We start from the raw sequence: 284877 nt of genomic DNA, 5'->3' as shown, positions 1-284877 counted from the left end.
GGCTTTTCTTATACACTTAAATTCCCTAATTGTCTAAAATTCCTGACGCCCTCACTCCTTTCCCCAAGTCTCTGTGGATTACTTTGCCCTTTGGTTGAAAATTGTTATGTTGAATCAGAGGTAAATGCAGATTGTTGCCCTCTTTGAGCCTCCTTGCCGACATGCCTTTCTGTTTAAGATAATGTTTTGTCACTTGTCACTAAACGCTTGCTCAAAGTGAATAGTTGGGTGTGTAAATATTTTCATGTTTACAAACAATGATATTTGAAAAAGAATTTTTCCCCTCAAACTTTGTAAATTTGCAGCAATCACAGTCTTAAAGACTGACTGTGACTTTTGAGGTATTCTAGACTTCTTGAAGCACCTCCCACAGCTTTTTTCTGATTAGTTTGATGGGCACTTCCTAGATACCAAATAATCAGAAGCTCAGTTTTGGAGCTGTGATTTGGGTCGTTGTCCTGCTTTAGGAGGAAAGTGGTTTCAACAGCTTCCACAGGGTATGGCTTTGCCTTGCAAAATGCAGCGGAAGCTTTGCTTGTTCAAGATTCCTTTCATCCTGTACAAAAATCACCCTCTTTACCACCATCCTTAAAAGACAGCTTCAGGCACTCATTCAGCATCATTTTCAGCAAGTTTGCCTTTTTGATCCAGAAACCTCAAATTTAAATTTCTCTGCATATATGTATTTTTCAGTCTTACTTTGTCCATTGACTGTATTTTGTTACCAGCCCTAATCTTTTTCTTCCATTGGCCAGTCTCAGATTTGACTTTTTCGTCTCTTCTTAGAAGGCCATTTTCCTTCTGTTGCTTCTTAACTGTTGATATTGAGGCTGCTGTTTTGGCGGGATACCATTCAATGAGGTTTCCAGGTGAGGACCTGTACCGCTTCTGTTTCTCAAACTAGACTATAATGTATTTGGCTCAGTTGTCCACAGACAAGTCACCCCCTTTTTTTACCCGGTTTGACGCTATAAAGGCCGATGCTACACATACTTAGCTGATTTGTTTAGCTTTTTTAATCAGCAAAATCATAACAGGAAATGTGATTAACTTGCATCAGCTAAAGTACTGCACCACTGGATGATACGAAAATTCAAATTAATGATTACAAATGTACTTTTCTTTCAACAACCTGGGAAGTTGACTATAAACTTTTGAACAGTAGTGTATATGTTGTATGTATAAGGGATTAGAGGGGATGAATAGCTCTTTGACATTTGTTATGACTGAGAGATGGCTATGGCTGGAGACGACTCAGTCTCGTTTGGCAAATGACAGTAGGAACGTGCACTGCCAGGCCATGGTGTGTGTCAGCTCTGATATTCTCAATGACTCATTCAGCAAGGACAGAGGAATGAAAGCAAAGAGAAAATATCTGAGCCTGTCACTGCTGACACTGACTTCTACTGAATTCACCCACTGTTTGAACTGCATGATGCGCTGCACATTGATGTCAGTAGTGTGAGTGTTTGCTGGCTGTGAGCACAGGAAATTCTTTTTCTTTTTTTATGTCATACACGTAGCCTTGTAGTTTCAGACTGTCAGTTCTTGAATTGTATTAGAAGAAAAAAACGTCTGTTTAGTCTAGGTAGGAAAAGTGGGCAGAGAGAAAGTATGTGCCTGCCTGTATGTCAGTGTTTGCGAGAGGTCACATGAGAGGAGGAGTGACAGAGAGCGAGAGAGGTCCCCGGGGCTCCGTGCATTGTGCCAGTGTGCGTTTACAATAGGCTCTTTGGAAAGGCTTCACAGCCAGTGAACTGCTCTATTTAGACTTAGCCGACCAGGCTTTGCCTCACTGGAGCTCGACTTTTATCCTCTCTTTTTCTAAAGCTCTTGGTTTAGCCTCACCATCCTGCCCTGCACCTCAGTAAGACACTCAGCTCCTGTCTGTCCAGTGTCTGGTCACAGTCCTCACGGTGGGGGTCGTGTGGTGGTGATGGTGTTGGGGGTCCACTTCACATACTGCTCTAAGAATAGTTCAGTAGCTCTCTGTGAGTGAATTGCAGTGTTGTCTCTCTCCTTCATGTTGCATTCCAGAGTAGGAGGCCTGAATATGCAACGTCTGCTACCCTTCGACTCCCATGTTCTGCTGCCTTCGCCCTCTTGTATCTGCATACTTACTTGCACTCTGAGGCGCTGATATGTGATCTGGACTTTTCCTCGTTAACTCTTTTCAACGATTGGAGGGGGTAAGATGGAGACACCCCAGGAGTGATCTAATTAAGCAACAAATTGGCAGGATGGAATAATATTTTAGCTGCCACCAGCTGGAGAGGACATCCTTAAAATCTGTAAACTAACAAACAAACATGTTTTTGCAAGATGTTTGAATCTTTCAGGTGTTTTTTCTTCCTATTTACTCTGGTTGTGCCCACCTTACTGTTTACACCATTTGACAGCAAAATAGATACCAACATAAATTCACACATACACACAAACTGACTTAAATGGAGTTTTTAATGCCAGTTTATAATGGATTGTAAGCAGCATTAAGCTGTATTCAATCAAATTAGGAATCTGTTATAAAGCTACTTTTTTTTGGTGAATAAATGGACAATCATTTAAAAAAAAGTCCAACAAAGTTTTATCTTTAAAATAAATTGCTTCACACTTTGGAAAGTAGCAGGAATTTTTCACTCCCATGAACCAGTTAAATTAGCACAGAGACTGTAAACAGGGTGGCTTGTAGTTTCCACAGCCGATTAGAGTTTACAGAATACACTATTGAGATATTCATCTACTGGGTTGGATTTTTTTATTTTTTTTTTAATTGTTGGGATTTTTTGTTGGGAGTTTTTAAAAAGGTTGAAAGGGTTTACTGTCTCGTTACCATTGTTATCTTTGTCACTAGATTTTGTTTCTTTTTTTCAAAAATGAACCTTGTTAAGGTTACATTACGTCATGTCGGTATTTCTGCTTCTTAAACTGAACTATATTTGTGAGCTGGCCGTACCGTAATCGAAGTGAAAGAAAAATAATAAATAGCTTGTTATGGTATAGTGTGGTTTGTCAGATGACGTCACATGTTCAAGAGTGTTCCATCGTGATACAGCCACTGGTTGCTAGGGGAAAACCTGACTGGTTGGCAGCGGTTCCTGGAAGTTGCTGACTCTTGCTGAGTGAAATCAGATGCACCAAAAACCTCCCAGGGTTGTAGAATCTGGACTCCTAGGTCTGTGTGTTTTGGACTTCAGCAGTCATTTTCCCAGCAACTGCCATCAACCTGCAGCAGCCACTTGCAACCACTCAGGGACTGGTGGCTATCAGACAACTGCTGGAGACCCTTATTCACTTGATGCTTCATTATTACCATGATTTTCATATGTCCAAAATAACCAACAAGTTAATGTCACGTGGTTAGAGGTAATGTGTCTGCAAAGTCTCAGTAGTCAGTCTTTTGTTTTGTTTTGGGTTTTTTTTTGGTTTTTTGTAATTGCTGATATTAGCTTTTCGTTTTATGTTTTGGATTTACTGGCTTACTGTGCATTTGCACTCCCTAATAGTTTGTGCCTTAACTCTGTATCTTTCTCTGTGCATACAAGACACATCAATTTTATGTGGCTTAAATGTCAGCCAAAGAGGGAATCTGCAAAAGAAATAGGAAAAGAAAAGCTTGGGGCAGAGTGAGAGACAGAAGAGGTATTTTGAGTTTTTAGGCGGTGGGAGAAGAGGGAAAGAGGAAAAGGTAAGGGAGGATAGCACGAGGAAAAGTCTTAAGAACAGCTGCGTCCTTATTCTAAACTGGGACCTCGGGGAAAGGGAGCAGAGCTGAGTGGGCATCTGGTAGACTGTTAGCACTGGTTTAGAGGTTATACAGAGGTTACATGTAGGCTTTGTGTAGGTGTCATATGCAGGCGTTCTTACTGAATGATTTATTGCAATTCAGGCAATCACATGGGCTTTTCTAGAACAGTGAAGATTTAGACTGGGGGTTGATATGAGGTGTTATGATGATTTTTCACTGATTAGCCTAGAATGAAGCTGATATTATTTTTCTGTCTATGTCCCCAGTAGCTTATTATCACACTATCCATTGTGCTGGTATGTGTCTCTGGCATGGCTGCGTAAAAGTAAATATTAGCTTGGGCCTGATTTAGGATGAATATGGCAAGTTCAGAGTAAGGACACATTTTTCAAGCTACCACAGTTACAGGAAACAGAAATCATTAGGGGTAATTGCTCAAGGAATAGTTACGGTTTCCTAGTGTCAGTGGGCCAGGCTGCAATGGGAGTAGAGTTCGGATTTGGGGGTACTTCAGGGTTTGATTTGGCTAGCCTCAAGAAATGATTAAAGTGTCTCGTTGGTTGGAGATTCCCTCACCTGGACAGGAAATAGGAGAGGCCAAACAGCTGTGTAAATGGTCCAGATAGGATCACAGAGGAACAACTATGACTACTGTGGCAGAGTGGAATTCATTATGTTGCTGTAGCACTTTCTCCAGTAATATCAAGTTTTGATGAACAGATTAATATTGGCAAACCCTCCCCTCTCAGCAGCGAAGGCTCGTCTCTGTTCGTGATTAATGTTCTCTCTGTTGGATGGAGAAGCACAATTTAAAGGGGCTGGTCTTTTTTTTTTTTAAGTCACATTACCTTAAGCCTCGCTTGCTGTATGAGCTTCTGCTATCTACATTTATAAACATGAACTAACAAAGCAGAATTGAAACATACTGTAAAGTATAGGGAGTGGGGGGGGCAGAAGAAAGTATAAAAAGCCTTCCTGCTTCATCCAGATCAATGTGCATTATCCCAAATATTTATTGCTGAGCGCATAGGAAGCTGGTGACCTCAGCTGTTCACGCTTGACTGCTGTGGCCAGACAAGACAGGGAAGGGGGGAAGGAGAGAACAGCGGGGAGACGTAGAGAGAGATGCCACGTGGGAGATTGAATTAATGAGACACAAGCTGTGTGACAGTATAGCTGTGTGTCTGTCGGATGCTCTGCCTGCATGACTGCCTAATTATATGTCTCTTATTCGTCTTATGATGCATGTTTCCAAATGTGGGAATGAGCGCATGCATGTGAGCATGAAGCAGGGTGGAGGACAGGTGTATGCTGTTTTGACCTTTTTTAGTTTTATTACCATTAGCTCCAATAAGCGCTAGCTAAAAAAACAGATTTGCAGAGTAGATAAGGAGACAATAAGATGCTACAAGTATCGCAAGTGGAAGCTTTAAGGGAGAATTATTTCGCACAGCTAACACAAGTGTCGATACTAACATGAAGAACTAATTACAAGAAGAGGAATATCAGCATCTGGTGGTTTAATAACTTGATGGTAGTTTTTTTTTGTGAGTGACATCTTGTTATATTTCATATAACTCTATAAACAATGCAATAAACAGAAAGTATATTTTAAAAGTTCAATCTTTGCAGGCAGCTTTAAGCTTTCCCTTTCACTTAATAATGTTATACATAATTACACCCCTGATGAGTTCTTATCTCTAATTTCACACTGTCAGGTTCTATTTCTTTTATTATTCACTGTTGTAAAGGTGATGGTCTGTTCAAATGCCGCACCTATATATGCAGATGTCTACATGTATACTATGCAAAGGGTTGAAGCGTTCTTCCCAGGGTAAGATAATTGGCTACTAAGAAAATAGTTGTCATTTTTAACAATGCAGCTCATTTTCTGGCAGCTGCTCCTCACTAGCCGTCTCTCTTTCATATTCTCCATCTCATCTGCTCTTTTGTCCCCTCCCCCAAACATCCCTCCTGCCTCAGGAGTTTAGTTCTCAGTTTAAGACATTTTAATAGCTTCCTTTTCTAAACAAACCAGCTGCCAGAGGACCAGATAGTTGCTCTGGCACAGAGCGCCTCCTGGAGGTCATTTCTTATAGACTAGGGCAACCAACAGCAGCACGGGGGTGTGGGGACAGGCATTTCCTCGTCAGCCACACAGGCTGCTGTATTGAGTCATCAGCACTAGATGGCATTGGCAGTGTGTTGTAGCTCTGAAGTCAGTGCTTCCTGTAACCTCACCCAGCTCAGTGCAGAGGCAGACAGAATCTGTGAAAGAGTCCGCAGTATCTTCCTCTTTGATCAATAATTCTGCACAGGCACATTCACAAATGAGAGCTGTGATGCAGTTTTGCAGTTTTGCAGTAGGGCACTATGTTCATCACATGAATCACTTTACCCTGTAGATTGCACAGGGCGAGGTGGCGGAAAGGAAATCGACATCATTGAGATGGTCTTACAGCTTTGTTAAGAATGCATTCTTTTCAGGTATTGTTTGGCCACAGCTGCTGCAAACTGGGGATAAACTGTACATTTCTGCAGGCGCCTAAAACACTGTTGAAAAAAGTTGAAAAAAAATGTCTCACTTTAGATCTCGTGTGTCTTCCTGTTTGTGTTGTGATGGTGTGCTGCGGTGACACACTCGAGCTCTGAGGTTTTACTGAGAACAGAACATCAGGATGAAAAAGCACTATCACAAGTGATATCATGTGATTAGCTTAGTAAAAGTACTACACAGCGACACCTGAAACTGCAAACATTTTCTTTGCTTTATCTCCCCTTAGCACCTCTCTGCTGCAAGCTCCTTTTCAAGAACTACCACAACTCACCTGAACAAATGTTGCAGAAACATATGTGTGCAGAAAAAAAAGCTCCTTAAATTATCCCCCTAACAAACTCCTAAGAAAGTGATCCCATCGTATTTATCTGGGGGCTTGGAGCCTTAAGAATTCCTCTCCTGACTCTGTCCTACTTCAGCTACTCACGTCTTTGAATGTCACAAGTGAAACCCTGCACATGTGCTTGCTGTGTGAGACGAGGAGGGTAGTTTAAGCAACAATGAGGTTAACCCTGTGTTGCTCTAGTTGCACTATGAGTGCCAGTGGCAAAGCTATAGTCTGTTGAGAGCCAAGTGCCTTTGATTGACAGCATTCTTCCTGTTGTGGTATCCATGGGAACAGGTTAGTGTTTTCCCAACTAAACTCTTTAGAGTTCTGCACCACATCAAACACGGCTGCTATGAGTCAGCCTCCAGCTCTACAGGGAACCTAACTATAGCAGAGCTAACTGCTTACAAGGCAGTGTGCAGGAGTTTTAATGGACTGTGGTTTCCTACTTGGCCTAGTTGGCTGAGGTATTTGAAGTCTGTAAAATGGCTTATGTTTGTCTTTTGCTAAAATAGTTTACCTCTGTGTGTTTGCAGCATGCACACTGTCATTAAAGCTCCTGCAAAACTGTTGCTTTGTCACTTCTAGTGTTGTTTAGCAGAGTAACAAATCTGCAGAGGGGTTATAGAGACTGAGGCTCTACAGCTGGAAAACATTAACTCCACAGAAAAATGGCAGCACACTGCCCTGCACACCCCAGTGATGTCATCTATTATAAAAGTTCAAACTTGCACAAAACATAACCCCAGTCACAAATAACCCTACAAAAGCATATGTAAGCACACATACAGTCAGACATACTTAAAGACATATCGCAAAGATAAAAATGGACGGGCACCATTTCTGATTGAGCAGGTTAGAAAGCCACAACATTCCAATACCACTTGTTATAAAAGGTTAAAAGTTTTTACCTGGAAATCCCCAAAAATTACTGGCTACTGATTAGCTTATGTGTGCTCCAAATAGTGTCTGTATAACTTCTGTTATTTCTCCTAAAGCCGCCGTCAAAAATAGCATTTAATTTCCAAGTTAAATCATCTCTCCTTCTCCTTTAAGACAGAAAGTGAAGTGAAACACCGATAAAGCATGACTCTGTTCAGATGTGCAAGATTAAATAATAAAAGACATCATAGTCTCAAACCAACACGCTTCTTATAGCATAGGTTTTGTCAAATCGTGGGAAATAAATATTACAAAAAAGTTTTTAAACATTTTGATATTTTTAATCACCTTGTTATCCAAAGAAATTTCAGTAAATATAACATGTCATTATTTAAAAATATCAAAAACATCTACTTAGACTCTTTAGATCAGCGGTCCCCAACCCCCGGGCCTCGGACCGGTACCGGTCCGTGAGTCGTTTGGTACCGGGCCGCAAGAGTTGAGACTCAGGTGTGAAATGTATGGTTTTCAGGGTTTTTATCGGTTTTCAGCGTTATTTTGTTATCGTTTTTATGATTAACTCGGTTTTCCTGGGTCTTTTCACGTGTGTTATGAATAAATCTTATTTTTTCAGTACCGGTACTAGTTTTATTTTGTTGTATTTATCCGCGACACCTTAAAGGCCGGTCCGTGAAAACATTGTCGGGCATAAACCGGTCCGTGGCGCAAAAAAGGTTGGAGACCGCTGCTTTAGAGGATAGTTCTGAAGTACTTGTTAATGTAGGCATGCAATTGCTCCTTTTAGTAGAACTGTACTTACAGAAGCCAGTGTAATATTTGGAAACAGTTTGAAAGTGTGTGGAAGGAGTAAATGAGAGTACAAGATCAAGATAGCTGTGTAACACGGAGACTTTTCTGTCAACTAGAGGGCATGGCTGTGTGGGCATATTTTCATGACAGGACCATTGTGGAGGCCTGGCATACAAACAAAGCTCATCTCTGTGGTTCTGTGTGTAATAGCTGCGCTGCTATAAGGCATGTTCCTCTGAATATCCTTCAGTGAGAGGCAGGGGACTTGGAAGCAGAGAGGCGGCGGTGGTGGGTGCGGTTAATGTTTCTCTCCACATAGTACATTGTACTGGTCATATGCACTGTCATCTCTTACTGAGTGGGGCATGTTAATATTTGTACACTGTGTGGGAGAGGAATTGCAATTCCGTACATGCAAGAATCTATGCGTCTGTTTTTGTGTTTTGTGTTTTGTGGTGTCCGTTGTGTGTTATATTTAGCTATGGTAAAGCATTATAATAATTATCATTTATGTGGGTGGGGGGTGTGATTTTTCTGCCACTCTGACACGGTCATTAATGACCTTAATCATGACTTAACAACATCACCATGGTTACCGCCTACACTCTGCAGGGAACTAGGAGTGTGCAAACGCCTGAACCTGTAGATTATGTGTCTCCTGGTTATAATTCTCCTGATGGGCTTATACATACACACACCCAATTATTATATAGTAAAGATAGAATGTGTAAAATAATGTCCCATGTTGCTATTCTTCCTATTGCAGTGCTTGAAATATGCAGCATTTTGAGCTGATTAGTTATATTGTAGTGGAATATTCTAGCCATCCATCCATTTGTCCAATTCAGGGTCATAGGGAGGGCTAGAACCTGTTCAGAGAGTATACTCTGGTCTCCACTCTGTTGCAGGGCTAATAAAGAAAGACAGGAAATCGAATTAGAATGCCTAATTAATGTACGCAACCCCATACCTGTTTTTGGACTGTGGGAGGAAGCCAAAGCACAGAGAGAAAACCCACGCAGAAAGATGGAGAACATGCAAGGGCCTCAGCAGACCGTGGATTCAAACTCGGCAACTTTCTTGCATTGAGGCAAAATAGCTGTGTAACATGGAGACTTTGCTAACCACTAATCCACTGTGCCGCCCATCATGGAAAATTACTTTTTCAAATCTGCCTTCTCTCCTAATGAGCACTAACTATTTGCTATTATGATTTATTTAGTGCTTTATATTTAGAAGTGAATAGGAGGTGCTTTAGGCGGACTGTATAGTCTAAAAAGTGAATACTGTAGGTGTATTCAAGGGCAACTCTTCTGTCTATAAAAAAAAGTCTGGTTTTATAGAAATCTATGAGAAAACGACCCTGCTGTTCATTTGCTTACTGACCCCTGCAAATACATTCCTAATGAGATAATGGTCTCAAACATTAGTTCAGGGTCTAAGAGAAAATGGATGGTTAATTGTCCATCCATCCATTTTCTCAGCCACTTACCAATTTCTGTTGGCGGAAGGTGACATCCTGGAGACTTTATGCATGATAATTAATTTCACGCATGAATATTAATTGTGTAACTTGTGGTCCCAGTCGCCATAAACTAGACAGTGATGGAGGTCATGCTTTAGGTTGTATTTTTGGTGACTGACATATCACTTTCTTATGAGCATGCAGTTTTCTCAGTTTCTCAGAAAGATCCAGCGAGTCTCATGATGTCGTTCTTCTAAAACTAAATAGGGCAACGATCATAAAGATAAGATTTTGCAAACGATTGGGCGACATCACAGTAGATTTGTTTCTCATCTGCTAAAACAGTGCTGTTCCTTATTTTTTTGTTTTTTGTTTGATTGATTCTTGTCTATCTCAGCCTCTCAGCTAGTGGTACTTTGACCCAGCTCAGCTCCATTTTTCCTTAGTAAAATATGTATGTAACTTTTATAGTGATAATAACTGACAAAAATGGCAGAGTACAGTAAACCAAACACAAAAGCTGCAAAACTCCTCTTCAACAACCTTTGCCTGACAATAGTTACAGGCATAGTTTCCTAAAATCTATATTTTGGTCTGCTTCTGGTTCAGCAAGTTCAACTGGCAAGAAAAACAAAGAAGATTTTATAATAATAAGAATTTCAAATTGCTGTAAAACATATGAAAACCATTTCGTTCTGTGAATACACATTTTTTGTTTCTTTCAGTTAAGCCAAACACTGTGAAAATGGAACATGAACAATAAAGCAAGACCAGATGTTTTGGTGACATGAAAAAAAATGGCAAAAGTGATCGTCACTGGCACTCAGAGACAGCTAAAAGTAATGTAATAGATTTTTTTATGTGGAATACTTCGCTTGGTGTCCCAATACCTACCTATGTGCTAAAGTTACTGGAAGTTCTCATCTGTTCTCTGCAGCCCTCTGCAGACTTTGCCCGTAAAGCCACCCACTTCCCACTTTCCATCCACTTTTCATTCAATAGCCTCTCTCACAACTCCACAACTCTCTCCACTGAGCCTCACTCTCTGCCAGCCTCCAATTTGGAGCATTATGCAGGATGTACTGTAGAAAACCAATGCTTACACATCACAATCATTATGCTCTTTCTTTTAAAAAAAAGCAACAGTTTATTTTACCTAATCAACCAGAATGTAGGATAGCATAACTGTGGCTTAGCTCATAAACCGCAATAACACAAACTGAGCCAGTAGAGCTCTGACTTGAAAAGGACTGGTGTAATTGGGAGACAAATGGGGAAGGACATAGCAGCAGAATGAAAATCAAGAAAAAAAGATGTGTGTGCAGGAGTCTGTGTGTATTGCAGCTGGTTCTGGTCAGCTGACTCCTATTGCTGACTCTGATTTGTTCGATGAGCTCGGCTGGGCTGAACCATGCACAGCTGCAGTCGGTGTGTGTGTGTCTATTAGAAGAGGGAAAGCGAGAGGGAGAGACATGTAAAGCTGCCAGTGTGTTAGCTCAGCAGCATTAGGAGCAGGACACCGGAGCAGAGCAGTTCAGCGAAAACAAAACTGGCAAAGCAGGACTGGGAGAAGTGAAATTGGAGAGGAAAGCTGGGACGGGCACAGGGAGTTTAGGATGGAGCTTTAGTTACTGCATTGGGCTTGAACCACGTACAGCAGCACTGGCTGGACCAGGGGCTGAACTGAGCTGTTCAGGGCAAACTGCTGTGCCTCAGTTCAGGTGACGCTCACACTGCCAGACGGAATCAGGACAGGCTGGACTTGGAGTCTCCAGCTTTGGATTATGGGTTGCTCGGCCAGTGTGGTACTGCTCCTGCGCTCAGTGGGCGGGGCCGACTGCGGTCACATGTGTTCACGACAGGACCAGCTGTCACTGGATGCTGCCACGCCCACCTTAGAAGGTTATACCACTACCACGCCATCTCTGACCATCGTTGTAATGGTAACCAGCACAAGTGCACCTCAAGTTTCCATGCATGCACGTGTGGGCAGTTTGTGGGAACTTCAGCATGTTCCTGTTGTGTAATTGTGTGCTTCATTACAGTAAATCTTTTTTACAGATTTTCATATTTAATGAATACCTTAAGGTAAAATTCCTGTTTGAGTTTCTCTGTTTTGTAATATTACCTTCTGCATACTTTTGGACTTCTCCTGCCAAACTTTCCCTCTTTTTAATTGCCTTGGTTTTTTACACCCTTTGTCTCTCTTGCTGCTTTTGATATATGATCAATGACTGGGGCCTGGCTGTTTCCCCTCACAGCTGAGAGCCTAAAGGACGGAAATGGAAAGAGGAGACTAGAGAGGGGGTTGGTAAGGTCAGACATAAGGAATCTAGTTTCTGTGGGAAAAAATCTGCTTTCTCTGCGTATGGTGTACAGAGGAGATGATAAAAATAGCTATTTAAACAAAACCATTACTGAGATGTTGGGTGGGAGATGTTTGACTGAGTGAATCAATGACTGCATGAAAGAATCCATGACTGGATAAGAGAACTGCCGAATGAATGAAATAAAAAAATAACTTGTTTCTCCTTTCTGACTGTTTTCATTACGTGTCAGCCATCTGTTTGGTCTCTGCACCAGCTTGTCTTGGCCAGATTTTTTTTAATTCCCATTGTGATCCCAGTTTCTGTAAGCCCAGTGGAAAAAATGTTAGACATTTGGCAGAAATGGGATCTTTACAGTCCCCCTTTCTGTTTCTTCGTTTCCCCCGTCTCACTCCACTCCATAAACCCCGTCTCTTTTGGTGCCTGTTTTCTGGGCTCTGTAGTAAACGAGAGTCACAATAGTTTATTTTTCAAAATCATCTTAGTCAGCAGATCCCTGTGAGCAAAGGAGCATCAGCTGATCTATTCAGGCCAGGTTGTGCTTGAAACTAGTGCACTCGCTCTGCATTAACTAGTCTTTTTCACCAGCATGTTGTGTTTCCAGGTCACAGTGAGACATTCATCATTGCCAGCAGCTTTGCCAAAATCTTGCTGTAAAATGTGCAGCTGGAAGCCTAAATAAAAATACAATGCCACTTCCAAAAAAGCTGGGATGCTGTGCTAAATGTAAATAAAAACAGATTGCAGTGGTCTGCAAATCTCATAAACCCATATTGTATTCACAATAGAACATAGAAAACTTATCAAATGTTTAATCTGAGAAAATTTGATGGCAGCAACACATCTCACATCTCAACACAACACATCTCCAAAAAGCTGGGACAGGGCCATGTTTACAATGTTAAAGCATCCCCTCTTCTTTGAACAACAGTCTGTAAACCTGCTGCCGGACATCTGGGAGAGGAATATATTCCTTCTCTCGTCTGGTTTGGCTGCTCACTAGTCCTTAATAATGTGCCAAATGTTTTTAATCAGTGAAAGGTTTGTACTGCGGGCAGAATCGGGACTCTTCTATTAAAAAACCTTGCCTTTCTTACAGTTGACGTGATGCTTTTCTGCATCATGTCTATATATGGCTCCTTTAAAATACATTTGTGGGTGGCATGGTGAACCGTGTATACAGATAGTGATTTCTGGAGGTGTTGCTGAGGCCATGCAGTGATTTTCTTTGCAGGTGGCACTGTTTTTAATGCAGTGCCACCTGGGACCTGAAGATCACGGGGCTCAAATACTGATTTTAATTCTTGTCCCTTGCGCACAGAGATTTCTCCAGATTCTCTGAATCTGTTGATGATACTATGTACTGCAGATGTTAAGATACTTATCATTTATCATTTTGATAAGTTTTAAAATGTCCCTTCCTATTAGTACCACTTACTTTTCCAGCGTTTAGTTGCCACTGAGATTTGTTGCTTCCATCAAATTCAGACCGAGTTGCTGTGAATAAAATATTGGTTTCTGAGATTTACAAATCATGCATTCTGTTTTGATTTACATTTTACATTTACATTTTGTTTTTAAATGTTGTGTGGGGTTGTAAAGCAATTGGCAATAGACACCCATACTTATCAAAAAGAAATAAGTCAACCGACTGTCACTTTTGAGCCCTTTCGGGTCACTGAGGTCTCTGGAAAATGGCCAATGTTTGAAAATGTTTGTTCTGCTTCAGGTTTCTGCCAGTTAGCTTTATTAGTTCATATAATTTTACAAATCTACTTGTTTAAGCATCCATCAATGCACCTAAAAACAATAAAAAATAAAAACAAACAAATTGCTTCAGTCTTCATTCTGTTTTGGTTGTGACAAATGTGAAACTGAGGTTTATAGACCACCGGTGTACACTGTGTAGGGCCATTATTCTGAAGCGATTACATTGCACAATCAGTATTCACATTCACTTATTGTAGAAAATGTGATCTGGACCAATGTAAAACTGACTCTAAGGGTTATGAAAAGTTTGCCATTTTTTAATGCTGTTTCCAGTTTTTGACTGGCTCTTAAGCCATTTCTCAACATTTTTGGAAAAACTCCTTTGTGACCATGAAACCGATGTCATAAATTTGTTATAAATATGTCATAAATATCTAGAAGAACCTCTATCCCTCCACCTCGCCATCAAAGTATGACACGTTGTCTCCTCTGCCACACATGTGGTGGTCAGGCCGGGCTGCAAATTCTGCAGTTTCCCCTTAGCCACTGTCAGTCCTCTTCATACTGAAGTCTCTAGTTTCTTTGAGTGACTTTCAATAATGTGTCAGGGATTAACAAAACAAATTGGAAAATATGTGTCCATTTGCTGTGAAACCAGAGCTGTTTGTGGTTTTCAAAATGGTCCTCACACAGCTGAATGGAGAAGCTAAAAAAAAGATTTTAAAACATTTGATTTGCATTTTGCAGGAGGCGTGAAAGATGCTCATTGAACCACTAACTCCACACGCCAACTTGCCCCAAAAGAAGTAGAAATGTTGTTTTTCGTGAAATGAATGGCTTCTCTTAGAAGTGTCCCCATCAGTTCCACCGTGTCTCTTACCAGACCATGTATTGCTATAATGATGTAAAGCAGATGGCTTATGTCTGGGTTCTGTTCCTCTGTGCTGTCTCAGCAGCTGTCTCTGTCCCCCTCTTTCTCTTAATCCCTATCAGTCTCTCACACTATTTATCTTCTTCTAAACTCCCTCTCCCTCTCTGTTTTTGTCACACTTTCTCACATCTCTCCCTTTACAAGATAACATCCTCTTGAATCTGTCTAGCAATCTACAAATGACACAGACCAGCTTGTGTACATGGTGTGCAAAGTGGGGAAACCTAATTCATCTTCCTTTTTTTTTTTTTTTTTTTTTTTTTTATTTAGCTATCTGGCTTAATAATATGTCATCTTATATTTATTTTCTTCTTTTCTCTTTTAACTAAATTAGACGTCTATGTTCATGGATATGCTTGATGAAAGCAATAGAGTCTAGTGATCTATTTGCATCCTCCATACAGCTGTAGTTTACCAACATCAGCACCCACTCTTCCTCACTCCTGCCAAGAGGAAAAGAAGAAACAGAGGGAGTGTGGGACTTACGGAAAGTTGTTAAAATCTATGTTGAATAGGTTGAGAAAGAAGAAAGAAGCAAGCTGGGGAGAAACAGAGTGTAAAATAAAGTCGTTTTCTGCTATTTGATGAGCTGAGGAAGCTATAGAGGAAGGAAGGGAGCTGGGGTAGAACAAGGGAAAGGAAAAGAGTGAAAGAAGGGGAGGATGCAACTGCTGCTTTTTAGTTGTGTCGGCATTGCCGACTGGAAGGAGTGCAGCACTAAGAGTGTAATCTGTGTTTCAAATACAAAACATCAAAACCATGAAATTAAACATGCAACTGGATAAGTTTTTAAAGACATCTTATAAATTGCATTGAAGACTGCAAAATAAATTACTTGCTCAAAGTAAAATAGAAGTCTTTGCATTTGAGACCTTTGCATTTCATACTTTTGTATGTGACCTGACTGGCATCGAGCTTGATTATGTGGGAAACTGTCTTCACACTTCACCTCAATACGTGCTAATCAAGAAAAATCAGCTACCCACTCCTAGTCACTATCTAGATCTTGTGGCCATAGGTGAGGATAAGAAGGTAGATTTTATGCTTAGCTCTCTCCTTACTACAACAGACCGGTGCAGTGTCCACATCACTGCAGATGCCATGACAATCTCTGCTCTGATTTCCCCTCACTCATGAACAGCGGCCCAAGATACTTAAACTCTTCCACTTGAGGCAACAACTCATCCATGAGATGGGGTGAGCATTCCACCCTCTTCCAGCTGAGGACCATGGTCTCAGACATGGAGGCGCTGACTCTCATCCCAGCTGCTGCAGACTCAGTTGCATACCACCCTGCTGCAAACTGGAGGTCACTGCCTGATGAGGTCAGAAAAAGCACATCAAACAAGATGTGATCCTGAAGCCACCATAGTGTAGACAGTTCACCAATTGGCAACACCCAGATATCTAATTGGCTACCTCCCAACCCCAACTGGTCACGGCAGATGGCTGCCCCTCCCTGAGAGTGATTCTGACAGGGGTTTCTTCCTGTTAAAAGGAAGTTTTGCCTTGTCACAGTTGCCAGGTAGTTGCTTAAATGAGGTCATTTGATTGTTGGGGTTTCTCTCTATTATTTCAAGGTCTTTACCTCACAATATAAATTGCTTTGAGCAACTGTTGTTGTGATTTAGAGCTATATCAATAAAATGGAATTGAATTAGACAATTAATAATGCATACTGTGCAAGAGAAATTGCATTTTATAAGTGAAATGAAAGCTTTCAGGGAAATACAACTTGTGCCCAAGTTTTCAGAGATATCCCTGAGAAAGGACAGTTATGTGCAAAAGTCTTAAGCCCTCATTCAATTACATTCTGCTAGGAAGACAGGAGGCAGGTGCAAACATACCTGGGATGCAGCATATAAGACAACACAGCCTAAACTCTCCTAGGCAAGCTTTTGTGTAGTTTATTAAAATAGTCTTCAGGAATATTTCTTCAGCTTTCTCCAAAGCTTTTCTTTGGATGTTGGCTGATCCTACACTGATTCACACTGCTTGAGGGCTTTAGGGAGGCCAGTCCATGACTTATCGTTTTCCACCATGTGGTTTTCCTTCCAGGGATTTTATTGCATTGGCATTTTTGTTTGGAATCATTGTCATGCTGAAAAGTTAAGGTGTTGCCAGACACTTTCCAGATAGTAATGCATTGTGGATCAAAATCTGATGTTGCTTTTCTGCCTTCATAATTAAACATTTTAACAAGATCCCCAACAGCACTGTCTAAAATGCTGCCCCAAACTATGACATAGACTCAGCTGAGTTGTACAGATGGCTGCAGGCACTCACTGTGCTATACTGATGATGAGTTGAACAAAAAATAAATAAATTTGGATTCAATGTGACTCGCTGAAAATGAATGAAAAAAGCAGACAATGTCCAAAGAAAAAAATGTGAAAATGTGAAAACCTTCAGAAAGCCTGGAGAGTCTTTGCTCAAGACCACTTTAAAAATGACAAGACAAAACAAAGAAATGAGAGTTGGCTCAAGACTGTCGCACAATAGTGTTTAATTTGCAACGCTAATAGCACGTCCAATTTTAATTTACTATATTAAAACATGCAGAATTTGTAACAGTGGTGAATATAGATACTACATCTATATTATTCATGGTCGTCTGCTCTTCGAGGACTTCCCAAATCACCTTCATGCATCCAGTTAAAATCCTGCAAAACCATGACGGTGAGATCCCGTATAACACCTAAGCAGATACATATGTTTATATATATCATCAAAATTGTTTCCTCTTTAAAGATCTCTGTTCTCCTATGAGGTTTGAACTGGGGAAGTCAGTGTGCGTGGGTGTGCACGTTAGCCTGTGTACAAGCAGACGGAGACGAATTGCTTCTGTGCATTCATGTATTAACTGTCATGCATTTCAGTGTGATTTTTTTTTAATGATTACCTCAGTATGTTTCTATATCCTTACATATGTATGTGTGTATTGGTTTGCAGACAGTCTCATGTACGGATCCAGACGAGCTTTAGAACAGGAAGTTAATGGTTTGCATGCTTTTTTCCTATCTGCAAGTTTTTGTGTGAGCAGCTGTTGTATAACTGATAAAACTGGACAGAAGTAGATAAGATGGCGAGAGTTTGACTTTGATTATATGTGAGTGCATTATATTGTTTAATTGTTACAAAAAACAGAAAGAAGTTCCCCAGTTGTGTCTGTTTGTACAGTTACCAGCGTGGAGGTTAACCCAGTGGTTTTCATTGAGCTATTCCTTTACTTTATCTTTGCTGAGGTGTCTTCGACAATATCGAAAGTTTCATTGTGACGTTTAAAAACAGGTCAGCCCGGCTGATGGATATCTTAGTTGCTGGGGATTTTCTGACTCTGTGCATGTGCGTGCATGTGGTTGTGTGTGTGTGTTGGACATCAAACATCTACTTCCTCTACATCCACGTGTGCTGACACAAACTCATAAACCTACTGGGTGATACTTCCACTTCTAAAAGAGCACATGCCCGCAATGTGTGTTTGTACAGTTCACATTTAGTCTAGTTTTTTGGTTTTTTTTGTTCGGTAGCGTAAACTTTGGACGTAATTCTGCTGGCAATGAGCTTCAGGAGCAAAATCACCTTCAGGAAGAAAATAAAGAGTAAAAGAGTGCGATCGGATTTCAACCGGCTGAGCATTGTATGTATTTGTTTCGCTCTGTCTCTGTGTTCTTGCCTTAGTGCCTTAGTGCCTCACATTGTTTATAAGGACTCTTACAAAATGTCAATAATTTCTGTTCAGTAACTTACAGTAGCATCAGTTGTGGTCTTAAGTGCAGTATTTAAATATTTTAATGTTGATTATAGATCACTGTCCTGTGTGTTTTCTTATTAGGTGCCTGTAATTCTGCAATATTTATGGTGTTTTTGATCATTTGTTTGCTTGAGCCAGGCTCTGACAGGAAAAGGCAGTGAGAAGAGAACGTGTCGAATTTAAAGACGCATGAATTAGATGAACTAACGGTACATTACAGTATCTGATAGATGTGATCGGTTATTGGGGGTGGGGTGGGGGGAAAGTCTTTTCCCTGAAACATTAGCTCTGATGTCACATGCGTCAAAATGGAGTAATAGATATGAAAATGTCAAGCTTAATCTACCGCCTACCTGTTGTGTTTCTCTTTCATTTATTTACTTATATTGCATTCTGATTAACTGCTGTTGGGGGATTTTTCTTTAAAAACAGTTATTAAGGTCAGTTTACCGAGTTGTTTTCAGGTATTAGAACTTAAGCTGGTTATTTTTTCCTATTTTTAGTTAGTCTGTTTTATGTTTTTTGAATTTGTTCACCCATAAATGTTACAAAACTTTGAGTTGTTTCCAATGAATTTTTTAATTCAATGACGCAAATGGCTCAAAATTCTTCTTCAACTAACAGTTTCAGTGGCAAACATATTCAGTTTGTGGCTTACCAAGAGCAGGGAAGAAAAGGAAATTCTCATGTTTGAGAAGCTAACAGGTGTACCTTTGCATTTTTGCATTATAATTATTATTAAGAATGTTCTTTGACTATAGAGAAACAAGAAGAAACTGAAACTGAAAATCTAGATAATCAAAAGAACTTTAGTTCAGGAAGGGTACAAAGCAGCGTGATCTTTACTACTCTGCAAGAATGAATATTAAAACTATAAACTGTGGTGTAGTTAAAGGAGTAATAAGATCAATGAATGTCACAAGTCAAGGGATCACCTTTTGTAGAGTTACACTTTTGCCTTCTACATGTGCTCCATGTTGATAGTCTGCCAAGAGGCCTGTTCTAGCTGTGAAGGCGCTGTAACTGTGCTGGTTGAAAGCCTCAGTCTGCATTATGCATGTGAATCAAACCAGAGATCATTACTTCCTCTGACTTTCTGACCACAGCCTCTCCTGCTCTCACTTTGCTGCTGTTGCTGCGCCGTTACTATTCTCTAAATGACAGAAGCGATTTACTCCATCATAAAACATGTGTAAATGTTATTAATGTGACTCACTGACCAGTTACATCATGCTTTAACATAGTTCTAAATATCTTTAAAGAAAGAGAAAGTTAGACAGTGGTCGACTGTTGGGCAGATGGTCTCGTATGGGGCGCTGTGATAATCTGTTAAGTTCTCGTTTACAAAAAAATTCCAGCCGTTTATTTGCTGGCGTAGTTTATCTCTCTGAATAGTCTGGGGTTTTTTTTGTTGTTGTGGTTGGTTTTGCTCTTTTTTTTATCTAAGTGTACTTGAAAATTAGCCTTCACATTTATTATGAATTGTTCTGTGGGGTGTGTCAACGTCTCACTTCACCAACACACTACTTCCTCTAAAACGCTTTTAGATCCTAATGATGTCATGGCACAACGCAGGAAATGTCATGTACATAGCTATTTTTCTCTTTGTAGGCTGCTCTAAGTGTGTGTTTGTTATAACGATTTTACTCTGACTGTTTGCGTCTGTATGTTCTGTATTTTGTAGGTTTCTATGTCTCTGTTGTTGACTCTGGCGATAGTAAAGTTTATACCTTGTAACATGTAGCTCATGAATTACACAACCGTGCTTCATTTTTGCCTCTTGTGACCCCGTCAGCTAAAGTATGAAGTAGAACATTAAAATTATCTTTAATTTACGTTGATTCTTTGGTTCAGAAAAAATATACAGTGCGATGCAGAAGTCTTGAGTCAGCCCTTATTTCTTTCTTGTACTTTTTTAAGGTGGTCTTGAGCAAAACCAGTGTTGCACCTACACATAACAGACAACTTAGCAAATTTTAAATAGTCTTTAGGCACTTTATGACTAGCAGCCTGTCACGAAAACAACTAATTTGTTTTCTTTAGTTGAATCTCTTAAAAATGCCAAAAATGACAGATGTTGACAGGTATAAAATATAATTTTGGGAATCACCTTGTTGATGCAAAAATACTAAGCCAAAGCCCTTACATATCTCGTCATGGTGTGCAGTGTGTCCTTAAAAAAATTAGGGGAAACTGGACAAGTGGAAAACAAAAGAAGTGCAGGCCTAAAAAACTATTTGCACTAGATGAACAGTATCTGAAAGTCACATCCGTTAGATCACAGGTGTCGAACTACAGGCCTTGAGGGCCGGTGTCCTGCAGGTTTTAGATGTGTCCTTGATCCATCACAGCTGATTTAAATGGCTAAATGACCTCCTCAACATGTCTTGAAGTTCTCCAGAGGCCTGGTAATGAACTAATCATTTGATTCAGGTGTGTTGACCCAGGGTGTTATCTGTAACCTGCAGGACACCGACCCTCGAGGCCTGGAGTTCAACACCTCTCTTTAGATAGAGGAAAAAAAATCCAGAAAAGACCTGACAATGGACTTGAGAGATGTAACTGAGCCTTCAGTTGATCTATTTACTGTCACCAAAGCCTCATCAGAAATGGTCTTAGTGGAAGGGTGGCTTTCAAGAAGCTATACTTAAGGAAGGGAAACATGGAGAAAAAGGCTGAGGTATGCCGAATTACACAAGAACTGGGCTCAAAATCAGTGGTAAAAGGTCCGATTGAGTGATGAATCCACCATTGAATTTTTTGGTTCAACTTGTCGGCAGTTTGTAAGGAGGAGGTCAGAGAGGAGAGGTACAACAGTGAGTGTTGTGTCGGTCTTGGTTTGGGATTATGCAGGCAAAAAAGCACCATCAGCTATTGAGCAACCATGCAATACCATCTAGAAAGCATCTGAGTGGTAACACCTTTGTTCGTCAGAGTGACAATAATCTTAAATAGCAAAAGAATAGTATGCACAGTCTGCATGCCAAATATCCTTGGGCAAGATACTAACCCAAAGTTGCTCTCCGATGCATTCATCAGAATGTGAACGTGTATAAAGCTTTAATAGGAAAAAAAGCGCTTGCATGAATAGGTGTGAACGGTTGAATGAGGCATGTTGTCGAAAGTGCTTTGAGTGCTCAGGTAGAGTAGAAAAGTGCTATGTAAGAACCAGTCCATTTACCAGTTATGATTGTGGAGGATGAAAAATTCATGGCCATGAAACCTATTTTAATCTTTTTAACCAAAAGAGCCTAATCTTTGAAAAGAGACAGACCTCCTATTCCTATTGTCTGTAAGTCAAGAGTTCATTAACTCTGAGCTCAGGTTCACGGGCTCAGGCCCTTTCTTGTGTTCTAACTACCTTCTTTGAATCCTTCCTGTCTTCTTTTTCTCGCTTTCTCATTCTTTGTGTTTGGTGTGACTAACACCTTTAAATGTTGAACTAAGTGTGATGCCTGAGTACATAAGACAGGTCTCACAGGTTTGCATTGCATTTTTTTTTCCATTTCTCTTTCTGAAGAGCATGTGGACAATCTGCTGTAGTTACTCCCAGCAAGAGGACAAATTTTGATCCCAGGGTTGAATATCTAGTATATGCAGCTCCTGTATAAATATTAAGGTGACACCAAGCAGTACAAGGCTTCGAATGTACTGTGAAATATTATTTCCATCTGAATCTTTGACTTGATGGTACTGACTGATGAAGTTACTGTTAATTATGACAGATGCAGCTGGAATGCCCTCCTGACAGCCATCTTTTTCCCCAAAGAGAAGAGATTTGGAACATAATATTAAAGATGAAGCCAATATATACAATAACCATGGTTATATTTTTACTTCATATTCAGTTAGAATATATAGAATAACTCTACCAGGTTGCTGTAGTACTTGTGAGTTAAAGTACTAATACAGTTTACTTTGAACCTTTGGTGATAATGTATTTATGGTTATACTTCAGTAGGGTTTTGAATGCCACATTCTTACTTGTAATGGAGTTTTATCTTGGTTTACTATTAATTTGACTTAATTCATCTGCCACTGCTGACAGAGGTAAACGACTGTTTGAGATAGGCTCCCCTCCTTATCTACTTCGCTTTACTTTTGGCATTTACACAGTAATTCTGCATTTCACGTTCTTTTAGCCTTTTATAACAAAACATGTAGTTTGGCCATTCTTACATCAAGTACATCTGAACTTTTCCCAGCCTGTCTCTAGACTCTGAATATGTATAAAAGTCTGGTAACTGTAGTTAGAGGGAATTACTGTAAGCAAATTTCTTGCTGTTGCTCCAAGTAGGTTGCAAATATCATATATTAATAATATTATAATATAGAGAATGTTGTGATGCCTGCACACTGAGTCTTTTAAGCTCGCCCTTTAAGTGAGCTCCTTTCTGCCAATAGATGTCAGAGTTTTCTACCATAAGCGAAAAATGATTGTCGAAAAGCTCGTGACTTGTCTATATTTTCAGTGCATCCAGCAAAACCTTAACATTTTTTTAGCCATTAATATCAATGCACGTTTACACATTTATTTACACTTTCACAAATCTGATTACACACACACCTGAATATGCACACACAGATCTCAGTACACACTCACAGATCAGAATACATACACACATATCTGAACACGTATACATGGATTTCAATATGCACTGCACACACACTGAAATACACACGTGTGAAATAAGATACACACAAATGCTACAATAACACAATAACACCCTCATAGCCACCTTGGTGTGCTCTGTGGTGTTTTATCTAACTGATATCTGACATTTAACCACAAGGAAATATTACTCATTTCTCTTTTTCCATTTGCAGCAGGAGAAGCCTAAAGTAATCGATCCTCTTGACTACGAGACCGTCATCTCTGAACTGGGGGATGAGTGTAAAGAAGACCCTCTCAGAGACCTGCTCCTATTTCCTGACAATGATTTCACAGTAAGTATGATTCACCGTTAAATGTGATTGAAGCAGACATGTCCATGAACCATGGTTTTCTCTGTCTAGTGTCGTGTTTTTGAGGTCAAGAGGCATTTCTACTAAATAACTAACTAAATAATAATAATTCAAGGTTATCAATACTGAGTTACTGGTATGTCCAAAAAAGGAAAAAAAATGACAATGTTACCTCCTTTCTATGTAGTTTCCATGCAGCCTGATTGCATCATAATATGTCATGCATAACTGAAGTTTTGTGGACTTCAGCGAGCTGTTATTGTGATAAAATAAAAATGATGAAGTGGTTTAGATAAATATATATATATAGATAAATTTATCTATCTAACTATCTATCTATCTATCTATTAGTGGTGCAACGATACACAAAATTCATGGTTCGGTTTGGTTCGATACTTTGGTGTCACGGTTCGATATTTTTTTGATACCAAAAAATGTTCATGCCTTTTTAATTTGTCATTTATTAAAATTATAAATATATATTTTAACTCAAAAGTACAGTTTTTAAATTTAATGTTGCTGAAACAAAGTAATAAAAAAAATTAATCTATCTGATGGAGAAATCACTCATCTTTGGAAAAGAGAGTTTATTACAGAGAAATGGCTCTTTCCAAAATAAAAGCTATACTATACGCTTCTTCTGGGCTATATTCTCAGCAGCATATTAAACATATCAGGTCTCCATAAGGAGAATCATGTGCTAACGGCTGTCTAAATGACTCGGGTAAAGTTTGTAGCATGCGTGCTTGTTGTTTTTGTCTGCTTCCACTTGTCTTTGCACTAGGATGATGTCGGCGTAAATGTGCAGTCATATTCATTGTGTTCCCACTAGTGCTGTCAGCGTTAATCTCGTTAAAATGACATTAACGCCACAACACGGCAAATCTCCGTTAACGAGTTACCGCGGATCGCCCCGTGCTTGGGGCTGAATGGTGTCAACACGTTAAGGCACTAGTTCCCACCAATGTAATTGAGCATTGCGTGGCACATCCAACATACTGTTTTACTTTTGTCCATGACGCGCTTACCATCAGGGTCATGCTTCACATGAAAACCAAAATAGTTCCAAACGCCAGATCTGAATGAGGGTGGGGGAGGTTCAATTTGCCATGTTGCAGCGAGCTTAACTTCTGTCTCGCTAGCTTGCGCTGCGCTCAGTGGATCTGCGCTTGACAGTGCAGCCTAGGTGGAGTAGTGGAACGCAGATCCACTGAGCTCTCAACACAGACAGCATCGTCAGAAGGAAAGTTGATAAAATAAATGAAAAATTTTGTATTGTTCGATACATATGCGTACCGAACTGAAAGCACTGTATCGAACGGTTCAATACCAATACACAAGTATTGTTGCACCCCTACTATCTATCTATACATTTATCTACAGCACCTTAGAAAACCACTTTTCATTTTACATATACATATACATATATATATATTCATATATATGTATATATACAGTTACCAACCCCAGAAGCTAGCAGGCATTTGCACCATTTTATATTTGTGCACAGTAACGATACTAAAGTGTCAAAGCTTTTAATTTGATAACAATTTACTGATGTTTAAAATGCAATATGTTCCACTTTCCATCTCAGCACAACACATTTACTCTCACTATTAGGGCATGTAGCTGTCTTTTCATTATAAAAAGTTATTTATTATCTCTGGCTTCCTTTAGCTGTTTGTTCATTAGTACCTTCATTTATGTGCTAATGTGTTGCTTCCGATAGAGCCACTGCACATTAAAATAGTCTAATTAGCCGCTTGTGGTAAAGGGATTCATTTCCTTGTGGACGCTAGAGTTGTAGTTCTTAATGCATGACTAAAATCTTTGTGGCTTAAAGAAAAAAGGAGTCTTCTTCGATTTTCTTTATCTCTACAGCCGATAGTACATTTCGGTACTTGTGAGGGAAACTGGCTGGGTGGACAGTGAGTATTTGTCAGTGTCGAAAAAAAGGCAGTCCACTCAGCATATGGCTAGATGATTGGACAAAGGCAAAGTGCGTCTCCTTTCATGCAAAAACATTCAATGCTGACGTTTTTCATGGATCACAAAATGTACATTTTTATTAATGAAACTGCTTGATTCTCATGTGAGGTTATTAATTGTAAGCCCAAGCAGGGCTGATAAAGGGAATGCATATTAGATGATTTGACTTGAATTATTCATATTCATGGCAATAAAGCTGACCAGAAACAATTTCATTACTACATTAACAGACCAGCTTTTTGCTTAGTCTTATCTAAGCTATAAATTGCTATAAGGAGTCCTGATAGGTCTGAGAGTCTGCCACCATGGGGCTATACTTGTGGTCCACAGTGGTGCTTCAAGCTAAATGGTAGCATCAGCAGGCTAATGTGCTCATAGTGGGAAATGCTTGTGTTGTGTTTACCTACAGCATCGTATATGCTGAATGGCAGCATGTTGGAGGCAAAAAGAGTAAATGTATTGTGACGCTATTGAACCAGCATTAGTGTTTACCCACTACAGGAATACACACCATTCACACCATACAAGTACTTGTGATAGAGTGCTTTCTAACATGGCAGAGCAAATCTGAAAAGTGTTAAATCTGAGAATCGTATGAGATGGATGGTTCTTCTTTTTGCTCTGCCTGAGATGTGTCAACAGTACTTTAAACCCTCGTTGCTGTTTTATTAAACTGTGTTTACCTTACAACAGGAGTCACCTTAAGGTGACAACAGGTCACAACAGGAGTCACCTTAAGGTGACAACAGGTCACCTTAAGGTGGCACTATAAAAATGAAATTGGCTTGATTTGAATTCAATTGAATTCAACATAAGTCTGATTCATTTTAGCAGCAGCATTCCTCTTTTGTCTTGCCTCTCTTCCCTCACCCCGAGCCGGTTGCGGCATATGGCTGCTCTACTCCGAGTCCAGTTCTGCCAGAAGTTTCTTCCTCTTAAAAAAAGAGTTTTTCCTTCCTTCTCTCACTAAGTGCTTGCTCGTTGGTGCCTTTCACTGTATTATTGTAGGGTCTTTAACTTACAATATAAAGCGCCTTGAGATGACTGTTGTCCTGATTTGGCGCTATATGAATAAAATTAAATTAAAGTGATTTTTTTTATCACACACAACCTGAACAGCATAATTGAATAATCAGTGGAAATATGAATGAATAATTTTCTAATATCAGTAACCTCTGTTTACCCATGGAAGTTAGGTTCAGCAGCAGTGATCAGTTAGCCGTCCCATTGCTTACACATTTCTATAGAAGCTGACTGCTTTTATTAGTCATGTTCTCTACATGAGGGATTTACTGCATAGAATAGTTTAAAATCATGCAGTAATTTTAAATACATTTTGAAGTAAGGTATCCCATCCACCACCTGTCATTATCTACCCTTTATTCTTTCAGGTATCCACAGTGCCTCAGGAGAGACGCACTGTCAAATCAACTGTTCCCGAGGGGGCAGAACTCCACGCTGAATGTCTGCTGGTCAGACAGGTAAGTTGTACGTCTAAGTGTACCAGACGCAGTTATAGACCCTGTGGTTTTAAGTGATGTCTTTTAGGTTCATGGTGGTTAGGTCTTTCATTTCAGACTGACCTTAAAGTAGGCCATCCTGATATCAGCAGAGTGGTTTCACCACGACTTTAAAATAAAGCAGATGTGTGTGTAGATATCAGTGCTTGTTTCAGATCCTCTAGCCATGATCTCAAGCGCTCAGTAGAGAAGTAGTGTCTCTGAAGACGGAAACTCCCCAGACAGTACACTTACACCTCACTGAAGACTAGCATGTGCAATTGACTCTTTGTGTGTGTGTGTGTGTGTGTGTGTGTGTGTGTGTGTGTGTGTGTGCGTGTATACAGCTAAAAATTATATCGCTTAAGTTGTCTGTTATATTTATAATTTGTTAATTTGTGACATGTTCAAGGTCTTTTTTAAAAAGGGGATTAAGGAGAAAAGTTACACGGTGTTCGACTTGCAGGCAGGATGTGAAAGTACCTCAGGCTCTGTCTGTGACTTTCACTGCACCGTACACTCCCTGGGAGAGTACCAGTTCAGCCAAACTGATTGAACTTTAGACATGTAAAGATATCTTTATATTCAAGATCCCCGGGGAAAGAGTCTTGATTCAGTTCCATTTATTATTTAAATCTAATGACATGTAGCGCTGTACGGCTTTCTTCATTGTCTGTAAATATTTCAGCTGCTCCAGGTCTGTGTTTCCCTGAAAGGCCATCATTTAGGAAATGTAATATTTAAACCTAATCTTCATCCTTTCCTCTAGGCCTGCAAGTATTACAACTCTGATCTAAATGTGGTCCATTTCAAGTATGACGACTACGCCGGAGACTACCGGCTGCTGCCAAGGTAAAACACTTTGGACAAACTGTGTTTGTGCGTTTTATTCTCATGTTTTAGCTCTGTTCAGAAAATGTTTAACATTTGAAAACCGAACATTTTGTTATATTAAATGGATGTTATTGTAAAACTATTGAAGTGTGAAGGAATCACATTGCCATACTAGTAGCATAAAAAAGTGCTAAATGTCTTTGATGGATGTACGTCTTCTACTTTGTTGTTAAAATTCTCTTATTAAATCTCCATACAGCAAAATTTTACTTTTGAACAGTTAGATTTTTCTGTGCATTGCTTTACAATAATATCAAGTAGAAATGTGTCTTCAGGTTTGCTTGACTTGACTAATGATGTGCTGAGTTTTTTCCTCATGAACACGCAGACCCATAAGTAGCTGCTAACACTGGCGATAACCACAATTTATTACCCGTAGTTGGCCATTAGGTCATTAGGAAGCACAAGAAGGTGGCCAGTGTTAAGTGAAGTGAAAGTTTGTGTTGAAGAGTGAGGGCGTTCAGCTTTAAGAAATACAAACTTTCAGACCTCCCTTTGTCGCTATTTTGAATGTCAATCATCCGGCCACATCCATTCAAGCAGTTAGTAATTTATTTAAATCAGGCTGTCAGTCTGTCAAACTGAGTTTTGTCAGTTCCAGTGAGACTTACCCAGAGCGGCCCTGCTGTTACTGCTCTCAGCCACAGGAATGTCCCTATGCTATCCCATGGGTTGCCACTGTATATTCTTTCACTCAGTTCACATGACCTCTGAACTGACATCCAGGATGAGCTGCAAAACAAGACGTGTCTTAAACACAAGTACAGTGTTGCGAAAAGAACATTCCACGAAGTTCATTCGTCCTGTCATTTTACAAGTGGCAAACATAACTATTATGTTGTTTGTTTACTGAGCGAACAACTTAACCAAACATTAACGGTACACACACAGATTTACAGCACAAGTTGAAGTGAAATACAGGCTGAGAGCCAGAGTACAGTTATACAGCTACTGTATGTGTGCGGTTGTCACCGCTGGACCGATCTTCATTTGTGCTGGCCAGTATTAGCATTCCTGTTCCGGTGGGCAGCCCACAATTACCAGCATTTTTCTAAACATAGTCCATCACGAGAAATTGTCGGACAGCTTTTACGACTCTGTGACTTTTAGTAGAGGGCGGTTCCAAGAGCACGGATTGCAGCCTCGCTGTCCGCAGCTCACGGCGCACGCACAAAGGCATTTCGCCCTGTGGCTCGCACACAAAGATGGGCCATCCTTTAAAATCAGTGGAGCGGGACTGAGTAAGGGGACGGCCCATTGTTACCTCCTGACAGAAAACGATGGAACTGAGTCAGCCACCCACAGTCATTTGCACAACTCAAGTGCAGCGCATTAAATTAATTCCAGAAGTCATTTTCCCTTTTCGTTGGTATATTTCATTGCCAGAGAGCCATATTTTTTGTCCATCTTCCTGACCTTTCCCTGTTTCCTTTTAGGAAACTGTACAAAGCAGAGAAGCTGCCATCCCACTCTTTTGAGATTGACTATGAAGATGTGGACAAGGATGAGGTCAGCAATGATGATCTTCTTCTCTGAAATGCTTTTGAGAGTGAATCCATTACATACTGGTTACATCCCGAGGCTCATGTTTAAATTAGTTTATTGCAGCCTAAAAGCTGTTAAAATGGACTTTGCAAGATTAGTTATATTTACAGGTCAGTGGGAAGCTGTTATGAGCATAACTGGATGGATTCAAGGAGTCTCGAAATTCTCCTTTCCTGTATCGATCATTCTCCATTCTATCAGAGGAATGAATGGACAGTTAATGCATCTTTAACTGATCACAGTCATTGTTGTGTTTTTGCAGGATACCACCTCTTTGTCGTCATCCAAAGGAGGAGGGGGCGGTGGAGGTGGTGGTGGGGGAGGCGGAGGGATTGGTGTGTTTCGTTCGGGCTGGCTGTATAAAGGGAACTTCAACAGCACCGTCAACAATAGCATCACTGTTCGGGTGAGGAAGTGTCTGATGTTATCTATTTTCATGCCCACGTGCATTTTATTTCTGTCTGTCTTTTTTCACTTTTTTTTCCACCCAAAATGGTTTTACTTTATTTTCTGAACTGTTACAGTCTGTTAGAAATTAAACTGGGACTTTAATTGGTGACATACTTTTCAACACGATGAGAAAATATCCACATTATCCCATTGTTAAAGTTCTTATTCATTTACTTCAGCTAAGGAAATGAATTTTAATCATATTTCTGTCTTGACAGTCATTCAAGAGGAGGTATTTCCAGCTCACCCAGTTAACAGATAACTCCTACATCATGAATTTCTACAAAGATGAAAAGATCTCAAAGGAACCAAAAGGGTGCATCTTCCTCGACTCATGCACGGGTGTGGTACAGGTAGGCTTTAGTGCATTCTACATGTACATGCACTCTACCACAAAAGAAAAAAGGCAGCAAGAACATAGATAAAAAGCATCTGCACTCTAAAATGTTCTCTATTAGATTATAGACTGATTTAGGGGTATTTCCAGACATAAAGCTGCACCATGGCACAACCTGCCATGATCACAGGTTGCTCACTATTACTGCCTTTGCTACAACAGTAAAAACAACTGAAACAAATATTGGTGAAGGTATAAATGTAGAGAAATTGTATTAAAATATTTATTGATCGATTGATCTATTTTCTGCTGTGTATCTGCTGTGGTCTGCAGCAGTCCGAGCCCACACCTCTTTCTACTGAGCTTTTCTGGTGGCAATCAGAGGTGTTCCTTTCTAATCTCTCCAGCGTCTCCTAGGTCTGCTCCAGGGTCTCCTCCCATTTAGACATGCCCGAAACACCTCATGTAGGAAGCACCCAGGAGGCAGTCTGGCCATATTCTCAAGCCGCCTCCTTCCACTTGGTGGGAGGAAAAGTAACAGTTTCACTTTGAGCTCCTCCCGAATGAGCACGCTCCTAATGCTGAGCCCAGCCAGCCTTCGAAGGAAGCTTATTCCTGTTGCTTGCCTCCACAGTCTCAGTTTTTTGTCACTACTTGAAGCTTCTGGATATACTTGAGGGTAGGAAAATATGTGGATTGATAAATCGATGGCGTCAGTTTTCGCTCAGCTCCCTCTTCACCATGACAGACCTGTACAACATCCACATTACTACAGATGGTACACTAATCCGTCTGTCAGTCTGCTCCTCTCTCTCATCACTGCTCGTTCAACGAGATCCCGAGATACTTGATCTCCTCCATCGAGGACAGAAGCTTAGAGCCAGACTTCCTCACACTTCAGGAGGTGTTAACTCTAAGGGATGAAACACCTAAATAATCTATTTTAATGATTTCTGTTATGAAAAGAATGTTTTTAGACTTAAAAGTCATAATGTGGACATGCTAGCAAATAATGCTACTACATTTTTTAAGAACTTGTGCATTTCATAATGATGAAATAATTATTTTAATATCTAATTAATTATATATTTCAAACTTGCAGTCAGATTGTGTTGTACATAAATTGCGAGCACCAGAGCAAGGTTACCTGTGCAGACATGCAATAACAAAACGCATGCTGCAGTCCAAAGATGATCTACAGACATGCCCTGCAACGCTTGTATTGTGGGTTAAACTCAGTTTATGATTACAAACTATTTCATATTTTCATGTATGTATCCAGTGGCTGTTAGTGCAGTTGACAAAGCAATCCAGGTAATAATATGTTTAAAAAATGACATGAAATGATGGCGGGCCCTAAGCGATCACGACCTTAGCTTTCACAGCTTCAGGCCTCAAAACAATCGAAAAAGGTGAATTAAAAACAATACAGTTTTTATAGCCTGTAAACATGTTTATAGCTGCTGTAAAACTGGGTATTTTAACATTTTTAACTAATCTCTCTGGGGACTGACTTGCTTTTGGAACCAGCGTCAAGTTAGTCCAAGAAATGGAGTTTTAGGGCTTCTACATTTGACCATCAATTTTCAGTCTGCAGGTTACTGCTTATATTATAGTTGTGTGATCTAAGCTTTAATTTAAAAAGCCCCGTGCTAGAACACCTATTAATAAAAAAAACCCTATTAGGATAAAGCAGAATGAAAAGCCCTACTGACATTACCCTCTGCTCACTACTGAAAAATGTGCCTCTAGGAACGGTCACACACAGCAAAATGGCCTACATTCAAAAACTACATGTGTAGATGCAAAAACGTATAGCATTTTCCGAGAACTAAACCTGACCAGATTTTCCTTGCCTTTCATTCTTTCCCTAAAGAATAACCGCCTAAGGAAACATGCCTTTGAGCTGAAGATGAACGAGGTTACGTACTTTGTGCTGGCCGCAGAGAGCGAGCAGGACATGGAGGAGTGGATTAGCACGTTGACCCGTATCCTACAGATCAGTCCTCCTGAAGCACCAGCTCAAGACCGCAAGAGCTTGGAACTCAACGAACACCGGCAGGGTGAGAAAGAGTTTATGTAAAAGAATTAAGCTTTTTTTTTTTTGCATAATTCCAGCATCTGGATAAATTATGGGCTCAATTTTATAGTCAATGTCAGCAGAAAGTGTAACCTTTTTCTCTCTGTCTGACTAAATAATGTCCGTCATCTTGCCATGACCTTAATGGGGAATTTCTACTGAGTCCATCACTTTCAGGAAATTAATCTGATACCCAAAAGTGACTCCACCTTGGTTCAGTGCATCAGATGTGGTGATTAACAATCCTTGTGTGCCAGTTGTGTGAGAGGCAGAGCATGGATCCACAGCCTGTAACGTAACACAAAACACCGATAGGGTATTAAAAATTGGTCCAGTGAAAAGTGAAGGTATGATGTAATGCCCAGAGCCGTCATGGCTCTGTGGTCTGTTAGCCTGCCTCTAAATCAGGCTGTGGGTGTGTGTTAACCTAACATTAATGAGCCCTTTTGTTCAGCCTGGCTTTTAGGAGAAATTGCTTCAGGCAGCTTGAAGGGTATATTTCTCCAGAAATCTGCCTGCCTTATTATCCATGAATACCACAAATTGAGTCATATTTTATTCTGAGATGTATATGCCTGCTGACGCTGGTTGGTGTGTATTTAGACCAGTGAGTTGCTGAAGCTATTTAAGAAAATGTTATATGATCTGTAACATAAAATTCCCTGCTTAGATAAACTTTCCTAACCACTAAATGATGTCAGCCATCAGTCATAAATAAAAGTCGCTCTCAGGTGTCCTGATTGTGTTTGTTTTCTCTGCAGATGTGTTTGACCTGTCGTTAAGTGACTCCTGTTTGCAGGAAAATGAAGAAACCACAGAGAACGGCATCAATCCAGAGCTTGCAAAGGTTAGCTAAACCAAAGGCTCACATGTTTTAGTCAGTGTTATAACTCAGCTACGACTACCAACACATAGTATTATCATATTTAACAGTACATGCGTGCACAGTATACATCCAAGTGTCTCAGTACTGGTGGTGGCGTGTTTTCATGAACAGGTCCATATTCTATGTGCATGGATCATCACCTGGTGATTATAATACACTGAAAAACATACTGAGACTTTAGGAGAAGAGCAGAAAACAAACTTGTCAGTGCAAGCATGCTGGTTTTATGAGGAAGAAAACTTGTTGTGATTTTTATCAGGCTGAAAAGAAACATTAATGTAATTGTATCTGTTTTCAAGAAAACTCTGCAGTCTATAAATTCAGGCGGCCAGAATATGCTAGAAACACTCAAATCAAAGCAAAAGTGGAAAAAAGCACTCTATTTACAGATATCATAAATTACATTAGGGTAGCTATTATTTGCACTGAACTGCTCTCTGACTGCCTCTTTCTGACTTCCTGCCATCTTTCCTGTCGCAGTATATCTCGGAGACAGATGAAGGAATTCGTTCCGCCAGAAGAGAAGAGAGGTTGAATCTTTTCTCGCTCGATCCAGACACTCCCGTAAGTACAAATGAGTACATTATAACCACTGTAGACTACTTTTTACTTTATGCATTGCTGCACTTTGTAGTTGAATAAAATGAAGCTGGCCTCCGAGTAAATTGTGTTTCACTAACCACAGGCTCTGAGAAGCCCACGAAGTGAACATTCATCCACTGAAAGCACACCAGTGCGTCCTTTTGAGGAGAAGCTTGGCAGGAGATTTATGGCAACTTGCCGATCTTTCAACCTCATGCTACAAGGCTGCGTCAACGAGAGTGAAACGGGACCGGTCACTAATGTGAGCATAAGACACTCATTTTGCTTTATTGTGTAACTGTTTAATAAGCAGTTTTCTTTTAAACAGGATAAAACGTATCGACATACGTTAGTGTTTTTTTCCAAAGGCATTTAAAAGAGATATTATGCTGAGTGAAGCTTTGTCAAATTTGCTTTTTGAATAAATGTGCAGGCAATAACTGTGCTGAATCTGCACCACTAGATTGAACCCTTCTTCGTTTCGCTGGCTCTGCTGGATATACGAGAAGGGAGGAAGGTATCTGCAGACTTCCACGTAGACCTCAACCACGAGGCAGTGCGTCAGATGCTCGGAGGCCTAAGTAATGGGACGGGGGCTCCGGGTACGGAGGTTGGAGGTCAGGAAAATGGCTTGTGTTCTCCTGCTGAGAGGAAGCCTGGTGACTGTTACCTCAGCCTGGACCTGGAGCACTGGCTTTGCTTTCCCAAACAGGTACGAGGACATTACTCCAAGTTAGGTTTTATAGATTTAACACGAAAAGGGGAAAAAAACGCTTTTTTCTCCATTACTTATTCTGCATTTAATATGTACATAGGCTGTAATATGCTTCTTCATCGGTGTCCCTGCAGGCCATTTTCTCAGTGACCAACCCCCACACAGACATAGTGATGGTCGCAAGAGTGGAGAAAGTGCTCATGGGAAATATTGCTTGTGGAACTGAAGCTTATACAAAGAATACAGACTCCAGCAAGGTCAGAAACAAACTTTTGCCTTTCTGTTCATTCTAACTGTTTGAATCAGTATTTATATGACTTCATACCGCATTTATATCAACCTCTGATCAATAACAGAGAGCTAAAGCTTTTATAGTGTCTTATCTCTAAATGCAGACTGGGAAAATGGGCCATGAGACATGCTGTTATTGTAAGAAAAATGCCTTAATCTAGTAAAAGAGTTTAGATTGACATTTGCAAAATTGTTTTTTTTCTGTAAGACAAGAGTTATCTTCATCACTGAATGCCAGTCAAGCTAGATAGTTCAGGAATGATGTTTTTCCATCATTAATCCTAGACATTTCCTGGCTTTCCCCATGGCCAGGGCTCCATGCGATCCTTGTTTAAGTGGCTAAGTGAATCAGCAGACATCCAAGCAGCTGCCAGAGTTACTGTATTAAATAACCTCTGATTTAGTCTGTCACTCTGTTAGGGTCAGCTAGAATTTAGGTGTAGTGTTCAGGAATGTCAGCAGGACCTTGTTAACATTTCCCTCTCTACATGGTTCTGCTTTTGTGTCTTGAACAGACTGTTCAGAAGATTTTGAAGTCCAACAAACAGTTTTGTAGTAAACTGGGAAAGTACAGAATGCCATTTGCCTGGTCTGTCAGGTTAGTGCCGGTATTCATAATATTTTTGAACTTCCCCTAAAATCTTTTCCTCATCCATTGGTAATTTACATCTCTTTCTTCCCATTAAAGGTCAGTGTTTAAGGACAACCACGGAGCATTGGACCGAGAGTCTCGTTTCTCACCTCTTTTCAAACAGGAGAGCAACAAGATTTCCACAGATGACCTGATAAAGCTGGTGTCTGAGTACAAGAGGTAAGATAGCCTGCAGGCTTTAGCAAAGTAGTCTGCAAATAGTTTTCCAAGATTGGATCCACATTTTACCAAAGTTTTATCTTTACAGGGCTGAGAAGACAAGCAAACTACAGACTATTCCTGGGACGCTGGATATCGCGTTAGACTATGTTCCAATGGAGCATCCTAGTACGTCTGCTGTTCATGTTCCCATTCTGCTTTCTTTTCCTCATCCCTTTCTCTTTTCTACGCTTGACATACATCTTTTTCTATCAGACTGTGTGACGTCCTCCTATATACCAGTGAAGCCCTTTGAAGACCTGACTAAACACCAACCCACAGTGGAGGTGGAGGAGTTTGCACAGGACACCACCAAGTTCATTCAGCCACATCGCGTCTACAAAAACCACATCTACGTCTACCCTAAGCATCTCAAGTATGACAGTCAGAAGAGCTTTGCTAAGGTATGCCCCTTAGTATCATTTACCACGACACTGAAATAAAGTTTTTCGTTTTGTTTTTATATGCTTCGTGTTTTGCTACGGTGCAATCCTTTTGAACGTATTTAGTCATTAACATCACAATGGTCCTCTTGTTCAAGGCTCGAAACCTTTCGGTCTACGTGGAGTTCCGCAGCTCAGATGAAGAGGTTGAAAAACCCTTAAAGGTAGAAAGTTACGCCTTCTGACATACTTTACACGACTCGTTCTTTCTCCATTCAAGTCCTTTATATCATGGAAAACTGCTGTTTTTACAGTGCATCTATGGCAAACCAGGAGGACCAGTCTTTACCACAACAGCCTGCTCCACCGTCCTACATCACTCTCAGAGCCCCGACTTCTATGATGAGGTGAGGACCATATTTGTTTCTCCATTCATCACAAGATAATTAGAATCTAGAAGTGGATCAACTTTATCAACCTTTAGAAAGAACGTGTTTAAAGGTCTTTCCTAAAGCACATAAATCATTAAATGCTGTTCTGTCTTCAGGTGAAAATTGAACTTCCTACTCACCTCCATGAAAAGCACCATCTTCTCTTCTCCTTTTACCATGTCACATGTGACATTAATGCTAAGACAAACTCAAAGAGGAAAGAGACTCTGGAGACCCCAGGTGAGATATTGGTAGTTTTCCAGCCTGTAGTAGTTGTAGTTGTTATTTTTTGCCTTTTATTCAGTATTTCTTTTGTTTATTTGGTTTGTTTAGTGGGATATTCTTGGCTGCCTCTGCTCAAAGAAGGCCGCGTGTCATCTCAGGAGTTCAACATCCCCGTCTCCTGCAACCTGCCTCCTGGATATCTGGCCATCAAGGAAGCCAGCAACACCAAGGTGAGACTGAGGGCAAAAATAGGAGGGTAAGAGACAGGCGAAAGGAGTGTGTAAATATTGCAAACCTTGCTGATTAATAGTAGCATTAATTTTTAAGGTGAAGCGTATTAAACATTACACCATGTGATAGATTAGTGTGATATTTTTAGTCCTCACACACAAACTCTTCTCTTCCCTTTTGACAGAATGGAGCAGATATGAAATGGGTTGATGGAGGAAAGCCTATTTTTAAAGTATCCACCAACGTTATCTCCACAGTATACACTCAGGTACGACCATCATTTGGGATTCTGTGGTTTTCCCTCCTGGTGAGAACTTCTGTATGCCCACTCTTTGATCGGCATGTTTTGGGGTGGGTTATAGTCCCACATAACACTGAATATACATGTATTCAGTGTGTATTGTGATTGAAATAAAAAAACAAAACAAAAACAAAATAGATGGTTGGAAGGATTTCTTTCTGTTGTTCCAACCACAGTGCTATTGTGAAATGATTGAAAATGCTAAAGTGACTTGTCAAAGTCAAGCGTCCTCTCTGAGTTATCGCCTTTAAATGGCAATGAACATGAAAATGGCAATTAAATATCCCTAAAACAAATGCAACTTCCAAACTTCTGCAAACACGAGCCCCAAATGCACAATCAGCATCAAAGGGTAATGTGGTAATGTAGCGTGGCACATAAAAAAAGGAAATGAACAGTTTCTGTGCAGTTTGCTATCATGGGATGTTTGAAACCCTGCACAGCAGTTTCTTAATTGACTAAATCTCATCTATGCCTGACTTTTTTCTTACAATACAATAAACTGACTTTAGAGTCATTTATAAGACAAGGTAAATATACAGTCATATATGTAAAAATATGTTTAAAAAAAGAACAATAACAGCCCAAAACCTTTTATCTTTTACGCTTTAACGTTGTAAAATCCATTTCAGGTGTCTAAAATAAAACCAGGGCTGAATCACTCAACAACATAGTTGTGAGGTGCTGAAGTTCATATTTCAGCATTAACTGTCGTTTAAAAAGGAAAGAGTCCACTAAGTAATACCGCAGATGTTAGCTGCTCATTTTTTCATGAATTCCTCTCTCTGTGTCAGGACCCCCACCTGAACCGATTCTTCCAGCAGTGCCAGAAGAGAGAGCTGGACCTCTCTGTACCTCCTACCTCCAACTTCCTCAACTGCCTGAAGGTCAGAGTAAAGCCGCTGTATCTCCTTAAATCTCAGTACTTGCGAATGAGACAAAAGCCAGAGCCTTAACTACCAAACACTGCTACACATCCTAATGAGTTCAACACTGTCAGCACGTCAGACTTTTACCAGCCCCTTCACGGTTTCTTCTTTACCCCTTTTTCACGCTTCAATCTTGTCCACCCACTCCTCCTCGCTCGCTTCTTTCCCATCCTTCTCCAGGGTCTCCTCAGCATGGAGAGAATCCCAGTGATAGTCCGATTTCTGCCAGTCCTCTTCAACCAGCTGTTCAAGGTTCTGACTCAGAATGACAATGATGAGGTCACTACTGCCACCACCAGGTAGGCAGTGGTACTACAGAGGTCCTTAATGCATTGACAATAGAGTCCTGGGTTTATCCAGGTGATGAAAGCAGAGTGAGAAAAAGAGTGTAGTGATTTATATTTCTGTTTGAGTCAGTATCTTCCCTTTTATTGTTGATGTCATTGAATTGCTACTTTGTTCTATAATTAATCCAGACTCACACAATAAGTTCATCCAGTGTTTAAAGTGAAACAAAGAGAGAAATACAGCAACTCTTGATATTATCTAACAATGAAAGCAATTGAATAAAATCATTGTTGTTGGTCTGTGTCTACAGAGTACTGGTCCACATTGTTGCAAAGTGCCATGAAGAAAACCTGGATTCTAGCCTGCACTCCTACATCAAGGTATAAAAGAAGCTGGTGTGTGTGGTGAATACAGTGTGTTTGCATGCACATGCTCAGAAATATCATATAATAATTTAGAAGTCTGATATTTTCCACAAAGGAATGGAAACCCTGCTCTGGCTATTTAATTTGTGAAGAAAAACAAAACAGAAAAGGGAGCTCTGTGTGTGTGTGTGTGTGTGTGTGTGTGTGTATTTGGGTGCATTTGGGCCAGCAACAGTGTGGCTAGGGCCACACGCCCAGAACGCTGTGCAAACATCAACACAGAAAAAAGGGAAAGAAGAAGAAGAGAGAGGGATTGAGCAGGAGGCAAACTAGGACATTCAGCCTGCTCAATCAAAAACACAAGGCATGTTTGTTTAGGGGGGAAAATCAGTGAGAGGATTAGAGAAGAGAGCAGGAGAAAGCACAAGACCTGTTTCATGTTGGCTACAGTGAAGGAAGACTGCAGAGCGTGAAGAGGCAGTGGCAGTGAGAAATGGAGGGAGGCAAAGAGAGAGGACAAGCAGAGTCAGTGGCAACAGGGTTGTTATAGTAACAGATTGGCACGATGTTCGGCAGTACTGGTGCCCAATTTAAAGTGCTGAGTGTTAGCTTGTATTCATTCTTTAACTACTAAGTGTGAATTGCATTGAGATTCAGTAGTGTCATTTGAGCAAATGCAAATTATGTTGTAGTCTTTTTTTTAATTAGGGGATTGAAATATTTTATTTGCCATAATTTAATATATTATTGTATGAAAGTATTTTTTTTTTTACAAATGCTTCTATAGTACTGTTCATATTAGTAAAAATTAATTGATTAGTCCATAAAAAAATAGGAAAAAAATAATGAGAAACATTTCTTTGTTTTTTTGCTGACTTTAGGAAATTGCATAGGGAATCTTTCAGTATTTTTTTTTTAAATAAATCATATATTTTTTTCATACAAAAAACCCCCAAATACATTTTACTAATAACCAAATACCTGAAAATGATCTCAGTTAATCAAAACTTTTTTATATCCAAAACAACAAAACACAGAGAAAGAGCTGTAGCATAGTTATCTACAGCATGCCATTAAACGTTGTTCTGTTCACCAGACTGTTCAAAATAAGAAATTATTTGGTTTGCTGTACTGTATTGTATTTATTCTGAAAAAACAAGAGTTCATAATTAAACAATAATTACAATAAAGTTGTAATTGTTGACACTGTCACATTGAATTTCTTTCTATTTCTCAACTCACTGAATACTTTCGCTTCCCAGTTGGTATCAAAAAATGCCCTCAAATCATCCATCCATCTATCCATCCATCCATCCATCCATCCATCTATCCATCCATCCATCCATCCATCCATCCATCCATCCATTTACCAATTTAAAACAAATAAATTGCTACATGTGCACTTATGACTGATTTCTTCCTACTCTCTCTGTCTCGCTTTCCCTCTCTGTAGTATGTGTTCAAGTCAGAGGACCATGGGTTTAGGACAGTTCATGAAGAGCTGGCTAAGGGAATGACTTTTGATCTGAAGAGCAATGAGCAAGCAGCTGTCAAGAATGTGCTGAAGGTTTGCTTCCATCCTCCTACTCACTCTTAATTACTCACTAAATACCTGAACAGGATTGACCTACTTTAGCCTCTTCTGGTTGCAGTTCTCCTGGTTCTTCTTTGAACTTATCGTCAAGTCAATGGCCCAACATTTGGTTGACTATGACAAGTTAAAGGTAAAGTATTAAAATCCACTTCTACCTCTTCTAATCTCGTCAATTACTGATCACACCTGTAAGTTTTCTTTGCACTTCCCATCTTCCCAGTACATGGTGCATGACCATGTCTTGCATAATCTTTGTTCCTAAAGCTTCCCAGGCCCCAGCGTTTCCCCTCATCTTACCAGAGCCGTGTGGAGAACCTGGTGGAGACAGTGTCTGAACACATTTTCTGGAAGAACAAAGAGATGCCAGAAGAAACACGCAGTGCTAACTTAGCTGTGGCAGCTTTTGTGAAGGTGAGAGAATTTTTAGAAGTTATCTTGTTAATTCAAAGTATAATCTTAAAGGAAACCTTGTCAAAAAAAACCCCCAAAATAACAAACAGGTTGTTGGTGCTTTGGACTCCTTCAAGTTTGAGCCCATGTGAAGAAAACATATACTGTATGACTGCGCTATTAGGCTTACAGCATTGTGCTCTTAGTGGGATCAATACAAACTGTGTAAACAGCCTGCAGATACAATTTGTTATCCATTGATTCCTCCATCTATGCTAAATGATGTGTCTCTTTCTGTTTTATTAAGTGATGTTTAGTCTGATCGCCAGTTTGACTCCAGTCTTTGTGTCTTTGCAGCGCTGCTTTACCCTGATGGACAGAGGCTTTACATTCAAACTAATCAGCAACTACATTAACATGATCACTGCTACCGACAGCAAGGTAACAAAAAAATCTCAATGAAACTGATACCAGGAAAGTAGAAATGAATCATACAGACGTTCCTTCTTTTATGTGTAGCTACATACGTACACAATATGTTAATGTTGTTTTTGTGTGTTTTACAGGTCTTGTGTGAACTCAAATTTGAATTCCTGAGAGAAGTGTGTAACCATGAACACTACATTCCTCTCAGCCTGCCCTTACCTTCCACTCGCATCACAGGTAAGGTCGCACCCCAGGTTATACGCTTGTAGGGCACTGAGTGTCTTTTCAATGTGGTAACGATCACGCATCGAGTAGCTCTCATTTGTTTATTAACACTCAGTCTTTCTCGCTTTCTCTTTCTATCATTTTTTTTTCTCACTTTATGTGTCCATGTCAGACCATGCATTCCCAGAACCACAAAGTACTCATGGTAAATATGTTCACTCATTCCTTTTGTTACATTGTATGTGCTACACTGTGTATCCTGAAGTGGGATGAATATCATGATGAAGATGAAATCCATAAAAAATTCAGCATGTCGCAATATTTGCTGATCAGTGAACTACAGCAAATATGTGTGTAAGCTTTGTTTGAATCCTGTGCAGTTCAGTTAATTTCCATTTAAAATGTGGCTCTCTTTGTGGCGTCTCTCCTCAGCATCAGTGCCTGAGTACAACCTGACTGGAGAGTTCTGCAGGAAACACTTCCTGACTGGCTTGTTGCTGAGGGAACTGGGGCTGGCTCTCCAGGACGAGCAAGACCTGAGACACCTAGCCTTGGCCACCCTGAAAACCCTAATGGCCAAACACTCTCTGGATGCACGCTATGCCACCAAGGTAGACAGAACAGATGTTAACATGGGAAAAGAAACCGAAGCCATGAAAAATGAGTCATGAGCAAACAGTAGAAATTCTTCCACAGTGACTCATGCAAACACATACACACTGACATGTGATTCTTCAAAGCAGCTGCAAGCAGCCATGAAGATGTCTTAATGGATGCTGGGAAGGGTCTAGATCAGATCAAAGTTAGCAATCTGCCCTCAGTTAAACGTTGCCAAATACTGCCAACCACAACACAAGAGCAGTGGGCTGTAGTCAGGCCGAAACCTGAATGAAAACCAAATGTGTGCAATCAAGAAATAAAATGGCTACATTAATAAAAACCACTCATGCAACACAATGCAGGTGAAATTTTATTTAAAATTTTGCTGAGGTCAGTGAATTTCCATGGCTGCTTTATTATAATTCATGAGTGCAGTCTGCAGTGCTTTTATACAGGGATTAGGAAGTGCATTACATTTAAGAAAAACAATGTCGAAATAAAGCAAAGTGTAAATAAAATGAATATAATGATTAGGAAATAATTTCATCTGTAATTTTTAAAGTTTAAAATTGCAATTAACTGTAATTAATCTGATGTCAGCAGCACGTTTCAAAAAAGTCATCACTGTGTTACATCTTTCTTAATTTAACAACACTTTATAATCCTCACATCTAAAAAAAGACTCTGCCTTTCTGGATGCTTCTTTTTATACTGATTATTGGGTATAAAAAAAGAGCTACTCAGTCATGTAATTTGTTATGAAATTTTCCACCTTTTATTTTTCACTCACTCATCCTACTCAGAGCCGGGGTTATACACATAACCTTAAGTTTGAATTGCATGTATTTGGCCTAAAAAAAGCTTAAAAAAAGGTTTCTGAGTCAAATAATGAGATGATTTATGTAAAAAAATGTACTGATTTAATGAGACCAATTCTGACTGATACTTTCTTTTCCAGGAAAAGCAGGCAAGAATAGCATCTCTCTACCTGCCGCTTTATGGCCTCATCCTGGACAACATGCCAAGATTCTTCCTCAGGGACCTTTTCCCCATCTACTTTACTGCTAGTGACCAAGTAAGAGTCAAGACAAATGATGAAATTATTAAAAAACACTGTACTGATTGGCTCCTAAATGTTCAGAATCATGTATATTTGTGTTATGTTTTAAGGTAAATCTGTTTTCTCTTTGTGCTGTCTTTTTTGCACCTGCAACAGGGCTCTCGAGATGACCTCAGTGTGGGAGCAGTGGCGGCTGGAGGGGTTACTCGCCATGCCAACTCTGTAGATGCCTCATTTTCCAAAGAAGTACTCAATTCCATTACAGGTAGCACTGTTATATGTGTGTGTCTATTTCCAGTGAATCTATCTAATATAAAGTTGCAAGTCAGGACATTGATGCCTACACTTGTTCTTCCCGCGCCAGCCTTCTCCTCCTTGGCAGTTGCTACGGGTAACCAGACTGACTCTCGAGGCTCTCTGATCAGCGTGGACTCCAACCCGAGCAACAGTGACAGGAACAGCGAGAAAATGGACGGATGTGAGAAGGTGAGACAGTTCACATGAAAAAGAGCAAACATCTGTATAGAAAATGTAGTCATTTATTTATTATAAGTTTCATTGATAGTCTTCATATGTACATTGTAAGACCCCAGCATTATACTTTGTAAATAATGCGTAAAATATATTTTAGCAATCAGCACCTCCAGCAACCCAAAATCACCCATTTAATATCTTGTTTCTGCATTTTTAAAAGTAGTAAAATTAAATTTAATAATACTGGACCAGCTAATAACACACCCATTATATCCAACTTTAACTCCAGTTCAAGTTAGATGTAATGTTGGCAACAGTTTATCACTGACTCCATTTCTGCCTGGATGTTGGTCCGTAGTTTGCCCGGCCCCAGTCCCTGATAGGCTACGGTTCTCGATGTGACAAGCTGGACCAGGCAGAGACCCGCAGCCTCCTCATGTGCTTTTTGCAGATCATGAAAACCATATCTGAAGGTAAGATCTATCACTTAAAGAATTCATGCAGTCCACAGGAAATTTATTACATTTACTGCTATACTTAGCAGTGAATGTATACAAAAATTGACACAAAAGTTGCTTTTTGTTCTGTTGCTGAGTGATTTTAATACTGTGAGCTTCAGATAGCCATACTTTTTTCAGTCTGTGATAAGATTTTTTATATTATGTCTTTCATTGTCTATTTCCAGATGTGCTGGTGTCCTACTGGCACCGCGCCATTCACCAGGAGATCTCGGACTTCTTCAACATTCTGGAGTAAGAGCTCTTCTTGTTTTTGCTGAAGACTGCAGGCATTGCTACACTGATTAGAGATACTCACTGTTCACAGAGAGAGAGAGAAAAAACTGTAGAGAGACAGACAGGGTTGAGGGCAAGTGAACAAGAAGAGAAGAAAAGGGAACGTGGCCAGTATGAAAATACTGACACTATAAGAGAGAGGTAGAGAGAAGAAAAACAGACTATAATTCCAGTGAGAGCTCCTGTCCACCAACGAGTGCAGTAAATTAACTTTCCGTGTTTCCTGTTTGTCTCAGCATCTAGACTGTTCTGGTTCACCTCAGTGTGATCACATGCACTCCATCTTATCTGTCTTCTTATCTAAGAAAACTTTTGAATTGTGTTTCCTTAGGCTCTGTCTTCAGCATTTTAGATTCCTTGGAAAACGCCACATAGCCAGGTGAGTGCTTTCTCCAGCAAAGAGATGGAGCAGGTGCCATTCAAATGCATTTATTGTAACGCTGCACATATGGAAACTGCTTATTAACTCAGTGTACATGTTGCCACCACACACTGATACATAATTCATGTAATCATTCACACAATCATAAATGCAGCCCCACAGACACATTCGCACACGCACGCACGTGAAATCAGACTAAGTCAGGCAGAAATACTAAAATGTGTTCAGTATGTGTGCACACACTCAGGGATCAGCTTCAAGAGGGGTGGAGGTGAAGGAGGGAAGAAAAGGAAGAAGGGGGGAGGTGAAACTCCTGGATCTCACTGTTCGAAAAGAATCACTGCTGGATATTGTAGTGTAGTGGTTGGCAAACACAGGATGGGGGTTGTTATCGTGTGTGCGTGCTCTTACTGGAGCTGAGCCATTGGCACTGCGAGCCTCTTCCATCTTCTGGATCCTCCCAGCTAATTAAATTAGCCCTCTTTTTTCCTTTCAGCAATAGGATGCTGAGATGTAAGCCAACAAAAGGCTGGGAGAACACACTGCTTTACTGTGTGTGGAGGCATTAACTGAATGAAGATAGCTGGAAGCCTAGCTAGGGCTCTCAGACGTAGTTGAGCCTGTCTGGGGCTGCTAGCTACTTAACATTCATCCATAATACCAGGCCACGGGGGATTCAGAGTGTGTCTGTCTCGGCGTCTTTCTCTGTTGGTTCTTTTGAGTCAGTTTGGGCACCCCACTGAAGTTCAGGAGTGATGAAATACATTACATTAGGTCTTAAAGATTTAATCTTGAATATTTGTGATTAAAACATCAGGAAATGCTTGAATAACAAGCGTAACTGTCAAAAACTACTAATCTGCTTCATCAGGAGTGTGTGACTTTGGTTTAATCCTGTGTTATTGACAGTAGTCTGGCAACATAAGCTGTCATATCATGGCATTGACGTTTACTAGCTGAGCCCCACCCACTTTAGATCAATGAGAAGTTAACAGTTAAAAGCAAAAAACAGAGAAATCTCCTATATAAATTCAACCAAAGATTTCCAAGACATGTTTTAGGGCCACTGGTCATAGTTAGAAGCTGATTGAGGAAATTGTTTCATTTATCCAGCAATGTTGTAGTTTAGTCCCAGACATTATTCTAGCTTATCCCTTACTTCCTTAATGTTCTATGTTCTCAATGCACACGACCAACATAACACAACCAAGTAACATTTGCCTGTTACGTTTTCTCCATGTTCGACCTTGCTGTTGTAGTTTCCATGACAGTGCATGCATTCACCCTCCCGCTCTGTGCATGGTGCCTTTGATAATGGTTTGTCCTTGTGACCGCACATATATCGATGTCCTGTCACATCAAGTAACACTTTCTTTGTTGACACAGATCCATTTTATGTAATGTTCCGTGTGCTGGTTTCGTTTGCTTTTTACATCTTTTCCACATTTTACGACTCAGATGTTGCACGTTGACCTTGTAACCCTCTGCCTCCATGCCTTCAGTCTCAGCACTGGCTCAGCTCCACCATCTGCTTGGCTTCAGTGTTTTTAATAGGCTCTGATGCTTTTGTGTTGATTGGCTTACGCGCTTTCTTTTATCTGGCATAGGAAGCATTTGCTTTACTCAGATTGGCAGCAGTTTCTGATCAAGCTTTAAGGATCACAATAATTTGATAAGTTGAACATCTGTTTTTCTTGAGATACTGTTACGGAGCTCATTTGTGCCGCAGCATAACTGACATTCAGCTTCATCACACCAATATCTTGTCCCTAAGCTGTCTATAGTTGTATGTTACTATCACCCCGAAGCCCCAGCTTCCACTCACATTCTACCAAGAGTTAATGCAACATTTTCACATTACTATACTAGTGGAAAACTAAAAGCATCAGCTCTACTGACTCTAACCTTTCCATCTGGCTGACCTTCCTCTCGAGCTGTTTGATCCTTGTTTTTGGCTCCAGCCGCTTTCATCACACCAAGGTCAAATCGGAGATCTTGTGTGCTTTTTGCATTTCATTTAGCCTTACTAAAATCAAATGTGACCCGGCTTCTATAAATATGTAACAAGGTCACAAAGGTGCAAAAATTGTAGCGCTTTGCAAGCTGCTTCACATTTAGACAGTAAGGTCAGTTTTTTTTATTGATTACAGACATGCTCTAACAGCTATTAGCATGCCACCCACAGTTAGGACATCTAACTAATAACAATTTTAAAATGATGGTCTTAATTAAACTAACTAATGTTAGCTTTGATGTGGTTGGCTTGTGAACAGGAAGCTAGCAGCGGCAGTAAAGCTGGCTCAGTCAACCCACGCCAATGGCACCCTGAAGGGCTCTAACAACCCCTCCCAGTCCTCTCAACCCTCAAGCATCTTCCCACAATGGTAATCACCCTCCACAAGGAAAACAGACAACACCTCAGCCATGATGACAAACTAAGTCTTTGTTTACTGAAAGTGTTCTGAATGCTAATGATGTCTGGTGGCCCAAAAGTGCTTTATGATGTCATAAAACTCCAGACTCTTTAATACACGTTAAACATGCAAGAACAATGTGAATACTTGAAAAAAAAGGATAATGCATTTGTGTCGTGTGTAATTTCATCATTTATGTGACCACCGTGTTTCCACATTACAGACTGTAACTTGTGTTCTCAGCATGCCTCTTCCCATACCTGCAGTGTTCTGTGTGATTTGCCAGTCTTTGTGTCTGTACACTCATGTGTTGATAGCTTCCCGATAGCAGCAAGTCCTTGAGACATGGATGTCATTTATATCTACCCGCCTACTTAAGTGTGCAGAATCTTTAGCGATAGTGTACCTTTGCATTTATCCAAAGGTTTAGTACTACATTTACTGAAGGGCAATTTAAAGAAGTCATGAATAAAACACGCACACGCTGTGATTTATATGAGCTTCTGATTCATGCTGTTGACCCTCCAGGATGGCATCTGGGGGTGATGGCCACCGGCATGCTCGCTCCCAAACCATGCCCATCATCAGGGGCAAGAATGCCCTCACCAACCCCAAGCTGCTGCAGCTGATGGAGCCAGGTAACAAATACTCTGACTGAGGTCACAGTGAGGTTACTTTGATGTATTTGTTATTCATACGTGCTTCTATTTCTAGACGGCATTCAGGATGGGGACACGTTGAGTCCTACAGATATTGAGGCGAACATGTCCACAGAGGTCGCCCTCACTGTGCTGGATGTACTAGAGCTGTTTGTTCAGCATCAGAAGGTCTGTGACCATTTCATATTATACAACCCAAAAGTAAAGTTAATACCACAAAGTATTACATTGTACTTCTTTAGAGAAATTTATTTTTTTAAGCCACTTATGTGGAAATGTGGCTGTCAAGAAGACACTCTAAAGGAAGGAAATGGGGAAAATAACTGAGGTATACCAAATTGCACAAAAACCGTCCTGAAAACCAGTGGCAACAGGTCTTATTGAGTGAAATGTTTGGTTCATCTTCATTGATATGTACAGAGGTAGTCAGGAGGCATGGTAAAGAGGAACAGCCACGTGTAAAAAATAAAAATAAAAATAAAAAATGTTGAGGCTCTGTTGTGGATTAGAACTGCATTTCAGTTAGATATTTTGGATTGGCCTCACCACAACCTGGACCTCAATATTACTGAAGCATTGTGGGATCGTTTTAACAGAAATGGAACAAAAGACAGTCAACATCCAAAGAAAAGCTTTGTAGACACCTGAAGGACTATTACTATTACTACTTTTATAAAAAATTAAACGATAGGCTAGACAGTGAAACTACTTTTGGCTGCTCCCTTTAGCTCTGTATATTTAATTTGGCAGGTTTTTTTTTTGTTTTGTTTTTTACAATAGAAGTCCTTCTTGATGCAAACCTGATGGGGATTTGTCTGCTTCCATCATTAATGTTTCACTCAATAAAAGTGGGCATACCAAATATTGACTTTCAAGCAGAATTTGTATAAATTCCATTGTTGCCTTTTATACTGTACTTACACATGTCTGCAGATCTGTTTAATCTGCACTGGTCACTTCACTTTATTGTTATTGATATTTATATTTAAAAAGTGCAATACTGTAATTTTCTGCTGCTCATTCCTGTGCAATATCCCATCTGCCCTCCCGTCATATTTCTTTTCAAGATTTTCTTATTTAATCACTAGTGTACATATATTTATATTTATAGATACTTATATATTTAGTCATCTTTTCTCTTCTACCATGTCTCTCTAATATTTTGCTCCTTACTATTTTTCTATTTTTTTTTTATTATTTTATTTTTTTTTATTATATTTTATTATATTTTCTTCTACTGTACCATGCTGCTGAGTGACTGCTGCTCGTCAAACACATTTCATTGCAATGTTGACCCTGTGCTAACTTGCATATGACAAATAAAACTGAAAACTGAAAACTGAGATGTTACAGTAAACTGTTACATCCATTTCCCACTTTCCCAGCAAAATATAAATAAATGTGAGGTGGCTCAAGTCTTAACACATTTCATACACATTCATTTCATACACACTGCCACCTAGTGTTTTTTTAAAGACTGCATTGAAGTTAAGTCTGGTGAAACATGTTTTTCTTTCGTTTTCTCACATTCATCCAGAAGCAGCTGTTGCAGGACGATGGACAGAACACATTGATGAAGAAGGTGCTGGACACCTACTTGCTCTTCTTTCAGATCAACCAATCAACTGCTACTCTACGGCATGTCTTTGCTGCACTCAGGCTTTTTGTACAAAAGGTCCGTAAACCTTTCTTTAATCGTTTAACATATCATTGAAGACTCGAGTCATTATCTTAAGGTTAGTTTCGTCTTTCTCTTTTTTCTGTAGTTTCCCAGTGCATTTTTCCAGGGTAAGGCAGACCTGTGTGGCTGTCTTTGCTACGAGATCCTCAAGTGCTGTAACCATCGATCCAGCTCCACCCAGACGGAGGCAGCTGCCCTGCTGTATTTTTTCATGAGAAAAAACTTTGAGTTTACCAAGGGAAAGTCGATCGTTCGCTCACATCTGCAGGTCAGTTAATATAAAGAAGTAAAATGACTTCATTTGAGTTTTGTGTACTTTGCGTATCACCGTTTCATGGCTATACTGGCCTGTCTCCGCTACAGGTTATCAAGGCAGTGAGCCAGCTGATAGCAGATGCTGGAATCGGAGGCTCGAGGTTTCAACAGTCTCTGGCCATCATAAACAACTTTGCTAATGGAGATGCACCACTGAAAGTACAGAATTCCTTAAGCTTTTAAAACACCTTTTCTATCAATAATTATCATCAATCGTGTACTTTATATTTAATTTTACTTTCATTTTCTACAGAACACACCGTTCCCTGCTGAGGTGAAGGACCTGACCAAACGGATCAGGACAGTTCTGATGGCTACAGCACAAATGAAGGAGCATGAGAAGGATCCTGAAATGCTGGTGGATCTGCAGTACAGTCTGGCCAATTCCTACGCGAGCACCCCTGAGCTTCGACGCACTTGGCTCGAGAGCATGGCCAAGATTCACGTCCGCAACGGGGATCTCTCAGAGGTTAGAAATGTTGCATTTTGTCAGGTTCTCAGACTTCAGAAACATCAATAATGTCACATGAAAGTATCAGTTTAAAAAAAAATCAAATTTCTGTCTTTCCCTCAGGCTGCTATGTGCTACATCCACATCTCAGCCCTGATTGCTGAATCGTTGAAGAGGAGAGGTTAGTCCACACTTTGCTGCCACTTTTGCTTTGCGAGCTTTTTGCAGCATGGTTTGTGTGTATCTGCACAAATATCTGTTTGCAGTGCAGTGAGATTTTTGTATATTTGTGCATCTCTGCAGACATGCTAACTTGAGTTCATCCAATCACATACAGCAGCTTCTCACAATGGAATACTTTTTTCTCTTTGCTATCATAGTCATCAAACCTTTGAGGCATCAGTCCTTCATACATTCACTGTTCTTGATGTGTATGCCTGAAAGTGAGGACAGTTTTCATCTGAGTGTGACTGACTGAGAACTCATGGGAAATGATGTTTGATTCCTGTTCCTGTCCTGTAGTAGTATAGACATTTCTTTTCTATTTAAATTCCATCCTGCTCTTAGATTGATGTCCACACATTTTCCTGTGCTTCACGTTTTTCTGTGTGTGCATGCTTCCTCGTGTAAACAGCTTGTATCTGCCACTCGGTGTTTCTGACGTCTTTTGCGCATGGCTTTACTCACTGAGCCTGTGGGCTAGTTCCTAGCATAGAGTGCCAGCAGTTCAGCTGCTTTGTGAGCCTTGTCCTTGAGCATAAAGTGGCAAAAGCAAGTGGACATAAACTTTGTAAACCTGCTCCTCCTCCCCTCCTACCAAACAGGCTACTGGAGCGCTGACAAGGCCAGGATGTCCAGCGTGTCCCCTGAAGAAAGCCCTGTCTATAAATGTAGCTCCTTACTAACTACCTCCCGAGATCCAGACAGTGAGTGTGTGCGCCTGGGGGTCCGCTGGGTGGTGTTGGGGTTGGGTAGAAACATGAATGTAGAAACAGAAAGACCTGAATGTGGTTGGTAGTGAGTGTGCACTTATATTTGTTTGTACCTTTTGAATTTTTTTGCAAGCTCTGGATATTGAGTGGCGGACATGATTTGGATCAAAGGGACATCAGGTTGTCCGGTGGTGGTTTAAATTTGAATCACTTTTCTACACGGTGTATTGCATTTTGCAGTAAATTGTTCTGAGGACCACTGTTCTTGCCTTGCTGGCATGATCTTGCGCCAGGTTACGTTTTACTGTCACTGTGTCTGTTCACACAAGTCTCACAGGATATGATGCTCAGTGTCTCAGGGGTTTGATGTGAAGCACACTCACATTTGCTGTTTTTGCAAAAACTGAATGCTTGACTGTAAGTCTCGTATTTTCTTGCAAGACTGTGATAGCAGATGTATTTTAAGCATCTATACGTGCATTTACATGCCAAACATAGCACCAACGATAACGTGTGATGTCTGTAGGAAGTATGCAAGTGTGTGTCTTTTTAGTAATCGTGCCCTGATATCACTTTCACTTGTTTGACACACCAGCATCCTTCTCCATGGGCTGGGCAGCATTTATGTGCATCAGCCCTAATGTTAAAGAGGAGGGAGCCATGAAGGAAGACACTGGTACACAAGACACGCCATATACTGAGGTCCGTGTTAGCCTTTTTGTCCTGAACAAAACCATTAACTCTGTTGGATTTAATCATCAGAATTACTGTTGCTGGTCAGATTTTTCTCTTATATTCTTTGTGCTCTCATTGCACTGTGTAGGACACCCTGGTGGAGCAGCTGGAGCTGTGTGTGGACTATTTGTGGAAATCGGAGAGATACGAGCTCATTGCTGACATCAACAAACCTGTAATTGCTGTCTTTGAAAAAAGAAGAGATTTCAAGGTAACGGCTTTTATCCTTTCTGTGTAAGCGTGTGAAAAAATGTGCAGTGTGAGCTGCGTATGAAATTATTTGTGTTTTGTTTGTTTGCTTGTGCCTACAGAGGCTATCAGAGCTGTACTATGACATCCATCGCTCCTACCTGAAGGTGACGGAGGTGGTGAACTCAGAAAAGCGTCTCTTTGGGCGCTACTACCGTGTAGCTTTCTACGGACAGGTGAGTGTCTGCTTGAGCTTACCTTCACAGACTTTTAAGATACAAAGGACAACGAACAGTCACTGTAACTACACGTTTAACAAATACATCGGAAACACCACTAGGTGGTGTGTTTTTGCACATAAACTTAACTACGTGTGTAGAACTTGATCAGTTCTACACACATGTTATAATAGAGATATAGATTTCCTTAACTGAAATCTATGGGAAAAAATTCTACAACTGCAAAGACAGTGGTAGAAGCATATATATCCAGCTATCTATATGCAGCTTTTATGTCTTGTTGACTATTGAAATGGAAGTTATTTAGTTAATACTTTAATTTACAATTATTCTAATGATAAATCGCTGTTTAATTGCAAAGCTTCTTCCCATCAGTAAGCTTGTGATCATTTCTTTCTTTGTTCGCATACCACCACGTGTCAGTGCCAGAAATCTCAAAGGTTTGGTAAATAAAAGTGAAACTGTCAGGATAGCTAGTCTTTTTTGTAATTTGGATAACTAAACCTTGTAGAAAGCTTAATATTGAATTCTACTTGGCCCTGGGTTCATCTTTGAAGCACTGGCTTTATCTCCAAAGGTGCATTGTGTGGTTTGGGCTCGGTTTTTACAAACCTGGCTGCTTTACACAGGATAGGTGTAAAATAGTGAGACTTTCAGATAAAGAAGAATGCAGTACCTGGTCAGTGAGGCATGGAAATGGAAAGCAGGACACTAGATTTGTTTTGACTGAATCAGTGTCTTTAATTTCTCTGTCTGCTTTTTTTTCTTCTGTTTTGTTGTATTCTGTATCAAGAATATGGTAAGTTTTGTATGTCCTTGATTTTCCATTTTCCTCAGTGCTAACCACTTTTACCTTTCTTCTCCTTTTACCACTATTAACATCTGCTGCTCTTACCCTTTGAAGGGTTTGTCTAAGGCTTGCTGTGGCCCATTTCACTTCCCATTAAGCCCAACAATGAAACTGTTACCTTCTTAAACATTAAGACGAGCTGATATCACAGAGCAACAGTGAACCGGAAGATAGGATTTACTGAAACTCATTCACCCTTGGCATTTGACTCCAGTGCCGCCTCCGCACTCCCTCATCCAGAACTTAACACTGGTACCCTGTTAGTGTTGAGATGTTCTAACAAAGTGACAAAGTTTTTGTATCTGAAAGCACAAGTGACTCAAGAAACCTCAAGAGAGCAACATCTAATGTGCTGTGAAAGCAAAAGCAACACATCCTATGAATCAAAAATAAAAGACTACATACACACCAAGCCAACCAACATGTAACAAGCTTTGCTGATTAGTGTGTGCATATGTGTGTGTTTGTGTTCTGGTAGGGTTTCTTTGAAGAGGAAGAGAGCAAAGAGTTCATCTACAAAGAGCCAAAGCTGACAGGGCTGTCGGAAATCTCCCAGAGATTACTCAAACTCTACTCAGACAAGTTTGGAGCTGAAAATGTCAAGATGATCCAGGACTCTAATAAGGTATCTTACAGAATTTGACCATTAAAATGAATGAATTAACATCTGTTGGCGCTGCGGCGTGTTGCTTATGTGATAATATTGTAAAATTCTTTGCTAACAGGTAAATCCTAAAGACCTGGACCCCAAGTTTGCTTACATTCAGGTCACATATGTAGTGCCCTACTTTGATGAGAAAGAACAATGTGACAAAAGGACCGACTTTGAGAGGCATCACAACATCAACCGGTTTGTATTTGAGACACCGTTTACGCTGTCAGGAAAGAAACATGGGGATGTGGAGGAGCAGTGCAAACGGCGCACCATACTGACTAGTGAGTATCTCTTCTTTGTTTATATCTCTGATATATACATATTTTTTTGAGTCACCAGAACATACATTTGTCCTCTTTCTGTTACTGTATCTGACAGACTGTGTGTGTTTTTCTGTTCTTTAGCAAGTTCCAGCTTCCCTTACCTTAAAAAGCGCATCCAGGTGGTGGAGCAGCAAAGCACAGAAATGAATCCAATTGAAGTTGCCATTGACGAGATGTCACGTAAAGTCTCTGAGCTCAACCAGCTCTGCAACATGGAGGAGGTGGACATGATCCGGCTGCAGCTAAAACTGCAAGGCAGTGTCAGCGTCAAGGTGGGGATTCTCCCAAACTATAGATACACACATTTTACATATGTTACTCTGGTGTTGTCTCACTTGATCATCTCCATCCAGGTGAACGCAGGGCCCATGGCTTATGCCAGGGCATTTTTGGAGGAGAAGAATGCTAAGAAGTATCCAGACAACCAGGTCAAACTTCTGAAGGAGATTTTCAGGTATGATTTAAAGTGTTGAGCTAGCTAACAATGATTTAGTCTACTGTCAGGAACCGTAAAATGTAATACTATTTAAGTTTCACTCAAAAAAAAAAAGTTAAACACATATCAATGATCAGCACATTAACATAAGTCAAACTTAATCCGCCCCCTGCAGGCGGTTTGCAGAAGCCTGCGGTCAGGCTTTGGATGTAAATGAGCGACTGATCAAGGAGGACCAGCTGGAGTACCAGGAGGAGATGAGAGCTCACTATCGGGACATGCTGACTGAGCTTTCTGGGATCATGAATGAACAGGTCTCACAATGCAAAGACTAATGAGTGTCCAGACTATACTGCCATACATTCTTTAATTTATTTGTTGGCAGTTCAGTTGCATGGCATACTGAGCACCCTCTTTTTTTCTTCATGCATTATTTTAGGAGGCAGTTATTATTTTCGTGGACATCCTCTTCTGTTGCAACCTTTTCTCACACTGCTGCTTTTAAAAGCATCCTTGCCTTCCATTCATCTTCTCTGCCTAACCACTCCCTGTCCACTCTCTGTAAAACTGCTGTCATGTCATCAGATTTCTTTACAGAAAGACATCTTTTTCGCCTTTATACTTGCTTAACCCATTTTATTGTTACCTGAAATCCCAGCGCCCAACTCAGGAACCAAAGTGCCAGACTTGATATTTGCTCGCTTTTGCATTTTTCCTATTCCAATTGAAGATTTTTATTCTTATTCTTGTGCAGATTCCTCACACAAGACAACCAGGAACAGAAAGGCACAGCACCTACTGAACGGCCAGTAGACTCGCCATAAACATTTTGTCCCAGTTTGAGCCTCAGAGTGACTCATTTGATTGTTTCCGACCTTTTTTTCCCCCTGAAGCAGTTGGCTAGTGGAACTGTGACTGATGAAGAGTGTAGAGGACATTAAGGGAAGAAGTGTGTAGACTGTGGTTGTGGTAGTCTGTAGTCCTGTTGTTGAACTTTGTCTACAGTAGAGAGCAGACTGCTGGACTGTTAGCTACTGTACGTTTTGATTTAAAAGACTCGGTTCGTGTGTCGTATAGAATTCCCTGCCCCCTCAAGTGATTACATTTGCTTACATATTGGCAGACAAACCTGCAAACAAATTCAAATGCACACAAACACACAACATGCGCCTTCTCTCCACAACCCTGACCCTTTAGAGAACAGTGACCTTACTGAGCTCGAGGTGCGTTCAGCTGTATGAAATATAAAGCTCTCCGGTGCATTTTGATTACAGTTATTTTTACATTTTTCTGTGGAATATTACTGAATTTCAAACTATTAAAAGAAGTCTCGCAAGACAACTAATGTGAAAATGGCAAATGATTAGATTACAGGTTTTAATTAGCCAAGAATGTGAGGAGTTGAACGCACCTCCAGTTCTTGTTTGAATGTAGAGCAGCTCCACATTGCTACTTTGTATCCTAGCTAACGATCTGGAAATATCTGCTTGCCAATTTTCAAATGGAAACAGACAAAAAAAATATGTTTTGTAACATTTTTATAATTGAAAATTCATTGTTACTGTTATTATTTCCTGTACTGTTTTAAATTGTAAATAAGAAATATTAATATTTAAAAATGTTTGAAATGTTGCTTTTTATAAAATATACAATATATAAATTTGTTTAGCTGAATAAAAACAAACAAACAAACAAACAAACAAAACTAAAGTTTTATGTATAACATTTAAATAAAATTTTGTTAATGTCCAAAGATCATGACTATGTTTAAGTAGCTTAATTTGTTGTTGTGAGTCTTTTGTTGTTTTTTATAATTGCACCTTACATTATGGTTACAGGTCCTCTGCTATGTTGTATCTGTAAGTTTACTCATCCAGTCTGTGTCTTGGCTGTAAATCTGCACAGCAGCCACTCATATTCTGTCTTGCATTGGCCTGAGACCGGCTAATTCATTAATTAGAATTTTTAAATGAGCAAACTCAGGCAAAGACAAAGAAGAAAAAAACATTTTTTTTAACTTTGCTCCCTGGTGTTATAAACAATAGCTCTCTTTATCACTTATGTGTGACTATTGTTTTTTGGGTTTTTTTGTGTTTCCCTACATCTTCAATGTTGACTTCATATATTTCACTATAACCACATCTTTCCCCTAAATCAGAGTATTTTACTAGTTTTACTAACCTGGGAAACACAGCTGGCACTAATCAAACAGACGAGACATTGGAGAAGCAAAACAGAACATGAGTACAGCGACAGAAGACTACCAAAGTAAAACAGAAAATACAGGGAACACACAATGAGACGCAGATGCACACAGAGACATGACTGGGGAAGAAACACAGGGCTAAGACAGACAAACAAGACACAGACGAGACCAAAACATGAACAGGACCAAATACTAACTAAGATCACCAAAACTAGAAATATTGAATAAACTCAATAGAATAAGTAAACAAAACCAGGAAATATAAAATACAACGAGAACATAATGAATCAAAAGACACAAAACACTGGGTTAACGACCCAAGTACCCTAACACTGATGGCTACATTGTGATCATAAAGGCATGGACATGGTACACCACAATACTTCGTAGGTAGGTAGACTGGTCTATAAATAATACTCTTTGGTACAAAAGGTTTTAGTTCCAAAGAGTATTAGTAATTTGCTCTTATTAATCTCTGTCTCTCTTCCACAGTGTGTCTTTGTCCTATTTTCCTCCCCTAACTCTAACCGGTCACGACAGATGGCCTTCCCTCTGCTGAGGGTTTCTTCCTGTTAAAAGGGAGTTTTTACTTCCAACTGTTGCCAAAGCGCTTGCTCATAGGGGCTCATATGATTGTTGGGGTTTTCTCTGTTTTCTTTGTATTATTTTAGGGCCTTTACCTTACAATATAAAGCACCTTGAGGCAACTGGGTTTTTTTTGTGATTTGACACTATGTAAATAAAATTGAACTGAAAGGGCCCAAAGTGTGCAAACAAAATATCCCCACGTCAGTATACCATCAGCAGCAACCTTCTGTTGTCCAATTTTGGTGAGTGAATTGTAGCTTCAGTTTCCTTTTCTTAGCTGACAGGAGCGGCACCCAGTTTCTGCTGTTGTAGCTCATTTCCTTCAAGGTTTGACCTTGCCATGTTTAGAGATGCTCTTTTGCATACCTTGGTTCTAACAAGTGGTTATTTGAGTTACTGTTGCCTTTTTATCAGCTCAAAGCAGTCTGGCCATCAACAAAGCTGCCACTCATAGGATGTTTTGTCTTTTTGAATAATTCTCTGTAAACCGAGATGGTTTTGCAGACCTTTTTAAAAACTATTATTCAGTATATAATACTTCAACACAGCCTGATATCAGACAACTGTCATCAGGTAGAATTCCTTGATTTAATTCATAAGGACACTCAAAAGCTATACCCACATAGGCAGTTGTATATTAAGTAACATAGACACATACTCTCACAAATGCATCTGTCAGTAGAGTGCGTTGCACTGACTTTAGCACAGTGGAGGGTATAAAATTGTGGTTGAGGTTTCATTGAAAGTGACATGGCATTAAAATTTAGTGTGCTCCCACAGTGACCAGTTTTCCAACGGATCTGATGTCAGTTTTTTTCCACTTGTTGGGTATAATTACTGACCATGCAGAGATAAAGCAGCAGAGTGCTTCTTTACTAATTGATGCTAAGCCTGGGGTTTGTACACGGCACATAAAAAGAGGTTAAGTGGCTCTGAAAATGCAGTTGGTGGTAAAAGACAAAATATGGCCTTTATTTCTCTCTTACTCACTCACTCTCCATCTCTTTCTCACACTTGTCTGTTGTTGTTATCGCAGTCTGACAAGACAGCTGACACATTTATGTCTGTCTCTTCACACTCCCTCTGTTCCACACCTGAGGTGCAGCAGATTGAGTTGCACTGACCCTCTACAATAAGTCCTCTACACAAACTGTTTTTCTGCCAGCTAATTGGCAGTACTCCCATCCTCGGTCTCATCTCTCTCACCTCCCGCCTTCTCTGTAGTCTATTTTGTGAACCAGAAAGGGGAGCTTATTGGGTTTCTCTCCTCCACAGACTAGTTTATGTGTGCCTGTCTCCGTCCCAGTGGCCTAGACTCTGGGAGGCTCGGGTTGCCCTGAGCCACCACCATTCAGTCCAAGTCACACATGAGAAAACCAACTGGGGCTCTATTTTAATTTGTTAATTAGCTAAACACCCTTCCTTACATCACTTGTATATTATGGATTATGCCATTTTAAATTATGTGGGTAACCTCGGTTTTTGTTTGAGTCGGGCCAGCTAGGGTACACGTGCACTCGCAGACTTTCTGGTCTATTTATAAGGGGTCACAACCTGTTGCCACATGAGCTCTGCTGGCACACCGGACCATTCATCCTGACTATGGAAGTCCCACTGAGTGTAATTTGCTGAAATTTTCTTTGGAGTGCATCCTGTTGCATTTCATGTTTGTTCCTTCTCTTATTATTATTATCAAACACCTGCTTTTTTTCTACTGTCTTTTTCTTCAAAACTGCCTGCAATTTCTGGTTTAACCCCCCTCCTCCCTTTCATCAAACATGCATATTCATGAGACCGAGGATCATATAGCCTATTAAATAGACTTTAATTAATATCTGTCTTCTGAGTGAAGTTGCTCATATTGAAAAAACACTCACACTGTCATTGTGCAAATAATCAATTACACTTATTTTTTTAAATGCTCTGCTCTAAATGATCTTATGCATCAAAATCAGGGCACACACACGCACACACACGCACACCAAAAAAACAGAACAGGCCCCTATTCAGTCTCACTCCAAGATTTGTCTTGGCTGACAGATTTAATTAATATTTCAGGGGGAGGACATTGTAATCCCAACAGAGAAATGACCCCCACACAGTAAAGCTGGGATGCCAAAATCATTCCTACACCTTAAACATATAGTTGCTACAAATATTATAGGCACAAAAACGATGTCAAAAACTCCTTTTAAGTGCCGCTCTAGCTTTTGTGCAGTGCACAATTCATTTCCGACCCCTGCTTAGTTTTCCTGAAACCGGACGCCGGGTGTGATGAATAAAACATTCTTTGTGTGCTGCTGGATGATCACCGGAGCGCTTTCAGCTGTACAAGTGGTGAAAGGCGATGTAATCTTCCCCATAACAAGATCTGGACCGAGATTGACAGACGCAGAGAACCTGGAAAGCCTCTAAGCAGGAGGACCACAAAAGCTTTGGGGACCGCAATGATAAAGACGCAGGAGCACGGTGAGCTTCTACTGCGCGACTCCCTGCCGGTGTTTGGGAAGCCGTGGTACTGGCACCGCAGCAACAGCACCATGGAGAGCACCCGCAGCCTGGCGCAGGTGATCATGGAGATGCGGGACGAAATCAAGAAGCTGGAAGCGGAGAACCGGGAGCTGCGGGGAGACTTTGGTCAGCGTTCACTTGCGGCCATGCCAGGAGAAGCTAGTCCCGTGTCATCAGCAGTTAAGAAGCAGGCTGACAAGGATGATAACCCTTATGTGAACCTGAGGCGAAATGCGTCTGCGCCGGTCCTGGAGGGACAATACAAGGGTAAGAGGGAAGTCGAGTGGGGCATCAGACTGAGTTTAAACTAATGAAATAGTATGATAGGCTATCTCTTAGGGTTCTTTATTATATAAAAATTTACTTTAAAACTAGAAATAGGGCTCATTATAGGCTCGTTCTGATTCAATGGTCATCCTTTTTTAAGGAGATTTGAGGAGATTCCTTATTCACAATAAATGCCAACAAGGTATCTAAGGAAAAATCTAAATATGTTAATTATAGCCTTTTATAATATTCGTAAATTTTATATAAACTTTAAAACGTAATATTTAGAGACACCTGAGAACATGACATTACTGTTTCCTGTCTATAGGCATCCCTGCCCTGTAAAATAAATAAATAAATAAAAATCTTTCAATCCATCATGTTTGTGCTGTTTCACAGAAAACACTGTGATGACTGTTCGGAGGTACTCTACAAGTTCCAACCTGTCTGGTGTGACTGTACGGGATGGAAGGATTAACAGGGTCCGGCCAAGCAACTCTGGTTGGGAAAGACTGCAAGAAGAAATCCAACATGGGAAAGGTGTCTTTGGTAACTCAACAAAGGAAGATGTGGGAAAAATTACCAACCGGCACTCCCTGCAGGAATATGTTCATAAAAACAGGTAGAGATAAATACTATAAATGCCCCAACTGTAGCCATAAACAAAAATTCATCTTAAACTTGACCTCACAGAGGCTTTAACTGCTGTTTCCATTAATGGCTAAATTCAAAGTACTTTGTTCATTGCTTTGCCTCAAAAGGCTAGTCTTTATACAGAATCTCTGAAACTGCAGCAAAATTATTCTTGTGTTTTCTTTGCACCTTAAGGTCCAAGGTGAAAACTGTCACCTTCCTTCTACCTGTGGATGACATTTACACCAGTCGACCAGCTCTGACCAAACACCAGGAGGATCCTAAACTGTCTGACCTGGATTCCATAACTGAGACGGATTCTTGAGAAAACAACCAGACTTTAAACGAGGCAAAATTCAGACATGAACTGAGCCTCTGTGGCCTGCGACAGGTGACAGGTTGGCCTCTTCATCTAGGCCAACGTAGACTGGGCTCTTAGTGAGTGAGCCAGCAGACCGATTTTTATCACACCTGACCACACAAACAGAAGACTCTGGTTACAGGTGTTGTTTTCATCTGACCATGGTCAACAGTGATGAAGCACAGAGCCCTCCGGAGCGAGGATCAGATATCTGGTCTCTTCACCTGACCCCGGGTGTTGCTTGAGAGTGACACACACACCTGCAGGTGACAACCCTTTTACGGACAGCTGTGGTCGCTGACTCAGACCTCATGAGCGATGTTTTATTCATTATTTATTCATCTTGGTTTCTTTTCACAATGTAAACTGAAGAAGATGGTCAATGGACCTCCTGAAGATGACCTGCTGTTCCTGAGCATGTATTTTGTTTTCTCAAAACCAAATCACAATCTCTGCTTTCATGTATAAAAGTCTTCTTAAAAGAATCCAGTGTTTGGATTATTTATATTAAATATAAATGGTATGAAAGTCATGTTTAAAGGAGACTGTTTTATTATTCCATAGATAGATAGATAATCATTTCTCAATAACATGAAAACATTTTGCTTACTGTGCCACTGTCACTGTGCAGGGCAGACACAATAAAAAAATTCTAATATAAGACGCATGAGCTACAACCAAAGCATATAATCATTACTTGAACTTCACCTGCAACTTCAACATTTGATCTGCAACATCCAATAAATGACACATTAACAGAAAACCTTGTACAGTGCAGCGAATCACTCTAACTGATGAAGTACAGAACATAATCTCTGCAGCAAAGTTGTTTTGTCAGTAGTTGGTGTCAGCTGCAAGGGTTCATGCCCATCATTACACCCACTCTTGCTGATAAACCATTTACAGCCTGTAAACTATTATGCATGGTATTAGCAGCTCAGAGAACTACACAGAACTGGGTTTGGCTATGTTTTCTTTCAATATTAGTTTCCAAAGAATCACTCATCAAGTTTTGCTCCTGCATGTCCACATGGCTATCGCTGTCTAATTCCTCTACGTTTTTCTCTGTGTATTCCGTTTGGCCAAATTTAGCAGTAGCTTGTATCTGGTCAGGAGCTCCATCCTCTGATTGGTTTTCAGTGTCGAGGCTTCCATAGCTTTCTGAGTCGGAGGGCTTGAGAATTGGGCGGATTTGAATCTCAGACATATTTGATGATGGCAGAGATTCACTTGGACTGTCTTTGTAATTCATTGGGATCAAGAAAGGCTCATCTTTGTGCTTTGTTTCAAAACCTGTAAAAGAGAAAAACCCAGTCAGAATTAGAATACTTTATTCAATCTAGAGGAATTTATGTGGTCACATTTGCTCCAAGACTGTTTCTATATACAGTTGAAATTGAGGTGCCCCTCTTATCATATTGATTTTGTTATTTTCTCTGTAGAGGATGTGATACTAAGGCTGTGCATCTATTGCAGTGTGCACTTGTGCTTTAGATGGAGGAATTGTACAGACAGAAATGTCAAACAACCATCAGTTATAATTTCAAAGACACTCAACAAATCACTACATTTGGTCTATACAGACCTGGCTGGTAGCTTCCCTGGCTGCTGTCCTCTCCGTCTGTGGCCTCCAGGTCACAGAGACCCATAATCTGCTGCTCGCTCACTCCGGTGTTCCTTTCAAGAAAGTAAGTGGTCATACTCCCCTTTCCCTTCACCTCTATCTCTCCTCGTTTCTGGATGACAAAGCATTTGTTCTTTAAAGCCCTGAAATATATGAAAGCAAGACTTAGAAATAAAGGCAGTAATCATTCTGATGATAACACAGGTTTCATAGCACATGAAAGTGTGTATGGATGCAGGTTTTCTTGTGCAATATTATGTGTCTCCTCACTGGTATACAGTTGGGCTCAAATGGATCTTGTTGGGGAGGCCGTGACTCTCCATACGAGAGGCAGTGTTGACAGTGTCTCCGAAAAGACAGTAGCGTGGCATCTTTTCCCCAACTACACCTGCCAATACAGGACCACTGTGGAGACCCACACGGATCTACAGAAATACAAAACATCACACAGATGGAGTTACATGTGTATATTTGGATTCAAACTCTGGCACAGGTGCATTTGGGGGAGTGAAAGAAGACTCCTTCCACTCAAAAGTGTGTTTTTGTCACTGCTGCTTACAGCAGAACTACCGTAATGGTGTAGCGCAATAATTGAGTAAAATTACCCCCATTTCAAAACCGTTTACTTAAGAAGTGCTCTAAACTTCCTTGCACCTGAATGGGTCCTCCGGTTATGGGGTTAATAACCTCCTTTGCAGCTATAATCATGCCCAGAGCAAAGTTGGCCACCCTCTCAGCATGGCTGGAGACAGGTATAGGAACCCCACCTACCACCATATAGGCATCCCCTATGGTCTCAACCTGGTAAAAACAGAAAAATACTCTGTCAGGTTCAAACAGATGACATGATGGGGAAAAAAACAACCCGTAACCAAAAGCTTTATGGAAATGCATGAATGTTTCTTTTCTTTTCCAGTGAAATGTACATGGAAAAAAAACAGGTTACACCATTCATATTTACCTTGTAGACATTGTGCACAGTGGTGAGTCGGTCAAATTGCAGGTACATGGAGTTAAGCATATGAACGATTTGAATGGGTTCACACATGGCACAGATATTGGTAAACGTCACTACATCACTGAACAATATGGTGCATTCTTTGAATTCTCCTGTAGGACACATACACACAAATTAAGATGCAAAACAGCCACATCAGATAGGCCCAAACAAATTATCTTTTAACTATCTATTAACCTGCTTCTACTTTTTTGCCCTCTTTCAGCTGGTTGGCTACATGCTTAGGCAGCATGGCATACAGCAAGTTCTCTGTCTTTCTCTTCTCTTCTTCAAGGTGCTGGGACAGGATGCGGAGCTCTTCCTTCTTCCTTTCCAGCTGACTGGATAGCTCCATTTCAGCCAGTCGCTGGTGATTGAGTAGGATAAGGTCCCGGGTGACATCATGGGGTGCAATGTCAGAAATGTGCATGTGCATTTCCTCCAGCTCCTGAAGGCTTCTCAGCAAAGGAGAGGCTTGATATAACATGCAGCGCAGAGAAGGCATCCAGATCATCTGACCTGAAGACAAATAACAGAAGATGGAAAAAAATACACACATAAGAAAAAGAAAATGTTTCTTTCTTTTTACCTCTGAGCTGAAGCATAGGCCGGCCTTTCCATGCCTCAGGCATCATTTCCCTGCGAGTCTGCATGACAAAGTGGCTGTTGATGAACTTCCGGATGCTGGAGATCGTGAAAGTCACCTCAGGATGCACAATGCTGAAGTACTCATCTAAATGGATATTCATAACCTGCAGCCCAGGGACAGTCCTTTGGAGATTCACTCCAGCCTGATGCACCACCAGCTGTACCGCACACCACCACCATTAGGTTTTCACCGTTAATATTATATGACCTAATTATTTATGACTCTTGAGTTATTTTCTGCAGAGACTGTTCATCGCTAATCTAAACCATGTATATATTTCTGTAAATTTTACCTGCTCGTCAAAGACTACATGGAAAGGGAAAGCATGGCAGAAAGTCTGCAGGTCAATTTTGAGCTTCATGGGATACACAGGTTCAAAATTCTTCAATGATTTGCCTGTAAAGCAAAATAAATGTTGTAAATATTTATTTATACATGCAAATGTATAAATGCAAATGTTATCTCCAGTCTGATAGCAGTCGTTGGGCACAGTCCATTGCTTCAAGGCTTTATGTTAACTGTACCTTTTCCAATGTGAACCAACTCCTTTGATGTCTGCCAGTGACTCCTGGGCATGGTGAAACTGATCTTTGTTTTCTTTTCATGATCGGACTGTTTGCATAAACAGAAAGGAGTTAGAATTCCGGTAAAATAAAATTGTTGTTTAATTTACCACTTCTAAAATCTAACCTTTTTGATCCCGACGGTGGCATTAGGTTCATCAGTCAAAGAATGAAGGATCTGGGCCTTTGAGGAAGCGTCAGTTTTACTGCTAACTAGGAAAACCACGTGCTCCTTCTTTCCAGTTCTCTCCAGTTCTTCTAGCTGGTTAACAATCTCCATTGTTATCTCACTGTTGAAAAAATCCTTAGCAACAGCACCAATAATACCTACAAAAGAGAACACTTGGTATTTAGATCCAAATACTCCATATTAAGAATGAGAATAATGTAGCTCAAAATTGTTATTTCTAAAGGAAATGTTTCAAATAAACCAGGAACAATGTGACAAAGTCCTCTGCGGTCAGAATAATAATGGAGAAGCATGGTTCCATCAGGGTTCCTTTCCACTCGAAAAGAAGGTGCATTCATCTCCTGCAAGAATCAAGCAGGGAATAATAAAATATGTCTCCATAAAAAAAAAAAGGGGGGGGCAGACAGATGTGAAAGCAAGTACCTTATAGGAGAGCGACAGGTAGCTGTGAAGTGCATCCAAATTCTCCGTGAATTCAGACAGATTTCCTCCTAAAGTCCGCAGCATGTGATGGTAGCCGGAGCGTTTGCAAAACTCAAAGAAATACTCTCCGAACTGCCTCAAGACTACCTCTGGTTTTACTCCTGAAAGTAAATAAATAAATAAATAAAAACATGTATGACTGGAATTTTCAATTTCACATGTTGAAACAACTCATGAATGGAAAGACACCTAAAAGCTTGCAGGCCTCTGCCACTAAGTGCAAAGTGATTTCATCTTCATAGACTTCATGTGTCAGGAAGGTGTCCTGGACTCCAGCTTCATCCCTGTGTATGATGATGATTTTGGGAAGACAATATGTTTATTTCCTGATATGTTTTAAGAATGTAACGGAAATGTGTTTCTGCTGTAAAAATTCATTAATAAAGCAAACAGATTTTGAAAAATTCAACTCTCTCTCAAAGGGAAATTTTTCTTTTACCTGAGCTTGACCCACGCCTCCTCGCCAAACTTTTCCACTACCAGCGATTTCAAACAGGCATTAATAAATCCATACTGTCAGGAATACAACAAACAAATCAGGCCAGCTGAGAAACTAAGATAATAAAAGATAGCATACCATGAAAAGCAGCATACCATGTCTCTGTGCAGTTTGTCCACCAGCAGCTTTCCCCTTCAGGATTATCGTCACACCGCTCTCTCACTACACCCAGTCTCTTCTCTCATAAAATAACCAACAAGAAAATCCAGCCTGTTTAGAGACTTCCCAGTCTCATCTCCACAAAGGAGCTGTCCAGTCCAGCCTGGTGCTAACAACCCCCCCTGGGGTCTGGGTGACATACAGCCTCTTATAAATAACACTTTGATAACAGGGACTCGAAAATCACTGTAACTCATAACTGAGAATGAGTTACAATTGTAGCAGCCAAATTTCTTTTTTTTAACCCATTTTAGGAGGGTTAAAACATGTATTCTTATTGTCACATCTAAGTAATTTTGATTCATATATATATATATATATATATATATATATATGTGTGCAGATAAACAATTCTTTGTATTTGGACCATTTTAATCAATAACAACTAGAGGGTACTGTTATTTACATCACTGATAATGCAGGAAATTATAACAGAATTTAATTTGGATTAAAAAAAGGGAAACAGAAACAGATATTTAAATGGTCTTTTAATGCAATGGTATAATGATTCACACAATTTTGGGAAAAAGTCATCAGGAATGGAAAATTTATTCGATGGATGTTGTGATTTCACTGAAGTCGGACACCAGCATCAAACGCAGGAAGGACAAGTCTTTGGAAGAGGAGCACCTCAAGCACATGAGGGTTTGAGGAAATTTTCAGTATCCAGGCCCCACCCCCCAAAAAAATCTCAACAACCAAAACCATGTACTGGACCAATACTGCACAAACATAAACGTGTCTTCACTAAGATCCAGTTTACTCCTGATTGTAAAAATAAATCCCCTCACATTTGGGCCATGGACTTTAAAACTGCATAGAAAATATAAAAGTGTAACTTTTACATACACAAATTACAGGATTTAAAACAGATGTAGAGAGACTTCAATGGTCTCTACTTGCATAAAAAACAGATAAGAGGAAAATGTTGGGGGTAAAATGCTCTGTGAACCAAGACACTGTCTCTTTAATAGTACTTGTAAATAATAAATCAAGTACCATTTAAAGCCCAGTTTTCTTTAAAATATTCTCAACATATTGTCAGACAGTAATATGAGAAATTATTAAGAAAAAACAATAAAGCTTTTAAACAAGTCAGTTAGTGTTGATCATCAGTGACATCTAAAATCTGACTCATACCAGTCTTTTCAAATATTCTAGTAAAAACATATTAAAGAATTTCAGGTCATATGCTCTTGAACCTGCTCATCAAACAGACGCTTGGTAAACACAGGCTGGTTCTTCGTGTTCATCTAGTGTTTTTCAGCCAGTGTCTGTTTTGAAGTTGAAGTAATTGCTGAGGGGAGGTAAATAGCACCAACAAGAGTGACCTAAAGTGTGGGCAAGTGTCAGGTCCGTAATGAGGTCTGCAGAGCCTTCATGTCCCTCAGGAGCCTCAGATTCATCTTGCTTCTGTCTCCTGGTCTAGCTTTGACTGCTGCCGCAGAGTGACCTCTGGTGGACACTGTGGTAGACACCCTCAGCTCGTTCCCATTGCTCTGCCTGCAATTGGCTTCTTTTCTTAACTTTTTTATCTGGCAGAGAGACAGGAAAAGATAAGAGACACAAGCTTTAACAAATTATAATAATAATAAAAAATAAATAACAAGAAAGAAAACTAGTGACTGCATATGTGAAAACACACCTGCGACTTGTGCTTGTACAGCTTACTGATCTGCTCTCCTTTCCTCTCCATTTTCAACAACAGCCTCTCCTGCACCCTCCGAAGTTCCTTTCTTTCCTGTTCAAACACACAATCCTCCACCTGCCTCATTAACTCATCATGCTCCCTGCAACACACACGCAGAAACACACTGAAAAAACCCCCCAAAGTACTTTTGATAATCGTCGTCTGTGACTTGCCTTATGTCGAGATCAAATGAAATACTGCTCACAAGCTCATGAGTCGCAGCTCCTCCTGCAGGGCTTGCAGCAGCTCCGATAATTCCTCCCCACTAGCCGAAGAGGAAGAAGAGGAACTGTCTGAATGCCGGTGGCCGTCTGTGCCGGAGCCGTTTGTGTTGCGTGAGAGGACGCGGCTGTTGCAGAGGTGGGGCTGGTGTCGCTTCAGGAGAGACAAAACTGACTGGACGTTGGCTCTGACCGAGTGGCTGCAGCCTACTGACTAAACGTCAGAGAGAAAGAGAGTGAGTCAGCGTAAGGGAAGTGCATGTTAAATATGGCAGACCATTGTATTCCATCACACGGGCATTTCTTTTTATACCGTTCCAGCAACAAAGGGTACATCTCTCAGGCTCAGTCTATAATGTGGCTCTGTGTGGGAATATTGCTGCGATGATTTCTGGAAAGGAAATGGAAATAAAACTAGGGAAGATGGAATTTGGATTGATGTTTTTATCTGGTTTCCCTGATGAACATGTTTAACCTTTTTAATAAAATCTACACTTGTGAGCAAAACTGTCTCTTCTACCATCTACTTATAAAGAAGGAAGACACCTTAGCAGTCTCAAACAGAAGTAAAACCATGAGCTGAGCATGTGAAGGTCTTAACCTTTGTATTGGACTTCTTCTCTTTGGGCTTCTTGGCGGATCGGCACGGTGACACAGACTGCAGCAGGATCCTACTGGCGTCCAACCCCGTCTGTAGCTGAGCATTGGAAAGAAGAAAGTATGTAAAGTGAGTAACAGAGAGAGCAAGGATGAAAATTATATTTCATGTCTCATTACTTGGTTGGCCTTGTCTTGGATGAGCTTTCTTTGGTACTCCTCTTCCTGTAGTTTCATCTCCAACTCAAGGATCTTCATCTGAAGACAAACAAACCCATCATACGATGAATATATCAAAACACTAACTTTTACTTGTTACCACTTCTAAGTAAAAATAGAAAATACTGACAAATAAAGAACAAACCTGAAAATAATTCTTAGCTTCTTAATGTGCAGATTAAGGTTTAACCCAGGTCCATGACAGCATACAGGATTTTAAATTCTGAGCTCCCCTTAAGAACCAGTATTCTTTTTGTCTTGTTCTGGTCTGTTTAAAGACTTCTTGTAAACTCTTGTGAACATTTATCTGTTTTCTTTAATATGAGCTGTGGGAAAACTGTTGTTCAGTAATCTTAGAAAAGACTTCAGAACTGTTCCCTTTTCTTTTAATGTAAACATGTTTATGCAGATTATGAAAACATTCACATTTAATGATGTACTGACTTATAAAGCAGGTGATGAACAGCTTGAGATGCTTTAAAGTCCTATTTCTGACATGAAAAAACAACCTATTTTAGTGATTAAATGTTTTGTGAACCACTTGCTTCATCTATATTTAAGTAAGTAGTACAGTGAAATAGCCAACAAATTATGCACTGCTTCACTGAAATTTTCTCAATTTGCAAAGCTAACTGTGGGCCAAAATCAGACCCTTTAGTGGGACATTTACAGCCCCCAGGACAGCAGTTTGATACTCATACTTTTGATTTATCAAACCATGCTTGAAGAAAAACAAGCTGTGGGTAATATGGGGAAGCCTGATGCCACTGCCATGGATTTTATGATGTTTAATGGCAATATTCTCTTCCTTATGACAGAAGAGCATGGGTTGTTCAGTAGATAATTTCAGTGTACCTGACACTACGTCAGCAAGTCTGTATATTTACCTCGGAAATGTTCTGTGTACGTGTCAGTCTGAGATACTCCTGCTCAAGTCTCTCCAGCTTGTCAAACTGAGCATACTGTGATGCTGTGTCAGACTGCCACTCAGCTGATTTGGCTTTCTGCAGGATGTCCTGAAAGGAAGATAACAATTAATAAGATAAGATAACCTTTATTAGTCCCACATGTGGGAAATTTGTTGGGTTAAGGCTGCCGACCTTCGCCAGCGCCATCTTACCCTTCCGACCATACATACATTACAACATCACATGGGGAAGACAGGTCAGAGAGGTATAACAATGGAAAATGCACAGCATGAGGAAAGACGAGGAGAAAAAACAACTCCCCCCAGACTGAGCTCCAACAGGGAGATCAACAATCTTCGGTCGACGTGGGTGGCCTTGAATGAGGAGGGAGAAAGTCACAACACAGTCTTATTATCTAAAGGAGAATTGTTATTCCCGTCAGCTTTTGCCTTGAGCATCCAGCTGGCGCCAGGGGGCCGCATGAGATGAAGAGGGTAGTTAGTTTGGTTAGTGCGAACAAACTCCATCCAATTTTACAGTTGGTCTAATGTCCGTCACTGATCAACAGGTCTCTCAATTCCATTTGTTCTTCTTCAAGATGTTATCCATATAGCAGAGCCACGAGCTTCTCCAACATCTTATCCATATTGCGTTCAAAAGCAGTCTGAGTACTCACAGCCCTGCCCATCCTCTATCATGTCAGCCAGCCTTGTGGAATTTTGAACAGCTGTAGCCGCTTCTTGTTCTTCGATAAGCCAGGTCCGAGCCAGCTCCAATCAGCCAGAACTCTGTTATCATGGTTCCGAATTGGTAGATGTCGTTCAATGTCCTCCATCGAGAGTGTCGCCAGACACACGACACAGCCGACCATCGAGTATCCAGCAGCAAATGTCTCCGCAGGACAATCAGGCTCTCCCAAGCCCAGGAGTTGTCAGTTTCGTTAAGGGACCAGTTGATCAAATCCATAATTCTTCTTTAGGTTTTTAGAGAACAAGTCTGGGAGACTCTCTTAGGGTTAGAGAATAAGCGAGACTTTACAAAAGACATGAGAAGCCAAGCAGGAAAGATAAGGGAGAGGGGGAGGGAGAAGGAGAAAGTGCGACCGCCTCCGTCAAGAGCCAAGAGAAGAAGAATATGGATCTACTGACTACTGATTTCAAGTTTTTAAATGAATACAGTGGTCCCTCGCTATAACGCGGTTCATCTTTCATCTTTCGCGGCCTCACTGTTTCGATTTTTTTGTACAATTTTGCATGCTTTTTTTTTTTTTACAGTGCACTGTGTTCTGCGTCCTGATTGGCTGTAGACCATTGTCAATCAATCTTGTACTGTGTCTCCTGTACAGTACAGAATGCGTTCAGCTTGTCAAATTTACATTAATTTTCTATCGCTAGCAGTGTGACTCTGAGGTGCTGTACTGTATGTTTTTAAGTTTTCTCCCCAACAAACACAACAATTTCGACGAAACATTTTGCACCGTCAAAGGCAACCGCGGGTGACTTTGGTTTCATTCTATAATACTGGACTTATTTTGCTATGAAGGTTTGAACTTTGAGAGTGTTTAAACAAGAGAGAAAAGTGTGAAAATGTTCATGCCTGTCTGAGAAAAGTGTATAAAGTGTGTAGTGAGGGGTTTTACAGCCTTAAAACATCTATAATAACTGTAAAAAATAACGTTGACTACTTTGTGGATTTCACCTGTTATTTTTAAAACGTAACTACCACGATAGACAAGGGACCACTGTATATTTTAAATGAAAAGCTACAGGCTATGACATTTAACCTGCTGTTTAAGCAGGTTGGTCCTCTCTGTTCTGGCATTGCGCAGCATCCTCCTCATGTGATCCAGCTGTCGCTCCAGCTTCAAACAGCGAGACTCTGCGGCAGCAAGGTGGTTGATCAGCACTAGAAATAGAGAGAAGATACGCAGAAGACATGTAGGTAACAAAAAAAGATTATAGCTTGAAACAAGACAGTAATAAAAGTATATGAAAAGGTAATTAAATTATTATCACCATATATCTATATATATATATCTATATAGATATATATATCTATATCTATATATATATAGATATATAGATATATATATCTATATATATACTCACCTTGGTTGCAGTTGGACAGGGCACTTCTTAGTCTTTCTGGGTCTTTTTGATCATTTAAGAGTCTCGGTGTAATATCTTCATTCTGTAGAAGTGTTTGTGAAGCATCTTTTCCCAGTGCATGCAGACTCCGCTCTGCATGTCCTTTTTCCATCTCCAACCTCCTGATCTTTTCTTGTAGGTTCCTCAAGGCAGATAAGATCACTACAGAGACATAAAAATATAAGTTAGCTACAGGAATGGTCTGCATATGGTGACATATCTGGTGTAACAAGATGTTTTTGGGGTCTAAAAGGAAAAAGAAGATAACATGACAGGAGCTAAGAAAGGATGATTGGACAAATGAATAGATGTTGGTGAAGCTGAGACATTCAAGTAGTGCAGCATCATGTTGCATGTGTAACCATGGAGCTCTGAAACACTACAATGCCTGAATGGAAACTCTACACAGGCAACAAAAGAGATGCACAAGTTAATTGTACCAGTACTGTTGGTCTCAGGGAAGGCTTTGATGGGTGATGATGGAACATATGATTGATGAGTGTGTGTTTGAGGTCTGTGATGCACAAGTGTGTTGATAAAAGGTCGGTGAGCTGGGTAGTCTTTGTAGGATGGCAGAGACAGACTGTCAGGCACCGGTCCACAGGTTGGTGGTGGTGGTGGATAAGATTTCTGCAGGGAAACAGGACTAAATGTTATTTAGTTATCTGCGTTTTCCATATTAGACTTTAGATAACTGCTGGCATCTACATTTTTTACAGTGAGCGAATAGAACAGGGCCAAAAACAACAAATGGAGTACAGAAAGTGAAATGACCGTGAGAAAAAAAAAACTATATTCATTCCGCCCAGTTCACGTCAAACACAGAATAACTTCAGCCCACTATTAGGTTTGCAACATCGTTCAGTTTGAGTTGTAGCAACTGCTGCTAGGCAGCTTCCTGTGCAGTCTAGCTAACTCAAGATAAACGGTGGCAACCTGCTTTTAATTTTTCTTTCAATTGAAATTCACCCAAATCTGGTAATACTACCGTTTCCCGCGTAGCATCAGCTGCGAGTGTTTTTGGCAGCGTCTCCATTGAAATGCAACCATTCCAGCCTGTCTCGCATGTGTTAAAGAAATGCAAATGACGCAATGCTAGCTGAGAGTAGAACTACAGCACATCGCTTTTTAATTACGACTGACAGATTACTAGCTAAGCACAGTTTGTACAGCCGTTTGTGCTAATATGGGCTGTGCATAAGAAAACACCACTTTGGCAAGCAACACAGCCCATGGTTTCTGAAGGGTACGAATGCTTTAAATCACATTATGACTCGTTAGACACTAAGGACATATAAAAGACGTGGACCGGAGTGCCAATATCCATAAAACAAGCGCACACGGTGGGCTTACCGGAAATGTAGTTTCTTCTCAGCGGAGATTCCGCTTTGAAGAATCGAGATGTTTAGGAATGAAACTACAATAACTCTCAGACACCCTTGAAGGGTGGAGCAAGGCTTTGCAAGAGTTGCCGGGAATTTTATGGCAACTTGGGTAGTTTAGAGACTTTAGAGAAGGTAAGTGGGATGGTCGTGTTATTTTTCCAAACTGGGTCGTTACCTAGGCCGTATGGGCATCTAAACTGTAGGCTACATTCAACAAATTTACGAACACATGATAGGTTTGTAGTAGTCATGCTATTAATACATTTCACCCACCGCTTTCCAACACAAGCAAAAGCTAACCTGCTGTCTTTCCAATAACGTGTTAGTGTTAGCTGTAGCTACCGTCTTACTAACATAATAATAAGTTAGGTCGGCGGTTCATCATGTATAGTGTGTCGTTAGCATGTTTTTGGGACATAGGAACTCTTAAAAAAAGTGCTATTTTTGATTCTGAACTTTTTACAAATATCCACTTATTTTCATTGTTATTGTTTGTGATTCATTTTCTTAAGTTTCTTAATATCGTAAGTTTCCTTAAGATATTTTTTAAAATAAATATGAATTGTTTATATTGTTTGTATTTTTTTTGCAGAAAAGCCTTATTGCTGAGCCCCTGCCAGCTGTAAACACATCATCATGTCTTCAGAGAATACCTCGTATGGTCTTTTAAGTCTTTCCTCTTGAACGTGTTCTTGAATGTAATGTTTATATCCATGTAATATGTACACATATGTTTCCATTTTCTAGAGATGATGAGGATACTTTCAAGATCCTGATTGCTACAGATATTCACCTTGGTTACCTTGAGAAGGATGCCATTCGTGGAAATGACACATACAACACACTAGATGAAATCCTGCAATTTGCCAAGCAAAATGAGGTGCGTGCTTGTTGTAAGTGTACCTGAATGGACCATTACCTCCGCATGTCTCAAGTATCCATTTCTTTCCTTTTTGCTTGTTTCTTTGCTAACAGGTAGATTTCATCCTCCTTGGTGGCGATTTATTCCATGACAACAAACCTTCACGCCAGTGCCTTCACAAGTGCCTCACTATGCTGCGAAAATACTGCATGGGAGACTCGCCTGTACGCTTCGAAATCCTCAGTGACCAGAAAGTCAACTTCAACACAACACAGTCAGTTTCACTTGGTGTCATCCTATAGAGGTTTTGCACGTAATGTCATGTGCAGGTCGCTCAAGAACTGTTCGCCATATTGGACATGATAAGTGGTGGCGATCACATCCAATCACTCATATACACTTAACATACAAATTATCACTGACATTAATGAGAAATGAGCTATGCTGACTCATTGACGATGTAAGAGATAATGTACAGAGATGTGTCAGTATCATTATAATATAAATACAATAAAAATCTGAAAAACCTGAGCAATAACTGTGGTCCACTTGATCCAGGGATTACAATTCCAGGCAGAGTCCAGTAACTGGGGTTTGTTTCCCATCTTGACACATAATACTGATAATTATTTAAACTTTTATACACCTTCATATCTTGTCCAATATAATTCGTTTTTAAACAACATAATGATCTGAATCATGTGGTGTGCAGTCAGGGGGAATGCAAGGGTTACACAGCAAGAAGCTTGTTATGAAAGTGTGTTACTTTCTCTGAGAGAGTATATATACTGGTTTCTTTACTCTTTTACTCATCTAAGGAATGTTTAGTAGGTTTGTAACTGCATTTCAGGATTACAAGTCCAAAAAACAAGTTAGTGTCACATGGTAAACGGTCACGTGGATCCGTGGATCTCAAAATGGTGGTGCCCCCAATAGTTTTATTATAGAAGCTCTCTCATTCTAGTCTAAAAAACAGTGTCTCAGTAACTTTCCACTAGAAGATGGTCCCCTGTTATCAACCTTTTCCCCGGCAAGCGTGAGTCTGCAGCATTCAACCCCCCAAAGACACGTAGTCTAATGCCTTTATTTTCAGGGCCGTGTCCACTTAATACTATACTATATAACTTTATAACCCTTATTAATAAAAAAGCATAGCATTGTTGAGGCACTTCAAATTATTTAATCCCAACATGTGCTAAACTTCTATAACACACTGTTTTATTTGTTATGTATAAATGTTATGTGTGTGTTGATATCTTGTAGGTTCCCCTGGGTTAATTATCAGGATGAAAACCTGAACATCTCTATTCCTGTGTTCAGCATTCATGGGAACCATGATGACCCAACTGGAGTGAGTTGCTTTTTGTGACAAAGGAAGTTATGAATTCAGATACAACACCCATTGTCAGGGTTCCTTTGACCCAGTGTTTTCAGTTCTGGACCTTTTGTCATTGTTTGTTTTCACGTGTGTGTTTCCTGTTTTATTGTGTTAGTCTTCTGTCTGTGTGCATTCTGTTAAGTTCTACTTCCTCTTTGTCATTAATCAGATTTAGTTCAGCTGTGTTCTCACCTGTTTCCACTCATCATCGTTATCCAGTGTATTTAAGCCCTCAGTGTCCCTCAGTTCTTTGTCTTGTTGTCGTCAACTCATCGTGTGTGTTTACAGTCTAGTTCAGTAGTTAAGGTCAACCTTTCATGTTCAGTTCATTCTGTTTGTGTAATAAATCTATGAGTCCTGCAGTTGGGTCCTCTCTTTCCATTCTCATACACCTGACCGTGACACCCATGCACTAATATTCAAGTATGTGGATTTCTGTATGTTTTCTCCAAGGCTGAAGGCTTGTGTGCATTGGATCTGCTGAGTGCTTCCGGACTTGTCAATCATTTTGGCCACTCCCACTCCGTGGAGAAGATAGAGATCAGTCCCATTTTAATACAGAAAGGCATCACCAAGCTTGCCTTATATGGTCTTGGTAGGTTCATGTTTCCAGATGGATCAGTAGTGTCCATTCCTAAAATAATCTTGTTGTTTCACTAAGATTTGTCAATCAATCAACGATTGATTTTAATTTTGTATTAATATGTCTCAAGGTTCTATCCCAGATGAGCGCCTGTACAGGATGTTTGTCAACAAACAGGTATCCATGCTTCGCCCGAAAGAAGACCAAGATGGCTGGTTTAACCTCTTCACCATCCATCAGAACAGGTAACTACATCATTTAAAAGCATTTGAGATGCAGCTGTGTCAAACTATGGAGTGCTGAAAGTGTCAAACAGTATTAAATAAATACATAAATAAATACTTCATCATGTAATCAGTTAAACAGGTCATTAATATAATAATTACATTTTGAAATACATAATAAATAATTTACAAAGTACATAATTAAGTAAACAATGCTACTGGCGATTTAATTTGAAATGTATTCTGGGATACCTGGATACTCCAAATCCACATAGCCACCTATTGACATTGACACTGCATCAATCCATAATCTGGGATTGGGCCATCTTGATTTGCTGTGCAGGGTAACCAAGCAGATGTGTGGGTCTGTTGACGAGTTGTTGTGATAGTTTAAATGACTTCATGATCCAGGAACCATGAAATAAAAATAAATAAATAGTGAAATAGTAAAACATGTTTTTATGTTTTTAACTAATTAATGACACATTTAAGTAATTATTTTCTTTTGAATTTATTTATTAATTTGTTGGATTTATTTCCTATCTTAGTTAACTAGTCATACAGTTAAATAATGATGTCTTGTCATGAATTATTAATATGTGTTATAATTAATTAATTCAATAATTAAATAAACACACAATGGTGCATTCATTTATTTCATTTACTAAACAAGTCTTTCTCCAAGTGTTCCTCAGTAAAAATACAGAGTGTTGTGTATGTCAGAGTCTTACCTCTGATACTGCTGGATAAACAGAAACTCACTCAGGAACGAGGTCACACAGAGCTCAAGTTTTCACTCGCAAGAGGGAAGCAGTTGTCTCCAACCCACTTCAACTTGCTTTCCTCCTGCAGGTTGTTTTTATTGGTTACACACATAAATATTCATAAAGCTTGTTGCTGTATTACCTAAGAGAAATTACTATATCTGGTTACAAAGTGTAATTGTGCAAGCATGGTTATACAATGTGTGGTTATATGATGGGAGTGCAGCTCTCCCAGGATGTTGTCGGTATCTCGTCCCAGCCAGGTGGCTTCCTTCATTGAATAGAATCTGTTCTTCTCAAGGCTGCTTGTTCCCGTTATCGAGGTTGTGCACGTACTCATATGCACGGGTTACATAGAGAGCAAATAGAAGCATTCTAGCTTTTTAAATGGCAACCTACAACACATACATTAAACCTAACAGTGTATATGAGAGGGAAGTTGTGACATGAAAAAAATCTTGTATTAGTATAACTTGTTCATAAATATCTTTTTACTGGAGCACCTAATTATGTAAAAATACCAACAACTTTTTCTGTGTTTGTATTTTGTCAAGGAGTAAACATGGTCCCACAAACTACATTCCTGAGCAGTTCCTGGATGATTTCCTTGACCTGGTGGTGTGGGGTCATGAACATGAGTGTTTGATTAAACCCACCCTAAATGAACAGCAGCTCTTCTATGTGTCACAGCCTGGAAGCTCTGTAGCTACATCCCTCTCTCCTGGAGAAGCCACCAAGAAGTATGAATGCACACACATTAAATGAATCACATTCTGAATGTATTTTAATGTCAGTTCTCAAAACACTGTTTGTCTGTTTATTCGTATCTAGGAAAATTGGTCTGTTGAGGGTGAAAGGTCGTAAAATGAAATTGCAAGAGATCCCCCTGAAGACTGTGCGTCAGTTCTTCATTGAGGATGTGGTGCTGGCTGATCATCAGGACTGCTTTACACCAGATACACCTCATGTAACAAAGAAGGTGGAGGACTATTGTTTTGCAAAGGTCACAGAGATGCTGGACGAAGCAGAAAGGGAAAGACTTGGATGTCGGCTTACACCTGAGAAACCTCTTATTCGCCTGAGAGTAAGATGGATACACTGTGTGCATACATCCTAATGTTGCTGCTTAATTTAAATCTAAATATGAAATTCTCTTTGCAGGTGGACTACAGTGGCGGTTTTGAGGCATTCAATACCTCACGGTTCAGCCAGAAGTTTGTGGATTGTGTGGCCAACCCGAAAGACATAATTCACTTTGTCAGACGCCGTGAGCAGAAGGAAATCAAAGGTTTGGCTGCTGTGAATCTCTACACCATTAACTCAGCACTGAATAAATCCCATAATGTGGTGTAACATGCTTTTTTTATGTAGCTCTGCTTCAGAGAGTAAACTGACCATTCAGCCCTCCGATTAAATTCATTTTGCTTTTTAGATGAGAGCAGTATTGACTATGGGAAGCTGTTCAAACCTTCTGCTGTCGAAGGGTTGAGAGTGGAGGACCTTGTCAAGCAGTACTTTGAGGCAGCAGAGCAGGTGTGCTCATCTTAAAACCGCCATGTTTAGTGTATGAAATCTCTTGTTTTCATCTGGCATTTGATCTTTGTATTCTTTCTGTATGTCTAGAAGGTACAGCTGTCCCTGCTAACTGAACAAGGCATGGGTAAGGCCATTCAGGAGTTTGTTGACAAAGATGAGAAGGAAGCCATCGAGGAGCTTATCACTTACCAGTTGCAGAAGACACAGCTCCATCTTCAGTCTAGAGGAGTAACCACAGAACAGGATATAGATGCAGAGGTAATAGAACGTGGCATGTAGTGGAAGTGGAGTAATTATTGTGGTCATATTATATATTTTTCATGTTTTTATATTTTCAGGTTCGGCTATTCAGAGATTCCAAAAAGAACACAGCTGAGGAGGAGAAAGACATCCAAGAAGTAAGTAATGACTTCACTGAAGCCTGAAATTAATTTCTGTGTTTGGTTAATTGTCTCTTTCTTTCTCAGGCTATGAACAGAGCCAAGGCTCACCGGTTGGAGCGTGGTGATGGTGACTTCGCAGATCAGGATGTTTCAGATGTTAATATGGACTCTGACGAAGGCTCAGTTCCAGTTGCTGCACCTACACGAGGCAGAGGGCGAGGAAGCAGAGGCCGTGGTGGCCGAGGGAGGGGCAGAGGTGAGAGCGATAAAGAGAAGCAGTAAAGGTGTATTTAAAAATCTTGATATGCAACAGTGCAGTGACTAAGTACAAGTTCCCATAAATGTGTGGCACTTGTAGGTTGACTTGCTTTCACTCTTATGTCCAGTTCATCCCAAACCAGCTCGATGGGGTTTAAGTCTGGAGGCTGTGTTGGCCACTCCATGTTTTCAAGCTTACCATCTTGTTCATTTTTCGTGACGAGTTCTGGCATAGCTTGGACTTATGTTTTGATGTTGATGCCACACACTGTGGAATCATCCTTTCACCTACTGATGGCGTTCAAAAACCCTGCATGATGAACCGAAGATTTCAAATTTTGATTCATTAGTCCATAATACCTTCTTCCAGTCCTCAGTAGTCCAATGACAGTGTTTCATAGCCCAGGCAAGCCTCTTTGTCTTATTCTGACATCTTAGCAGTGGCTTTCTTGCTGCAACTCGTCCTGTCAAACCTGCAGCTCAAAGTCTTCTCTTCTGAGACTTGTTTACTACAACCACTATTAAGCTGTGCTTGAAGCTTTTGTCCTGTGAGCCGCCTATCACGCAAGCTGTTAACTCTCAGAAATTTGTCCTCTGATTCAGTTGTGGCTTTGGGTCTGCCAGAGCTCTTCCTGTCAGAGTTTGCCCCAATTTCTGAGTAGCTTTTGATGGTGAAAGAAACTATAATGACTCCTTGACTTTCTTTGCAATTTCTTTGTAGGAAGGACCTACATTTTTAAGTGTTATGATGCTCTGTCTCTCTTCCATTGTTAATTGCTTTTTTCTCACCATTTGTGTAGCAACACACTAGTTTCTGCAATACAGTACTGTTCAACTGATGCTCACAAGGGTATGGTACCACAGTGTGTTCCAACACTGCTTTATACAGACAAAGGAGGTTGTAAGTAATCTAGAAAATCTGAAACACCTGTAGGAATTGTAGCACCAGCTTTTGACTTCCATTGCTGCAGAACAATTTTAAATTGTTAACCCATTTTGTGTTGCATGAAAAAGGAGTTTTTTGTATAATTCTGAAATGAACATTGATGATAACATGATGTCATGATGGGATGACAACAAGGCTAATGTGATAGTACAGAAAAAGCAACGTATGTAATATCAATCCATGATTTCAATGACTTGTTCCATTATTTTTCGGGCTGTTCAGGTGCAACTACCTCTGAACCAAAGCCAGCTGGTCGGGGTCGGTCCCAGAAGTCTTCAACAACATCCCAAAGCAGGAACATTTTGCAGGGTAGGGGAATGTAAACTTCTGTTAGTGTGACTGTCTGTACACACATGTTGCACTTGTCTGTCCACAAAAAGAACCACAGAAAATTCACAGAAATCTGTCCCACGTCCACTGTATGTTTCCTCCCTCGCTCTTCAGCATTTCAGGCATCCTCTCAAAAGCCTTCTCGGACTAGAGCCACCAAATCTTACACAGATGAAGTGAGTTAATGATAAACGATAACACTCATAAACTCACACACCTCCATTTTTAAGTGAAGCATACCATCCACTAACATTTAATCTCATATTTATCCATCTTTAGGTGATCATTGATGACTCAGATGAAGATATACCTGTAACAAAAGCTGCCCGGCCGCCTCCAAAGTATGTTTGTTTAAACCTAGACTGTAGAAGTGTTATATAGTGTTGTATTTTAGAGCAATGGCTTTTCTTAAAATCTTTGTTCTTTTCTACACCAGACCGTCGTCCTCATCATCATCGTCCTTCTCTAAATACGGCTCTCAGAGCCAGAGCCAGTCAAGAGGAGTTGCATTTGAGGACAGCGATGATGATGAGGTAAAACAAGAAGGCAAATTCATGTATAGGATGTGTCGTGTAAAGTGGGATTAACATTAAATCATATAATTTTAGGTGCAATAAAAATGCATCTGAATTCATGACATCACACATATATTTATCCAACATTGTTACATCTTTTAGTTTTCTCTGACTCGTGCCTTAATCCTTTTTTCTTCATCTCTCTTTTTTTTTGATACAGGATGATCCATTCAAAGCCCCGACCAGAAGATAACCATAAGTCCATCTTAATTTTTCCAAAGTTGCAAGTTAGCTGCTTTCAAGGTCCATACACATTCAATTTTCTGATCACTCATTCTTAATGTTAACATTTTCATATCAGTCTGTTTTCTGGTGAAAGGTTAGATTGAAGAGTACATATGGGCAAGGTGGAGGTTTTGTCCTGGGTTTGCACAGTAAGACTGTGCCTGTCAGTTGGTGGTGGACTGCATCTGTACATCAACAGTAACCACTAATGGGGTTTATCTCTGGCTTTTGTAGTACTTTTGTAGTTCTTGAAAAATAAATGTTGCTTTTGATATGTAATCAAGTGTTTTATTTTTGCAATATAACTCAAAGTCGCACATACACTTACTGGACCCTTTATTAGGTCCTCCTAACTAGTACAAGGTCGATAATCACTTTTGCCTTACTCCTTCGTGACATAGATTCAAAAAGGATACTGGAAACATTTCTCAGAGACTTTGGTCCATATTGACATGATAGCATCAGACAGTTGCTGCAGATTTATCAGCTAGATATCCATGACGAGTCTCTTAATTCCATTCCAACCCAGAGTTGTTCTATTGTATTGAGATCTGGTCACTGTGGAGGGCGTTTGAGTACAGTGAACACATTTTCATGTTTAAGAAACAGTTTGAGCTTTGGTGCATGGAGTGTTACCTTGTTGGAAACAGCCACCAGAAGATGGGTGTACTGTAATCATTAAGTATAACAAGAAACCATTTTCGACACCTTTACACCAGCAGCAACGGCTCGAACCATTGCTACAAGGCAGGAAGGCTGACCCAACCATCTAAATTCTGCAGGAGACATTGGGCCTCCTTAGACTCTTCTGCAGCTGTAGCTCATTTGCTTCAAGGTTTGAACGTTGTGCATTTAGAGTTGCTCTTCTGCATTTCTTGGTTGTAACAAGTGTTTATATTAAGTTACTGTTGCCTTTCTATCAGCTTGACGCAATCTAGCCATATTCTACGAATTCTGAATAACACCATTTTAGAAGTCAGGTATTTACCCTTTAAACCAGGGGTCCCCAATCGCAGTCCACAAGGGCCGGTGTCCCTGCAGGTTTTAGATGTGTCCTTGATCCAACACAGCTGATTTAAATGGCTAAATTACCTCCTCAACATGTCTTGAAGTTCTCCAGAGGCCTGCTAATGAACTAATCACTTGATTCAGGTGTTTGACATCTAAAACCTGCAGGACACCAGCCCTTGAGGCCTGGAGTTGCGCACCCCTGCTTTAAAGACGGGTTAGGGTTTAAAGGGTTAATGGAGTAAAGTCCCTGTACTTTGTTGACCATAAGGGGGCAGTATTTCTTTAATCTTCAATCATGCTGAACAAATGATTGTTTCTCCTGGCAAGGTGGGCTATCATCTGATTGTGCAAAAAGTTTGATCTAATATTTCATCTTTTGTTCATAATGTAAATAATGATAAAAAAAATTATTTCTTCGTCACTTTAAGGTCTGTGGGTGTTTCTTTGAGGCTGGGATGACACTGAAACATTTAACGACACACAATTAAGAATAGAACAATTGTCCCAGTTACCAAGTTAACATTGTTTTTATTGTCTTTGCAAACGTCTCATATATTAAACAACATCAACAACAAGAACAACAAAATGGAAAATATTCACAAATAATAATCCCCATGGCACTCATACTCATGTCCAACTCTATTTAATATATGATATAATAAAGTACATTTTTTTTTAGTAAAGAAACAGTTTTAAAACAAATTCAGGTTGATTTCCTGTTTGAATGAGTTTTGGTTGAGTGCAAAAATTAACCAACTGCAATAAATTTGACAAAAACAAATTCTGCAGTATTTTTGGGAGAAATTCCCTAGCAGTGAAGGAAATAACTTGGTGAACACTAGTTGGAATATTCTGGCTATAGTGAAAATATGAGTTGCTTACTCATGATGGAGCCAACATGCAGTGTGATCTATGAATGTTTGTATTAAATCTATGTGTAGACTCGTGACCTAAATCCTCTGCGCATAAAGTGAGGTCCTTTAATTCTCACTTTCCACTTAAAGTGCTAAATCATCTTGAGGTCAGAAGTATCACACCTGCAGTCCTGCAAAAAAAAGAAAAAAAAAAGAAAAAGAAAGTGCCATTGCCCTTTAATAGAGTGATCATCTAAAATAGCACAATAAATGCATTAAACTCAGACCTTTTGTCACTTTTAAAATATTACCGATACCTGATAATAAGGTATGTTACCTTTCTCTGTAGCAGTTGGACATATTAACCCTAACCACACATTCCTAACCAAAAGTCAAGGCACACAGTAATCAAGTACATTATATCTGAGGCTTGCAGGACAAATTCCAAAAATAAAAGACACTAAAAAAAACAAACAAAAAAAAAAAAAAACTTAACAGGACAGTGTTTGCAGCAATTAGTGTCAATATAAATAAAATAAACTTTGATGGTTCTTCTCTAAGAAAAACAAAACAACAACACAAGTCAATTACTTGGGTGTGACAAAGACACATACAAACACAAAAAATGCTTTAAAAACAAAAACATGTATGAGACTCTGCTATAAAGATCCCAAACATACTAGTTCACACAGCTACAGGCATAAATACAATTGTCCCCTGAGATAACGAATATGAAATGGCACAAGCAGCACCTGACGTGTGTGCGTGTGCGCACTTTGTTTATGCATATGGCTGTGTTTCTGTTTCCATTTTGCTGTTGAGATCTTCAACTTCCCCTCTCTCTGCAACCTTCTCTCACCTTTTGGCAACCAAAATGGAAAAAACCCTCAAAAAACCAAAACAAAACCAGGTTTGTTTAAGTTTCACAGTCTATCAGAGGTAGACTGCGCTGGATTCTCACGGTGGTTGTTTATCACAGTGGATGACATCATGGGTTTTTCTGTAGAGATGAAATAGAAATCATCTTGAGGATTGTATATATTAAATTACAATATTATGTTTTTAATATTTTTGAGGCAAATTCTTAGCCAGTGAAGTGACAAACATGTTGTGATGTGACTTTGTTTCAACATTCATGGTGCTATTATTAATCCATATGCAGTACCTCAATGACTGTTTGGATCCAGTTGAGCATCACTTCCACGTTGGTGTAAACACCTGGCTTTCCCTTCCGGGCACAGCCAACACCCCAGCTCACCACGCCTACCAGATTCCAGCTGGAGTCACTGATATGCACCAAAGGGCCTCCACTGTCCCCCTGACATTTAAAATACATTTTAAAAATGAAGTTTGTTCACCAAAAATAACTATAATACCCAGAATACAAAATCTAATGTATATTAGAAAATAAATTGGAGGCCTGTTACCTGGCAGGCATCAACCTTCCCTTCTGGGAAGCCAGCACAGAGCATCCTATTTGTTATGATGCTACCATAGACTGTGGGGCTGGAACATACTGACTGAGCTATCAGAGGGATATTGGCCTCCTGCAGTGTGTGAGCAACTGCACCTGAAGGCAGAACACAAGCACACAATGTTTGCAACCTCATAGACAGGCAAAAGTATCTTTTCTGTTTGCATTATTAGGTGATAAAGAATAGGTTACATGTAGGATTTCTCACCATTTTCCCGTTGGTATCCCCACCCTGTCACAGTCATGTAGGTTCCAGCTGTAATGCTATAGTCTTTAGGAGGCAGACAAACTGGTCTTCTGACATCTGGAAGAAAAACATTTAATAAAGTGGAAATTGTTATTTGTTTTATGTAACTTTGAAAGTTTGAAAATACATATAAAGATATAAGCTAATTACACAGACTGAATATAAGTTACTACGTAGTGAGAAGCTTGATATTTGACGCATAGCCACTAGAGGGCAACAGAGAGGTGGTTGAGCCTACTGAATACAAACATACTGAATACAATTTAAACTAACCTGACACTGTGATCGGGCTAGTGAGTCTCATCAGTGCTATGTCATAGTCATTTGTTTCTGCATTGTAGTCTGCATTCACTATAACTCTGTCCACAGAGGAGCCTCCCAGTGTGATTATGCTTGTCTGGCCTGACACCACTGCCCATTGCCTCAACTCCTTATTACTTCTGCAAAAAAAAGAAAAAAGAAAGAAAGAGAGAGAGCAAGAAGGAAGCGGGATCATGAGGCTAATGAATAAGACAAAGCAAATTTAGTGGAAATGATATAGTATGGTAACTATACTGACCCAGTGAAGCAGTGGGCAGCAGTGACTACCCAGCGCGGTGACACCAGTGAGCCTCCACATGTATGTTGGCCAGACCGCCGCAGGCTGACCTGCCATGGCCAGCGGTCAATGGATGTATCAGTGCCCCCAACGATGCGATCATCAGCGCCCACATTTCCACAGTCTGATAAGATATAATATTGTTATTTGCAAGGACCCGTGGTTCATTTCAAACTGCATTTTATATTATGTCTGTTTATTTGCTACTTTGTTATATGTCGCTAGGAAATAGTTCTGCTGTGTCCTGGAGACATGTATGGGCCTGTTAGTGTGAAACTCTCCACACAACAAGTAGTCTTCCACTTACAAAGCTAAGAACTTCACTCTGCCTTGTTAGGTGTTGTAAACAATATTAGTGACAGGTGCTGCCTTTGTAAAAATAAAACTCACCTGAACAGGATAAAGATACCACAGATCCAGACTGGCATACACTACTGTTGAAGAGATGTAAGAGGAGTTGGTCAGATGTCAGACATTATTCAGATGATCACAAAACAGCCTCACAATTAGTCAAATACAGAAAACACACATCCAATTGCTAACTTGTCTTCACCCTCATGCAGAATTTCGTTTGCATTTCTGCTGGGGTTTTATACAAAGTAAAATCTTTGTTTTGTTCACTTTCGTAAAGGATAAGATAGAAGGAACAAAAACTGTGGGACTTTTTGTCTTTCAGGAATAGAAACTAAAGACTCATTTGAAGGGGTTGCATATGAAAAAGGGGGGAAAAAAAAGTGAAATCTAAAAAAAGAAAAAGGAGAGAAAAGTGAAGATTTTCCTAACAAACAGGGATACCAAGCATGGAAAGTGTATATTGACATCCTGTTTTTAGCTAAATGCAGAAGCAACTCACAAGGAGCCGGTGCTTCTTTGTAAGAATACATTTAGCAGAAAGTGACACACAGAAAGTTCCCTTATTAGCATTTCTATTTTGTGTAGTTTATGTTGCAATGGCAAAACATGAAGTCTTGATTTGGCTCCCATATGATGACATCTTCCTTACCGGTCAGCAGTGGCTTGTTGTATAGGTGTGTTTGAGGTCCCTGGCCTGACAGCTGTAAATGGTCCAGTTTTCATCGGTGACGTTAAGGAGCTTACTAAGATGTTTTTGCTAGTAGGCTTCCTGTGGAAGCAGGGGGGGATTTTATGCTTGATTTCAGATCCCATAACACGGATGTTAAATTTGCAAGGTATTCCTCAAATTTCAACACCTTGTGATTGTAAACTCACATTGTGTATCCCAGTTGTGTACATGCCGTCTGTGTGTGCGCTTGGGTCCAGTCGTCAGAACAAACAGTCCGCCAACCTGAGCCTGGACTGTAAACTTGCAAGACCTGATCATTCGACTGGAGTCGCACTGGAGAGAGGAATGAGGAGGAGGCATTTTTCAGTTTTTCGTTTATTTATGATGACAAAGAAAGAGTGGGGAGTGCACTCTACCTGGAAATGTAGTGTTTACTTTAAAGGTCGTCATGCAGGTAATTTCATCTTCTGCTCCTGCACAGTCAATGTGCCCATCGCAGGTTTTGTCTAACGGGATGAATTTCACCGACCGTGTGCAAAAAAAGTATTTGCTTTCAATCAAGTTTTTAACTGAAAAGAAAAGAGAAGGACAGGATCACAAGGGTGTGGCCAGTTTTACATATTGCAGTGTGTAAAGTGTGTTTTGAGGAAGTACATTTTTTAGGAATTGTAACTCACTGAAGTATGCTGCAACGGCCAGTATGCCCAGTATCAACATAACTGTCAGTGTAGTGATCAACACTTTCTTGATCTTCGCTCTCTTCTCTTTCGGGGTTTTTGGAGCCGTCATGGGCCTTCTGTGGCGTCCTGGCTGAGGAACTGCAGAAAGAAGAATAATTAGAAGTGAGATAACAGAATGTAAAAAGAAACGTAAGGACGCAATCAACAGGAAACTGCGATAGCAGAATAGAAACTGCAGAACAGAGACCAAAAAGGGTAGAGAAATTTGTCAAGATGGAAAAAAACAAGTGTGCACATGCAAATTCTAATTACTGCCTGGCCTGGCTGTTTCCAAGTATTTATCATACTATGCATAAAAACATCATTCCAGCGCAGCAAAAATACATATATTGATCCCAAACCAACACAAACTTATAGCTTACCTGGGTTTGTAGGATTTAATGGCCTTGAGGTTTCCTCAGGGAGCTGAGCAGCTGTCTGAGGACAGAAGAGACAAAAGCAAAGGTGAAAACTGGGGTGTAATCACATCAGGTGCCTATGTCTCTAGGTTATACCTCCTTCAACTCCCTGAGCATGGACATGCTTTATTTAAATGTCAGTGTAAGTAGCTGAGCTTGCACAAACTCTTTCAGCAGAGCTTTTTTGTGTTTAGTTCCAGATAAGTGTTTAAATATGTGTAAAAAATAGCTCTCTTAAACTTAAGTTTCCTACAGTGCCTTGCTCTTCTCCATTGTGTCTTGTCTTCGTCTGAGTTGGGATGTTTGTGTGTGAAACACTAGACCCAATTTCCTAGTCTACTTGTGACTGATCACACCTGCCCTTCATCTGCCCATCTAGACAGCTGTGAATAAAAGGTGGGCCTTCATCTCCTCTCTGTTACATTGTTCAGTCTACTAACATGATGGTATCAGTGGTCGTTAGGCCGGACTAATTAGCTTTGATTACCTTTTGTTGCTTTAGCTAGGGTCGTTTTTTTTTTTTTTTGATTAACATCATTCCTGTAATTCAGGACGATCTGCCATGTTGTCAGTATGTTTCAATTAATCAACAGTGCTAAAGCCATTCAACCTCTAACCCATTTCCTCTTTCAGCCCTCACTCAGCCAACCACAGTAGGCCTGCCCCACCTGTTTTCACAGCTTTTTCAAGTGCTGCCATTTCAGCTCGCTTAGCCCTTCTGCCAGTAACCAACATCTCCTCCCTGCATACTCATGGTTTTACCATTTCTTCAATTCTCTAAGTATTAACAGTAAACCGGTGGAGCTGTCTTTTATGGATCTGCATTTGTAGATCAGTGCATAAAATACAATCTATGTCTAGTGGAGGATCACAGAAAAAGACAAGTTATGGAAACATGGCAGAGAATGTGTTGTTCACATTAAAACTGTGTCTTTTTGGAATAATTGCCCAAGCACAAAATACACCAACAGTACAAAGTGTCCTGTGTACTGAGGAGTATTGTGACAGGCTGTACTTGGGCCCAGTGAAATTTCTGTTTAACTGAAGCTGATACTGTGGAAACAGTATAAACTGATAGATCAGGGTGAGTGTCCTTCACATAAAATGAATCAGGTTAAAGGCCCATATTATGCAAGTCAAACAGCTTGTGTAAGTGCATACAGTCCATTTCAGTCACGAAATTTCAGTCACGAGTAATGCCTATATTATTTTTGTTTCATTTTCATACTTTGGCTTTCAGATTAGGAAATGTGTCTAAATGACCTAACTACAGAAGACTTAAGACAGCAGCAGATCCATGATTTCAAATCAGTACACTTACTGATGACTGATGACACCTTGATTTTGTGATTTTTCACAAGGTTGAATTGTGCTTGAAAAAAGCCCTGCAGTGTCTTTTTAAAAATGTTCACCTTACACAGACTTCAGTTAGAAACATGAATGTTTTTTCAGTAAGCTCATTTTACTTTGGTCTCTTTAGTGGAGATCGGTAACACCAAAGGGGTAATAGGAGCAGATGGTCTTTGACTCTGACATAAGTTGTTTGAATAATCCTTTCTTCCTGCTTACCTTTTTGCTTAACAACACACAAAGTGGCTGGCTAGCTTACATTAGCCGCAGCATAGCAAGATGTTACTTTAGCTCATACATAACAGTTGTTCAAAGATGACTTTTGGTAATATTATTGGCATAGTTACTGTATATATAGGAACCGGTTATCGATTCCTTATCCACTCTGCACCATTGCACCATAAATATGCGATACATGTTGTTATGTGTTGTCTATGTCATGTTGATGCCATGTTGTCAGTATTGTCTGTTGTGTACACGGAGAGCAAAGAAATAACCAGAGATCAATTTCTTGTATATGTACACATATTTGCTATATCAAGCTGATTCTGATGGTCAGTAATGATAACTAATGTAACTAATGAGGCTGGTTCCAAATGAGCTCTATGGGGTAGTTAGAAGTTGGCTTCTGATTTTACATCATACAAACAGCAAACAATCAGGCAACACTGACAATCAGTGTACCTCCAAAAGGTAGAGTGAGTGCTACATGTGCTAATTATCAAATGTGTCATGGGAGAGATTTGGGGTTTAGCCAGCGAATGGTTCACATTAAAAAGACATTAAAAAGGTATTTGGTGCTGAGCTTGAAGAGTTTTACAGAGCTTTGTGGTTAAAAATAGATGCTGCAAAGCTATTACTCAACTTGCAGGCGAGTTAATATACACATTTTTCTTCTTTCACTCATTCGTTGCCTGTACTACACCAGAAAGTCAGTCACTACCAAGATACGTGTCTCTTGTTCAATTATAAGCCAGAGTAGCTTATTTTATTCTCTCATTCACTCAGTCATTTCTTCAGCTCTGAGGTGTCTCTCACATTCATACCATTAAGCTATTATGTGCATATTCATTACAACTAACCAGTCCCTTTCCTGCCTCACTGGCCCTCATTAGCTGTTGTAGACAAGACAAGCTACTTTTAGAAAACAACAAGAACAACTAATCTGTGAAGAAACTCAGGTAACAAATTATTTGAAGAATCAGGACCTACAGATTTCAGATTCAAGTAATAATTTACTAACTATTAAATCAACAAGAGGAAAATGAATACCACAGTGGAATAAAGTAGTAAAGAATGATTTGCCAACATTGCAGAGGAGGAGGATTGCATCAGGATGAGATGGAGGTATATGAACAGTCAAAAAAGAAGAAAAAGAGGAGAACTGTGACATGTTGTTTGGCATTTACGGGTTTTATCAGGGCTATAGTTCATAATCTGAGAGTAACAGGGGTGTTTGTCTCTTCCCGTGTTCCTGTTTTTGAAACTTAAATGTTTCAGATCATCAAACAAATTTAAATATTAGGCAAAAATAACACAAGTAAACACACAATGCAGTTTCTAAATGAAAGTGTTTATTACTTAGGGGGAAAAAATTACCTTCATGGTCCTGTGTAAAAAGGTGATTGGACTTAAACCTCAGAACTGGTCAGGCCACCCTTAGCAGAAAAAAACTGCAATCAAGCATTTATGATAGCTGGCAATGAGTGTTTTACAGAGATGTGTAGGAATTTTGGCCCTCTCATCTTTGCAGAATTGTTAGAATTCAGCCACATTGGAGAGTTTTTGAGCATGAACCACCTTTTTAAGGTCACCACAGATCCGCTGCAGTTCGCCTACCGATCCAACAGATCCACAGAGGATGCCATCGCCCACGTCCTGCACACCACCCTCAGCCACGTGGACAAGAAACAGGGTAACTATGTGCGAATGCTGTTTGTTGATTACAGTTCAGCGTTTAACACAATAGTGCCCTGCAGACTGTTCACAAAGCTCAGGGATCTGGGACTTAACAGCCGTCTATGTGCATGGGTGTTGGACTTCCTCACTGGCAGAACTCAGGTGGTGAGGGTGGGTAGATGCGTCTCTAACAGCATCACCATCAACACAGGAGCACCTCAGGGATGTGTCCTCTCGCCACTGCTCTACTCCCTCTACACTTCAGACTGTGTAGCCACCCATGGCTCCAACACCATTGTGAAGTTTGCTGACGACACAGTGGTGTTGGGTGCCATCTCCAGCAACGATGAGGTGGCCTACATGGATGAAGTGAAGAATCTGGCATCATGGTGCCAGGACAACCACCTCCAGCTGAACGTCGGCAAGACCAAGGAGCTGGTGGTGGACTTCAGAAGGGGTCAGCACAGAGACTACAAGCCCATTATCATCAATGGAGCTCCAGTGGAGAGGGTGCAGTCCTTCAAATATCTTGGTGTCCACATCTCCTCAGACCTGACATGGGCTGCCCACATTCAGGTCCAGACCAAAAAGGCTAGGCAGCGCCTGTATCACCTACGACAACTGAAGAAGTTCAGGGTCTCTCCAAAGATCCTCAGGATTTTCTATACAGGCGCTGTGGAGAGCATCCTCACACAGAACATGACATCGTGGTTTGGGAACAGCTGTGTGAAGGACCAAAAAGCTCTCCAGAGAGTGATCCGTACAGCAGAACGCTGCTGCAGGATTGCTCTCCCCCCGCTTCAGGACACCTACACCAGGAGATGCCGGACTAGAGCAGCGCAGATACTGAAGGACCCGTCCCATCCTGGCAACAAACTGTTCCAACTTCTGCAATCTGGTAGAAGGTTCCGCATCATCCGGGCAAGGACAGAGAGACTCAAGAGGAGCTTCTATCCCCAAGCCATCCGGGCCCTAAACACACACACACCCGCCCTCTCACATCATCTATAATTGACTGAGACAGGACTCTCTTCCAGACACTCTAAACCAAGGCACAATGTACATTCCAAATTCCTTTAATTTTAAATATGTTTATATTGTCTATTCTGTTGGATCATTGTCCTGCTGCAGAGCACACTTGGGTTCAACATAAACAAATGGCTGCACATTCTCCTCCATGTCTTGATAGACCAGAAACATTTATGTTCCTGTGGTTCTTAAAGTTGTACTGGTGGTCTTTTGTGACCTCCTGGATGAGTCATATATGCTTTTTTTGCAATTTTGGTCGGCCGTTCACTACTGAGAAGCTTCGCTACTGTTCCAAGTTTTCTCAGTTTGTGTATAATGGCTCACACTGTGGTTCACAGTGACCGTGGCTCAGGGGGTTGGGAAGCGCATCTGTAACCGGAAGGTTGGCGGTTTTATGCCCGGGCTCTCTGTCCTGGTCGTTGTGTCCTTGGGCAAGACACTTTACCCTCCCGCCTACTGGTGTTGGCCAGAGGGGCCGATGGTGCGATATGGCAGCCTCGCTGCTGTCAGTCTGCCCCAGGGCAGCTGTGGCTACAACTGTAGCTTGCCTCCACCAGTGTGTGAGAGTGAATGAATAGTGGCATTGTAAAGCGCTATATAAATCCAATCCATTATTATTATTCACTGGAGTCCCAAAGCCTTAGAAATGGCTTTATAATCCAGACTGATACTGTAGATGACAGTAACTTAGATTGTGGCATGATAGCCTGCTTTACTTTGTTGGAAAGGTTCTTTTTAAGCAAGTTCTTGATTCAACAGGTCTGCCAGTAATCAGGCCTGGCTGTGCTTAATGGAACTGAACTCAGATTTCCATGAAATGTAGTTAATTCATCATTTAAGAAGAGAGAAAATTACTTTTTTCACACAGGACCAGGTAGGTTTTGATAACATTTCTCCCTTAATCAAAGACATCATCATTTAAAACATAAATTTTGTATTTAGTCAGGTTTCCTTTGTCTAATCTTTAAAGTTGTTTGATGATATGAAACATATAAGTGCGACAAATATGCAAAAAAAAAAAGCAAAAAACAAAATTTAACCTAGAAGGGGGCAAACACTTTTTCACACCACTGTATATACTGGTATCTTAGCTTTGTTTAGGTTCAAAAAACACTTGATAAACTTGTTAGCTTCTTTATTTCTTGTGCAATAAAGGGACTGGGGAAAAAAATCTATTTAAAAAGTATGGTGTTTCTGTCATACCGGTGTAAACTGCTCAGTCAAGCATGTAGAGCGTTCATAAATTTCACACAGCAGCGAGCAAAATACCGTGGTGAAAGTGTACAACACAGAAAAATTCCCATGGCTTCGGCTCGGAGTATCTGTTAGAGTGATTGTCATGCTTGACTGCCATTACTGTTCCTCAAGTCCAGTCACCTTTGCAATTAAAATCGCAAGTTGTGTTCTTAATATGAATGTAAAATTCTATAGTCTTTAATAGGAATTAAATAAACATTTTACTGAACAAAACTGGTGAAATCTCTTTCTGTACTGTGCTGTGTGAAATAATAACTACATTTTCAACTTCCCTCTTAAACTTCCTAAAATGCTACTGTAATGTTATTGCTTATCCCCAGCATCTCAACAACATATGTCAACATTTTGAATCTCAACCACTTTTATGCCTTTCACAAACAAAGGTTATCTGTGTTTTGCTATGCTCAATTATGACTGTTAGTCTCACTGCATTTCCAACATTTGGCACACATTATGCTAGTCATGTGGTTTCGCCTGTACCATTTTACTGTAGATCAAGTGTCACATCAATGTGGCTGCTGACTGGCCTATTAGAAGATTTTAGTATACGGTATATTTTGTTACAGAGGGGTAGCTCGAAGAGCACTTTTCATCAGCCTGCTGTTCTACCTTTGTCTTGTCCTCAAAGCTCTTCAACCGCTAGATTACAAATACATTTAGCGTAGCACGTATGCTTCAGATCGGCTGGTACAAAAACACAACATGCAGGTCACTAACCAGTGAGGACTTTCCAGAACCAAAACAAAAAACAAAAGACAAAGATTAAAACTGGGAAGAGTTATTTTCTTTCATTTTCACTACTGCTTATTTTTGATGCAGAAGTATCAGGTAATCCACCCTTCTATTTGCACATTTATGTGTCACTAGTGTCACTTAATTTTGCAGCGCTACAGAGAAGTATGAAGGCTAAATTTTGAAAACAGATCCCATAACTGCCACTGTCTGTCAGTGGAAATATACAAGTTGCGGAGAGAGAGGGACAAAGAATGCTGTTGGGCAGGTTTTTCTTTCTTTCTTTTTTTTCTGAACAGTAGCTCAGTAGCTCTATGCTGGTTTTGCTCATGTGCTCATGTTCAGCATTCAGCTTTCACCTTAAAGTACGAGAGTTGAATACAGTGTATAAAAGAATGTGACACCTTCCTCTTTGTTTCATTTACTGACATTTCAGAAACCAACTGGAAGTAACGTTTATGGGGGGGAAATAAACAGTAGGAGAAAGTAGGTTATCGTCTTGTGGTATAAATTACAGTTATTTCGGGAAGTAATAAAAGCAGGATGAACAAAACAGTGGGCAGGCCATACAACATGGGAAACCAGGAAGCCGGCTAAAGAAATTTGCCTTGAGTGGACCTTCCTGTAAAAATGCATTGTCATGCCATGAGGTATGACGACAGTGTACTTGGAAACTTAGATGTTGTCATTGATACCAAGACAAATATAAACTATTTTATGAGTCAGGGCAGTATTTCAAAACAGCCTGGTAGTACTAGTTAGTCATGTGTTATTCAGAGCAACAACTAACCTGTTTATGAAAAACACTGGGAGTGCTGCACTGGATCAAAAACACTGTTGGTAATGTTTGCTCGTCAAAAGGCCAGTGGTGAAGTACAAGTGGGAAAAAAAATGACAGCCTATAAAACCAAGGCTCTATCAATGACAGCCTATATCAAGTCATTGTTATCAATGACTTGATATGAATAGAAGTCTATGGTTTTATTTGGCTGTTAACCAAAATACTGTATGTAAATATAAATGTCCTTTATACATGAATTTAAAACAAACAAACAAAAAAAAACCCAGAACAAAAACCAACAGCTTTGTGTTTGGAGTTAAGGATACTCCTTCTAAGGGTGTAACTTGCGATCGCAATAAGGTGAGATTCCTTCTGTATTGCCACCTACAGTAAGCTTCCAGTTTTAATAAGCCTAGCTGATTCATACAGTGGACTGCTGCCAAAAAGCCTTCAAGGGAAAAAGTATAATTGGGTCAAGTTTAACAGAAAAAAGCCGTTGATACGGTAAGCTCAAGTATGTTTCCCTTACTGCTTTGTTGTATAACATTCACACACACACACACACACACACACACACACACACACACACACACACACACACACACACACACACACGAGTCATCCTCTGGGAACGTGTGTGATACTTTGTCATTTTTCCTTTTTAACATAAGACCATTAATTGTTTACTGATGTTTTTTAAAATCATAATAAGGCTGATATAATATATAGTTTTCTATGCAATAGCCAATGCATGTTGATCTTTCCTGTAGCGCCATTGTGGAGCATCGCTTGTTGCTTGGGATGAGTGTGAAGCTACTAATTTTAATATAACAAATACCTAGATCTCTCTCTCTATAAAAAAAGACTTGACTGGAATTATTCTTTATGAACCCTGAAATGAGTAAACGTACACACTTCTTGTATACCCATGTTTGCGTTAAGTGTTACTCAGTTTTGTGGGTCCAACATTAGTGGCTGTCTTTTCCGTGCTGTGTTATTATGAAAAGTATTCTTCATACGGCCGCGCCCTACATTCAAATATCAAAAATTCTATTGGCAAAATTATGAATGTGAAATGTTCCTGCGTGTTACTGCTACTTGTCACAGACCGTTGATAAGGTCCTCAAAATATGTCACTACGCAACATCTGTTCTGGTTTTGTATGAGCTATCATTTCAACATAGCTGCTGTTGTAAATAATATCAATGCAAAAGGTCTATCCAGTGTCTTTATATTACGTTAAATATCAAGTTTATTACCACGTAATATCCAGAGGTCATTATTCAAATCACTTCTTAAAGGCAAGCCATTGACTATATACCTACACGATGTAAATAATGTCGATTGTACTTCCAGTTGCACTTACCCACATGGTGAAGGTGTCTCTTTTGGTAAGGCTTGATGTAGCTTGTCACAGAGTACAGAGTAAACACTGCCCTCCCTTTCAGGAGGTGGGATTCCTCAGAAATTTTGCTGTCCCTTGGCTATCTTTGTCCCCTTCCTCTTACCGTCATGCTACAAAACCTGGCTCAGTTGAGTCTCCCACTGTCTTCCTTCTTCCTTCCTGTTTTCTTTCTGTATTACTGTAACTTAATCAGATGCCCCTCTTCAAAACCCCAAGGCCTCAATGAAGCTTGATAATGCGTAGCCTTTCAAATCAACACGGAGAGCTTCTTTTAAACGATCGATTCCCACTGACAAAACAAAACTAAAGTCCAGGTAACCTGACACTTTAACCCTCCTCTTTCCCTTGCTTTCTGTCTCTCTCTCTACCTGTGCGCTTTTCTCATTTCTGTCCCTCCTCCCACACCGTCCTCCATATCTAAACTTCTTTAGCCTCTGCGACACAAAGCATGCTCTCTTTGTATTTTTCTCTTGTCATGTTCTTTACCCCTCCTTTCAGTCATTCTTTGGCTTTCAAATTTTACCCAAACACACATTCATGTGGCAAGCCATCTGCATGTATACAAATGGATGCAAAAACACAAACATAACACACAAACCAGTAAAACTTGAATTTTCCAGTGGCACGGCGTACGCTCGGCGGTTTAGGTGTGTCTCCAATCTGTTTTTTTTTTTTGACAGTCTAATGATTACTTTGATTACTTAGATTACTGTAATACTATATGTACAAGCACACCACAGTTGTAGTGACAACTGTAGTGACTGTTGAGATTGTGACTAAAGGTCCAACATCCCCGTCTGTTTCAGCCATGCCGCAGAATATCTCTTCTTAATATTCTGAAGAGCTAAATTATCTTTTAAAGGTGCATTCAGAGTCAGAGTTTCTAAAAATGAAGCCACTGTGAATGTCATGGGACACTGAGCATAGACAGCAGAGCAAGAAAAAAAGCTTCATTGGGAGTGTGCGAGAGAGAAGACTGATAAGGTCATCTGAAGAGAAAGAACCATTGTAAATAAACAGGAGCTGACTGTGCTGTTTGACCAGGTCTACTAAAAGAAACAACCCTTCATCACTTGGACTCTCATATGGTATCATCAGTTGTCTCACAGCATACACTATATAAGAAAATGGAGGGACTGATAGTACTTCAGGTGTGCTGCTACAGTATACAGGTAGACTTGCCGGAGTGAATCAGTTTGAAGCTAATCATTTTTGCTTAGGTCTCTTTCAGCCAATAACTGCTGTTACTTTGTTGGAATTCAGGCTGGGGTAGAATTAATAAGACATTTAGAGCCTCCACCCTGAATTACATGCATGAATTCTTTATGTGAGTTTACCCATTGAAGCCTGTGGAAAATTGTCATCACAAGCAGCATTACACACTGCCACTTTTACCACAGTTTGTAAAGAAAATCAGGCATCATTTATAGCCCCTTTGCTATATTACATTTCTCACAGGCAAACAATGTAAGTTGCGTGAATGCTGCAGTCGCAATATTTACCCTCTCCAACAGTCTGACATGATTAAACAATAGCTGACAAAATGTTTGCACACACAATAAAAGAGAAGACGAGAGAAAGCCAGGGATCTAATAAAGCTATTGTGCGCCCTTGTTTGATTCCATTAAAAGACTGCTTCTTTTTTTTTTTTTGACAATCCTATCAGTTCTGTGACGTGACATCCAGTCTAATGCAGATAAAATTAATTAACTTCTTTGTGGAAGCCACCTGTTGTTTGTATCTTCTGTTTTCTTTTAAATCTAGTTGTGTGCAAAGCTCAAGGACGGCATGAACATCTTGGTAATAAGTTACATATTAACTTAAATACATGTGTGTTTCTGCTGAGACTCAAAAGTAATGACGATGAACATGAACCAAATAAGAGAACTTCCTATTTTCAAGCGTTTGTATCGCTTATTCTACGAAAGCATTCTTGAGCAACAATTATTTTAGCAGCACATTTGAATTCTGTGCAAACCTCAGAAGAATTTAAACAGAGTGATTTTGTTTCACATATTAGGTCGTTTAAAAACATGTTAATGGCGTTGAGTATTACAATGCCAAATTTGCACAAATTAAAATAAAAATATGCTTGCAGAAACAACTCCAAAAATCTCCTGTTAAAACAGCTGATAATGTTGTATTTGACTATGTCCAACTTTAGCCCATCACGAATGGACGCGACGCATACACGTTAATTCCGCACAGCTTTCCGTTTCTTTTCAATGATGTCAGAGATTGATCTTATCATTTCATGAAATTTCAGTGAAAGAATGTTCATATGAAGAACTTTAAAATGTGTGGGACTACAGAAATTTAAAATCTGGGAATCCCCTTTAAAGCTAAGACATCTTTATCAGGCATGCTCTTATCAGAGTTTAGTAAAGCCGAAACTTGGAAACAGAATTATGAAAGTTTTCTCTGAGCTGGTGAAGTTCCCCATATCTGTAACTCATCTTTCCTCAGTTCTCTCTTTTCTGGATGAATACAATAAAACACGTATAATGACGTAGACATGACCTAGATGCCATCACGATTGCAAAGTTGTAAAAAAGAAAAAAGAAAAAAAGAGAGAATTTATTACATTAACACAGATAAACATATATTGCTTTTCCTTACTTGAGAAATGGTTGTCGCTGTCAGTCTTTCTCAGTGAAGTTCTCAGTAAAGCATCTATAGAACAGGGAGCAGCCTGGTTGGAAGTGACACCTGGTATGCAAACTTCCACTCTGTAGACCGCTTACTTGAATATTCCCTCTCTCTCTCCGTCTCTCACTCTCTCTCGCCCTCACATGCCTGGTCAATGTACCATCAAAGCTATTTCACTACTACCTCCCCACCAGTGGAAACTTAGATGTTGCGCAAGCCCTCCTTTGTCCACACAGGTGTGTATTTTGTGAAACTTGATACGGCCTCAAGAAACCTGCGAGACTCAAAAAAATAAACCGTTAATGATTAACAATCTCACATTTCAAGTTCCCGGGTCTCCCCACTTTCATCTCAAATCAATCCTTTTGTAAAAATAGGATCATTAAATAAGACTGAAATTTGTTTTAGCTCAAGAGAAAATTTACTGAAAAGACACAAACAGATAAATCAGTTTAGATATTTATTATATTTTAAGATAAATAGTGCTATTTTGGAACATGAGTGGACTGGATAAAGCAAATAGACAAATCATTTTCTTATTGGAATATGAATGTCTATCTCAACAAAACTCTAAATATGTGAGCCGTGGAAAGTAAAATATGCTGTGTGGTTTAATTGTGGAGATTTTCCAGAAACTATGATCATAACTCTGGTATCTATTTCTACCGGGAACACATTCAATTGTGTTATTGTGTCACCTGCCACCCACCTGCAGTATAAGGACTACTGCCTTATGCCCAGAAGTGTACTCTTTTACGGTACTTATGTGTGCCGCAAGCAGGTAGTCTTGATTGTGAAAGACGATATCTTTATAGACGCAGGGCGGCGCAGCCTGGTTTCCTATGATTACTGTCATTGCAGAGGATCAGTGACACTTCTCAGTGTGATGTAATAGTAAAGGAAAATAGTTTACTGTAAATTTGCTAACTTATTTCCAAGAATTTTTTTTTAAAAGATTCTTTTCAAGAAATGAATGGATTCCTGCTCTTATCAACTATTTCCTGCAGTACAGAAACAAGGGTTACATTTGAAGATTTGGATTGCTGATGCCTGTGGAATTTTTCTGAAATTTATGAAAAAGTATTCCCTGGTCTGATGACCGTCAATTCTGCTGCAGCATTCAGATGTCAGAATTAAGAATAAACAACATGAACTCATGAATCGGACTGGTAAATGGCCTGTATTTGTGTAGAGTTTTACTTGGTCCCTATGGACCCCAAAGCACTTTACATTACATTCAGTCATCGACACATTCACACACTGGTGGTGGCAAGCTACATTGTAGCCACAACTGCCCTGGGGCGCACTGACAGAGGCGAGGCTGCCGGACACTGGCGCCACCGGGCCCTCTGACCACCACCAGTAGGCAACGGGTGAAGTGTCTTGCCCAAGGACACAATGACCTAGACTGTCAGAGCCGGGGCTCGAACCGGCAACCTTCTGATTACAACTCTTGAGCCACGATCGTGGTAGTATAATACTATGAAGGATATTTTCTTTGTATATTTTGGTCACCTTAGCATCAACTGAGTGTTATTTAAATGCCACAGCCTATGTGATCATTACTGCTGATCATACCCTTCCCTTTATGACTACAGTGTACCCATTTTCTGATGGCTGTATCAAACTTGTTTCTTGAACTTGATAATGGGTTCACTGTACTCAAATGGCCTCCACGGTCTCTGTAACTTCTGAAACTTACTGATGGCCATTGTATCATTTGTCAACATCATGTTTATATATATAGATATTAAAATACAGGGTGGGGCATTTATATGGATACACCGTAATAAAATGGGAATGGTCGGTGGTATTAAAGTCCTGTTTGTGGCACATTAGTATATGTGAGGGGGCAAACTCCTCAAGATGTGTTTCCCTCTTTATGCACTGAAGCTGGCACGTTCCCTGAGTTTTTCCAGTAAGATGGTGCACCACCACATTATGGGTGCCAGGTCCGAGCATTCCTAGATGAACAGTTTCCTGGAAAGTGGATTGGTCATCGTGGGCCAGTTGAATGGTCCCCAAGGTCTCCCGATCCGACCCCCTTAGACTTTTATCTTTGAGGTCATCTGAAGGCAATTGTCTATGGTGTGAAGATACGAGATGTGCAGCACCTGAAACTACGGATACTGGATGCCTGTGCTGGCATTTCTCCTGCGGTGTTGCTATCGGTGTGTGAAGAGTGGGAGAAGAGGGTTGCATTGACAGTCCAACACAATGGGCAGCACATTGAACACATTTTATAAGTGGTTAGAAACTTGTAAATAACTCATGAAAGAATAAAGTTACATTGAAACCAAGCACACCATTGTTTTTCTTGTGACATTACCAATAAGTTTGATGTGTCATATGGCCCTCTTCCTATTGGAAAAACAAAAGTTGTATCCAAGATGGCCGACTTCTAAATGGCCACCATGGTCACCACCCATCTTGAGGAGTTTGCCCCCTCACATATACTAATGTGACACAAACAGGACTTTAATATCACCAACCATCCCCATTTTATTACGGTGTATCCATATAAATGGCCCATCCTGTAGATGCAAAACTTAAGAAAGGCCTCAACAGTCACCATATTGTTGTTATTAGGAAAACCAATATATGCACTACAGTTTTGCAAAAAAGATTACTGAAAGAAAAAAAAAAGAAAGATAAAAAATAAGGCTCAAAATAAAAAATACTGTTAATCATGTTACTACAAATAACAATAGACATCAAACTAACATTTTCTGTTTGATAGAAATTGCAAAGCAAAGTGCTCAAATATCAGGTTTAGTTTTGCCTGCATATTTCAGTCAGACATCTGGCTTTGGGTGTAGGTACTGCACCCGGCAGCGTTGCTCTGTGAGCCAAGCTTCTAATAAGCAAGCAGCAGCACATCAGCAACGTGCAGCCACAGGAATGCAGTGACTGGGCATACATTGCCAGAGGTCAAAATAGATAAAACTGCAGTCAGTCAGGATCACTGTGCACATATAGATGGTTTGGGACTACAGGTTACACTGTTAGTCTCGATACATGTGATACAAACTTTCTTGTTTACTGTTCACATGCAAAGTGCCACAAATACATTTGTGCAACAAATATAAGCAACAAGCCAGTAGAGCAAGATATTTTGTCACCCCTCCACAGCAGATCAATGATGGTAAGAAGTGCGGGTGAATGTCTTATAGTTTCAATACTTATTTAACTGTTAAAAGCTAACGCTTACTGTGATGATTATCTTATTTTAAGAACAACAGGAAGTAAATGTCATTATGGTTAAAATTTTGGATGATTTAAAATTGTGACCTTATGATGCTGCGCAAGTAAAGTCAGTGAACTACAAAAACCCTCAGGAGCCAGAACTGAGGGCAAATACTGTTAATGTGGCTGGTCGAGTGAAACTAGACTGGCTAAGCGAGATAAATAATACGCAAACTAATAATTCAAAAGTGGAGCACAACTGCAACACCAATTTCTTTGCTCTCTTTTGGTTCCTTTCGATAAGCAGGAATTTTCCCACAAGTAAATGCTACAATTCCACATCATAAATACCTGGAGATGAAACAGCATTAAGGGTAGAAAAGTTGAATAACGGAAGGAAAAATAAAAGGGCTAAATGTGTTACTGAGGTAACACATTTAGCTCAAATTCCAGATAAATGTGGAGGTGTTAAAGACATTTTGATCTGGGTTTGTCAGCAGCAAGAGAATGTGTCACATTTATCAGTTTAAGATATGCAGTTAGGGAAGGCATTTAACTTGCTGTGCAGCGTTGTGGTTTGCATTTTGTGATTAGGCTCGTGATGTCAGAATATGATTCACTCAGACAGTTTTAATAACAGGAAACATTTAACCACTGGTAATGGCTCGTGCATAAGTGTCAGCACGTCTTTTAGACTTGTTTTGCACAGTACTTGTTAAATTGTGGTGAGTTTATAGCAACCATTTTCTATTCTCATGTACAACAACACACAGATAGACAAAATATGCACAATATAATATAACAACATACAATATACATAGGCTCACTATCAAGAAAACCTGTGAAGGACAAAAAATATAAAAATGAATCCCAAAAGGTTCACTTTAAGGTCCTGGAGCTGGTGGGTCACTGCACTGGATTCTCCTTGTATATTCTACAGAAGCCCACCTATTATGTGACACTTTCACAGGGAAAAAACTGAAAATAAAAAAACAACTAGCCAATAACAAAAAATTATCTTCTGGCTGGAAACTTTTATTTTAAACTTGTGACTTTTTACACTTATACAAAACCTTTGCAGCATGTTGTATTTTCAGACTTCTTTGTATGCAACTTGTGACTCAATACCAATACTGCTTTTTGACTCAGATCTATTCATATGCTGTTTCACCCAGGTAAAATTTGGTTTCACTTACTGTTTGCTGTCACAAAGATGTGTGATAACTCAGCCATCCAGCAGGAGTCCCAATGCACCACCTAATTCAGGTGTCAAATAGATGGATAGTAAATGAACAGGATTTTATGTAGAAGACTTTTCTACTCAACTTGAGAACTTAAAGCAGTTTGTATAACATGCCTCATTCACCCATTCATACAATCACTTTTTCCTACATTTAAGTACTTTATATCAGGAGCATCCTGGGGTTCAGTCTCATGCCTAAGATACTGATACAGGGGCAAATACAGGGACTGCAGTCTTTATCTTAATGGCAAAGAGAGCCAGAGATTTAACTACCAATCTTACAGTTAGTAGATTGCTCTATGTCCTGATTTAAAGTCACAAAATAGTCTCATCACAAATGTAAGGCTCTATGTTCAACATAGTATTCTTAAAGCTTAACTTTCTATTTTTGAGTTTGCGTGCCCGGTTATTTAATCATCAAACTGGTGACTGATTTGTTAAAAGGTTTTCCACTGCTCGCAGAGTGACAATGCAAAAGGAATGACAGGCCAGTAGAACCACTTCTATTGTTCTAGCAATTGTTAATGAAGGTAGGGTAGAGGAGGTGGAGAATATAGAAAGAAGATGAACCGGTTTTAAAGCATGACTGGTATGGGGACATGGAAAAGCAGATGCAGGAAAAGAGAGCAGACGACAGAGAACCTTTGGTCTAGTTCACAGTTGAGGCAAATAACTTAAAAAAGGCTGATGTAAAGTCGAGAAAGTGAGTGACACAGATCAACTCCAAACAGACGGGGGAGACTCAAAGAAAGAAAACTGATAACAACAGTCATCCTGAGAAATCAACTATGGGGAATGGTGGTAAGAGTCTTTAAGCTGAGATACCTTTTTTTAGTTTTGTTTACAGTAAATGTGACACACGCGAGAAAGTATCAAAAACTGTTCTGTGTAATGACTCAGATTTATCTTTCTTGTCACATACTGGACTTTCGCAGAAAGTTTTCTTCAAACTTCATTTCTTTCTTGTTTTTTCTATAGATACACTGCCTTTAAATGTGTTGCTGGTTTTGCTTTTCTGTTTCATACAGTGACTAGGCGTTTTACATGCATTATGTATTACAAGCTGTCACCTTTTAACTTACAGAGATCTTTCTTGAAAGCTGTTAACGGTTCTGGAAGTTTATAAAGAGTTTATGGTGTGATACTTGTTTTTATTGAAAGCAATACTCTTAACTGTCTGTACACTTGGTCTCTCAGTTTTGCATCAAAGAGAACCACAATGGCAATGGCCAGTTTTATTTTTTGCTACAGATTGATTTTCCAATTAGAATCAGGGACAATATTCATTCAAAACAAACACACACACACACACACACACACACACACACACACACACACACACACACACACACACATATATATATATGTATATATATATATATATATATATATATATATATATATATATATATATATATATATTGATCTAATTAGGCCCAAGAAACTAGACAGACTGTTTGGTAATTAATTTTTGTTAGAAATACCCCATGAAATTCAATTTCCGTGTCATTTAAAACCTTGTTTATTATTATTTACATGCCTGTAAGGCTATTGGAAAATGTATTAGTCTGTAGTATTGATCTAATTAACTAATTTTCTATTTGCAGAAAGCAGAGTAAACTCAACGGCCGTTGGGATTCTTGTTGGCTTTGGAATCCTGTTCATTCTATTCACCATAGGCATTGTACAATTCTGCTGCAAGTACAAATGTAAAAAGTGTAAAAAATGCTGCAAGAAAAAAGGTGAGATAACAAAAGCATACTTCTTCTTGTCTCCTTTTGGTCACGAAGAATATAGCTTGTGTCTACAGCATCTCTGCTGCTTCCCCAATTAAAAAACGTACACTTAATCAAGTCTAACAGTCATTATAAGTCATTATACTAACCACTGACTGTGAGTAACAAGGGTATTGAATTCATAAAACAAATCAACTTTTTTTGCATCACAAATTTGCATCACAAATTGTGAAATTCTCATTTCTTTATATTTTGCTTCCAAAGAGCCAAAGTTTTTCTTTGGACAATGTCCGCTTTTTAGCTCCAGTCCTTGTACCTTCCCATTTTCAGATTTTTTTGTTTGCTCGTTTTGTTTGTTAAGCCACTTCAAACTGAAGTAAATTACATTGAGTAATTCAAGCATAAAAAAAGCAACTAACTCAAGGGATGAGCCAGTGTTGTATGGAGACATAGCATAAATTTAGAATCTGAAAGTCACGTTCTTAAGAAAGAGGAAACAATCCAGCAAAGGATTGTTTCCTGACAGATGCATCTGGCTCTTCAGCTGATCGATCTACTGTGCACTAAGGCTTAATCAGAAATGGTGTCAGTGGAAAGGTGGCTTTCAAGTAGCCATGCTTAAGAAAGGGAAAAAGGGAGAAAAGGTTGAGGTATGTGAGACTGAAGATCAGTGGCAACAAAAAAGTTGAACTTTCCAAATATGAAATTTTTGGTTCTATTCAAAGTCAGTATGTACAGGAGGTCAAGAGAGAGTCAGTTCCACAGAAGTGGAATGAACCCGCTTATTTTTCAGAAACATCGATTTCAACATGCACAAAAAAGGAAAATAAAAGAAACTATCCACATGGTGTAATAATTTGACTGAAACAACTCTCTAAATATCCTTCTGAAACTGTCATATGTGTGGTTAAATGCTTGACTGCATCACTGCCCAGCAGTAATGCTATAGCATGATAAAGCCACCACACTATTGTGCTTTAGAAACCTTACTTATTATGTCTCCTTTTATTCTGTAGCTCCATCGGTGAAAGACAAAGTGCTCACGTAAGTAGATTTTTTCAACAATGACCTTTGAGTGTAGACCTTTCACATCATTTTAAAAGTTTTATTTCCTCCTTTGCTTCATGATCACATGGGTACTTTTGATTTTATGCTTCACAGCAAAGTCGGCCTGAAGAAGGCTCCCCCTCCCTTCTCCATTAGCAGAAGCATGAAATAACATCTTGTCTGTGTTTCGATCATCACCTTGATGGAAGGCATTCAGTCGTTTGTCACTTTCCTACACACCACCTACCTTTTTTCAACATGTATGGCTCTGTTCCTGCTTGTTATTTGCTGCTTTATGTTGGTGTAAAAGCCTGAGGAAAACCCAGACTGAGGGGTTTGTTTACCATGTTACTTTTTGATTCCTTTTGATTATATTTGTATCATGCAACAACTTTATTCTATAGTTATGTTTAAGAAAATGCAAACTTTTTCTTAAAACAAGGAGAGGTGTTGCATTTTTTTCTGTATATGCAGAACTATGTTGCTGTTAATATCATGTGATTTTAAGAATATAAAATACATGTAAATAAATATTTGCGTCCAATTTCGCACTGGCAGTTTTGTTGTGTGTCATGAGAAACTGACAAGATGTTGTGGTGTCCCGTGATACAGATTTGAGTATGCACACACATATGCACACACACCAATGGGAGGAAGCATATATACACTTGTATTGCAGAAGAGATTTTTTTTTTTGCATTGAAGGCAGAATATCAACAACTCAACCACAGCAACACGGCAGTTTTCTGGTAAGCTGCAGGTGACTTCCCTCCTAATGCACATGCACATAATGGTTCCTTTCTGATACTTGTGATAGTTGGTAGAGTCCTTATAGTCTCATTATTTTATTTCCCATAATGAAACTGAACCTTGTCTAACTCATGTATTGAAAAAACAATGACCTCTCTGAGGTGGGGGTGAATAAATGTCATCTTTTGAATTCAGTGAAAATGAGTCATATCTCACAAAAGACAAAAGTTTTTCCACAACCGAAATAGTTTTAGATGGTTTTTAACTCAAACTGTAAAAACAAACCTTCATATCTGTACAACAATACACTTACATTCTCTACTAAAGCTCTAAAATAGAAAATATAATGTATTAACTTTTCAGTGCCCAAAATATTTCACTGACTGCACATAAATTTGCATGTGAAGATATTTGCAGTCACTGATCATTGGATATGCATGGATTAGTGAACTGACAAAAATCAGCTATGAAACCACGGGGAAATGCATAAACCTTTTGGTTTTAGACATTGAGGTCTTATATCTTCACAACATCACTCAGATATATTTTTTTTAAGACAAAGATATTTCACGTAGTTTAACAAGTCTCAAAATATGAGTCAGCAAAGAGTAAATATAAGATTACATGCAAAACTGTCTTTTCTAATAGTAATTCTGAAACAGTTCCAATACTCTGGTTAACATTTAACATTTAATATTTATTGTTTTTATTGGTAAACACCACCAAAAATAGGTAAATAAAAGTTGTTCTTTTTTTTACTTGGGTTCAGATTTAGATTTGCCGTTGTTTTATTGCAGGAATATTAGATTCTCAGCACTGAACAGTTGTATTGTTAAGGATTTTCTATAGTAGGATAGCAGTTTATTGACTCAGTGATTAAATGGAGAACAGTTCCATATTTTCGTTATTTCATTGGGAATTAAGCTGGCGATCATGTGAGGAAGGCTTTTCATTTTTTTGATGAAAAGATGAAAACTGAGACTCTTCTTTTAATGTGTTTTATTTCTGTGATGTTAGTCTTTGCTGGCAACATAAGATAAAGCATAAGCTGCACTATAGTTCTTGTGATACCTGCCATAACTTGTCTATGCATTTGCTCTAGTACTGTAAGTACAGTAACTTCTCAACAGAGAAGGATTTAATCTAGCAATAATGGGAAAAACAAAGTGACATGTTTCTCCTTGTTAACTAATGTGGGTGTAGGCATATTTTGAAATCATACAGAGAACAAAACCCAGTTTTGGAAGTTTTGTGTTGCATTTTAATTGTCTTAAAATTAGCCAAATATTTTTCCAGTTTTGGTAATTGAACCGGGAGTTCCCCTCAAGTTCAATTACCAACCTGGAGAATGCACAGACATTCAAAAAAGTAGGGGAACAGTAGGAGCGCAAAAAGAAAGTTTTACCACAGGAATTCCCAACATGTTAACGTTCTACAATAATCATCAGTGTATATGTAAAAATATTATGATAAGTTGCATGAAACTGTCTTACTTCCCTGTATGCAGTTTATGCATAGAATACTTGTCACAGGATTCCCCTAATGCTGTGTTTCGTGTATGGAAATCAACCCATATTGACAATATTCATTCTCTTCTCGGGACTTTTTAGAAATGGGGTAAGGCCTGACAGAGGAAGTGTTTGTTTCTCAGTTTAGAAGCTTCAAAACCACTGACCTGGTTCCTGTACATAATTTGCATATGGAGATCCCTAGTAGCCTACAGATTGTCTTGTGTAATGGTTCTTTAAAGAAGGTATCATTTTGTTGTCTCAGGGTTTTCCTTGGGTTTTCTTTAGTCATGGTTTCTGAAAACAACATGTCGTCTGTCAACTGGTTTCACTGATTTGTGAGTGTCTAAAAATAATCTTCGCTTAAATCTAAATTGGATAAAACGTTTGCTGTTCAACAAAATACTTTGCAATGCTACATAAAGTTGCAGGTGACTGGATAAGACTTAAATTCAAATGAAAAGAGTTTGACTTTTTAACTTAATTTAATAATTCTTTTCAAAAAATATTTTCACGTTCCACTTTCACTTTTTCCACTTTTCACTCACTGTTTAGCTAGGTTTAGGCATTGTTTTTAGGAATCTTGGCAACATATGAATTTTACAGACTAGTCCAAGTTTTAATCATGAGTAGCACATGTATCAACAAAGACATTAAATAAATAGACCAATAAATAGATTGAACAAAGAAGTAGCTGGTCTTATAAGCACAAACATGAAAATATTTTGCCATGTAAGAAAACATGAAAGAGAATCAGACACAAAATGCTCTTTATATCAAAGTTTGCTTGTTAAGTAACGTGAAACCACTTGTTATTGTAAAAAGTTTGTGGATTGATTAAGTATCACGAAACTGTGTGAATTAAACACACTGCTGAGAAATAAGAACATTCTCATGTGGGCAACTGCAATAAAGTTCATTGTTGGCGGCGATGAAATCACAAAATGTCCAAGAGCACATAACTATCAAGCCGTTTCTCTTCAGTGCTCCCCACACAGTTTCACTTCCGGCAGACAACACATTAGTCAGTTGTAAATAGACTCAGTGAAACAGGGTTAAAAAGGGCGTTTCTTAGAATCTTCTCAGTCTTCATAATCTCCCAAGACTCCTTCCAACAGTTACCAGTCAGTAGCTCTGTAATCTAACCTCTGTTTCCTTCCTACAGTATGTTCAGTAACTGCCTGTTAACCACTCGGTTTTATCCCCAAGATTTCCGCATGTTTTTTCACTTTCTGGCACTGGAACATTTTACCTCACTCTAGTGCTTCTGTTTCATTAAGTGTAGAAAATGTGAGTTTATTGCTCCAGTATTGCACTGTAACATGCGGTGGCAGGATTTTTTTCTTTTTAAATAAAGTGTTTTGTCACATCTCACAGTTTATCAGTCAATTTTCAGCTGTACATCGCAGAGAGAAAGGGACACATTGTTCATATTGAAGTCCTGCCCACACTTCACTAAGGGCAGTGGGGACAGAGAGGTCAGCAGAGGAAAATCCCTCAGTGGAAAGATTGATTCTAAGTCATCCATCATGTGTGTGTCAGTTTGTTTCTCTCTAGAGTAACCTGGATGTGTAACATCTCCTTTGTAAGAGTCTATTAAATCAGATTGGCTTACAAGTAGTCCATTTTCAATAGACACTTTTCTATATTGTTTGATGACTTTGGTTTCATCGTGGCCTTGCTGATGACACCAAATGCACTGACCAGCTCCTGAACAGATACACGACTGAGGCCCAGCTCTGTAGCCCGTGACCACCTCGGCCAAAACCAAGTCTGGAAGTATCTGTTTAAATGTTTCCTCGTTATCAGAAGCTTGCATCTGCACATCTGAAGGACTCTGGCTGCGATAGTTGCCTCCAGCAGCAGACTCTTTTAGAGGCCCACTGTCCTGCCCATCCAGGTTAATGCAAGAAATCATCTGGCAGCCCAGACCCACCCCACTGTCCTCTCTTTTCCGAATGGAATCAGCCCGCTCATTCTCAAGTGGGTAATCTGTTTGGCTGCTAGTTGTGCTTTCAGGTCCTCCCATGCTTCCACAGCCACTGTCATCTTGTCTTGTTGGCGGATTCTCTTCAATGTTTGAGTTAGACTCCAAACTGAGCCCACTATCCATGCTGGTCCTCCTCTCCTCTTCTTCATTGTCCTCTGTTACTGTAAGATGACTGATTGGGTCTTTCACACCATCTTTCATGTCTTTTCTGTATGGTGACAGAAACCATCCTTTGTCTGTAACCACCTCCACAGTCCCATCTTCAACAGCTAGTGGAAGCCAGCCACTAGCAGGGGATTTCTAAGGTGAGTCAAAGAAAAAAGAAAATTAGGTTTGATTTATGAACCATTGGATTAGTGTACATTGTAAGATCTCTTTTCAAAATACTGTTTTTCTGTTTTCCAAATAGTTGACACTACAAGTGTGCACAGTTGTCTATAGTTTACTGTACTTACCAGTGCAGCAGGTGTTTTCTCTGGACGTTTCAGGTAACACAGCAGGAAGACTGCTATGACTGCAATTAATGCCAGCCCAACCACAAATGATAGGGATGATACGGCAATAATGTAATATTCTGAAAAGAGCAAAAGCACCAAAGAATTTACCAAATGTGAGTGTCTTGCTGAAAAAAAGCAAGGCTATAGCTGAGCTTATATCATACTAACAATGATACTTCATAAAGGTGTAATCTAAATCTAATCAAATCTACCACACGCAGTGGACGATAGATGCTTTATTAAGATTTGTTTTAATGCTGAAAATTTTTCAAATGTTTGGCATTTAGCTGCCATCCCTGTTTTCAGGCCCTGTGTAAATGTGATTTATAGGTGACGTATTTAATAATCTTCTTAAATAATCTACCATTTTTTTCTTTACCTTGCTCTGGCAACAGCAGACACTGTTTTTTGGAAACACTGCTGGTGGGGAGATTTCCACTGCCCTCTAACTTGATGCTGACACAGTACTCTTTACCCCAATGGAGAGAAGTGAAAGTAGTCTTCTGATCCTCTTCCGTGTCATCCTTCAAGTATGCCGTGGTATTCTGTAGGGCAAGAACATAATCAGCTGTTTTTTTCTTTAAATAAGCTTTAAATAATGAAAATAAGGGCAATTCATTATATTTTCCAGGCTTAAATTGTGAAGTTGTTGGAAAAGGTATAAAAACCTTATTGCTTTAACCTAATCCTAACCTACCTTATTATCTTGTCCTTTCTCCTCTAGGTAGATGGTGTACTTTAAACCAAAAGGAAAAATCTTCTTCAAAATGGGTTTTGGGTGAACAGAGACGGTTATAGTGCTGGATGTAGCCCACAATGTGAAGGAGGGAGGTTGCAGTTTGCCTATGATCAGAGAAAGGAAAGAAAATAATCTTATTATGTGTCTGAATTATTAATTAGGGCATTTTAATCTAAAAATAACACAACAAATTGTGCTTACTTTCATTCAGGAGAAATTTCTTACGAACCCAAATAGACTCATCACCCCCTGCTACCAGCTGAACTCTGACCTTGTAGCCAGATTCAAAATCAGTTATAAAACTGTTAAGGCTGCAGTAGGTATCATTAATCAGTGTGCAACTTGCCAACATGGCCCAGTCATCTTGGTACCTAAGGACAGAAAACAGTCACCAAAATAAAAATATGAACTTAAAAAAAGGTTTAGTAACTCTTAGTTGAAAAATGTAATTAATGTAATTAAAAAGAAATAAGGATAAGGAAGTTCAGAGATTGGCATATTGTAAGTCTGTAATAGGATTCTTACTGATATGTAAGTTAAACTTACTTTGCCATTTCCACATTGTAGTAATAGTTTGAAGGTGCATCTTCAGGTGTGTCCCAATGTAGTATTACATCGCCATCCAAAATTTTCACCATCACTTTGGCAGGACCAGGAATGCCCTCTGCTCCTGATATTGAAAAAAAGAGGTTAAGACGTACATTAATTGTTACAATAATGGAAGTTTAAAAAAAAAAATATATATATATATATATATATATATATACACATATCTTTTTCAAACACGAAGCTTCGAATTCCTGTATATAGGGAATGAGCTATAAAGTCAATGGTAATGTAAAACCCTCTGAACATATTCCGAAAGTGTTACTGCCAGACGTTTTTGTGTGAAACTTGTGGTCAAAAGCTGACAAGCTTTGATTTATGGGATCTCCAACTAAGTGACTCTGGGTTTTTTGGAAAGGGAACAGAATTTCCACTCTTGCCGTTCAGCTCATTTACTGGTATGATTGTATGAGGCTTCATCTGATCATAGAAATAATAAAAATATTATAAATGATCATGAAGGAAAAATATAGTACCTTCTAAATACTTTTTAAATCGTTATTTAAGTAAATGATCAACTGTGACTTTTTTCCGTAACTGGACATACTAAGTAAGATTACAAATAGAGCATAAGAAAAGCTTTTAATTACCTGACACAAGGCTCATGTAGATCATTAAGAAGACAAAACCCAGCAATTTGGCTTTGATATCCATTTCAAGTATCTGGAAATACACCATTTAGTTAGAATCCGGTTAGTAGTCGCCAATAGAGTCCCTTATTCCAATCATCACCGACAGAAACATCCAGCCTCCACAGTGGCTCTGTGTAACTGTACAGAAGAGCTAAACTAAACTGTTGATTAATATTAACAAGGAGGAAGCAGCTGTTTTCTGCTGATACTGTGCTGCCTACACATCTGCGGTACGAAGAAGAAGAGGCCCCTTGTTTTTCGAAAATGACTTTATTTACATAGTTCTCACCAAGTATCTTTGTCGCTCGCCTAACTCCCCTCCCTCTCAGATGATGAGTTTCCTGTTGTGACTATATCCATGACGTTGCTGCTAGTTTCATCTCCCGCTTGCTCTTGCCTTTCTCAACAAGAGAGCCTTTTTCTTCCTCTTTTGTTTTTTCTTTTCCCCTTTCCATGCTCTCACTGGGCTCATAATGTAATTAGTGTTGAGCACTATCAGAAAAAAAAACACAGTTGGAGTGTGTCTACACCAGATATGAGAAGAGGAAGTTTTCAGGAATTCCCCTTTCACTTTCCCCCCCCCCTAAAATGTAGGCAGTAGTTACTATCAAAGACTCATTCTGGTGTTTATCAGTTCACTTTGTATACTCTTTTGTTTATGTAATTTCTGTTTTTTCACTGACAAATATAAAATTTAAACTCAGGAAACTCGTCTTATCACTGGTTTCCTCTTTTAGGTTTTGTCTACCTTTTCCTGTGACACTTTGTTCAGCACGACCTCCTTTGTGGTTTGATGCATTGCATATGTTGTTTCTTTTTTTTCTTTTGCACTTAACCATGGCTGAAGATAGAAGAACAGAGACAACTAAAGATCTATGTTAATTATAGCCCCAGTTTGGGTGAATGTGCTTACTTTTCTGTACTAACACTTAAATAAATCAAAAATAAAGGTCTTGAAAGTCAGACTTCACTTGATGATAAGAATAAATCATTAGCTTGTGTGGATAACAGGCATATAGCTTCATCATGCATTAAGCCATATTAATATGTCGCCAGCATGCGAGTTATTATGTGTGATTAGGCAGCAATATTTTTCCATGTTCTTTAGAAACTTACATTATCTAACATGAGGGATGCAAGGCAACCTATATCTTTAAATATCACATGAATAAAGTATATACTTTTATCTACAGTATGTGTGCAAGAAACCACAGTGACTATCAGGCCTTATCTCTACACCTCATCCTACCCAAAATTTCAGTAGTTCAGTTCATTACTCCTGTTTTGCAGATTAACAAAGAAAGCTGACGGCGTAATGTGTGTTATGGGTAGATATATATCGATTTCTGGTTAAGAAATGACTCATAAAAATACCCCTTGTTAAACCGTTAACAATCACTTATTCCTGCACAATTCTCCGATTTTTCACTGTGTCCATCATTGTCTCTGCTGCATATCAAGGCTTAAAAGCGTCACATACAAATTACTTTTCTTCCTCTGTCTGCTGGATTCTGCTCATTCGTTACTGTAAATGTGTAAAGGGTATTGATTTACTGCTTAACATAAGTTCCCTAAAACAAATAGGACATAGACTGCTGAACCTGCAATGTCATCTAGCCTTCCTCATCTTTTTAAACTGTTTCAGGCTTTACCCAGTTTTTCCAACAAGAGAACGAGTCTGGTGCCCATGGGAGTACCACACTATTTCTTTTATTGTGATTGCATGTGACTTATGCTTAGTCCACTGAAACTGTATGAGAAAGAGGATTGGTTGGATCTAGCACAAACCTCAATATCTAAATTATACCAAAGAGAAATACATTGGGATGTTGATTTATTCAAGGAGCTTTTATCTAGATATACTTTAGTAAAGAGTGCCTTCCATTTCTGAGAAGTAGCTTTCTCTTAAAGTTAGCCATATATACCCCCATGTTTTCTCACCTCCTCCTCTCATGTGATTTCTTTTTAGTTTTACTTCCCAGTAAATGCAAACAGGGTCTCTGCAAAGCACACCACATCTCTATTTGATAATGTCAGGTGGACAGAGCCGCTGACTAAATGTGAGCTTTGGGGGAGGGAGTCTTTTTTAAAAGGTCACAAGATCAACTGCTGTTGTTCAGAACAGGGACTTTCTTGCAAGTCACTTTTTAAGTTATAAGTGCCCTTTGGCTTCATGCACAATAAGATCACCCTCTAGTGGTGTGAAAAGGTGCATCATAACAGTGAATACAGGGAGTGCAGAATTATTAGGCAAGTTGTATTTTTGAGGAATAATTTTATTATTGAACAACAACCATGTTCTCAATGAACCCAAAAAACCCATTAATATCAAAGCTGAATGTTTTTGGAAGTAGTTTTTAGTTTGTTTTTAGTTTTAGCTATTTTAGGGGGATATCTGTGTGTGCAGGTGACTATTACTGTGCACAATTATTAGGCAACTTAACAAAAAACAAATATATACCCATTTCAATTATTTATTTTTACCAGTGAAACCAATATAACATCTCCACATTCACAAATATACATTTCTGACATTCAAAAACAAAACAAAAACAAATCAGCAACCAATATAGCCACCTTTCTTTGCAAGGACACTCAAAAGCCTGCCATCCATGGATTCTGTCAGTGTTTTGATCTGTTCACCATCAACATTGCGTGCAGCAGCAACCACAGCCTGCCAGACACTGTTCAGAGAGGTGTACTGTTTTCCCTCCTTGTAAATCTCACATTTGATGATGGACCACAGGTTCTCAATGAGGTTCAGATCAGGTGAACAAGGAGGCCATGTCATTAGTTTTTCTTCTTTTATACCCTTTCTTGCCAGCCACGCTGTGGAGTACTTGGACGCGTGTGATGGAGCATTGTCCTGCATGAAAATCATGTTTTTCTTGAAGGATGCAGACTTCTTCCTGTACCACTGCTTGAAGAAGGTGTCTTCCAGAAACTGGCAGTAGGACTGGGAGTTGAGCTTGACTCCATCCTCAACCCGAAAAGGCCCCACAAGCTCATCTTTGATGATACCAGCCCAAACCAGTACTCCACCTCCACCTTGCTGGCGTCTGAGTCGGACTGGAGCTCTCTGCCCTTTACCAATCCAGCCACGGGCCCATCCATCTGGCCCATCAAGACTCACTCTCATTTCATCAGTCCATAAAACCTTAGAAAAATCAGTCTTGAGATATTTCTTGGCCCAGTCTTGACATTTCAGCTTGTGTGTCTTGTTCAGTGGTGGTCGTCTTTCAGCCTTTCTTACCTTGGCCATGTCTCTGAGTATTGCACACCTTGTGCTTTTGGGCACTCCAGTGATGTTGCATCTCTGAAATATGGCCAAACTGGTGGCAAGTGGCATCTTGGCAACTGCACGCTTGACTTTTCTCAGTTCATGGGCAGTTATTTTGCGCCTTGGTTTTTCCACACGCTTCTTGCGACCCTGTTGACTATTTTGAATGAAACGCTTGATTGTTCGATGATCACGCTTCAGAAGCTTTGCAATTTTGAGACTGCTGCATCCCTCTGCAAGATATCTCACTATTTTTGACTTTTCTGAGCCTGTCAAGTCCTTCTTTTGACCCATTTTACCAAAGGAAAGGATGTTGCCTAATAATTATGCACACCTGATATAGGGTGTTGATGTCATTAGACCACACCCCTTCTCATTACAGAGATGCACATCACCTAATATGCTTAATTGGTAGTAGGCTTTCGAGCCTATACAGCTTGGAGTAAGACAACATGCATGAAGGGGATGATGGGGACAAAATACTCATTTGCCTAATAATTCTGCACTCCCTGTATACTCTCTAGTGTGTATCACAGACTCAATGCATCATTAAGTATCTCATTAATATCAGCCATGAATAAACCTCTAATGAGCCTACAAATTAAAATGCTGAACATCAGGTCTCACAATATAGATCTACATTACAACACCTGGATTATACTTAAGCACATTTCCTTTAAGGTCATTATCTTTTATGCATCAGTTTTACAGTCATGCAGAGTCACAACAAAGGAAACTTGGGGGAAGATAACAGGCAGATGACGTATCACAAATCATCTAGATTCAGATCTAAAACTGTGTTTACAGTTTGCGAAAGTCCCACATTCATGTTTCCAAAAAGTTGATTCTGTTCATCTGGATTTTGCATTCAGAGCCCAAAGAAGTCACCTGGATGAGTCATGAAACATTTCTGAAACTGTAAATTTAACGTCCAGATGAACAGAATCAGCTTCCTGGGATTCCCTTACCTGGATGACTGAGGATACGTGAAGACATTCATGTTTACAGTTTGTAAGATACATATTATGCAACATGCTCAACAACGGTTCAGCAAAGATGAGCAACAGAGATGCAAAGAGTTTGCAGAAATAGTATCCACTACACTAAACTACAGATGAGTGAGAAAATTAAAGCCACAACTAAGACAAAGTTGGTATTAACATTGTGTTAGACCAGTATGTGCTGCCATAACAACTTCACTGTGTGTTGTATTGATGCTATAAGCCTCTGGAACTCTACAGGTGAAAAGAAGCTGTTTTTTTTTGCTTAAAAGATATTCCATTGGGAGGGTAATGAAGAGCGTAAAAGTTCAAAAGACCCAAAAAACACTCCAGCAAAATGCCACCCAAAGCAAAACATTTGCTGGATTCCATCACTGTAGGGAAGATTTGAGTTTTTTCTTTAATTTTCACCAACCTACCAGTATTTCCCAACCAAGTGGGAAATACTGAGGATGATCAGCCTGGTGGGACTTTCAGATTTTCAAGAGTCTCAATGGTTTGGCACCACCTTATTCAACTAACTTTTGCGTCGCTGCATTTCCAGCTGCTCCTCAATATTCCTAGATCAAACCTTAAAAGCAGAGGCGATAGAGCCTTTTCATTTGTGGCTCCTAATTGAAGGAACAACCGATCATTTCACATAAAAGCCACCCACTCTCTTAGTCGTTTCAAAACACTGCTTAAAACCTACTTATTCTTGCTTGCTATTAGTTCTAGTTGAGCAGAGTTCACTAGTTTTTATTATGCAAACACAGACTTATGTGTATTTTTCATTTCATGATTTTAGTGTATATTTATTTTTGATTTAGTGATTTTTATGCGTAGCGTATATCTCTTATAACCTGTACAACAATTGAGGTTGTTTAAAATCTGCTATAGAAATAAATTCCGACCTGACTTGACTTGTCAGTTATACATTTTGCACGGTCAAAGTGAAACAGCGATGAAAATTATGTTTTAGTTTCAAATTGAAGGGGGTAAAAAAGAACAACTGAAGAAATGTGTGGCTGCAAGAGGAAGTAGAGATCATATATAAAGTGAATCTGGCAGGTGCAAATCAGAAATACCCAGGAGCCACATCTGTGCAGAAAGGCACCAATTTCGTGAGAAAAATGCTTTCTCGCACATCCAAAATTACTTGTATTACCACGATTTGGTTCCTTGTGATTTTGCCACCAGTATTTCATTTTGCTTAATGTTTTAAAGCCTAAACAATGAAATAATTACCATAAAATTCAAATTGGTAGCACTTTATAATAATGTCAAAGTATTAACTACTGTTAAGATATTAGTAAATCATTAACATGTACTTAATTCATAATTTTGTATAGCATTACCCCTCCTTATTATGACATTTATAAATACAGAGATATTATTATGACTATGATTATGATTATTACTAGCAGTAATGTAGTAGCAGTGATAGCTGTACATAGTTACACCATGTACAGTAGTGATAGCTGTACATGGTGTAACTGTAACAGATATATTTATAAATATAATATTAATACTGATAAAAACACATCTATATTTATGAATGACAGACTAATTCAACATAAATGATGATTTAAGCACTTGCTTATACCTTAATAATACCTTAATACTAATGCTTAATAGTGTGACATCAATATAAAGTGCTACCTTTATTCTTTTTTGAAAGTGGAATGTTTATTTAACCTTCTGAAAAAAATGAATTCAATACAAATTTGGATATTTTAATTTTAATTTGTATCATATTTCCATTTTTTTGCAATGTAGTAATTGTTATGTATTATACAATGTAAAATATATTGTTCAATTTATTTCTGTTTTTAAGAAGTGCTGTGCAATACTGCAAATTCTGGTATCAACCTGATACCAAGTAAATACTGGACCAGTATTGCCAATAGCGATACAGATACATAGGGGAGAGCAGTGTGTCATGATTTATGAGATGAATCATCTTACGATGATAGAAACAAAGTATCAATCCTATCGTGCCAGTATTTCCCCTTGTGGGACTAATAAAGGTATATCATATCATATCATATCATATTGATCCGATAACAATACTAATAAACTATCAATATTTGTATCGATCCACCCACCTCTATTTTTCAGAGGGAGAAATTGCACTAATAATGTAGAAGTCTTCCTGGATGCTAGGTGGAACGGAAATGCTAGGTGAGGTCAGACGCTGGAGACTTGGGGGAATAAAGATTAAACAGACACTTTTTGAAGCTTAAAACACACCAGAAAATTGACAACACATATCTGCATAATAATGTCCAACACCCTGGAGGACAACAAGGAGAATTTGGATGCGCTGAAGGAATACACTGACTGGTGCTTCGACGCTATAGTCAGAAAGAAGGCCCAGAGTTTCTCTTCCCCAGCAAAGAACGAGATGCCGTCTTCCAAGAGAAGTCATGGACCAGACGACCAGATAGCCAGGAGGAGCTGGTCGTCTGTTCGGGGTCCAGGCTGATGGGCTGCTCTGCTGTTGTGGGGCCGGGCAGTCTGCTTGTCTCCAGGGTTTAAATACACTGTGGTGAATTCTACATCCATGAATTCCAGATTGAAAAAGAAATCATGTCATACTCTTGGAAGAAGAGGCCAGTTGAGTCCAGGGCCCTGACAGCTCAGCTTAGGTTATTTGAGCTTCATACTGTGAATCAATCTCAGTATGCTGCTGCTACAAAACTGGTCTGACAGGTAGGATATTGGTGCACTGGACACACCCGTCTCTGTGAAGCAAAGAAGGAAGGATTTACATGGGAGGTATTACGATGGGAGGGGGAAGATAGGCCTACCTACCTATTGCTTGGTTTAAGTTGAGTGGGAAACACAGTTGAGTAGAAAGCAGAGGGGAAGAAAGGAAGAAGAACAAACGTGCTTAATGTTTCACCACCATGCTCCAGACTGTGTAAATCTGCACTGAAAAAGCTCCACCCACCTGCTCTCACCTCCACTCTACACACTTTGCTTTCCTGAATCCAATGGATAAACATGACCCGGTAGGTTTTGATTCTTGCTGGCGTGTCTTCACTCAATAGTCAAACTTCCCACTTAATTACTGTTCACCTGAATGATGGCTGTGTTTTCTGCTTCAGTTTGCATTGTTTTGAATTTAGAGAACTGTGTTGCTTGTGAGTATATGTAGCATTCCTCAGAAGGCTGAAGAATGTTGTTCAGTATAGAGATTACAGAGCGAAAGGTTTGACTTCACTTTCCTTCATGTGTCATAGAGGCTTTCTGTCTTAGCTTATCTAGTCTATATGGGCAATTAGTTGTATTCTTTATTCAATTTTAGACTGTGTAATATAGAGATATGGTATAGATGCACGAACACATAAACAAATCCCTGTGTCTGTGAAATTGTGTATATTCCTGATGTGATGATGGAGGAAATAATGTTATTAAACTTCACATTTTCATTGTACCAACTCTTGTCTTTTTAGATAAAATAAAGAGAGAGATAAAATACCTGTAATTGCAGCTTTCTGCATTTCATTGTATGTTCTGGATATTGTGTTTGAATCTAGAATTATTAATTTTGCCCATACAAGGCTGGCAGATTAAAAAAAAAGGGACAGTTTTAGTTTACCATTTTATATCAGATTATGTTGTAGCTTACCCTGAACTGTGCTAACAGAAGAAAATGGATGGATGGATTTTGTAATTTTAGATGACATGGTTTGTTTGAGTGATGCTGTCCTTTGTGTTGCATAGATCCTCTAATTTTCCCACCTTTTATTTATAATAATAGCTGGAAAGCAAACTGTGAAATATGACCGTGTGCACTATGCTGAGAAATATGACTATACCCCCACCCAATTCTGCTAAGGCATTTGATTACAATAAAGTAAGGTTTATGCTGCCTATAGGTCTTTTTAAAAAAAAAAAAAAAACTATACATCTTTGTTGGTGAGTAATGCTTGCCTTCACAGTTTTTTTTTTTCAACTTTTACTGAACTTAACTTGAAACAGGTGTAATAGCAAATCTAAATTTTGAGAACTATATGCTCGTCTCCCCAGTTTATGGAAGTGTGATCACATTGATATTAGAAAAAAGGTCTCAACAGCTGAGGAAAGGCAATGGTCAAGTCCAAAATTTAGACTGCATAAAGGAAAGTATTTGTTTAAGGGTTATTTACCAGTGACCCTTACACTAATAGCACATCTTATTTTTTCTCAATTTCTTGGTGCGGTTCATACACAAACTGCAAACTGCTGCTATGCTATTCAGGATTGAAATAATTTACAACGTGACAAAAACTGTTTAAATAATGTATGTATGTGAAAACAAACAAATGTTTCTCTTTCATGCTATAAGAATGTCAGGAGGTCAAATGACTCATCAGAAACTTGTTTTTTCACATTGTATGACTTTCTACAGAGGCTTAGTTGATAATGGAAACAGGTGATTAAGGCATGCTGTGTTGAAACAGGTACAGCCACAGAGCATCTAGCATTTGTAAACATTGATATCACCAGCTGCGTTCCCACATGTCGCATAAAGAGCACAGTACTAAAATTAGCACACGTTTTAATTGCTGTACAAAAATACTTTTGCTTAGTTTAGCTGAAAATAGTTTCACATGTAAGTTAGTGACATGTTGGTTGGTAGATTTTGTTACCTTTAGACACAACCAGGCACCAGTAGAAGGTTTGCCTCATTAGACTGATCTACAAAATATATTTTTATTTGCTAGTAGGAAATTCCAGGTCTTTATCCATTGTTTTACAGTGATTTCAGATATGTAATCAAATTGAAGCTTGCGTGTCAGGTTTGTGACATACACATCACTCATGTTTTGATACTGCTGAACATCAATATATCAACACAATGTTTGGAATTGTAGCTATTTTCTGCCAAGACTGTTTTAATTTGTTTCCTTTGTAAGCAAACCAGAAGAAAATACTAGAGATATGTTAAAGCAAATCTCTGTTAATTTAGCTCTTGGTTTTTCACTTGTACTGCATGTCTGTTTGTCTTTGTAGGGACCAAGAGTTGATATTGGCTTTTTATTTTGATGAAATCCATGAGCCATGCTCCAGCAATGAGCGTGGCAAAAACTTAGTAGTTCACACACTTTTTGCCATTGGCAGCATTGGGAAAAACTTAGTAGTTCACACACTTTCAGTGTGTTATCCACAAGCTCAGCAAAACTTTTTCCTCTGTGATTGCTAAGAAAATTCTGGACAACCTAGTTGAGCTGGGTTCAGTTTCATTCGGAACCAATCATCAAACATCCGTTCACAGATTTCAGGACCAACAAAAATGCTTTCCTTAACTTTGGTTTTACTTTTCTTGAGACCAAACTTATTTCTTAAATGCTGAAACATCATCCAAGTTGGCGAGTACTTGGAACATAATTTTCCAGTTTGGTGTCAGCCAGTAAAATCTGCTAAAATACAGGTGAAAGAGTCCCAGAAGGAAAATGCTTGTTGACCAGTGTTGTTATTCTTATTAGATTAATTTCCGGTGAAATTAATCTAATAAATTAATCAGACCATTTGTCATTAAAACAAGAAAACATGAATATTGAAGAAATCAGCAGAAAACTTGTTTAAAACCAAAGATCATGCTGTTATTGATGAAGAAAATAACAAATCAAATTCACATTTTTCTGCCCAAATTTGATTTAGCACAGTGGACATAATTTATAAGACTTTAAGTACTTTGTAACCATATAACTAGGTAAAGATTGACTCTATCTGCATAACTGGTGTGAACACATGAGGATGAATCTTCTTTAACTTGTTTGCTCTAAAACAAAATTGCAGTCTATAACCAGTGCAGTCTTCTAATAAATAAATGTATCTTAATTTTAAAGCTTAATTAAGATTCAACATTATTTATGACTGAATTCAATTGAAAAAATTTATATTTTAAATAACAAAGAAAAAAGTGTTTTCTTCAACCAACAGATTCAGATTCATCCCTGACAAAAAATAGACAAACATCTTTTAAAGCGAAACAATGGGCAATGAACACCATGCTATGTTACACAAGTGCTACACCTATGGCAATCATAGTCCATTGTGCACACTCACAGGGTTTTTTACTGCTGCTGACTGGGTAGCAGAGTCACCTGAATCACCTAGCCAGTAAGAGAAAACATACCTAAAATGCCATTGCACACTATTTCAAGGAAATGGTGCGTGTGACACTGAAACACTAGCAGCACAGGCCAAACTCCTTTGAGAATAAACACAGCATGTGTTGGTGCAGTGATTCTCAAAGTGTGGGATGGGGGCCAGGGGTGAGAGACAAATTTAAAATTAGACGGGAAGTGAACAAAGACAAAGAGTTTGCTGATGCTCTAATGTTGACCTTCATTTCACTAAACTTTAACCTGGGCAAACTTTCATTGTTAATAATTGATAAAAATGGGGAGGTATGGCCCACAGACTAACTTTATCATCTTAGGAAAAAAGAAAATGAGGCACCGGGTCAGTGTTAGGGTGCTGGATTGCTGGATTGTTCTGTAGTAGAAAGGCAATCAGAGAGATATTGTTATATGCAGTGATTCCAGTCAATGACACCCTAAGGTTGACAAATGCTTACTGGAACTTTTTTGTTAACCAAAAACAATACCACACCCTCTTAAAACAAACAAAAAGAAAAAATGCATTAGAAAGTGTTGCAACATCCTTGTTTTGCCCAGATTAACCTCCAACACATTTGGGAAAACTTAAAGTAACACTTGCTAACAACGAAGTGATACCAAAACCAGTTATTTGGTAGATACAGTAGGGAAACGCACTACAGCTGACAGCTGCTTAGACACCATTCTTTTACTAAGGTGGCTATCTAACTAGTCAGTAGTCTGTGCCATGAGTCACTCCCAATGAACACATGGTAGACCTTTAACTCATGTGGATTAAAGTATTTGAGCCACTTATTCCTCTAAGAAAAACCCAGCGAACAAACTTAGGTGCATTTTTCCCACTATCATTTTGCACCAACTTGTCCCATACAAGTCTCCAAATATGGATTAAGACCTTTGTTTGAAATCCTTGATATGGCTACTGGCAGAGACGATATCACTGAGAAATGAGGAACATACTCCTAAATCTGATCTGTTAGACACTGTTGCCAGGATACATCACGTCTTTCTTTGTGCCTATAAGGTTGTTGAGCTGGTGTAGACTTGATAACAGTGTTTGGATATCATGGAGGACAATAGGTTACATGCAGACTCTTGACAACCACAAATGTGCAGCGTCTTAACAACAAGAAACACATATGGATGATTTACCATTCTAGCTCATGTATGTCTAATTGTATATATTATACCTAATATATATACCTTAGAACATGACTTAGTACTGGAAAAATCCTTGTTGACAAGCACAGGGGTCACCAGGTTTTTACTTATCTCAGGAAGGCCCACTTTGGCCCACTTCTCTTTACAGAAACACTCTAAATCCTTTAGTTTTCTTGGCTCCTGCTTGGCAATTTGAAACTTCAGCTCCCTCCACAGATTTTCTATATGAGTGAGTTCTGGCTATGCCCCTGCATGACCTTGACCATGGTCTTGCACATGGTGGTGGTCAGGGTCAGGTTTCTAGCTAGGCTGTAGAGCAGCGGTCCCCAACCTTTTTTGCGCCACGGACCGGTTTATGCCCGACAATATTTTCACGGACCGGCCTTTAAGCTGTCGCGGATAAATACAACAAAATAAAACTAGTACCGGTACCGAAAAAAAGTAGATTTATTCATAACACAAGTGAAAAGACCCAGGAAAACCGAGTTAACGATAAAACGATAACAAAATAACGCTGAAAACCGATAAAAACCCTGAAAACCATACATTTCACACCTGAGCCTCAACTCTCGCGGCCCGGTACCAAACGACTCACGGACCGGTACCGGTCCGAGGGCTGGGGGTTGGGGACCGCTGCTGTAGAGGACCAAATACTAATTTCACTCATTGACATGCAAAACAATATATAACTTTGATTTAATTTGGTTGAAATTCTGAACGTTCAGGTTCTCCCTATTAAAATAAAACTACTCTAAAGATAAGCAAACATACAAATTCAGCAGGGTATCAAATAATTATTCTGCATCTTGTGCCCAAGGAGTGATTACATAATATTGGACATAGACTTCACATGACATTGTTTGTTAGTCCAGTTAGAGATTTTATCTATGAAATCTTGCAGAGTATTTGTTTTGCCCTCATTGTTTTTGTCTTTTCTCTTAGGGCACCCCCCCTCCTCCCTACTACTCTGTTGCTGTCCACACGCAGCCACCCCTCAGGTCTTATGAAGAGGTGGTGTATGGCTTCGGTCCAGGGATGATGCCCCCAACCCAGCCACGTTACATCCCTCGGTATCCATCATCTGTGGCTGTTCCCCAAGTCTCACAGCCCATCACAAGTGAGTTATACCTGCTCCTCCCATATTTTCTAGGAATAAAATCCACGTATTGCAAATGTACAAACAAAATAAATGTTGAGTCAGAGTCGCTCCAACGATCATTAATATGTGTGTCACTATATGCTTTTGTTCTGACTGTGTTTAGTCCCAAAGAAGAAAAAGGGATGCTGTGAGAGCAAGAAAAGGTGCATTGGTGTGTCGGTGTCAGTCCTACTGTTGCTTGCTCTGCTGGGGGTGGCCATTTGGCTTGGAGGTATACTTTGATCACTGAACAGTGTCATCAAAACTTGTGAACTAAGTTATTTGAACCTGTTGTATCTGCATGTGAAGCTCAGTGACTTACAGTATTTTTGTGCCCTTGTGGTCCTAAGAGTGTAAGAATTTATCTATTTTCATTTGCTCATTTTTGTGTATGTTGGTATTTAAAAACAGTATGAAGCATAAACTCAGTTACTAAATGTCATTACCAGTATATAACACATTATTTTGCAACTATAAATAAAAATGGAATGGAATTATATGAATTTTTTTTACTTCCACAGAGATTTGTTGGCACTGACAAAATGTTTTCTCTGTGTGGTCCGTTGCATGCGGTGCTCACTTTGAAAATCATTTATGTTAACTGGAGTACGTATGAATAGTTGCTGATATTTATTAAGTGAGATGGAAAGTCAATTTTAAGATGCATATTACTGTTCTTATTTTATTTCATTATTTTGTTTGTGTGAAGTATAACAATAATGGCACACTCTACCTCTACTTACTTTAAAATCATTACTACATACTCTCCAACCACAGTTGTGTACGGCACCAGGAGTGCAACATCAGCAATCCACTACGATGAGCATGATGGGAGCGATGATGAGAAAACCCAAAGTGCAGTTTTGCCAAAGGACAACTGCCCAAACAATACTGTCAAATGTGATGGAAAAGAGGACTGCCAACATGGCACTGACGAAGCATACTGTGGTAAATCAGCACACTCATAACCTTACCAGGATTGGGCTAATACAAGGAAAGAAGATGAAGTAGGATTGGAAAATAACAATAATAATCTATGGAAGGAATATGTATCAATATATGTAAGAATTCTTAGGGGATCCAACTTAAATCTGAATCATGTATAATTGTATTGGCTTTATTCATATTATACACTCTATGTAATGCCTAACAACAAGGTAAATATATTAGAAGAATGCACAAGAAAGGTCTTGGCAAATTAAACATTTTCTGCAAAATGAAAGCTAAAATTGCATAATAGTCACATATGCACATAATGGACTTAGGAGATTTAAGGTGTATTCTTTTTGTTATCCCTTCTTGTTATTACTTCTCCAGTGAGGTTTGGTGAGGGAAACAGTCTGCAGGTCAGAACAGCCGCAGATGGCCGCTTCCTACCAGTGTGTAACCAAGGGTGGGATGACAATGAAGCCAAGCAGATCTGCAAGCAGCAAGGATTCAGAAAGTATGATCACCACTTTAACCTGCCTATTATTGTCATAGCTCACCTAAAATGTATTGAATGAACATCATGTATAAAAAAGTTTAAAGATAGCTGGGTGCTGGTATAGTTCAGTAGAACAGCCAACCCAGACCATTGCAGAGGCCTGGGTTTGCATACACCCTGAGGCCCTTTACTAGCTGTCTTCTCTCTAGTGCCCTATATAAATAAAGGCTAAAAAGTTTAAAGGCAGCTGAGAAAAAATTTGGATCAAAGGTAATCTTCATAATATATCTTACCATTATCTATCATCAGTTAGACCTAGCACAGGCTTCATGAAAGAGTGATTTAGCTCGTCATTTGGAAGGGTCGATTTCAACAACAGCCCTTAAACACGTGGGCTTCAAACCCCAACCTGTAATTACCCACAGAGGTTCATGAAACATCACCTGATCTGCTGCTGTGTTTAGGGTTGAATTGATTCTCCACAGGAATGACTACCAGTGGGGCATCTCAGTATGATAGAAGCGCAATTAGTTTACAGATTCACTCAGATATTGACTGCAGAAAATGGTCTCTATATGTGCACGTTTATCTAATAATTTTTCTCTCTGTCTCCAGCGTCTATATGACAGCTACAATTCAATCAGATTCCATAGGTTTAACACTGAACAACAGTACAAGATCTGCTCCAATCCAGGCTCGGGTAAATGTCAGGTACATATGATTTGTTGGTTAACAACATTAGCATTGGTTGACTGCATGTACCCATTTTAACATGTTTCCCTTATTGTGGCAACATGCAGTTCTCCCTGTCCGAACAAGCAGACTGTCTCCCTGCAGTGTGTGGGTAAGGAGCCTCCATCTGTTCCTACAGTCATATGTCACACACTTTTTATTTCTTTTTCTATGTCTGCCTTATGTTACACCCAGTACCTATGACTGAAATGCAGTTATTAGCCAGTGCAATACTAACAAAAGTATCTGAATCATTTTCTGAAAATTTCAAGGTTCAATCATTTTTCTGTTAGAATTTTTGATAGCTTTGGTCAGTACACACGGTCGCAATCATGGGGATGATTGCTGGCTGTACGGTTGTTCAGATGATGATAACTGACAACCTCCAGGAGGGTGAGCCACAGAAGGTCACTGCTGAAAAGGCTGACTTTAACAGGCAAGATGAAGCTTTGAAAGGATTGTCAAAGAACTTGGCAGAGCTTTGAATTTGGGAAAGAGGCTGCTATTTTAGCATTAAGAGCCACCAAATACATCTTGATATTAGGAATGTGAGAAACAATATCAAAAATGTCTTACCTGGACTTTATGTCCAACGTCCTTTTAAAAGATCAAATTACATTTTGCATTTCATTTGTAAATCAAGGTCCTGAAGTCTGGAGGAAAGAGAGGACAGAGAGACAGAATCCAAAGTGTTTGAAGTCCTGTGTGCTTTTGCTGTCTATGATGATTTGGGGCACCAAATCATGTCAGTGATATTTTATCATATCAAAAGTTAATGCAGCCATATACCAGGAGAGAGAACTTCATGAGGACTTGATTTCTAGTTGGCGATTCCTTTTCCTAACAGAATAAACACCTATCCACAATGCCATAACTACTGCTAAATGGTTTACCAATCATGATCAGAATGCTGATAATCATTACTGCATTTGGCCAACCGGTCTGATCTGAATCCCAAAGAGAATCTATTAGACATTTAAGAGGAAGAAAACCCCCAAAATACAGATGACCTGAAGGCCAAAGCAAAGTAACTTGAGCTTCAGTAACATCTCCAGATTGCCACACCTTCGATTCCAGATTTCTATAGATTTCTATAGATCATGATGAACTATAAACCCAGGACCCACTGCACCAGTGTAGGGTGCAACAGTGGATCCAATGATTTAATCCCAATACCTAATGGCAGTCAGGGGGCCATAGTCTAGCCTGCAGAAGTCTGTTCATCCTCTCATGGATATGGTTCCCCAAACCATCATATCACCATAACATACAGGTTTCTCTAGACCCTTTCATGTCTCTCAGATATGGTAAGGGTGAACCTGCTCTTACCTGCGAAAAGCACAGGGTGCCAGTGGTGGGTCTGCAATTTCTGGTAGTGAGCACAGGGCCAATAGCGGATGTTAGGACCTCATCAAAGCAGTTAAGAAAACCCCTCTGCTACTTAACTGGCTAAAATTTGGCCTCATAAAATCTTAAGACTTGTTTAAAGTTGTGTAAAAATTACTCAAAGAGTTCTTAAGTTATGGCCACAAGGTGTTTTGTTAGGTGACCTTGATAACATAAAACATTGTGACTCCTATGAAGATCTAACAGCACTGCAGCAGTAACGCTGGCACATACAATGTATTTTTTTCTGCATTCATCAAGGATAAAACTGTATGCTGACAATAGTTTTGTTTCCCTTTCTTTCTTTTGCATGGTACCTTGCATTGTTGTCCAGATTGTGGTAAGCAGCAGGCCACGTCCCGGATCATTGGTGGCACCATAGCTAAAATAGGTCATTGGCCTTGGCAGTTGTCACTACAGTTCAGAGGATCCCATGTCTGCGGAGGAGTCCTGATCTCCCCTGATTTTGTGCTTTCTGCTGCCCACTGTTTCCCAAGGTGACAAAAAAATAAAAAAAAAATAAAGAAAATAAAACAAACATACCTTTGTAAATGTTTTATCACACTCTCTTAAATTGACCATAGTCTACCTTAATAAACTCTCTGATTCCTAGAGTCTGTACATTGTAATTGTAGATATTTTAAGGTCCAGCTGCAGTTAACAATTCAAAATTCATACATTTTAAAAACCATAATGCCAATTATTCTGTGCTGAAATCTACATTAATCTGTTGCTGTCCATTGAAGAGTGTCTTTCGGGGTTTCAGAGACAACTCGGCTCTATCCCCTCAGAACTGGAGAGTATATGGTGGAACGGTGTCGCTGAACAACCTGCCTGTTCCGTACTTTGTTGAGAAGATCATAGTCAATGAGAACTATAACACTAAAACAAATGACCAAGATGTTGTTCTTCTCAAACTTACATCCCCAGTCACTTTCAATGGTTAGTTGCATCTTTACATTCTTTAAAAAAATGTGTGTAGTCATCCAACCTCTATAGCTGTGTTCAGATTTTAATAATCACATAAGCATGTGTGTGGGCATCATGTTGGAAAGCAGAGTGTGTGAAGGATTTAATTGCTTCCTCCATGGAAATATTCAGCACAGAAATCCTTCGATGATGAAACCTGTGTTTAGTAGCACTATGTAGAGTGTTATGCATATATATTCTGTACAGTATAGTGGGGGAAATAATTATTTGATCCCATGCTGAATTGGCTCAAAGAAAGGAACAGTCTTTAATTTTTATGGTAGCTTTATTTTAAGCAACCATACACATCACATAAAGTTTTTCCAAATTCAGCAGGGGATCAAATAAGTATTTCTCTTACTCTCTGCTGTATATAGTCTACAGTAGATTATGTAGATTATTAACAAAAACAGGACACTAAAACAATATGCAGGATAGTAATAGCAATGAAAATATTTCCTTTGCTGCTCAGTCTGAGCTTTGAAAGCCTGTGAGTTCACAGTCAAACTGTTAATCTGCTTTACATAGTGAAGTTGTTTTACCGTATATGTACAGATCTATCTACAATACTATCCTTTTGAGCACACAAGGCAGCTGATGTGTTGGCAAAATTTTAAATAAATATTTTTGTGTTAACCAGATAAAGTTCAGCCTGCTTGTCTGCCAGCATATAACCAGAACTTTGTCCAAGGAACTCAGTGCTGGACCTCGGGTTTTGGCACCACACAGGCCGGTTCAGGTAAGCAGAAATTCAGAAATGTTAAGTATCTAGAAATCTAGACTAGAAATCTAGCAAATGACCAAGTTTTAGTTATTCATGAATGTAATTTATTTTACTGCATTCCCATGATTTCCATACTAATGTGTTGGGCAATACAGTCTGCCTTGCGTACATCTGCATTACATGTTTAAGTGCTGTTGTTTCCAGTAATGTTTGATTGTTTTACTGTAGATAAGGCTTTAAAAGTTTAGGTTTGGTCTATGAGTGATGTTTAGCCATTTTACTCACTGAAACTAAAGCCTTAAATTGTAGGAAGTTAGCACCCACCCAACGCATTGATAGAACAAAAATACAACATGAGCATAAGTATTCGCAGCCTTTGCTATGGCACTCAAATTATGTCAGATGTTTCTACAACATGACTGGAGTCCATCTGTGGTAAATTCAGTAGATTGGACATTATTTTGAAAAGCAAACATCATCTATATAAGGTCCCATAGTTGATGGTGCTAATGAATTGTTGAGAAAGAATTGTATGGAGGTATAGATCTGGGGAAAGGTGCAGAAAAAAAAAGAAAAAGAAAAACTTCTGCAGCATTAAAGGTTCCAGTGAGCATAATGGCCTCCATCATCCATAAATGGAAGAAGTCTGAAACCATCAGGGCTCTGTCTGGCCAGTCTGAGGTACTGGGAAAGAAAGGCCTTAGTCAGGGAGGAGACCAAGAACCCAATGATCACTCTGACAGAGCTCCATCTTTGCTCTGTGGAGATAGGATAACCTTTTAGAAGAACAACCATTTCTACAGCACTACACCAGTCAGGCCTGTAAGGCAGAATGACCAGACGGAAGCCACTCCTCAGTGAAAGGCAAACTATTAAACATTGCTGATGCAATAAAAAACAAAAACAAAAAAAAATCTGCAAGCTGAGAAAGAATGGGGAAGGATTACAAGAAAGCAACAACAATGCCATCAGGGAATGATGAGAAAGTAACTAGTATCTGTTGTCTATATAATCATCTGATGAAAAATATGCTTGAAAAAATAATGTTAACGACTGATGGGTGGGTGACAGCTCTCAATCAATAAACAAAAGACTGCGAAATTATTAATCATAAAAACTGAAGAAAAATGAAGAAAACAAACAATGCACAATTTCTGTTGCTCAGACGGTGCAACTCACAATAATGTATAATATTTACATCAAGCTACTATTGTGGGGTATTATATTGCCATGGAAAGGAAACAATGACGTTTTTTTCTTTTTTCTTTTTTTTTTTAAAGGTGTTGTCTCGAAGGATCTGATGGAAGTGAGCGTGGACATCATTGATACACGGGTGTGTAACAGTCGTGATGCTTATGGAGGTCTAGTGACCAATAATATGCTTTGTGCTGGGAAACTCGAAGGAGGCAAAGACTCCTGTCAGGTGAGCATTCAGTATTAAGGAACAGCTAACAGAAATCATATAAGTATGCATGGATTTGACCATCTAGCAAACTTTGGAGTAACATTTCTGCTAACCAAGTATAATATATTTTTCCAGGGTGACAGTGGTGGACCTCTGGTATGCCAGGGAGAGAGTCGCTTTTACCTGGTGGGGATTACCAGCTGGGGAGCTGGCTGTGGTGAAAAAAACAAACCCGGGGTTTACACCAGAGTCAGTAGTGTTCTGCCCTGGATCTACACAAGCATGCATGTAAGATTGAAAGCAAAAATAATAAATAAGAACTAGAAGGGGAAGGCTTTCTCTATGTTAACACCTCCTTTGCCTCTTGCAGAGAGCTATGGTGTGACATCACTTTGCCTCCTGCTGGTGTTTTCCTCCCAGTGAAGTTGTCTTGAGGGAGTAGCAGCATGATAGAAATGCCCACATACATTCATTAATGTTTTGCTCATCATCTATACTCATCCCAGGTCACATGGATTTAATATATTTTACACTACCCACATGTATACAAGCTAATCAATGCACTGACTTCAATTTTGATTTTATTCTTTTGTGTGTACTAAAGCTTATTTTTAATTTAAGTGAGCTTTAAAAGCAGATTTTTTTCCCCCAATTGTATCTTATTGTAATTCAATTAAAGGCTTTACTGAGGCTCTACTGAGATTTCCTTAATCAGTTTGTGGTTGATTAATGTATGATTGTGTATGATTAATTATTATGAAGGTGTTTTTTTCTCTCAGGAACACAATTTTAACTGTTGTGTACCATATTAAAATCAAAATATTTTGTGCATTACCTTTGTGAGGTACAAGTACCGTGACACTTGAGTCACTAAGCAGTGCACTTAAACCACTACTCATGTTGGGATTTTTCTTGAAATTGTTCTTGATTGTATGCCATTTTTCCGTATTCTTTGTTATGTTCATGTCATAGGTTTGTGAAGGATTGCGCGAATAACAAACACAACATATATCAGATAAAGAAGGAACCATCCACTCCCCTTTATTGTGGTGTTTAATGATTTTGTGAGCAGGAGGGTCTGTGGTGAGCGTGCCTGGTGTGTGAGAGAGGGAGAGATGCAGAAAGGGAGCGGCGGGGACGATTCCACGCACTAAATAAGCAGTCACTCCAGGAGTCACACTGTTGTCGTCATCACATCTATTTTTCCAGGGGAAGTACATATGAGCAGGTTGCACATATTGACAGATGAGAATACTTGAAGCAGAGTCCTTGTGAGACAAACTGATTGATTTTTGCGGGTGGATATCAGTTTGTTAACCAACGGTCCGCTGGAGAAACAAAAGGTAAGTTAATAAGCGACATATTTGATTGTGTTATTCATATAAAGACAAAAAGGGATCCAGTGGTCTAAAAAGAATATGAGTGCAATAAGACTGTAAGGCAAGGCAGTTTTATTCATAATGCCTCTCCAGTGTGCATAAATTGTGTCTTTCGTGCAAACTTCTTTGTGGAATTATTTTAGGCAAACGTGTGGTGTCATTTATTATTATTATTATTATTATTATTATTATTATTATTATCATTATTGTTTTCAATAATAACCACCTGTCTGGTGTACATGGTCACAATAACTAATCGAGATGGCATTTTCAAGGCTGCTTGTTATTTACCACGCGAACATGTACCACGAGGGTGTGTCTGTTGGCACTAATCGCTGGCTACGTGGATATTGCAAAAACGGGATAAAAACCATGATTAATCAGCTTGTCATTACCAAGTAAAATGAACTCGTTCGTTATGACACTGCTGTTTAGCTGTTTCCGTGAAAAGGAAAATCACCAGGCGGATGATGGCTCGGGTTTTCTCAATCATCAGATAATCCACAGGTTGAGACACGCAAAAGTGGATCAATGCGAAGACGTCACGCATCGGATATTGAGGCATATTGTGCAAGGTGTTTTTTGTTGTTGTTTTATGTCAGTCAAACGAAACAACACGTAACTTAGCTCAGAGCCTTGATGGGTCGTCACGAGTAATAGAGAGGTTATCAGTGTGTGTGATTGAGGTCTCCCTTTGTCCCCGACAGGCGACTTTATCTGGAAACAACCGCTGAATGTACGGTCACGCTCATTATTTATTTATTTATTTATTTATTTACTTATTTATTTATAAATCAGTTATCTTAGAAATCGTGTCAAAGTAGGCCAGACATTTCGACCTTAAAGATGCGTGGCACACCCCTTATTCCTGTTTAAGTGGAGTCAGTGTTGTCTCTGCTTTAACCCATTTCTCTTTCGGCGCCACAATTGTCAGTTGGACACAGTTACCATGGCGATAACTGGACACTAAATTACGATCGCTGTCATAGTGGTGTAACATCATTATAATGGTAGATATAGAGGTCAAGGTTGTTTTTTGTTTTGTTTTGTTTTTTGGATTCATGTATTGTACAGCTGCCCCACATTGTATTGATGTTAATATATAGGGCTCTTTTCATATTTAGTTGGATTTATTGGGTTTCGATAATGCCTCAGGGTTATTAGTTACCCAAACTAATTTCCTTCAGACACCCGCACTACTCCAAAGTGTAAAGTGAAACAGGAAGATATGGCCCAGTTATCCCGGCCAATATTTTAAAACTGTGTTAAAAGGTACGCCTGATATCTCACCAATACAAAGCAAATAGTGTGGTATCAGTCAGGGAAGTGCAAATTGAGGTGCAAATGAAAACTACATGAATTTGCACTTCCCTGGCTTTGAAGCACACAGGAAAAGCCAGTGGGGAAAAACAACAACAACAACAAGAACAAAAACATCTGTCATGTGATAATTTCAAATATCACCTAACCTCTGTTTCATCTGGTACATGATAGGCTATTGATAGAACTACTATACTATTATTATAGGGTCTCTATCTTGCAATATAAAGCGCATTGAGGCAACTGCTATTGTGATTTGGCACTAATATAAATTAAATTGAACTGAATTGACTGAGTGTTGGTGTTAGTGGGGTGTGGTCATCTGTAAAAACACACACTGTCATTTTAGGATGGATTTTCCTTCATGACCTTGTTGTGTTTTTTCCCCACAACTCCTGCATGAGAGTTACACATTTGCCAAGCAGTATAATGCCAAAGGTTAAACCATTATTTTTTTCATGTCTCTGTGATTCTGGAGGACTCTGCTGCCCTTGTGTACTTCACTATCTCACTGCTGTTATTGCTTTGTCCCTCCTTGGCCTTTGTTTTTAAAGCTGTGCATGTTATACTGTAAATGTCACTACAGTACAACAGGCTGCCCTACCACAGTCCTCTCCCCTCAGACAGTGTCTCCTCTGCATGCCCTTCACCTGTACTACCAGACAATGTCTAACCCTGTCAGCCTGTCTCCCAGTCTCACTGGCTTTCAGCTTGCCCTTTCCTCGTCCCAACATTACAGGAAACAGCCTCCATTCAATGTTGTTGCCTTTTCCAAACAGATATCATCACCACGTCTGCCCTTTTCTAGTTCTGTACTCTCAGAAAATAGAAAGCCTGGCTGAGGAACTTGATATTACCAAACAATGGTGCAGATTAGACAGAGGAAAGATGGAAAGGCAACTGCTCAGGTGTCATGTTCACACACAGGGAGAAAAAGGCTGGCAGAAACAATCAAATGATACATTATATGGGGAAGTACAATTGTGCCAAATCTCTAACTCGTTCTCACAGGAAAAATATGACACTGACCCACCCAAGGTCAAAAGTTCTACACTTCAGAAGGAAGCCAAATTGAACTCTAACAAAAGTCATTGTAATTTTTGTACTCATCTGATGGTCATGGATATTGGCCAGAGAAGTAAGTAATTTTAAGCTAAACCTATGAAGCTGATATTTTAGTACTGGTGTAAAAATGTTTTGTCTTCATCCTTTTGTGGGTTATTTGATAGGACTTGGTAGATTACAGATTTGTGTCATATACAAGTACATTGTAAACCAAATTATGATATTTTCTTAAATATAATCAAGTTATTTAGTGCCTAAACCTTACCTAACAGTGAGTAAACTGTTAAACTGAACAGTGACTGAAACCGAAAAGAAACAGTAAGCAGCAAAGTATAAAAACTCCACTACTGACTAGATTATATATAGTGTTATATATAAAACACTCAAACCTAAGGAATTTCATACCTTCAAACACAATATCGTAAAAAGACAGTGTAAAATAACAGGCATCAATCATTTTTCTACACATCTCATCTTAATGTCTAGCACTCTAAATAAATATTCTTCTGCTTTTCAGCCATTAAAAGTCAAGACTTTTTGCAGGCAATCTAAAATCAATCTAAAATCAATGCCTCAATTGCTGAAACCATTACAGAACTTTTTCCAAGATGATTTTATTTTACTGCTCAAGGGACAGCTCTCTATGTGCTTACAAAGAGGGATGAGTGTTGCAGTCTGAATAAACTTGCTATATTTTGTGTGACACTGATTGCTTGCCCTTTAACCTCAGACTATCTTTGGCTCCTCTGAAATCAGCTGAGGTTGTCCGGGTGGCCACTTAACCCTGGACACTTACTGTCATATCTATGCCATTAGCAAGTGCCTGAGTGAGAAGGACACAAAAGAGCATCAAACTTCTCTCCATCAGCCTCGGTATGGTTCTGTCTACTTTTTCAAAATTCTCTCCTTCCATTAGCACCAAAGTGACAGATCGAGCTTTAGATTACCAGTGCAAGAGAGCAGCTGGCTGACACACATTACGCCATATTGCTCTTGCTGTATTATGTTGAGACATATTATGCCAAGACATTATTCACATGAATAAGTGAACAATTCCCCGTGTCAGTATGACCTCAGATTATGCTATTTGATAGAAAAGCAATCTTGTGTATGCACACACACACACAGGTGACATGATACATTTTCCTCATAATGTTTACTGATGCACAGCCGGTGGTAATGCATCAACAAATGTAACATATTCAGGGAGGAATGATGCCACATTGTAAGTGCTAATATTTACTAATAGCCACTTGAGGTATTGCAAAAACAAAAAACAAAAAAACAAACCATTGAAAAAAACAATTAAAAAGCCTTTTAAAAAGCATTCAGGTCACTCTCCCTCTATCATGTTCATAAATGTAATTTTTGTGATGTCATCACCAATTAACGGCTTAGTGGAAATCTGATCTGTGGGTGGGCCCAGGAGGATAAAAAAAAACTTTCACTGACTATTGATTATTTCTGATAAAGGCTCATCAAGCAGCCAACATCTTTTAGAGCACAGTTGCTTCTTGCTATCTGCCTTTTTTTTTTTTTAAATTTATCCCATATCATCCTGGATAGTGTTTTTCCAACAGCAGTTTAACAGCATGTGAAGAGTGAAAGATGAAAGTGAAAGACCATTGAAAAGGGAGTTGCAGGTGGCTCACAGTCAAATACCTTCCTTTATTGTAACCATCATCACGGCTGTCAGCTCTTTGATTATTGTGATTTTAGCCACAGTCAAACTAGCATGAAAGATGAAGCATTATAGATTAAAAAAAGAAACAAAATCAACTAAACAATTGTCCATGAAACAAGGAGTGTTTGACAAAATAAACATAGATGACTTGCTTAGCTAATGAATGACCAATTTTTTTATGCCTGCTGCATGCTGCACGTGAGCAGATGCAGTGTTTATTAATAAAGCTGAACTGCATGTTAATCTTCTCAACATGCACACCTTGAGAAAAGAGGACAGAGCTTTCTGTCTTGTCTGCTTAGTAACAGCTGTGAAAAAAAAGTCCTGCGCTAAAGGAAGCTATTTTCTTTTCTATCACTGGGATGTTACATAGAACTTTAAAGGTCTTAATAATGCAACATATAAATGAATACATTGATATTATTTATTTAAAAGGGACAGTGCATATTTTTGAATATATCAATGTAAATAAACAGAGTTAGCCAAAAGGCTACTTTTCATCTGTTGTCCCTGGCAGGTCAGACTAAAACGATAAATAAGAAATTCAACATACCATCAAACAATGTACACCAATCTAGTCCAGACAACAAATTTAAAACATAAAATTTCATAGGACAGTAAGAATATGCAGAACAACAAATACATATAAAATACATTAAAAATAACATATATTAATATCAAATTCCTGATCACAAATCTGATTCCCCTTTAGCCATTATTTGAGATGAGTTTTAAATCACTCTTCCAGTGATGTTGGATTTTAACATGATGAACTCACTTAATGGTTTGATTCTCAAATCATCACCTTATGATTTGAGAATCATAAGGTGGAATCTATAGAAATGTACTTGTGTGTGAAACAGGCATTTAACAAAAAACATTTCTTCTGTTCAAGGTCACATGCAAGGATTTTTGTTTCAGATGTATCATTCTATTGGATGGGACAGCTTCATCTGTTCCTCCAGTGTCATCTTATGTCACATCATTTTAGAAATGTCCCAGTTACTATTGTGCTGTTTAGATCTGTTTATAGCTCACAAATCAAATAAGTGGAGCACAACATACAAATTGCAAGTGCGCAGGAATGCTGTTGTTCATACTACAGCTAATGACCATAATGGGATAATTTGTTTGCTTAAATGCATTATGTCCTATACCAGTGATGCAGCTGAACACAGGCAAATAGACAGATGGCTAGATGGACATAAATAGACCCAGTCAATCAGAGGACCAGTTCAGTTCTCTTAGAATTAGTAGTCGATACTCTCAGTTAACAGTACTAAAGTATGGGTTATAAAACCTCTGGAAGGTGCAGTGCAGACATCCCATGGTTTGTTTATAGATCATGCATGTTGAACTGCAGACTTGTTTTGTTTTATTAGTTCACACAGAGCATTGTTCTGCTCCATCAAATCCATTGCTGTCATGCTGTGTTTCCCATCTACATTCATTTAGAGTGAAGTATTATAGTCAATAGTCACTGTCAGCTGATGTATAACAATCTATCAGACACTTTATTTGCACAAGCTAATTTGATGGGGCTTTGGACTGCTCACTAAACACTGATCCATGACACGTATTTGCATTCAACAGCCATGTACAGTGGTATCATGATATTAGAGTGACAAAAAACAGAAACAGATTAACTGAACCTGCCATATGTTTTGTTTGTTTACATGCTACAAAATAAAATCAAGAAAGTGGTCTAAGTTGGTCTCAGAGATTCAAACACTAGAGGTCAAAGGTGATACTCATTCATTATGCACCGATCTGCTAAAACACAGCCAAAAAAGACCCAATCTGTTCATTTTACACATTCTCACACACCTGAATTTTTATCGCCAGATGGTCTGGATGATGTCAGAATGCAAACTGATTAACTGAGTTTCAATGTTACTATAATTCCCCTTACAACTGATCACGGAATAACTAGGAGGTAAGAAATTTCATAAATTGACTTGTAAAAAAATATATCATCAATTGAGGGTATAGAACAACTTGATGCATATTTTTTCAGCACTTGAAAGTTGAGCCCAATTCTGTAGTCCTTGGATTACTGCACTGTGTCCAAGGACAGATTTTACAATCTCACAACTTTTCTAAAATCTTACTTTAACACTAAGAATTTTCGGGACACCCAATGTTATTCACACAAGTTTTTCTCAGTGGATTTAAACCAAGCAACATGAGGCAGCATTTAATGTCTAGAAACTGCTAAAACTTCCCATCCATCCATCTATCCATCCATCCATCCATCCATCCATCTATCCATCCATCCATATGTGTAATACCTTTTTAATATTTATTATTAATTTCTATGTTACTGTGAATTGCGTTAATGATATTGTGAAAAACAAACTTCCCTTCCCTGTGCAGAATGTCATGACAACCCACATAATAACGCCCTAGATATTTTAGTCTGGGTCAAAGTGGGGAACCCACCGGCTGATTGACACTCCAACATAGCGAGTTGTGGAGCCATATACCTTGGATGTCTAAAAAATGATTAATTAAATAAACTGAAAATTAATAAATACATAAAATATTTTAGCTCATTATAGTTTGCCTGGACATAACAACATTATAGTTGCCTAAACATAAGAGATATCTCTGTAGCAGACATGGTGTGTGTCTGCACGTGGGTGCGCACTGAATAGCCTACATAAAAATAGGTCAAGGTTGTGTGATGCCCACAGAGACGAAGAAGCAGTCTCTGCCAGAAAAAGAGAACATGTATGGCTCTGAACACAGATCATTGCGCAAGATAAAAGCTGTATCCACAAGCATTTGACATCTGCTATACTCCAAAAGGCTGGACAGAGCAAGTGTTGTGCGTGATGTGAGTCCTCTTTCCTCTCACTCAATAGGTGCGTAATTGTGTGGTCATCATCTGTGCAGTATACCTTGAATGCATGTTCATTGTCGCTGTTTTTGTCCCAGACTGCAGACATGAAGGTGCTGGAGTGGAGTGGGGAAAACAAACAATCAATCAAACAAACAAACAAACAAAAAAAACCCTGACCGTCTATTTTATCTTTCTTCCATTCTCTCTCACCCCCCCTCTTTCTTTTTTCATTACTCTGTGTCAGCAGTTGCCATGGAAACTATTTTGCTCATCATCTCTTCACTCCTTGTATATATGACTGGTAAGTACAACCCTACTCATGCAACACACACGTGCATCCATGCATACACACACACATGCATGCACACTCGCCGATTGTCCATAGGGAGGCAGTGTTGGCGCAAGCGGTGACATTTCATGGAAAAGGACTGGGGGTGGACAAGTCAAATCCATAGAAAAACATCAGTTTAAGTGTGGATTTTACTGATTGCATGCCTGGTCTCTTATTGTGTGGGACTGAATTTGCAAAGACATGTTTTTCATCTTTCACTTATGGCCCTCTAATTTCCTGTGTTTCTCCCCTTTCTGTTTTCTTTCCACCTTTTCACTTTAACCACTTAACACTCTGCCTCGCAGCTGCAACAAACACTGATACAGAGGGGGGTGAGTACTCTTCCTGTGGTCTCTAATGGGGTCAAACGTTGATCTTAAGTGCTTTACTGATGATCTATTCATGTTTAGATCAGACTCTTCGGATGTACTGATAGAGCCTTAAAATTACCAGACCAAGTTATTAACCCAAACAGATTCTAGTTTTGAAGACATATGAGCAGTAATTTGGCAAGAAATAGAGTTGATAAAGTAGGATAAATATATAGGATTTCAAAATCCATGAAATCTAAAGTGTTGCATCTAAAGAGCACTGTTTCAAAGTCAAACCATCATAATGCTATTACTGAAAAATCACTGCTTGAAGTAAATGACATTTTATATGAAATCTATTTAATATGTGATATTATTATATGCAATATTGTTTCATGCCAGCTTTCCCCAGCTTATCTCCTATTGACATATAAAGCTATAAATATTTGTACATAAATAACAAGAATCTATTAAATAAGTACCATGTGTTTTATATTGTGTATTGTGTATATATTTATGTAAGCTGGATATGATAATGTGTGAAGTTACAATTCGTTATTACATTAGAGTTTCAGCTTACAGTGCCACTCCAGACTGAAACTAGAAACACACTGACTTAGGCTTAGTATAATCATTTTAGCACAAACAAAAATACTGAGATATCCTGAGATACTGTTATTGAGATAAACATCCTGTTCACAATAACATTTTGTTTCTGAAAAAACAAACAAAGAGTATTTATCTTTTTAAACACACGCTCTTCCAGTCTTTATTAGCTGAGGAGAGAGACAGATCACTGAGTTAGTGGTCTTCTATATCCATTTCATTTTCATTAACAGAGCAATAATTTCCTGAATGACTACCAATACCCTTAGGAAAGCTGATTTTAGTTGACTAATTTTCAAGATGAGTCATAAAAATAATTATATAGATTACAAAAGAAGAAAGACATGGATTTTGTCACAAAACACTCAAAAAAGTGTATTGATAATAGTGATACAGGCTTGCAACTGAGACAATGTGTTTTGATTTCTCATTGTGGTTTTATAAATGTGTTTGTTTTCCTGTTTGCAGCAACCAATACATCTGAAAACCCATTTATTTATGGTAAGTTAAAGCAAAACCTTCTGAAATAACCAGCACATTGAAAGTAATTACATAGACATAGACTCATTGTAAATCCCTAAAAATAAATAAATTAAAATTTTTTATAAAGCATTATTTGCGATAAACAATGATTAAATTACACCCCTGCTGTTGCTTTCTTTCTTCTGCAGACTATGAGACCTTGAGGATTGGGGGATTGGCATTTGCAGTAGTGCTGTTTACACTTGGCATTCTTCTAATCCTCAGTAAGTTAACCTTGTGTGTGTCGTTTCATCATGTCTACACGCGCTCTCCACTATAACCAAATGTTACAATTTAATTATAAAAAACTGCATTTTCATAGAATTTTCACATCATTCTACTCCATGACCTTTCTTACACGTTGTTTCACAATCCAGTAACACTTTAATAGTGATAACACAGATGTTTCGTTCACAACAGAACAATACAGCTGACAGTTTAATGTGTTTCCAGGTCGGCGATGCCGCTGTGGTATTAACCAGAAGCCCAGGTATGTCAGTGTCCCTCTCTGATTTACAGAAATGATTTTTTAAAAAAAAAGCTGCATGAAGAGCTTTTTTGGGTCATACTATTTGATTTAGTTGCCATGACAACCTGTGGATCCTCTCTTCAGGGCCCCCGGAGATGAGGAGGCACAGGAGGAGAATCTGATTGTCTCCAAGGGTAAGATGCACATTTTAACTCTTGTCATTTCCTCCTCACCTCAAGCTCACCCTCTGACATACATCCATAATTAAGTTTCCTTCTGAGAGAGCCCATAGAACACAGGAACTGGGAAATCTGCTCCTTTTGGCTGCATTTCGAAATATCTGCAATATCTGCTTTTTTTTTTTCTTTCTTTTTTTTTTTTACAGTTAAAAAGCTTTTAAACAATCAGTCAAACGTGGGATCATTTTTTGCAGTGTTTCTGCTCTCATGTTATCCATTTGTCTAAAGCTACTGATGGAAGATGCATTGTGATCCTTTGGTCACATAAAACCAGTAAAATCACAGCAAAAAATATGCTTTACGATATGCTATAAAAGAAAAAGTGCAAATATAAACAGTGTTATTACTGTCATTATTACATAACAGTGCTTGATATATTTCAAGATATTTTTAAATAACATCTTGAAGAGGACATATATTCTTACACCCCACAAAAAGTTGGTGTATACCGTGTATTTCCCCATTATGTGGTTTTCAAGTTTTAGCTTAGAAATATTGCTTAGACTTTTCATTTTAAAGTGGCTTTTAGTCCACTGTATATAACCCATGTTTTAAAGAGATGTTTCGGCACCTGTTGCTTTAAATCTTAGTGAATCTTAGCTTCTTTTCATGCCGTCTTCAAGAAGAGCTCAGTGATTCACAAGGTAGCAGGGAGAAAATTTGTCTTTAGGCTTTATACCAGAAAGTTTTTCTTTAAGATATTATTTTTAGTTTTAAAGTGAACATTGGTTAAACTTATGCAACAAAACTACTTTAGGTTTGGGGAACAATCAAGGTTTGAATTAAAGTACACCTTTTCAAGAAAGCATATGGACTATGTGTTTTAACTGAATATTTTGATATGATATTTATAGCATTTTTACTGAATTGCATGAGTTAACTTGTGTGAGTTATAAGAGTATCTTCCACTCTAAAATGCGCATACCTTGTACATTAAGTGAGTGAATACATATACTCTACAGTAGTGCTCTTTGTTATAAGGTCACGAGTACAAAATCCATGTACTCCTTGCATACTTAATGGCCCTCAATTAGCAGCAGAGCCCTGAGCATTGTCCTTCACCTTCAAGTGATTGCAAGTGAGTGAATGTTTTGGCACAGGAGAGGAATATTTAACAAGAAATAACTCTGGGCAAGTTTAATGTTTTGCATGTTCGCTTCAGCTAACTCACTCATCATTGACCTTTTTCAGCTGCAGCAGCTGCCAAGGAGACTCCACCAGAGAACTGAGGCAACTCTAAAGAACTACCTTCTGAAATGAAGATTTTATTTGATACTTGTCTACAATAATAGTGAAGGTGTGGGTGATTATTATAACCGGTCATGCGATAGGGTAAGAGGGGAGGTATATGTTTAGAGGAGTAATGCTGATATGTACATAATTCTTGTGCCTGCTGTTCTTCGTTGTGATCATGCCAGTCCCTCCCTCGCTGCCTGTGCTCTTGTCCATTCCTGTGCCTTTCTGTGACCGTGTCTCCACTTCATTGTCGTAGCCAGTAGCACCTTTAATGCAAGATTGTCTTTAAAAGAAAAGAAGACTTTCAAATCTTGTGTGACCTGCTGTTCCTAATTGTTTTGTTAATTGTCCAGCGTCATATTTTGCCACAGTTAGAATATAACACATACATATATATATATATATATATACAGTATATATATGTATCAATACGATATGTGTATAAGTAGTACTGACAGTTCACAGAAATATGAATATCTTCATTTACGTTTAAGTGTGAATGGCTGGGTGTGTTTGTGTGGCCACATGAGTGTAGTTATGTGTGCATGCATATCCTGTATGTGTATGATTGTGTGTACATCACAAGTGCATGTGCATCTCTACATGCAAATGTGATGAGCCTTATATAAGACAATCTCAACTGCCACAGCTCTCTTGAGGGAGCACAGTAGTGTGCAGGTACCTGCATGGGCCCCTCCACCGCAGTGTTTAACAGTTCATAGTGGAGGAAGCTTCTGCATCAGCTATCTCACTGCCACCTTCTCCACATATCCACTCCACTGCTCTGTCACTGGCTCCGTCAGGATTAGCTAGTCTCCAGCAGGCTATAATTAGTTTTCCCATACACACTCACTGGTTCCACAAATCTGTCGAGCCAGGGTATCGTTCTTTTCTCTTTGTTATTTGTTTAGTCAGTCTCATGATGTTTTAAATAACTAGACATGCATTACACTGCCGGAAGAGAGATTAAGTTTGTCTGTGGAGTTTGAGAGTCGTGATATTGATATTATTTGTTTGCCAGACTACATTAATAGTAGCCTAATGTAAGCCAAATTATAGAGAGAGTATAGATGACTAGTCCTTGTTGTCACCCTGCTGCCAGGTCGGGTTTTAACCAGTATTAAGTCTGAAATTAAACATGACAGCTATACAAGTAAATATGTTCATTCTTCACACAAGAGTCTTGTTGTGTGGCAACCTGTTGTGCTTTGGCATAAATAAAAGTGGCTGAACACAAAACGTGTATTTTTATGTTTATTTCTTTTATTTCTTTTTTGTTTTCATTTTGCTGAAAACCTGATTTTGTTGTAGAATTTGGATTCTTATTGTTTTCTTCAGGGAACTTTTTATAAACATTAATTTACATGCAAACGTCAAACAGCATTTGAAATCACTCTGCTGTTTTCCAATCAATGTCAGTCAAGGTTATAATACTGTCACTTGGGGCTATGAAACCATGTGTCAGGGAAAGATTTCTCCACCTGAAGACTCTATAACATGCCGCATTTTCTGTTACGATTCCAAAGGTTGAAGCAGCTTTTGTTTATTGGCACCAGCTTGCAAATTTTATGAGACTATAAATATGTAACTGAGCGGCTGAACTAAAATATGCCTGAGCGTGGAGGGGTGGTTTAGTGGGTGGGGATTTCTACTGTGGGAGTCTGGTCTGGAAATGCAGACAGGGCCACCCGCAGACACACCTGGACAGTGGTGATACAGAGCCTTCTGCAGCTAAGGTGAGTGAATGCTCTCTTAAATAAATATTAAAATAAATGTGGCACAAAAATCTGTTACCTTAAAATTATTTAAATAAATGTTAGAGCTGGATCATGTATGGAAGATACATGTTTTAATAGCTTTAAGTTAATCTCTGTGTTTATTTCTGTATTAAATGTGAATTACCGGCATTCCTGCAATGAAAAGTTTAACCTTTCTATGCAGGCTGTCCAGTAAACAATAGTCCAAAACATGTTCTCATGGCTCAGTTAATATGTGTTGTAAAGCTGGGTTTAGAGGACAGTAGTTTGTTTGCTAAATATCCTGCTAGATGCCCACTTTTAAAGAAATCTCATAGCAGTGATGTAGTGCTTGACTTTAGGGGTGCTGTCTTTATTTGCCAAAATCACTATATATCAATTAGGCAGTCGTCACAGCAGCTTCTTTTCCATGTTCTATCTATAACCTCTATCAGACTGTGCAAGGTTCAAGGTTAATGAATATTGGAGCTGTAATATATTAATGAGTAACTGCCCGGTATGCCCTTATGCTCAGTGGTGCATTGAAAAGGCCCAGGCACATAAAGGATTAAAGAACTGAAGTTCACAATGCACACAATGGCATGCTTGAAGTAAGTGGAGAGAGCCAGGGAAAGTCTCAGTTCTTTAATCTGTTTAAGTTAACAATTAAAGACTTGGAGATCAAACAAGAAATGCGTGTTTGTGGGAATGCGTGTGGTTTTGGTGGTGGGGAGGGGTGGTGAAAGATGTTGGCAGAATGGGTGGGGAAGAAGAATCAATACTGCCATTAACCTCTCAGTGAAGATCAAGGCAATCGCTTTGCCATTAAGACTGCAGTAGGCAACCCACAGGGCAATTTGTTCAGGACATATAAAGTTTCCAAGCCTTTCAACTGCCTCTCATCTAAAGTGAATAAGCCCAGTTAAATTAGCTACTAGAACAGTCAAACTTTATTACAAGAGAAGGGCTGTAGAAACAAAATACCCACAAACTTTTTAACCCACACACGCTTTCACATACCAGACCCAATGGTGGGAATACTATTGATACAAAGGTTTGTGTTTAATAATTTAAAACAGTGGACCTTGGTGGATCACGGGTTGGTAGATGCAACCCCCCATCGCCCCACACACGCACACTTTAAATAAAAAAAACCTATTTGTATTATCTTTTTGCAGTTTGACCAGCTGAACACACAAACAAGACAAGACAACATGTCTTCTCCTAAAGGTGAGTTACACAGCAGCTGAACTGCTCATTATGAACAAACGCCAGGGCAAGGAAACAGACGCATTCGAGTGACATAACATTTGCAAGGTCATAACTAAGCTTACTGTTGTGATTCTGAGTCAGAACCGCAAGTGAGCATGTTAGTCATATATCAGGGGAGCGCAAAGTTCCCTTTTTTATTGTTATTAATATTATGAACAACAATACAAAGGTTAACAATGGTCATGGAAAACATGACCTTCTAGCATTTAAGCATTGTTTCACAGTCAATCATGCTTACTTAGAATTTCTGCATTACTAGTCATGCCTCTGGCTTTTTGGTAATAAGGTGATATGATAAATTAGATGACAGTGAATTCAAGTGCATTTGTGGAGGCAGTAAAATAAGAACAAATTTAGGGGCTGATAATGGAATACAGAATCATTATTTAAAGAAACATTTGGACTTTTAAAGCCACTTACGATCTGCCAGAAGAGCTTGTTGTCTCTGCACAACTTCAGACAATGGACCAATTTAGACTGTCACCCTGTTTTCACAACGTGCACAAAATAAAACACTGAATTGAGCCCCGAATGTGTCCAAATCACAACACAGTGAAAAATAGCTTCAATATTTAAGCTTGATGCAGCTTGCAGTTATGTGTCTGTAGAAAACAGTTTTTACTGGCTCTGTAACTCTTTCCACTCGCTGTCCTTCAATAGGTGCAGATGTTGACCCTGATGCAGACTTTGTATATGGTAAGCAACTACGTCTTGAAAAAGTGTATCTCATCATAGTGTGTAGAAAGCAAGATACAGTCAGTTTCTGTCGTGAGGATTAGGGGTCTGGGGGGTGAGGGGGTGGAAAGTAATGGTGTAGTGACAGAGCGCTTTGTGAATTTGTAGATTATGAGAAGCTGCGTCTTGGAGGTCTGATCTTTGCCGGGGTCATTGTGTTCCTTTCCATCATTCTGTTGGCAGGTAAGACAGCATTCCCATCCTATATGTGCTGTGTTTTGTGTTTGTATAAGATTTCATATGTGTTTCAATGGAAAAGAAAGGAAAATAGAAACAAAGGCCCTAACAAATGGAATAGCTAAAGTGATGATTGCCGAGGACATGGCTGGAAAGGCTGGCTGAGTGTGAACAGCGAATGCGGATACAGAGAAATATGCTCTCTTTTTCTAGTCCCTGTCAGTACTCTCACTGAAGTATTTTGGATCGGCTGAAGGCTTTTCAGGGAGTTTTTAGGACATCCTGATAATAATGGAGTAGTTTAACTATCCATAAGTTTTGATAGGAGTTAACTATCACTTGGTTTTGCTTTTTTCTCAAGGGAACAAGATCAGAAACTGTGGCAAATCCAAGGTAAGATATTGCCGGATGGGTTTATAGTGACATCTGCTGGTCATTATGAAACAATAACTTGTTATATGATGAAACAGTACTCTGTTTTAACTTCTGCATAGTGCAAATCTTCATAAAGCTAATGTTAACATGATATGAAAAAGGCATTAATGAATGCAACCCCTACATGAAAAATGACCTCATTTGTTTTCTTGTCAACAGCCAAGACGTGGTGATGAGGAAGATTACTAATCTGAGAAGAACCATTGTGGCAATGTCCTGCGATACATGGCATTGCCGTGAGCTGTTATGTGTGTAAGAATGTAAGGCTTTTGTAAAAATAAAGTGTATTCCACCACGCTTTGTTTGTGCTTGATATAAGAAGATATAAAAGTAACTAATTATACAATTAAAAAAAGAACATAACAGTAAAATGTATAATCTGACAGTATTAAAATGTTCATATGCATTAAAGTGAACAACAAAGGCAGTTACTGAATAAAAACAAGTAAATGGTATCCAGAGGATGATAGCCTTCCAGTTAAAAGAATCACCTGACATTTGACACCTTAAAGAACAAAAACAAGTCTGCTCGGAAAGGAAACGCCCAACCCAGGCACAGCGTCTTTTCAGTAGCCTACCTGGAAGTGGTTTGCATTACAAGCTCCCCATCATAATATAAAAGGCTGTATGCAGAATTGTATGAAGTTTACACTTTGATAAAGAGAATGGTAAGTGGACAGTGTTTGTACGGCACCTTTCTAGCCTTATAGAGTCCACAGGAAATGATCTAGACTCACACCAACCTGTAATAAATCCTCCCTTTGCCTATGAGGCATCCGCCCAACAAGTTTCACATGTTTTTTTTCTTCTTTTTTTGCATAAAACTCCTGACAGTTGATGAAACATACACAAATAAACAGCGCAAAAACAGCTCTGACGCCGCGATCTTAATTCCACAAGGACCTCGGGTGGAGAGATAGAAGAGCGTCCTTCGAAATTTCTTCTGGTTTAGTAATTGCTTGTGATTCATAGGTTTACGGGAAATCTCTCACTTGAAACTAATTTGTGTTGATTTGCAGTTACTCTTCCTTCTAAGTGGGCGGCATCCAAAAACTGAGCAATCAAAAAGTCGCTAAAAAAGAGACGCTAAAATCCCTCTTTCGACAGAGGTCAATAGTTCAGGTTTCCACTTGTAATTCGTGTGAACTTCATATGTACTTCTTGTAACAAAAACAACCACAAGGTGGCGCCCTCGGATCAGCATGGCGATTAAAGGAGTCGCACGACGGGGCCGTGAGGAGGGAGCTGCTGACTAAAGAGAAGAAATTCAAAGTGTGGGAAAAATGCACTACACTGAAACACAACACCGCGAACTGTAAATTTCGAGGAACGTTAATTCTGCAGATTACATCAGCGTCAACGTCAAAGCATAAATAGAGGCCCCGAGGTTGTATTTAAATAGTGCAGTATATGAAAAATTTTCCCTGACGTGGTTGTTTTTCCTTTTTTGTTTTGTTACAGAAAGAGAATGCACACATCAAAAGTTAGGCCTGCTTTCACGGCTCCTTGCTGGGAGGCAAACAGGACTTCCCCTGTTTGCCGTTTCATCTGAGCCAGTTGGAGTCGAGCAGCGGCATCATAGGTACTGTATTTTCATCGCTGCAGCACAAATGACAAAGCGCATTAATCATACCGCCATAAAACTGCGCCTGATTAATTATCCCTGAATAAATAAGTCGTTACAGAGAGAGACAGGAGCTGTCAACCAGCTGAGTCTCAAGGACCCCCTGCGCTCTTTTTTCTCTCTCTTTCCCTTTTCCCTTTCTTTTCCCATCCAGGCCCCAGAAATTGCTGAAAAATACCGAGCTGTAAAAATTACCGCCCTTACTGCTAAGCGGTGAGGAAGGCAGTTTTAACAGTTGGATCCCCCGGGCCTTGGTTCAGCTGCTCTCCATAAGGGCTTCGGTTGAGGTAAGCATGAGCAGCCATTTATCTCACACTTCACTAGAACTGATAACATCTCTGCACCACGAAGAGGTTTGGAGAACAACACACATACAGATGCATATTATGCCGGACAGGTGTTAGACGCTGATCAGATACTGTTCACATAAGCGTTTAGAGTAACTGCTGGTAACTGCTGAGACAGCACTCCGGGGTGACTGCTGAGAGAGGGTGGAACAGTTTGACAAAACAGTTTAAGGGAAAGTGTTGACAAAGTAACCTGAACTATTCTTGATAAACGCCTAGCACCAAGCTTATGATCTCACATAGACTGGCTGTTTTCAACTTATTTTCTTCTAGTTGGTGCAGTGTTCCTGTGTTCTCATACTCTCTTCTACCCACTTCATTAGGTACACCTGTTCAACTGCTCATTAGCCCAAATAGCAAATCAGTTGATCACATGGCAGTAACTCAGTGCATTTAGCCATGTAGACATGATTAAGAAGACCTAATAAAGAATAGGTAAATAAAGAATCTTGAATCTATTAAAGTAGGATCTGAGCATCAGAATGAAAAGAAAAGTGATTGTTGATCCTTGTTGGTTTCTGAGTATTTTAGAAACTGCTGATCTACTCAGATTTTCTCAGGAGAATGGGCAGGAATGCTTTGAGCTGACTGACAGTAACTCCACTGTTACTTGATATGTTACTTGATAATGCATTCACGTTGCCACAGTATTTGCCAACTGAGCGATGTTGTTGAACAAGCTGTTCTTTTCAGGACATGTAATATCAGCAGCTTGCGACATGCAGGCCTTCAGAAACTGCCCTTCGGTGAATCACTTTCCTGCTTTGGCGATTAATTCATTAACCGCATAACGTCCTTACTGAATTGTGGAAAAGTTCTTGCAGGGATAGCAGTCGTCTTTGTAGCTGCTATTGTTTTCTGTCTTCTCCCTTGTTATTCTCATTACGCTCTTTGTGTTTAGTTGCGTAATGACACTTGAGATTATATTCCTTCAACACAGCAATTTTCTGCTTGCATATAAGGCAGATCACATTTCCATAAAATTCAACAAAAAATACTGCAGTATGCATCTTTCTTGAAATTGTCCGTGTTCTTCATCCACTTCTGCTTCTTTTTGTTCTGCTTCACGTTATCTGCCCCGATCGCATCAAAAACTGCACTTACTTAATTGAACAAAGTAAGTGCGTGGGCCGGGAGGTTGAGATCTCTGGTGTAAAGGATATTTCTTGCCACACTTTGAGCACCTTAGTACCATTGAGCATGAATTAAACGCTACAGCCTAGCTGAGTGCTTTTGCTGATCATGCGCCTCCCTTCATGATTACAGTGCACCAGTCTTCTGATGACTACTGTCAGCAAAATAACACACCTATGTCATAAAGGTGAAACCAACTTAAATTGGTTTGTTGAACATGAAATATGGAATCTCATTTCACTGTTATGCTGATTGACAAATTTACTTTCCTCTTAAAAAGTATTCTACAGCCTCTTAAGCAGTTTTGCTGGACTGCTTTGCTGACATAAAATCATGGCTGGCATTAATTTTTTTTTAAATGCGAATGATCAAAAAACAGAGGTTGTACTATTTGGACCTCCTGACCCTTGTTCTTCTCTTAAGGGTTACCTTAGCCCTTTGGAAAACTCCACAACTCTCTTTGCGAAAAGTTTGGGGATGATCTTTGTTGGCAGTTTTACATTTGAGAAACAAATAAATTCTCATTTTAAAGCAACATTCTTCCAGCTGAAGGCCCATTATTTTGGTATCAGCCAGGCTCTGCTCTCTTGTCTCCAACTTGTTCAAATTGCGGCAGCCCAACTCTTTACAGGCACACGTAAACGTGACTATATTTCATCAGTTTTGGCTCGTTTAAACTGCCAGTACGTTATAGAATTGGTTTTAAGATTTTATTGTTTGTTTTAAGTCTCTAAATGGATAGTAGCTCCCTCTACCTCTCCGAACTTTTAACTAAACATACTTCAAACAAAATCTGGGGTCAGCTGATCAGTTGCTTCTGATTGTTCCTAGAAGCAGACTAGGAGACTGGGCCTTTGCAGTTGCTGCGCCGAAACCTTGGAACAGTTTTACTGTGAGGTCAAATTAGGATCTCTCCAACACCCAACATTATTAACACCCATCTGAAGGCCCATTTTGCTCCCCAGCTTTTAATTGTTGTTTGCTTCTATGTCTTGTCTTATATATGTATATACACACACACATCTATCTATCTATCTATCTATCTATCTATCTATCTATCTATCTATCTATCTATCTATCTATCTATCTATCTATCTATCTATCTATCTATCTATCTATCTATCTATCTATCTATCTATCTATCTATCTATCCATCAGTCTTCTTCCACTTTATCCGGGGCCGGGTCGTGGGGGCAGCAGCCTAAGCAGAGAAGCCCAGACCTCCCTCTCCCCAGCCACCTCCTCTAGCTTATCCGGGGGAACAACAAGGCGTTCCCAGGCCAGCTGAGAGATATAATCTCTCCAGCATGTCCTGGTTCTGCCCCGGGGCCAGATGCCCGAACCACCTCAGCTGGCTCCTTTCAACGTGGAGGAGCAGCGGCTCTACTCTGAGCCCCTCCTGGATGGCTGAACTTCTCACCCTATCTCTAAGGGAGAGGCCAGCCAACCTACGGAGGAAGCGAATTTCCGCTGCTTGTATCCCCGATCTCGTTCTTTTGGTCACTACCCACAGCTCGTATAAGTTCGTATAAGTATAAGCACAGTACCAAGGGCTCGGAGAAGAGCTCAAGAAGATGTGGAGGGTGAAGGTAACAGTGGTCCCAGTGGTAATTGGAGCACTCAGTGCAGTGACTCCCAAGCTAGGCGAGTGGCTCCAGCAGATCCCAGGAACAACATTGATCTCTGTCCAGAAGAGCACAGTCCTAGGAACAGCTAAGATACTGTGCAGGACCCTCAAGCTCCAAGGCCTCTATATAGACATGACAATGACTTTGCTGTATTCAAATGGCCTCCACAGCTATCTGATCTCAGTCCAAGAGAGCACCTTTGGGATACAGTGAATCAAGAGATTCACATCATGGAAGTGTAGCCAACAAATCTGAAGCAACTGTGTGATAATCTCTGTCGAACATTTCCAGCACCTTGTTGAATTTATGCCATGCAGAATTAAGGTAGTTCCGAAAGCAAAAGCAGACTCAAGCTGGCACGAGCAAGGTACATGCTGAAGACAGGAAAAAAACAAACGCAACAGAAAAAGAAAACAGCCCTGCTCCAAAACAGTTGGGACACTATCTAAAATGAGATAGTGTCCCAACAGGATAACTCCTGTTTAATTCACAATATCGTATATTTTCTCGGTTGGTATGTTTTCAATGTTCTGTTGTCGATAAAATGCAGGTTTACGAGATTCGCAAATCTTATGTTATTATTTATATTTTACACAGTGTCTCAAGTTTTTTGGAGTTAGGATGCAAAAGCTAGACCAACGCTTATGTTGACATTTAAAGACTTCAACACTTCCAGCTGTTTTCAGGTCTCCCAACAGCCTGTTTGAAATAGTACTGTGTTCTGCCACTGATAATGAAAATAAGTGAAGCAGAATATTCTTAGTACTCTCAATGGTTCTTTCCCAGTTGGCCGCAGTGAGCACATGTCTTAACGTAGCAGCTCACATAGTCACCATACCAACAAATATGTTTCTTAAAGGTAAATGTTGTATTAGGTAAACTTCATTACATTTACCAACACCTGCTCTCACATGCACACTTGCCATATCTATTTTTCTGTCTCTGTCTTCTTTCACTGTCTCTCTGCCACTCATTTTCTCTCTGTGCTATGCATCAGTTTATTGCTGACATGATCTGAAGTAACAAACCAAAACAGGAAATGTTTAAGTGAAAATTCATATTTACAGTTTTACAGTATGTTGGGTTTTTTTTTTTTAATTTTTTTTAGGTTAACCAGTTTCACCAGTTTCCTGATAGCCTAACTGCTGCACTCTGTGTATTATGTATTTACTCTACAACCTCAAGGTTTTCATTAGCCAAGCAAAATCATCATTATATACCAGTCACGGACTTGTACCATCTATTTCAAGGTTTTCTGTTTGTGACTTTGTTGCAATTTGATGAAAAAGTCAATTTAAAAACATCCACCGCATGACCACTTTGAAGAAAATTTAGAACATATGATTTTTGACTTTAACATTTTGGGTAGGAGATAGAGCATGTCATCCACTAATCAGTCAGTGGTTCGATTTCCAGTTCCTCTGGTCTGCATGTCGGAAGTGTCCTTGGGAAAGATGCTGCATTCAACATTGAGTGGTTTGGATAAATAAAGTATCTGAAATTATTAAACTACCATATGTATGTGAATGGAGAAATGTGGCTTGTAGTTTACGAGCTTTAAATTGTCAGTAAAACTATAAAAGCACTATGTGAATACTAGTGTCTTTAATGTTTGCCATAATTAAAATTTTGCTACTTTAAAGTTTGCTAATTTAAATTAGAGTAACTGCTTTTTAAACTGTTTGAATAACTACATTTTTGTACAGTAAGCGTAACCAAAAGCATGGATCACTGAGCCACATGTTATTGATCTGTGGACCAACATCTTGAGGAGTCACTTACTAGTTTGGTCCTATACTGTTTGCTGGTAGCAGCCTATACAGGAAATAGAGCAGTATATGATCTTCTAATGATAACACCTTTAATTGTGACCACTGGGTGTCACTAGATATCTCTGATCAATATCTCTGTTAAAGCTGACTTTCTGAAGTCTTTAATGTATTCAATTTCAAATGATGATGTTAATCCTTTACCGAGCTATGCAAATTTCCTTCTTTTTAAGCTTCCGGAACGCAAAGCTAGTAAATGTGTTTGTATGTCACTCGCTATGGAGCAAGAGTAGTCGGTCTCTGGGTTGCTCCCACAGAGGACAGCTCCAGCGGCAGCCATCTTGAAAGTGGTGGTATCGCCCTGGCACAGTATGTTTCTGTCTGAAGGCGTTCCGTCTGCTTCAGAATCGCAACGTTCCACGTCTCCGATATTTGTCTCTCCCTTTTTTCCCCACCATCTTTCTTGCCTTCCTCTGTCTCAGCCATGCAAATAGTCTCATTTGCAAACCTAAAAAAACAAGTGGGTGGATGAGGGGTGGGGGCTGAAGAGATGAACCACCAGCCAAAGAAGTTGTCCCCCCTTATAGCACATACACGTCCTCCGCCCTGCACCCTATCGTCTCGTTATCCTCCCCAGCTCATTTGAATAAATTAGCACCCCTTGGTGTATTTTGTGCATGCGCATGTGCTCGCATGCAAAAACACACACACGTGCACACACATTCACACTCATGCAAACACTTAGCAATGCAAGCGCGGTACGGTAGGATGGCAGCCAGAATTCTATGTCCTGTGCTTTCCCGTCATGCAGACACATGGTCACGTATGCACACATCCTCTGATGTGCTGATACACTTTAACGCATCTGCTACAACAATCACGCATGCTCGGTTTAAGGCAAATACACTCCATTGGTTGGCAGCTTCCTATTAATGTACTGCAGCATGGTGGTGTGTGATTCATATTAGCCTAATGCAGAGGCTTGTTCACACAAAAAATGCATGCAGATCCAGTTATCCTGCTCTAGCACGCCCGTTAACTTTGACCATATTCTGAACTGCCTCTTAATGTAAACTGTAGTTTTGCTATTTTTAAATTCTATTTTCACTCTTCTAAAGGATAACTCCTTCAACTGACCCATCAACAAATGAACAAATGCAGCTTTTCCCTGATCCTCAAAACATAATTTAACCCCATCATCTGTTTTCCTGCAGTTCTGCTCATTTTGATCCCTGTGACCTTGCATCAGGCTTAAGCAGCAATACCATGTACCCTCTTCCCTTCTTAATTCTAGCCTTTCTAAGGTTTCATTGGGCTGAGGGGCTGTGCATTAATACTGGATACATTAACACTAATATGATCCTAGCATGTAGTCAGGGCCTGAGGGGAGCTGTGATTGTCTGAACATTAACATTAACATCGACATTAACTCATCTGCCTCACTCTCTGTCTGCACCTTGCCCCTCCCTCAGCCTTCTCTGTTTCTCTTCCACCCTCCTCGCCCAAACTCTCTTCTTCTCTTTCTCTTAATACACTTGCTTCCCATTTTCTTCCCTATCTCCGGGCAGCGATGGAGGAGTGATGGAGATGAGTCACATTCTGCTGTGGTTTTTAGCGGTGTGGTGGCAGCCTGTCCTGGATCCTGTCCACAGTGACAGCCACTAGAGCTGTCAGGGAGCTGCTTGCTTTTTCTCTGGCCTGGCTGGCCCGCCTCAGCCTGTCAGTCTCCATGATGATCACTGGCTGACATACAGTATAACCTGCTTGGTGTTGTCAGGCCAGCTCACATCAGTCCCTTAACTAGCTTGCCACACTGCCTTTTGAAGTCCTGGCGGAGACTTGAAATGTTAGGATAGGGCAGCTGGGTGAGACGTGTGTACAAAAAGCTTAGTTGAAGTGTTAATGTGTTAGGTGCTGGTTTAGGACAGCAGGAGTATTGAGGCTCAGAATACATGATCCAGAGGCAGATCATGTTTTCTGAGGGCTGTCGTATTTCTCAACAAGCGAGCCCATCTCACTCACAGTGCACTCTATGCTGTAAATGTTCAACTAGCGAAATGCATAAAGCTGAAAATGTACTCACATAAGGACATATCGGGATACACAGAATATGAAATAAAAGTGCCACTGTGCGCTCTCAACAAAAATTCCTTCTTGTTGTGTGGTGTTTGTGTGTTCATATTTGTGGGTCTGTGTGAGAGAGAGACAGGTTGCGTGGGTGTGTGTTTCCACCTGTTACATAACAGAGAGTGGAGGCACAGTGTGCTTCCTTGCCTGCCACACTACAGCGGCTCTTCAGTGGGAGGGAGAGAGGCCACAGCTTTCCTCAGTTTCCACAAGTAGCACTGCTTTTGGTTAAGACACTCAGAACATCACATCGCACCACTGAGAGACACAGAAAGAGTGATGGCAGAGGTTAGAAGGGAGTTCTTCATGTCAAGTAGAAGGTGATTGATGTTAGATGAGTAGGACAACTGAGTGGACTCAAGTGGGGCCTCTGTGGTTGGTCTGAAATGGGTAAACAACAGTAAGCCAAGCTTGTGCTGACTAGTCAGGTGATGAAGTAAATCTTGTATGAGAATACATATTGGTATAATTTTTTAAGTATTATTATTGTTACAGGGTTAAATACATAATGGCCTAAAATTATTTTGAACATTTTTTTTTAATACTATCAACTAAAGAATGTGGTTCAAAACATGAATAACACTTATCAGTAAATCAGTCAGTGCATGTGACACTACATCAGCAGAGGATCCATTTAGTTGGACAACCAAATTTCTGACGCTGTATGTTTAGGTTGTGCTGAGCTTCAGTGTAAATTTATGCAAAACATGGTTTTGTAACTGCAAAATGTCTTACACGGCTTTATCCTTTTTCATATCTGCTGGTGAAAGTAGTGTGAAGTCATAGTGTGCTGAACAATGGTAATCGTATTGTTGAAATGGGCTGCATTTATATAACATTTTTTAGTTTTCTTTGGAGCAAAACATTGAGGGGCAGTGGTTGTGTTCAGTGTCTTTCCCAATGACACGTACTTTGACACGCAGTGTGGAGGAGCCATGGATTGAACCAGCCACCTTCCCACAACCAGTGCAACCTCCTGAGACACAGTTGCTCAACTTGGTTATGGCATATGTATAATAATTCTGTTTTACTTGTGATTTTAATATGACAAAATACAACACTGTTTTACAAAAAGTGTAGCTAAAATGTTAATAAAAGTAGAAGTTAATCATTTACAAATCATTTAAACCCCATTTTCAACTGAAAATTGGAAAGAGGTGACATCAAATGTTGAAACTAAGAACTTTCCTTTTTCTAAAAAACAGTTTTTGAATTTGAAGGTATCGATGTCTCATGAATAGTGAGGTTAAATCCAGAGTCTTTCGCAAATACAGATGGTGAGGGGCACAATGCTCTGTGAATCACTGCCTGGGTAAATAGTTGAACAATTTAAGAACAACACATGTTAATATAAAATGGGAATGAATGCTGGCACTTCATCACTTCCATTACTTACCATAAAAATATTCAGATAATCCAGAGAAGTCACTGAATGCAAGCAGCAAGGCCAAAAACCAGTACTAAATGGACAAGAATTTTAGGCCTGTCAGAGACATAGAGACAGTGAAATAGTTTTGTATTTCTACAGTTATAATCTGTACCTTAAGACTAATTACTGTAATAACTTAAAGTTACTTTTGTGCAGTTTTTTGATGGCCAAAAAGTTGGTGTCTTTATAGTGTCTATGTTTGGTCAAATACAAAAGGAAATGAGATAAGATCTCAGAGTTAAAGATTTTACTTTATTTCAGTTAAACAAACAGTATTTAATACACATATAAACCATCACCTTTGTGATTCCATGTGGCTGGTTGACTTTCTCTGGGTCCTCTGGAATACCACAGTTTAAATACATGTGTATCTTTAAACTGTTATTTTATTGTTACAGTGTTACAGGGAAAAAGTAACAATAAATTACACACACACACACACACACACACACACACACACACACACACACACACACACACACACACACACACACACACACACACACACACATATATCTAAGCCAGCAGCTGTGATGGTGCAGGGCTATAGTGGAAAACATGGTATAGATAATAATCTCATGTGTAAAGGTGCCATGAATGTAGGGTGTTATATAAATGCTATTCATCCATCCAGGTTAAGACAATGCTAAACAAATTGTCTTCTTAATAAAAGAATCAGACAGCTGAACCGCTCTGACTGTAGCTGTTCAGCTGAAAACTGCTAAAAATATGAAAAGAAAATACCACAGAGGCCCCAAACTGTTGAGCAACCGAAGCCCTACATCAAGCAAGAATGTGAAAACATTTCACTTTCATAACTGCGTCAGATGGTCTCCTCAGTTAGAGATTGTTGTTGAAAGAAGAGGTGATGCAACACAGTGGTAAACATTCCCCGGTCACAACTTTTTTCACAACTTTTTTTTGCTACCATGCCATTTAAATGGCTTGGTAAATACATCAGCTTAATAGCTGTAGTTAAGATAGATGGAAGTATTGGACCCCTCTTTCAGAAACACCTGTTGTCACAAACCAATAACACCAACTTCAAGTGCAGCTCCTCAGTGTGTCTGAGTGTTACAGTGAGAGAAAGGCGCATGTACACAGATTTGTTTTTAATGAGATATCCATCAACGCTGTGGTGAGGTGTGGTGTAGATAATATCAGTCTGCTGTTCAGTATCAAATGTGACTTCAGCGCCACCACTGTTGGTAGCTACATGCAGGTGCGCAGCGCACATCATTCCCACTTTCCTCTAGTAGGATATGGAGGCTGCAGCTTCTCTGTTCTCTTTTTCCTCCTCCGGGTGTGGAATTTGCGCTTGCCAATGGAGTTTTCTGTTTCCCCAATGCCACAACTGATCCTGTGGAGAATTTACTTTTACTTTCTAAGTGCACCAGTGTAACGACAAAAAAGGCGATTTATGGAAATTCTTAGGCTGATTTGCATGGGAAATCACGAGCATTTTCATTTCTATTTGAAGTCCCTTGCCTGAAAACCAAATTTGAATGACTTGTATGTCGGGGAATTTTGAAATTTGCACTTGGAGCTCCATCCCATCACCGGATTAAAGAATCTATTCAGTGCGCGTAATACAGCGGTGCCAGTGGTTTTCGTTTGGTCCCCATTTAGTACTTATGGCTCACCTCTCCACCACGGCGCATCATTAGGATACCGGGGGTGGGGCAACGGCAGCCTGTCCCGGTAAGGGGAGGAGAGTACAGGGAACAGAGGCGGTACTTTCTCCGCTGCCTCTTTCTCGGCGCTGGAGAGTGTGGGACCAGGGCTGGAGAGACCGCCGGGGAGCATCAGCAGAACCAGTCCAGCACGGAGCCTCGCCTGGCCGACCGCTGCGCCGTGCACTCTTCTTGGGGACTGCACAAAATTCCTGTGAAATATAACTGCTTTTAATGGCATGTGGCTTGTAACTTTACTTCTGCTGTATTCTTTGCAAGAAGGTAGGCTTGAATTGTGTCTCTTCAAGTGTTGCTCATCTGCATGTTGCCCCCTTACCAGTGCAATGCTGAAGTTGTCTGTGCATGTTTGTTACGTTGTCCGGGTGATGAATTGTGCTGGACTAAACGAATTAACGTCTAAAACGAATGACTCAAACTCCAAAATTGCCGTTAGAGGAAGAATTGTAACTTTTTTTTTATGTTTGGCGAAGATGCTTTCCTGAGCAGCCATGATTTTTGGAAGAGAACATGATGGCTGATTCATCGCACGTCCTCACTGTGATTATCTGATGATATTATTAAAATGCTAAAAAAATTGGTTCAATCGGAGAATAAAATCAACATGCCCTGCCGTCGGGTGACAGTAAAGAAAAAGCACAAAGATCTCTGAAGTGAACACTGCCTTTCGTTGAGATGCGAAAGATAACGGCATTTGCATTTTGCATGATGAATATGTGGAGGTGTCGTGAATATGGAGGCTGTTGAATAGGAGGAGAGGCTGATAAGGATCTGCAGGCGCGCGCACGGATAAAGGGGCGACCTCGAGCGCTGCTGCTGGACACAGTTGTAGACTGTTTACTCGCAAAAGTCCAAGGAGGCAGAGGAGTTTAATATATTTGCTGACTTTTTTTTGCTGTCCCGTCGAAGCACAAATAAGATGATAGGGTGTGAGTTTGTGTGCGCGAGAATGCGCACACAGGGAGCTTAGGTGACATGGGAGGGGGGAAGAAGGGGGTCCCTAGAGGTTAAAGAATCTTTTTTCTCAGTTTCTTTTTGAATGAACACTGAACTATTGCATAAACATCGTTGTGTGCTGATTGGATGCGGGTGCGAGGCAACAAGGGTCAATACGTTTTATGATAGACGTGTGAACTGGGTATTGACCACTGGCCTTTAATTTGCAGATAATTTGCCCCAGTTGGATAATTTAAATACGATGCCATATATTAGCGTTTATTTTCTTTGGCAAAATATAGGAGTGTCAGCGTGTGCAGGCTCGGTTGTTATCACCCCTGGTCTAATTATTCATCCACCATTTTCTGTGGCACCAGATTTCACTGATTGGCTTCGCTCTAAATACTGCAGATGCGAAGTAATGACTCATTTTTTCCCCTTTAAATTTAAAAAAATCTTCTGTTGTTTGTCTACTAATTTCCAAACACTTCATGAAAGCCACACAATGAAATAATGTGTTTAGTGTTTACACTAAATGTTCTTCCGTTCCTTTACGCACAGGTCTGTAACCGAATACACGTGATTCTAAACCATTTTAATCTCACAAATTAGAGAAAAGTTGCAAAAATGTCTTTATAACTGTTCAGTGCGCCTGTTTCATGCTCATGCCAGTCGCCATGATTGGCCTTGGCAGTGCCCTCTTTCAGGCTGCAGCTGCGGCGAGGGCTTCTGTGCTGTTTTTGTTATATGTAATTGGATTACAGGGTCTATTTCGATTATACAGACTGTACATCGCCCTGTCCCGTGACTGAACGAGATGTGAGTGTGTGTCTGTGTGTATGGTGGAGGGGAGGGGAGGAAGGGTTGGGGGCTGCAAACAGCCACTGGAGCGGAAAGAGTGCTTGAGATGGGAGAGATGTAGATAACGCGGTGGAAAACAAACTTCAATTTTTCCGTTGTTTTTCCTACGCCATGTTCCCATCGTTTTGCACGATCCAACAGTGATTTGTTGTTTTATGGGGCCGCTGAGTGTTTTATATATGTTTGATTTTTATAAAATAAGGGAAAGGGTAGGTCTATTATCATACATGCATATGCATTAGTACTGCGTATTTTGCTGGTTCGGCCGCGCCTCCTAGAATGACACACAATTTGTCTTTTTTATTTTTTATAAACATAATTATGAGGATTCGCTATGTGTTATGATATTTTGTGAGATGTTTAACTTTATCGTTTCTTTCTTTCATTAATTAAACATTCATTCAGTCATTCTTGACTGTTGGTTTGGCGTCCCCCCCAGCACACCTGCACCCATGAGTGCGGAGAGCAGGGGGAGAGAACAAGGATAGACAGATAGATAGATGCATGGATGGATGGATGGATGGGGGGACAGAGGCAGAAGAGGGAGGGGGAGTATAGCCATTCTTCTTTGTCATGATTTGGGAGGCTGCTTGTCATTTTATGGAAATAAGATTGAGACAAACACAGCTGAGGGCTGTGGGGGAATCTTCTGTCAGGCCTGACAGGCCATAATAGGGCCCGGGAAACTGGAAAAGGGAAGCCATTATTGCAATTAATACATTAAAAAAAACTGTTAGAAATGGGGCACACGGTACAGAGTGGAATTCGAGGAATTTCGATCAGTATTTATACAATTTTCAAGGAAAACGCCATGTAGTGATCGACATGGACGCGGACTAAGCTCTTGCTATAATTATTTCATCAATTAACATCATTCCGGTTTTATCCAGTTTTGGTCGACAGGCCTCCTGCAACACACACGTAAAATTAACTGTCTGCATCATGCTGTTCCTCCCACATAGCTACAAAACACGTTGACTTATATATTATTTCAGAACTTTATTTAAACGTGTGTGTTTCTCTTTCTTAACCTTGAGACTCGAATGCAGTGTGTCCCTATCTGCTCTGTGTGTGAGCACTGTGATATTAAATGATGCCACACTTTTACTGTCTTTACATTCTGACTTGGTGTACGACATATAAAGAGTGTTTCGACACAAGTTAAGTATGGAGAGTAGTTTGGGTATCTCCTCTGGGTATCTGCTAGAGGATCACCTGTCAGTGTTCTCGCCTTCCTTTGGGACACCTTCATATTCTTGAGAGCGGCCTGACCCGCTGATGTGCGCACACCGCGGGGCTGTGTGTAAATTTGGAAACAAAACAGTCACCGACTAGTGGAGAAGTGCTTGGAGGGGGAGCCCTGTAATTGCGGTATGAGTCAGACTCTGGTGGCTTCTCGGCTACACCCGCACGATGGACTCGGATGTATTGTTTCTGGACTGGAAAACTTAGCGGCTGATAGAAGTAAGACACCATCTCTGGAGTTGTTTATTCTCTGTTTTTTTAATTTATCGATTGATTTTTTCACACACACACACACACACACACACACACACACACACACACACACACACACACACACACACACATGTATATATATATGTGTATATATATATATACATACATACATATATATATATATATATTACTCCAGAATCGTGGTAATGAAGGACATTCAAAGGTGACCTTCTCCTTTGGCACCCCTTCTGTTTTTTTTAACCCCTCTAAACACAACATCAGAGGTTATTGCAGTCCTGCCCGACTGGATTTAATTATATGGCTGGAATTCACTTTCCAGTCTATCTGCGACGCACATGTCAAATCTCACTTAAATTCTTCCAAGTCACACTTGAGAGCTCCGCGTCTAATTTTCCCGGCTCTGCCTACACAACTTTAAAGTGTTGTCGGAGACACACGGCTCAACAGTTTAAAGCTGTAGGACTGCGTGTCATATTTGGCTGTTTCACTGTCAAATGTCGCTCTGCTCACGTCCATCCGAACGAGCCATTCGGCCTCATATTCAGTCTGAACATTGTGCCATTTTGTGTATTTTGAAACACATGAACCTCGTCGACAAGTTGGTGCGAGGTGATAGTTTCAGCATTACGACAAGTGAGGTCTGGACTCCAATCGAAATGATTTCGGTGATTTTTGCTTTCTGTTAAGGATGATGAGGGTCTTTTTAAGTAAACAAGTCACACAGACATCGACTTTGACGGCTTACACAGGTTGCTCAAAGTAGTGTCCGGTAGCCCGTTTCTCCCACAGAAAGCCATGTCTCAGGACATAAGTAAGCCCCAACCCCAAAAAAGCAGTGAAACTACCACAGTCCATAGTAACAATCAACTCTCTTTCACTCCGCCTCTCTATTGTGTTCTGCTTACTATCAAACAACTTATGGTCCTGTGTCTGAGGGAGAGGAGAAAAAAAATCACCACAACTCTGACACTTGCTTCAACAGCGGAAATCATCTTTTTGAAGTGTGAGATGTGAATTTTCAAATACCGAAATGGCTGCCTAATATTTCACTGACACTGCATAAGTTGTATGCAGGGCTTTAACCCCCCACCCTGCACCTCAGCACACACACACACACACACACACACACACCACCTATATTCAATCCAGAATTTTTCTTTCTTTTTTTAACTGCAATGTTTAATGAAACTATATGAGACACTGCTAATTTTCTGACTGCACACAAAACTATACTGACACATTGCAGCAATAATGGATATCTTAATCTAAACGAGACCCTCCTCTCCATCAAACACAATCATATCTTATGTCTTTTATGTTTTGCTTTTTGCATGCATTATCACTGCAAAGACTTGCTTTGGCTATTATTTGACCTGAATGGGTTTTGTGGGCCGTTATCTGTAGTGCTGCATGGATCGCAATATTGAAAATCTACTTGCAATTAAGAATGTATTTATGTGACTCTGCGTGTGTCTGTTTTATGAGGAGAAAGAGTTAAAGAGGGAGGGAGAAGGAGGAATTTATAGCCCTGTTTCTCTGTGCACGTGATGGTATGAATGTGTGTGTCTGAATAAATGTAGACGAGACAGAAAAGGCTGCATTATGCATAGCGGTTCACCATAGGCAATATTCTTGCTTCTCCAGCATACATATTCATACACCAGTTTTATATCCACTGCAAAAGCATGGAAGGAATGTGCAAAATGTATTTAAGTCTATTGCTGAGATGGACTGGAGTTAAAAAGAAGCATCAAAAGGGATACATGGACAAAAAGAAAAGTAAGAATTTAAAAAGGGGGCAAGAGGAGAGAACAAATGAGGAAAATATTGAAGGGTTCATCCAGCAGGAAAGATTTTTCACCCAAAATCACTTTGACCTTCTTCATTGTAATCAGTGCATCGAGGCTTGAAGAAGAAAATCAAAATACTGTTCATGAATGAATGAGTGCTGCTTCCTGGCTCCTTATTCCTCTGCTTGGGAAAAAGAAAAAGAGAGCCTGGGGCAGTGAAAGGACTCAGATAACATCTGAGGTTAGATGTTACCCAAATAAAGAGGAAAAGCAAGATTATTGTACCCCATGTTTTTATGTCACTTTACACAAATTATTAACAGTTTGTTATAATATTTGATAGAAAGATATTTTTCTTTAGTTTTCCAGTAGTTGTCTGCATTTCATTGACATTTCATTGAAGCTTTGAATTGGAAGTTAGTATGTCATGGATCGTGCAGTATAATGCAGCTAACTGCTTTGTTTAGATCACAATAATTCCTGTAATTCCTGTCCAATTTGAACATCTCACCTGTCAGATATCCTAAAGAGGTCAAGTCTCCAGGGAAGACTTTACTATTGCCCAACAGCAAACAAGAGCTCTTCGCCATATGTCTAATGTATCTGTGTGATACCCATGACCAGTACAGAGTTACTTTTGATAAGTTTAAAGCAGATGCTTCATTTTGGCAGCTATTATTTGTATGTTTTTACTGTTCTGTACTAAGCTTTAAACCATTACTGCCATAAGACCCTTGGTTGCCACTATCATCTTGATGGTCTTTTCTGCTGGAGGCTGTCATTTTTGCAGTGAAGGCCTGGGCTTGCTTTCATGTGTTTTTGCACATGCGCATGAATGTGTGTGAACTCAGTGACCTGGATTTATACCATAGAATAAAACAATTAGCCCGTTCATCCTATGCTACTAATTTTAAGAGGTTTTCCCTCTAAATTTAAGTGAGTTGTTTAAAAAAAAAAATTAAGCCATCTTTGTTGATTCATCATGATTTTGATTTTTTAAGGTTGGTTTATACTTGAACAGGATATCTTGTATCAGAGCTTCACTGCCTGGGGTTCAGGAAGCTCATAAATGTTCATATACCAAATCTCAGAAGTTGGGAAGTTAATAAATGTCTTGAAAATGAATAAATGCCTTTATAGGCTTCATTTCATGTGTTCATTTATTCATACGACACCTTTTTTTGGACATTTTTACCTCTTTGACCCTTTAGAAATTATTCAAATACAGCAATCAAAGAAAACCACCACTATATGAGAGTATACCTGTTGGCAGTTGGGGTATCTATCTATCTATCTATCTATCTATCTATCTATCTATCTATCTATCTATCTATCTATCTATCTATCTATCTATCTATCTATCTATCTATCTATCTATCTATCTATCTATTTTTAGCTTCCCCAGATTAATTAAGTAATTAATAAGTAAAATTAATATACTGAACAGAAGGAAAGGTTATAGATTCCAACTTATATTGTATTCTATATCATCATCTTTGTGAAAGTCCAGAAAAGTTTTGGTGTTTAAAATGAAATAACCAATATTTGAAAGCAAAAGTAAACGGCAATAATATTAATAAAAACAACAACAACAAAACTAAAGAGCAAAAAAAAAAAAAAATGAAATGAAGCAGGGCACAAACTGTTTGTCTCCTTTGATTTTTTGTGATATGCACCAGTGCCACTGCTCTTATCTGGCGTTGTTGCTTTCTTTCAATCAGGACTGTTCTCTCTTGGTGCCCACTGCTGCCAATGCCAAGTTATTGCAATGCCAAATGACACTTAGAATTATTATATTTAAAGCAACTTGAATACTAGAGTTTTTCCTGAAGGCCACCAAGCTGTAATTTGTTGGTGTAGAGGTGAAGCTCAGTGAAACAGCTCTACTACAGGAGTCATAGGAGTTTAGAGACTTTATACAAACAGTGTTGACAAGGTTAGGCGTGGCATTTCAAAATGGAGGAATAGTCTTCCGGTCATTTAGATCTCTTTTAGCCTTTACAAAAACTGTTTTACATGGCAGTCAATCTTCCAGCATCTTTTATTTGTTCTACACCTCATTTTTAGATCCAAATTCATTCACTCATCCTAATCTTTTCCATTTAGTGGCCAGCCTCATATGGCCTCTGTCTACAAGGCCACAAACCTAGAGTTGTCTTTCACTGTTGATTTTTTATTTATTTTTTGCAGGTACTATACAATGAATCTCGCATTTGAGGATGTGTGAGTTTCTTGATTCTCAGAACAAGTTGTACTTGCTCTCTTGCTTTGCTGTGCATCAGAGCCTCACACTTCTTTTTCTTGGCTTTGGTTAGAGCCAGTTTTTTCTTTTCTGTGAAAGTAGAAATACACACTGTTGTATAAAATATTCAGTTTTCTTGCAATTTCCTGCATGGAATAGCCTTCGTGTGTTCAAACAGATATATTCTGATAACTTTAAGAAGAAAGCTATTTTTTAGGTGATATATATTAGCCCAACAGTCTTTGCGTTTTAGGGATTTTTGTATTAAATATTTAAACAGCAGTGACATGTCTAAGGACACTGCCTTTTAAATGAGAATATAAATATTTTGTAAACATTTCATGTGCACTGAAACTGGCTTGTTATCAGGAGTTTGGGAGACAGGTCAAACCTCTGTTGTGAGTTTTTCATGGATAGTGGATTGTCCTGCTTAGTAAGCACCTGTCGTTGAAAAGTGGTGCTCTCTGGGGAGGAACTTTATAGCATGGGTTTCCATGGCTGAGTAGCTCCTGTAGAGATAATGTAAAGGTTCCTCAGTACTTTTGTCCACATAGTGTACATATGCAACAAATACTGTCAAACATTTCCACAAAAGTCACTTCATCTCTGCAGCTATGAACTTAAATAATGTTTGAGTTCATTTGGTAAGACTTTAAGATTAAAGACAACTATGTTACAATTGTGAAGTGCGAGGCGTGTGAGTAGAAAAGTACTGACACGCAAAGCAGGCTATGGTAAACTCGAAGTGAGCTGAAGGACAACGTTAATATTATGATGGCAATAGTGAACAATTGTGTAATTATGAATACTTTTTAACCAATACTTAGTACTTTATCATGAAAATATTTTACTTCCAAATAGTGTCACCTGCTAATAGTTTTCTCCTTATTTTCCAAGTATGGCAGCACTTCTGTGTTTATCCCCAGAAATACATTGTGGTGCTCTCCGTGGTGCTGAAAGTGCAGATCAGTAAGCCTAGCAGCCTGTGAAAGTGATTGACATGGATTCAAACGGTAGCATGGATTGAACTTGACCTAAATTCAGATTTTTGAAGAGAGGATCTGCTCCAACAATGACTATCTCCTCTCTGCCGTGCTCGTACACACATACATTTACAGTCACACGCCTTGCACATGCACAAGTGATCGTAGATTTCTGCTGTTGGTTGAGTTTGGCATCAAGAGCGGAGGCAGTCATTTAACATTAACCTCTCTATCCCTTTCACCTTACCACACACTGAGATGCACACTCGGTCACTCAGTTGCATCCGAACACCTTTGCACCTGAGAACCTTTCCCCCAACCAGCCACCCATATCCTGTCTACAATATTGCGCTCCTGCCTGGCTCCCTTCCGCTTCACACTCACACACGCATGGAAAAGAGGGAAGTCGGACATCAGCCTCCCACAGCAGTGGCCACGATTACAGAGTGGATAGACTATGTGTGTGTTAAATGTGAAAGGAGATTATGTGGGTTTAACTCTCTGTGTCTGGCATACAGATTTCAATCACGTAACATCGCCTTTCTCTAATGTGGCAGGAAAAGACAAGGTTTATGTCTTTTGAGGGGTATCTGGAGGGGGAAAAGGAATGATGGGAAACAGAAAGAAAAGGAGGAGTTATCACTCAGATAAGAGAAAGGAAGGCAGGTAGGTGCATTAGGTGGCAGGCAGCAGACAATTGAGAGTGAAAATCACCTTACGTCAGTTTAGGCTAATCCCTGCATTTTACTTTTGAGCCTTTTCTCATGTGACCCATCCTATTTATGTCATGTTATTAATGTCATTACATGTTACTATTTATACTAGACAGAAAAGATACAAAAATAGCCTTTATAACATCCCTTCCTTTTTGTTCTTACCATGCATTCAGATGTTAAAAAGGCAGCTAGTCAGCCTTTGTGTTTCATTTTATAGCTGGCTGCTAATGATATCCATTGATATAGAGGATCTGTAAAAATTAGAGCCTAAATGACATTGGATAGTGTCTTTATATCTCCATTGATAGCTAACACCCTATTTTCTCCCAGCACACAGAGAATTAAAGAGACAGGGCTAATCCAGGCATTGTTGACAAAATCCAGGAAAAGGGATTAATTAAGTATCATTGTCTGAGAAGAAAATACTCTGGCTTGGGGCATAGCGTCTTCCCCTGGCCTCCAGCCAAGCCGAGCTCAGCACTTCTATACACTCCTCTACACCCCTCTCCCCAGTCCCAACAAACACACAGAGAAACAGAGATCTTAAAGGATGCCTCATTGCTTTATAGCTGACGAGGGCATTGTGCGAAAGAGGATATTTGGTGGTCTGCTTCCCCTTAGGAAAACTTAACTCTTCATCTGAGCCACAAAAGTATTGATATACAGCAAATTTCTATGCTACCCAGCATAAATGCACACACATACACATATGCAGCACTTAGCTTTCACACCACAAATGTTTATACATTTTTCCCTCCAGAAAAGATAACAGTGGTGGCGGCGTCATCTTATGTAACCCATTTTTTTTTCCTGTTGAGAGGCATGTTTCTAAAGGACTACCTGTTTACACATATTCGATTATAGATCTCAGAGGATTTCGTATTGGATGAGATTTCTGTCTGCCTTTTGGCAGACAGTGAGGACGTTTTTTGACATGGATGTTCACGATGCACCTCTATCTATCTATCTATCTATCTATCTATCTATCTATCTATCTATCTATCTATCTATCTATCTATCTATCTATCTGCTTAGTTTTTCATAATAATTGTAATTATAATTTTTTAAAGTCAAAGTTTAAGTTGCAAAGTGAATAAGTACAATTAATATGCTATATACTTCATTATTAATGCACTGGCAGTCCGTTGCAGTTTATCATGCTATGCAACTTTATTCAGTCTCCTTGGTCCTTGATTGTGCACATTCTATATTGGGCGTGAATGTTGTCTCTATATCTGACACATATCAGCTATTTAACTCTGTCTCCCCTTCTCTCGTCCTAACAGTCAACAGTGAGGATGTTGTCTCTACGCGGCTGTACTTTGTGAATGCCTCCCTGCAGCGGGTGACCTTCTCCAGCTCGGTGGGGGTGTCCCTGCCCTGCCCCGCGGGTGGCGCCCCCCATGCCGTCCTGCGCTGGTACCTGGCTGCCGGAGACGACATTTACGACGTGCCCCATATCCGCCATGTGCATGCCAACGGCACCCTCCAGCTCTACCCTTTCTCCCCCTCCGCCTATAACAGCATTATCCATGACAACGAATACTTCTGCACTGCTGAGAACCAAGCGGGCAAGATTCGAAGCCCCAGCATCCACATCAAAGCAGGTGAGGGCTTAAAACTGATTGGCCAGAAGGACACTTTCATTCAGGAATGTTACTGTGTTTCTTACTTACCAAACCAGCAGACTATTACCTTTTTTCTTCTTTATATGTATTTAGAATATATGTCAGTGTTATTGTATTTAAGGTCAGTTTTAAATGTACATTAAAAGTTCTGGTCCACCTACATGTTACACATACAGCAGCTGCTCATGGAAAGTCATGCTACAAAGCTCCCAGCGTGCAGTTTTTGTACTGATGTTAATGCCAAAGAAGGTTTGGAGCTCTGCAGTTACTGAGTCAGTGGAGCAGTATCAGCTTTAACGCACTATGGAACCTCAACACTTGGCAAACCTGCTCTGTAACTTTACATGACCTTCGACCTCATGGCCAAGTGGCAGCTGTTTCTAAATGCTTCCACTTAGTGAAAATATCACTTTGTAGAATCATGCAATATGTAGGAGGGAAGAAATTTCACAAACTGACTTGTTGTAATGGTGACATGTTATTATAGTACCACATTTCAATTTAGTGAGCTCCTATTCAAAGATTAAGAGGTGCAACTTTTGTCATATCATGTATGTTCAGGGCAGGTGAACTAACTAACCTTACCTTTTCATGCTTTTCTGGCCCGGTAGTTGTTACCGTTATTAAAACTAACATGGAGATATAAGTATTTTGTGTCCACTGTTATGACCATGTTATGACCATCATAACAAAAAGACTTTTTCGTTCATTTTTTGACTAACTTTTTTTTTAGCTTTACTATAAAAAGCCACTACTGGACTCTTTCAGTGACTGGATACATTTTCTGTAACAAAAAAAAAGAGAGGTAGCAAAACTTTTTCAGGAGAGGTACTTCAAGTTTTGAAAAACGAATTCTTGTGCCACCAAACTGGTCGAGTGCAGTGCGTTGGAATATGACAAGAAAACTGATCTTCATGTTTTAAATTTGTTGGGGGCCCATTGGAGACCACTAAGGTGTAATAAAATAATATTATGTGGACATTCTGAAAATTTTCACTTCACTAAATACTTACCAAAAAATGTCCAAGTGCCAAGCTGGAGGCAGTTTTTTTTGGCACACATGGAAGTGATCACAAAAACAACATAGCCACAGCCAGCATCTGAAAATATGGTCACACAAACAGCCCACAGTCATATTGTCATTTTAAACCAAAAACTTTTCTCGGTGGGGCTTAAGTAGCTCCGAGTGCCCTGACACACATGCAGGCACAGAGACAGTTGGTTTGGTGACCTGTCCACACTCCCTGCCAAGGTCAAAGCTGGAGAGAGGTGCTGAACACACCGAGGAAAGGTGTTACTGATCTTTTAACACTTGCACGGTGACACACACACACACACACCACAAAAAGTAAAAAACACATGCACATGACCTCATGTGATACACACTTTATACAATAGATATGCACGTTTGCATGTTAATGCGCATGTACACAAACACGGACCCACACATGCACGCGCACACACAAACAAACACATACCAACATGCACACCAGCCTGCGAATAGCTCATGCCAGCAAGCCTCCTGTCTCCCAGTCTCTCCATCTGTCCATGAACTGGAAAGTCCCCTAACTACACACACACACAGGCTAACACAGACACACACACACACACACAGACACACTGAAACACAGGCTCAGCCATTTTCCTCAAGCTGGCTCATGGTGTTTAGTCGCCAGCTCTTTGTAAGGGTGTTTGGCAGGAAAGATTTTGGAGTGAGCTAGACACATGAAAAGATGTGAAGAGAAATCCTGGAAAAAAAAAGTAGATTTTTAGGTCATGCTAATAGCCAGTGAGGCATTTTGACTGTGTTTATCAATTCTACCTGAAGAGAGAGTCAGCAGTTCCCTAGCCCACACGTATACCAACAAAATCATTCTCCAAAATGCTGCTGGATCATCTTCCTCGCCACCACTCACACAAACACACCCATATGGCCCGTGTGGTCCCCAGGGGATGACAGTCCCTTCAGCGTGAGAGTGACCTTACAGCCAGTCTCTGTGCTGGGATGACCTTCCCTCCCAAATAATTACAACAATTAATCAATTAAATGCTGAGGCAACCACAACTCCACAGCTCCATAACCAGAGCTCACATGCATGTGTGTGCCTCATTACCCCTAGAGTTGTACACAACACACAGGCTCGGTTACACTCACACAAAATCCTGTAGTTGCCATGGGCGACAGAGGCGTGAGCGCTAGGGTGTGGCATGCCCTGTCTCAGGTGGTGCAGGAGAATGATGACAGCTGACAGCTCACAGTGTGACACCCCCCCCCCCCTAAAAAAAAAAATCCTCTCCCACTTCCCCCTGCGTCATTCTCCCCCTCTCTCTCTCTCTTCACATCTTCCTCTCTCTCTTTATCCCTCCCCCTCTTTCTCACCCTTTTCTTTGCATGCTGATTGTGGTCCAATAATAGCTCAAGCACCTGTCTGGATAGCTCTACATTTATGAAAATCAGTATGTGGGCTGCTTGTTTTCCTGTATATGTTTTTGTTTGGGTATCTCATTTTGAAAAATCTAGTTTTCTCTGTGCATTTTTCACTCGAGTGTAACACCAGTCTATTGCACGCAACTATTTTTGGTAAAACAGTTTGATACATTCTCATATCCAGAGGCAACTGAAAGGCTATTGATATACGTATGTTTAAACTGGAGTGTGCATGGCAACTTGAGTTTCATCTTCAGTTTGATCTGTACTTACTGGAGGGTTAGGCGCTTAACCCAGCGGTCGTAGGGAGAGATGCAGGGTACACCCTACCCAAGACAGAGAGACGCACATCCACACCGACAACCAATTTAGAATCACCAGTTAACTAAACAAAAATTTCAATATTATATTATAAATGGTATAATTTGTTGAATTCAACTCTGACCAAAAAAGAAAACCTTTTTTCATGACTGTACTGTATATCTATCTGTCTATCCGCCTAGCATTACCTTAGCTTCAGTTCAAAACTTAAAAATATCAAGGGACTTTCTCATAAAGCAAATTTAGCATTTTTCTCTGTCTGTTAATAAACAAAAGACCCAAAGGACATTTGAAGGATAGAAATTTAAAAACAAATTGCAAAAAAACATCTGAGAGTTTTGTTTTTTGCTCACATAACACGTCTTTACACAAACTTGGTATAATGATTTGGGTAGACCTGTTCGGTGAGCCCCACCCTATCTCCCCTTTGTTCCACCTAAGACACACAAACCTACGTAGGACAGGGCCAAGGCAGCAGGTGTTTAGATCTATTTCTTCTATCTGCCCTCCTCATATCTGTCTGAACCTGAACCTGATAGACTGCTTTTTTTCATCCTTTTCATTCAATAATGCAACCTGCATCCATTCATTTCTCTTGTATTTCATTATACTTCCCCTTTTCTATCCTTTCCCTTTGCTATGTTTTTAATGCTTGCTTTATGAATAAGTAAATGCAGTATTTGGTTTCTCCGTCGTTAATTATTGAAGCGACAGTGATACAGGACTTGCCTCCCAGTGCGCCCAGTCGCCCAGACCCATGTTTTAACTCGTATCTAGGCAACCAGGCTGCATATAGTCAGGCATCAGTAACATCCTAATGATTCTGCTGCGCATGCGATGAGGGGGAGTGCAATTTACACACAAATCAGTTGGGGTACCATTTGCATCATGTCACAAGGCTTAAGAGGATGAATATGTAATGGTTTTTTTTCCTCTCAGTGTCTTTCATATTTTCTAAGAGAAACGTGTGATAAATGACAATGCTATCACAACAGCTGCCTCTTAGTGGGGTCGGTTACATAGATGTGTCCAAGGGCATGTCGCCATACATGGCTTGATTGACAGATTTTAATGGGGTAACGAGTGGTTAAACAACACTTTCTTAAAAGGACTCAAGTGTAGGGCAAGGTGGGATCACTGACAGGAAGTACAAACCGGAGGTGACCTTGACTGGTTTAGCACCTCTACCGTATTAAAATGTGACCACTGTCATCATCACGCCAAACATTTACAATCTGCCAAGCCGATTTTAAACACTCTATGAGAGGCTCAGTGGGCATTGGGGATTTTACTTGCTATTGACGAGAGGCAGCAGGGTCAGTCAGAGAGTAAATAAATGATTGAAAGAATTGGCTCGGCCACAACAGCCGAGGCCACTCTGTCGATCCAGGGTATCGATCTGAGGTAGATGGCTTCAGTGAAAAGCAAGGGCTGTTTAAATGAAAAACTGAGATTAGGACCTGATTGGAATTAATTGTGTTTTAGTTTTGATTTATTTACAAATTAAGCTTCAATTCACATTAGCCGCCCGTGAGTTAGGTGACCAAGTGAGATACAATACCCAGGCATAATTAAGGTCCAAAGTGGCATGGTAGTGCCATAATTGTCAGTGTCAAGGCTCAATAGCCAATATGCATCATCTGTTTTTGGCAGGATCATATATATGTCAAAAAGTGAAATTTCCATGGTGTTGACACAGTCTGCCCCAGTCTTAACTCCTTAACAAGTCAGAGGCCCAAGGATTAGATGAACATGGATAAAGTAGGCTAGTGTGAAAGAAATAGACATGGTGAGACAAAGAATCAGGAAATTAAACATCGAACTTTAAGGTGAAAGACTCCCCACCGTTTGGACAAGGACACTGGCTTTGGTTCCACTGGGTTCCAGTGACAGTGGCGGCTGGCATAAAGCATTATTAATGACCAAGGAAACTGGCCTTCAGGCTAGGCGTTAATTATATCACTGGAGAGCTGGGGGAGAGCGAACACATAGGAGTGCAGGGCCACTCCCTCTGTTGTGTGTATGTGTGTTTTACATTGTTAAGTCATTACTGCCCTCATTTCTAAAGAGAGCCCGCATTGATAGATTGCTGGAAACACTCCCTAATATCGGCCTTTCTGAGACCCTCTCTGACTTCTGTAACTTTGTTTTTCTGTTCGTCTTATTCAAGTCAAATAGTGTCCAATGTGAATTGTCTGTGTTGAAAAATCTGGCAACATACCTTTAAACAAATGAGATGAAGATAGCAGCCAAGGCCACACAGTTCAGTTTGTAAAACAGCTCTGTTTATTCACTCGAGCTAGCATGTCCTTGAACTACCTGTCTGTCCTTCTTACCAGAATAATCCATTAATTTAATTTCACTTAATTTATTTAATGAAAATTTATGCTCTGATTCAGCATTTCACATTTTTCACCAATCAGGCTATTGCTACAGGCTAGTGTTTTCATCATTAAGCCTGTCTTAATCGCCACCATCCTTTCTGTACACTGGCACAGATTCACAGTTTAGTGCTCTGCATGCCATGTGCAGAGGGTGTGTTTTTGATGCCTGGCGCCTGCATGTGACAGTTCCATCGGCTCTGTGCAACCCTCCACTCCTTGCCGTCTCATAGCATCTGTGGCGTTGTTCTTTAAAAGGCCAGCAGCAACTCGCTACGTATCCCCTTCAACACAGCTCTGAGTCGGTCCTGCTTACAATCAGCTGTGGCTGAACACTGAAAAACTGGCTTAATGTGGCTAACCCAGAGCACCAGACAAGGTTATTTACTCACCCTGCTTTAAGTATTTGTCGAACAGGACAGATGTCAGCTGTGAATTGTCAACATGTGAAAAAAATATTTGTGTTTTTTTGTTGTTGTTTGTTTTAGATGTATTACTATTTTTTATACCACTGCTTAAAATCAGGACTATCACTATATCCGAATGTCAATTCTTGATAATAATGACTAAAAAAATTATCTTTTGAGTTCAGTTAATGAATTCTGATTCTATAGAGAGCAACTATAAAGAATAATAGAGAATAAAGAATTTCCACACATTTAAGATATATTTTAGGTTGTAATTTCCAATACCTAAAAGTATTCACCGCCAGCATTGTTAGCTCAGTGTTCCACATTCCTTGTTACTTTTCTTAACATGTATTCATTACCTTAATTAATCTCCAAAATAAGTAATTTGTTATATTATTTGTCGCGCATAATTACCTACAGCAATGCCCGAATCTCTACTTCTCTAAAGATGTAGACTTTGCCACCCTTTTCCTAAAAACTAAAATTCACCAGCTGGGCCAACGTCCTCATTTTAGGTTTGACAGCGTTTTAGTAGGTAAAGGTGAATGCTTGGACATGAATTGAGCTGCGGTTTGAGGAAGGCCTTGACTGGCGACGGCTCCCGGGCCTGGCAGATCCCCGTGCACTAAATAGAAGTGAAGAAGTTAAAGAATTGAAAACAAAGAGGGAGGGAGGGTGGGGCACGTAAACGAGAATAAACAGCTTGTAGAACTGGGGGAACCTAGATGACAACCGGAAGGAGCGTGTTTAGAGGCGTGGTCCTGCTCCTGAAATTCTGATACTCCAATTAGATGTGAGAAACATTGCAGTTAACTAAAATAAAAGTAAAAACTAGACTTTTGAAAACAAATGCAAACTAACTGAAATGATATTGTGAATTTGGAAAACCAAAATAGAAGTGAGTTTTAGTATCTGTTAGTCTGCTAAAAAATATTATTACAACATTCCCAATGAGACATTGATGGATGTGTTTATTGAAACTCTGGATGTTTACAAGACTGTGAGGTAATGCTTTCAAAAACTTAAGTGTTTTTATTTTAATATTGATACTTATTTTCCTAAATCTTACCTCTGACATAAGCCCTCTATAAGATAATAATTAAAGAGACTAAACTAAATTAAACTAAACATCCATCCATCCATTCGCTTCCGCTTATCCTTTTCAGGGTCACGGGGGGTGCCGGAGCCTATCCCAGCTGTCATAGGGCTAAACATATTTTAAAAAATTACTTTGAATGAAGTTAAATTGAATTAAAAATGAAAATAAAAATGAAATTAAAAATAAAAAACTAATTAGGAATATTAAAAAAAAAAACCCTATGGTTACTCTGGATTTCAGTACAAGTGCAGGAAGAAAAAGTCCTGTTTGGTGTTTTTGTTGTTTCTGTTGATGCATCCTGTAGAGAACTGAAGAACCTTTATAACAACATAATTGCAAATGTAATGTAATTACTGAATTTAATGCAATACAGTGACATGTTAATGAAAAGTGTAATGTGATTACAGTAGCATGTTACTGTGTAACATGTTACACTAAATACACAACAAATATTATTACAAATATATGTAATTTTATGAATTTAGTTCCTTAATTTAAAAGGAAGAATAAATGTTAACAATGAAAATGTAACACATTATTATTAGGACTGTGGGCTGTATTATCAGATTATCTTTACCTTGTGTTCTTACATTGTAATTACATATTGCCTTTACGTGTCTGAACTCTATTATAGAGTATCCCAATCTTTTTATGATTTGGCTGTATGGTAGCCCTCCTGTGGTACTTTGCTTGACTAAACATTATAAAGACTTTTGTGGGCTGGTTGACAGCCTTTGTGGACTAAATTGTATATAAAAAGCTATTTGAGAGATGTAGATTTGATTAAATTAAAGCATAAAAGTAAACTATACCTCTCATATCACAGTTTGTGCAGACTCCCAATTTATGATATCAGCATTAATACTGATATTTAAAAATTACAGATAAATGTAATTTTTAAATATCAGTATTAATATCAGATCAAGGTTTATTAAACTGAAGTGTCCACTGTCACTCTCACCCAGTGTACATCTAGTGACTAATATCAGCTCTTTTCTTCACATACCAGTGTTCAGGGAGCCCTACACAGTCCGTGTGGCCGACCAGCGCTCCATGCGGGGTAATGTTGCCGTGTTCAAGTGCCTCATCCCCTCAGCTGTCCAGGAGTATGTCAGCGTTGTTTCCTGGGAGAAAGACACCGTCGCCATTGTCCCTGGTAGGAGATTCAGCCACTCATAATCAATGATTCATCAAAAAGCCCAAACTAAGACTGTAGACAAAAGCTTCAGGTTCATTTTCCAAGTTCATGCTCACTCTGTTTGTGTCTGTGGTTAATAATGGAAAGCAAATGATCTAATCTCATTCCACTACATAAATGGAATATTTGCAGGTGGAGAAATAAGAATTTTCTCTGTTATTGCAAATGAAGTCCAAGCTTTAAATCCAGGGATGTTTTTTTGTTTGTTTGTTTGTTTGTTTTTTAAAAAAAAAAGTGGTTTGCTTTCAGAACGTAATGGACTTTCTTGTGATTGCTGATTTCTCTTTATCAATAATAATCAATCTATTTGTGTTTATTTGTGTTGCTGGTACTGGTCCCAGTGAGAGAAGATGACAGAATTCATTCAAAAATAAGGCTGATGAAATGGCCTTTGCCTGACACATTCCTGGCTGCTCAGTCATTGTCACTGCTGTGGTTCAGAGCTGTGTTCTGTGGATAAATCAGACATTAGCAGACATGTGCTATTTGTGTTTGTGTGAGAGAGAGAAAGTGAGAAAGCAAGAGAGAGAGAGAGAGAGAGAGAGAAAGAGGAGGACCGAGGGGTGTGTGTGGACTGGGGGTGTGTGTGTGTCTAATTTGATGTTATCACAGTCACCTAAAAGAGAGCAGCAACACCTCTAGGGCTCTCTTATGTCTGGTGTTGTTCACTCTGTTTCATCTGATCCTCTAAACAAATCATTCACTGTCTAACTGAAGAGTGAAAATATCAGTATGGGCCTCCTGCGTGCTGCTATGCTTGTGCATTGGCACTCGTGTGTATCTACAGTATGTGTTCAGGCTTGTGTTGCAGTGTTAACATTTGCTCCATGGAGCAATGGCAAATTGCAGGGTGTCAGATGAGACTGTTTAGGTCAGATGATACGCATTGTTCTCTGCCCCTTATCTTGCTCTCTGATACAGACTGCCTGTTTCATCTCTCAACACTGTGTGTGAGTGTGTCTATAAAGGTGTCTGTGTATTTGTGTGCCTCTCTATATTGCTCTGTCCTTCACACAGGAGCACTCATTGATCCAGCACAACTATAGTAAGTGTGTGTGTGTGTGTGTGTGTGTGGCCTGAGGGGGGTTTCCAGTCTGGATCGATAAAGCTTGCTGTTGGATTCCCCTCTCTCTTGTCACGGATCCCTCAGTGTGAGAGTGGTGAGACCGGGCCAGTCTGTTTGACTCATAGCTCTGTGTGTGTGTGTGTGTGTGTGTGTGTATGTGTATTTGCTAAAGCCACTGTATCATGGCTGTGTGCAAGAGCTCAGTGGGAGTATGTTATTGATCGAGTGATGGACGCCTTTGGTAAAGCATGCACATATAGACAAGCAAAAGTATGTATGCACACACACACACACACACACACACACACACACACACACACACACACACACACACACACACACACACACACACACACACATTTGAATGAGCAGCTCTTTGAGCTTTCAGCTGTGACCAGTTCATGTTATCCATAATCTTTAAGAAAAAACCTATACATTCCATTGATTCCATTTGAATGAATTATCACTGCATGAACTACAATAATCTGTTTCATTTTCAATAACTGAAACACAATTTTTAAGGTGAAATGATCAGTCAGGTTATCAGTTGTCACTATTTCAATGATCACCATCATAACTTTCAATCACATATTTGTTCTTCTTGGATTTTTTCTTGTTCTTATTCTTTTAGATGATTATAAATGGTCACTTTTACATTTCTGCACATGTGAAGATGTCTAATAAGGCATCTTTAAACAAAATGGTTAATTGATTTTCCAATTGTTTACTAAGTAATATAATCTGAGCTGGCATTTCAAAATACTTGAGAGTATTTGTTTTCCGTTTTTCCTTCGCTTCCTTCTCTTCTCTACTTCTTCTCCTCTCAGTCCTGATGAATACGTTTTATTAGTGACACAGTGCATCTCTTCTTCTTTCTGTCCATCTTTGGCTTGACGCCTCCTCCTCAACCCTGGTACAGACTGGTGGCCTGTGTCAGCATCATAACCACACACACACACACACACAAATAGAGACACAGAGGATCCATGTGCGGGCCCCACCCACCCCACTTGCACTCCACCATACACCTCATCCATCTATCCATCCACTTCATCTATCAGCTCCTGGTGGCATGTACAGCTTTCAGTCTTTCGATAGCGCTCGAGATGCTCTAGTGGTTTGCCATTTATTAGGGACACTGTATGCCAAGGTATTGGCTTGACAGGATGATACATGTCAAACAGACGGCTGTGTTGGTCAATAAAGCTAAGTTTGAATGGGCTTTGATGAAGAGGCAGGAGGGTGTTTGCTGACAGCTGGCCTCACTGTGAGACGACCCTGCCTGGGTGTCATGTCACTATTTGACAGCCAAATCTGTTTGCGTTGAGGCCTGTTCGTGGAGCGATTTGTGGGGGAGTAGACAGATAGATAGACAGGCAGACAGTCAAACAGAGCGAAGCTTTGCGTGTTGACTGGCTATCGTGGATTTTACTCCCTTGTCATATTCCTCCCCTTCTCGTGCTACTTCTCTATCTAGCCATGCCTCTCCCTTTAATTGATGGTTTGCTGGTGTTGCTGTCGGTTAGAAAATTAACATTTGTTTGCTTGTCAGTTAGGGAACTGAAAGAGTATGCTCTGACAGCGATGTGTACGAAGGAACTTCATCTGTGTGTATGTGTGAGTGTTTGCGTGTCACTTTGTTAGTATCGCTCTCCTCCTCCAGTTGGAGCTTAAAACATTGTGAGTTTTATCTGGTCGCCATGGTAACGGGTGCGATCCGGCGGGCGGAATGAGGAAGGTGTGAGGATGCATCGCTGCCTGATTTTTATAAGTGCATCACCACGGTTCATCTCCACCATACTCACACATGTGCACGCACGCACACACATACAGAGGACATATCAGCATATGTAGCATCTTTCTTTCTTTCTTCATTTCCTGCATTACAAACTGTATAGTCCATCATCCATGGTCTGGATTGGGATGATGAAGCACTGTGTGTGTGACTTGTCGGTGACACTATGTGCCTGTGTGATATACATATTATTATAATAAACCTGTTGGCCACTCTGTTAACAGGGACAACAGCCAATATCTAGGAGCTTCCAGTGTAGAAGGCAGATATTTGAGCCAACACTTCCTAATCTGTCCAGCAGAGAGTTTATGAATGCAGGTACATTAACAAAGCTGTGTAAATTTTGCTCTCTACCTGCATGCAATCAAACCCTGCTTAAAGATGATTGGTCGTTAGAGGTTCAGTTGCAAACACACCTTGGATACATATTATGCATGCATTGTTATCAAGAATAGCTAATAACTGACCTAAAACCGTACAGCAGAATTGTCAAGCATATGGCAGTTTACTTTAAGTATTTTGGAAATGCATGCCAACATTTTACACGTTTGCACTGTAAAAGCTTGGGTTTTATATGGTGTGATCATACTTTTCCTTTGAAAGATGATCAGTTTTTCTCCTGCCATCCTGTAACTATATGTATTTTCTCACTTGTGCATGTTTTCCTATAATCCCAGAATGTGTCCCTGATTTCTACATCAGGCTTGTGTCAGGGGCATAACACTTGTTGCAGCACTCGAAAGGGCCAAGGAAACAAAAATGCAATGTGCACACTTAGATGTTAATTTTAATCTTAATTTTAATAAATGATTGCCATGGGTTTAATTGTATTTGTGGGAAAGGAAATGTCCAAAAGTAAGCAACAGATTCAACAATATCGTCAGCATCTGTGATTGGACCATGATGTAGACATAACCCCAATCTCATGTTTCTTATAGACCTGCTTTTAGTAATGTCACCATAAAATACTGAAGTTAAAATAGAAATATCAAAGTTTGCCAACAGACATTTACAGGAATGGTCTTTATTTTATGTAATAGCTACACATGAATTCAGTGTAGTCTCTTTAATGTTCCTTTCTTTTGTGAGGCAGCTGAGTCAGTTCTGCAAACTGTACACACTTAGATATAATGTGCTTGCTTCATTAGAGCCAAAAAAGCTACAGCTTATTTGAATTACACATTTACATACTGTGGTTGAATGAACTATTCAGGTGGCATCTGAGTAGCATGCTTCATTAAATGTTAATGAGAACATTGTGAGTCATATTACAGCATTAAACCAGGGTAAGGGATAAAGAGATTAACACACACAATTAAGTTGTTTTGTATATTATGTATGGCTTCTTAACGAACAATCTTTATTAGTATGAGAAAGAAGACACTTGCAATGTTACAATATTTTTGAAAATTTGAATAGTTTGAACAAGCAAATAGAGTCACAGAACAATACTAAGTGATTGATTAGTTGATATCGCGGGAGATAACAACAGAAAGCGTAAACATCGAGGGTGAAGAGGGTGTGGAAAAGTGTGACGTCTGTGTTTTTTGCATTGATTGAGGCTGTTTAATCCCCCTTCTCTTTCACACACACTGCCTCTCTCTCTGTGAAGTGTAGCGTCACCACAGCTGCAGTAGCTTCTGTCCCAGTCTCCATTTTGTAGCCACTCCGCAGAGGACCTGTACTCTTCCCACCCCTCTGTCTTTCCACTTTTAACTTTATCCCTCTCCCGCCCTTCTTTTCTAGAGGCACTTATTAGGAAATAGTGAAGTGACAAAGCATCGTCTTTTTTTCTTCCACTCCATCAGGCCTGAAAGTGAACAACAGATAGGCTGAAAAATGGCAGAATAGGCAGAAAAAGAGAGAGACAAAGTGGCACAAAAGCATGACATGTTAAATTATGCAGATGGGAAAGTGGGCATAGGATGCAGGGATGATGGAATGAGGTGGGTAGGTGTATGAGGACATATAAGGGGTTGGACAGATGGACAAAGAAAGAGGTGTGTGCGCTGAGATTTCCTGCTGTCCCCAGCACCCCAGGGAGGGAGAGAAGGCCAGGGGCTTTAAAGCCAGTAGGGCCTACCATTAAAGATGCATCTGACAAGTACTTAATGCTCCCCTACCTCCCCTCTCCCCTCCATTTCTCATTTTTCTTTAGACTTTCTTTACTTGTTCCTGTTAGTATTTAACCATTAACCATTACACACATGGTGCACATCTATGTGTGTTTGTCTTTAGAATGGTTACCATTCATACCTAGGGTAAAGGTGGGGGAAGAGGGCAGGCAGGGGGGTAACTGTGGAGGGGAAATGGGTGCTGTTTACTTATTGATGTGTGTTTATGGGCTGTGTGTGTGTGTGTGTGTGTGTGTGTGTGTGTGTGTGTGTGTGTGTGTGTGTGTATGTCCGATTCTGGCAGTGATGCATGTTAGGTTGGGTTATTTATTCAGCACTCGTGTTTGGATGTTTTACAGAGAGAACAGGTGCAGAGTGACTCTGAGCTTGCTCTGTTTGAGCGGACTTTGTGTGCGCATGTGTGTGTGTGCGTGCGTGTGTGTGCTAGCTGTGTCAGTGAGACAGACAGAAAGAGAGTCAGACACAGGGGCATTCACTGCTGTCCAGGCACTGATAGGGCCGCTGTGTTTGTCTTTGTGGATAACATGATTTGAATATTGAAAAGAAATTCTATTTTGTAGATTTCAGATAGATAGATAGATAGATAGATAGATAGATAGATAGATAGATAGATAGATAGATAGATAGATAGATAGATAGATAGATAGATAGATAGATGGAAAGTACATGCTCAGGAACATGGATGTTCTGCATAGAGATTGAAATGGCGGGAGAGATGGAGGGAGATTGAAGGAGGGAGAGAGGGAGGTAGGAAGTGAGAGAGGGTTGTGCACGAGGAGAATTTCAATGGCACTCCAATCATGCAGGCAGTCTCGTTAGCCCAGGGAACATTTGCATAGCGCTTCGGCGAATTCATTTGGCGTTACTCAGAGAAGATGGCTCCCTTTTCCTCTCAGCTAGTTAGTTATTCATTAAGCACAAGGTGTTCAGAAGCACATTCACGCGAATTTCTCATGCGTCCGTGTGTGTGTTTGTGACCTGTTGACCGGTGTGCCTTTCATGTTACACTGTATGTTTCTTGTTATATAGGCTTTGTTGCAGATCTACCTCCCATGAGGTTTGCATATTTATGACTAGCTGGATATGTGCCCTGGATCTTTCCACGTATATCCTTACAATACATGCCAGCAGACAGAATTGCTGTCAGATATTGTGCCAATTGCAGAGCCGACGTCAGAGCATTACTCATCACCCACCGTGATCTCGCCAACAACTTCTTCCTCAAGTAGTGACGCCGGAGCTTTAACTTTGTATATCGCTGCTGCCTTTCTCCTCCTCTTCCATCCCAAGAAGCTAATTAGGGGAAAAAATACATGATAGAGGTTCAGACAATTAGATTTTTACCTCAGATCATCACTAATGGGGAGCATAACTTGCCTAAAAAAGCATGTCACTTGTACGATTGGTTAGGATTGTGTGTGTTTGTCAGGGGTGGGAGTATGGGTGGTGTCAGTGAGGAAGCAGAGCCAGTAAGTGAAGATGACACACATAATGAAGAATGCAGTGGATGTGTTATTCTAATTATCCCACTGACACCTCCTTGCGATCTAATGTTGTTTGACAGTGCACAAAAACCATGGTGAAGAGCTGCACTTGTATGCACATTTGTGTGTATGTGTGTGTGTGCTGGGTGTGTGTGTGTGTAAGTGCGTGCGTTGGAATCTGCAACCAGGAATTTGCAGTGACAGTGTTTGTCACATGTGCTTAAGCTGTAGGGTGAATTCACTTTGTGTGACCTTTGCTTAAGTTGGTCTGCTGCTCATTTTAAGTAGGCAAACACCATAGTTTGTGTTTGACATGAGTTACTTATTTTACCTTTATTTGAAAAAAGAGAACTGCATCATGTATTGGCTTCAAATGGTTGAACTGCACTCGTAAGTAGGTGAGAAAATATGAGCTGGAACTGTTTAAAGTTAGAAAAAAAAACTGTGCTGTGGGCCAATATTTATTGTTTTCTTCAAAAAATCAAATAGTGTATGATTGGTGAAACCATACAGAAGCCTGTTTTAAGTAAACATTTCAAGCTATTATCTTAAAATTTCAACTAACTAAAATAACTTGAAATTTCAAGTAGTTAAGTCAAAATTTGGAGATAATAACTGAAAATTCAGGTTTTTCTTTTTAATGGCCGAAATAAGCTTCCATAAACACCAGCGGCTGACTAAACTAAAGAAAAAAAACGATTTGGATAATTGATTAATGGTTTAAGTCATTCTTGAGAAAAAATGAAAATACCACAAATTCCTAACAGGTTTTATAGAAGACGATTTGCTTCTTCTTTGCATCATTGTCGACTTTTAGAAGTTGTGATGTTGTGACAATTTTCTGCCATTTGTGGACAAATTGGTTAATGATAAAATGTGAGGCTTTATCATTATTGATAATTTTCAGTTCAGCCCTGCTGTGTACAGAGTGCAGTGTTGCCATTAAACACTGAAAATGTTTCATTCGGAGTCAAGAATGTGATGACTTTGACGACTGTAATCGCAGCAGATAATGCTGAAGTTGAGTGTCGGCAGGTCGAAAAATGTGTCTAGTCGTTACATTTGTGTTAAAGAAAGGCTACATAAGCAAAGGAGAAGAAAGAAAACAGAGCATTCCTATGTGCATCTGTAGTTGTAGACATGCATGTGTTTCTGTGTATTTGTGTTTTTAGTAGTGCACTGGGGGCAGGGCAATATGAGAGATATCCTGTTCCAACACATCCCTACTGGAGCTGACTTAATGACCCATGACCTGAAGATGTACATGCTAGGAGAAGAGAGAGGGAGGGTGGAAGGAGGCAGGGTAGCTGAAGAGGAAGAGGAGGAGGAGGAAAGCAGAGGGGTGTTGGACCGGGAACAAAATGGATGAAAATTGGAGCAAATAAAGCAGAAAAGAGATGAAAATGTGTTCTGCTTGATGCATTGCTCTCTATTTCTTTGTCCTTCCAGTCTCTTTCTCTCTCTGGAACACGTCTTGGTCTGACCAGCGTCGTGTCCATCTGCTTGAGGAGCTCCTCCTCATACCTCTCTTTGTCTGCCTCTGGCACTCTTCTCACTTTTCTGGATCCACTTCTTTTCTTTGGGCTGAAAGATCACAGTTAATCAAAGTCAGGATGGCGACAGCCGACAGACCCATGACACGCAGCCCACAGTGGACACAAGCAGAGGCAGTAAGGGAGAGACAGAGAGCTTCAAAGTAAAAGGACAGCGAGATAGCCGTAGAATAAGAAGACAGGTGAAACAGGTTTGCACATTTGACCTGCACTTCCTTTTTTTTAGTCCTTCTCAATTTTTATTTTACCCTTTTTGACACTTGCCATTTTTATTGGATTTCTGGACTTTCCCACCCTTCCCACTCTTTCCCTCTAACCTCACATAACCTCTGTCATATCTGTTAAATTCAGATGTGCATCTGCCTGTGTGTGTCTAAGTACATGAGTGCATGTGTGTGAGCCCACTGATCTCCCTTGTCAGCAGTGCCATCTCTGTGTTTTATTAATAGCTAATCAATGAGCTCTCTGGGATCTATGAGATGGCCTGAGGACTCCCATAAGACATATGCCTCCGTATCAGCGCACACACATCAATAGCTCATAGAAGTCAGTGGAGTATAACACATTTAGAGTTGGTGTTGTTGTTGTTTTTTCTGTCAATACCTTTTTTTTTTTTTTCAAGTTTTCGGTTCGTATTTTAATTTAGCTGCAGCAACAAAGTGGTGCAAGCAGCTCAGATCCATTATAGACCGATTCACATCTGCCCTTCATGTTTCCATATCTGGTTTGTTTGTGTCATAAATGCACTCTCTCTTGCTCACTTTCTGTTTTACCTCTGCCTCCTAGGGTTCTCTTACTGCTTGACTTGACATTTATTCCTCTCAAGCGCTTATCAGGCCCACTTGATCGCCTCTTGTTTTGCATCATTATTTTTCTTCACATTCTGCTATTTTCAGTGTGTCTGCCCTCTTCCTATTCTTCCCTCACCTACCTATTTTCTCTGCACTCACTTTCTGTACCTTAGCTGTTGGTATTTTGAAAGTGCAGCCTGTTTTTTTTTCTTTTTTCCATTTTGTTTTTTGTCTGTTTTGTTCATGTGCATAGCCATTGTTTTACGATGCCCAGGGCAATCTGGGTTTTTGTTCCTCTCACTCACTGGGGACATTGTTTGAAAACAGAAATATGAGTTTCAAATGTCTTTGGAGGAATCCTCCAACTTTTTGCTTTTTCGTTTATAAGCACCCAAACTAAATAAAGGATACTGCTATTAATAATCCGATTTTTGGTGTGGTCAACAAACAAAAGTAAACATTTTGTTTTAAAAATCCACTTTTAAAAAAGTTAAAAAGGCACCTTATTCAAATATAAGGATTTATCCGTAACATAAAGTCATTAAAACAAAAATTAAGTTTTAAAAAATTAAAACTAAGTCCCCAAAACAGAACCCAGTATTGTGCAGATATTTGGAAATGTTTATGCGTTTCTTAGAAGTTATTCTGCTTAATTTGTCTTTACTGTAATGGGTGTATCTGATTTTTCAAACAAAACTCCTGAGTTTTATTGCGTTAAAGTGACAGAACAGAGACAAAGTTTAGGCTAAGCCTTAAGTTTCTGTTTTAGTGCTTTGGTTTACAAACTTGCATTCGCAGCACCATCTATAGTAGCAGCCCAGGTGTATTAGCAGCTCATGGCCGACACCATGCCCTTGTATTTCAGCCTACGCTATGCTGAAGTTGTGGACACTATCATATTTCATGTTTCATGCTTCATCTAGCCAACAATTGTGGTGCCAAAATGAATGTAGCCTCTTCTCATGTTTTATTTTTTGGCAAATTTTGCAATTGGGTGGTGTTTTGTGAGCAATGTTTTTCTCTTGGACAGCGACTGTCTGAGCAGTCACTGAAACAGCTTTTGACTTGGCTTAGACTTTATGCCAAGTCAAAAGAACGTTCTCATCTGTTTTTCAATGCAGTGACACATTTTGTAGGTGGGAAATCACAACTCAAAATTGTGTCCTTTTCAGCCTCCAGGTGTTCAATGCACAAAGCCAGGAGAAAAACCTTGCCGCCTCCAGGTTTGCTTTGTTGCGCATGAAGTAAAGTTAACAATGTTAAGCTAATAGTGAGAGCTTGAATCAATTATGACAATACAGCCACAGTTTCAAGTGAGCTAAAGGACTAAATTAATTATCATTCAGCCAAACTCATACGTAGAGAAGCTTTGTTGTCCAAGGTTCCATTATGTGGAATAACATCAAGACTTAGAAAGAGCATTACATTGAACTTTTTTTCTTTGAATTTTCCTAGACACTGGAAACTTTCACTTACCAGTTGTCACTGAATGCAGCACGGAGAAACACGCTGCCATACTGCAGGTCATTTTTTAAAGGAAGCTTTCTTATAACCTGACTATATTTTGTCTTTCAGTACTATTCCTACATCCAGCTGCCCTCTGACAAAGAATGTGTGTTTTGGTGTGTGAGAGAGCAAGAGAAAGAAGGCAATCTTTTTACATCTAAGCTTAGCTGACTAAGGCTCCCAGAAGACAAAGAAAGGGTGAGAGGAGTGTGGGAAGGGAGAGTATAGTGGAAAAAGAGAATGTAATTTGAATCTCATATACATTTCAGTTGAAAGTCATTTTAGCCTTGGTACATTCTCTCTGGAGTCAGCTTTACACACACACACACACACCCACACACACACACACACACACACACACTCCCCCACCCACACTTGTGGACAAAGCTCTTGTGTATGAGCACAGATTGACAGTTGAGTGCTCACACTACAGCTCATTCATCCTTGTTGACTACATCTCTGCAGCCAAGTTGAAAATGAATGATGTGTCAGATGCAGCCTCTCTACAAAATAAAACATATTGTTTTCTATTGTAGCTACAATTGCTTGCGTACAAATACAACATTAAAAGCTGGTAAAAAGAAAGAAAGGAAGGAAAACAACCTGTGGGCGACAAACTTGTTTTTGCGTTCACATTCCTCCAAAACATGTATCCTAAGAAAAACACAGCTGCTTTAAAACTGTGTTAGGTGTCCAAGTGAAAAACTTTAGAAGTTTGATTTTTTTAGTCTTTCTGGGCAGTGGTCTTAACTTTTTGGCCTTTTAAGAGTATATGTGCAATTTTGGAAAACCAGGAAGTTAATGACACTGTTGTGACTTAAACCTGCCAAGGCTACATATCAGGCGGTTCTTGCAATGTCAACACTGTAGAGAGAGATTTTGACTTAAGCACTCTCACTTGCCAATGGCATCCATCCCCAGCATCCCCCGATTTGCTTTGTGTGTGTGCGTCTGTGTAAGCATGTCTCTTTTCCTCTGCATAAACAGTGTTCCCTTTTCCTGCAGGCTGACAAGTGAACGCCTTGTTTATTTCTGTTGACTGGAAAAAAGATGTCTATTGGTCCCTTATACCTACAATTCTTTCTCATTACCCATCTTTTTTTTTTTTTTTTTTGCAATTTTAGACTAACATAGGTGGGAATGATAGAGTAATCAGCTATAGGACAGATGAGAAAACAAACAAAAAAAAGAGTTTCATGTTTATTACACAGTTATTAACATTAACGTATCTTCATGCTGTGGCAGCTTATATAGACTGTAGTCATGTGGCACTATGGAATGTATGTTGAAAACAGTATATTCAGTTCTATCCGCCTGATACACTGATCTGATAAACCAATCCCCCAATTCATTTGGTATCACCCTAGAGCAGGGCTCTAGACTAACTTTTTGACATGGGCGCACCGGCACAAAAGTTAGGCGCACTCAAATTTTTCAACCGCATCGCTTAACACCGCAGTTTTACATGTGCACTTTCTTTGGGGGGGAATTGCAGTCCATACAGACAATATTAATTTCTAAATTATTAACTAACAAACTTGTGCTTAAAGTGCTTTGTCAATATTGTAGAAAATGTTTAACTTAATCATCATCTTGGCCTCTTCTGACGACCTGTTTGCTGCTGTCTGTTGCTGAAAGGCAGTGGGGAGAGGGGACACTTGGGCAGTGCATTTATTGCAGCATATAATGTGTTTTCTGGATACACTGTGCTTTTTCAGCATTCAAAGATTGATGGCACCATGTCAGAGCACTGGCTATGAATTTCAGACGGTTCAGGCCTTAACTTAACAAAAAAGTTATCAATAGTTCTTTTCATCTTTTCTTATTACCCACAGCTACATCCACTTCTCTCAGGCCTAGGCTGCTCACTGGGCTGGGTATCATCACTCATTTCTATAATCCATTCGATTCCGGTTCTCAAAGTCCTGATTTGATTCAATTTAGCCTCAGACAGTCAGAAATATTATAATTCTGATCATTTATCAGTACTGATACACATGAGACTTCATCAGAATTGTGAACATCACAGTGAAAGTAACTGAGAATAAAACACAGAAAAACATGAAGGAGATTTTCCTGGTCTGGCTTTTTATAGCAGAGAACCTTAAAAATATTCTGCAATATTCTGCAATTTTGCATAATTTTAAGAAGTTTATATTTCTTCAGTATTGAACAGCAGAAATTAGGCTTTCTTGTCCGAGGTCATTTAAGTGAAAAAAGAAAAAGACAGCGCTATAAACAACGGTAGACTGGTGGGTAATAAGCGAATGAATAATGCAGAAAACAGAGATTTGAGACGGGAAACTGTTCCTGAAGTACACAGAGAGAGAGAGCTGTGCAGGAAGTGTGATTTTTATCGTGGTGGAAGCAAAACAGCAAAAGTCAGAGGGAATTCATGACGACATTGATCAAATGTGAAGCGTAGTTTGCTGCTTCTTTTGCTGCTGGCTCGGCGAATTTTGGTTGGAGAGAAACAAAACCTGCAGCTCAGAATCAGCGCAAAAAAGACGTAAACACAGAGCGGACCGACGCATCAGAATCGCTAAGCTCCGACAGCGTGTCCGTGTACGGCCGTCGGGTGAGAAAGCCGAGAAAGACAAAGTTGATTCTGATGCGTCGGGTCCGCTCTGTGTTTACGTCTTTGTGTGGAATCCCTTAATGAATTGATATCGCTTTATTCAAGCTACTCACCTCTCTCTATCCACCTGCACTTTCAACTGGACCACAGCCAATCAGAGAGGTCCCGCCCCTGATTATCTGATTGGTTTAGTCCACGATAGGGGCATAATGTGTGTCTGTTGTTGACCACACAGAGAGTTGCAGAGATTTTTTTTTTTGTTACCCGAACAGTTGGTCGCACAGGTGCGACCAAATATTTTTTTTTAGTCACACCACTGAAAAATTTGGTCGCATTTGCGACCAAATTGGTCGCACTCTAGAGCCCTGCCCTAGAGGGTGTGGGTATAAGTGGAACTTGACATCACTTTACTGGGCATGCAATAAATTCTGTTCAGTTTTTTAAGTGCAGGATAATGTATAACATGCAAAAATGTGATTGCTGTTATTTTTAAAACACACATTTTTAAAACCACCATGTGCATACACAGTGTGTTTGCACAAGTAGTTAGGTGCAGATTAGCCAAGTAACTGCTGCTCTGATGCCTGGCATCCCGGATTCAGGTTAGTTTCTGTTGCTATGGAAACAGCATAAACTTTCATGTAACCTCAAGCTGTAGCTATCTAAAGGCATTTAATTAAGCCTATCTTTAGTTCACAATATCGGAATATTATTAAGCAGTTCTCTAATTATAATAATATTTAATTCACAATAACATCAATGCATAAACTGTGAAAGAGCATTGTGGAAGAGTAGCCTGGACACACTGACATAACTAATTAATAGTGGTTCAAAACCAATGTCAGAGCCCCAATTTTTCTGCAATTCAGACTGAACCAGAACAAGCATATTTTACCCACCACAAAAGATTTGAAAGAATTCTGCTTCATACAGAGAAGTACATTGCTGCATCGCATTTTCTTCTGTTTCTTTTCAAGTCACCAATGAAGAAAGTTAAATCTTCAGTAACAGTTTAAACATTTTCTCTCAAATGAATAAAATTAAAATGTAAAAGCTGGTTAAAAATACGCATTTGTATCAGGTTAAGTGACTCCTATTGAAGTGTCGTTGGAGATAACACCCTATCTGCAAAATAAAATCTTTATTGTGTTTTCCTAAGCCAGATAAAAACGTTGCTAAACATAAGGTTAATTGAGTCCTGCAGTCAATAAGTGCCTTGCCCCATTACCGCTGTGCTGCTGTTTTCTTAGGACATAAATAAATGAAATACTTTTTAGTACATCTTCATGTAAACCATAATTAAGAGGGTATTGATGCTTGAATGGATCAAGATATGGATGAATAGAAATAGTCAGTTGTGCTGCTGAAAATAGTTAGATTAGCTAGATTAGTGTAGTTATAACTGATTAAAAAAGTTATATTATTAATTTATATTAAAAAATTGGATGTCAACTGGGCATCATTTGCATCTAAAAAAATCTAAAATTTCTTTGTCCATCAACAGAAAATGACCCAATTTTTCAGTGTTAGCCATTATTTTAGTTTGACCTACTGTATGGAAGCCATCTACCTATTACGTGCATGTTGCACATGCTCAGTGTAGGAGGTGGGTGGGTAATTGTAACATCAGTTGATAACCTCTGAATATGACTGTATGTTTTCCTCTCCAGAAGTCAACAGCATGTAGCAGTGTTCCACTAATAGGGAGAGTGGCTCTGCATATACGCAATGTGTTGCTGTGCAGGACAGAAGCATTCTGCCACGCTTAGAGTGTGTGTGTGTCTGTGTGCTGTGTGTGTCCTATCTGTGGGCTTGAATTTGTACATTTAAGTATGAATATGCATGGTTGTGCATCTGTGTACTTACGCTTTCGTCTGCTTTTTCTTCCGCGTGTGCACACTCAAAGTGTATGTGGGACAATAATTTTGGACTTTGGGGAGAGAAAGAAGATGAAATAGAGATACAGACTCAAGGAGAAATTGAGAGATAGGAAGAAGAGAGCTAAGAATAAGTGATGAAAGAAAGATGCAGGATAAAGGGAAAAAAAGAAGTTGCCAAGGAGAGATTGATAGAGAGAATAAAAGGCAGAGGAGTACTCTCCAGAGATATGCTGCACATGGGGACCAAAGACACTTTCTGCCACCATAAGCATGTTTAAATTTTGAACAGGCACTTAAGAGGGACAGCACAGAAATGCATATTTCTCAAAGAGGTTCGGAGCAGGCGCTTGTGGGTAAAGCAGTGATTTTTATGAAAGACAAAGAGGTGTTTAAAATAAGGGAGTGAGCAGAAAAGGGGAGAGTTAGAGTGGAAGAAGAGAGGGAAAAGAGAGATGCAGGCTTTCTTAATGGAGGTGTTTTTGCTTCACTAATTTTAAGGCCCATTTAACAGAGTGTGCTTCTTTCTACTCTCCCACTGTCTCTGCCTCGCTCACTCCCCATCCTTCCATCTCACCCTCTCCTCTCTTTCCCTACATCTTCAGTTAATTTAACGAAGGGTTACCCGATTGCTTTTAGCATTAATATTCCAATACCAAGTGATGTAAATAATGAATGCAACCTTCCCCTGTTCTGTCCCTCCATCTCTTTCACTCTCTGGATGATGTTGAGCCCCATCTGTCGTCTCTGCGGTGGCACAGAGCACTCCCCAAGGATGAGAGGGAAAAGTGGGATAAGAGGGCAGGGCGAGAAAAGGAGGGAGGGGAGGGCGAAGGGTGAGAGAAGGTGTGTCTAGATGGAGCATCGCTGAGATTTTGTGGTTGTGGTTTTGTTTCAGTATGAATAGAAGATTTGTTTTACACATTTGAATTTAGTATCACAGCTGATCACTACACTGTGGGCTTTAAAGGTCTCCAACTACAGACCTGGATTCCAGGTCCAAGAGATTTCTGAGGGTTTTGGATTCATTTTCACATGCAGCACACAGTTGTTTCTTTAACTTACCCAATTTGGGCAATACCCAGTCTTTTATTTGAGAATAATTATTGCAGTTATAGTGGGATAGTTGATTTTTTCAGAGGTAAAACTTACAGGAAACCTGACCAAAAAAATCTGATGCTTAAAGAAAAGTTCATATTTTGCAAAGACAGTTCTCTCTCAAGAGAGAACTTCAATGTGTTGAGCTTTCATTTTTGAGTCTCCTAAACATGCAGAGAAGTGTAGGAGGTACAAGGAACATGATGGGCAAGAGTTGTTAATTTTTCAGTGAATAGAGATGAAATTTAGGGGTAAAATAGTATTTATATTAGTGCGTATGTCAGTGATTTTTGTTCATTTACCCAAATAGGAAGAATTCCAACTGTACAGACGTTACCTGTAATCCAACAACAATGAATGTGCAACTGTGGCTGTGTTTTTGTGTTTGGTTTAGCCTGTGACTGATCTCACAGCTCACCAGGAACTACAGTTCTTCTCTGATATCCTCCTCCTTCATTTCGTCTGATCTGCACATTTGTGAAAAAGACTCATAATGCCTCACCATGAAATATGATCAAATTCACACCCACCTAAATGTTTTCCTTTGACTTTGTATATCATATCACTGTTTCTCACATTTGAACGTTTTGCCTTTATTTAACCAGAAAGTGAAACTCATGAGATCAAAAGTTTCTTCCATCAGCAGCATTAACCTAGAATGTTTTTCTTTCTGATTTCACTTTAAGATAGACAAGCCTGGCCAATCCCTGTGATTAAGGTAAAAATAAAACAGTGACAGTGAGTCTGTTGATGACAAGTTCAATTTAATATGTGCATTATAATGTTAAACATTTCAGCACAAGGTCTAATCTATGCTAGGAAGCTTTTTAGTCACAAGAGAGGGTGAAGAAGAAGATACTGTGAAAAAAGGGAAGTTGGAGAGCTGGTGTCTGGTTTAGACTGCAGGCCTCTTGCAAACTAGTAATGAGTGGAGCTAATTAATTTAGACTCTGCCAACAGATGGCTAAAGCCACATGGCAGCCACTAAGGGAGGTACTCCTCTTTCCTCTCACTCTCTGTTTCTCTTTTCCTTTAACTGTCTCTGTCCATTTCTTGAGCCGCACTCATTGTTAGCCCCTATGTTTCATGTGTGTGTGTGTGTGTGTGTGTGTACATGTATCTTCGAAGTTGTCACTGGCAGCCAGAGTATTTGATCGATCTTCACTGAGCAAAGGCCTCTGGAGTAGACATGGGAGCTTTCAGGCTATTAAGCAATTATACACTCTCAAGGTGGTCACCTCAACCTTTAACACAAAGAGAGAGAGAAAGTATTTTTCTAGGTATGCATTTGTTCCTGCAGGCAGAGGAGACTGGATGGAGGGATGAAGAAAAGGCAGATGGAGAAATGGTGGAAAAGGATTTTGGTATTAATGGCTACATTTGTCTGCAGCTTCGCTTGCTCGTGTAAACACGACTCCAGCATCATATTGTGACCTCACCCCACTCATCTACCGCCACACACATACATACACAGCCACTTACCACTTAAATCTACTTCTCTCACAATACCACCACACACACACAGAAGCCACACTACAACCACTCTGGTGTTTCTGCAACTAAAGCCATTTCTGAGGAGTTTCCCTGAGTACTTGAGCGGGAAAACACATTAAAGTTTAACTCGTTGTGGAAATAAGGAGGAAGGAAAGGAATAAAGGGGACAGTATTGTCACACACGCTATTCTTCCCTCGCTACCCTCTCACTCTCTGCGGTTCACTTTTCTTTTTCTTTGCTAAATCAGAAGGCTGAAGAATTCGAAAGAGATAAAGAGAGGAGACAATCAGGTATTGGGAAGAATATTGATATTTAGTAATAAGTCTGTCCCGCTATGATGCATTATTCTATTCCACATTTTACACAACTGAATCGGTGTTTAGCCACTCGAAAAGAACCTGCTGTCCACTGTATAGTGCTGAGAGAAAAGTAAGTAGTAAAAATTACATGTCTTTATTCCAACCCCTCCCTTCCAATAATGGATTTCCCCTTTTCTGCCGGACGACAAATGTCTCAGGGTGCAGAAACATAAACAGATAAAAAGTGAGGGAGGGAGCAGAAAGAAAAAAAGGGGGAGAGAGTAGAGGACAGATGGGGTAGCTGGCAAGCACGTGGCACACTTTGCATGGGAGTGTGTGTGTGTGTGTGTGTGTGTGAGAGAGCGCGAGAGACACAATAGTGGTAATTATCCTAGCCGTTGAGTGCACAGAGAGCTTGGCAGTATAGGGTCTGAAGGGGGGGTGGAGGGAGAGAGGGATAGGCAGTCAAACAGTAATATAATCATAGTCCTTTGTGTGAGCGAGAGCAGAGGGCAGCTCAGTGTCAGCTGTTATTGAGTGCTTATCCCCTAACGGCCTCCCCTACACGCAAACACACGTACACAAATGCACACAATGTACAGCCATGCCGATGAAATCGCACTATTCATGCAGTGCTCAGCCACTTTCACACGTCGGTTCCCTGCAAATCCATCAGTCACAGCCGAACAATGTGTGTTATTTAAGCCAAACATTATGGCTAATCTGACATGCAGTGAAGGGTTCCCCGTTGTTGCGACAGGTGACAATTTGAGTTGCTAATACAAAGCTTAATCACTATGGTAACTAGTGTTAATGCTTGAGTTGTCTTAACTACTGCACGCAACGCAAGCTTTGTTCATTCATCATCTGCTTCTCATTTACCTACTGTGCAGGAAATCTGCAATCCCTTCTGTTTTTGGAGAAAGTCAACATCTCTAATACTGTATGTGTGCACTTGTGCTGGTAACATGGGGGCATGTAATGCACATTTTATGGGCACTTCTCTTTGAATCCTTTACAATAGAGGAATCAATAATTGAAAAAGTAGTCAATTAAATCCCAAATAAGACACTTATACACAGCTGTAGTCTTAAAATAACAAAGATGGTAAACTAATGGGCTTGCGACAACATCAAGTTTCGTGGGGGGGGGTTAACAGCAGCAGTTAAACAGTGTGATATGGAAGCATGTTTAGGACTCATAAATAATTCTCTGGCCTGGTCTTGATCCTTCAGCCCAGAGGAAATCCCACAGCAGTCTAGATAAAATGCGCAGGACACATCTTAGACTTGACCTTCTACTGTATCCTCACACAAACACACTGAAGCCTCCTTAGACATCTTTCTTTCAGCATGGCCTCTTTCTGTCTTTTGACCCTCACTTACTCTCTCTTTCTCTCTCTGTTCCAGCTCTGCGGGGATCGACTTAGCTTCTGCACATCCTTGATGATAAATAAATGTTTCGCTTTGTCTCCACATCAATAATGCAGACTTACTTTAAGTGCTGCTTTGGGGGCTTATATTCTCCGTCTTTTTCCTCTGTTCTACCCTCTCCCTCACTTCTTTCCTCACCTCCATTCTTCCATCCGATAGAAGACAAGAGGCAGAGAGGGAAAACTTCGAAAAGCACTCAGAACCTCCTCCGGTCTTTCAAGGACTACCTGTGGCTTTGTGAGAGAAAAGCATGGGTTTACTAAAGCAACAGGAGAGAACCACAAAAAAGGAGATTAAAACAGATTTTGATTTATGAAAAATTATTATTATTGATTGAAAAGTGGGGGAAAAGGCAAATATTCATTTAAACCTGTTGTGTTTTGACTAAAAGAATCAGCTCAGCAGCTCTACTCAAACACAAAAAAATAAGGCTTTTTTTTTTAAGTGTGCAGAGAAAAACATGATTTTTACAGATATAACATATTCCTAAGTTACAAGCCAAAAAGTTACATTATTGGGCTCCTGATTTACTGATCTGCTGTCCTGCAGAAACACACTCAACTCTTTAGGTTCAGTTTTGCTTAAGCTAGATGGTTTCTGTAATGTGTGTGTGTTATGTACTGGGCTCAAGCAGCAACACAATCATCTGTGGCATAAGATTTTTTTTTTTAATATCTTTTCTTCAAAAGATGCAGCTCTAACTGTCATGTAGATCTGGCAATAGATTATAGAGTACTTTCTAGACTCATGACACAAGAAACGTTATACTTTATGGAAGGACCAGGCCGAGCTGATTTCACAGCCTGCCTCAAGTAACACGGTCTACGACTGTCTTCAACTTCTCATCATATGTTAACGATGTCCTTTTTGATGACCTACCTCACGTTACCTTGTCATTTATCCTATTATTAAACTTCTTATCTCTTCATTTGACTGAATATTTCCAGGGAATTTCTTTATTGGAAGATAGTTGTAGCTGTTTCTTATCATACTGAAACCAGTACTGGAGTTAGTGCTAATTGTTGTACTCGTTTTAAGCTGTGTAAGAGCACACGTCTAAAGAGAGACTACACTTAATTAAGTTCCAATACAAGAAGAGAATTAGTCCATAGGAGTGAAGGCAGGTAATCAAAAGGAAAGAAAGGAGTGAAGGATTTCGCAGCATAAATTAATCACCTGATTAAAAAACCAGATAGTGCTGTGAAACTACAAAGACACATCTGCATGATATGACTTGTATGCACGTGTGTACTTTATATCCATGTGCAAACATGAGCCCATATATGTTTAAATAATAGAGAACCTTTTGGTTTATGGGAGGGCATAATCTCCCTTATTTCAACTATGACTGTGACTGCTCACTGCAATCTAGGCTGCTTTCAAGTCTTATACTCCTAGTGCATGGAGAGTATCGAGATGTCATGGTGACTAACTACAGTGCAACCAGGTATCATTGCAAAACGTGTAATAGACACGCTGATCCACCGTAGGCATTTTACGCTTTGTCTCACCATAATAAATCGATTAAGCTAGGGGACTGATATGGATATACATGGAAATGTGTTAATAATTTCTGTTTAAACACTTTATCGTGATTATATTTTCATGTTGTCTTGAAAAAGAAATCTCCCTCTGCTGTTACTGCAGATTACTGCAACTTCTGCATGCGTGCACATTTCACATTTTGGAGAGGCAAAGCGTGAAATGGACACCGTGGATCGGCGTGTCTGTTACACGCTTTGTCATGATATATATCAGGTTGTACAGTGAGCTGCTATTGATATGTAAGTATCAGGTTACTACACTGAGCCCAATTTATGCCAGTTATAGTAAACCAATTAAAACACCAACATCTCCATAAGATTAGGGTTGAAAAAACTAAAGGAGATAAAATTATTGAGATTTGTTGATCTTAAATTGATAGTTACTGACAATTTGGTATTGGGTGTTGTTTCAAAAATCAAACCATAGGATATCCCTAAGCAAAAAAATGGGCTTTAAAGGCAAGGAAACCCCAAGAGAGTGGTGTCTACAGCAGGCTTTCATTGGTTAAGACAATTAAGACAATGAAGCCCATGTCTCATCACCATAAAGTCACTCAGAGCGCTGGGAGTGTTAAGGGGGGCGTAACAATAACATGGCACAAGGCACTCGTTGCCTTATTAGCAACAGCCATAGCTGCTGTAACTATGCCTTTGGATATGTACTATACATACATCCATTTTACTTCATCTAAACTGCAGGATAATACTGTACATAGACGTAGCCTGTAAATGTAACCTGACAGTAAAAAAACACCTAAAAAAGTGTGTCAGTATTTGGTGAAACAAGCAGCAGTGTGTGTGTGTGTGTGTGTCATTGCAGCCTATGAGTTTCTGGGTAAGGAGCTGCTGTGTATCAGATGTGATGTGCAGTGTATGCTGTGTGTCACAGCAAAACAGCTGTTCTTGCACAGAGCCGTTGGGCACCTGTGTGTGTGTATGTGTGTGTGTGTGGGGAGGGCAGACTGCCTCGTATCACCGTCACTCACAGAGACAGAGAAAGACACTGATGTTGGTTCACACTGACACTTATTTGACTCCACTGTCCTTAACTCTTACCCTGCTCCAGGCAGATATCTGCGTTCTTGTGTGTCGTACAGTCATATCACATCAAACCTTGGCACCCAAACACTGGCCTACAGCCCATTCCTCTGCTCCACAACATTTTTTGGCTCTTCCACTATATTTGCCCTCATTTTTTTCTTCTCTCCTATCCCTGTTTCATCAAAATACCTTACTAAATACTTACATTTAAAAGCTTTATGGTCATTTTATATTGATTTGTTTTGACATGAGTCACATGGTGGGTTTAAGGCGTGGTTGGTCTTATCTGATTTCAGTATTGAATCCAGCACTCATTGGACTGTTTAGTCAAAAATAATTTTACTCCTGCACATGAAAAAACAAAAACAATATAAAATAAAATATATATAAACTGGCAATATAGATTTACTTTAAAAATTTAAATTAATTTTTTACCAGTATGTGAAAGAGGTAAAGTCAAGGAAACCCCGATCTCTTATAAAAGCAAAAATAGATGATAATGACTTTGAACTAACAGAGGGCCAGTCGTCACCCTCTAAGTCAACAAAGGGTTTGATGTTTACCTGAGTTAGCAGAACATGGATTTTTTTTCTTACAAAAAAAATGTGTTTTTGTTACAAAATACTGTCTCTGATGGGGCTGTACTCTGAATTCATAGGGTTAGGTCACAGCACACACACGTACACACACGTACACACACGCACACACACACACACGCACACACACAGTCAGCAGTCATGTTCTGCCAGCACTTCTTGTAATCCCTCAGACAAATTACAGCGTCTTCTCCTCCTCTTCCTTTCTCCTCCTCCACCTCGCTCACTCTACTATCTCCTTCCAGCTGCAATTGGATTTGGATAAAGATGGCTTTTCCTTTTCTTCTCTATTCTTCCCTGCTTTGGCTAAAGAGGGATTTGCCCGGGGAGATTACACACAGACGCAGGCATACCTACGTGCATGTTCACAGACCACAGCGTGGAGACATTGTATTTAAGGAAAAACATCTTTGCTAACAAACAGCCCCCACTCCCCACCCCTCTACCTCTCACACCCACCCCGCCTGCACTATAGTGACAAGCTTCATAGCCAGAGGTCAACAACCTCTCTTGCCTTCTCTGTCTTTCACTGCTTCTCTGCCTCACAGTTGGTCTTTACGACTATTTAACTCCTTTGCACAACTTTTTCTATCGTTCCCGTCTGTTCTTTTACACACTATCCTTGCATTGTTCTCTGTACATCCTGCAGTCAATGTTCTACTTCATCTTATAATTTGTCTTCAGCGCTCTTCTTCAGGCAGAGGAATTGGCCTTACCACAGTGTAATGTTAACTCCGAGCCCCCCACAGACGACTGCTTTCTTAAAGTGCAGGGGCTGACTTCCTGCCTTTCAGCCGTGAGCAGTTAAACTGACGGTCACTGTGGACTTATGAATTGTTTGTTTGTGCTTTTGTGAGTTCTATTCTAGTTGTGCCATGTGATGAAGGAGACTGAATGAATGCGAATATCAGTAACTGATAACTCGGCCATTTTTCAGGGCACAGAAGCACACAGTATTAGGCTATCATGACACACAGAAACAGAAAATATGCCCCCAGGGACTAATTTGTGTCTGTGTATGTGTACGTGTTGGAGTAGGGGGCTGGTGGTGCTGTGACTGAATAATTGAAGGGTGGAGGTAGCAGATGGTCTTTAACCCTGAACCCCAGACAAGACAACAATCAATATTTAAGCAGAAAAGAAACGATGCATTGTACGCATGCACACACAGAGGCCCGCGTGCACTATATGTAAACTCAGTGACACTTTCTTATGAGAGACAGGGCATGGATGTCACTGTGCATGATATATAGAGTTTGCTTTTCTGCATGTAGCGAGGGAATACATATGTGTGTGTGTGTGTGTGTGTGTGTGTGTGTGTGTGTGTGTGGTGTACATCCAAGAGGTCAAGACTTTGTGTAAAATGTGTTTATTTTGCAAGTGATTTTTTTCCACATCAGAGTGTCAGGGTGTAGTTTTTGTGTAATTGTGGTGTGCTTTCAGAAATGTATGAAAGTTGTTTTGTACAGGCACCGTTTATATGCAGATGTGTCATGATAATATCCTCCATGTGCACAGAAAGGACATCATGTGTTTTGAATTGTACAGATATTTGGTAAAAACCACAGCCACACACACACACACACACACACACACACACACACACACACACACACACACACACACACACACACACACACACACACACTTCTCTCTCTCTCTCTCTTGCTCTATTTCTCTCTCCTTCCCTCGGCCACCAGTAGTGGTAATGGGGAGGGACCTGTCAGCTCACTTAATGCAGCTAATGTTTGCCTTCGCCTAGGGACACAAGCACAGAGACACACACAGTCCTGACACACACAGCGCTCCACTCTCTCTCTCTGTCACCACTCTGTCACATTCCCTCTCTTCTGCCTCCATCCCCCCTCCTTCCCTCCCCTCATCCCTCTCATTCTCTCCCAGCTTCTTCTCCTCTCTTCACTGTGCTGCGCCCAGGCTCTTAATATTCTTCAGTCTTGCTTTTTCTCACAGCGTGAAGCTTTTTGGGCAACATTTATTATGATCGCATTCATCTTGCATATTACTCAGAAGCTCTTGTTATTCCAAATGACCAGTCTGTTTCGACGGCAGTGAGAGGGTTCTGTTTAAAACAACAAAAGTCACATTTTACGTTAAACATTGTGGCATTATCCTTTTTCTAAATGCCAGCAGAAAAAAAAATGTTATCTTAATACTTGGTGACTGAGTGGCCCAAGGAGGCATGTGCTGTAGATTTTAGGCCTCGTTACTGAAATGTGTCATTTGTGGAGGAATATGTGACTTCCTCCATGAGCAATAAAATCCATCTTAAAAGTAGTAGTATTTAGGCAGGCTAAATTCCAATTGCGGTCTCTTTTAGCATCCTGTCCTCTCCTTTTTTCTTTACTTTGTACAGCAAATACAAAAATCTAGACGTTTTGACTGCAACATTTTACCTTAAGCTTGTAATACCACTATATTCATGCTCCTGTAACTGAACATAAACAAATACAAACCAGTGAAGAGTGCATGAAACAGCTACAAGGACAGGCAGGGAGGCTTAATAAAAACAAATGGCTTATAGAGACAAAAAATACTTCTGTGTTCTTTCTCTCTTTTCCCTTCACCCTTGTTGCTGCCTCACTCCATCTATTCCTCCCTATGCTCTGTCGCTCTGATGAATATCACCCAAGCAAATCAGAGATGCAGAGGAATCTCTCTCTCGCTCTCATTTCTCACCCTCTTTCCTCTCCCCTTATTTCTCCTTTCCTCTCCACCCTCTGTGTTTCTTCTGGTCTCCCTTCTTTCTCTCTCTCTCTCTTTTGACTTGATTTCCTTAACTACCTTCCTTTCCTCCCCCTTGCATATGTGGACCTCATTCTCTCTCATTATGATGATTTGAGGTTCAGCTTCAGTTGCTGGCCCATTAAAAAACAAACAACAGCAGCAAGCCTTGCCTTTCCTTATATTGCACTCAGCCTCATAAGATGGCCTCTGCTCTGCATACTGCATTATAAGCTCGACTACAAAAATTGCCCATCTGTGCTGTTCTTATACTCCAGTATAATATGTTTAAATATGGTCGTGCAGCAGAGATGGTGGTACACACACACATGCTGAATGACCTTGGCAAATGCCACCTCTTGCCAAACTGCCATATCTCAGTGCCAGCCCTTCATGAGGCCTCCCACTCTTTAGGGAGAGTGCTACATGGCTGCGCAGGGATTGGATGCTGGACTGAGGGGAAGAGAGGGGTTCTGTTGTAAAACACACATGTTGGTGTACGGACAGGGATCTGGAGATTTCTGGGGTGTTTCTCACAATCTTGCTCTGCTCTGTAAGGCTGGGTCAATATGTACGTTTAATCAGAGTTCATCTGCTGATGTGCTCGGCCCGTCATTTACAGGAGATTTTCCCAACCATTACTGCAACCATTTCAAACACAAGCAGCTGTAATCTAAACCCATGTCAGCATAATATTTTGAGTGTGTTTGCGTTGTTATATCCTGAGCTGGACTGAGGAAAAAAAAAACCAATGTCATGATGTGATAGCACCTGTTAAATTGGTCTCAAGTGAGATTAGAGGGTCTGGTTTCAGAGATGATGGGATTTAACAGTATTTGTTTGAGTTGCAAGACTGGCTATATCAGCCAGACTGAGACACAGAGGATGGAACGATAATGGACAGAGTGGAGAAACATATGAAGTTAAAACATGGAGGAATAAATTATAAAAATAGAAATAGATTTTTACTGTAGCACTAGTTACAGGTTTACAGTTGTTTCGTTGTTTTAAATTCATATTTAAAATGTTTGGTGTTCAGTGTGTGAACTTGTCTTTGGTTGAAAATGTTCAAAAGTGATCACGGCCTCTTTTAGCCATGTGGACTTTTGCGTGACTACACTGTGTTGAAGTATTCAGTCATGCAATACAAACTCCACCTCAAGCTGTACCTTGAGGTATGGTTGATGGGTCTTTGTCCCTTGTGCTTCTCTTTTTTTACCAAGTATGGAGCAAACACCCAATTGCTGTGAAGAACAATAAGTTAAATTTCCAATTAAAACAATCAGCACTCAGTTATCTTCCAATATCACTTAATTTCAGCTCGTCATAATCTCATTATTTGAGTCAGGATAAATGTTGCCCTTTCCCTGATTTTTCTTTCAAACTGAAGTATCTGTTTGTTTTTCAGAATAACATCCAGTACTAATCAGGCTTCATAAACATGCCTGCTCAAGACCAATAATATGTTCTTAGAGTTGTTGATTCTTTTTATTCTTTTAAGATAGAATTTAAGGGTAAAGTGCTGTATAGCATAGACTACCCCAGTTTACACCTCACAGTGTAAAGAAAGCCTGTTGATCCCCCTGACATTTGAGCAAATCAGAAGCTAAGGAAAATGTTTGTAAATGGCAAGGTTAGCAGATACATTCTTGGTCTTGTGTAGACATGAGAGCAGCAGCACATTGATTGTGCCAAATCTGTTACATTCAATAATCCCCAAACTCAAAGTCCTTAGCACTTCTAGGTTCTGTTTGAGACTGCAGAGGCCTCCAGGGTGGATTTGATTTCTGAGTCTTAATGTGTAAGATAGAGCATATTCAGAGTGACCGAATATGCTCTATCTGTCTAATCTTTCTCCTGCTTTAGATTTAGAAAGGCCACATTTGCTTGTCGAGCCCTGATTAGTGGGGGAACACAGAATCCATTCGCGCTCACATCCACAGCTACGGCTAATTTAGAATAATCAGTTAGATGAACAGTAATACTGCTCACCACTGCGCCACTGTGAAACCTGTGACATTAATCCCTTGTTTTGCACATTAAAGTCAGTTTACAGATATTTGTGAAAGCTTCTGCATTTATCAAAATGTGTTTTGCAAAGACTTGTACCTCTAAAGGGAGCTGTCATATGAGTCAGTGTCAGTTGGTGCTGAAGGGTACAAATTTGAATATGGAAAATTTGGGGGTGTGGAGTTAGAAACAGTTGAACCTAGTAGACCTTATATTTATTGCTAGTTTCTGAAATGGTTTGTGTTTATCCCTTAGGAAAATACTCAACCTTAACTCTGATTAGAGGTTTCTTCCTGTTTGAAGGAAATATTTCCTTCCCACTCTAAACAGCTGGTGCACAGAGGGAAAATAGTTGCTTTTGTCTATACAATTGTAAAGTTTGGATCTTGTAGTGGCCTAAGATAACTGTTGTTATTGTTTTGTCATATTATCAATTGAAATGAATTGAACTGAATCTATAATTAAGCTGCTACTGCTTAAATTGCACAGGCACCTGGATTTGGAGCTTTTTTTTATATAGATCATCATGACTCTGTTATAGGAGTGTAAGTATAATTTTTGGGGCGTCCTCTTTTAATAAGATCCATATTTGTTCCCCATCCTACACCTTAATTGTCTTTATTTTACCTATGGGTTGTTCTGTAAAGACCGTTCTATAGCTGTTTGCCACTTTCTGTACTTGCAGATGTGATTTAACCATAACAAAGCCTCAGAGAAACCATCTTTTCACAGCGACTTTGGACTGTTTTCCTGTTAAGCATGCTCATATCTAAAAATCATACCAGGAAATGCTGGATCAGCTGGCTAGCTGACTTCAGTGCGCGTGCAGGCTGTGTGCAGATGTGTGTCTGCACATACATGTTTTTACTTGCTTGCGTGTGTAGCTCTACATATACTGAGTGAGGTATGTTTGTGTGGCAAAGAGACAAAAGCATTCCCAAGGAAGAGATAGAGGGAGAGAAGGAAAGAGAACATCTTCATACATGAAAGCAGCAAGTGATGGAATCTTAACTGGACTCTCAATACTCCCTTTGAGCATCCTCCTCATCTTCATCCTTAATGTGATCTTTCTTTCATCTATTTCTCTTCTCTTTTCCCCAGTTTGTCTTTACTTTTTTGTTTGTTTCTTTCTCTCTCTCTCTTCATGTCCCCTCCCCCTTGCTGAGACAGTGACACTGGGCTTAAGTGGGACAGAGTGTAGGGGGGCATTGAGGCAGAAGAGACAGAGAGACAGTCATGAAGGGAGGGAGGCAGGAAGAACCGCTGCTGCTCTGCTGTGGCTGTGCCCTCACCCCACACCTTCCCCTAGTGCCGCTTCCTCCGAGAACGTACCTCAGGCACTCCTGGACCCTCAGGCCTCCTCGCGACGTCTGGGGGACCCGCTTTTAGCATGTCACCACTACTCCACTCCAATCTGCAACATCTGTCTCTGCAGCTCTTTTGCCTCCTATCATCCTTTATGTCATTCTCCTGCTCTGGCTCCTCCTCCACATCCTCTTTTGGGTCTCTGTCACCAAGATGCCCAGCAACAGTGGTGAGGGAGCATCATCACGGTGGCACGGGCAAACGATGGGGGTTGGAGGCCATGGAAAGGCATGCCTAGGAGAAGGGCAGGCCATCTCTCTCCCTGCCTCCTTCCCTCCTTCCCCTCCCTCTCCCGTTCCTCATGCAAGGTGCACTCATCCGCACACAGGCCTTGCTCCCCGGTGACCCCCCTGCTCCCTGAGATTCAGTATGTGTCACTGCGCACTTGCTTACACGCTGTGGCACTGTAGTACTCCCACTGAGGACAACATGGCTTTACAAAGGGCAAGGCTTTATTGATTTGTGTGAGAGAGTTTATCGCATGTGTGTCAGCACACTCGCTGTTCTCCCCTTCTCATGTATACAGAGGGAACACTGCAGGCAGCACCGTATGTGTCCGGATACACATATGAATATACAGTACATTGTTGTTGAATTTGCACAAGCACACAATGGAATCAAGTTCAATATCTAAACAGAAAGTCCAAGTGGTGCTTTCAGAGTATCCATGATCAGTCTTTTCCCTGTTTGCCTTGTCTTCCCTTTCATAATGTATGACAATCAAACAAAAGCGACCGGCGTGTGAAATTAGACCCTTCATGCACTGTCGTTTTTGTGTTTTCCACGGCAGAAATAAGGTCACGCTGTAGTAGAGTTTACTTTGCGCTGCTGTATGTGTGTTTATAATGCATTAGATATGTCCTGTTATCATTCTCATGACTGGTGAGCTTGTCTCAATCTATTATCTATGAGATTAAATAATTAAAGACAAAAGCAACACAAAGCACCACATGTTGACAAGTCTAGCGTATGTGTTTGCATGAGTGTCAGTGACCGAATTTAATCTAAGATAAATGCAGATGAAGTCTTTTTTGTGTTTGTGTGTGCCGTGTTTGCATGTGTGCTCTGACATACAGAACCATCATTTTAAGAGGAAAAGACAATCTGAGAATATGACGATGGTTTTGTCTTAGTCTGACTTTTGCATTGCATTCCTTTATTGTTTCTCTTCATCCAGACATACGTAACTACTCCCATCTTGCTGCTTGAATATTTATGGCCATTCCAATTAAGGTTTCTTAACTGTGTTAGAGGCCTTTAACCATTGCAGAGGGTAGTCTGAGATAAAGATGTGGGGGTGGGCTGATGATAAAACAGATTCTCCTTCTCTGTTTCTTTCGGTTTGGATGAATGCATATTTTCATTTCCTTTATTTGTTTTTCCATCTTCCTTTCTCTTTTTCTATTTCTTTAGTCCCAAGCATGAGTTGTTCAGAGAGGGTGAGGGGTGTGTGGGCGTATGGGGTGTCACCTTCTAACAACAAATATAGAAAGAGAGTGAAACAGAGAGACAGCAGCAGGAAGAGAGAAGTATGGAGAAACCAAGGAAACAGATACTGTGAGAGGGAAAGACAAAGAAAACAGGAGACTTGGTGGTGGTGTTGGGGAGGGCAGCAGCTGGCATTTGACGGTGAAGCATGCCTTTTTAATGAGTGCATTAGTCCTCTGAATACCTATCCTCAGATCACTGCATCACATTGAACCTGGAAAACAGACTGAACAAAGGAAGAGAGGAGGATGCGAAGGTCAAGGGTTGGGGCTGAAAAACCAGAACACTTGTAGAGAGATAAGAATAGAGTAAATGTGTATCTGTGCTTCCTCTTCAATTATTCTGCTTCTAGTAACTGTGTGTGTCCTACACTCATGCAGAGTCAAAGAGGCAAACTCTACAAAAATTCACACAATTCTTCTTTAATAACCTTCTTCTGCTATTTTGACACAACCTCTCCCCAGTCTTTTTTTTTTAAGTTTTTGTCAATGATTGACTCAAAAAAAAAAAAGTGGTAGTAATATGCCGTCCTTGTAGGTCTTTCTATGTCTGGCTTGTTCTCATAGCACTTAACTATTACAGACTGCTTTGAATGTGAATAGAAAGGAAATAGGAGCAACCATCATTCATTTCATACTAGAGAGAGCAAAAGGGAGAAAGAGGGGGGGGGCTCAGATAGGGAGAGAGCCTATTGTTGGTACGTGTAGATTTCCCTTTGTCAAACACATGCCAATTCTTAAGCCCCAACAGAAGAGAGGAAAATAGGAGAATGATAGCAGCAGAGAAAAAAGATGAAAGGAAAAAGGGCGGGTTGGAAGGCGGGAGTAGAACAGAGGGGAGGGGAGCAGTATTGATTTGACACTAAGGGAATCACACCACAGCGCTGTTCATTTTCATTTATCTGCCCTTGTAATGGGTGTGTTAATATGGCAGGTAAGGGAAGAGGGCAGGAGGGGATTTAGGAGGATGCAAGCATTTTATTAGAATTCAGTCTTTTTCATCCTTCCCCTCTGCTCACCAGAAAACCATCCTGCATACATGCACATGTGCACATACCACATGCATCTACAAACATGTCAGGGTGAAAAAAGTAACATTTTAATACTTCCCAAATACTTCCCTACAAGACACAAAAGGGAACATGTTTGCCTTGTATAACAGCCCTCAGCTCAGTGTAAAAACAAGAAGTAAGTATTTTTAGCACAAAACATAAGACAGAGCTGTTTATTTCATGTGTGCCCTAATATTAGAAAACAACGGTCATAAATTTCTTAAATAAAGGTAATATTAAAACAAGACTATGTGCCATTATGTGTTATTATGTAAATATGTTTGCGTGAGAGATAACTAACTAATCTAAAAAGATACTGATACTGAAGGATGGCTGTTGGAGCCGACACATAATGCTTTTAAATGTGAGTGAAAGTGGGGTCAGGGTGGTAGTTACATGTTGGGTCTGAATGGACTAAATAATGCTTTATTTTGTGTTCATGGTTGTGTTTTCTTGTATGTCTAGCTCTACTTGAGATTTAGGTAGCAGGAGTGAGGACATTAGTAGAAAATATGGACAATTTTAGCGGCCTTTACTTTCACCCAGGCAGCACGGTGGAACAGTGGTTGCCTCATAGCCAGCAAGGAGGTCCTGGGTTTAAATCCACTGGCTAGCTGGAGCTTTTCTGTACAGAGTTCAGTACTATCTCTGTGCTTGCATGGGTTCTGTCTGGGTATTCTGGTTTCCTATTCTGAGTGCTTGTCTGTCTCTCTGTGTTTGTCCTGTGATCGACTGGCAGCCTGTCCAGGGTGTACTCCGCCTCTTGCCCTGTGACAGCTAGGACAGACTCCAGCCCCCTGTGACTTTGAATTGGATAACTGGAGGAAAATGGATTGATTTACTTTCTAACCCAGCTTCTAAGAGCTGGCTGAGGGTTCTTGGTTTTAGAGTATAAATTTCAATTGGGTTGGGTTAAGTTATGGTTATTGTTAGGAAAAATATGTCATGTCAATAAGGGTTCTGTGTGTGTGCGTATGTGTGCTTGCGTGTGTGTGTGTGTGTGTGTGCGTGTGTACAAGGAAGAAGCTTAGATACAGTATGAGCAGCTCAAATGAAATAGCTTTTAGTAGACCTTCCCAGTGCCTCCTTGAAATCAACCATAATGGGCCCTTGGTAATTATCAAATAAATTAGCCAGGGGAAAGAGTGGGAGAGCAGGAGGAGAAGGGGGAGGAAGAGGGAGGGATCAGGGCTGACTCCTTTCATTCTTTTTCATTCTCATAGCTGTCTTTGCCTGTTAAAACGCTTTACCTAAATTTATATAATTTTGTCAGACAGGCATCTTGGTGTAATTTAATACTTTTGTTATGCAAATACATGTTGGTTTTTATTGTAGTTTAGGGCATGTTTTCTTTCTTTATTATGGTGTTCATCAGCTGAGATGGATTGATAAATTAAGGATTAGCACGCCTCCAGTAGGATAACAGGTTAAAGAAACCATTGATTTTCAGCCTTTTTCTCCCCAAACCCATATTATTTAGGAGTTAAAAATACCTGACATTTCAACAAACCTATTAGAACTTGTAATATTTAAATAGATACGCATGTGTTGTGATGAAGTGTTGATTCTTAAATGGTACTTCTAATGTGGATGGGTGGTTAAAGAATCATGTGGTCATGAGATGAGTGTTTGGAGATGAACTGGGCAATATCAATGGACAGTGTTGTACATTATTATTTTATTGCTCAGAGACAGTATTCACTGTAGCTAGGATTATCAAAGGAAAGCACACTGTTTGATTGTGACAATTTTGGGCTCTAGCAACAGAGCTGTCCATGGTGCTACTTCAGCTACTATTTGAGAGCATTGCAAAATGTAAGTATGCATGGTTCTAATCTGATATAGTGACTCGATATTTCTTCTTGAAGATACCATTCGCACTGACTTGTGTATAAATAAATTGGCTTTCTAGCTTGTTAAAAAGTCTCTATACACTGAAGGGTGCACAATGTGAGAAAACCCTATGTTAGCCTTAATCATAACCCATTTAAACATATTTTAGACAGACGTCCTTTGGCTTTACTCCATCGTAACACAAATATATAGTTCATAGTTTGCAAGAAACAGATACATGCGCTCATAAAATCATGGGCTTAATGGGAAGCCGAGGAGGCCTTTCACACAGGTGCAGTTTTAGCCTTTGCATGCTTTTGCACTCCTGTTTTACTATACTCGAGAATATTTACTTCTACACTTCTGCTTGTTTAGATGAATAAAGAACATCTTCTCCAAGTGAAGCAGTTGGGACTAAAGGGCATCAAACCAAATTAAATAACACACTGTCTCTTAATAGTGGTAATGGATTCACGGTAACAACACTGCACTGGCTTAGTAATATCTACATTTTGGAACATAAGAATTTTTTCACTCCAGTAATGATGTGTCTGCAAACCTGGATAGCTCCATAAGTTTTTTGACTAAAATATGGCTATATATTTTTGTGTCTGTACACTAGTAGGGGGTTTGCATTCAAAAAAGATGATTTAAATCAAGATATGATTGTGTGCAGAGTTTTACACTTCATATTGCATTAACCCTAGAGCCATTTTTATCTATAGTCCCCCATTTCCAGGCCCCAAAGTAGGACAGTTATATGCCAATCATGTTCAAGTGAATGATGCCATCATCAGGCTGCTAAAGCAAAATAAACCAGTATACATTCGTTACATTCATTTTAGCACTAATCAACTCTGGAACACCAATAAGACTGGAAAACCACAGAAACAACAAGTGGATGATCGCAGAATTAGCTCCTTTTCAAGAAAAACTCCTTCACATCATCTCACCAAGTCAAGAACATGCTCAAGGAAGCAGGCATATCACTGTCAAAGTCGACTGCATTTATGAATGCAAACACAGAGGACTTACAAGAAGGTGTAAACCGCTGGTTACACTCAGCAACAGGAAGGTGTGATTAGACTTTACCAGAAAACATCTAAAGGACTCTCTACAGTTTTGAAAAAAAGAAAAGAAGACAAGATTAACTTGTAAAAGTTGTGCGACCACAACACATCATCTGTCAGATATAGAGGAGGCAATGTTATGGCATGGGCGTTTATGGCAGCCTGTGGAACCAGGTCACCAGTGTTTATTGATCATGTGATTACTGATAGAAGCAGCAGAATGACTTTTAAAGTGTACAAGGCAGTACACTCTGCTCAGATTCAGCCAAATGCTACAAAACTGATTCAACAGCGCAAAATGGATAATCATCCTAACCATAAGGCAAAAGCAATCAAAGAATTTGTCATGGTAAAAAAATAGGATATTCCTCTATGGACAAGTCAGACAGCTGATCTCAACCCAACAGATGATGCTTTTCAGTTATTAAATAGAAAAAACTGGATGCAAAAAGACTCAAAAGCAAATGGAGGCGGTCGCTTTAAAGGCCTAGCAGAGCATTGCAAGTGAGGAAACAGAATTTTGTGATGCTCATGGGTTCATTGAGTGCAAAAGATTTTTTTATGCAAGTGTTAAAAGCAATCTTTATATTTAAAATTATGCTAGTTTGTCCAGTTAATTTGTAGCCTCTGAAAATGGAGGACTGTATAAAAATGTTTTTTTTAAAGCACACACTTAAATCCCTGGCTGTGACAACACATACACACAAAGTAAACATCTTTCATTGTCACTGTAGCATATGTGACAGCTTATGTGTGTCTGAAAGAGAGATTGACCATTAAAAGTAGCATTGTAATGATGGAGGGTAGATGGAGACGAATTGAATGGAGAGAGTGGAAAAGAAAAGGAAGATAGAAACGAGAAGGTAAATCAGGAGGAGGTGAATAAATAAGGAATGTGTAGGTGTACTCCACTGTCTGTTCATTGCTGCAACACGCTGTAGTGAGGATACTCACCACAAACACACACTCACAGTTTGTTGAGTGCACTTTGCAAATGTGGATTGTAAGACAGTGGGAGTAAGAATAGTGTAGCTCGTTAGACAGATTGTGAGTGTCTCTCACTGTGTGTGTGTGTGTGTGTTAGTGTGTGTCTGTGAGCACATGCATTTGTGAGAAGTCCATTTGTGCAACTACTGGCCTGCATTGTACCAAATCTGCAATCCATTTAGCACAAAATCTGAAAGGCAAACCTCGATGTTATCAGTGTTTTTGTTAACTAGTGCAGCCTAAAAAATAAAGTGACAGGATGCACAGAGAAATGTGGTGAACTCCTCTGTGGCCTATAGCCTAGACTTGTGAATCAATTACAGATCCATTCAGCAGTTCCTTTCCTCTCCTCTGATCTCGTTTGCCATCATTTAAATGGCTGATTTCGTTTTTACCTCTAATGAAGGGTACCGTGCACGCACACACACACACAAAGACACACACATAGACACACGTGCACACAAAACTCACATGAAACGCACACTTGCACGTCGCTGTGTGCTACCGCAGCGCCCCCTACCCAGCTGTTATCACGTGAGTGCACGGGCCCTAGCAACAGCGAGCGAGAGAGTGAACAAAAAAGAGAGATCCTGGCGAGAGCAGGGGACAGGGGAATGGGTAAAGAGAGGGAGAGAGAAAGAGATGAGAGGGAGGGGGGAGCTGTGGAGCATTAATAAGTGATGAGTCCAACAGTGTGAATTGCTGTTAGTTAGCATTGCTGCAGCGCCGCTTTCATTTGCATGGCAGCACCAAGAACAAACCCCTTTACTTACGCCATTTCCTCTCTCGCTCTGTATCGCTCCGAGTCACTTTTTTTTCTTTTTCCTGAACCATTTTATCTGTTTCTATCTTTTCCTCATCTCCTTGGTCTAGTCAACATCTCAAAATATGTATATCTTTTCTTAGGTACTTTTTAATCTTTTTTTTCATATCTGATCTGTTCGTCTCCTTCTCCGAGCCTCCCCTGTGGCTACAACATCACTACATTAACATTATCATTTTTTTCTTCACTGCTTTCCTTTTTTATGAGCTCTCATGCTACCGTTCCTTCCTCCTGTATTTGACAATAATTTGTTGAAAATGGCAGCCATATACTACTGGAATATATTTAGCATCACCTTTCCTACATCCCTTCATCTTCTGCCTCCAACTCCTCTCCCCTTTTCACTATATCTTAAAAAAAAGAGGAGTGTCCTCTCTCCGGGGGAACTTTGGGGAAGACAAGTGATGCTCCAGGGCTCCTTAATCCTTTTTTCATTGCCCCCCCATCTTAGCATCTCGTTATTTGCATGTATGTGTCTGCCTGTGGAATTTTTGGCATACGTGCGCATACGCTCACACAGAGATCTAGCAGCAGCTTCTGCACTTGGCTTGACTTGATGCCTCAGGCTGATCAGCTGAACTGATTCCATTACTTACAGACCCCCCTGAAAGAGAGGAGCACAGACTAAGAGGGAAAAAGGCAGAGACAGAAAGAGGTGGAGGGCAGAGGGGAAATGAGTGGAAGAGAGACTGGGGATGGAGAATAGATGCCATGCAGAAGGCAGAAAAAGGGAAAAAAGAGCAAAAAAAGGGAAGAAAAGGTTGGAAAACAAGGAGGAAGTGAGAGGATTTTGCACCTCCCTTGGGTGTAGGATAGACCTCAAAATTCTCATCCTGCTTCCTACAGTAAAATAAATAAATAAAATACAGACACAGAAGCACATACAAACACACACTCAAAAACAACATCAACAAACTCCTGGAGGCGTAGGCAGACTAGACGAGAATTGATCTCCTCTCCCACAAGGAGAGGCTTGCAAGGAGGGAGAGAGAGAACGGGAGATGGAGAAAGACGTAGAAGAATTGTTTTTACCCATGTATGGCTCTCAGGCCTGTAGGCCCCTCATCCTTCTCACTCTCACTCCCTCCTCTGTCACTCCCAGCGGCATGTTTCTCTTTATCTCCCTATCTCTCCCTCCATCAATCTCCATCTGCCGTCTTCCTCCCTGTAGGTCCAGACCCTTCCGATACTCCACTGCCTCTCGCCGTCGCTGCCTGTTTTAGGTGTGTCACATCTCCAAAGACAGCAGGGAAGCAGAGAGTGGCTAGAAATTAAATATCAGTAGTGAAAGAAGAGGAAGAGTGGTAGAAAGCTTTGGTCAGTGCAGTCAAGGGGAAAATAGAGCATGTTTTTTTTTTTTTTTTTTTTTTTACATTTTCTGTTTTTATCTTAATTTTACACACTGGATACGCATTTAAATCACAGCATTGAAGGACCAAATGTCAGTCATGATCACCATGTAGATAAAAAAATCTTTTTTAATGCTACCAGCTACAATGACCATGACTGGAAGGCAGTTGAAAAGGAAAGAAGATATGTGCATGCAGGTTGGCTTGAAAAAGCATATTAATAATAGGATGCATAGTGAATGATAACTCTCAGTTTTTATACCATGTCCGCTTTTAATCTGGTATACCACTGCAGCCCTACTTAGGGAAGATGCTACAGCTGGACATCTAAGGGGATTAAAAGGTAAATTAGGCTTCTCAAAAAAGCCATCTGTTAGCATCCTGTATATGTCCTTGAGGTTTTTGCTGTTTAAAGTCACTTCTGGTTTTTTGTTTTTCTAAATAGTTTTTAAAACCTAGAAAATATCTGCATATTAATAAGAATAGAAAATACTGTTCGTCATTACTGCTAAAACAATCTATAGTTAGTGTAAAATATGCATTTTTGTTAATTTCTAATTATTATTTTGGTTTGGTGAAGTTTGATGTTTAATAATAATAATAATAATAATAATGGATTGCATTTATATAGCGCTTTTCGAGACCCTCAAAGCACTTTACAATTCCACTATTCATTCACTCTCACATTCACACACTGGTGGAGACAAGCTACAGTTGTAGCCACAGCTTTAATGTAACATTTAATGATATTTATTAATTTACAGAATAAATTAATCGGTTACACAGAAAAAAATGATGCAGGATGAATTCTTTTCTTTGGATCCTTATGCAGTTTGAACAAGAGAGAAAAAAAACACAAGATAAGAACAGAGTATAGAAAAATAGTGAGAAGGCTGGCATAAGTTTCCTTCACAGTCAGCAGTGACAAGCTCCTTTTCATTAAGGTCCCCTGCATCACTTTCCTTTCCTCCATTCTTAGCCATTTCTTTCTCTACCCACCACTCTTCCCTCCCGTCACCCCCCTCTGGTCTGTCTTCCTCTCTCCAGGCATGTTGTGACAGGGTGTAGCAGTGTGTTATACAGGGTTCTACTCACCAAGTGCATATTATCCTGTAAGGCTTAATACCTAGGTTGGAACAAAAGGGCAGGCTTGGAAATTATAGCTTACGTCGCTTAGCACTCAGCACAACAGTCTGACTCACATGAAAACACGCGTGTGTGAACTTCATATATCCATGCAGATGCACAAGATGACACTGCCGTGTGTATGCATATTCAGAAATCTGACAGCTTAGTTACACACACACAAAGATTTTGTAATGCCTCTTTCGCGATTAGTTCAAATGCATTAAATCCTGTTTTAGAATTAACTGCCATTTCATGACCGAAGACCTAAATGTCACTATAATTGATGATTCCAAATTGGTTTTAGTGGATGTGAGTTTGGATGTTTCTCATTCTCTGTGTAAGCTCTGCGATAGACTCATGACTTCTCCAGGCTGTCTTATGCCCATTATCAGCTGGTATTGTGGCCTTTTTACCCTAGTTAAGAAAATGGTTATATAAAACAATTTTTATAATGATGTCTTAATTTGGCTTGCAAAAATAGTCTTAAATAAATCACTCAATTTATGCCTGGTATTGACAAACAATCTGTAATTGGATGACAGTGTATAAGGCCCCAGACACACAGGCCTACTGACCTAGGTCAGCAAAGCAATCCCCACCCTCCCAACCAACCACCTGGCAAGGCCCTGTTATTAGAGAAAAAAGTGTAGTCTCCAACTGGTGGGCAAGTAGTCCTGGAAGTTGCTGGCAGTTGCTAGGTGAAATTGTTTGCAAAGAAGTATGCTGTGCACTTACTTGCATTTGCATCAGTCTTTATTTTAGCAGATTGCTTTCATCGAGTGTTTTTGGGCAAGTCAGCATCTTGCATGAAAACTAAGGGCGGCCATAGTGATATGCTAGTAAGCATCAGGGAATACACCTTACCTAACGACCAGAGGTTGGAGAGGGTCACTGACACGTCTCTAGATATGTGCGACTGAGGCCTAAAGAAGAAAAAGTCTTTGTAAAAGGAATTTGTTCTATGTAAAAAACACAAAGTGCTCTGAGTTGTAATGGAAGGTACTGTGATCAGATTTCATCCAGGTGAATATAGCTCATCAAATAATGAATAAATACACCAAACAAGTTGAAACGTCATCTGAGTCGTTTTTAAACTGTGTTAACAATCAAGATAACAAAAAAGAATTGATGTACAATTGCAAACAGACCCAATGGACTGTATTTATTACCAAAGGTTAATGCCAAGGTGTGACTGTGGTGAAGAAGTACAGCCGCGACTCTCCGCCATATCTGTCTTGTTAGTGTGTGTGTGGCAGAAAGCCAGGTCAGTCTTCTCTGTTTTATAAATCTCCTTTGGATGGACTTGTGCAGCCATAAAATGCATTGATTTTGTTGCACACATTGTGGTAGGAGACACACACACTCACACACACATAGACAGATACAAAGCTGGTTATTGATACTTAATACACACTAAACATATGCATATACGTATTATACACAGTTTTTCACCGTTTGCCAGCCACAATAAAGGAATAAAAATGTAAAAAAATAATCATTTAAATCATCTTGTCAATAAAATGATTATTAGCTATGTTCCTGATTAAAACTTTACAATTTAAGTGTATAAAAAACAAACAGTCACAATAAAGTTTTAACACTACATTAGCTGTTTTCCATAAACCAATTGATTTGCTTGCACCCTAAGAGTTTCTAAAAAAAACCCCTAAAAAACAATAATAATGCTGTGCTATGACTAGGCGCTGACCTATTGCTTGGAGCTGTGTGTGTGTGTGTGTGTGTGAGTGAGTAAGAGTGTTTTTTGTGCTTGGCACATATTTCTAGTATTCAACTATTCAATGCACCTGCATTTTACTAAAGCTCTCTCTTGTCAACACTGCAAAGAGACATTGAAACATCGTGTACGGCAAACAACAGTCACCATGTTCTTACACTCACATACACTCTCACACACACAGACACTTGCACAAATGCGCGCACACACACTGTAATAGCATTCACATAACCAAACAATCTGCAATCTACTACAAACTCTGAAGTGCACACTGTCTAAAATAACCCTTTGGGGGGAACAGAATACAAAAAGACTCAGAGAAGCGGAAAGAATGAAACACTGAAATACACTCTCCTCATCTCCTTTCCTTCCTTCTCTTTTTCTTCTCTCTCACATACACACATGTGCAGATACTCTGTCTATTGACATGCAGATAAATCGCAGCCAGTCCAAGCAGTCACTGATGTGACATGAAAATGACGCTAATCTGCTGTTACCATAACACGCACCGACACATCAATTATTAACGCTTACAATAACTCCCCACTCTCTTTTCTCTTTCTCGTTCCTCTCAAATGTCTTTTTCCCGTTGTGTACATCTCACTAAAAGAACGGGACAGAGTCAGTTAAAAGCACTCATGTGTTTGGGTCTTTTGATGACATGTATATTATAGAAGTGCTTTTTATCTTCCAAAAACTGTGATTTTTTTTCCTTACAAATATGCTCAGTGTTGGTGAAGCTAGTAGCCCCAACTCTTCAGCAGCGCACATATGCTATATGAACAAAAGCTCTGGGCCACCTACCCTTAACACCTACAGGAGCTGCTCAGCCATGAAAACCCTTGGCATGAAGCTGCTAGTGCAAAGTTTTTAATGCTGATGTTAATGCCAGAGCAGGTTTGGATCTCTGCAGTTATTGACTTGGTGACTTTTAAATACTTTGTCTACTCTGTAATTGAATGCAGCCTGACACTTTGAAGTGGTTCCTAAACACTTCCACTTTACAATAATACCACTCACAGTTGATCATGGAAAATCTACGGTGGAAAACCGACTTGTTGGGACTGTGGCATCCTATTACAGTGCCACACTCAAATTCAGTGAGCTCTTTGGAACAACCCGTTCCTTCACAAAAATGTTTGTAAAGGTAGACTGCTGTGCAGTGGCAATGGGACTGAAAACATCGACTTCAAAGACTAAGAGTTGGGATCTGATACTTGTCCATATAGTGCTAATAGGGTTACCTTTGTGAATCTTGAGAACTTATACATGTGTAATTAAATGATCAAATGGAAAACATGCTGTTATTATTTAGCCGTACAAAAGATAAAACAGGATATACATAAACAGCATGTGTGTTTTTTTGACCCGTTCCTGTTCTGCTCTCCTCTACAGGCAATCGATTCTTCCTGACCTCATTTGGCGCGCTGTACATCTCAGAAGTGCAGAAGGAAGATGCCCTTTCCACCTACCGCTGCATCACAAAGCACAAGTACAGTGGAGAGACTCGTCAGAGCAACGGAGCCAGGCTCTCTGTTTTGGGTAAGCAACAAGTTACTCTATGAAAAAGAGACTTGTGTTTAAGTTTTAGTTTTTGAGATTTTTGGTATTTGAAATCAATAAAACCTTTTTGTGACCTTTATAACCTACAGACCCTACGGAGTCCACCCCGTCAGTGCTGGACAGTTTCCAGTCCGGTGAGGTGCAGGTGGGGCATAATGTGGAGCTGCCCTGCATCGCCTCTGGATATCCAAACCCGACCATCCGTTGGCTAAAGGATGGTCGACCATTACCAGCAGACTCGCGCTGGACACGGCGCATCACTGGTCTCACCATTTCAGACTTGAGACTCGAGGATAGCGGCAACTACATCTGTGAGGTCACCAACAGCTTTGGCTCCAAAGAGGTGACGGGTCACCTCAACGTGATAGGTGGGTAAATTTTTAATTTGCCTCTCCTGTCCTCCAGTGTTCCCCTCAAATAGCAACTGAGTGCAATAGGCAGAAGTAGTAAATGTGACATCAGGACACAAACCGCAATAGAGACATCTTTTAAGCTCTGTCGGTTCTGCCGTGACCACCCTCGTCTAGGTCGAGCATGAGCTTGATATTTAAGGATGGCTTGCTCCCCCACTGTGTTCTCAAACCGCAGTGAAGCGTCTCCACATTGACAGAGAACAGTGGTCATGCAGGCCCGTCGCTCCATTTTCCGATGGGTGTGTGAGAGAGAGGAGAAGGTTATGGAATATATACAATAACATTAATGTTAATATAAGAGATGTTACAAGGTGACACACATAGAAGACACAGAACACTTAGAGGAGGTTATGGAGTTGGTAAAGATAAGAGATGAAATTTGAGGGTGGCTTGAGATGAGTTAGTGGACGCTGAGTACACTGGCCACAGGGCACATCATTGCACAGCCTACAAACCTCAAGTGACAGGGCATGCAAGGTGGGACACACACACACACAAATTTGGACAAGCATACAGTATATACACTCAGTGCCCATGAAGAAAGTCTTACACATTCATTGTCACAGAGACACACATGCTCACACACATTCAGCAGCCTCCAGCACCTAACACCAGCTGCTTTATTGCTCACTGACATTTTCTCCCCTTTTCGTCTTTCTGTCTCGGTTTTCCTCGCTGCTTAGAGCGTGCGCGCACACACAAACACAAAAAGACAGAAAAAATGATATACATACAGAAAGCACAGACTTATTATACCAACATGTTATTTGTGTTGAACAGCACATAATAGCTCAATAAAAATTGCTCTTGTGCAGCAATGCAAATAATACACCTTTTAGTGCCCGAGGGACACGCACCAGTTTTTGTACCTTCAATATTTGGGTAGTAACTGGCTTCTGTGCTTGCTTGCTGCTTACCGCTTCATCCCTTTTCATTTTTTAATTTACTTTGTCTTACCTGTTCCTTCTACCACCTTTAGAGCCACTGCGGGTTACCTTGTCTCCCAAAAATCTGAAGACAGGGATCAGCAGTACAGTCATCCTCTCCTGTGCTGTTCAAGGTTCTCCTCACTATATGGTGTCCTGGTACCGCAACACAGAACCTGTTTTGCCTGATCAGCACTTTTCCATCCAGGGTGCTCACAATGAGACGCTGTTCATTTCTGCTGCACAAAAAAGACACTCGGGTGCTTACCAGTGCTTTGCCACACGCAAAGGCCAGACTGCCCAGGACTTCTCCATCATTCTCCTAGAAGGTATGGAAAATTATGCTTCTAATATTTGTAAGAAATTGTCTATGTCTATTACTCAAAACTGTTCACATATAGAAAAGGAAAAAATAATAAACAACAAACAGCTTTTTGTTAATTACTATTATGCATATTCTGTTACAGTGGTCTATACTCATATTAACCCTCTGAAGTCTAAGCAGTCATTGTTGACAATCCCAGCCCAACCACAACCATACTTAATCCTAGGAAATCGGAATATATCATTTTAGTTTTTATCAAATCGCTCTCTTATAGAAAGTCAAAGAAAGTAATCATTCCAACTTAAGCATGAAGACATATCCATATTTTTCCCCCAAAAGTCTACTTTGCCTTCCTCCATAAGGGTTGGAGTAACCAGCTATGACTATTATGGGCCTATGTGGGTTAAATATTGCCGGAGTTTTACATAATCATCTCAACGTAGAGTCCTGAGCTACTCCTTATTTCCCTATATTTTCCTTACAAGGAGCCCGACTTGAAATTTTAATTTTTTTGTAAGTGGTCTTGAGCAACAGTTGTTCAAGATTTGTTTGCTGCTTTTTCATCCATATTCAGACCAGTTCTTGTACCTGGCCATTTTCAGAAGAATGTGTTTTGTATGTTTGGGTTAAGCCATTTTCCGCTGAGCAGGTCTGCAGATGTCCGTCAGCACACAGAGCAGAGATCTGAGCAAGAGCAACGCCAACAACTGAGTGAGAGGGCTGTTATTGTGTGTGTGTATATGGATAATAGCAAACACTGAAATACATTTTTTGCCCAAGCAATGAATTTTGTTCACTCAAATTAAACGTTTCTTTGCTCAAAATAATTGTATCCTCAAAATGCAACATTTGCACTTGCAAAATTTTTTATGTGCACTCAGAATAGAGGCTCAAAAATAACAGCATAGAAAAAGTGTCATATTTTTGTATGGTGTGCAATGTGAAACTGGACTGAAAGTGGGTTATAAAAGAAGAAGTGGCAGGCTCGGAAAACTGTTTACAGCAGATGAACAAGACTTGAAAACCATGTTCTTATGAAATAAGAAAAAAATTCCAGCAAAGACATGACATAGGACCTGAGAGATGCATCTGGCCCTTTAGTTGATCCATATACTTTTTGCCAAAGCCTCATCAGAAATGGTCTCAGTGGAAAGGTGGCTGTCAAGAAGCTGTTCTTAAGGGAGGGAGACAGGGAGAAAAGGCTGAGGTATTCCACAAGAACTGGACTAAAAAGCAGTGGAAACAGGTCTTATGGAGGGATTAATCCAAGTTTGACATTTCTGTTAAAGTTATTTTCCGAATTTATTTGATGAAATCAGAAAAGAGGTACCAGGTACCAGCCATTTGTGAAACACGGTGGAGGATTTATGGTTTGGAGTTGCATTTTCAGCCAGTGGTGTTGGGTATCTTGTCAAATTGATGAAATTATGAATGCAGAAAAGTGCCATCAGAATTTGATCCGCCATGCAATATCATCTGGAAAGTGTCTTGATTTTTCTGCGCTGATCCCAAACAAACATTTTTACAAGTACTATATGTGAGCCAAAAGCACAGGCTTCATTCTGCTCTAAAGACTTTGTTGCTCTGTCAGCGAAAGAGGAACTTGTTAAAATAGGGTCATCTCAGGGACACACCTCTGGCTACAAACACAGAAGCCCCGCCTACCTGCCGTTCAAATTCTCTTTGCTAGGGGCAAATCAGAAGAGAGTGGGCTTAAAGATTGAACTCGGGAAATTAGCTTAGAGAGGAGCAAAAGTAACATTTTTCCTCCAAATTCACACTTCACATCTCTTGTGATTGTTTCCAGATGGCACACCCCGTATTGTTGCCTCCTTCAGTGAGAGGGTGGTTGTCCCGGGTGAACCGTTTTCCCTGATGTGTGCTGCCAAAGGAGCGCCTCCACCCACCATCACCTGGACCTTGGACGACGAGCCCGTGGCCAGAGATCTGTCGCGTGTCAGAGCCAGTCAGTACACCCTGTCTGACGGCAGCACCGTGAGCCACGTGAACGTCAGCAACCCACAGATTCGTGATGGTGGAGTGTATCGGTGCGCCGCACGAAACTCAGCCGGTAGTGCTGAGTACCAAGCGCGCATAAACGTAAGAGGTGCCTGTCTACTTTTCAATATCAGTCATACAGAGGCTTCTCATAGCCTGACCCCTACCCCACCCTCTCCTGTACCCTTCTATATCTCTCCCTCTTTCTCTGTATGTGTGTTTTGCTTCCTCGTATATATGTATATTTTCAAAATTTCCTTTTTTCCTTTTTTAAATTTATTTCTTTTTGGTTGTTTGTCCATCTTTCTATCTACACATTAATCTCACAAGGGAGAGTATTTTTTCTTCACTAGCCCATATACTCTGTCTCTTTCTGTCTTCTTTGCTGTGCAGTTTGGGTCCTCCAGCTGCATATGTGCTGGTGTAAACTCATGCATAGATAAGACAAATACACCAAGTCATCCATCAAGTCTATCTAATTGTATTCACATCAATATGTACACACATAAGCATGCTTGCAGGGAGATAGAATATTCAAATGGAAACTTTCCAGCTTTATACTGTGAGTTGTTAATGGAGAGGACGTGACATTAAGGTAATCTGAGACTTGAACGAAGAAACCTAAGAAGGCGCAGAAAGACAGAGATGTAGGTGAGGCAGAGTACATGAAATGGGAGAAGAATAAGAGAAGGGGAGTGGCAATGTATGTTGAGGGAGTGATGGTAAACTCTGGTGACAGGACAGGTGATGTCACTGTCGTCTGAGATAACAAGAATGAGGAGTGACACCACTGAACGGGGCTGTATCACTGTCTCCATCTCCCTCTCTCTCACACACACACACTCTCTGCTTTCATTGTCCATTGGTGAGATGTGTAGTTGTGACATGTGAGTCTGCCCGAAGCAGACATGCCAGAACGATCATTGGAGTGAGAATGAGCCCCGCTGCCAGAGAGTTTCAAGCCTACATGCAACACAAACTGACACAAATACAGCCACGACGCGTACATGGACACAGACATTCAGAAATGAAACAGCAGCACAGCGCTATGCTTATCCACTCACTCAAATGTGATACGCCCAACTTATCTCATTCAGCGAGGGACCCACAGCAAGCATTCTGAGCCACACAGACATAGTTGAGCACACGCGTGTCACACAAACACGGTATCTGTGTTTGTGTGTGACGGTGTTGCTGAATAATACATCTTTGACTCGTCAGAGCTGCGACTTCAAAGGTTGGCACATGCTGCGAAAGGGAGGGGAGAGAGACAGAGGGAAGTGAGAGGTAGGGGGACGGGAAGGAGAGACAAAAACAAAGATACAAGACGAACAGTGGCGAGGAGGTCAACAAAGAAGTGACAGATGATTGAGTGATAGCTCACAGTGTCTTCCAATGATGCTAAACAGAAACACATTTTGTGTCGGCCTGACTGCCTGTCTACCTGTCCTCAGCCTTTCTCTGCCTCTTGGCAATACTTTATACTGAGGTAGTTGAGCTTTTTACTAGTTGCTTGTTGTGGTCACTATTGGACCACAACATTTAAATAACATGTTTGTCATAATTTAGAACTGTGGAAAACATAAAGCGCATTTCAGACACTGACACAAACAAGGGAGGGCTTTTACACCCAAAGATTTGCTTTGAAACCATCAGAATTGGTTGGTCAGCATGAATGAAAACTCTGTTATTACTGGGCATGTAAAAGTGCTATCTTCTCACAAAATGAAGTACAGAATAAAGTCAAGTGTCATTTTAGCAGGGGGTTTTTTTCCCATTGGTTTCACCCACTCACTTTCCCTTTCTCTGTATTTCACGCTCTCTTTTTAGAGATGTCATGCAGTCAATTATATTAAATCCCGGTGTGTTTAAATGTCAGTAGCATTAAATAAAATTACCATCTCTAGCCCAGTCTGACCTGTAAACAACAATATTAACGTTGGTGTCTGAAATGCAGAATTCCTGTGTTTTCTTCTTCTAGTTTCCGCTTGCTCCTAAAAGAAACAGTGCAAATTATCAAAAGTAGAAAGACATGAGCCACTTTTATCCAATTTATGCCCTGCCTAAACCTGAAAAAAAAATGTAGTTCATGTTTATAAGGCTATTTTAGTAAACGTCTTAGTATATGTAATCTCCATAAACCTAAAAAAATTCCTTAAGATCCCACATCGGTGAGAAATGAGGTGAATATATTTTCCAGAGAAAACATCTGAGGGTGGGTGAGAAACTGTTTCCACCAGAAAAGAAACTTAACACTAAGGCAGGCCATTTTAACCTCTCTTTCTCCCTCTCCTCTGCAAGCTTTTCTCCTCTTCTGTCCACTAGCCTTCCCCAGCCCCCCTCCCCTACCACCCTCCCCGTTATTCCTAAAATTCCCGTGACCTGCTTCTGACACCGTCAATTAATACACTTCTTTTTTCCTCCTCTCTTCTTTTTGATCAACCCATCTCTCTTTCTGTTTTTCCATTTCTCTCCCCATTTGCTTGCTCTCTCCATCAGGTCCTCCAAGGATTCGGCCAATGAAGAATATCACCGCCGTAGCAGGAAGAAACACTTTCATAAACTGCCGTGTGATTGGGTACCCTTATTACTCAATAAACTGGTACAAGGAGGGACTTCTACTGCCTGACAACCATCGCCAGGTAGAGTTAGTGCTCTCCATTTCTGCTCCAAAATAAATGAATAAAATGAATAAAAATATATCTTGGTATTGGTTTTTCATACAGCACTATAAAGCATTTAATCTATACACATATTTCTCACTGTGTGTATAGATTATCCGTAAGAGGCTTGTGTTCTTGTCGTTTAACAGCTGTTATTTAGAAATATTGTATATTTACTGTAAAAAAAAATCCATAATGAATCTCATAACTTAGAATAACATAGCTGGACAAAATTACAAAAATTTGTATGTATATATATTAAAATCGTTAATTTATTTTTAGACAGTGGCTTTACATAGAGCAGGTGATCTTCATACATCCATTTTATAATGAAAGCTTAAGCAAGTGTTTAACCATAAAAAGGGATTTTGCTGTCTGAAACACTGACTTAATGATCAGTGGCATCGCTGTTACTTTTTATTGTATGATACAGGCCTGTTACATTACACTGTTTTGGTCCTATTTGATTTAGTAGTGTACAGAAAAAAATCCTGTATGGAATCTCGAAAATCCTTAAAAAATGGAAAGAAATTAATTTGCAAAGCAAGTATGTCTCATATGTGTGAGCATCCTCTTATTTAACTTCAATAATGCTGATGTCTGTCCAGGTGGTGTATGAGAACGGGACTCTAAAGCTCAGCGATGTTCAGAAAGGGATGGACGAGGGGGCCTATGTCTGTAGCGTGCTCATCCAACCGCAGCTCTTTATCACACAGACTGTTTATGTTACTGTCAAAGGTAAGTCACAGAGGTCACAGCTTTGAAACAGTAGCTGCTGGTCGGTATCTGTTTTTGGGTAGCTACATACAGTAGAGGCATTATGACATGAGAATGCACATAATCTTCTCTCAGTGATGTAAATTCTGTAAATGGAAAAGAGATGAATATGCTACAAGCAAAATTATATAGAACCAGAATTTATAGTAATCTGACTTTGTTTTACTGTGTCACAAAAAAAAAAATATGAATGCTAATGAGAGTGATTGTAAGAGACATGCTGGGGAGCAAAACTGGTTTAGAGCAAGATGGTGTGAGTGAAGCAGAGGGAGAAGACAGAACAATGCTGTATGCATTGCCTCTAATAACCCCTGATTAAGGGGCGGAGTGGCCTAGTGTGAGCTCTCAACCACTCAGCAATTACATAGAGCAGGAGAGCTATTGTATACGATTTGTGTGTGTGCATATCATACTCATGCATATATATATATATATATATATTATGTGTATGTCTGTGTGTGTGTGTGTGTGAGAGATGACTATGAGTGTGTATTCTGCATGTCACCTTGTATGTTTGTCTCTGCTCTCAGCTGCAACAGAACAATGTGTTTGTTTTAGGAAGTTGTCGAGTATAAGCGTGGAGTGTGTATGTGTGTGTTTGTGTGTGTGTGTGTGTGTGTGTGTGTGTGCGTGTCTGTTTGACATTGGCATGATGTGTGAAATTTGTGTGGCTCAGTGGTCTGTGCATACTTGCACATGTGAGTATACAGGCACATTTGCGTGCATGCACACGTTTGCCGGGTTTAGGTATGTGCTTGTATGAATGTGTGCTTGTCATGTCTTTGATTTAATTAGATGAATTTTAACGAGGCCCAGATTAAATCCCCCAGATGTCTCAGCTGTAGTCCCCCCCACCTCCACCAACAACAACCTCTACTTCATCCCCCACTCCAAACCACCACCATCACCTCTGCCGGTATCCATGGTAACACTCTTCTTCCCCCTGTGGATGGGGCTCTAATTAGAGCAGCTATTATGGGCTGGTTTTAGCAGGGCAGGGTAGGGTGGAGTGGAGGGGTTGGTAGGGGGCACAGGCGGCTGCAGAGTGGGTAGTGGGCTAGTAGGCCGGGCTGCAGAAGCTTTTGGGAGTGAAGGCTTAAATGAAAGACTCAAGAAATCATGTTTTTGATCTCCCGCAGTCTCACAGACAGTTGGACCACTAGTTTACCAATCAGACTGTCAGCTGAAAATGATAGATTCTGAACCATGCCCAGTCTAACACAGTCTTTTTTATCTCTTCACTGTTTTTCTCATTTTACCTCTTCTCCCTTTGCACCACTCACTCTCCCACTCCATGTCCTCGAGATGCCCCTGAATCTTCAAAACTGTCTGTCTGCCCATATCCTCTCTATGCCTTCACATCTGACTCCGTCTCTCTTCTCTATACTTCATTTATTCATATCTGCCTAAAATCTGTGTCTTCACCTTTTACTCACCCTGCTCATTTAAACAGACCTCTAACTGTTTTCATTCATTTTTTTTCTTTATTTCCATTTTCTCTTTGCCTTAGACTGACTTCTCTCTATATACCCTTTATTTCACCCCGCTGCCTGTCCTTGCCTTTTTATGTACCCTTGCCTTATCTATTTTCCACTCTCTTTCATCTAACCGTTCTATCTCTTTTACTTATCTTCTTTTATTTCATTTCACTATTTCTCCCCTACTTTGTCTCTGCATATCTATTCACCCTCCCACTATACCTTGGACCTTGTATTTCTCTTAGTTGTTTTGGTTAATTTTTTTGGACTCTTTCATCCAATTTCTCTGCCTTTTCTACCTGTCTCAGTTCCTCCACTGATCCAGCCATTTGACTTTCCTCCGACTTCCATCGGTAAATTGATGTACATTGCCTGCGTGGTGTCGTCTGGGGACATGCCCATACGCATCACATGGCGCAAGGACGGCCAGGAGATCGTGCCCTCTTCGGGCATCACTATCGACACGAAGGAGTTCATGAGCTCCCTCCAGATATCCAAGGTGTCGCTCAAGCACAATGGCAACTACACCTGCATTGCCAGCAATGATGCTGCCACTGTCAGCACAGAGAGGCAGCTCACGGTTACAGGTAAGAAAAGAAAGAGCACAAAAGAGAGAATATGAAAGAGATATTTAGAAAGGGATGAAGGACAAATGGAGGAAAAAGGAGCACTTTGGAGATTTGGTATTCCACTTGAATAAAGATGGAGGACCTGGATGATAGAAATAAAAATGGTCAAAAATCAAACAGCAGAAGTGATTTTGCACTGGATCCTTAACTTCTAATTTTGATATTCCAATACCTTTTTGGTTTAATGCCACATTTTTCGAAACACAACACAACACAAAAAAGATAAGATTTTTAAAGTATTACAGGACATCTCCACATCCCCCAAATAACATTAGATTTTTCTCTCTTTAATTATCAGCACATTAACACTTGAAGAAAGGGTTATTTTTTGCGAAGTCTATGTCACCTCTTACAAAGCCTTTTTTTGAACAACTTGAAAAATTAAGGTAAAAAGTGTAACCTGCACAATGAGAGGATGCAGGGATACTTTTGCGGTGTGAAGGCACTTAAATGGTGACTGAATAGTTTGATGAGTTTAAAATGTATATGAATTATATTCCATGGCCTTTGCAGTCTCACTTCAGTTGATTAACTTGTTAAACAGTGCTCTCCATCATCATCAGCTATCAAATTTTCAACTGAGGATAACTCTTAGTATATGTTGTTTTTTTAAATTCATACTCATCTCCATTTCCTCACTAAACATTAGAGGTTATTGAAATAATAACAGAAATATCAATCTCGTGTTTAATATTCTCCAGTGCCTCCTCGGTTTGTGGTGCAGCCCAATAACCAGGATGGGATCTATGGGAAGTCAGCTATCCTGAACTGTTCTGTTGATGGATACCCTCCTCCTAAGGTCATGTGGAAGCATGCCAAAGGTGCATTAGGTACATGAGTTTTATACGATCCTAAATTCTTTATTTATGTACTGTGATGTGCCTCCGTCAGCTGTTCTCTGCACATTGTCATATCTATTCTGTGCAAAGTAAAATGCATATGCTGGCAGTTAACTACATCATAATCTCATGTTCCTTTGCTCACTCTCTCTCTGTCCAGCGGGTATTGGGAACCCACAGCAGTACCACCCTGTGCCTCTGACGGGCCGTATTCAGATCATGAATAATGGCTCTTTACTTATCAGACATGTCCTGGAAGAGGATCGGGGCTTCTACCTCTGTCAGGCCTCCAACGGCGTGGGCTCAGACATCAGCAAAAGCATGGTCCTCACAGTTAAGAGTGAGTATACAAACTTGCACTGGTTAATGTATCAGGGTATGACTTCTTCGCTACGCAGACGACTGCAGTGAGGCCATCTGGGATGCTCCAGCGCTCCCTCTTTATCGGTCCTCATCCACATGCACTCACTAACCGTGTCAAACCAATGAGCCAGCTCGCAACACTCTCTCTTCGGGCTCAACCGTACGCGCACATACATGCACCATCGTAGACTCGAAGAGCAAAGGTGACCGCGGACATAAGTGAAAAAACATGCAGTATAGAATGAAAAAAAAGTGCGTGTGTGTATCTGCGATAGACATTGACAAAGCAAGCAACTCAGCGATTGATCTTTTGACTCTCGGGATCTGTCTACAGACGATCAAAATGACTTTGAGCTTAACCATTATCTGCAATCAATCTCTTCAACCTGCCCTCGACGTCAGTAACACCCTATGTAATGCAATGTGAAACTCCACAGGGAGAATGTGTATGCAAACACACACAGACACATTGACTGTCAGTATCTAGTAGAGCGTTATATGATGCCAATATATTTTTTAGTATGCAGTACACTGACCTTGACCAAAAATCTGTAATCACGACAGAGATGTCAAGGCTTAATATTCTGGCACCTTTTGACACTTGTACACACAGACACATATAACAAGCTGCACATAAATCTATCTACTAGTTTCATCATGTTTTTCTATCACAGGGTTGCCCCTCTCCCTCTCTCTCCCTTTCTCTTTCTCTCTCCCCTTCTGGTGTTAGTGTTATTGATTGAACCGTTCCTCTCCTCTACCTCCCTCAATTCTGTCTGTTTCACTCAGCGGAGAGGGAGGAAAAGAGGAAAAGAGGGAGGGTGAGATGAATAAGTGATGAAAACAAAACAGCAGAAGCCTCCTCAGATCGATATTTTGTGTGTGTAAATGAGTGTGTGTGCCCTTGTGTCTGTTGGGGAGAGAAGATTGAGTGTGTAAAGGGATTTTGTGTATAGAGTGTACATGAAAGGTAGAGTGTATCGTTTTTGCCTCTTCATTCACCTAGACCCCAGTGTTAACTATTGGGGAATGAGGAAGGAGGTTTATTGACTTTACCTCATTGACCACAGCTCTTCATTACTTTACTGCAATGGAACTTGGCTACTCTGAACTCCACCTTTTTCAACTGCCAGTTATCCCACCTTTCTCCTCTCTGCTATTTCCCTTCTTTCTGCTTTTCCACTTAAACCCTCCTTATTATCCACTTACTCTTTCTTTTTTCCTTCCTCCCTCTCCCCTCTTTTATCTGCTTCTGTCATCTAACATCCCTCTCATCAATCTGTTTACTGTTACCATTTCTGCCTGCTTCACCCCATTTATTCTTGCCTTCTCTTCATCTCACACTCCATTTCCCGTCTCCTTCCAGTCCCAGCAATGATCACCAGTCACCCCAACACCACCATGGCTAAGAAGGGTCACTTGAAGGAGTTGAACTGCACAGCCAGGGGAGAATGGCCCATCATCATCCGCTGGGAAAGGGGTGACACCGTCATCGACCCCGATCGCAACCCCCGATACTCCATTACCACCAGTCCCAATGAAAAGACTGATGAGGTGCTGTCAACACTCAAGGTAAAAAAAAAAAGACTTATATATAGTAGAAGATCTAGATCATTTCTGATGAAATGAGACATTAATGTCTCACCGACTCTTATTCAGTTGACAGATGCATGAGCTTTAAATCTTTTCTTTTGATTTACTTTTTCACACCCAGACTTCAACCCTGAATTTTTCAACATATTACCCGACAGCATTGTACCTGTGAACACTAATGACAGACTTCATTTAGACATTAAACGGTCTTTGTCCTCCTAGTTCCCCACCATAAAATCCCTGTAATGTCTGATTGCGCTCATGGGATAGTAACGCAGTTAACCGATTAGAAGGTGCATCTTCAGACAAAGTCCAAAACGGAAAATCACACGGTGATTTTCCAGAGATTCCAGAGTTCACTTGTGAAAACAGCTGTAACTTTCACCATGCAAAGCAAATTATTTGGTACAGTGTCAACTTTTGTACCTTCCTTGTCTGTGCTTCGTAGCGTTAAGATTAGAAAGAAGATAGCAAAACCAGTTTGTGTGTTTGGGGTTGTTAGAAATTCAAATTGTGCTGGCCACAAATTTAGCAAACAGTTAGTGTAAGAGAAATTAATTTATTATTAAATTAATTTATCAGAATACAAGATTAGATATACTTTATTATCCCAGATTCAAAACAGAAATTCTAATTCTCAATATCTCTATGTCTTAATTTTCCTCTAACATACCGTGGCAGTCATAGCAGCCACGGGTTGTCTCCTAATTCATTTAAAACGGAAATTCTGCACTGGCCAGGCTCAAATGAAAGCACGGAGCTTCTTTAGCCTGCTGATGCCATGTTTTTCAGATATTAACAAAAGGTAATGGAGGGAGACGCATAAACGAGGAGCAACTTTGTGTTCACTGAATTCAGAGAGTGTTACAACCTCACCGATGATCAAGTGTTTTGTATGTTTTGTCGGTGTATGTGTACCTCACACATCAACCAAATGTTTTTTAGGCAAAAACTAACACTCGGCACTCAAACTGCAGTGGGTGCCGAGTGTACAGGTGTCTGTTTTCTGTTACACCTTTCAGTGAGGTGAACAGAGTCGCCTAAATACCAAACAAAACATGGTCAAGCAAAAACTTTCACCGAGGCACTTCTTCGTCACAAAGCTTTGCACAATTTGTCTATGCAGACATAGAGTTGTTTCTCTCGTTGACATTTTTTTCTTTGTACCTTTCTCACTTGAGCTCAAGCCAGCAGAGCGTGAGGATTCAGTCTTCTTCTCTTGTCATGCCATCAACTCTTACGGAGAGGGACGAGGCCTTATCCAGCTCACTGTGCAAGGTAAGCATCCATGTGCAAAAGCATGTACTGTACCATCCTCATTTTAACACCATAAAAGCTTCTTTCTTCACCTTTGAACTTGTCTTTCATGTGGTCCTTTTTTCCCCCTTTTTCTTGCCTCCTTTTGTTCACTTTGTCTAATTTTAAACCTCAGAGCCTCCAGACCCTCCAGAGCTAGAGGTGCGAGAAGTGAAAGATCGTAGCATGAATCTCAGGTGGACACAGAGATTTGATGGGAACAGCGTAATTACATCATACGATATCGAATACAAGAACAAAACAGGTGAGTAAAAGTCAAGTCGGTGATTTATTTTATTAAAGTATTGCAAAAGACCCTAAAAGTAGCAGTATATTCTACACTGAAAATTGCTAGGCTGTTTGTGCTTGTTTTATTTGAGCCTCTTTACTTGAAGCTATTTTAAACTGAATGCCAATAGCATTCCCAACTTCCCATGTCCATCCAAAGTGTTGAAGTAGTAAATTGTGTTATTTTCTCCTGTTTTGTCAGATTCCTGGGAACTAAAGCATGCCACCCGAAATATCTCTCCAACCAACAACCAGGCCAACATAGTGGATCTTCATCCTGCATCTGTCTACAGTATCCGCATGTACTCCTACAATGCTATAGGCAAGAGCGAGGCTAGTAAGGAACTCACTATCAGCACAGAGGAAGCACGTAAGTCTTTTGACAGCACTTTCTACTCGCATGAATGTAGGCAAATATTTTATTTTTTGCTTGTTGTATGAGCAATTAGCGTTTACATCTATTATGACTCTGACATCTGTCCTTGACTAATCATTTTGAATGCTAGTCTCAATAAAACTGAAAGAAACCTCTTTTGATCTAAATATTCAAGAAAAAGTACGAAACGTGGAAATGTTAATGTTTTTCTGACATTAGTGAAATGCCTCCACTCAGTCCCATTGTCTCTCTTGTTATAGAGCCTGATGGTCCTCCAATGGATGTCATCCTGCAGCCTGTGACATCTCAGAGTATCAGGGTCACATGGAAGGTAATGCATTTCAAGGATCTGTCTCCTGACCAGCTTTGCCTTATATTATTTTATCATTATTTCTTCAGATTAACTTATTTTTCATCTTAATGTATGTGTGGAGGTGTCAATGTCATTACACAATCTAGCAATATGAATATTGATTCTAATGTGAGAACATTTTTTCAAATGGAAACCTTTAGGCTCCAAGGAAGGAGCTGCAGAACGGTGTCATCCGCGGTTACCAAATCGGTTACAGAGAAAACGGCCCGGGTAGTAATGGCCAGTACAGCATCGTGGAGATGAAGGCCACTGGAGACAGTGAGGTCTACACACTGGACAACCTGAAGAAGTTTGCCCAGTATGGTGTGGTTGTCCAAGCTTTCAACAGAGCAGGCACAGGACCTTCCAGCTCAGAGATCAATGCTACAACACTAGAAGACGGTGAGCAGTACACAACTGTGTCAACATACGTGTAAAGGGATTTAATTGTCTGTAGGACTGTATAATAAGGTAAATGTTGGCTACCTTAATGACCTGTAGCAATATTGGAACAAATAAAACAAAATAAGTGCAAATGTGCAGTGGAAAAGGACAAAGTCAGTCATATGAAATATCAGCCTCTGCACTATTTCTCATGCCATTGTACTTCTTGCTTTTGCAGTCTGGTCTCTTTCAAATCATGCCGTGCTGTATAACCTCAAATTACTACATTCACTCTGTTGCCTCAGCAAGAATGAATATTGGCTGTTGAAATTCCAATCCCTTATAAATACCATCTACACAGATAACCTCTGTGATTCATGTAAAGTGAGTGTAGACAGAGTGTATATACTGCAATACGTCCCGATCATTATTGGATGAATGACTAAAACACAAAAAGCACTTAGAGAGCAAAACCCTCTTTCTTAGGCTGGAAAGTGTTGCATAAGATTCATAGTTTACCAAGCAAACACATTAGAGATTTGTTGATACTTTTGGGGAAAAAAAAACTGATGAAACAAATTGACCAACTAAAAGACAAAACTGTGCAACACAAGCTTAAAAGAAGTTTGGGAAAGATGGAAGAGGCTGGTGTAGTAAACTGATGGCGCAATCACAATAGAGCAATGAATCCTTGTCCTTGTTTATTGTCCTGTGTTTGAATTTGATCCATTTAGCTTTTCAACCTGACATTCAAGGGCTAAACTTTATATTGCAAGGGCAGACACCTTCTTAAAAAAATTATTTTATCATTTATTTATTAATTTATTTTTTTATATATTAAGCATTGGTTTCTATGCTGACTGTATTAATTGACTTTTGGCTGCTGATAAAACAAATGAAAGCCACGACAAGTTGACAGTTGTTATACTCATAATTAGCATTATGGCAGCCACTATTTAGGTAGGCAAATCGTATCCTGGTATATCATCTTTTTGACCATAATTAAAAAAAGTTAAACATCACATCAAATTAAATTAAGCTATGCAATTAAGATCAAACTGTTTACTGACAACATACTTCAAGGTGAAGTATTGTAATTTTCTTATAGTCAGCTATACGGACTTCTTTTTGCTTTCATCCATTCGAGAGAATTAAGGTTGACGCATCGCCTCCAGTTTTTGGACTAGGCGGCTGCATCTGTCGTGCTTCTTGTGTTCTCATTTGTCTTTTCTCACTCTTTGTTTCTTTAGCATCGGGCAGTTCATCTTCATGCTAAATGCAGACAGCCATCTTTGTTACATACTATCTCTCTCAATCTCCGTCATGTATTACCTACATTTGCATGTTTGTATCACGTACAAACAAACACACATACACCAATCACATACATATTTGTCCTTCCAGTGAACAGTTGGCTTAGCCTCATTGGTCTAGAAGAGACAGAGCCCTCCAGTTCTTTCCTGTGGCTGTCACCGTGGCGACAGCGATATTGATGGCCATTATGATAATAGTGATAACAACAAGCATACTAAAAATAATTATAATTAGCTTGTCTCTCTGTTTGTCTCTCTCTCTTTCCCTGTGCTAGCTTCCTGCTGTAATTATCCACAGCTGAGCGCATTGTCTCCCTGATCCCTCTTTTCATCTTTTTCTGCCCTTCCCTTGCTCCCCTTGCTTTTAACTCTCTTCCTCCCTTCTTCCTCTGCCCATCACCCGCGTGTCCTCCTCCCTATAGCCTGAGTTCATCATTGTTATTTTCCCCAAATTAATGCAGTCATTTATGTAAGGTTTATTTTGTTCATTTGTTTTGTTTTTTTATTTTAAAATATCTGTATAAGCAAGCCCTATTAGAGACACCCATTTGAACCCACTAACCTTCTTAACCTTCTTATTTTGCTTCTGGTAAAGGTGGGAATAGGGTTGTGTTTAGTTGCATTCTCATTATTTAGATATGGAAGCTAAAGTTTTTATTCATGCAAAACCATGTTTTGGTTTTCTGATCCTCCTTTCTCCTTTCCCTCCAGTCCTCCATCCTCCTCCCTCCTCCTTTCTCTTCACCAGCTGCAGAGAAATTCCCTGGTGGACTTGGCCCAATCCTTCTCTTTCATTACACTGTCTTTCAGTCAGCACTCTTCCTCTCTTCCTGCGCTTCCTTCTCTCACAAGTTGACTTCTGTTCATCTTCAACAGTGGTCTTTATTCAAAGCCTGAATGACTCGTGGTCAGTGGTAGCCAATAGAAAGGACACCTGGACAGGCAGGGACAGAGGGAGGCTTGTACAGAGAAAGAGAAATGGTCCTATACATCAGGCTTGACACATGGCATGGCCTTTCATCTATCACCTGTTTACTCACTTTAAGTTTGATATGGAAATGTATTTTAGAGTTTCAGGAAGGTCTGTTAATAGATTTATTAATAAACTAACTACCAAAGTCATATCTTTATTTAAAAATAATCTGCATAATGTTTAACTTCAGGCTGCAGATACCCCTGAAAACTCAATATCCATATAACCTCAATGAACTTTAGAAATCTAATGGCGACACTGGTTTTTCAAAATAGTTGAAAACATAAAAAAAAATTCCCCGCTCGCCCCAGCGGGCAGTCAATCCTTCATCTTGGGTCCTCTACCAGAGGCCTGGGAGCTTGAGGGTCCTGCGCAGTATCTTAGCTGTTCCTAGGACTGCGCTCTTCTGGACAGAGAGCTCCGATGTTGTTCCTGGGATCTGCTGGAGCCACTCGCCTAGCTTGGGAGTCACCGCACCTAGTGCTCCGATTACCACTGGGACCACTGTTACCTTCAGCCTCCACAACTTCTCGAGCTCTTCTCTGAGCCCTTGGTATTTCTTGAGCTTCTTGTGTTCCTTCTTTCTGATGTTGCTGTCATTCTTGACCGCTACATCAATTACTACGGCCGTCTTCTTCTGTTTTTCTACCACCACTATGGTTAGCCACCACCATTTTGTCCGTCTGTATCTGGAAGTCCCACAGGATCTTAGCTCGGTCATTCTCCACCACCCTTGGAGGCATCTCCCATTTTGACCTCGGGACTTCCAGGTTATACTTGGCACAGATGTTCCTGTACACTGCCGGCCACTTGGTTATGGCGCTCCATGTATGCCCTGCCTGCTAGCATCTTGCACCCTGCTGTTATGAAACATATATATGTATGTATGTATATGTATGTATATATATGTATACGTATATATACACACACAAGTTCAACTATTTTGAAAAATCTGTATCTCCATTAGCTTTCTTAAGTTCATTGAGCACTGTGGCATTTGGACAAAAAGCATGGAATGAAAATAAGTTAAGCAATATGATTTTTTCAGGGAAAAAAGTGTTTATTCATGCTGTTACAGTGGCCTTTATTTAAGTCAAACTCAACTTGCATCCTGTTTATGGTTACTCCATAAAATAAAATATGAAATTTGTGTTGTGAAGGACATGAATTATTTTTCAGTTTCTGAAATGGGACATGACAACAAAAGTTTTAGAACTGCTCCCCTAATGTAATCCAGTTCCACAGCATGGAAAGAAATCTATCTTCTAATGATAAACCACATATTTAAGAGTAAATAATTCCTGGATTTTCTGCATTTTATCTTTGTATTGCAATCAGTCAAATTAGTTGTTTTTCCAACATTCAATGATCAGACCGTCATTACTGAAAAGGTGCACTACATATTTATATACCTGACGATTCACAGCTTGGATAACTCATCTGACCTTTTGTCCTCTGTCTTTGTCTTTAGTACCCAGTCAGCCTCCTCAGAATGTGCGAGCCATCTCTGTAACATCTGACGAAGCAGTTATCACATGGGCTGAGCCTCCAAGACTGACACTTCACGGTGTATTGAAGGGATATCGTGTTGTTTTTTGGGCTGTTTTCCCAGACGGAGGTGTGTTGAGTTTGTCTTGTTATATCCAGGTTAAATCGCGATCACTAAATGTCTCAGGTTTGCATTCTAATCTTCTCTCTGTCCTATTGTCTAACAGAGTGGGGTGAAATGCAGAACATCACAACCACCAAAGAGCAAGTGGAGCTGAGAGGCCTTGAAAAGTTTACTAACTACAGCATCCAAGTGCTGGCCTACACTCAGGCTGGGGATGGCGTCCGGAGCAACGTCCTTTATATCCAAACCCGTGAAGACTGTGAGTCCGTGTTTTACTAGCTCTGACCAAACAGATAAACTAAGTGAAGAACTGACCTCCAGTCAGGAGGAGTCATTTACTTTCCTCACATCTTTGGGGCAGGTTTAAGGTTTTTTGTTTCTTTTTCTTGGTTTAGGCAGCAATGTGGGAGGCAGAGAGCCAGCGGGGGTAGAGGGGATCTTTGTAAGGCTGAGGTTGCTGATTAAAACCTCTTTGTGCTCTGATGTGCCATTACCAGTGCTAATGAGAATTAAGAAGCCAAAAAGTGTGTGTGTGGTTAAGGACCCTAAGGGTGTCAGTCTGTGCATGCGGGTATCTGGAGGTGTGTGTGTGGAGATGGGTGGGGGTTAAGTCTGTCTGTTTGCAGGTGTATATGGCTTTGTGTTGGCGTGCATGCACGAGTGCATGTGTGTGTACATGCGCTATTGTTTGTGTGCAAGTGTACCCTGGCACCCAGCACAAGGAGAGGGATTAATTCTTTGTGGCTTAGAGAGAATTAATTTTGTGCTTACACTGGCGGTGCTGTGGATTACATCCGTATCCGCCTCTCCTCCACCTCCCTGGGGCCAGGCAGAGGAGAAGGCAGGCGTCTGGAGATGAAGAAAATGAGGGAGAGAGGGAGTGCAGGAAAGAGAGGGGAGCAGAGATTCTAAGAAGTGTCATTTCAGAAAAGGCCTTTATACTCTTTTCACCACCATATCTCCATTTTATGAGCTGGCCCCACTGCAATTGCTATTCAAATATGTCTATTGTGTTAGTCTTTGTGTGTGCGTGTGTGAGAGTGTGCGTGTTTATCAGGGGCAAACTGAGTGTGTCTTTTTTCCCTGATGCGGGTTGACACTGTGTCCAGGGGCAACCTCTTCACAAACGCTCAGCGTTTTCTGTATTTTCCCTTTGCCCTCGGTTCTGTCCGCAGCACATGGAAAAGTGTTTGCTGTGCAATTGTGCAAACAGCCAGTTCTCAGTCTGTCGTTCTCTGCCTCTGTCTCTTACATGAATAAACATAAAAGACAGCAAGCATAAGAATATTGAAGACCGGGATTAATTTTTCAGCCTTATATCTAGGGGACCACAGTATTTGGCTCTTTGAATGTGTGGTTACATGTCTTCATTTGTGGGTTTTATGTTAAAAATACTATTTTGGTATAAATTCCAATGTTGTCAAGTTCTCTCAGGATTTTCTGACCTTCGACTCTAAATGAACTCATATCTCTTAATAATATTTAAGTATTACACAAATACCTCTCATATTAATAAATCCTAATGTCATATTCTGCTGGTGCTCGGCCAAATGCAAATTTCCATCAAAAACAGCCTAATTTCTGGACATCGCTGAGTAAGGGAGTTGTTGGTCATATCATACATTGTTGTTATAGATCATGCATTTTTATATCTTTTGCTCAGTATGAGCCTTAAATGGTGATAGTAAAGAGAGAGTAATCATTTTCTCTTTATGGAACTAAAGGCATATTGTCTGTTCTAAATGTATGTAAAGCTACAGGTGTCACTAGTGTCCAAATGAAGACTTTCTCATAAGATGTTGTTTATAATGAAGTGAGGTCTTAAATTAATTAATTCACCAGTAGTTTCATACTTACCGGGGCTGATGAAGAGAAATCTTTATTTGGGAAGAGGTTGAGGAATACAGTCATGCAGCATAAGGCATTTTTTAGGGCTTTATAAATGATAATAAAGAACCAATATATTTTTAGAATGTATAATAATACACTACTATATGCAGGCTAGTATGCATATAGAGCAGCTGGTATACTGCTAGTCATGTTCTTAACATCATTATCTGTGCTCTATTAAATGGCAGAAAATACTGAAATATTCCTTTTGTATTTTCCCATAAGCCAGGCTATTGATCACTGGAGTTCTCTCTCTAATATTGTAGGGTTTTATCTAATAATATTAACAAGCGCTTCGAGACAGCTGTTATTATGATCTGTAAAAGTAAGTTGAATTGAATTCTGACTGCTTGTTGTGTCAAACTAATAGTCTAAAACCGAAAGATGTTCAATTTATTGCAAATAATGAAGATGAAAGAGAAAACTACTTCCCGTTTACTGTAACCACATTGAAATATAAGTGGTTCACATTTTACTCAGCCCTCCATTTCTTTCTTTTTAGACCCTGGACCCCCAGCTGGCATCAAAGCTGTGCCCTCCTCTGCCAGCAGTGTCGTAGTGTCGTGGTTGCCCCCTCACAAGCCAAATGGAATCATCCGCAAGTACACCATTTACTGCTCCAGCCCCGGGTCAGGCCAACCGGTAAGTTACAAGAGGGGCGCAGAGAGTTTCAGGATGAATTAAAGTGGAAAAGTGAAGGGGACAAGATCCTATTTTCTATGCAGAAAATAGCTTCTGTTAAACATTTTATATGTTGCTGAGATAAAACTCATTTGACTTAATTATAGCGTTTGCGTGTGTGCTTGTGTGTGTGTGTGTGTGTGTGTGTGTGTGTGTGTGTGTAGGTGTGTGTGTTGGGGTGTGTTTTTGTGTGTGGTCTAGTGCTGCAGTCTCAGCGAGATACGTGTGTGAAATGAGCTCTCCTCATTCTGCAGTGTGTGTGCGTGCAAACTCACCCTCCAGCCTCATTTACATATCTGCGTCTCATCACGTTGCCAGGACAACCTCATCTGTTCATCAACGAGGGCAGAAAACAAGCCAAGAGCAAATACACACTCTAGCTTAGACGCACACATACACACACACACACACACACATACGCACACAGAAACACACTCATGTATTACATGAGCGATATAGAGGTACATACATATATGCAACTCATGTTTCTATAACAGTGTGAATTTAAAGGCAAGAAATATAACCTGCTTGCAATCTTGAACACACACACGCATGCATACACATGTACTATATAAATGTTCCCTTTGAGAAATTTACATCTTTTCCTTAATGTCCTTCATTCATAAATCACTCACACGTTATCTATCTATCTATCTATCTATCTATCTATCTATCTATCTATCTATCTATCTATCTATCTATCTATCTATCTATCTATCTATCTATCTATCTATCTATCTATCTATCTATCTATCTATCTATCTATCTGTCTATCTATCTTTCTCTTTCTGAAGCCCCCATGCAGAGTTCGGCATGATTACTATGTAAATGAGTGCGACTGGAGAGAAGGAAGGAGGGATGGGGGGGTCAGACACACCGCGCGGGGAGTACTTTTGTTCCTCTTTTCATTATCTCGCTCTATCGTTCCCCGGATCACCGCTATTTCCATGCCGGAGGAATATTTTAATATCCGTTACAGCAACACACACTCTGTCACTCTTCCCTCCCTCCCTTCCTCCTAGCATCTACCCACCCACCCATACATCCATCCCACCCTCTATCTATCCATCTCTCCATCCATGCTTCAGCTTGCAGTGGAGAGTATAGAGACAAATGTGCAGAAAAAGATATTGATGCGTATGTGAGAGTCGGGCGGGGGGCTAAAACAATGTAAAATAGAAGGGAGGGGGGTATATTGGTGGATAGATGCAGGAAAAAGCAAGGAGTGGGCCCACAGATGACAGACAAATGTAAAGATAAAGAAATGAAGAACAGTGATGGCATCGGGGGTGCACAGAAGGATGGTGCAGTGGGGTGAAGAATAGTCGGAGAGAAAAATAGAGAGAGCGTCACAGGCAAGAGGAATGGATGATGAACAGGGAACATAGTGAAGTAATAAAAAGCTCAGTGGATTCCTTCATGGCGACCTGCTCATAAATGTGAAAAACAACATGAATACTGGAATCTGTTTGCACAGAATAAACCGTTCTGCAGACAACAACCCAGCAGGCTAGGACAGAGCTCAGTAACGCTGCAGTGTCTTCGCAGGTTTTACTGGTCTGGCACATTCGCTGACTGTTCATGCTATCTGACACTTGTATCGCAGTCTTCATTTCATCTGTGCATGTGTGCCTGTCAGTCACAAATGTAAGACGGTGTCAAACTGCTTGGGTGTAGTAAAATATGATTTAGAGGGTGCCGAGTGAATGTTAGGTGCTGCCTTACAGTGCAGTGTTTGTGTGTGTGTTGAATTTTTGATTTTTGATTGTTTCTTTCTTTCTTTTTTTTCCATACTATTTATTACTTGAGGCCAGCAGCACAGCAACAGCCAGAGTTGCAGGTGTGTGTATATATAGCTGACTGCTGGGATACCTGAGGAGTAGGTGAAGAGTAGGAGTTGAGGAAATACAGGTATAATTGGTGGGAAGGTGAATAGCGATTGGCAGGCAGTAAAAATGAAAGATTCTCTGTGTGTGTGTGTGTGTGTGTGTGTGTGTGTGTGTTAAGGGGACAGTGATGCGTATATGTCTAGACAGGAGACACATGGCTGGGTTAAACACACTGCAATTACACATCCACCTCCAGGTCATGTATGCAGCTCTATGTGTGTGTGTGTGTGTGTGTGTGTGTGTGTGTGCCTGTGTTTCAGTACATTCATGCATATGTATTGGTGTGTATTCCTACTGCTTGTGGGTAACCATTCCTCTTCCTCTGTCTGTTTGTGTTACTTTCCTCTCCTCTCCATCACTGCTGATGCCTGCAGTAGATAGGCCTCATTAGTGTATGACTGTTCATGATATCTCTGACTGACTCATTTGTCTGTCCCCTATTGTCTTCCTCTCTCATATCTCTGTTTGCCCTCCCTGAGGAGAACAGAGAAGGCGAGGGAGTGGGATTCACTCCCCCAATCCAACCCTCTCGCCTCTCTCTCCTCAAGCATCGCTTGCCTTCCTTCCCTCCCTCCCTCCAGCGTCATCCTTTCATACCGTTTTGCCTTACCACATTATGATAAGCCTCAGAACCTCTCTAACTTTTAGCCCATCTGAGTCTCTGTTTTACTGATACAAAATGAAGAAGAAAATAATTGGTTCACGTTAAAATGATGTTCACTCAGTTCATCACATCACTCCAGCCTCTCCAAACAATCTTGTATTTGGCATCCCCAAAATTTTACCTTATGCTACCTTGAATATACTTTAAATTTTCGGATAAAACATTTTTTTTTTATTTTGAAAAGGTACCGTTAAAGTGCTACATGTTTCCAAACCAATCCAGACTTTTTTTATTGTAATTGCCCATTTTGTCTCATTGTGCACTTTTTTGGACTTCAAACGACTTTAATTCTTCATAGAGTCAACAAGGTGCTGGAAACATTCCTCAGAGATTTTGTTGCGTATTGACATGATCACACAGTTGCTGCAGATTTGTCAACTGCACATCTATGATGTGAATCTCCTGTTCTATCACTTCCCATAAGTGCTCTATTGGATTGAGATCTGGTGACTGTGGAGGCCAGTCGAGTACAGTGAAACCAGTTTGAGATTATCTGAGCTTTGTGACTGCACTCTATCCTGCTGGAACCAGCCATCAGAAGATGGGTACGCGATGGTCATAAAGGGATGGACACAGTCAACCACAACACTCAGCTAGACTGTGTTGTTAAACGATACTCAGTTGGTACTAAAGGATAAAAAGTGTGCAAAGAAAATACCCCGCACCATTACACCATCGCCTTTCCAGTAGATCAGCAGTTTCTGAAATCATCAGACCAGCTTGTCTGGCACCAACAACCATATAACTTTCAGAGTCCCCATTCTGATGCTCACTTTTGAATTTCAGGAGGTCTTCTTGACCATGTCTACATATCTAAATGCATTAATTTGTGCCATTGGCTGATTAGATAATTGCAGTAAGAGGTAGTCGAACAGTTTTAATCAAGTGAAATGATTTTAGGACATTATCAAGTTTGTTCTTCCAAATCAACAATCTCTCTTCTCATTTCGTTTTTCCCTAGCTGCCAAGTGAGTATGAAGCTAATCCAGAGCTGCTGTTTTATCGAATCACACACCTCAACCACCGCCAGCAGTACCTGATCTGGGCTGCAGCCGTCACCACTGCAGGCCGAGGTAACTTCAGCGAAAAGGTCACTGTGGAGCCAGCAGCCAAAGGTGAGTCCCTCGATATGAAAGGGAGACCCATGATTAGTGGAAGTGCCCACTGTTGATAAAAGACCCTCAAAATTTAAGTTTGATAATTTTATCGAGGTTCAATGCTAAATTTGTGAAGTAATCTTTTGACCGACTTTTTGTTTGGTGGAAGAAACAAACAGTGCCCTCTTTTTCCTGCTTATTTTCCCCTGCTTCTGTCCTCTCTCAGGAACTATTAGGATACATCCGCTGTTAGAGTGGTGCTGCTCTACAAACCACTCGTTTTCTCTCCGACTATTCTTCACCCCACTGCACCACTCATGAACTAAAAATAAGCATTTTTAAAGGATGTTTTGCTTTACATGCCCCATCATCTTCTTACTACATTACGTTCGCTATACAATGGAGGAAATAGTTATTTGCTCCCCTGCTGAATTTATAAGTTTGCTCACTTACAAAGAAATGAACAGTCTCTAATTTTTATGGAAGTTTCGTTTTAATGAAGAGAGACAAAAAATCCAGGAAAAATGCACATTACATGAAAGTTATACACTGATTTGTCTATAGATTTGTATGTAAATAAGTAATTGATCCCAGACCCAGCCACACAGACTGGCAAGCCAATCTGTGTGAGCCCGATCTTGCCTCATGGGGTGAGAATGATCATGAGAAAACTACACAGCAGAAGCTTGTTAGTGATCTAAAGGCATTTGGGACTGCAGTCACCAAGAATACCATTGGTAACACACTACGCCATAAAGGACTGTAATCTTGCAGCACATGTCATGTGTTTTTATTTGATAGTAGATGTGATGTAATTATTCCCAATATTATATTTTCTACTCCACAGCCCATAGTTTCGTTCTTTATTTCTGTGTTACTGCTCGCTTTGACGTTACAGAGGTGCACGATTAATTTTAGAGTTCAGAGGGCACCAGATAAACTGCCCTCATCCAGGGAAATGATAAGAGGGGAGCAACAGAGGGGACAGCAGGTGGAGGAAAAAAGAGCTGAGCTAACTAATATAGAAGACAATAGAGAGGCAAAGTGTTTAAGAAAATGAAAATGGCAGTTAAATCAATAGGCTTTGGATTAAAGGCCAGGTTGAATAAAGGCGTAAGAATGAATAGAGTGCCTTTTCTTTATCTGTTCATTCCTTTGACTTGGATGCAAAGGTTTGTTAATGTGTGCTCATATTGGAGTGTGCTGCTGATCGGCAGCTGTAATAGACAGTGTCCTCCAGGCTTGCTCACTCAATACTTCATTCAACCTTAACATAAGTGCACCAGAGCACTAGCATTAAGACGCCAAGCTTGGGAAAGAAAGCGAGACAGAGAGGGTAGGGGAGTGACAGAGAATAAGAGGGTTATGTGCCTGAATGGAAAGACTTTTTTTTTTTCATATCCCCTCTTCTCATTCTTTGTATTCTTTATATATACAAAAAAAAAAACACCCATCTCGCCCCTGCGGGCGGTTTATCCTTCAAGCTCGGGTCCTCTACCAGAGGCCTGGGAGCTTGAGGGTCCTGCGCAGTATCTTAGCTGTTCCTAGGACTGCGCTCTTCTGGACAGAGATCTCCGATGTTGTTCCCGGGATCTGCTGGAGCCACTCGCCTAGCTTGGGAGTCACCGCACCTAGTGCTCCGATTACCACGGGGACCACCGTCACCTTCACCCTCCACATCCTCTCGAGCTCTTCTCTGAGCCCTTGGTATTTCTCCAGCTTCTCGTGTTCCTTCTTCCTGATATTGCTGTCATTCGGAATCGCTACATCGATCACTACGGCCGTCTTCTTCTGTTTGTCTACCACCACTATGTCCGGTTGGTTAGCCACCACCATTTTGTCCGTCTGTATCTGGAAGTCCCACAGGATCTTAGCTCGGTCATTCTCCACCACCCTTGGGGGCATCTCCCATTTTGACCTCGGGACTTCCAGGTTATACTCGGCACAGATGTTCCTGTACACTATGCCGGCCACTTGGTTATGGCGTTCCATGTATGCCTTGCCTGCTAGCATCTTGCACCCTGCTGTTATGTGCTGGATTGTCTCTGGAGCATCTTTACACAGCCTGCACCTGGGGTCTTGCCTGGTGTGATAGACCCCAGCCTCTATGGATCTTGTACTCAGAGCTTGTTCTTGTGCTGCCATGATTAGTGCCTCTGTGCTGTCTTTCAGTCCAGCTTTGTCCAGCCACTGGTAGGATTTCTGGATGTCAGCCACCTCCTCTATCGGTGGTACATACCGTGCAGGGCCCTGTCCTTCCATGATGGTTCCTCGTCTCCCTCCTCTTTCTTGGGTTTCTGCTGCCTGAGGTATTCACTGAGCACTCGGTCAGTTGGGGCCATCTTCCCAATGTATTCTTGGATGTTCGTTGTCTCATCCTGGACTGTGGTGCTGACACTCACCAGTCCCCGGCCCCCTTCCTTCCGCTTAGCGTACAGCCTCAGGGTGCTGGACTTGGGGTGAAACCCTCCATGCATGGTAAGGAGCTTTCTTGTCTTTATGTCAGTGGCTTCTATCTCCTCCTTTGGCCAGCCTATTACCCCAGCAGGGTACCTGATCACGGGCAGGGCGTAGGTGTTGATGGCCCGGATCTTGTTCTTACCGTTCAGCTGACTCCTCAGGACTTGCCTGACCCTCTGCAGGTACTTGGTGGTTGCAGCCTTTCTAGCGGCCTCTTCATGGTTCCCATTCGCCTGCGGGATCCCCAGGTACTTGTAACTGTCCTCTATGTCTGCAATGTTGCCTTCTGGTAGTTCAATCCCCTCAGTTCTGACTACCTTCCCTCTCTTCGTTACCATTCGACTACACTTCTCCAGTCCGAACAACATTCCAATGTCATTGCTGTATAGCCTGGTAGTGTGGATCAGTGAATCGATGTCTCGTTCACTCTTGGCATACAGCTTGATGTCATCCATGTACAGGAGGTGGCTGACAACTGCTCCGTTCCGTAATCGGTATCCGTAGCCAGTCTTGTTAATGATCTCACTGAGGGAGTTCAGGCCTATGCAGAACAGCAGTGGGGACAGAGCATCTCCTTGGTAGATCCCGCACTTGATGGTGACTTGTGCTATGGGCTTGGAGTTGGCCTCTAGTGTTGTACGCCACATCCCCATTGAGTTCCTGATGAAGGCTCTTAGGGTCCTGTTGATCTTGTACAATTCTAAGCATTCCAGGATCCAGCTGTGGGGCATTGAGTCATAGGCCTTCTTGTAATCAATCCAGGCAGTGCACAGGTTGGTCAGTCTGGTCTTGCAGTCTCGGCTGACTGTTCTGTCTACCAGTTGCACCTCTGGTATTCTTGCCAATCCCTTTCTGTGCCCCACTCATGTATTGACCCATGTGCCTGTTCATCTTAGCCGATATGATGCCTGACAGGAGCTTCCATGTAGTACTGAGGCAGGTTATTGGTCGGTAGTTGGATGGGACCGGTCCCTTCTTGGGGTCCTTGGGGATCAGGACCGTTCGACCTTCGGTTAGCCATTCCGGGTGTCTCTCATTAACTAGCAGCTGGTTAATTTGTGCTGCCAGACGCTCGTGGAGTGCAGTCAGCTTCTTCAGCCAGTAGGCGTGAACCATGTCGGGCCCTGGTGCTGTCCAACTCTTCATACTGGAGACCCTTTCTTGGATATCTGCCACTGTGATGGTTACTGGTCCCTGTTCAGGGAGGTCGCTATGGTCTGCCCTCAGATCCACTAGCCACTGAGCATTGCCGTTATGGGTTGCGTCCTTCTCCCATATGCTCTTCCAGTATTGCTCCGTCTCCAGCCTTGGTGGTGCTGTTCTCTTATTGTTCCCTTGCCACTGAGAGTACACCTTTGCTGGTTCTGTGGAGAACAGCTGGTTTATTCTCCTGCCTTCTATCTCTCTGGTGTACCTCCTCAAGCGGCTGGCCAAGGCTGTGAGTCTTTGCTTGGCAGTTTCCAAGGCCTCAGGTATGGACAGTTTGCTGTATTTCTTATGCACCTTCTTTGCCGCACCCTTAGTTGGCTAACCTGGATATATATATATATATATATATATATATATATATATATATATATATATATATATATATATATATATATATATATATATATATATATATATATATATACACATATATATATGTTCTATTTTTTTCCAGCCAGTGTCACAAATTCAAATGTGAATTATAGAGAGTACACATTTCCTCTCAGTTAATTGTGCTTATTAAAAGAATTCTAGCAAGAAGATAAATCAATGTATGCACATGCATTAACACTGCGATGTATTGGTTCAAAACAAAGTGATTGTTAATTGGATTTGAAAATTATTTGACAACAGCAAAATCATCCGATTGGTACATATTAATTAGTCTATTGCTCAGCTGGTCTTATGGGCTGCTTGAGTGTTAATGCAATTAGCTCTAAAGGTCTTTTTATTAAATTTCTCTGCCTCTATACACCTTTCACTTTTTTCCTCTCCTGCACCAGCCCCAGCTAAAATCATCTCATTTGGCGGTACCGTGACCACACCCTGGATGAAAGAGGTGCGACTGCCCTGTAGCTCAGTAGGAGAACCTACACCTACCATAAAATGGACCAAAGACAGGTGAGAATCCACACTAGAAATACTGAAGCAGAGTGTTCTTGCTGCTGTAATTCCTCTGAGAATTGATTACAGACAATTAAGTGCACATGCTAAGGTAATGTGCAGACAGTGTACCTCACTTCTTGCCAATTTCATTTGGGATAGCCTCCAGCTTCATTGCAGTCCTGGTTGGATGAGCCATTAAAAATTATTATGAAAACCTTCAGACTAGAAACTATGCAAAACACCAAGTCAGATCCTAACTTACATCTTAACACAAGTGATCCACCTTAACCAGGAGTGGGCAATTCATTTTCTCCAGGGGCCACGAGAGAAGCTGGGACTGTTGTGGAGGGCCCACCAGTATGGTTATAATGAGATAAAGTTAATATTGAACAGAACTGAGTTCGTCTTATTGCTGCAGCTCTCCACAAAAGTCCCAGTTTCTCTTGTGTCCCCTTGGAGTCCATCCTCATGAGTAAAACTAAGACAAAAGAACATATAACGATATAGCAAAAATTAATAAATCATTAACATTGTTAATCAGAGAAATAGATTAGAATTAATTCAATTTTATTAATCTTTTATTATATTAAATAATTTTTATGACCATAGGTGTTTCAAAGTGGCTGCTGATACTTAATTAACCCTAATAATAGACTGAAGGTCCTCTTATCAGTGTCTCTTTCTCTTCAATAGTGAGGACACAGCCATACCAGTTTCTCTAGATGGGCAGCGTCTCATTTTGGCTAATGGGACTCTGGTGCTGCGCTCTGTCAAAGCTGAGGATTCTGGTTACTACACCTGCACAGCCACAAACACACTTGGCTTTGACACTATTATAGTCAACCTTTTGGTGCAAGGTAAGCGAATGGCTATAATGACACACACACTTAATAAACATTAAGATTTGCCAAAATGAATACATAACTCATCAAAAGTATGTCTTTGATAATATAAGTCATGGTATTATAAGATTCTGTGCCTCGTCCTCAGTACCTCCAGACCAGCCACGTCTAACCGTCTCTACCACCTCCACCTCCTCCATCACCCTGGCTTGGATACCAGGAGACAATGGCGGCAGCTCTATAAGAGGTGCGTAATTTTTCAGAGGAAAGCCGTATATCTGTCTCTCCTCTTGTGTACTCACATTACTTTCCTCTTGTCTATAGCTGACATGTTTGTCTTGCCTCAGCTTGTCTCCTGCCTGGCATTATTGGTAGTGTCTCTATTGAGCTATTAGTTTATTGAATGGTGTCTTGGTTTTATGTTTCCCTGTTAATTGTGTGTCTGTTTGATTAGCTGATTATTGATGAGCTGTATGTGAAGATGGCCACAGTGTGCGTGACTGGGTCTCTCCCTTTGGTCAGGCTGTGGCAGTTTAACTTATTACTGTTCTATATGACACACTCAAGCACCATATATGGTTTTGGTAAAGCCGCTATTCTACCTTATGTGATTACAGAATAAATGACAATGAAAACAAACAAATAAAACCAGAGAAATTTCAGTAGACGACATTTAGTAATAACTTCTTGCAATCAGCACATGAAGGCCTCCAAAATTGAATAGAATATACTCCTTTTGGAAACCGTGCTGCCAGGATGACCCAAGAAAGACTTGCGTGCATGCATTATGCAAAACTGAAACAGGATATAATGCATAAACTTAAACAGCCTCTACTGGATGTGCAGCTTAGTATTCAAATAGGGATGTGCCAGTATTTGCATACAGCATCTAGTCTTATGTGTCCATAAATCTTTTCTGTAGAACTTGTGTGATAGCGGAATGTCCCGTCGCTAAAGCCATCGGCTCATTGTCAGCAATAGTTCCTTGTCACGCACCTGTTTTGCAGTATCACTGCCCTGATGTCTGTATATGATTCCCTTTCAGAAAAAACATGCTAGTGTGCACTAATAAAGCCATTTTCAGCTGGTAATGAGGACTTTTTTCCAGTTTGTGTAAAAATAAAATAATTTCTAAATAGACAAATCGCCAAATGTTGCAGACTGGTCCCATATACTGAGAATCTTATATTCTGTACAACAGCAGTCAGTCATAGTGTTCTTCCAGCCTGTTGTTGTGCTGTTCTGTACTGTTCACTGTGCTATCTTCTGTTATGTTCTGCTGTGTCCTCTTCTGTTCTGTGACAGACCGAGGGTGACTATAAAACTTACAGACACTGCTCGATCTGCATGTTAACCCTTTTTAACGTTTTGGACTTCATCGCACCATCTGTTAGAGAAAGAGAGAGAGTAAGGAAATGAAGATGGTACAAAGAGTACAAGGAAACACTCAGAGTGAGACAGTCATATATGTGTAATCATATACAGGCAGAAGGAAAGACAGACAGAGGATTAGATGGAAGGTGTCTCAGAGTGGGAGGGAGTTGGCTCTTCAAGGCAGCTGATTATAAAAACAGTCACCATATTGCATGCCCTCATTTGCATAGATGCTCAGTCAGCGCCATCCCAGTCTTGGGGTTTGTAGGTAACTAATGGCGGCATAGACAGAGAGCAGCTACACCATCCTCCAATTGAGGCTTAACTGGACAAGGGAAGTGCAATCATACATTGCCATCTAGTGGCCAGCAGTGGTACCAATGTCTGAAATTTCAGTAGACTTTATATTAGTGAGGGATTTGCATCAATTTGAGAAAAAACTAATTATTATTTTGTGCATGTCTCATTTCTTATGCAGGTTTTGTTCTGCAGTACTCTGTAGACAACACGGAGGAATGGAAAGATGTTTTCATCAGTTCTAGCGAGCGCTCTTTCAAATTGGACAACCTGCGCTGTGGGACCTGGTACAAAGTCAAGCTGGCTGCCAAGAACAGCGTTGGTGCTGGACGTATCAGCGAGATCATTGAGGCAAAGACTCACGGGCGAGGTGAGAAGCTGGCAGAAAAGGACTTTAAACAATATATACAGCAGACAAGTAAAAAACAAATATTTTTACACAATGCAATTATTTTTGAAAAGGGGTTCTAGATAACACTCAGAAAATACAGCAGGTCAGGTTTAATGCACCTTTAAACGTACCTTTTCCGCAATCTCAAAATTTTAATTGACTTTTGAAAAATGTGAATGAATAGATGATATACGAATAGATCATGTGTTTTATTACAGAAGGGTTATTTTCTTTCATCTATGCTTCAGTCTATTCAAACGATATCAAATTAGTTTCAATATTAAATATCAGAATTAAAACATTTGATACATTTAATGCTTTTTAATTTACAAATGGCTCCAAAGCAAGGTTACGTGTCATTAGTAAGGCTTTAAATTAATGTACACTGCTCTCAAAATGCAGTGTGAAAGGTTTGCTTTATGGTCAGTGATATGACTGACCAGCGGGATGGTGTGCTGTATACTATCTGAACATATTTTGTTTATGCTGTCATTAAACTTCTTATAGTGCAGTCCAGTTTCAAATTTGGTAGTCATTGCAAAATGCATATTTAACCTCTTAGAGATTATGCAAACATATTACATACAATACTAAACTTTGCTGCTTCAGTTTTTGCTGTAACTGCATCAATATATTATTTAGTTTATTTAACTGAATGTTGTGTGCAGGTCTGCTGCTGATGACCTGTGTTAACCATATTACCTGTGAAATGCCATTCCAAATATTGTTTTAATATTCTGAGCATATTCTGCATCAAACCTTTGCTGCCTTTACAGAACCCCAGTTCAACAAAGACCAGCCTGTCTTCACCCACATTAACTCTAGCCATGCTCGCCTCAACTTGCAAGGCTGGGCCAGTGGAGGCTGTCCGATCACAGCTGTCACGCTAGAATTTAGACCGAAAGGTGAGTGGTTCCTTTTTCATTTTTCAGTTTTTGGTAATATTGGAGATGTCCTGATATAAATTCAATGGAAAAGTGACCAAACTTAGACATATATATTATTTTTGCTTGAAAAAATGTGATCATAATTAAGAGTCGTGTGCACTCGTGCAGGCACTTGGACATGGCAGAACGTGCGCACCAACGCCACCACAGATGTGTTCCTGGCAGAGCTGCGTGAGGCCACCTGGTATGAGTTAAAGATGAAAGCTTGTAACAGTGCTGGCTGTGGTAACCAGAGCTCCCAGTTTGCCACTCTAGACTATGATGGCAGTGAGTACAAGATGATCTTCATTTGCCATTTACTTTGGATAAATGGCATTGTTTTAATGAGAAATCCATTAAAATGGGTACCTTATGATATTGTCTTATGAAAGCACATTAAATTAATCTCTACAGGCACAATACCGCCAATTAAATCCCCTCTGGAGAGGAACGACGATGTCAAGAAGCTGTTTTCTATTGGCTGTCCTGTGATCTTGGTCACACTTGGTGTTGCGTTGCTCTTCATCATTCGCAAGAAACGCAAAGAAAAGAGACTAAAGAGACTGAGAGGTGAGAGAAGAAATAAGAAGAGAGGAGATAAGTGGTGAAAATGAGAGAGAATATTACATTCAGCCTGCAGAGCATTTATTCTAAGAATACTTGTTTGTCAAAAAAAAAAATTGAAAATTAATTATATCCTCTGTTCTCTTTAGATGCCAAAAGCTTAGCAGAGATGCTGATCAGGTAAGACTGGAATGTATTCTCAGCAAATTAAGCTTGAAATATTATTAAGCGTAACCTAAAATCCACTCAAAAATCAACTTTTTTTCCCCATTTTCTTCAAACCATGCATGTTTGTGTGTGCTTGTCTTGTATCTATGAATTAGTAAAAACAACCGCAGTTTCGACACCCCGGTTAAAGGGCCTCCTCAGGGCCCACGGCTGCACATCGACATCCCCAGAGTGCAGCTGCTAATTGAGGACAAAGAAGGCATCAAGCAAATCGGTGAGAGGAAGAGAGAGAGAGAAAGAGAGACTTGTCGCATATGTTCACACATCTATGCCGAGGACCGGATCGATGACCGTTACATGAAATGCGGTGTTAGGCTATTTGTTATTTTGTTGACACACAATATTTCTGCCTGTCATAGGTGAGGACAAGGCCACTATCCCTGTGACAGACACAGAGTTTAACCAAACTGGGAACCCTCAGAGCTTTTGCACTGGTGTGTCTGTCCATCATCCTGCCCTCATCCAGAACACTGGCCCTTTGATTGACATGTCTGACATCCGGCCAGGAACCAGTATGTGCTTTTACTCCTCACTCTCCATTATATCATTAAATGTTTAAACTGATTAAAGCAACATTTCTGCTCAGTTCAATTGAGTTATTAGTATTATTTTTTTCATGAATGATTCAAATGTTCTCTGGACCAAAATATGAAGATCTTTCTTATTTTTAAATTCTTGTTGATTTTTTTCCGGCTGTGAACATCCTGTGTGCATATGCCAACCCTTCTTATTTCTTCATCCATTTATCATCAGATCCAGTGTCAAGGAAGAGTGTTAAGTCAGCCCACAGCATCAGGAACCGCTACTCTAGTCAGTGGACTCTGACCAAGTGCCAGGCCTCTACGCCAGCCCGTACTCTCACCTCAGACTGGCGCACAGTTGGCTCCCAGCATGGCATCACTGTCACAGAGAGTGACAGCTACAGTGCCAGCCTCTCGCAGGACACAGGTTAGTACATGGGTGAAATGACACTTACAGCCATTAGCATGTACATACAATTAAGGCTATTTATCTGCAGGAAGCAAATGTGATTTTGCAGTAGGCTACATCTCAGCAGCGTTTATAAACCTGGATGAAAGGGACTTGCCTTCATTTCCTTTCCTTATTTTTTTGAACAGATAAAGGGCGCAACAGCATGGTGTCAACAGAGAGTGCCTCCTCCACCTACGAGGAGCTGGCAAGAGCATATGAGCATGCCAAGCTGGAGGAACACCTGCAACATGCTAAATTTGAGATTACAGAGTGCTTTATTTCTGACAGCTCATCTGATCAGATGACTACAGGTACCAACGACAATGCAGACAGCATGACATCCATGAGCACACCGTCAGAGCCCGGCATCTGCCGTTTTACTGCCTCGCCACCTAAACCCCAAGACTATGACCGTGGCAAGAATGTAGCTGTTCCCATTCCGCATCGCGCCAAGAGTGAGTCGTCACCTCTAAGCATGATTCTTTTTTGTCTGTTAGGATTTTTAATTTGAAAACAAATTTAAAAAGTATGGCCAAAGGCTTAAAATTGTATTGTGAAAATCAGACTTCATGTAAGTAAATGTTTTCTATAAATAACTCAAACATTGTAGACTGTAGATAGTATGCATGTATTCTGATTATTAGATGAGTTTATAGCAATTATTGTGGTGCACAGTATACTATCCATTACATCCTATAAGCTTGTGCAGTGATGATAAATTTTACTTTTCCCTTCCAGGTGACTACTGCAACCTACCCCTCTACATGAAGTCAGATCCCTTTTTTCGAAAGCAGGCAGAGCGTCATGACCCGTGTCCAGTGGTCCCACCACGTGAAGCCTCTATTCGTGGCCTGGCCCAACGTGCATACCACACCCAGGGCCGTCATGTGACTATGGACTCTGCAAAACAGCAGGCCCTAACCATGGGCCACTCTGGTCTGTCCAATCTCACATCCTCTGGGGCTTCCTCGGGAGGGGCAACAGGAGGCGGTGGTTGTGGCAGTGGGAGTGGAGGGGCATCTGCTAGCTCTAGCAGCTCCACACTTCCCCAGAGGACTCTCACAATGCCTGGCTCCTCTGCTGCAGGAGCCCAGAGTGCAGCGGCAGCTGCTGCTTCTGCTGCGGCTTCTGGGGCATCATCATCCTCCGGTGGAGGTGGGGCAGTAGGGGCCACAGGAGGGACCCCTGGAGGTGCCTCTTCATCTTCCTCCAAGATGGGAGGATCCAGAGACTCTCTCCTGGAGAGCAGCTCCTCGGGCTTAGGCAGACTACAGAAGCAAAGGGATGGAGGGGCGGGGGCCTACTCCAAGTCCTATACACTGGTGTAGCCTGTCATCACTGCGGCCTGTCACTGTAACTCTTCATTGAATGCTGGTCAAGCCATCGCTTGCCTAGAGCCTCTATGAAAAATTGGGGTGAGGAACATACAGATGCACAGCTTACCTGTCAGTGCCTGTGCTGTGCCAGGCTACAGGGGGCTGGTTGGGTTCCCACTGACAATATTATATGATGGGGTCAGAGTTGGGTCTCCACAGCACAGGGGTTTGCCTTTCTTTCTGCCTGATTGCTTTCTGTTATTATTGTGTCATTTTTATCTCTTACTTCATCACCCTGGGAAACACCTTTGCCAAAACATAGATGATTTATTCACATTTGTTAGCTCTATATTTTGATTTTCTGGCAAAGACACAGTACTTATGCACAAAATGCTTTCCACGTGCACTGTCTTGTTTTCTGGATCAAGACAGCTGTAGAATGAACCAGGTTGCTTGAGTTTCAGAGAGATGTGTATTAAGATTTTTAGGTTTTTAAAAATGTTGCTTTTTTGGCCTCTGATGGAAAGGAGCTCATATCACAGCATTGTGCCATGGCAGGATGCTTTATTGTATGCATTAACCACCAACCTTGGTGTTACACTGGCTCTGAAAGATTACTCCATCGTGGATTCTTACATTAGAGGCAATGGATGGACTGTCGTCTCAATATCAGATTTGAGACAAAGGGATTTTCATATACATGCAATGGATGATACAGCATAGTGGTCTTAATTGATGCTTTTCTAAACAGACTCAAAGCAGAGAAGATGGGAAAAAAATTCAAGCATCATGAAGTGCAAGATGAATCCAAACTTTTTCTTTTAAATCAGTTTTCTGTTTATTTTCAGATGATGGAAATATAATCTCATGTGCACTAAGAGAAAATTAGAATGGATCCAAGTAACAGAAACCTTCAACAGCCTGCGTGCGTGTGTGTGTGTGTGTGTGCGCGTGCAAGCGTGTTTGCGCAGGTGTATATGTGTGTATATAAATGTATGCATGTGGCAGGCACACCAACGATGGACCTTTTTAAAATCAGTCTGTATGCTGACCTCTTGGGCAGACATCTGTGTCAAAACTGACAAATGTTCATTTTGTACCTGTGAAAGGGGAGAATGGGTCGATGCTGATGATGTAACGCAACGACCCTAATTTGGTCCAGCATTTTGAACTTTGTTTTGTGATTGACGACATGGCTTAGGAAATGAAAAACACAGGAAAAGAAGTGGGTTTAGAAGAGAGCTATTACAGATTATAAGAACTAGGTCCCTCTTTTTCTCTTAAACTTCCTCAAGAAGGAAGCGACCATTATATGATTCATCATGGCGCCACAATATCCATTATGTTTTTTGTTTTAAGCCATTTTACCTGTGCCCTTTTCCTCCCTTTCTGTCCTTTCCCACTTTCACGTTTACCCACTCGGTCCATCATCATATCCATACAGTGTCACTGTGATCTACTGCTAGCTTACTGGCAGGTCAAAGAGACAGACTGACTGAGAGAAGAGGTCTAATATGCACAGACGGGCAGAAATGCTATTTGATGTGTAGTGTCAGCTTGAATGAGAAGCAAGTCGCAGCAGATTTATGGAGATTTATGAAGAAAAATCATATTTGCATAATCTTGAATTTATAAACAGACAGTAATGTTTAAGAGTATAATCAGAGGGATCGAGCGTCAATATAATGTGAAGTAGCAGAGAGATTTTTCTTCAAAAATAAGTGGTCTTTGAAACTAAAAGGAGTATTTTCAAGTCCCTCCACCTTGCTGAAATTATTTTTAGCTTTATGCATGGTACTGTATCTTTTTTTTATTATTACTATTAGTTCTTCTCCCAAAGCTTAATCCCATAACAAAGATCGTTCCAAAAAAAAAGAAGAGTTGCTCCACATGTTTTTCAGTGGTCGAACATAACATCAGGGCTCTCGCAATAGAAAAAAGAAAAAGATATATGTTTGTTTTCAAAAGTATGTACATATATATTTCTATTCAAATATATAGCAAATATATGAATATTGAAAAAAATGCAGAGAAATATAAAAGCCGTTCTAATTGAAAATATATATAAAAGATCACAAGACAATCGCTCAGAGTGAAAAAAATTGCCAGAAGAGAAAAAGGAAAAAGAAGAGGGAAGTTTAAACGGGTAGCACAACCATGGGCAGAAGATCTTAGAGCGAAAGGAAGTTGTGTGAAAGAAAATTAAGTGGTGAAACTGAGGTTTGAACCCCTTGTGATTTTGTAAATGTTCAAAGCTGTACCGCCTGTGCAGCAGGTAGCAGCTGAAAGGACAAGCACAGTAAAGTCAAATTATAGTGTGAGATTGTGTCGCTGGTTAACTGTGGTTTATGGCTCAGTGCAGAAAGTGTGGTGTTGAAAAAGAAAACAGTATAACGAGGACAGTCTATACAGTGAGAATCTTGTATTATGTTGTATTGTACCTTCTGAAGGTGTGTTCACAAACTCAATGCCATTACCTATAATTATAATTAATGACAACAAACAACCAACAAGTATTTCTGTTTCCTATCTGTGTCACAGCAAGTCATTCCCAAACTCCAGGAGTGCAGTCCAATGAGCATACCACACAGTGGCGTTTAAAAACTGCTTCTAAATGTATCCATGCTCCCTTTCGTTTGAAAACTAGCCAGGAGAGATATGTATTTTTGCTTTTTGTTGCTAATGGTTACGATGCCTTTTCTTTTAGCTTTTACATTTCAAGTTATGCAAATACTTGTCTTCAGAAAAACAAGAGTTTGGGAATGGGGCAGGCCTGCTTTCACAACCAGGGGCTTCCTTACTCCAGTTGTATGGATATTGGTTGGAATGATGAAATAAAGTTCTGTCCAACCTGCTTTCCCCAGTTCTTCTGTGAAGTTGCTTCTACCGTATAACACCGATCCTCTGTCAGTTTGCTTAAAGTAAATGTAATGTCTGTCTTTAAAGAAAATTCCACCCTCCAAACATTTCCAGAATTCTAGTAGGCCATAAATGTCCATGTAACATTTTGCCATTACATATAATATGTGTTTTAAATTTAGCTTATTTTGATACTTTATAGCAGATGTTCTTTATTTTTTTGTCCACCCAAACATATGAACACTGAATTGCTTTCAATGCATTTTACAAAGCATACTCACATAGTAAGGAAAATGCTAATCATACTCAAATTTCCATTTTAATATTAATGATAATACATCAGTTTTAGAAGTTTATGTATCAAATAGCGAGTATAGAAAAGATAAAATCACTAACATTTATTAAGGGAAAAAAACAATCCACTGGATAAAGTGGTCCTCATATTTTATTCTTATTTCTCTTATTATATTTGGACAGCTTTTCAGCTTACGAAACATCTGGGGTGGATTTTTCCTTAAAATACAACAACATACTTTCAAACTGACTTTGCCTGTGTTTGTAAGGCCAACTTCACACGTTCCACTTCCCCAACGTTTTCCCCATCTGCCAATCAATCAGAACCCCGTCTCCACCCCCACTGTTCCCCGTTGTCCACTTATACAGCTTATGTTTTACTCCATAATAGAAGACTTGTGTACATAGGAAAGTGTTTTGTATAAATGAGTACTATTTTCGACATCTTCACTAGAAACCAGGGCACAATGTAAACTTTGAACTGAAGCTATTGTAATGAAACAGAAGAGGACTTAACGGCAAGACTATAAAATTATACAGACACCGCTTTATCTTGATTTATGGACCAGTTAAAACGTGTCAGAGTGGACCATGCATAATTAAAAATATATATTGTTTTCTTCTTTTACAGGCCATTTGGTTGAGTTGTCTCCTTTTTTTTTTTTTTTTTGATTTTTTAATATTATTGTAATTTAGTTTGTTTTTACTTTGTCACAGAATTTAGAGTTTGCTTTTTTAAAAATCATTAATAAATTATTAATCCACATTTGTGGGGAGGGGAGCAGCATTGCATGTACTGAAAATTTTGCTGGTTATAAAAGAAAAAGGAAAATGGTGAATTGACCAATTTAAAAGGGGATTACTGAAACCATTTTCAAAATTTAGAGGTTGTTCCTTAAACTTTTATGGGGAAACATTGCTTCAATTTGCAATTGCTTGCGTTTAACTCTACATTTTCTTTTCTATGAAAATAAAACAAAAATGGGAAAAAAAGAGTACTCAACACCTTGTGCAATAAAGCTATCTTTTTATAAACTGTGATGATATTGTTTATTGGCGACTTACTGTTGAATGTTGAATCTTAACTTTTTCTTCTGTTTAATGAAAAATCATAAGAAGTGTGAATTTTTCAGCCATGGGGACATGTATGCTGTTGTGGATAGAGGAGGTTAAAAGCCAAATTTAACCTTTGCAAAGCCCCAAGACTTGTGTGAAAAAGGTCAAATGTGAACCAAGCCTGGGGAAATCTGTGCTCTTTAGTCTCATCTCAAACTAGTAGTAGAAACTTTACTGTAAATTGTAAACTGTCTTTAACTCTCCAGAGAACCAAGGAGTTTGAAATGAGGTGAAAAGTACTTTTTTTTTTAAATTATAGACAAAATATAGCCTATAAAACTTGACATTTTTTTAAGACTGCCCAAATTGTTTAATCATCTTGCTTCACTTTTTTCAGCTAACTTTATTTAAAAAAAATAAACACAGCAAGGTAATAAAATTGGCTTTTATGTTGCTCTGAACAAGTAATTATTAATATTTGGAATATTTTGCAGTTCCTCAGTAATTACTTTCATGATATCTAAGTGTACTTAAATGCTTATTTTCGTCAGCATCTCCACACAGCCCCTTTAAACTATATGGAGTCATGCATGTTAGCTTTTACAGCTAGTACTGCACTTTGTGTAGTGCTTAAAAAATTTACAAGGTATACCTTATACCTTACCCAATGTGAGATTTGTGCCACACAGTTAAAATCTGATCATTAAAAATTATTTTCTTTTAAATTATGTAATCATTAATCCTCCAGTACACTCAAGCTCTTTAATCAAAATGATATTTTTGATACTGAAATATAATTTTTGTTCTTATCTATGAATTGTCGTATTTAATCTTAAATAAAAATATGATTAAAAATATAGTCAATTACATTATTATTTTTTTATTAAGATGCTTAATTTCTGACTCCTAAAGCGAGCAGGCTCAAATTTGGATATAAAAACATAAATTCTGTTTGTTTGCCTAATAAATAACAATATAATTTTTTATATAAGTTTTTCAACATGTTTTTGACAGATTTGAAACATTTTAGTGTTTTCATGTTAATAATAAATGTAAGCACCATCCAACCAGAAGGATTTATTCATAGTTGTCTCTCTGGGTTGTCTCTGTGGTAGAAAACTGACCTGTAGGTTTCAGACCTGGGAAACTGACCAGCCTAATATTCAGCATTGTCACTGATTCCTTCATGTTTTATTTATGTTATTGCACTTCCACATTTGTGGAGGTATTTGACTTCTCGATGTCGATGGTCGAATGCTGATTGGCCAGAGCAGAGAAGGGATTGACAAAACAAAACAAAAAAAACACAAAGATAAAAAATACAGTATGAAAAGCACAGACCGTAGATACTTTTCATTGTTTTTAACACTTGGTTTCACTTCAGCTTTTTGCATGTTATAACTTACAGCTCCTCTCCACAGCTTGCTGATGGACCGACAAGAGCACAAGCAAGAGTCGAAAGACGAGCTAAACCACATATTTTTGACATTGCCTCAATCTCACAACAGATGCTCTCTGCGGGTAGATGGGCAGTGCAATGCACTTCCGCCTTAAAGCCAAAATTTCTCCAGGAGACACACAGAAACCGCATACAATCACATCTCATGAGCAGAAAAGCAATCACACTAAGGTTAAGTTCACCTCAGGGCAGCCACTCTGACAGAAGCTCATCACATTAGTGTCTGCTTTCATTGACTTAAACTAGCTCTTTGACAACAACATAGCCTTTTGCTGGATGCAACAGCCTGTGGCACATTTTTCTACAAGTGCTATTTACACCAAAAGAAAGCTCCTGTTTTGCTCCTGTTTCTCATTGAAAGTGAACATGTTTTATGTTGTTTTTGAGAGTTGTTAGTGGTGTTGACAGGATTTGGTTTCCAGGTGCTTTAGCCATTGTCCAATACCGATGAATACCAGAATAACCTACCTGTCTTCCCACAGAAGAATTGGCGATTCCTCTGCTTCTCTATCAGGATTTCCTCTTCTTCTAATGTGGGACTCAGGTTTGACTGCACATCGACTCGTCACACCATCTTTTGATATAAATTGGTTGCATTAACATACGTTCCGGCTCTATTGTTGTGTCAGATCATACATCTTCAACACAATCAGGAGTGGACTGGCCAACTGGCAGCATCGCTGGCCTGAAGATCACTTTGACCTGAAGTGAACATTCAGTTTGATGAATTTGAAAATTTTCACATTACTACATATAATAACTGTTGATAACTTTAATTGTGTTTTGCAAACTTTTACAATATTTTAAAACCTTTAAAAACATCAAATTAAATAAGCACCTTAAAATTCATACAACTTGTGAGGCAGAAATTCCTCTAAACACTAGAGGGCAGTGAAACAACGTAATCTGATGATGAGTTTATTGAAATGGACTGGGGTTTTTTTTTTCTTAAGAGACATCAGTGTTTTTCCACACATTTATATACAGGAAACAACAGTCATATATAAATTAGAGAATAACAACTCACTCACGCACTCTTAAAATCACATCAATCATCACAGCACAGCAAATCTGTTCATTCAGAATTACAGAATATTCACATTTATTGTTCACATAGAAATTAAAATATGGTTTTATAAGCATTGTGTGAGATGTAGGCTGCTGTACGTTAATCTGGATTACTAACCTTGGGACCTCTACTAAGTTTAAATGTATGTATATTTGAATATAAGTGTTCATATGAATTTAATCATGACATCACAGCATTCATCTAGCCTTTGATGAAATCACATGAAATCACAGCTTGCTTGCTATTGTCTCTCAGACTTGCTGGAGTAGTAAGACTCTCCTGGTCTGTCCATCTACTTGCCGTTCTTGTGTTTCTTCTGCTGGAATTTCCTGAAATGGTTCTGGATGGTAGAGGCGGCCTTCTCAACTTCAACAGGGCTGAGCGGAGGAACAGCAGGCGCTGTGCACGTCCCGTTACTGGCATTGGAGTCTGAACACGACAGGACACAGGGAATAGCCAGGGAAGTAGAGGAAATAGCCATGTAGAGAAACTCTGTAGCAATGATTGAGTTCAAGCACATTTTATATATTAGCCTTTATTGAAGCAGGCTATTTTTCTGAAAAAAATCTTTTTAAATTAGATTTCATAGTTATTCAGAACAACTTTTCCAGGGCCAGTCATCACAGCAGAATAATAGCCTGCATTTAAAATATTTACCTACAAATGTTACTTACTCTTTCTATACACGCCTATGCTGTTTCTCCTGAGGCCATCATACTGTAAATGAAACAGAACATCCTTGTGTTATAAAACTCTTAATAGGTGTGCAGACACACACAGGAAGAAGAGTAAGTATCGGTTTAGTGCACAAGATGTAACACATACAGATTATGTGTAAGAATAATCAGTAGTGCCATCTTCTCTGGCTGACATTCAGAGTTAAACATATGCAAAACTACTGAAATACTAAACTGCAATGTATGTTCCACACTTAAGGAACTAATGGCCAAAGTACATGTGTGTCTGTGACTGTACTTTCTTTCTATATACATTCACAGTAATGACCTCAAACACAAATCCCCTTGATTGGGATTATAGCTCAAATGGAGCAGCGGCAGGGAATCCAGAGTCTGAGGACCAGCTTATCATGCTTACCTGCCAATTTGACTGTGTGTTTCGTGCCTATGTTCAGTCTCATGTGTTGGCTTTATAACCTTGTCTATGAGGTCTGCTCCCTCCTTTCACCAGACAAGCTAAGGTAAATTTAAACTGTAGCCAGTCTAAGCACATAAGGGTATAGAGCTGCTTGTTGAGTATGACTGTTGCACCTTTTCATTTAAGTACTTGTGCTCACATTTAGCACTCCAGCTATTTCTCCTCGATGCATTTGTAAGTTTCAGTTGTATAAAGGTTTTAGACAGAAGTAACCTTAGAAAAGGTACAAGAAAAATACAAGCCTGTCAACCAAAATTTCACTTTTACAGAAAGATGTGCGCACTTTGAACAACTTGAAATGTGCTCCTTTATTTGGGGATACATATTGAAACCTTCAGGAGACATCAGATGTGAACTGTGAAGATGTAGAGGCGGTTTATCTCTCTACTAGAATCAATTGATTCACAGACATTGATTCACCAAGGGCCAAACTCTAACTCTCTAACTCTCTAACTGAGTCTAATGCAAAAGTCAACTTTATTTTTAAAAATATATTATTGTGCTGCTACTTTCTGAGTATAGAGGCAAACCATCTCTGCCTTTTTAAGACACATTCCTCTGCTTCTATGTCCTGTGCTTCTGGACTTTCTTTCTACTAATTACCAAAGAATAAGAAAAGATCATTTATGAGTATTGATGATTAAAAAAATACTACTACTATTAATGTACATGAGATCATAATAATCTTATGACGATATTTATACAGGCTAGAAATACTAAGAATAGAGGATGTAGTTTTACCCAACAGTTTTCTCATACAGAGAATGAAGCTATATGAACAGAACTGATGTGGTTTATAATGTAAATTATGATCTGCAGTATCGATCTTGCTATAACTAACCTCATCTGCTTTGCTGCTCCTCCGGCTGAGAGACACTGAGTGAACCTGCCAAGGCAAAGGCTGAGACACCACATAAGGCAAAGGATCCTGTTCCCGCGTAAATCGCGCCCCTATCTGAAAATAAAAAGACGTTTTGCTTAGACATATGAATATGGGTCAAAGGTCAACAACTGGCTCAGCTCTAAATGTCAACACTGAATAACGAGAAAACAGAGAACAATGACAGGGCAGCATTTACCAGTTGGCTCTAACATAACTTGCCTGAATACATCTGGAAGCTGTAAATATAAATGTGGTTTACACTAACCAGCTGTTGCAGCACGATCCACATGTACATTCTTATTTTATAAAGCTATTGTCAATGCCATTTACCTACAAACACTTACTATACTATATCTGATATCCTCCATAAATGAAAAAAAAAAAAGGCATCTTACTTTGTGCTAATAATCAACGTCATCATTCTTGTTGTTCTGATCTGAACAGTAGAGTGCTACCATTATAATCACCTTACCGTTTCTACCACTTTGACCACCATATACATAGCTGTTAGCATGGTTATCAACATCTTGATCACTATTCCTTTAGGGCCTTCTTCGTTTACAGTTGCTGTCTTCAGTTCTGTTGAACAAAAATAAAAATCCACACAGGCACAGGTCTGAGCAATCAGGAACAAACACACTCAATTCACTGTCTCAGTCTCTGACACATAAGAGTAAGACTGCTAAAGAGCTTTGCAGGACAGAAATAGAGAATCAGTAATCTTGTCCTATGCACAACACTTATCCCTCAGGTGTGCATTGCACCTTTCCAGTAGCAGACGTGCATTTATTTATCAATAAAGAAAAAGGCTATTGATAATTTAGGATGCATACAATTTAATTTAGCCTCTAGTTAAGTGTGTTGCAATCTTATTAATAAGCCGAACAACAACAACTTAATACGGAGACATACTAGAGTTACCTCCTAATGAGGTATTTTTTAAAGAAAGGTTTATACTTTATAGCAAATTGCTTTAATAAATGTTATGAAATTGTGTTAAACAAAAAAATAAAAAGATCATATCTGACCTTCTTGGGATGAATCCCCTTCCTGGTATTTGTCCTATTTACATGATTATAATGTTCTTATGTAGGTAATCTTTTAATTAATGCTTAATACATTGTAGAACGAAGAGCAATAATAAAATTAAGCAATCAATCAGTTAGATTGGCAATCAAAACCTATTATTATTATTATTATTGTTTTCTGGGTTGTTTTTTTGCCTGTCCCGTTTGGATCTTTAGCCATCAGAATTGTTGTCTGAAGGCCAAGAAAGACGCCAAGCAGATTTACTTTATTGACTTGCAAGTCATTCATTCAGCTTCAACTTTAATCCAGAATCCTGGACAGTGTTACTAACAAGATTGGTAAATATATGAAATGTCTGGTTTTACTTACTTGCTATCAAGATCAAGTTGATCGGTTGTGCTTTTATTGTAAAAACAACAAACCTAAACAATCTTTTAAAAATGAGAAAAAAATATTAAACTCAAAATGCTGATCGCCTCCATCCTCTACTGATTGTTGCACTGTTTGTACATCAGGCAGAGATTTCTGATAGGACGTCTACACTAAAATTCAGAAACTGTGGTTTTCTACGAATAAACGGATGCATCAGTATGCCAGTCATGCGGTTATCTTAATGAGATAGACCTATCTGTGAGATCACACATGACTAAGGTCTGTGTGCGTCATTGTCTGGAGTGTCGCCTCCAACCCCTGCAGGCCAGTGATAATCCTTTAGGCATGTGTCTGTGAATACATTTCACCTGGCCCTGCACTGTGAAAGACACTGCTGTTATCAAGATCAAGTGTCAACCTTGTCGTGTAAAGAATTTTTATATCACTAATCACTATCTGCCCTTTGTTTACACTTGGCGACGTGTCGCATGAGCCTGAATGAAAACGAATGTTCAGTTTGTAAGTGTGGAATTACATAAAGGTGCAGGAATGTGTTATCACTGTGTATTATCACTGAACAGACGGGTATAAGAGCGCTCCTGACACTGACAAACTGGTTACACATCACATCTACAGGACAGAGGCAGTCGTGTGAAGAGAAATTGGTAAGAAAATTAGGATTTCTCGCAACTTTAACAAAAGACTTCTTTATATTTCCTGCTTTAAGAGGGATTAAATATTAAAAAAGCATACTTACTGCACGAAGAGCAATAAAGGAAGAAGAGCAGCATTACAAAACTGGATCTAGGCTGTTGAGAATAGCGAGAGTGCAGCTGAAGAGCAGCAACTACATCCAAAATGTATTTCATATCTTCCTCTTCTGTTACTTAAATCTTTTTTCTCTTATGAGAGCTTACAGCTGATTCAGCATTAAAAGAATCAGAATGAATGTGTAAATCAGTGATGAGTTAACATATTGCTAAATGTTCTGTCGAGCATTTAAAAATCTGTATTTACTTACCCGTGTGTAACTGATATATATATCTCATATGTAAATCACAAACTTAGTAACAGATGATTACATGCTTATATAATAATTCATTATCAATTGTTCTTGGTAATCGATTATTAGTCTTAGCAGTCACTTGGTATATGTTATGTAGTAGGCTATACTATATTACCTTAGTTTGTTATTAATCTTATATCACCATTATTCTGCTGCCATTCAAGCTCTCAGATGTGCAAGGTAGCTCAAACTTAAACTGATCAAAATCTAAAGAGTTGTGAGCTTAATGCTGTAAGATTTTTACAATAATCTCACAGTGAAGAGCTATGAGCAGTATGCTTTATCTTCCTGACACTGTACAGATCTGTCTGAGGCGAAGCCATTATATCAGTTTATCACATTTAGTTTGGCAAGGATCAGATTTTATCATAGTAAAATGAAAAAATGAAACAGGGAAGAGAGTCTTGCTTCAGTGAAGCATTTCAGGGAGATAGAAATCATGACAAACCACGTTCATTCTGTACTTTGCAAAATGATCCATCTTTTGAGATTTTCCCTCGTATTGTTGCTAGGACAACAAAGCTTTTTACAATGCCTATTCGTGTGGTATTTGCAGTATTAGACCATATAGATGTTGCATTGCAGGTTACATACCAGTAATGATTTTTGCTGTTATTGTTTGTTGTTTGTTTTGCTCACAGGGTTCCAGCCAATACTTCATACGTGGTGATGTGCTGAACCATTGAAGAAAAACTCATTTAAAAGAGAGCAGCCTCATCAGTTTCAATCATGTCGCTCAAGCGTCATAAAAGACTGAGCAGCAAGAAGAAAAGTATGTTTCCTTTTTGTTCTTCTGTTTTGTTTGTCAGGGGTTTGTGCATCATTATCATGCGTTTCATTCTGAACATTGTTTTTCATACTTACAATACTTGAACATGCTGTGGGTATGGTGTAGCTACTTTGAAAGTCAGTGAGTGAGTACAATCGCCAAAGAAATGCCTATGTTCTACAAAGACTTTTTTGTAACTACACTACTGAACTCAGTCACGTGTCATTCGCTGACATGATGCCAGGTCCCCCTTGAAAATTAGATTTAAATCTCATTGAGATTTTTACCTGGTTAAACAAAGGACTAGTTTCTTTGTATTTTGATTGGAAAATGGCAAACGGGTGCAATGATTTATTAAAAAATATGCACACTTACATGGAAAAGCAGCATATAAGGTAAAAATAGACTTTGTACACTTCTGATTAGTTTGAAAGTCAATGTTTGGAATGACTGCCTTAGCTTTAGTGTTCAAAAACAGCTTGAGCTCTCTTAGGCAAGTGTTTTTGTAATTTCTTGAAGAAGTCATCAGGAATAGATCTCCAGGATTCCTGTCCTCCGGTTTCTTCATTTTTTTTATGTACATCTTGCTGAGATATGACAAGTGTTGAGTTATTATAGCATGTTGGGAATTACCTTGTTGGTGCAAAAATAACATTTTATGCCTGCCAATATTTTAGTTTCAGCTAAAATATTGGAACAGATGATTATCATTTTGTAAACATTCTTCTAGTAACAAAATGTCTAAAGATATCATGAAATTGAATCTTTGCTAAGTTGTCTGTTATGTATAAAACAGCACTTGAATTAGCTGCTCTTTTATGCTTGAATGATTCATAGGTCATTGTTAAGTGGCTAACACACAAACAAATCATTCCTTTGAAAATGGTAAAGGACAAGGACAGGACTGAAAATAAGTGGAAAACCCTTGAAGTACCTTCAGAAAGCCTGGACAAGTATTGCTCAAGACAGCTTAAAAAATTTAAGCGTGGTTTCTTGGAAGAAAATGTAAAGAAGGATAACACAAGACTTTTGCCCAATACTGTGCATAATCTTGTGTTTTGATGTAAATAACCAGAGCCCTCTTGAGTAAAATTTAATTTAATAAGAATGCATACCTCTTATTACAATTATTATGAGTCCCACAAACAGACATAAAAGTATTAGTACAGTCTGATAACCTTTGGTAACCTCATTTGGTGACCTAAAATAGTATGGGGATACAATGATTTTGGAGATACTGTTGCAAAAAACTGTTATTGAACCCTCATTTCTTCTCAGTTGCCAAAGTTAAATGGTGCTCATAACAAACATAATAATTTGAAAAAGAATCTGTCAAGTTTTATCTTCAGAGGTATGATTAAAAGCATTTTTGTGTAATTGGACTAGTTTTTTGTAGCTATTTTCTGTCTTACTTATTTTATCAAAGTCTGTGTCGCACTTAAATGGATAAAGCTGTGTTTTTGGGTTGTTGTTTTTTTTTTAAACTAGAATCTCCAAAGGATAATCTCCAGGCAGAGGTTCTGCATGAGCTCGGCTTGGAGGCCTACCAGGCTATACCACTGGATATCTCATCAATGCTAGACATTATTACTTGGACTCTGGGGAACCAATCTCCTCTAGAACCCTCTGATCTACCAAAAGCTTTCCTCCAGTGCCTTTGGCTGCTCAGGCAAGATGCCCGGACTCCTTGGTGTGAGTCTCTTCATAATCTTGTTACAAACGATGACAACAATTCTACCGGGAAGGTGCTCAGTAGTTTTAAAGGAGATAGCCAGGGTGCCATCAACCCGCTTGATCTAATCACAGCTGTCTATATGTCTGCTAGTACTTTCCTTCAGCAAGAGATCTCCAAACGGATGATGCAGTGCCAATTTTCTATACCACTGGTCCTTCCAAACAAAGATCCGGAAGAGCCTAGTTGCTTCCTTCTTTGGCCTTTAAGAGGGATTGTGGGCCAGTGGAGATCTCACCCCCTAAATAAATACAGGCGAATCCAAGAGGGGGATTTGGCAACCAGATGCATGCCATTAGTTTCATTTGTCAGGCTTGGTTGTTGCAGTGTGTCCAAGTCACAGGTGCTAAACCATATGTTACGTGGAGTCACATCTTCCTGTCAGACATTTCTCCACAGGGGGATGGAAGGAGGGCAGCTGCCCAAAAGGCTTTCGGGTGGCCTGGTAGAAATTGGATGGCATCTACCCACTGGAGATAGCACCAAAGATGTCTTCCCAGTCCCTTTGGTCTTCTCCAACCTGCGGGGTGATGCAGGTGCGCATGAGAAATGCCTTACCTTTTTATGCAAGGCATCTTCAGCTATAGTTGTTTTCTGTGGAAATCTCAAGGAGAAGGAAAAACTACTTCTTGCTTCCTGTAAGGATACAAACAGCAAACTAATACTCATTGACCTTTTAGACACTGAGAGAAATGAGAGCAGAGTTGTTGGTTTTGTTGATGAGAACCTTGAAAAGTACATGGGGCTTCCCGAAGAATCTGTGATTCAGGGCAGAGGTCTGAGTGAGGACGCACTGGCTAGTAAGCTATGTGATACTCTAAAACATCTGCTACCAGACAGACTGAAACTTATTACGCTTGAGGAAGCAGCACAATTTGCGGCGGATATAGGCCTAAATGTGGACGAAGGACCCATTTGTCAAAAAGCCATGGCCTCAGTGGAGGAAATGTTGAAGGGTTTAGATGAGGGATCTGATGTATATAGGCGTAAACAGCTTCCTCTGCAGGGGCCTTTGTGGAGCAAATTAGCAGAGCTAGAAAAAGCAGAGAGTAAGCAGAGAAAAGAAAGAACAGAAATTGACCCCCAGCTGCAAAAAGAAAAGAATGACATTATGGCTGAGTTGAGGAGCTACAAAATGACCCCAGCTATGAAGATCTTTACAGATGCTCTCTTTACCAAAGATAAAGTGAAGAGAGCTTACTTTCTTAGCTGGCTCACTCTAAGACTTAAGAAAACTACAAAACAAAACAAGACGCAAGATCTGCTCACAAATCTACAGACAGTAAAGAAAGACAGCATGCTGGTAGATTTGGATAAGCTTGAACAAAGAGTCAAAGACACCCCTGGAGACACTGGTTCAATATTTCAAGAGGGAACAGAAATACAATCTGCAGGTCTAAATTTGCAACTTTCTGAGCAACAGTCTGAAGGAAGCCATCAACTGAATGTCTCAGAATCCAAAGAAAAGACCACAGAACCACTGTCACAACAGACAGACCATCAACATGACGCAAACATAGCGCAGGAGACATCCATCACTTTAAATGAAAAAGAAAATGTATTCAATTCGGTCTCTGAAGACCAAAGCTGTCTTTTAGAGTCAGGAGAAAATAGCATGTTGCACTTCAAAGAGAAAAAACCAAATGAATCAGAGCTAACACTCACTACGGACGATTCAACTTCTGGCAAGCAACAAATGAGCCTTGATGATTGTGCTGATCCCTCTTATGAACCTGATACATGCGCATTAGGTCCTGAGCACTTTCTGCGTGAGATAGGGCTAATCTTTGAGCTAGCACACATCAGCCCCAGCAGCGGAAGCCAAAATGTGTTACGTCTCCCTAGCTTAGCTACAGATCTTCTTCTTTATGGGATTCCACTTGAACTAATGGATGGAGATGCCTCAAATATCCCCATCCAGTGGCTGGGCTGTGTCTTTGGAGAGCTCAAACGTCGCCTACCACAAGAACAGTGTAGGACAAGAGTGCTGACAAATCTTGGCAACTATAATGCAAGGAATGCAGAGATTCTTTCTGCATTATTTGGAGTGAAATTCCCTGAATGGAAGAAACAAACCTCAAGAGGGGTGTACATGGTTGCCCTGTGTCTTCCTGAAAACCTCAGAAAGGATATGAAGTGTGATGTTTTGTTGCTAATTGAGGTCAGAGGTCTCTGCTCAGTCTCACTGGACAGCAAAAGAAATATACTGGGCGATGACAATGAAATGGCTACCTTTGCAACAGGACTGAGTGACTTTTTAATGCACAGCATGTCTTCACACCCTGGTTCTGATTTTGAAACAAACCTCAGTGTCAGAGTCAATGCTCTCCTGCGAATCAAAGAATATGGCTCCATGCCATTTTGCCAATTCTTTGTCCAGAACGAAAACATAAATAGCAAATTACAAGCGTCACAATTAAGGTACGTTTCTCAGGTGCTTTTGCAAACTAGCAATATTGATAAAGATGGAAAGACCACAAGCTGCACAGTCTCTGTCAAAGGACCATGGACCAAAATGTCCCTCTCTGAACCAGTTGATACAGATTATAGTGGGGATGTTTTAAAGTTTAAAGAAATCCTTTTTGAAGCATTGAAGAGGAGTGCCGCTAAGGCAGAAGCCCCAGTTTTGCCTGAATTTATGAGGCGTTTGTGTTCTGTTTGGGATGCGATCAAAGAGGAATCATTCTCCATTGGTCTCCAAAACACTGATATAGCTTTGGCATTTTCTTTGTTGTGCACAGAATTTTTCTACTGGGAAAACAATTTACTGGATAACATGAAAAGTTGGCTAACGGGTGCAACAAAAAAAAACTTTACCACAAAGGGAGAAGCTTTGGATGCATCTATTCAAAATGACCTTCTCAGTGAGTTAAAGAAGGAAGCCAGTGAGGAAGTCAAAGCAGAGGTGAACAAACTCAGGTCAATAGCAGAGACATATGTGATGAAAGAGGAAACTCTCAAAATGAGATCTGACAAATTCATGCCAATCCTAATGAGCAATATTGACAACCTACAGGACAGAGTAACTGAAGAGATAACGGAAAGGTTGGAGGCAGTCTATGAGAGCCATTACTCTTCCACACAGCTTAAAAAATTTAAAGCATTACTGGGAAAAGAGCAAGAATCCAAGGTAGATGCACTAGTAGAAAAAAGCAAGACAACAAAAATTCTTCTGCGAGATGCAGAGATAGAGGATGAATTTGAGGCTGTGTGGGGTAAGATATTGTCCAACTTTGAATTCAGGCCTTCAGAACCAGAAGATATAACTCCAAGAGTAGAAGATATTCTGAGACAGAATCTAATCAGCCGTGGCCTCCAGAAACACATGAAAAAGCTTGAAATGATTGGCCAGAACCAGAACTCTGACTTCCAAGTTTGCGATGAGCATTTTGGATACCGCAGCAGATTAAAGCAAATGTTTGAAGACAACAACAAACAACACAAGGTAGAAGCTCAGCAGGTAGCAAACAATATCATAGAGGAATGCAAACAGTATATAGCAGATAAGTGTAACAAACCAGCAGATTTCTCTGACGGTTACATTACAGAGCTGTTACAAAATATTGAAAAATCTTTAAATGAAAAATATGTGGAAACTAGATCAGCTTTTGAAGTGGATCTGAAAGTGTATCTCTGTAATGCTTCTTGCCAAGACTTTCAAAACCTGCATAACCGCTATGCCAAAGACGCAGAACTCTTGACATGTATCACTAAAAGAAAAAGTATGGACTTGGCAGAGTTTATCTACGACTTCAGGAAAAGAGACCAGTGTCAAAGGGTGGCCCAAGCATTCATCTCCATGGTCATCAAGCCCACAGTCTTGGATTACATCAATAGACCCCTGGGGATATCTATTGCAGAGGAGATCCAAGGGAAAGCTCAGCAGTATCACTCCTCACAGGCCTTCCACCAAAGCTTGCTGGAAGAGATGATTAAAGAGGATCAATTTGAAGTCTTCCTGGAATATCTGCTCTTCTATGACAACTTCAGACTCAGGAAGATCCAGGAAACAGTGACAGCTCACCTCACTGAATCAACCAACCTGGGACAATGGAGGCATCAGAGACTCTGTGAGATTGTAGGAAAAATTGAAGAAGCAGTGAACGAATCCACAGAAGGTATCAGTGGACTCCTGAATGATACAAAGCCACTGCTGGAGAGAGTGTGTCTCACTTTAGAGAAAGGTGATGTTAATGTGATCAGGACCTGTCTGACTGGACCCCTGTTTAGCATCACTGTAGAATGGAACCGTTTTGCTAAATGTTTACTGGAGTCAGTGGCTGCAATGCAGATGGACCTTGATCAAGAGTTCTCCAAAAATGTGGATACCACCCAATTTCTTAACTGCCTTCCAGTTCAGCCCCAAGACTACCTCTTCAAAAAAGTGAAAGGCTGTGACAAGCAATGTCCTCTCTGCAGAGCCCCGTGTGAGGAGGAGGATATGGGGCATGAGGGTCACAATGCCTTGCTCCATCGACCTAAAGGCATGCAGCCTTATTCCTCTAGTTCTGTATCCTGCATCAGTTGCCCTGAAAGCATGAGCGAGGACAAGGACACACATGATACATCCACAACAAGAAATGTTCTCAATTCACTTTACCCAGACTGGAGCTTCTCTCCTGACAACCCAAACAGCACAAAGGCCAGTGATTACTGGAGGTACTGTGTGACTTAAACACTCTTTATTGTAGAAATGACAGTATTAGATTAAATTGAATTTATTAAATGAACAAATTCTTCGTTACAGGTATGTGCTGGTGAAGTTCAATGAGAGGTTTGCACAGGAGTTTAAACGAGAGCCGACAAAGATTCCTGAGGAATGGAGGAGAATCACTCAGGAGCAGGCCTTAAACAGTCTGAAGGAGGTGTTCCTCACCAGAACGAGTGTTTAAAATACTGCATTCAGTTCAGCTAAGAAAGAACATTTGTTCATATGTGAAAAACCATAATTCAACCATGGAATTTAGATGCTGGGTTTTAAGGTTTCCCACCTGATTTGAAATAGATGCAGAAGAAGGACTGCTCTGTGCTGAATGTTATTTATTGTTTTTAACAGGTTCAATTCAATATTACTTTAAAAAAAATACACTTTGAAATATATATATAATATTGTAAATAGCATTTCTGTATAAACATTATAACAACAGGAAAACACGTTTTAATTTTTTTTCATTATTTTGAAAAGGAAGCACATTATTAATGTACTTTTATAACATATAAAATCATCAACATAAATCAAATATATTTTCCATTATTACTTTTTTTTGTCCTATATTTTGAAGTATAAAAATAATATGCAGATATGTCAATTATGATGTCACACCACAGTGAAGCGTAACTGACAAAAGTCTAACTTGTGAAATGTCATGTAAAATTAAACTAAAAATTAAAAACAATTAATGTCTCTTTGGTAGCACCTGCTGATATTTGCTCAATTTAGTCATGTGCATCCCATAAGTAGATTCCTCCATCTGAATTTTAAAATATTTTGTCATCTGGTAAAGTGTTAGCAGGTGAAATTTTACAAGCACTATATCTCAAAGGCTACATACACTATCTCTTTGTCTGGACGCACATGGAGAAGCTCTAATGACACTAATGTTTGCAACTTCCTTCTTGGCTATTCAAGAAAAAACGTGTAGTACACACCCTACTGTTTATCAGTAACGTGAATCACAAGGGGGAAATTGTATGGAGAGATAAGTGAAATGGTGAAATCCACAAGAGGGCAATATAGGATGGAGGAATCCAATCTGAGATTTAAACAATTTTCACAATGTTTTGGTTCAAACTTTAAAACCTGGGAATCCAACAACATATTTCATTTTTTTCTTATTCTTAATTTTACATACCCGCTGCATATTCTCCTCAATACATTGTAAAGAATGTGTGGTGATGACCACTACAGTCTGGGATTTGAAGTGGGCTGTCTGTAACAGCTTTCCTGCACCTTCAGCTAAATCAGATAGAAAGGTTAATGCATGATATTGTTAATGTACATACACCCTCAAGCCATGTTTTTTTTTTCTCCTCGTTCCTGTGATGCATTCAAGGCGCAGACATAATGCAAGTAACTATCCCTGCAGAAGATGAGCAAGCATAAACAGGGCACCTTTTTTTTGAGTGGGAGGTAATTTCATTTTTTCAAGCAGCTCAACAAATATCACCAAACAGACAATTCTTTCTGCACAGTTTGTCACAAAATGTGTCTGCTAGTTAGCTAAACGCACCGTATTTCTCAGGGAGAGTGAGATGGACTCTGAGAGATGGAGAAAGGTGTAAGATTGGGATAGTAGCGGGAGATTAGAGATTATTTTTAATGACACTGACTGCTCATCAAGTGACATTTGCTAAACTAGAAATTTAGGAATTGTGTCCTAAATCATTTCACACAATTTTTCTGTTAATCAAACAGGAGGAAAGTACTGTGGGCATAGTAAGCAGTTTGGGACAGTAAAGTGCAATTTAACTGGCTAGTTTGCAATGTTGCGGTCAAGTTCCCAGTGATTCACTATATACTGGACTCCATAGCAGAGTCAGTGTTAGGTTACATCAAGGGTAGCAGACACCAATTTATATTTAAGGTGATGATGCTGATGAGTTTCATGCACCTTCAGCTTTTATACTAACGCCATAGTGTCTAAGGGTTGGAAATCAGCCATCAGCCAAACATCTGCTTATATCTTGCTGAATTCTGGCTGATCCCACAAATACCAGTGAATAACAGAGTAGCAGCACATGTTAGATAATCACAACCTCACAAAATAAATTATTGTGTGACTTAAAATCAGGTGAAAAGTAATTCTTTTCACCTGATTTTAGGGTTCCCCCACCTGCCACCCACTTTAAACTGTGCCTATAGCCATATGAAAAAAAAAAAAAAAAGAAAAAAAAAAAAGCTAAGTACACCTTTGCTACTTCCATAGGTATTAATTGGGTAAGTAGCAGTCGGGTGCCTTTAATCAAATCCAGTTGATTAGCTGATCATCAAGTAGGACCGCCTCCATAGAAGCAGAGGTTTTGGCAGTTTGCATAATCAGTTGTGTGTTAACACAATGCTACAGTCTTCACAGGAATGAACATTCCAGCAAATTCAGCCCAAGATGAGACCACACAATGCTCAGAGAAATTGCAAAACACCCAAGTGCAACATCTCAGACTCTAAACATGCTAACTGAGGGCTGTAATGTAAAGATCATTAAGTTTGCAAAGTATCACCTAAACAAACCACAAGATTTCTTGAACAACCTCCTTTGGACAGATGAGACCAAAGTGGAGATGTCTGGCTCTAACAAAAGGTTTGACAAAACCAAACACAGAATAACAGCACAAACACATCATCCAAACTGTCAAGCACGTTGGTGGAGGGATGATTATTTGGGCCCATTTTAATGCCACAGGACTCAAGGACACCTTGCAGATACCAAAGTGTTCTAGAGTTAGACAGGTGTCAGATGGTGTCATCTGTCTGAGAGCTAAACCTTGGTTAGAATTAATCAACAATCATTGTCCAGCCACAGGACAATAATGTTGATTAAATGGCTGCAATGGTCCATTCAAAGAGCAGACCACAACCCTGTGATGTGCTGCCTGCAAACCTCTGAAATGACACTGTAAAGACGAGCACATCAGAAACTGTTAGAAACAGATTAGCTGATACAGGGAAAGGTTTCTTTTTCATATGCTGTACATCTGTATACATTTAGGTGTGTAGCACAGATAAAGTAATTTTTACGTTTCACTAATTATTCCCCAACTTATTTAAATATCAAAATTGTTTCATCCTTGAATAAAAACACAGCTGATTTTGTTCACCTCACACTTAGCATATACAAACATCATAACACCCACATGCAACAGCATGAACAATATTCTCAGTTATGGCATCAATTAATGGATTTTCATAAAAAGCCAACTCTGTGTGGATTTATAATACACACAGATACCTAGCAAGGGACCATAATCTAAACTCTCTTTTCATGCAAATTATTTACAGCAGACATATAAACATTCAACTGCCATCATGGTTTATTTTTCCCAGTGAATGACCTCCTCCAGCTGTGCCTGTTTGATGAATAATCACAGTATGGTCTGATCTGCCTTGCAGCCAGATGGAGAAAACAAAGCTTTACACTCAGCTGCATGCCAAACGCAGCAAATTTGTAGACCAGCAGGAGAACTTTTTTTTTTCTGTTCTACCTGCCAGATCGATTAAGCCTTCTGTTTGGTGTCTTGTCAAACCCAGAAGAAACTAAACAAAACCAGGATTTAAAATTTCCCCTAGATGTGCCTTATCTAGCATGATCCAAATGGATAAAGGGATAACATCTGAGGAGGCTGAGATAATAGAAAAGGTAATAAAGGAGAATCCAAATCAGATACGTAAATAATTAGGCACATATAGTAAATGGTAACAAGCCCGAGGGAATTGCAAATAATTTGGTAAGGGGGTGGGAGTTGTGTGTGTAGCTTTTTTTTCTCCAAATATATTTCAGCAAAACAGATCTGCAGCGAGGGTGAGTTTGAAGAGAGAGAGAGAAAGCAGACCTCACTGTGGCTTACAGATTTATATCTTACATCATCCAAACAGTGCTGAAAATTCTTAGTGGAAGCTTGCTTTAGCCATTTTTAAATCCCTGTTTGCACATACACACATAAACAGGAAAAGGGAGGTACACACAAACATCCAGAGATAATGGAGTGAAAACTGAGCATACACTAAGGACTACAAAGCAACCCATCTTATTTTCCGATCTGCAATTTATTTGTATTAAAGAAATAAGGTTGTGTAATGCTGTTTCACTAAATTCTTACAAACTACCTGTTAAGTCATTTGTGTTATATGCTTTTAAAGTATAATGGCTAGTAGCATGGTGCATAATCTAAGGCTTATTAACGATACTGTTGTTCTTGTTAACACTTGCAAAAGCATTGATGTGGAACTTAGAGTTATCTTGCCACGCTGACACCTCAAATAGGTTAAGAAGTGACATCGATATGAGGCCTCTCACGGTGTTGATGGGGCTGACAGATTTTCACCCTTGACTTTGTTGCAAATAGCTGTCTGACAACTGTGACCGCAAACTGCCTGTGACACACAGGTTTTAACCTTTTTAGTCAACAGTGAACAGACTAACTGATGACAGAACAGTGTCTACCAACCTGAGAATAGCAATGACAAAAGTAGCAGCCAGCTGATTTTTTACACTAAACTGAAAATAAATGAAAACAAATGTGGCCTGAAAAATTGTCACCACCATTACACAAAGCATTGTAGCAGTATACCGAATCTGTGTATTTCTGTCATGGATAGCCACGTAAAGCAAGCAGGATAGGACCTAAACAGGGTTTCACTGGTAAAAATAAATTCAAACTCAGCCTTAGTGATGGAACAGAGAAATTACAAGCTAAACTGGAACTTACAGGAAACTAAACACACAGCCATGAGGGAGATCACAACACTGGACAGAGGGAAACAGAGGCCTTGAATACACAAGGAATGATGAGGGAACAGGAAGTACACAGGCAACACAGCTGAGACAAATTAGACAGACTTGACAGGGGAAGCAGAACTAAACACACTGAACATGGAACATAAGACTTTCACAATAAAACAGGAAATGATGGAACGCAAAGCTGATATGTGCACTTGACACAGGAGTGGAAGATAAGACAGACAAGAGCGGGAGCACATGAGAGACATGATGGGCTGGGGAAACATGGATAAACATGGTACAAGGAAGGGAACATGGGAACAGACAAGGGAAACAAGACACAAGGACACACAGAGAAACTCAAGACAGACTAACCTAAAGACTGCTAATGAACCTAAAACATAAACCATAATAATATAAAATGACACCAAAACACAAACACTCTGAATACTCCGAAGCATCCAAAATTTGTGCATGTTCTAAAGGTCAAACGAAGGTCAAAGCACAATTAAATTATCTGCAGTCTCACATTATTTGAAATGCAATAATGATGGCCAGCTTGTTGCACTTACAAAGCAATAAGGCACTACAAGGCAGTTCCAGCGTCAGTCAAAAATGGCCAATGTGATAAGGCATTAGCTTTGTGTCCTTGTAAATGAGAGCTCCCATCCAGCTACTGCCATCCCAGATAAGAGTAAACAGCAGCAAATAGTGCCTGAGCTAACAAAAGCATTTCAAACCACAGCAGTTCTCAAACACAATCCAACTATGATATTCTCATTTGTCCTGGCAGGTCACTGCTCATTCTGTCCCCAAGCCTCCAGCATTGACTTGTTTTAAGACAAAATCAGCAGGAGGCAACATTAATTTATAGGCAGTGGGCTATCAGTAATAATAATGATGGGCAAACAGTCCTATTTGGTGCAGTCTAACAAACCACAAGAGTTATGTGTTAAAATCTCCTTCCCTGATGCATATCTGTAGTGCTTCTTCAGTGGAGTGTGAATACAGACATACAGAGTTCAGAACCGAGACAGGTCATGAAAGACAATTTTATCTGCCATGACTGTTTGTTACAAAACGTGTCCTCAAGGGGAACTGAATCGAAATTAGACTGTCCGTGACATTTAGCAAGGCAGACATGCTTCACTGCTACACCCTCGAAACATCGTAGTTCAGCGGCAATGTAGCTGTAAATGTGAAAATCAGCATTTATCTCTTGAGCAGGGATCTCATTTTTCTATGAAATGCTGCTTTACCTATGTGTTTCTCACGTTTCAACAAATTTTCCAAGATCATGATATTTAGTTTAAAAATACACCTACAAATTATGTAAAACAACACATTAAAAGATATTCTCAACCATGGTCAGCTTTTATACTCGGGGACCACTGTCACATTTCAAATGTTTGAGAAAGAAGTTTAATTGAAAAGTGATTTCACCATCAATCTTCCCAAGTGGCTTTATTTAAATAATTGCGTGAAGCCCAGACTAACACACTGCAGTTCAACAGCACTTTTTAAACTTCCACAAAGAGCTTCACAATGTCTTTCTCTTTCAGCACACACACATTTCACACAGACACCATTACCAACCAAGTTGTCGTGCGAGGCACACACACTTCCTGTTGGGGACAATTTGGTGTCAATTTAGTGTCTCCCTGTAGCACACTTTGTCATGAGTAAAGTACAGGGACCCCAAAGTGCTAAACATAAACCCATCAGACGAAACAAAAACTCAACAACTACAAGAAAACCACCACAGTACTTCACAAAACACAGCAGCAATTCAAAGAAACATAACACCAAAAAAAAACTTTTGCAAAGTTCTCAGTGGTGAACGATCACTTCCTGTCTCATGACACAATCCCACAGTCGCATATGCACAGTACTCGGCTGACTTCCTCTTAAACTAAAGGAAAGTTTTTTAGTGTCTTACGTTGAAAATAGGGCAGAATGGTTAGCACATTCTTTTCTTTCATCCTCTCATAATTAGCTTATATGATACACAAATGTAAACAACGGGAAGTGACATCAGCCCGTCCAATCACAGAAATATGTCCTCTTTATTTCTGCAAAGCGCAGTGTCATGTTAGGAAAAATGTTCAGTTTTATATTTGAGTGCATTTAAGTCTTTTTTTTCCCTTCGCCCTTGTTGTACTTTCACTTTTGTATTTTTTTTATCCATTAGGTTACCTGAAGTAATGCTATTTTGTTTTGTTGTTGTGTTTTCTGTGCTTTCTTTCTCCTAAATTGTCAGGGACCCGGTTCCGGGGACTTGGGGTCCGTGAGCAGTGTGGACCTTTAGTATTACTATTGCTGTTGTTGTTATTATTGTTGTTGTTATTATTATTATTATTATTATTGTTGTATTGGATGTATGTTTGCTGCACTGTGCTCTTGTGTTCCATGCTGGTGTGTGTACGTGTGGGTGTCTGCGGGTGTGGCTGAAGGATGAAGGACAGCCACCTGCAGGCCTGATGGGCGTGGCCCTGCCGGCTGCCGGTCATGCCTAGGTTCTCACACACCTGCTTCTGATCAGGCTCGTCGGGGGAGCTACTTAACAGTGCGATGGAGCTTCCTCCGGCGCAGGATTGTTGAGTTAGACTCCATGTCAGTGTCTCAAGTACTGTTAAGTGTATGCCTGCTGGAGTTGGTGCCATAACGGCTGCGTCTGTTGTTTTTTCCTCAGGAGAGCGGAACACGGGACTGCAGGACGCACGGGGTGTGCGTAGGCACAGGAGCAGAGAGCACGGAATACCAGCACTTGGGAGAAGGCACAACACAGGAGTTGAGGGAGCACTCTGGAGACTTATTGCGTGGTGTACATTTACCCCCACTGTAAATAAATGCACTGTTCATTGCACTAAGTCCAGCGTTTGGGTCCTTTCTCCAACATCCCCCACGGCTTGCCCTGGCAAACCGTGACATAAATAATGTCAGAGTTCCTCCACAGCTCCTACTGAAAAGAAGACTTTACTTTGAGAAGTTCAAATCTGTTCCAGTGTCACTGGCTACAGATGTAACATTAACAGATGCATTCATATTAAGAGTATACTGTTCATGGCAATAACTACATTTCAATTTTATACAAACTGCAAATCCTGGGATTATATTACAGCTTGTATTTAAGAAAGTTTAGATGTACATTTTCTCACTTACACTTTTCTAGGCTATACAGTGCAATCTGAGTACTTTCCCCTACTTACTATTGCAAGGTTAAATCTTGTTAATATATGATCGATTCAGCAATATCTTAACTGGTGTTCAGTATACTGATACTTCAACTACATTCATATTGGGATAGTGATTTAAGTATTTTCTTTTGCCATTTCTGTGTAGTTAACTTCCAAAATAAAACCATTTTGAGCCATAAAAGAAAAATAATGATTATTGCTTTCCTACTGTAATTGCACTTCCATTTTCTTTCTTCCTGACCACTGTGCAAGCATGCTGAGTCAATGCATTCATCAGGCCGCCAATGTCACATATTTGACCTTTTTGTAGGGAAGTGCAAGGACAACTTCATCAAGAATAAACCTAGATGAATAAATGAATAAATCTCTGCTAAAGGAATAAAGATAGTGGACATGCTTGAGCAAATTCATGACACTTATTTTACCGATGTGTGAATACTTGTATTAATATTATTCATCCATTTCTTAACCTCTCAGCCAATACAAGGTTGGACTAGACTGGCACATAAGCCACCTGACATTGGACTATAGGCAGGTTACACCATAGGCAGGTCATCAATGGATCACATGCTCAACCATCTTCATCTACTTTATTTACGGCAAAGTGACTGAATTACTTTGAACAAATCAATTAACAACATTTAAAATTAACAACATTGTCTATCTTTTTTCACAGAGCTGAGAAGCAGAAAACATTATTATAATTAGACAAATCCACATGTCCTAAAGCTAAACTTGTTATATAGGCTAGCAAAGTTTACTGTATACACACAATGAATTTTACATGTGTATACAATCCTTGACACATCAATATGGCTCTACAACAAAGTAATTTCACACACAGGCAATCTTTCAATTACACAGACGGCTGGGACACACCGATAACAAGGTTAAATAAATGTGTGCTTATGTCCTCAGAGCCTGAATGCTGAAAGCTTATTCATATCAGTGGAGAACAGAAGCATCTATAATTACTTAGTATAAGAAACCAGAGCAGTATTTTATAAAGCCATGCATGACCACATATGAAAGACGTTACGTTTAGGAGCTGGCAAACCAAAACTGTCAAACTTTTTAAGAACTAAATGTTTGGCATTTTATCAGCCAAACTTGCATTTATCTTTTTGTGATGCTCTATGTTTATTTTTCCCCTTTCTGTTTCTTTGCAAGCTTTCAGAGCTGTGGCTCAGACCAAACAAGCAGGGATTGTTTCTTACCAACACCTTCAAAAAGACCTGTTGCATAAAGTCCCTCTGAAATATAGCAATCCATATCTACGGCTTTCCCTTATCTGTCTCTTTTTACTCTGCTATTTTTTTTTATCTTTTATAGTGAGACCTCTCAATAGGTTTGTCAGAATAGTTTGTTCTACTGAGTGCCCCATCTGGTATTAAATTGATGCCTTCAATTGATGTAGTGAGAAATGGTCAGTACTCAAGTGTTAGATACTCATCACACACCCAACAATAGTGATAAAGAGCTGCTTTTAAAAGAGAAATATAGAGTGAGCGTGTGTAAGAGTGAGAGAGAGCAGGAAATGAAGGAAGAGAAAAGGCAGCAAATGATTACTTGATGTTTTTTATGTTGATGTGTCAGCAGGTAGTTCTCTGAGGTGACATTGCATCACAAAAGGCAAAAGCAAGATGAATTGGTAATTAAGTGACAGCACATGACTTTAGAAGTATTAATTAATAGATAGTATTAATACTTTTAATCTTTTAATTTTGTTTAGGGTCAATTTGGCATAAAAAACAATAGATGGATGAATTTATGATTGTTTGGCAAACTGTGCAGAAGCAGCAAGTGTATGTGAGTTTACATCAAACTCAGTTGCTTATCTGGTTATACTGAATATATAGAATTGCAGCTTTTTTTCTGTTGATGCAATAACTGGACACCGAGTCTTCTTCATTTCCCTGAAGACCAAACAGTAAATATCGCGCCCCCCCCTTTTTTTTTTTTTTTTACACTGG

General features: G+C 39.9%; 12 protein-coding genes and 1 long non-coding RNA gene across 26 annotated transcripts in view; 8 read left to right on the top strand and 5 right to left on the bottom strand.

The window, feature by feature from the left end:
• The window catches only part of dock10 (dedicator of cytokinesis 10), a 65130-nt gene extending 8805 nt beyond the window's left edge, over positions 1–56325 (top strand). Inside the window, exons 1-56 of one of the 6 annotated variants that reach the window (XM_084951938.1) lie at positions 10703–11730; positions 23337–23456; positions 26855–26944; positions 27732–27814; positions 29293–29365; positions 29664–29807; positions 30070–30204; positions 32065–32251; positions 33030–33115; positions 33635–33718; positions 33840–33998; positions 34200–34448; positions 34586–34708; positions 35258–35340; positions 35431–35553; positions 35642–35721; positions 35809–35996; positions 36134–36199; positions 36290–36382; positions 36523–36646; positions 36740–36861; positions 37047–37130; positions 37958–38050; positions 38273–38391; positions 38691–38760; positions 40199–40312; positions 40398–40469; positions 40604–40750; positions 41087–41170; positions 41296–41392; positions 41553–41585; positions 41813–41991; positions 42939–43055; positions 43197–43305; positions 43405–43526; positions 43873–43987; positions 44200–44266; positions 44640–44687; positions 46964–47074; positions 47633–47742; positions 47819–47931; positions 49301–49438; positions 49530–49712; positions 49808–49918; positions 50013–50228; positions 50334–50391; positions 51035–51136; positions 51738–51844; positions 51966–52088; positions 52189–52302; positions 53634–53780; positions 53881–54091; positions 54215–54405; positions 54487–54587; positions 54745–54883; positions 55324–56325. In XM_084951938.1, coding sequence (XP_084808064.1) covers positions 11572–11730; positions 23337–23456; positions 26855–26944; positions 27732–27814; positions 29293–29365; positions 29664–29807; positions 30070–30204; positions 32065–32251; positions 33030–33115; positions 33635–33718; positions 33840–33998; positions 34200–34448; positions 34586–34708; positions 35258–35340; positions 35431–35553; positions 35642–35721; positions 35809–35996; positions 36134–36199; positions 36290–36382; positions 36523–36646; positions 36740–36861; positions 37047–37130; positions 37958–38050; positions 38273–38391; positions 38691–38760; positions 40199–40312; positions 40398–40469; positions 40604–40750; positions 41087–41170; positions 41296–41392; positions 41553–41585; positions 41813–41991; positions 42939–43055; positions 43197–43305; positions 43405–43526; positions 43873–43987; positions 44200–44266; positions 44640–44687; positions 46964–47074; positions 47633–47742; positions 47819–47931; positions 49301–49438; positions 49530–49712; positions 49808–49918; positions 50013–50228; positions 50334–50391; positions 51035–51136; positions 51738–51844; positions 51966–52088; positions 52189–52302; positions 53634–53780; positions 53881–54091; positions 54215–54405; positions 54487–54587; positions 54745–54883; positions 55324–55371 — 6564 coding nt within the window. In that variant the 5' untranslated portion in view covers positions 10703–11571 and the 3' untranslated portion in view covers positions 55372–56325. Of the gene's footprint in view, positions 1–10700; positions 11731–18169; positions 18396–23336; positions 23457–26854; positions 26945–27731; positions 27815–29292; positions 29366–29663; positions 29808–30069; positions 30205–32064; positions 32252–33029; positions 33116–33634; positions 33719–33839; positions 33999–34199; positions 34449–34585; positions 34709–35257; positions 35341–35430; positions 35554–35641; positions 35722–35808; positions 35997–36133; positions 36200–36289; positions 36383–36522; positions 36647–36739; positions 36862–37046; positions 37131–37957; positions 38051–38272; positions 38392–38690; positions 38761–40198; positions 40313–40397; positions 40470–40603; positions 40751–41086; positions 41171–41295; positions 41393–41552; positions 41586–41812; positions 41992–42938; positions 43056–43196; positions 43306–43404; positions 43527–43872; positions 43988–44199; positions 44267–44639; positions 44688–46963; positions 47075–47632; positions 47743–47818; positions 47932–49300; positions 49439–49529; positions 49713–49807; positions 49919–50012; positions 50229–50333; positions 50392–51034; positions 51137–51737; positions 51845–51965; positions 52089–52188; positions 52303–53633; positions 53781–53880; positions 54092–54214; positions 54406–54486; positions 54588–54744; positions 54884–55323 lie in introns of those variants that run through there. The other 5 variants (XM_084951941.1, XM_084951940.1, XM_084951942.1 and 2 more) reach the window with 5 other exon arrangements.
• Positions 56326–56437: 112 nt separating this feature from the next.
• Positions 56438–61667, top strand: LOC146373775 (coiled-coil domain-containing protein 195-like). The gene is made up of 3 exons (XM_084951944.1): positions 56438–60141; positions 60541–60763; positions 60970–61667. The coding sequence occupies exons 1-3, from the start codon at positions 59811–59813 to the stop codon at positions 61097–61099; spliced, it is 684 nt and encodes a 227-aa protein (XP_084808070.1). The 5' UTR covers positions 56438–59810; the 3' UTR covers positions 61100–61667.
• Positions 61668–62072: 405 nt separating this feature from the next.
• On the bottom strand, positions 62073–67552 carry LOC146373774 (guanylate cyclase soluble subunit beta-2-like). The gene is made up of 15 exons (XM_084950140.1): positions 67502–67552; positions 66081–66154; positions 65831–65925; positions 65582–65742; positions 65400–65499; positions 65096–65295; positions 64930–65017; positions 64698–64801; positions 64346–64562; positions 63955–64275; positions 63721–63869; positions 63414–63560; positions 63030–63184; positions 62721–62902; positions 62073–62428 (listed from the first exon to the last, which is right to left on the bottom strand). The coding sequence occupies exons 1-15, from the start codon at positions 67550–67552 to the stop codon at positions 62073–62075; spliced, it is 2400 nt and encodes a 799-aa protein (XP_084806266.1).
• cep57 (centrosomal protein 57) lies at positions 66771–73341 on the bottom strand. Of its 3 annotated transcripts, XM_084951397.1 has the most exons (11): positions 73070–73341; positions 72522–72711; positions 72043–72243; positions 71718–71839; positions 69914–70042; positions 68988–69065; positions 68812–68907; positions 68524–68601; positions 68195–68424; positions 67945–68089; positions 66771–67834 (listed from the first exon to the last, which is right to left on the bottom strand). In XM_084951397.1, the coding sequence occupies exons 1-11, from the start codon at positions 73115–73117 to the stop codon at positions 67649–67651; spliced, it is 1503 nt and encodes a 500-aa protein (XP_084807523.1). In that variant the 5' UTR covers positions 73118–73341; the 3' UTR covers positions 66771–67648. The 3 variants fall into 3 exon arrangements, with proteins under 3 accessions (XP_084807523.1, XP_084807524.1, XP_084807525.1); XM_084951398.1 differs by lacking the exon at positions 68524–68601; XM_084951399.1 differs by lacking the exon at positions 72522–72711 and having other exon boundaries at positions 73070–73340.
• Positions 73342–73474: 133 nt separating this feature from the next.
• mre11a (MRE11 homolog A, double strand break repair nuclease) lies at positions 73475–83910 on the top strand. Of its 2 annotated transcripts, none has more exons than XM_084950799.1 (19): positions 73475–73598; positions 74059–74122; positions 74214–74346; positions 74442–74602; positions 75592–75679; positions 76160–76301; positions 76420–76534; positions 77832–78017; positions 78109–78361; positions 78439–78565; positions 78710–78810; positions 78901–79071; positions 79152–79211; positions 79281–79452; positions 80623–80709; positions 80845–80906; positions 81010–81071; positions 81167–81263; positions 81466–83910. In XM_084950799.1, the coding sequence occupies exons 2-19, from the start codon at positions 74103–74105 to the stop codon at positions 81496–81498; spliced, it is 2070 nt and encodes a 689-aa protein (XP_084806925.1). In that variant the 5' UTR covers positions 73475–73598; positions 74059–74102; the 3' UTR covers positions 81499–83910. The 2 variants fall into 2 exon arrangements, with proteins under 2 accessions (XP_084806925.1, XP_084806926.1); XM_084950800.1 differs by lacking the exon at positions 73475–73598 and adding an exon at positions 73619–73702.
• Positions 83879–99062, bottom strand: tmprss4a (transmembrane serine protease 4a). 3 transcript variants are annotated; one of them, XM_084950802.1, is made up of 13 exons: positions 98949–99062; positions 87841–87895; positions 87416–87556; positions 87155–87307; positions 86945–87071; positions 86718–86837; positions 86105–86148; positions 85676–85838; positions 85390–85556; positions 85078–85173; positions 84823–84965; positions 84561–84713; positions 83879–84395 (listed from the first exon to the last, which is right to left on the bottom strand). In XM_084950802.1, exons 3-13 carry the CDS (start codon positions 87525–87527, stop codon positions 84384–84386), a joined length of 1290 nt encoding a protein of 429 aa, XP_084806928.1. In that variant the 5' UTR covers positions 87528–87556; positions 87841–87895; positions 98949–99062; the 3' UTR covers positions 83879–84383. The 3 variants fall into 3 exon arrangements, with proteins under 3 accessions (XP_084806928.1, XP_084806927.1, XP_084806929.1); XM_084950801.1 differs by lacking the exon at positions 98949–99062 and adding an exon at positions 96291–98912; XM_084950803.1 differs by lacking the exon at positions 98949–99062 and adding an exon at positions 88130–91044.
• A 4077-nt stretch (positions 99063–103139) lies between these two features.
• On the top strand, positions 103140–107194 carry LOC146373770 (uncharacterized). Its single transcript, XR_014802257.1, has 4 exons — positions 103140–104208; positions 105015–105149; positions 106160–106187; positions 106305–107194. It is a non-coding gene; the product is annotated as an uncharacterized LOC146373770 (long non-coding RNA).
• Positions 107195–107228: 34 nt separating this feature from the next.
• il10ra (interleukin 10 receptor, alpha) lies at positions 107229–113194 on the bottom strand. The gene is made up of 7 exons (XM_084951426.1): positions 112871–113194; positions 112221–112344; positions 111876–112045; positions 111633–111778; positions 111315–111480; positions 110894–111012; positions 107229–110738 (listed from the first exon to the last, which is right to left on the bottom strand). Exons 1-7 carry the CDS (start codon positions 112956–112958, stop codon positions 109830–109832), a joined length of 1722 nt encoding a protein of 573 aa, XP_084807552.1. The 5' UTR covers positions 112959–113194; the 3' UTR covers positions 107229–109829.
• Positions 113195–120040: 6846 nt separating this feature from the next.
• On the top strand, positions 120041–133246 carry tmprss13a (transmembrane serine protease 13a). The gene is made up of 13 exons (XM_084950939.1): positions 120041–120189; positions 125392–125566; positions 125712–125819; positions 126365–126535; positions 126905–127031; positions 127629–127724; positions 127814–127857; positions 129466–129628; positions 129898–130073; positions 130741–130839; positions 132105–132247; positions 132365–132517; positions 132600–133246. Exons 1-13 carry the CDS (start codon positions 120172–120174, stop codon positions 132612–132614), a joined length of 1488 nt encoding a protein of 495 aa, XP_084807065.1. The 5' UTR covers positions 120041–120171; the 3' UTR covers positions 132615–133246.
• Positions 133247–133390: 144 nt separating this feature from the next.
• fxyd6 (FXYD domain containing ion transport regulator 6) lies at positions 133391–145475 on the top strand. 2 transcript variants are annotated; one of them, XM_084950941.1, is made up of 8 exons: positions 133391–133572; positions 140770–140823; positions 141159–141185; positions 142239–142271; positions 142442–142516; positions 142746–142782; positions 142906–142955; positions 144192–145475. In XM_084950941.1, exons 2-8 carry the CDS (start codon positions 140775–140777, stop codon positions 144227–144229), a joined length of 309 nt encoding a protein of 102 aa, XP_084807067.1. In that variant the 5' UTR covers positions 133391–133572; positions 140770–140774; the 3' UTR covers positions 144230–145475. The 2 variants fall into 2 exon arrangements, with proteins under 2 accessions (XP_084807067.1, XP_084807066.1); XM_084950940.1 differs by having other exon boundaries at positions 133393–133572; positions 140767–140823.
• Positions 145476–159950: 14475 nt separating this feature from the next.
• dscaml1 (Down syndrome cell adhesion molecule like 1) lies at positions 159951–260724 on the top strand. The gene is made up of 35 exons (XM_084951758.1): positions 159951–160604; positions 170634–170954; positions 178624–178770; positions 220080–220226; positions 220337–220615; positions 221640–221915; positions 223719–224018; positions 226409–226551; positions 227181–227310; positions 229136–229414; positions 230158–230286; positions 230456–230635; positions 232025–232230; positions 233433–233529; positions 233684–233812; positions 234038–234205; positions 234472–234542; positions 234725–234965; positions 238705–238851; positions 238949–239104; positions 241238–241377; positions 244931–245084; positions 249518–249635; positions 250314–250477; positions 250611–250709; positions 252315–252503; positions 253301–253429; positions 253580–253738; positions 253865–254020; positions 254164–254194; positions 254338–254456; positions 254602–254754; positions 254996–255190; positions 255361–255669; positions 255953–260724. Exons 1-35 carry the CDS (start codon positions 160562–160564, stop codon positions 256540–256542), a joined length of 6294 nt encoding a protein of 2097 aa, XP_084807884.1. The 5' UTR covers positions 159951–160561; the 3' UTR covers positions 256543–260724.
• A 2376-nt stretch (positions 260725–263100) lies between these two features.
• Positions 263101–266006, bottom strand: LOC146373765 (uncharacterized). Of its 2 annotated transcripts, none has more exons than XM_084951756.1 (4): positions 265778–266006; positions 265264–265377; positions 263942–263984; positions 263101–263759 (listed from the first exon to the last, which is right to left on the bottom strand). In XM_084951756.1, exons 1-4 carry the CDS (start codon positions 265829–265831, stop codon positions 263560–263562), a joined length of 411 nt encoding a protein of 136 aa, XP_084807882.1. In that variant the 5' UTR covers positions 265832–266006; the 3' UTR covers positions 263101–263559. The 2 variants fall into 2 exon arrangements, with proteins under 2 accessions (XP_084807882.1, XP_084807883.1); XM_084951757.1 differs by having other exon boundaries at positions 263101–263696; positions 265778–266002.
• Positions 266007–267242: 1236 nt separating this feature from the next.
• gvin1l2 (GTPase, very large interferon inducible 1-like 2) lies at positions 267243–277501 on the top strand. Of its 2 annotated transcripts, XM_084951623.1 has the most exons (4): positions 267243–267371; positions 268414–268544; positions 270030–274932; positions 275021–277501. In XM_084951623.1, the coding sequence occupies exons 2-4, from the start codon at positions 268502–268504 to the stop codon at positions 275163–275165; spliced, it is 5091 nt and encodes a 1696-aa protein (XP_084807749.1). In that variant the 5' UTR covers positions 267243–267371; positions 268414–268501; the 3' UTR covers positions 275166–277501. The 2 variants fall into 2 exon arrangements, with proteins under 2 accessions (XP_084807749.1, XP_084807750.1); XM_084951624.1 differs by having other exon boundaries at positions 267243–268544.
• Positions 277502–284877: the final 7376 nt, after the last annotated feature.

Source organism: Perissodus microlepis, chromosome 14 (genome assembly GCF_051167445.1).
Source record: "Perissodus microlepis isolate ML-2025 ecotype Zambia chromosome 14, ASM5116744v1, whole genome shotgun sequence".
NCBI lineage: Eukaryota > Metazoa > Chordata > Actinopteri > Cichliformes > Cichlidae > Perissodus > Perissodus microlepis.
Note: the sequence above shows the minus strand (reverse complement) of the source record. Positions and strands in the feature narration are given on the sequence as shown.

What these genes read in the sequence shown, in the direction of transcription:
- LOC146373775 (XM_084951944.1), top strand. Translation starts at nt 59,811, where the DNA reads ATGATAAAGACGCAGGAGCACGGTGAGCTTCTACTGCGCGACTCCCTG. An exon ending in CCTGGAGGGACAATACAAGG is followed by an intron (nt 60,142 to 60,540) that starts GTAAGAGGGAAG and finishes GCTGTTTCACAG; the next exon opens with AAAACACTGTGATGACTGTT. An exon ending in GAATATGTTCATAAAAACAG is followed by an intron (nt 60,764 to 60,969) that starts GTAGAGATAAAT and finishes TTGCACCTTAAG; the next exon opens with GTCCAAGGTGAAAACTGTCA.
- LOC146373774 (XM_084950140.1), bottom strand. Translation starts at nt 67,552, where the DNA reads ATGAACACGAAGAACCAGCCTGTGTTTACCAAGCGTCTGTTTGATGAG. An exon ending in CTGTGCACAATGTCTACAAG is followed by an intron (nt 63,561 to 63,720) that starts GTAAATATGAAT and finishes TGTTTTTACCAG; the next exon opens with GTTGAGACCATAGGGGATGC. An exon ending in TAACCGGAGGACCCATTCAG is followed by an intron (nt 63,185 to 63,413) that starts GTGCAAGGAAGT and finishes GTATTTCTGTAG; the next exon opens with ATCCGTGTGGGTCTCCACAG.
- cep57 (XM_084951397.1), bottom strand. Translation starts at nt 73,117, where the DNA reads ATGGAGACGCTGCCAAAAACACTCGCAGCTGATGCTACGCGGGAAACG. An exon ending in CCCTGAGACCAACAGTACTG is followed by an intron (nt 72,244 to 72,521) that starts GTACAATTAACT and finishes ATGTCTCTGTAG; the next exon opens with TGATCTTATCTGCCTTGAGG. An exon ending in TGTACAAGCACAAGTCGCAG is followed by an intron (nt 67,835 to 67,944) that starts GTGTGTTTTCAC and finishes TCTCTCTGCCAG; the next exon opens with ATAAAAAAGTTAAGAAAAGA.
- mre11a (XM_084950799.1), top strand. Translation starts at nt 74,103, where the DNA reads ATGTCTTCAGAGAATACCTC. An exon ending in AACCTCTTATTCGCCTGAGA is followed by an intron (nt 78,362 to 78,438) that starts GTAAGATGGATA and finishes TTCTCTTTGCAG; the next exon opens with GTGGACTACAGTGGCGGTTT. An exon ending in AAGCAGGAACATTTTGCAGG is followed by an intron (nt 80,710 to 80,844) that starts GTAGGGGAATGT and finishes CTCGCTCTTCAG; the next exon opens with CATTTCAGGCATCCTCTCAA.
- tmprss4a (XM_084950801.1), bottom strand. An exon ending in CAACAAGCCACTGCTGACCG is followed by an intron (nt 86,149 to 86,717) that starts GTAAGGAAGATG and finishes TCTCTTCAACAG; the next exon opens with TAGTGTATGCCAGTCTGGAT. An exon ending in GGAAGGTTGATGCCTGCCAG is followed by an intron (nt 84,714 to 84,822) that starts GTAACAGGCCTC and finishes TTTAAATGTCAG; the next exon opens with GGGGACAGTGGAGGCCCTTT.
- il10ra (XM_084951426.1), bottom strand. Translation starts at nt 112,958, where the DNA reads ATGGTGTATTTCCAGATACTTGAAATGGATATCAAAGCCAAATTGCTG. An exon ending in TACAATGTGGAAATGGCAAA is followed by an intron (nt 112,046 to 112,220) that starts GTAAGTTTAACT and finishes TTCTGTCCTTAG; the next exon opens with GTACCAAGATGACTGGGCCA. An exon ending in GAAATTTCTCCTGAATGAAA is followed by an intron (nt 111,779 to 111,875) that starts GTAAGCACAATT and finishes CTCTGATCATAG; the next exon opens with GCAAACTGCAACCTCCCTCC.
- tmprss13a (XM_084950939.1), top strand. An exon ending in AAGCAGCAAGGATTCAGAAA is followed by an intron (nt 127,032 to 127,628) that starts GTATGATCACCA and finishes CTCTGTCTCCAG; the next exon opens with CGTCTATATGACAGCTACAA. An exon ending in TGTCTCCCTGCAGTGTGTGG is followed by an intron (nt 127,858 to 129,465) that starts GTAAGGAGCCTC and finishes ATTGTTGTCCAG; the next exon opens with ATTGTGGTAAGCAGCAGGCC.
- fxyd6 (XM_084950941.1), top strand. Translation starts at nt 140,775, where the DNA reads ATGGAAACTATTTTGCTCATCATCTCTTCACTCCTTGTATATATGACT. An exon ending in ACTCCTTGTATATATGACTG is followed by an intron (nt 140,824 to 141,158) that starts GTAAGTACAACC and finishes TCTGCCTCGCAG; the next exon opens with CTGCAACAAACACTGATACA. An exon ending in TGAAAACCCATTTATTTATG is followed by an intron (nt 142,272 to 142,441) that starts GTAAGTTAAAGC and finishes TTTCTTCTGCAG; the next exon opens with ACTATGAGACCTTGAGGATT.
- dscaml1 (XM_084951758.1), top strand. Translation starts at nt 160,562, where the DNA reads ATGTGGCTTGTAACTTTACTTCTGCTGTATTCTTTGCAAGAAG. An exon ending in TGCCTGACAACCATCGCCAG is followed by an intron (nt 226,552 to 227,180) that starts GTAGAGTTAGTG and finishes ATGTCTGTCCAG; the next exon opens with GTGGTGTATGAGAACGGGAC. An exon ending in TGTGGAGCCAGCAGCCAAAG is followed by an intron (nt 245,085 to 249,517) that starts GTGAGTCCCTCG and finishes CTCCTGCACCAG; the next exon opens with CCCCAGCTAAAATCATCTCA.
- LOC146373765 (XM_084951756.1), bottom strand. Translation starts at nt 265,831, where the DNA reads ATGTTGATAACCATGCTAACAGCTATGTATATGGTGGTCAAAGTGGTA. An exon ending in TGGTCAAAGTGGTAGAAACG is followed by an intron (nt 265,378 to 265,777) that starts GTAAGGTGATTA and finishes TTTTATTTTCAG; the next exon opens with ATAGGGGCGCGATTTACGCG. An exon ending in GGAGCAGCAAAGCAGATGAG is followed by an intron (nt 263,985 to 265,263) that starts GTTAGTTATAGC and finishes TTTCATTTACAG; the next exon opens with TATGATGGCCTCAGGAGAAA.
- gvin1l2 (XM_084951623.1), top strand. Translation starts at nt 268,502, where the DNA reads ATGTCGCTCAAGCGTCATAAAAGACTGAGCAGCAAGAAGAAAA. An exon ending in ACTGAGCAGCAAGAAGAAAA is followed by an intron (nt 268,545 to 270,029) that starts GTATGTTTCCTT and finishes TTTTTAAACTAG; the next exon opens with AATCTCCAAAGGATAATCTC. An exon ending in AAGGCCAGTGATTACTGGAG is followed by an intron (nt 274,933 to 275,020) that starts GTACTGTGTGAC and finishes TCTTCGTTACAG; the next exon opens with GTATGTGCTGGTGAAGTTCA.